Source organism: Lynx rufus, unplaced genomic scaffold (assembly GCF_022079265.1).
Source record: "Lynx rufus isolate CCGP_SWC_20201006 ecotype Redwood Valley unplaced genomic scaffold, mLynRuf1.p SCAF_11, whole genome shotgun sequence".
In the NCBI taxonomy this organism is placed as follows: Eukaryota; Metazoa; Chordata; class Mammalia; order Carnivora; family Felidae; genus Lynx; species Lynx rufus.
Genome location: NW_025814825.1, coordinates 51861124 through 52102756, shown reverse-complemented (window position 1 = coordinate 52102756; position 241633 = coordinate 51861124). Strand labels below are relative to the sequence as shown.

The window sequence follows — 241633 nt, the reverse complement described above, 5'->3', positions numbered from 1 at the left end:
ACACGGTTAACTTGAGGCAAACGAAAAGCCGTACAAGAAAGGAAAGGAAACCTTAGTGCGCCGCGTGGTTCTGCGATGAACAATGTTTACATATTCGTGATGATATAAATAGCGATCAATTATTTAATCAAAATCAGTGATAGGATGCTATTAAGGAATGGAGAAAGAGGAAGGTGTGAGGGAGAATGGTTAAACCAGTTCCCTGCCGAAAACTCTCCCATTGCTTCCGATAGAATAAAAGCGAAGTTCCTTGCTGTGGTTCTGAAATCCCCACACTGTCCAGTCCCCGTCTGCCTCCCTGATCTCATGTCCTCCAACTCTCCCTCCTGCAACCACCATTATATCCCACCGGCCTTTTTTCTCTTCTGAGTCAGGGTCTTTCCTCTTCAGGGCCTTCGCCCTTGGTCTTTTCTCTGTGGAAAGTGTTCTTTTGGCAGAGAATAAGTTGGTTCCTGATACCCGATCTCCTCTTCTCCCACAGAAATAGAACTTCTGCTCGGTTCATGGCTGCCCAGAATAGAAACCACATTTCAAGTTTCTCTTGCAGCTAGGTATGTCTATGTGACTATGTTCTAGCCAAAAGGATGTAGGCAGAAGAGATGGGAAATTGCTGAGTTGTGCCCTTATAGAGAGAGGACGTGCCCTTCTCTCCTTCTCAATCTTGCTGTTTGGAACACAGATGCGGTGAAGCCATCTCAGACCATGCAAATGGGGAGCAAGAAAATAGAAGGAGCCTGGTCCCCTGGAAGGCCTACCCTCAGGGTGTTGTATGAGGCAAAAAATAGACTTCACATGCTTAAACCCCTGTTACAGGGTCTGTTACATACACCTAATTACTAGGGCTGGCCCTAGATCGTTACAGTACAACTCAGCTTGTCACCTCAGAGGAATGTTTCTCGTCCACCCTACCTCAAGTCAGTCTTTTTAATCCCTATTACATGTTTTCATTTCTTTTTTTTGGTGGGGGGGGTGGATTCATTTATTTTGCGCATGCGCACAAGAAACAGCGAGAAAAAGCACAAGCAGGGGAGGGGCAGGGAGAGAGGGAGAGAGAGAGAGAATCCCAAGCGGGCTCTGCCCCGACAGTGCAGAGCCTGATGTGGGGCTTGAACTCACAAACCGTGAAATCATGATCTGGAGCCGAAATCAAGAGTTGGGGGCAGCTTAACCAACTGAGCCACCCAGGCGCCCCTACATGTTTTATTTTCTTTATAACACAAAGCAGTATATTAAATTGCTTTATTTGGTTATTTGCTTTATAATTGCCTTTCTCCTAGAATGTAAGTTTCATGAATGCAACGATCTCGTCTGTTTTGCTCATTGCCCGAAACAGTGCCTCTCTCTGTGAATAATATGCATTTGTTGAACGATTGACTACCTCACACTGCAAGTTGATAAAATAGATGAATCCATTAAAAAAGTGTGATACCCACATTACTTGGGAATATCGAGGCAAATTTGGAGAAGCAACCACTAAAATATTCTTAAATGGCTGCTTCTAGAAACCAGTGCTGAAATGGGGACAGGTGGCACACGATGCTGTTGCTTTTCATTATGAATGCTTTCGTACTATTTGATTGTTTTTATTTTTCTTACAAGAAAGTTTTAATGTTTATTTATTTTGAGAGAGAGAGAGAAAATGCATGAGCGGGAGAGGGACAGAGCGGGGGGGGGGGGGGGGGACACAAAATCCAGAGCAGGCTCCACACTCTGAGCTGTCCGCACAGAGCCCAACGCGGGGGCTTGAACTCGCGGGCCACAAGATCATGACCTGAGCCAAAGGAGGACGCTCAGCCGACTGAGCCACCCAGGCGCCCCGCTATTTGATCGTTTTTAACTTGTGCATACATCGCTTTGGAAAAGGTCAAATTAAAAAAATAAAGAAACAACTCGATAAAACACTGTGCAGTCATCAAGTGATGTGGTAGAAGGGTGTTTGATGACACGGAAAGACATCCACAATATGAAAACAAAAAGAGTAGGTTACATAACATGTCAATATGCACAGCGGGATCCATTTTTGCATATGTATGGAGCGCATATGCATAAAAAAACGCTGTGTTATAGTCAATGCATATGGCAAACTCCTAACTTTAGATGTAAGTGGATATTCAGTTTTATTAATAGAATCCGTTGTTCCTGATTAACAGCGTTGAATGGATATTTAAAGACTTTAGGTTTGAAGGGATACTGTGTTGTCTTCCTTCCCAGGGTTCCTACTGGCGTTGGCCAAGCCCTTCCCTTTAGCCATTTCATGGGTTTTACCTCTATTCTAGGAGCAGTGAGGCGCCACACTGAAGTGTGTTAAGCAGACACGGTGTGATAAAGCTGGTTTTAGGCAGATTTCTCTCAGTGGAAGTGGTTAGGAAAGGCAAACCTTGAATCACAGAAATGCGTCAGGAAGCAATTGGGGTAATCAAGGCCGGAAATGGTGGATACCTAACACAGGACAGTAGCAGTCCCATAGAGAGAAAGGGGCTGTCTCAAGAACAACAGGATGGCGTTAGCCGGAAGGGTGGTAGGACTGAGAAGTGTGGATGCCGTAAGCTCCTGGAAAGCAAGGACTATTTTGACCTCGTTTACTACTCCATCCCAGGGCCCACCGAGCACAGTTTCTGGTACATATTGACATCAGTAAGTATTCGTGATCTAAAGAAGACGGAAAATTCAAAGAGGAGGCTCAGAAGTCTGATGAGGTCGTTTGGGTGAGAGACGGGCTGGTCACCGAGCAGTAACGGGAGGGCCAGCGTGGGTAGAGGGAGACCAGAGAGGAGCTTGGACTTGTAGCGTTATCGATTCCTGGTGCCCGTTCGTGCGAAGGCAGCCAGAGAACAGCTGCGTGTCCAGGGCCGTGGGATCTTGGCTCGAGATGGGTTTGAGAATCACCAGCATAAAGATGGTGCCTCGAGTCAGAAAAGGGGATAATACTTCATGAGGAGAGTATATTGGGTAAGACGAGCAGACAGGACGGGCCCTCCCAGCGGCCCCCCAATTAAAGGACAGGGGGCCCACGAAGGAGGATCAGAAGGAGTCCGCTGAGAAAGGGGAGGGGAAATGTGGCGTCTGTGGCAGCGGGGAATGCTGCCCCGGAAGCATCAAGGTCAGTCCTGAAAAACAACCTTTTGCGTTTAGGACAGAGAGGTTGTTAGCGACATCCAGTGGGGGGTTTAGGATACACAGGGGAATTGGAGATGGGAACCGTTTCACCTGGCCAAGGAGACTAACGGAGTGATTACCATCTTTTCCTCCTTTTCAGTTTTTCCCCCCTTTGGTTTCAATAGGTCTCTGAACTTGTACCGACCGCTGCCTTGTCACCTTCTTACCAACGTTCCAGCCACTCGTCTGGCAGCAGGGAGCTTTTTCCACTCGGTCACCCTGGTAATCAGTGCACTCTCGGGACGCTGACAGGGACTTGTTTGTGGTGGTTCAGAATGTGGCTGCCACAACCAGTCCTCCCAGCACTTGGCTTTCCCTGCTGCATGGTTACATCCGTAGTTCCTGTGTGTCGTTTCCATCTTCCCTACAGTAAAGACACACACGTACACAAATCCAGAAAAGAATAATAAACTTCGTAACATTAAAAATTAAGCTGCCAGCGCCTGGGTGGCTCAGTCGGTTAAGTATCTGACTTCGGCTCAGGTCATGATCTCACAGTTCATGAGTTCGAGCCCCGCGTCGGGCTCTGTGCTGACAGCTCAGAGCCTGGAGCCTGCTTCAGATTCTGTGTCTCCCTCTCTCTCTGCCTCTCACCTGCTCGCATTCTGTCTCTCTCTCTCTCTCAAAACTAAATGAACATTAAACAATTTTTAAAAACATACAAAAATAAAAATTACGCTGCTATTCATGTTCTTTTTTCAATTTTGTTTTAATGTTTATTTTTGAGAGAGAAAGAGAGAGAGAGAGAATGCGAGCAGGGGAGGGGCAGAGAGAGAGGGAGACACAGAATCTAAAGCAGACTCTGTACTGACAGCTGTGAGCCCTATGTGGGGCTCGAACTCACAAACCGTGAGATCACGACCTGAGCGGAAGTCAGACCTTAACCAACTGAGCCACCCAGGCGCCCCAGCTGCCATTCATATTCTTGATTATTGATTGACATTTGCATTGTGTATTTTCCCGAATTTTCTTGGCTAAGGATATTCTCAGCTCTTTCCCCCTTCTTTCCTCTCTCAAGCCATCCTTTCTCTAACACAGCTCCATAATATTATTACTTTTCCTTTATAAATACCCTGTCCTGTTTCTTGCTTCTCCTTGAACACATGAAGTCTGTCATCTGTCCCATCTTGCCTTTCATGATTTGCTCTTTGTAATAACTCTTAGAAGCAATAAGTGATTTGGAAAATGACATAGGAATATTAAGGGCAAGATAGTTTTGTGGTAGAATGTACTGTGTTCCAACAAAATGCTTCTAATTGTATGCCACCTGTTTTATCATCAAAACGTTCATTCAAACAACACTTCACCGAGCACCTTCTGGGTGGTGGGTACCACATATGTGCTATAAATACCAATAGCAAATACAGGCCCCAGCAACTTGTGCAATACATCTGTGAATAAATGAGAAACCTCAGGCAGTCACTGACAGGAGGTCTGAGGAACAGGATGAGCTGAGATTAGTCTTCACACTTGAAAATTCTGGAAATAAAGCCACAGCGGCATTCCACAGGGGCGTGGTGGTCTCTGTTAGAGCAGCCCAGATAAGAGCAGCTAAAGTAATAAATGGCAGGTCTTCAGCACCTCTTAGCAATGAACATGAGTGGATGAAGAACCCACACTCCACCGTGGTTCCTCAATGATGAAAATCTTTTGATTGGAATGGCCACGAACCCCAGGAAGAGGGGAGTTTTTCCAGTTCCAGTTAAGCACCTAACAAAATTACCCGTGTGAGCTGGGAACACTAACACTCTTCATGCTGATCTGAGGAGCCAGGGGTTAGCTCCACAGAAATCACCATCATACAACCTACAATTAATGTAGGGCTCTTTGAGAAGAAATATTGCTCACATAGCGGGTGTAGTGATGAAAAGTTTTGGCTTAGTGTCCAGAAACTATAATTCAGACCTGGTTCTGCCACTGATTTTGTGACTTGAAGCACATTAATTCATTTCTTTGAATTAATGAAACCTGGTCTCAGTTTCCTCCACGACAGTGAGAGAGCTGGTTGATCTCTAGATCATGCCTCTATAATTCTGTGAGTCTTTTAGCTCAGTTGCTTTTTTTTTTTTCTATTTGTTTTTCTCCAGAGTGTTTCATGCTTTTCTAGAGCTTGGACGCGATGATATTTGTCAAGCCAATTATTACAATGGATCTGTTCTGTAATGGTAACATATATCAGGTGAGAAAATGTTTTGGGCCAATTTATTTGGTACATTTATTACGTAATATTTATCTATTTTTTTTCTTATATGTGAACAGCAGAACTTCCCCAGCCTGGGTATGGGACCGTGGAGGTGAAGCGATGGGAAATCAGTCCCTTATAATGGTATTAACTCCAAAACAGAGGCAGGTGCCCATAGCAACAAAACAGCCTGTCAGTAAAGGATGGAAAGAGAGAGCAGAGTACGTTAATTCTTTAATAGTGAACACACAGGAGCAGAACAGACGACGATTATTCATTGCAATAAACAAGGTGTCGATACAGATCATGGATAAGACCTATATATTACATCCATTGCCAAATAATGACTCATGGTTCAGAACTGCAGTTTCCAGATTTAACTGAGCGATGCATTGCCTTAATAGGCTTTGGCAGAACTATGGAACAGCTTTGGTGATTCCATGGGCGGATAGTGTGTTGCAGTACCTGCTCCTCCCCTGCACATAGAAGAAAGTGATGGTCCAAGAGGCATCAAAGGGCAAGATGTGTTGGAGGTTTTGAGGTAGCAGTGGGGAGAATTGGAGATTGAAACATACACAAGTTGAATGCCTCGAGTAAGAACTACTTGTTTCTACCCAAAGGAGAGAACTTTCAGACCCCATTCCTTTCCATGCATCCAGGACTCCCTCTACAGGCTTAAGATAGCCAGGTTTCCAGGTGGAAGATGGGTCTATTCCTTATCAGGAGAGGCAAGACTGGGCAATGGCCCTCAGTGGAGGAGACAGAGATATTCTGCTCTTGAAAAGAAGAGTAGCTTTTTTCTCTCTCTCTCTCTCTCTCCCCCTCTCTCTTTGTCCCTCTCCCGATTATTCTCTGGAAGCAGCTTTCAACCACAAAAAGCATGGCTACAAACATTGCCAAGGAGTCGAGCCCCATTGTTAATGTTCACTCATTCTTGCCACTCCTTTCTTCCCAAACAGCTAAATGTTCAAAAGATAATAAGCATTTCCCTCTGTTTATCCCTACAGGGGTCCATGGAAACACTTTTTCATCATTTCCTGGCTCGGTGAGAGAGGATGTTGTTAACCAACTGCCATTTTTACTGGTGAGATTACAATGTCAAGTCCAAAGGGCAGCTGGTTTGCTTCACCGATAAAAGAATGAAAGCCCTTGCTTGTAAATAGCTTTGTCTGTGTTAGCAACCTCTTAAATTGTCTTGCCACCCTCACATTCCCCAACTACTTCAAAAGCTCTGCTCCATTCCTAGGCTGTGTTACCCTGGTGACTAATCTTGATAATCAGGTCCTGGAAGTTTCCATGGAGGCAGTGTCTTAGCACCTGTGTGTGACAGTTTTGAATGTGGTGGGACAGGTGACTGTGGACTGTGGTAGGTGTGCTTGTGCCTGGTAATGGTGGTGGTGGTGGTGGGGGGGTGTTCATGTGGAGTTGCAGGTGGGGGGTGTGCCCTTTACTGCATTTCTCCACCACTTTGCATCACACCTATCATAACTATCTTAAACATAAGAAAGGGGGCTTATTCCCAGCCAATGCCGAGATGCTGGCCTCTGGGCTTTTTGGAAGTTCTGAATCTCCCCTCCACGGTCCGCCAGGAGTTGAGACTGACCTATTGTGTCTTCTCAAAATAGTCACCTGACAGAGTGTGTAACAGCTTCCGGAAAAAGAGGTTGGGTGAGAGGAGAAAGGAATATAGTCCCTAAATTAACCAAAAAAAGAGGAGGAGGAGAAGGAGGAGGAGGGGGAGAGATGAGGAAAGGGAAGAGGAAGAGGAGAAAGGAGGGGGCAGGAGGAGGAAAGGGGGGAAGAGAAGGAGGAAGTGGGGAGAACAGGAAGGGGAAAAAGGAGAGAAAGGAGAAGGTAACCAGATGATGAAATGAGACCAGTTTTTGAAACAAAACATTTGCCTTTATGTCTTCCAGAGGCATCCAGAAACTTCCACTGTGTAATGCTTAGTTCACTCACAAAAGGGCTTTTTAACTCCTCATGGATTTCTTTCTGCACTTAGACAGAAATTACTCCAGATGGCAGCTTAGTAAGTGGGTGGGAAGAGCCCAACCAGCTCTCCCTCATTCCAGGGTTTCTCAGAGCATGGTCCATGGGCCTTTCTCAGAATCACCCGGGGCCCTAGTTTAAAACAAACAAACAATCAACAGCAACAACAGCAACAACAAACAGGACGAATTCCTGAACCTAAATCAGTATCTTCAGGGGCGGATTCTGGGAATTTGCAGTCGGCCTAGGTTTTGGCTTTTCTATTCAAGGAGGAAGGGCCCCAGACGCTTCTTAATGCCGATAAAAATTTGTGAACCACTGCTCTAATCCATAGGACTCAGAGCTCTGTTTTTCTCTCTGTAAAAGATAAAATTTAACGTTTTTTTAGCATTTGAACCATCAGCCAAGATATGTGGGTGTTGCTTAGCTCTACGGCATCCGGAAACGTTAAAGAAATATACATGTACAAATACGGAACGAGAAAACAGTGGCCGCATCGCTATGACACAGTATCAGCCTAAAAGACACCAGCATGGTAGGTCACTTAAAATTGGAAGAACTTGGAAACTCATGTGCTGAGAGCTTATGCCTGGAAGTATGTATCCGGAGAAAGAGGATGCTCCTGCAAGCAAAGGTCCAGTAAAGAAGTGGCTTTGTTAAGGGTCCCTTCACAGCCTGCATTGCAGTGAATTTCTAGCAAAAGCTGCCTTCTCTCCACATGGATGCACCGTTCACTGCCTCTGGGAGGGCACACGGCTCAGGACCCACCGTTTTTCAGGCTGTATGGCCAGTTGATGCTTAACACTAATCTAAGGCAGAAAAACATCAGGATCTCGTGCCTAACCAGGTGACTGGCTTATCCCCATCATACAAACCCACGCCACCAGGTTTTCTCTGGTGGGCTCAACATACAGAAGCTTCCAGGAGACAGTCGTGAGTGACCCACAAAGGGGAGGGAAGTAAGGATCAGACAGAGAGGTCCAGATTGCTGACGGGGTGGTGAAAAACAAAACAAGGAATACATCTGAAGACCGGGTATCTGAGAATACTCAAGGCAACGAACACATAAACAACAACAACGAAAAGCCCCATACGCTTTCCATGTTATGTCCCATAATGACCTATTTGTTAAACTCCATTTTTCATGGAGAGGAGTTGAATGAGGATTCTCGGATGCATTTAAACTGAAACCAAACTAAGTCTATCAAAAAGAGGATCATTAAATAAACAATGATATTGAAGAATCGAACATTCTGAGAAGATAGCAGTCAATGATAGTTTACTTTTGGTATCCAGGATGAAGTTTTTTGGCAGTCAGTAATTCACCTTGAGTGCATTAAGGGAACGCTTTGTGAAGTGATGAGTAGAAAACAGTTCTGTTTTTTATTTATAATGGTTTATGTTGATAAGTTAGTTCTCCGGTTTTACTCAATCCTGACAGATTTTGACAATACTGCTTATCTATTGACCCTACTTTTTTTTTTTTTGCTTTTCTCTAAAGAGGTTAACAATGAGAAAAACACAGCCGGCAAAGGCAGAGGAAGAAAAGGCTGGCTAGGAAGAGGGAACAGCATGTGCAAACATCTCACGGAAGAAAGAACTTAGAAGCTTTTGGGTGCTAACTGTAAATCAGCGATTGGAGTGTGGAGAGCTCAAGACAGTGACCAGCACAAGGGGCCTGGGTGACAGTCACAAAGAAACAGGAGTTCATGCTGTGGACGATGGAATGCTATCAGAGGGCTCTGGGATGCTATCAGAGGGCTCCACATGTTCAAAGATGTGAATTTGCTTCCCAAAATTTGCAATAAATAAAGGCAGAATAAGAGGAAAAACATAATAGTCCATATTTTGTTGTTATCCTGATTTTTTTTTTTTTGGTTGGGCAGCGAATTGATTAGACTTTGTATTATTTTGAAACGAAATAAATGCAGGTATTCCCCACTTGTTGAAAATTCTCATTCCACCACTTTGCTTTTTCGAAAGACCCACATGAGTACCTGCTTTCACTAACCAAAAGAAATCCGGAAAGGATTTTTGCTTTTAGGGAAAAAGATGAAAAGAGAAAATAGCAGTCAAGCTATTACAGAGGCAAGCCCTTACAGAGGCAGCACACGCCTGAGCAGCGAATGAGGCCCCGCCAACCACCTTCCCCGGGAACCACTCTCAGCATCTCAGTGTGAAACCTCCAGAGCTCCAAACTGTGTCTGTGAGCACCTGTGCTCCACCTCCATTTATTCGGTGCATCCGTTAGCAAGATGTGTCCTAAGGTATCAGAAAAGCGGAAGAGAGGCTATCTGGGAATGCTTAAAAGTTTTCCATATAAATGAATGGTAGTTGACTCTTTGCTTTACAATATTGGCTTACGAAGGGTTTCAAAGGAGCACTCTACTTTCGGGTAGCGGGGGCAACATGTATTTAAAACAATGACCACACTTCGGGGACAACTAAACACGTAGCCGGCAAGCAGCATGGGACCCCGAGGCATGATAGATGCTTGACGATTCCTTACTGCTGTTCACTCTACTTCTCCCTGCGAAGGAAATACACAGATAAGGAAGATAAATCAGCGATGTCCAGAAAACATTACCAAAAGGGATAAATAATAAGGACGTAGTTGTTAGCTATGTGCTTATGATTTGTAACATTCCTCACTACGTAAGATTTTTATCCATTTACTTTAATTTTTTTTCTGTGTCATCAGGCTCTTACGAAGATAGCTGATCATTCATACCTTATGTATTTTGAAAGAAAAATCCGCTAGGTTTCCAAATATCACTTTCCTCCCGCCTCTTGTCATTTCTGAATTTCTCGTTGCTTTGGAAATCAGTCCATTCATCAATTTCTCAGAAGCCCAACTCCAAAATTTCTCCCCCCATACTCTCCTGATACAATTGTTGACGCTCAGAAACCTAAAGAAACTTAAGTAAAAAATGTCCAGGTAGGTGTGACCCTAATTCATTCAGTGTAAAAATGACCTTTAAAAAAATTTATTTTTAATGTTTATTTATTATTGAGAGACAGAGAGAGACAGAGCATGAGCATGGGAGGGGCACAGAGAGGAGGAGACGTGGGATCCGAAGCAGGCTCCAGGCTCCCAGCTGTCAGCACAGAGCCCGACGCGGGGCTCGAACTCACAAACCACGAGATCACGACCTGAGCCAAAGTCGGACGCTTAACGGACTGAGCCACCCAGGCGCCCAAAAATGACCTTTGGGAGAAAAAATGAGAGGAAAACTCCCCTGTGACAGGGGATGTGATTTCAATGCTGTAGCTCTCCGAAGGGTTAGAGATGTCCCTCAGACATTCCCAATGTCCTTTTTTTTTCCAGCCGGCTCTTTGTAGTGGGTCATTACCACACTTTCATCTGTAGGAATCCGGATATGGGCAGCCACCTGCCCCCCACCCCCAGGCCCTTCTCATGAGCTCTGAACCCTCTGCAGCGCGCCTTGGAACGTGGCATTGAGACTGCTTGACAGTGTCTGAGCGCCTTGCAGCTTGTGAAGAGCTGGCTTGCACACCCCTTCCTGAGGACATGACGTCTTATGGGCATTTGTTTTCAGAGGCAGCACGTTCAGCCCGCGTTACAACTTTCCTGTGGTCTCAGTGGTAGCTGGGTCCCCCAAGTCTTCAAGTATGGCTGCCGACGTTGAAACTGTCTATTTCCCTTCCGGTGGCTCTCAGAACTCGGCAAGCTCTTCTATGACTTGTCCTTATTAACTTGGCATTCAGCTTCTGGAAAAACTTAGCATGATGCACAGACTCAGAGTTTCCAATTCTGGATCATGTATAAAAACCTAGGACTAATTCTAGCACACATTCCTGAGAAGTCATTAATAGTTGTAGTCTTCTATTCGGAGAAGAATCATCCATCTATTCCTAATGTTTGATTGAGTTCCCAATTCTCCTGGTCTGGGTTTATTTTATCTGAGGACTAAGTCCGTGGGCCTATGCTAATTTACATGTTCGCTTTAGATCTCTACCTGAGATGTGACTTTTCACACAATTAGCTCTTATTTATTTAAAAAAAAAGTTTTTTTTAATGTTTGTTTATTTTTGAGAGAGACAGAGACAGAATGCGAGTGGGTTGGGGCAGAGAGAGAGGGAGACACAGGATCCGAAACAGGCTCCAGGCTCCGAGCTGTCAGCACAGAGCCGGACGCGGGGCTCGAACTCACGGACCGCGAGATCATGACCTGAGCCGAAGTCGGAAGCTCAACCGACTGAGCCACCCAGGCGCCCCAACACACAATTAGCTTTTAGCCTGAGACCCATTATCGAACATTTATGGAGTCCTCAGACCGGAGACACCGAGTCTTCTCTGACCCCAAGTGCAGAGCCGTATTAGCTATTCTGCTAACTCTCCTCTGCTGGGCGTTGTGCCAACACACGCGCCCGGTCTTCACTAGGGGACACACATTGCAATTCTAATTGTCTTTCTGTTTTTGTACCCCAGCGATTTCTTGTCATGGATTAAGTAACATAGCTGAAATTGATATTTAACTTTGTAAACTTCAAGCGCTGGAATGCCTGAAATCACTCTATGACACGAGGATTATTCGCAAAGGCATCCCTCTGTTCTTGTGTTTTGTCAGCCTTTGAAATCCTAGCCACGGGTGGATTTCAATCCAATAAAAGATGTGTGCTTCCTACTTACATTAGAGTAAGGAAACGCTGAGGAAACTTCACTGCTAGCCGTTGGGCCTTTCCCGCCATGACGGGGATGACGGGGACAAGGGTGGCCACTCTGCATTTTAAAAGCCAAGAGTGAATCCTGTAGCATCCTTGATACTGTTTTGTTCTGACTTCAAATTCCAACAATATAAATGAAAGCCAAGCCTCTCTTGCGTTGAAATGCATGATGGACAGCAATCGCCCTCTTGCATGTTGGGTGCACTGTTATTTACAAATCTGTTTCCCACTCTCCTGCTTCCCAGATCCAGATTGATATGGGCAGATGTCCTGAGAGCCCTGACTCGGAGCTTTGGTAAACCAGTTAGTTCTCTTTCAAGAACCAGGTCTGGACAAGCTCGGAAAGTTCCTGGAGGCAGGCTGGGATAGAACAATCCACCTACTTTTTTTCTGTATCCTTATATGCCCCTGAATGCCACCAATTCTGCCTTCGTGTGCTACTCACACTTGCCACCTAGTGTCCCTCCATCATAGGGGACCAGCAGGACACTGGGGGAATAGGGTGATTCCATACCTCTGATTCCTTCTCAGTGGCAGCCTTTCAAACTATTGAGTCTTCTCTGAGCTTTTTGATGTTTCTTATGAATCCATCCGATGAATCTGGGAGTTCGGAGTCCTAGGTGCAAATTCTCATCTTGCTACTGAGTTACCTTGGGCAGGTCGTTGGACTTCCTGGGGTTTTTCGATCTCAGTCCGGAGATGAGAATGTTAGATCCGATGGTGTTCCACACTCCCTTTAGCTCTGGTACTCCATGCCTTATGAAGAATCTTCGAGTGTCTGCTCTGAATGAGACATATAACAGAAGTCCTGGAGCCTGCCCCTCAGTAACTATGGTGCGGTTGGGGAGATCAGGCATGCAAACACGAGTCAAGTTTATCAGTCTCGGGCTTTGTGTTATGAAATGCCCAAGCAGCTGACTTCTGAGGCTCACAATTTTGATTGCAAATCTTGAAAATAATACTGATTATAGTTTGTAAACAAATCTGTGAGCTCTTGGGAGGCCAAATATCATCAACAGTCTTTCGCAATTTGTTGGCACAGGGACAGACATCTGCAAATTGTAGATATTTACATAGATGAAATACAATACTCTAAGGGGATTAGACTACATTTCAGTAAAAATGAAATGTCCAGTCACCATATTATAAATTTAATTCCAACCAGAATCTTTATTAAGCCTTTTGGGGCAGGAGGACATGGGGATATAAACATTTTAAAACTCGGCTGCTCTCCAGAAGCCAGCAGTCTAAAATGCAGCAATGTTCTTTCCAGTTGCTGAGAAGAGAATGTCCTATTTTAGTCACATTTAAGCAACTTTAATTGAACTATTAACTCCTTTTTAGCTAGTTCTTGAAACACTGAGAAAAAGTCAAGGTAGGTACAGGCATTTAGAACAATGGCTACATGTTGTGTATTCTCAGCCATACTTGACAATGAGTCAGGATCTGCATTAGACCACAGCCCTTAGTATAAAGCTGTGTACATCGGAGGCCCTCAAAAAATGATTGTTGATAGAATGACCTTGAAATTCCAATACACCCGAAAGCCAATTTTAATTGAAGAAAATAACACTTGTACAGGTGAGAATTTTGTAAGTGGTTGGGATTTCCATTATTTTTTCCATCCCCCAAACCCCATTTGACAAATGAGGAAACTGAGGCTTACAGAGATGAACTTGCCCAAGATCACATTGCCAGGGCCTCAAGATTCCTCCACCTTCAATTGTAAATGCCATAGTTCTTTCCAAAGTCCCGATGGGTTAGAACATAGGTAAGTAAAGACATAAATAGGGCTAGAGATACGTCTCCCAATAACTTGACATATTTTGGAGGCAAGGAAGTCCTTGAGAAGGAAAAGTTTTTTGTTTGATGATTTTTTGTTTTTCCTCCACATCCCCTCCCCCATCTCCCAAACTTTCATATCCCTTGCCTTGGTTGCATGTGCTGGATTTTCGAAATATCATACCCAAGTATAAGTTTCAGAAAAAGCCAAGTAACACAACCTTGAGGATAATTTTTAAGAAGTCCTTCAGTCTTTAAAGTTTCCTTTTGGTGCCCAACGTGCGTTGGCAAATGCTTTCTTAACCAGAGTTGGCATCCAGCCTGGTTTTTTATTTTCCTCTGCTGCTACCTGCTGGTGGAAGGTCTGCAGTGGCACCTTCCAGAACATAGACCCTGTGATGATTCATGTTTCTAGAGTCAGATTCTCCTGAAGGCCTAAATCAGTGATTCTCAACTCTGGTCGCATATTAGAAACATATGGAGTGTTTCCAAAAATACTGATGCCCAAGCCCCACCACTAGGGATTCTGTTTCAATTTGGTCTGGGAGGCGGTTCATGCATTGGTATTTTTTGAAAAGCTCACCAGAGAATTCTCATATGTAGCCAGGATTGGGAACCACTGACCTTATCGGTCAAATCTCACTAGTACAGAAATAATTAGGAAGGTTAATGTAACCGTGAAAAATATGCCATTTTGTCATATCTAGACCAGTTTTCCAATTTATTTCATACCTTTAATACAATTCATTTCTACTTTATGTGACTTTTATGAGTTAAGAAGAAATGAAATCAATTATTTTTTTCTGCAAACTTTTAGGATTTTCCTCATGACTAAACAGGAATCCGGCCCAAAATGAGTCAGCTCTATTATTTCTCACACATATTTATCACCTATGATATAAACAAATACTAAAAAATAAAGTGAATTATGAAAAATGCATAATTCAGAGAGGTAGCCTGGCATTTCAAATTAGTGTTCCTATAAAGTTAACCTTCCTTTACCACATGAGTCCATGTTAGATTAAGAAATGACAGGCTTTTGGGATGCCTGGGTGGGTCAGTAGGTTAAGCCACCAACTCTTGATTTCGGCTCAGGTCATGATCTCACAGTGTGTGGGTTTGAGCCCCGCGTCGGGCTCTGCACTGGTAGCGTGGAACCTGCTTGGGATTCTCTGTCTCTACCCCTTTCTCTCTGCCCCTCCCCTGCCTGCACACATGTGCTCTCGCTCTCTCTCAAAATAAATAAATAAACAAGAAAGAAAGATAGAAATCAGAGGCTTTCTTACTATTGTAAGCAGGAAGATTAAAAAGACAATTTACCTGAGACTGACTTTTTGTTCACTCATGAAGAAAACTGAAATTTGCAGAAGGAGAAAATAATGATTTAAACATGCAAATACTTACCAGTCACATATCACTGTCACCTCACGTATAGATCCTGCGTATGTTCATAAATTGCAAGGGAATGGGAATAAAGGTTTGATGTTCTTGGAAGTGAAGTGAACAAATGATTCACAGAACATCTGTTAGAATAAGTAAATATTTATCCTCTGTTCCCAGGAGATATTCCATATGCCTGCAGGTTAGGAAGTGTCCCCATAGCCAACCCAACCTCAAACCCAAAGGAAAACATGGCCGACTTATTCTATACATCCTCATTAGTGTTGGGATACCTTGTATCTTGTCAGGACAGAATGCCAGAATCTTGTATCATCACCTGTACCTACAAGGCCTTTAGCCTTTGACCTGCTGGAGTCCCTCCTATCAAGGATACTGTAGCTGGGGTATCTTCTCCTGTACTGTGTGAACTTTCTAGAAAAAAACCAAAAACAAAACCTAAACCCAAACCAAAAATCAAAAAACCCAGCTGGTATCTTTCAGCCCTTAGGCCTTTTCTTAGCTTTAAAGATTTTAAGAACACACAAAAAATTCACACTCTTGTTAAGGAATATTTTCCCAGTCTGATGGGGGAGAAATGTCACTGTTAGCCTCAATGGCAATATTTACTGCGGGACAAAAAAATTATATACTATAACCTATTCCTCAATAAAATGAATCTGAAATTTCCCCTGAACTTAAAATGTGTCTAAAAAATAGAACTCTTACAAAAAAATAAGGAAATGTGAGAGGGAGGCAGAGCAAATTCAGTTGGTTTTAGTCTTATTGCCTGATTTCAACCTTACTGAAGTTCTGAAAATATTGTGCAATGATTTGTTCTCATGGCTGAAGAAATAAGTTGCAAAACTAGGGAGATGTGATCTTGAAATAATCTAAAAACAATCCACCAGCCCAGTCTCATCCTTGTCTTATTTACAGGATTAGATTATAGCCCTGTGAATTTCCGAATATTATACTTTTGGATTAGGCAAGATTCCAATTTTGATCACCCAGAACAGACCTTGGGGAGGTAGGTCATGTGACTTTGTAAACATCTGCTAAAATCATTTTGTACACGGGAGGAAATCATTTCAGTGCCCTTTGGTCCTGAAAAGTAGACAGCCAGCTCTAAATTCCTGAGATCAGTGTTGATTTATCAACCAAAATGCTATCTGCTAAGATGAATTGTTCCACCTGGTTCTATTTTAAACCAAACGGGATTACTCACAGAGATCCAATCTACTTGACTCAAATACCAATTTGTTCAGGAGGGAAGGCTTATTATTTGGAGGCCAGACATAGGCTTGAAATGGAGGGGGTGGGGAACCAGAGACCCTGCCACCCATGTCAGGTTGCACAGTGAGTCAGGGGCAGAGTTCCAACTCAATCCAGATGTTTTATGGTTCACCAATACTCCGCTGCCTTGGGAACCCTACTGTTGAATTCACTGGCAACATTACCCGCTTTTTAGTTCTTTTGATAGATGCAAACCCTTTTTTCCCTTCAAACGGTGCACTGTATCCTTTGAATGTGAAATTCAGAGCTCTTTATATCCGAAAGATGTTGCTAGGAAATGTCTGATCCATTCCAGCTACCTTGCAGAAATGCGGCAAAATTATGAAGTGAAAAATATCTTAGGTCTTTACAAGGCTACACATGTGGGATTACTACTTCTCAGGACAAAAACATGTTATTCAAGAGATTACATTTGTCAGGAAGGGAAAGCCAAGATTACACTGGCTGCAGAAACCACATCCAGCAAGACCCAAGACTTTAGGAGTAATGGAAAATTTATGAAAGTGTTTTGATATTGCTAGCGTGTTAAGTAGATTTAATATTTTAAACAATTAAAAATAGATCTATTTCATCAATAGGATGGTTATACTTAACTAAAAATACATACATTATTAATTTTTAAAATACGGGTATTATTAATAACCAGTACCCAGATTCTTTAGTTTATTTTCAATTCAGATGTCAGTCCTAAAAAAAAAAAATTGGTAGAAAATATATAGTCTCTGTCAACTTTGTATGGAAAACACATCTATTATTATAATTTCTATGCTGGAGTGGATGATTTTACCAAAATGTATGCTCCATGAGAACAGCGATTTTTGCTTCTTTTGTTTATTGTTGTAGCTCTGGTGCCTTGAATAGTACTTGGAACATAATTGGTGCTGGAAATATTTGTTGAACCAATGGCTTTTCTTCAACAGGTACAAATTGGCCAACAAGTACCCAGGATCGGAAACTCAGAGGATTTACCAAGGTTAGAGAGCATTTAAAACTTGGATCTTAGGGCACGTGGGTGGCTCAGTCGTTTAAGCATCTAACTTCGGCTCAGGTCACGGGTTGCGGTTCATGGGTTCGAGCCCCACATCCGGCTCTGTGCTGACAGCTTGGAACCTGGAGCCTGCTTCAGATTCTGTGTCTCCCTCTCTCTCTCTGCCCCTCCCCCACTCGTGCTCTGTCTCTTGAAAATAAATAAAACATTAAAAAAATTAAAAAAAAAACAAAAACCAAAACCTTGGATCTTAACCCCCACTTTCAGGTTGAAGTTGATCATCAATTTGGGACTAAGGAAGGGATTTCAGCTTTGACGTCGGTTTCTGTTTCCCCCATCTTCAGTCCATGTGTTTCTAGGTGGGTGCTCACCTTGACAATTTGCAACGCCAGAGATGGCAATAGAAAGAAGGGTTATATTTCATCCACTTTTATAGCTTCAGGGTGTCTTGCACACATTAGGTATTCAATCACATTGGTAGAGTTGCACTGGACTGTGACTTCCATCTTAAGTGTAGGTTTCTACGTTTCTTGGCAAATGTTAATCTGGAAGCGAATCGACATAAGGACTGAACACATAGACATGTTGCCATTCAGTCCTGCCATAATGATTAAGTTTGGTTTCATTTCCAGACCTGAAACGCAAAGCGGTTAACGTAGGGAGAAATGCTGCACGATTCCTTTGCACTTTTCGGTCATTTTCAAAATAAGTGCTACCTGCGTAATTTTCCATGCGGTTTTGTAATAGATTTATATTCTATTAAGATGCTCCGGTTAAGTATTTTAATATGGGGCCCCCTCAAGTGCCAGGTGAGTTGACAGCAATTGGCTAAGCTTGCTCTAGGCAGCCCCCACCCAACCGGGACTCAAGTAGCGAAGCTGGAGACTGTGTGGCTGAATTTCCACACGAGGCCAGCAGGGGGCGTTGGGCACCCAAGGAGAGGATACAGGGAGGGTGCTTCTCACTGCCTTGCCTCACCTTCCTCTGTCCATACGTATTCCTCAGAGTGAGGGCAGTGATTATTGTTAAATGCTGACTTTCTTTCTTTCTTTTTTGAGAGAGAGAGAGAGAAAGAGAGTGCACACGCAAGCCGGGAAGGGGCAGAGGGAGAGAGAGTCTTGATCCCACGCCCCTGGGATTGTAACCCGAGCGGAAACCAAGAGCCAACAAACTGAGCCACCCCGACGCCCCTAAATGCTGACCTTCAACACATTTTACTTCCTGTCCAGGCAGTAATCTTCACACCGAGGGCCACGGGATCCACAATTTTCCCATCTGAAAAGACTTCTGGTTGCGCAGGGTATTCAGTTTGGCTTCTCATTACTGGTGTCTCGAGAAAGTCAACGTAGCGTGTGATAGTAGCAACCTCACCTGATGACTACTGAGTCTTCGAGTGATTTCCTCCTGCCAGGCGCTCTGGGCACAAACTCCTGCCAATGGTTGGGATGCCCAACCTCGAAGGCACAACATACATGCCGTGAAGTTGGGCGACAGGTCAAATGAATCTTTGCCACTATGGATGAATAAAAGTAGCAAAGGATGCTTCAAACTAATGGTCATCTAAAGAGTGGGTTTTTCTTTTTTAATAAGTATTTATTTTGAGAGCCAGGCATATATATATATAGAGAGAGAGACAGCAGGTCTCTGTGCTGTCACACTGTCAGCACAGAGCCCGACACAGGGCTCAGTCCCACGAACCATGAGATCATGACCTGAGTCAAAATTAAGAGTCAGAGGCTTAACTGACTAAGCCACCCAGGCGCCCCCCTAAAGAGTGGGTTTTTCTGAACCAAAAAGGGCCCATGATTGAAGGTAGATTAATTTGAAGCCAGATCACTTCTTGACCCCCCCAAACCACATAGTCACAGCTTTTGATGATTCTGTTTTGCGTAGGGATATGAGAAAGTGACTTCTATCATGTCATTTCTGTATTAGAGGTCTAGCTTTAAATTCTTGAATTGCTTGGAGCACAGGACCAAATATATGCTAGAGCCAAAGCCTCCCGCCTAGAAATTTTCTGATGCAGTAACACATAGAGAGCTGGTTGTTAGTTAAAGAGCTCAAGGAGCAGAGAAGAAAGTTAAAAGCGTGGGAGAAAGAGAAAGAGGGAAAAAAATGCCAATAGGCACGTAAGAAATGCATCTATAAATATTACAGTAATAATAAAACTTAGGACTCTTTGTTAAACACAATGAAATTCAAAGAAATTTAGACTATAAAACAAAGATCTCTATCTTTGAGCTATCTTCCTCTAAAGAATCCTTAGGACATGGAAAATATTCTCTATAAAATGATTCATGTGACTGCTGTTTACCAGGTTGGATTAAGGAAATAAATCCGCTTATTCATTGACCAGCCAACCTCTCCTTGTTGTCTTTCAACGTGGAATAATAGACAAATTAATCAGTAAAAACATTTTTTTAGATATTAACTTGAAAAAGGGGAAGAAACGATAATTTCTCAAAAGGGAAAGTGGCTATTGGAAACCACCTTGATTTCATGGTCACATCAGGATATAAAAACAAAACATGAAATCTATTGACATTGGCGAAAATGATACAGTCAATACCCAGAAAAGGTCAAATCAATTGAGAAGGATTTGCTGTTCCATCAAAAGGTAGGACGAGTTTTAGGAATTTGGAGGAGGTATCTCTAAGGTATTGCATTTCTTAACATTCTGTGGGGAAAATCAGCTCACGTAGGCCTATCATCCTGGCTTTCCGTACACTTCTCGTAACCTCTCTCCAAGGTGTGCCCTCTTTCCGGGCTCGTCAGACTCGTTTCTGCAACTTAACTATGTGACCTTGAGCAAATCACCTCACTCCTCTGCTCCTCCGTTTTCTCGTGAGTATAACAGAGGTAACCAAAGAGGTAATCTGCAAGATTAGTGGGAAGATTAAATGAAATTATGCCAACGAAGTGCTTGGCACAATTCCTGCTGTAACAGCAAACACACGATAAACGATATTTTTGATTATTATTACGTGCAGTGACATTCTCACTATCATGCTCATTTCAAACTCGCCTTTCTCCCTTAGCTCAACCTACTTTCTCCCTCGTCTTTCTAAATGTTATTCATCCCTTTCATTCCAGTTTAAGCCTGGTCTGTTCCAACTGGCCTTGGATGTTAGCTTGGATGCACCTCTTTTTCCTCTGAAATCCTGAATTGCCTGCTGTTTGTGTGGTAGATTTCAACACTTAAATACATTCTTATGTTACGCACTTGTCTCATGGTGATTAGTCGCATCCCCTTGAGCGGATCTAGAATGATAGGCCTAAGGGTTACCAGCGTTCCTTAAAAGATTAGTTATCATTTGTCCAAAAAGGTAGCATTATTTCCATTTTACAGATGCTGTAGTCGAGGCCCAATTGACCTTGCGACAATTACTTAACCTCTGTGGGCCTCATCGTTCTCACCTGTAAGACGAGGTTTTTCATGCGTAAAGTCACAGCACTTAGCCCGAAGGTTGTTTGGAAGGTTAAATGGAATAATATACATAAAGCCCCGTGCAGCGCCTCGCTTTGTTGAACAGGTGCTCCAACACAAAAACAAAAAATGAAAACCAGCCCCTTTCTGTTCCTTTCTATGACTGTAAGAATAAAGAAGGAACCTTGTACAGCTTCTAAGCTCCCAGCCTATATCAAGCAGCACAGAATAAACACTTGTTTGCTGACTTAGGGCCCAGCAGAGGGCATTTGCTAACCGCGGACGTCTGAACTCTCTTATCCCAAGAGTATGTGACCTACGTAGCCTAAGAACTCATCTTTGTAACCAAAACCAAGTGGAGACGTTGTGTCCCGTGGGCCCTGTAGCTGCACTTTGGGGGAGTTCACACCGTGAGACGGTAACCTTGTATTTCACCGCAATTCAAAACGCATTTATTGGGGCGCCTGGGTGGCTCAGTCGGTTAAGCGGCCGACTTCGGCTCAGGTCATGATCTCATGGTCCGTGAGTTCGAGCCCCGCGTCGGGCTCTGTGCTGACGGCTCGGAGCCTGGAGCCTGCTTCTGTTTCTGTGTCTCCCTCTCTCTCTGCCCGTCCCCCATTCGCGCTCTGTCTCTCTCTGCCTTTCAAAAATGAATAAATGTTAAAAAAATATCAAAATGCATTTATTATTATTCTGAGCACTCTTAAGGACCCTAACAACATACAAGTGATCAAGATACAGCTTGCTTGCAAAGAATCAAGACTTACGGGGAATAACATGTAGATTGACAACTACCCTTAATAGATGGACCGGCCACAGAGGAATTAGGTACCACGTGAGGCAGAGACATGGATGGGCAATCAGCACCTGAGAGACGGAGAGAGCTGACATTTGGTTGGAGGCTGGACCTTGTGGGCCGAGCGTTTGCCGAGTGAGTAAATGCTCCATGAAAAGTGCTCCCAGTGCTGGGGTTTGCTTTACTCTTACTTTTCCTTTAATTCCTGGATCGTAGAGAGTTAATCAGGCAGCTCTGCTACAGTCTCAACGATCGGGGCTGTTGTCTCCGTTCTCAAAGTCAGCAAAATGGGAGAAGGATGGCGGGAGGTGGGGGTGGCTACGAAAATGCTCCGAAGCACCGAATAACGTACACATGCCTCACAGCCACCGCAAGACCGTATGAAGGGAGGCATCTTTCCTAAACTGATGGTGACGCTAGTATCGAATCTATTTATACAGCTCAGTAAATAAATGCCGCATTAAAAATGTTCACAGCACTGCCTAATCAATCCGCAGCCCAGCTCAAGTTTGGCTTATGTAAGCCGAGAGGATTCCTGGCAGACTTCTCCACGATTTCACCCACTTTGTTTGGAAGTGTGAGATATTAATTAAAGAAAAGCGGGATTACAGCATGCAGGCTGATTTGAGCCGGCAGCAGCTTGCTAGCCGTCTGCAACTGGTTAAGACCAAGTCCTTCCTAAATCTCCCCCATGACTTCAAGCCCTACTCCTCCTCTGCTTAGCTCGTTGCTTGAGCTTCTCACCTGCTAGTTGGCCCTCACGACTGGGTCATTGTTCAGGCTCTGTGAAGACCTTTCTCCTATAGTGTTACATTTCGTGTATTTTTTTTTTTTTGGGTGGTGGTAAAAATAAGGGGATTGCAAGACAGTTTATGAGAAAACCGGATCAGATTAGTATATAAGGCAAATCACATTTGATCAAGGAGTTACCTCTCTTTCGAGCCTGAGAAATCCTTTCAGTCCTACATACGACTCTGAGTGAAAAGGCAGTTATGTTTTCAAAACAATTCCTGGAAGTCTTTAGAGGAGGGCATATAACTTTTAGCTCCTTTAGACGGTATTGAGAACTACTCGGCTATTGATAAATTGAGAAATAGTTTGTCTTGGATGATTTATTGGTATCTTTCCTCTTTTTCTGTGGTCTGGCACTGCATATCTGACCCTTCTAGGTAACTGGGTGCTCTCCTGTCCTCTCCCGCCATTTTTCTGCTCTAAGACTCATATAGCTATTTACACCTTAGTCCGAATGAGTCTTTAAGCAGGTTCTCTGGTCTTTGCAGTACAAGCAGGTTCTCTGGTCCTTGAGGTACTTTCATTTTAAGATTGGATGATAATTATATTGATATTATAATTATATTGATATATTGATTATATTGATATTATAATTATAATTATATTGATATAATTATAGGTGATAATTATCACCTATAAGGAAGTTAAAGAGTATTATTACTCTGGTAATCCACTGTTTCTTACACTGGGGTGCCCTTACCATCTTCACATGAAGTAATGTGTTAGAAAAGGCTGCTAAATCAGTCCATGGGGAAGACTGCTCCTGCCTTTATTCTTCATTAACTATAAATGAAGTCTATCTTCGAGGTTGGTGGGGGGGGATGCCTTGGCATTCGATTTCCCCACCCCACTTAGAATCTATGAGTGAAATTTATTTTTATATATTTTTATAGAGATGTAATTTACATATCACAAAATTTACCTTTTTTAAAGTGTACAATCCAGTGGTTTTTAGTATATCCACAGAGCTGTACAACAAAAAAATGTTCACCGCCCCGAAAAGAAACGCCATCGGTATCCGTAAGCACCATCCCCCATCTTCCCTTCTCCCTTCGTCGACTTTCTGTCTGTGTCACCGTGTCTATTCCGGGAATTTCCTATATACAGAATCATATAATATAGGCCCTTTTGTGACTGGTTTCTTTCGCTTAGAATAATGTTTGAAGGTTCATTCGTGTTGTAGCGCACATCCGTACTTCATTCCTTTTTATGGCTAAATCATACTCCATTATACGTATATATCATATCTTATTCCTACATCAGTTGATGGACATTTCCACTTTTGGACTACTATGAATAATGGTGCTATGAATATTCATGGACAAGTTTTTGTGTGAATATATATCTCAATCCTATTTGGGAAGTTTTTACCCCTAAGCAGTTTTTACACCCATATCCTTAATTAGGTTATCACCTCCCCGAGGTAACATATTTTATTCTTGTTAATATCACCAGTGTTTGGCTCTGTCCCCTGAATCCAAGAAGTACTCAGAAAGTGCTGATGGTGATAATTCAAAGGGGATAATTCAAAATGCCTAACGATTCAGGGTTTCTACGGGACCTTGAGAACTCTTTTGGTCCTGCCAATTATATTGTGATGGCTGTCCACTGGGGGTTTGGCCAGATGTAAAGTTTCAGCCCCTACACCTGCAAAAAAAGAAAAGCCACCCTTCATATGAAGCTTTTCCCAAAGCTATTCTATAGGATTAGTCTTTAAATTTGTTTATTCATTTGACACTGACTTTGTACTTTAACCAAGGATTTAGGCTCATTGGACTTGCCTTGTAGTTCTCTCTCTCTGTGTGTGTATTACCCCCACTTGATGACAAGGCTTGCAAAGTCAAGGATTCTTTATTACTCATCTTCCATCCCAGGGACCAGCCTAACAGCCTGTGTCATTGGAGCTGTGCATTAATTGCTTGTTAACTAGAATGTTATACGGAGCCAGATGGCCATCTAAAAGGAGAGGTGTAAAAAATGCTAACCAGTCATGACAGGAGCCTCCAGAGAATTCTCCTGGTTCCTGGAACATACGGTGTGGACTTTTAAGGTTCTCCTGGGCGAGAGGCCCAGAAGATGAATGGATATTATTGAAATCAGTGCCGGATGAGAAAACTTGAGTCATTCCACACATTCCCTGTTTTCACTGGGAAAGCGCGCTCCAGGCTCGCCCCTGTCTACATCACTGCGCCCCAGGGATTATCCTCTTTCTGATCTCAAGCCACCTCCTCCTCCAGGAGGCTTTTGGCGTGGTGTAGAGTTAGGCTTGCGGCCTCCAGAGGCAATCTGTCTGGTTTAAATTCTGGCTCTGTCACGTGCTAGCCACGAATAAATTATTTAATTTCTCTGTGCTGTACTTTCCAGATCCAAAACACAGGGATAGCGGTGGCCCTGGTCTTACAAAGCTGTGGTAAGACTCTGGAGCGTGCCCACACTGGGCAGTTTGGTAGTTAATTGTTCTCTAATTTTTCTGATGGAGTCATTGCACTTGGCCTCCAGTCACTTTCCTGGCCGTGTCACCTATCCCAGAACACATTTGGAAGCCAACAGGCAAGCAGGTGACAATATCACACACATCACCATCAAGATAACTGGGCATCCCACATCAATGTCATGGAACCCCGGGCCAGAAACTAATGGGCTTCGGTCACAAAATCTCTCACACCTGTAGCCTATTAACTCTTAGTTTATGCAGGTTAAAAAACAATTTTTTTTAATGTTTATATATTTTTGAGGGAGAAGGAGACAGTGTGAGTTGGGGGGGGGGCACAGAGAGAGGGAGACACAGAATCCGAAGCAGGCTCCAGGCTCCGAGCTGTCAGCACAGAGCCCGATGTGGGGCTCGAACCCACGAACCGTGAGATCATGACCTGAGCCGAAGTCGGACGCTTAACCGACTGAGCCCCCAGGCGCCCCTAGTTTATGTATGTTTAGAACAAGCTGTGTCATCTGCTTTCCCGGCCCACAGCATAAACGCAAGCAGTCCGGGAGCATTTTGTGTAGGAGGAAGGGGTTTTCTGGGTTTCAGTACTCTTTAGGAAATACACAGAGTGGCGAAAGAATGCCCAGAGCCATGACCCGAGTAAGAAGAGTTTAAGAAGGCGAGAACGTGTTAGCAAGCTTTAGGAAGATGATGATTAACATCATTTTAAAATTAAACCTACAGAACAGTACCTTCTCAAATGACATCAGGTAAACAAGAGCAGTATGTCAGTTTTCCTTCCTTTAGCCACGTCGTAAGCTCTTGTGAAAGGGTTTTAGATCCTGTATTTGTGCGTGTGTGTATGTGTGTGTGTCCACAACAGCTCCTAAGTGGACATCGATTACTCAGAGAAACCCGTTAACTGTCGAGAAGACAAGATTACGTTGAAAAGGCCCACAGCTTGGCTTTAAAATGGCTCAGCACAGGGCCACCCCATAGGGACAGCTGGGTCACTCTGTGGCCTCCAGCCCCACCTTTGCTCACATTCATCCACCTGGAAATGGATTGGAATGAACATCCAGGGCAGCTCTGGAAGGAAAGAGGTCACAAGTGGCATTAGGCACTGAGGATGGGTGTGGGTGTGGCTGGGGGTGGGCAGTGAGGAGGGTCTGTCCCATGCGCTTTGCTCTGGGGAGATCATGTAAGGCACAAGCCTTTTTTATTTTATTGTAAATTTTATTTATTTATTTATTTATTTATTTATTCTTAAATTTACATCCAAGTTAGTTGGCATTTAGTGCAATAATGATTTCAGGAGAAGATTCCGGTGATTCAACCCCTGTGTATAACACCCAGTGCTTATCCCAACAAGGGTCTTCCTTAATGCCTCTTGTCCATTAAGCCCATCTCCCCATCCACACCCCCTCCAACAATCCTCAGCTTGTTCTCTGTATTTGAGTCTCTTATGGTTTGTCCCCATCCTTGTTTTTATATCAGTTTTGCTTCCCTTCCCTTCTGTTCATCTGTTTTGTATCTTAAATTCCACATATGAGTGAAGTCATATGATATTTGTCTTTCTCTGACTAGTTTCACTTAGCATAATACCCTCTAGTTCTGTCCATGTAGTTGCAAATGGCAAGATTTCATTCTTTTTGATTGCCGAGTAATATTCCATTTTATATATAAACCACATCTTCTTTATCCATTCATCCATCGATGGACATTTGGGCTCTTTCCATACTTTGGCTATCGTTGATAGTGCTGTTATAAACATGGGGGTGCATGTGTCCCTTCGAAACAGCACTCCTGTATCCCTTGGATCAATGCCTAGTAGTGCAATTGCTGGGTCATAGAGTAGCCTTTTTTATTTTTTAAAGTTTATTTATGTATTTTGAGAGAGAGAGACAGAGACAGAGAGCGCTCGGGCAGGGAAAGGTCAGAGACAGAGGGAGAGAAAATCCCAAGCAGGCTCTGCACTACCAGCACGGAGCCTGACATGGGGCTTGAACCCATAAACTCTGAGATCATGACCTGAGCTGAAGTCAAGAGCCGGACTCTCAACCGACTAAGTTACCCAGGTTGCGTGTTCTGCAGCCTCTCAGGAGACACACGTGCCTCCCCCTGTAACCCCGGGGGTGATGCTCCTTAAGTATCCCTTGCCCGTGTAGTGGAATCATCTGGGAGTGGCCATTAGAATGCAGATTCCAGGGCCACACCCTGGACCTACTGAATCAAAATCAGTTGAGTCGTGGGTGGGGAAACTTTGGAATCGCCCCGAGGCTTCCTTTTGGGAAGAAAGCCCTTATGCGGGAGGGGCCCCAAGGCAGAATCTTCCTAACAAGCCCCACCATCCCAACTGATTCAGTTGCAGGCAGAACATTGGGGAGGGAGAGAGGGCCGGCTGCTGGCTCACCCCTGAGAAAGAAGTGGAAGCAAGGAGTTCTATGAGGTGGGTAAGGATTTAGCTCATCCCATCAGGGGCTTAGGGCCTGGTGGCCCAGGTCTGTCCATCTATCTAATGTTAGTTTTTATTAGCATTCCAGTGTAGACTTTTTTTTTTTTTTTTTTTTTTGGGAGAGGGAGATTGGGGGAAGGGCAGAGAGAGAGGAAGAGAGAGAATCCCAAGCAGGCTCCACTCGGAGCCCAAGTTGGGGCTCGATCTCACGACCTTGACATCACGATCTGAGCCAAAATCAAGGTTGGATGCTTAACCAACTGAGCCACCCAGGTGTCTCTTGGTGTAGACTTTCCAACCAAAAATGGGCTTCAAAGCCATGTGTCCACCCACATGGTTGGTTGCCTGACAGTTTGACATTGATGGTTTTGTATTTCTTTTACTGAGGTGTCTTGGTTTCTTACCTATAAAGATTTAAAATTTATATATATATGTATGTAATTTATACATAATTTATAATAATTATAAAATATATTTTATATAGCTTATATATAATAATTTATAATTATAATCTATAATAATTATAATCTATAATAATTTATAATAATTTACTTACAATAATTATAAAATATATTTTATATAGCTTATATATATAATTTATTTAGACATGTATTTAAAATGCACCATTATATATTTATTATATATTATTAAAGATATTATATACTTATATATTTATTTAAAATATATTATTTAAATTTATATTTATTATAAAAATATAAATATAGTAAATATATAAAATATATTTATATAGCAAATATATGCTTATATAAGTATATCTTTATCTAATAAACATAAATTTATATAAATATATAAAATTTATTTATATTTATATATATTTATTTATATTATTTATTTCCCACACTTGTATTGTTTTTAATAAAAGTGACATGATCATTGCAAAAAAATATGCTTATATAAGTATATATTTATCTAATAAACATAAATTTATGTAAATATATAAAATTTATTTATTTTCCACACTTCTATTGTTTTTAATAAAAGTGACAGGCTCATTGCAAAAAAATATGCTCATATAAGTATATATTTATCTAATAAACATAAATTTATGTAATATATAAAATTTATTTATTTTCCACACTTCTATTTTGTTTTTAATAAAAGTGACATGCTCACTGCAAAAAAAAAAAAAAAAAAAATTCAAACGTTACAGAAATGCCTCCCCCACATGGCCAATCTTGGTCCTACTTCTCAGAGATGGTTCTTATTAAGAACTAGATCTAAGTTCATCGAGACTGAACAAAAAGGTATTATCAAAGCAGCAGCAGACCTAACATTGACTGAGTGCTCACGACCTATCAGGCAGTGAGCTAGGTGCTGTACGAATGTCACCCATTTAAACCTCATAACAAGCCTTCAAGGTAGGTATTTTTTATTAGAGCTGGGAAAGTTGTGTACACGCACATACATATACACGAATACCAATACTTTAGTTTTGCGAAAATGGGACAATGTTATGCCTACTGTTCTGCAACTTGCTTCTTTCATTCTTACTATATTGTGAACATCTTTCCATGACTGCACATGCTGAACAGTTAACACCTGCAGAGTTTTGAATTACATGAAGTCATCCCAATGAAGCAATCCCTGAAGAATTTTTGTATTATTACAGACAATGCTACAGTGAGCATTAAAAAAATCATTTTTGTATATTTGTGTGAGTAGTTCTGTAGCACAAATTTCTGGGAAGTAGAAACAGGAGGTTGCATGAGGTTGTACATTATGTTGCACACCTTAAAGTGATACAGCGCTATATGTCAACTACATTTTAATAAGGCTAGAAAAAAGGCAAAGTCTTAACTTCAATCCAGCTTTAAAAAAGAAACAGTAAGGGGCACCTGGGTGGCTCAGTTGGTTAAGCGTCCGGCTTCCACTCAGGTCGCGATCTCACAGCTTGTGAGTTCGAGCCCCACGTTGGGCTCTGTGCTGACAGCTCAGAGCCTGGAGCCTGCTTTCAATGCTGGGTCTCCCTCTCTCTCTGCCCCTCCCCTGCTTGCTCTCTGTCTCTGTCTCCCTCTCAAAAATAATAAGAATTAAAACATTTTTTAAAAAAAAGGAACAGTAAACTAAAAATTTGTATATGTTCTGTACAATCTGGAAAACAGAAAATGAACTGTATCTGAATGTTTCTTCTACCTGCACAAGGTCTTTTCAAACCTAAATCCAAATACAAAGTGAGGAGCAGGACATCTGTTTCTCAGAGCTGGTTTTAGATTCTTGGTCTGTCACTAAACAGCTATGAAACTGGGAACTACAAAGGAAGTATATTGTTACTATTATTATTTTTTAAAACATAGCATGTTATATGAGTTTCAGGTGTCCAACCTAGTGATTCAACAGTTCTATACATTATGCCATGCGTACCACATAAATGGAGTCACCATCTGACATCATGCAATGTTATTGCAATGTTATTGACCAAATTCCCCATGCTGGATTTTTCATTCCCTATTTTATAACTGGAGGGTTGTACCTCTTAATCTCCTTCACCTACTTTGCCTGTCCCCCCCATCACCTCCACTCTGCAGCCACCATTTTGTTCGCTGTATGTATGAGTCTGCTTCTGTTTTGTTTGTTTGTATTAAACGTTTGGGGCCTTGACGTCTTCCTGCACAAAAATGACAGCATAGTAAGATATATTTTCTGAAGCCTCCTTTTGCTCGAACGTTCCCGGATTCGATCAGTCCTTTCGCTGCCTTTGTCTTCCTACTTATGAAAAAAGATTTGACGTTTTTGGCCTTGTAGGATCAATTAGTTAATGCGCCAATCAGTTACGACCTTTCAAACGTAGAAGTGCTACGTTGTTGCCTTATTACTTGTAGAGAAAACAGACCTTTGCTGTATGCGACCTAAAACCGCTTCAACTTCTAGAATAGTTTCTGGGTCTTGAAGAAAACCAGATGATTATTGAAGCCAAGGGGCCACCCTGCCTCAGCATTTTGGACCATGGGTGGGTGTGATGAATAGGGGGAGGTGTTTGGGAAGGCTGATATGGTATCACGTCTCTCGGGAATCTTGCCTTCCTGGAATGAGCGTTTCCAACTGTATGTTCCCTAACAAAGAAGGGATTGTGCGGACCATGACCTCAGAGAACACACAGTGCATTTCAGATGAGGGACTTAACAATCTCTGTGGTGTGTGGGACAACGTCTGAGCTAACAAGGCCTTACATTTTCTCTGCGTTCCACAGTCATTATCCCCCTGGACCCTCTCAGCATCCCTGATGAATAGCCGGAGAGGTGATAGTTTTCCCCACCGTTAAGGGGTAGGTACGGAAAATCAGAGAGGTGTGCTGATGTGCGTTATCTCACACGGCGGTGAGAGGGAGAGGCAGGGCCCCAGCAGAGTCTAGGGCCCACCCTTGCTCCTCAGCAGTGGGTCCTGGCATGTGACTCTCCAGTTCGTTGGTGTTGACCCTTTTTAATGGCTGGACTCCTCTTCAGGGTCTTCTCCAGTCTAGACTCACCCAGTCGACAAGGTACAACACCTTTGTATTTTAAGGGGCACGTACAGGCGACAGCATGGAATTTCTCTGAATTTGGGATCCGGCCGATGGTGAGTTTTATTTTCTAAAACACAAGTAAGAAGGAAATGAAGTGAGGAAAGATTTTCCTTCGTTGTTTGCTCTTGGTCTGTCCTCATTAGCACCCTTGGAAACTGGTTTGGAAGAAAATCCTACGATGAACCATAACATCTGGGCCGGAGGAAGCCAGGGTGACCTGTATACTTAGGTGGAAGATGGATTTTTATTCCCTGGCAGCCACTGGCCTGAGCCTTTAGGGAAGATTCCAGAGAACACCGATGATCCCAGATGGGCCCAGTTGTACCAGGAAGTAAAAGCCTCTTGAAACTAGAGGATCCAGATGAAACCAGACAAAACCAGCCCCTGACAAGATCAGGGGGAAATTGAAGTTTGATGGGTTTGCCCTGTAATCTAGCATCTCCTTCTTCTTCTTCTTTTTTTACACACACCTCTTCTCCCCTCCTTTCAAACTCTCACATTGTCCCTACCCCGTCCCCAAGCCGACCTCCTTGTCTCTCAACTGTAGCCCAACAGGAGGGAAAGTAAATCTGATTGGTCCGAATGCTCTAGAACAAATGGCCTGCCCCTCCTGTGGTTCCACATCTCCCCTCTTCCAACATTCTCTTCCCTTCCGGGGACCAGCTATTTGAATTTTTTTGAAGAATTGGACATTCATTTTAATATAAACAATAGTCAGGAATGGTGGGGTGGGAAAGTAGAAGTTTTTGTCTTCCAGATAACCATTTGGGTGAGCACCTCGTGTTTCTCCATAGCATCTAATTGTTCTCCAATAGGAAGGGGCAGGCCGACTCAGCCCAGGAGAAATGCTATTGTCCCCTCCCACATACACGATTCCACTGTCCAGAAAGGCAGTCTTGATATACTGCAGCCAACGTTGCCCAGGTGAAATTCCTGGGTCCAGGTAAAAATCCTTTTTTGGCTTTGGAGCTGATGCCTGGATCTTGGAGGTCAGAGTATCTTTTGGTAACTTTTGGAAGGATTCGGAAGATTGTATAGGGCACGTGGCCTCAGGGTGGGTTTTTGGCAACGGAAATATATTAGAATTACCTGATTGTTGGACTGAGCCCCTGAAATGTACTTCTCCTCCAGCACACAAACTCCTACCTGGTCTTCAAAACCCGAGCGAGACACTACCTTCTCTGAGACACCTTCCTAGACTTCCTCAGATAGATTTACTCCTTTCTTTCTGCTTCACTGGCCCTCTGTCCACATCCTAGGGCATACACCTCATTGTAACCAGCACATAACATGCCTGTTTGATCCATACTATGTGAGCTCCTCAAGCCTAGGCTGAGGCCATTTTTGTAGTTCTAGGACTTAGCTCAGTACTAAAGGAGATGTTCACAAATGGCGAGTGAGTGAATGAATGAGAATGAGTCCTTGTTCCACGACTACTTCTGTATCTTTGGCAATTCACTCATCCTTGGCTGCTTTTCCCATAGAGGTAATGGGAATGCATGGGGTAATTGTGTCAGGCAGGAGAGATAAGACCTATGTAATCAGAAACCCTCAGAGCTGGAAGAAATTTGAGAGATCACCTAGCACAGCAGTTTTCAGGAGTTTTTAAAAATTTAATTTTACTTATCATTATGATTGTTTTAGAGCAGAGAGAGAGAGAAAGCGAGCGCGATTGGGAAGAGGGGCAGAGGAAGAGAGAGACAGAATCTCAAACAGGCTCCGTGCCCAGTGCAGAGCCCAACATGGGGCTCGATCCCACGACCCTGGGATCATGACCTGAGCCAAAATCAAGAGGCGGGTGCCCAACCAACTGAGCCACCCAGGTACCTCAGTTTTTAGGATTTCAAGACAAGGAAATGTTTCTTCAAGCAGAGCTAACAGAGCCAACATCAAAAAAACATAAATGATAAACGTAGATTGCTCTCATCGAAGTCTTACATATTGTCCCCTTCTTTACCTCTTCCTCAAGTTCCTGTCGCTTAGGGACCCAAGAAGCACAGTTTGAAAACCAACTATCTTCCTGTAGAGAGAAAAAGCTGAAGCCAAGAGAAGAACGTGATTTTCCCAAGGTCACGTAAGAAATAAACACAGGCCAGGGAGGGAATTTACCACAGGGAGACTATACGCACAGGCAGAACCACGGCTAGCCCTTTAAAAACATACATAGTTTGTACACGCTCGCATGTTTTGTTTACTTCTTACAATAACTCAGTGAGGAAGGTACCGCTAGGTCAATTTCGGAGATGAGGGGACTGAAGTGTGTAAAGCTGAACCTGGCCAATGTTCCCCAGCCAATCGGAGAAGTAAAAGCACACATAACTCTATGAGTACCTACTAGGTGCCAGTCACGTGTGTAAGCATGTTACACATATTATCACATTTAATTCTCCAACAACTTGTATCATCCTTACCCCCAATTTTGCAGAAGAGAAAGATGAGGCACAAACTGACTTAAGGTGATGCAATGCAAATCCTGAGCCAATGCGATTCCATTGTAAACTCTTTCCACCACATCATGCTGTGTATCCGAGGTCCTGGACCCCGATGCTCAGTCTCTTAATCCGGAGCCCTCTCCAAATATCACTTTATATGAAAGGATTTTGAAAGGGTTCTACAGTCACAGTCTGTTATTTGCATGTATTTACATGAACCGTTCAGGCTCCACCCAAGACCTTGATCTTATTCTTGGCCAGAGCTGGTCAGCAGGACTCACCTCCTTCTGGACAGACCGACTGAGAAACAAGGAAGCCTCCTCCAGGCCCTGGGGCATCAGGTCATTCACAGCCAAGATGTGATCTCCGTGAAAAAATAAACAGCCCAGGTGCGGGGGGCCTTGCCACTGAGCCACACTGCAATGGAACACAGCGTTCAACACGAGTGTGAGATTGTGCTCACAGGACACAGACTGGGGTACCCTCATTACCATCACCAGCTTCTTCAGCTATGTTACACCCCGTCTGAAGTAGACAAACTGCATTTTCTGCTTGAATATTCTTTCGTCTGTCACCGCTGTTGGACCTGCCCTCCAAAGCCAACTCTAATCATACCACCTCTAATGGTCCTCCTACATTCCTCTTCCTTTAATGATTCCCCCCATCCCTGACTTCTATTGCACTAGGCGAGCACCCATTTATTGTATATTTAAGTACAGTGCATTTTATGTTTGCTTGTTTATGTGGCTGTTTTTTTTTTTCACCAGGCTATGAGACCCCAGAAGTAGAGTGCTACCTTCAAAAAAAAATTTTTTTTAGACCCATATAACTCCAAGTAAACAGAAAGAGTTTAATAAGTGCTTATTGAAAGTGAGCACATGATGATTACACAATGACTATCTAGTGACTCTCTAGTGAGCCTCTTAGATGGTGGGAAATTTGGAAAAGTGGAAGAGTTGTTTACTGCCCTCTTATAGAACGAATAAGCCTTTTACGTTAAAGGACTTTCTCCCCTTGTGAAAATGTAATCTTCCTTCAGAATAAACTATGAAGTTTTTAAAAGAATTTAGAATCAAATTAAACGGTGCTGATTTTAAGAAGATTCTCTCTTTTGTGTCTATCCCAGACCAACAGGCGTCTCGAAGCCTCAGACCTTGGTGTGAGCATTTGTTTTAGACCTTAGATTCTTGTTGACTTCACTAACTTCATTACTTCATCCGTTTATCAAACAGTCATCGCTCATTGATTGGGAATGATTTCCTTGGACCATACCTATTCCTTCCAGCTCTTCTTTACCTTCCAAAAATCAGAAATGGGTACTGGACTTTCGGGCACTCCACTACCAACCCACTTCCCAGCTGATCCTCTTACACAGCAATACCTTCATTTTTGCCTCAACCAAAGATCTTTTGTGAGAACAACTCAACAGTCCAAGCTGTCTGATCGGTTTTGCCACATACAGTTTCAGGATATAATCGTTGTCTGCCTATCTCCCAACCCCATTTATCATCAAGAACCCTCAAATCTCCAACCTACCATATCCGTCCTGCAGCTTCCATGAGACTAAGATAATTTATGACGTCAGAAGGAGAAAGGAACACATTCAGTTTCTCCACTTGGCTTTCATCAGGGATGTTACTACGAGATAAGATGTTTATAAAAGTCACCTCAGGCAGCTCTGAGCTGGACATTCCGAGTAGACTTTACTTCCTACCTCTAGGATGGTATTTCCCAGTTAAAAATTGTCCAAGACATTGGGAGAATATGAATTTAAGTTACTCATTAATGCCCTCCCGCACCCCTCTGGGGATGTGCTAATGGATGGCAGACAATGGGAAAAGAACAAAAAATGGACTAAACTGATTATCTATCACACCGGTCTGCTTATTTCTCCACTGGAAATGATTCCATAGAAGAATATACTGGAAAGACTTAAAACTGAGAACAATTTCATCAAATGCCCTTGACATCACTTAAAACCTAAATCTTCCCCTCTTACTCTATAACCAAACCTCATGCAACTTGCCCATAATTTTAACCATAGACGTTGGGTGACATGCTACCCAGGTCAGCGTGATCCAGAGTTCCAGGGCCCGAAAGACTAGCCAAGGGATAATTTTTAGAAATATTTGGAAATGCTACCCACAGCCCAGGGGACTCCTTTGCTTCCAGCTCTGTTACTCACTGTCCTTGGCCACCACATCGGTAAGAAGGGGAAGCTAGTCGGATTGTTGGCCAACTTGAAGATTTTTAGGAACCATTTAAACTTGAATTCTGAGTTAAAAAGGAAGGCTGCATTGCTCTAAGGGCGCATAGTTTTAGAAAATAGAACTTTACTTGATTAGTATAGATAATTGCACAACAGTAAGTGAGGCCAACCCCTTTTTGTCATTCATGGTCTGTGCTTCCATATTGGCAGGTGGAAGACAAGAGTCACTTTGTGAGCCTTGTTCTTGCAAGTGAAGCCCCCCGTTCTGGATCTCTGGAAGGGCCTGGGATCCCTCTTTGCTATCAGCAGACTTGTGGGATGTCTCTCTGAAAAGACTAGAAAATCAGAAGTTAATACAATACCCTTTGTCACCATGTTTATTTACAACTTTCTTTGGTGGGTGAATCGGATTTCAGTAGCTAGGAGCCATGTGAAAACTAACGAGGTCTTCAAGTATGCCCAGCCCTCAGAATCACAGCCACAGCTAGAATCAAATCCAACAAACTTCCCTTCTGAAAATGGATATGGAGTCAAAATAACCCTTTCCATTGGAAGGGCTTGAAGGACAGAAGTGAGGATGAGACATCAATTCAGAATAGAAAATAAGTTCCCCAGGAGACAGAAAATGACCCGAGGGGGTCACTACATGGGTAGTGAAAGCATTTCGGTGGGTTGAGAAAGCATTCTCACTTCTTGTTTTGAGATTGCGGAATAATGTGTTGAATTTGGTCTATGGTGATGTTTTTGAATGACTATATCAACAGTGGTTGTTCTATAAGAGTACATTGGCCGGAATCAGTTTTAAGGACATGACAGTTTTACGTACCAGGATTTCATTGGCATGTAATGATGTTCATTTGTCTCCGAGAACTGTTCTGGACTATCAGGTTGACCAGGATCATTGGAAGCAGTAAGACTATCCAACTACAGACAAGAGGGATAAGTGTAAGGATGCAAGTCTACCAATAACCGGGTACCTTTTTATCCCTTACGTGATGGCTCTGGGCCCTCAAAGGGTCAGTACATCCACCGCCGGATGAGCAATGGTGCTCATGCTAGGAGGCTGAACTGGGAAAGCTTCTGACTGACTCAAAGTCTGTTTTCTCCTCCTGGATTCCCCGTGTTTCCGATGCGGTGTTTTATTGGACTAAATTGCTATTTATTTTTCTGTTTCGTCACTAGGCAACTCAATGATATGCACTCTTTCTCCCGACCGGTGCTGCTGTAGAGACGTGTCACCCGGCTGGGTCAAAGCTGGCCTCAGGCCACCGTGCTCACAGGCTAGCCAACCTGCGTCAAGGGGCTGCGGAGGTCCTAGAAAAGACATTGCCCTTGGGAGGCTCTCGGCTAGCCCCTCACCACTAAGGCATTTGGGGGACTGGTTGCTCAAAAACCCTCAGGGCTTTTAATCGCCTGCCTGGCAGTTGAATCATTAACCCATATTTGGAAAAATTCCTTCCAGCCAAGCCAGTCTTCCCGCTGCTCACCTACAAATGGCGCTCTTCCAGAGCCAGCTTTCAGGAGCTGAAAGGAGCTTTCCCGAGCTTTCCACCTGGAGCCCCCCTTTCCTCTCTGGCCTGATGAAGCTGTGTTCGGGCCTTATGAGGTCCCGCAGCCCCCTCCGACCACCTCGGCCAACACCAATCTCCTCCTTCTCTGAACTGTCACTGCATAGTTTTGTACTTACTTTTGGCGGGGGGGGGAGTATTTTTTAATGGCCTTTTCTTTCTGTCTGGAAATCACCTCCCCGCTTCCCTTCCCTCATGCACTCCAGGCATTTATCAGCATCTCTCTTCAGCACAGAGCCCTTTCTGTCTTGTATCACGGCCTCCTTCTTGTCAAGGCTCAGCACCGTGAGCACATCACCTATGCCTGATTCGCCACCGAGCCCAGCCTCCTGCCTCAGGAACAGCACACAGCAGGGACCCGGCAAATATCCGTACAAGGAAGGAAGGATTAGTGGATGGAAGGGGTTACCTGTAAAAGAATACTCTGAGGACTAATATAATGACTCTCTTCTTCTGTCTCTTCAGTAGTCTCTGACAAGAAATCATGTGGCAGGTGAGCTTGTCTGAGTCCTGGAGAATTGTTTTCCATTAAATGCTGAATAAAGAGAGGAAGACAATTAATTCTATTCTCTCTCTCTCTTTTTTTTTTTTTTTTTTTTTTTTGCAAGAGACAGAATTAAACCACAGGCTTTCTGGGAAGCCATATTAGATTAAGTTGAGAAGATCGGAACATTTCCCAAGGTTACATGCAGAAGTCCACATAACTTGAACTCGCCTCTTGAGTCTGGGTCACCTTGATGAGGTAAAAATACAAGCCCATATTTCAGGCTGTTCTCTACCATTGGGACCTGTAACTTAGAACAAGCAGTTATCTCAGGGGCGGGCGGTGGGGGAGGGTATATTCTAAGGCACTAAGGTCTGCCACTGAGTCCCCCCACTCCCATATACTAGTTTTCCCCCCGGGGCCACCTGAGAAGATAATCAGCCCGCGGTCAGGGCACCACACCTTTCCTCTTCCTGCTCAATATTCCTCTTTTGTGTTCTGCTCACACACTTCTATTGTTTCCATAGCAATGCAATTTGCTAGTGTTGGTCATGTGATCATATGAATTACAGTCTACAAGGTAATGTAGGTTTAAGCAACTACCACCTTCCCTCCCCAGTGGATACAAGATCCTCCCTCTACTAAAGCAGCTGCTTTGCATGGCAGGAAAATTGTTACAAGTACAACTTAATTCTTCCAAGAACAATGCCTGTGAGCAAGGGTTTTGAAAAGAACTTGAATGTTTTCTAGGAAGTCCTTGAAGGGAAGTGATTTTAAAAACAAAATGTTTTCAATGTGTCCATTTTTCTAGTGCCAAGATCATGAAGCCAGACCGTGCCGAGCTGGGGGTGAAGAACGGTTCCCACAACAACGACAATGACAACCATCATCACCACAACAAAACCCAACAAGGTAGATGGTACTCTTTACTGGAGCTGACTGAAAAATCTCCGAATTCGAATGCAAAGTGTGAAAAGGCAAGACGACCAGTAACGTTATCTTTCGAAAAGCAGGGGGTAAGAAAGCTTTTAACATAGTTGGAGAGCTCCCAACTAGATAAAACAGCAGGTTATGCCATATTAAGATGTGCTTGGCACCCAGGGAGAAGGGAGGGTCAATGGTTACATCTCTAATGGACGAAATGGTATCCACGGCAGGAGATAAAAAAAACAACCCAACCACTTGGTCCGTTAATCCAAAGTTGGGAAGACTGAATCCAAGAGAGCTGAGAGCATAATCACAAATCACTTTCAAGAGCCAGATGTGTTTTTTTCCTCAAATGGGTTTCATTAGAAATGGAGTCACACACACACACACACACACACACACACACACACGCGTGCGTGCACACACACACTTAAGAGGAAGCAAGATTGATCTGGGTAAATGAAAAAGATGAATAAGAACCTTGGTTTTACCCCAGAAATAGAGACGGTATGGCAGGAGACCGAGTGGTGTGTTGGGAATCTTTTTTACAGAGGTAATCCGCACCCTTTGTGTGAAAGGAAGGAAAAGGTTGCCAGCCAGGCTTCTGTTTAGCTGGAGGGTTCTCTGCCCAACATACCCAGATGCATGGTGAGGCGCACCCAAAATGAATGAATACATTTCAAGGTAGGCAGGGCAAGCAGGAAGGCTCATTTGTGGTATAAGAAACAGACTAAATATAGGATAAATACTAAGGCTAAGATCATGATGGTGGGTTAGGCTTAGAGGAAGGTGTCAAATACATGGGTAATACTTTGGAAGCATCAGCAGACTCCCAGGCAAGGCGTCGAGAGAGAGAGAGAGACAGACAGACAGACAGACAGATGGAAGTCTGATTACCACGTCTGGAAGACTATTTCTTGGTGGGGTGGGGCTGACAGCCTCTGATGCGCTGGAAGGACCAAGGAGAGGACTGGGGTCTGAAGAAGGCCTTTTACCACCCAGGGAGAATTTCTCCTGCTTATGGAAGAGGAATATTGCAATCAGGGCACAATCCATGTCTTACCTGGACCGAAGCAACAGCCTCGTCGCTGGGCTTCCCGCCTTCAGTCTTTTCCGCTAACATTTATCCCCCCAGCCAGCCTTCTCACACCAAGATACAAGGTGATCATAGCTCTCTCCTGTTTCCAAGCCCTTGAGGACTCTCAGCCTGGGCTTCCGATGTCCTGAATTTCCCTCAACCTGTCTTTTTGACCCTGTGCCACTATTTTCTGGTCATTTGGGTCTACCATAGACACACCTCGCTTTCCTTCCTCCACGGCCTCTGCCCTTGCTGTGGGCACAGAACAACTTGGAGAAAACATGTCAAGATGATACCTATAGACTGAGTTTCATTTATAAAGGTCTACCCTCATAAAGGACTTGTGTAAATCAGCGAAGGTTCTCGGGAAGTAAATTAAAAACCTAAAGCTACTACCCCTTACATTAAAGAGAGATTCCACTGAAAACGCAAGAGATATGAAGAGCCTTTGTACAGACACCAGCCTAGACTTACTCACTGAGAAAGGCAGCTGTTATGCACCTTGAATAACAATGATGGGAACTGCTGTAGTCTTAGCTACGCTTAAAAAAGTGCATTTCACTCCTCCGACCCCATAATGAAAATTTGAAGGGTCTGCCTTTCAGGTCTCTTGCCAAACACGGAAGTGTTTTTTCCTATTGTTCATCACAAAAATAACAAGGATGCACATTTTCTCACTTCTTTTTTCCTTGTATTAGTGCCAGTTGCTCAGGAGGAAAAGCAAAAGCTACCATTGTTTCCTTGTGACAGAGGCTGTGTTCAGGTGCCCTGTTATTTTATCGGCAATGTAGAGTCACCTCTGTGTTCTGGCGTGCTGCTTTGGCGCCCCAGCAAAATGATGACATGAAGGAGACCCAGTCTTTAATCTTCTCCCTGTTGATAGGAATAAACTTTTCAGTTGGCGTGTGGCAACAATAGCACCTGTGCTCCTTTTGAACCAGAAAAAGATTCTTTTATTAAGGTTGGAACAGGCAGTGGGAGCAGGTACCAGGGAAATAAAGATTTTTCCCGAAGTAGCTTCAGTGACCCACTGGCTCCTCACCACCTCCACACTTGCACACTAGAATTAATCTTCCTGCCGCCTCTGCGAGGAGAGCTCAGAGAAATGGGAAGAACAGTCGAAAATAACAGTAGTGCTCATAGGGTTGGGACCTTTTGGCTTTGACACTGATTTCTTTTGTGTTCATAAGCGAGCCCCTTAACCCGTCAGCACCATTTTTTTGTATAGCTACCCAGGTGTGCCTCCCTTTGGGGGATGCGTGTGTTTATGAAGCCTGTGTTTGAATGAATTTATATAAATCACAACTGTTCTATTGACTTTCATGACAATGTGAAAAAGAAGGCTGTTCGCCTTGGGCTTAATCTGCAGCAGATCAAGGCCCTTCATACTTCGGCGTGAGCGTTCTGTGCCTCCTCTGCCCAGCTTCCTCCCCTGGCCTTGGCCTCTCTGTCAAGCAGACAATCATCTACAAAGGATCCGTTAGGCACCTTTGCTTGCACCGGGAGCCCCCCTTAAAAACCGAAGACTTCTTCAGGGATGAACATGGCCCCTCCCTAACATGCAGCTTGTACAGATGTTTGTGTATTGGGTTCTCTTATGTGAAAAGCAACTGGGGTGATGGGGATGGGGGTGTGGGTTGACTGGCGTCCCCTCAAAATTCATCTGTTGAAGTGTCAATCCCCAGTACCTCAGAATGTGACCTTATCTGGAAATTGGGTTGGGTTATTGTAGATGTCATTGGTGAAGATGAGGTTATACTGGCCTCCTAATTCATTGTGACAAGCGTCCTTATAAAAAGTTTGGATGCAGAGACACGCTCACAGGGAGAATGCTGTGTGAACGTTGTAGTTCTGCTGATGCAAGCCAAGGAACTACCAGAAGCCAGGAGAAAGACCTAGAACAGACCTTCCCTAGAGCCTTCAGAAGGAACGTGGCCCTGTGACACCCTGATGTCAGATGCCTGGCCTCTAGAACGGTGAGACAATACGTATCTGTTGTTCTAAGACATTCAGTTTGTGGTACTTTGTTATAGAAGCCCTAGGGAATGAATACGGTTACTTTCTGAGATGTTTCAACAAATAATGAACACTACCCAATAATGAACACTAATGATGGTGTTGCAGGGGGTGGCCATGGATTTCTGTTCAAAGTCTGTTTATTGGTTACTGGTTTGAGATATTTTGTCTGCTTGTCCACTTTTTACTGCGCACACAGGAAACACTGTGTTATCTTACTACTTACCTGTCATGACCAATGAGGAAATATTCCCTGTTAGTGGTTCTGATGGACATCACCTCATCAGGGTGGCATTTGAACATCTTACATACAGATTGCATTTTTTCATGGCTACTTATGCCAACTTCTACACTGGAGTTTCTGTTAGATATAGACACAAAGTATTACACAGATTCAAGCACAATGACTACTGTTTTATATTAAGATGCAAACTGAATAAAATTTAGGTCTGCTTGATCAATGTCTTGGAAATTGTCCAATAATGTTACAAAATAAGTTTAGATCTGGCTCATTACTGATTGCAAATACTTAGTTCAGCCTCACATTGAATTCAAAAATTCTTATTTCTGTTGAATTCTTTGTTCTACAAACGATCATGCTTCCTAATTTTCATTTTGTACCGAATTTCTTAAAGAGAAGGCCAAAAAAAAAAAAAAAAGCAAATCTCAATACTTTTTTAAAAATCCATCTTGGGTTTATGAAATGATGATTTGATCTGCTCTCCCTCATCCGTAAATTAAGCAAATCAAAGTCTTTTGTAACTAAATGCTTATTAATGAATAATTTATGAACTGGTATATACAACGTGAAATAAGTATGTGGCTGTGTTTTACTCAGGATGTTCTTCATTTCAGCTTCTTTTCAGCAACCAATATTGTAAGCATGAAGGCTTTGGTTCTTTCAGTCAATGATTTAAATTTCAATTTGCATGCCCTGTGTTAGTATCCGTTGTTATACACGTTTTCCGGACTGGATGCGCACCGGTCAATTTCAATGGAACCTCGGCGATGTTCGTCTTTGTAATAGGAGACGTGAAGTCTCCTTCCCCCACTCTTTGACAGAATGAAAAACCGCTTTTTCCAAGAAGACTGAAAAATGAAAACATTTTGCATCTTAGTTGGATCTCCAAGGAAGAGAAGGGATTTGAAAAATGCTCAGGAAGCTAGTGGGAGGCCCGTTAGATCATGGTGCATACTTACAGCAGAGAAGAAAAGCTGAGGAGGTGGTGATTTAATAAAGTAATCTTGTTTGCAGACTTCATTTTCATAATAAAATGTAAATTGTTTGCCTAATAAAAGAAAGTGAACAGACTCAGTTTGTTCCCTGTGGATTTTGGGAAAGAACTGCTTCAACTGGAAAACGCTATTTCCCTCTGGAAAGGTCTTCCAATTATTCAGTTATGGAAAAGAACTTCGATCCTAGAGCAGGAAAACAAAGAGCCCAAAGGACCGAGGGCATTATTCTTATTCGACCAGAGCCAGGACTTCCCTTCAGATGACCTTTAGAAGCTCCTTAACGTCGGGTTCTCATTTCTGGGGCACACCACTGGTTCTCCAGATGTGAGCAAAGGTTTTTCTCTATTCTTGTCAGAGCACCAGCCACAGGAGCAGAATAATTCTGCCTTGCTCCTTGGCTTAGTAAACAGAAGCAAAAACACCTGCTCTTTTTTTTTTTTCATTTCTTTTAACGTTTATTTATTTTTGAGACAGAGAGAGACAGAGCATGAACGGGGGAGGGGCAGAGAGAGAGGGAGACACAGAATCCGAAGCAGGCTCCAGGCTCTGAGCCATCAGCCCAGAGCCCGACGCGGGGCTCGAACTCATGGACCGTGAGATCGTGACCTGAGCTGAAGTCGGACGCTTAACCGACTGAGCCACCCAGGCGCCCCAAAAACACCTGCTCTTGAAAATGAGGTGGCAGGGTGGTTACATCAAAAGGTTTCCAAAATGTTAACTGCTTCTCCGTAAGGATTGAAATGTAGATGGGTTTTTTTCCCCTGTATTTTCAAAAATGTCTTCAAGAAATATGTACTACTTTCATTATTTAGAAAAATGTCATGTTATTAAAGTTTTTTTTGCTTTCACCTCCAGGCTGTAGTTCTAGTTTGCCCATGGTTTTATAAAAGACCGTCTTTACTAAAGAGTTAGAGCTTTTTAATTAAGTGAAAACAGAATCAGGATTAGGTAGCACAACTGATGGGGACATTATGCTAGAATTTAGTATTTCTTTTTTTTTTTTTTTTTTAACATTTTCTTTTAAAAGTTTATTTATTTAATGGGGCGCCCGGGTGGCTCAGTTGGTTAAGTGTCTGACTCTTGGTTTCAGTTCAGGTCATGAGCTCACAGCTTCGTGGGTTTGAGCCCATGATCTCACAGCTTCGTGGGTTCAAGCCTTGCGTCAGGCTCTACACTGACAGTGTGGAGCCTGCTTGGGACTCTCTCTCTCTGCCCCTCCGTGATTTGCACTGTCTCTGTCTCTCTCAAAATAAATAAACTTAAAAGAAAAGGCTTATTTATTTAAGTAATCTCTACACCCAATGTAGGACTCAAACTCATGACCCCAGGATTAAGAGTCAGATGCTGTTCCAACTGTGCCAAAATTACTACATGAATGTAGTAATTCCTAGGCAGCTGTCCTCACTTTGCTTCCTTCCCCTCCTCTGTAGCAACTCTGCCTGCTCCCCACCCCACCCTCCATCCCTTTACATGCACACATACACACACGGAAAAGGAAAAGAAAAACGGAATGCAGCAATATTGCAAAAACAAGTTTTGGCTGGCTCCTTTTTAAAATTGTATGGCCATGGGCAAAAATCACATATTTATTTACTAAACAAATATTGATAGAGCACCTAGAATCCCTAACTTTCCCTGCTTCCTTATCTGTAAAATGGAGACAATAGTACTGACCTCACAGATATGTGGGGAGGACTGAAGGAGTTAATGCATGGAAACCTCTCAGTACTGGGCCTGGCACACAGTAGGGCTGTTATCAACAACAGAGGAAACTTTAGCCTTTATGGTTTGCAGAATAAACCAGTCTCTCATCTGCCTCTAATACAGGTGCTCTTTGGTTGTATTAAATTTAAAAGGTTCAACAGATACAGTATTTTATAAAAATTTGGGCCTAGGAGTCCCTAATAACATCGTATACAATTAGCAGAACCTTAAAGTAAAGTAAGTATCTATCAGTACGTAACCCAGTTTGTCACTCCCAGGGTGTCTGTCCCCAGTATTCACATCGACTACCAGGACACAAAAACTCTGACGGTGTTCGTTGACCATGGCAATGGTGCTGTTTTCTCCAGAACTGAAGCTGAGGAAAATAACCCAGTAAACAATGTGGCTATCTTAATCTGAGTTTACAAAGCCATCAGTATTCAGCCAATTTACTGGTTAAGGTATGTGAAGTCCAGAAATATTATGCGTCTGCCTCACTGCCCCATTCAAGCAAACTCAGAGGGTATGGTGACAGAAAAACTCTGGCCATGATGACATTAATTGTTAATAAGGGTACTGGGGTTTTGGTCTATAGTAGGATTCTGGGCTTAAAAGTGAGCTACTAGAGACACTTAATGATGAGGTCTTTTCATGCCACCTGGCTTCTGCTTGTATTCCCTGCCTTCATGGAGCTTCCTATCACGTGTGGAAGGTGGGTGATAAACAAGAAACGAAAACAAGCAAGGTAAGTGCCGGTTGGGATACGTGCATTGGAGAGCATGACCAGGGTGATGAGACGGAATAGCCAGGCAGGGAGGCCCCTTGAGGAAGAGGAGTCAGGGGAAACCTTTATGAGGATGAGAAGGAACCAAGCGTGCAAAGAGCTGGGTAGGCAGAGGAAGTATCATAGTCAAAGGCCCAGGGGCAGGAAAGGGGAGAGGTGTTCCAGGAAGAGAACAGGAGCACTGAGTGGCCGGAATATAATGATCCGGTGAGGACTCTAAGAGTGGTCTAAGATGAGGCTAGAGACAAGTTCAGTTGGGCCTGGAAGGCCGTAGGCCAATATAGTGGGTTTGATTTTAAAACCAATGGACAGGACCACCCACTAATTAGCTTTGCCAAACAACAACAACAACAACAACAAAAACCAGTGGGACAATCTCACCCATCCAATAGGTCCAGTTTGTAGGAAATACAGAAAACAGAAATATGGTAAACACCACGCCAGAGATGTCTTCAGCAAAATCTAGTCTGTGGGAAACTGATGGGACAAATTTTCAGCATTTTTACCCCTGTGTATGCAATTTTTGCCCCTAAACATCTTCCCCTGGATTTCCCATAAACTTCTTTCTCACATCACTCTATCCCCAGGTGCCTTTTATGAAATGGTGTTACCAACACCTGTCCAGCCTCCCCACCTAGAACCCTCTGAATGCCCTTAACCGTCACCCTTCCATCAGTCTTATGGCCACTCAATGATTAAATCATGCTCACTTTCACTTCCCAAACACCTCTGGGATCTATCCCGATCGTTCTGTTCCCACCACTGCTGCCTTCAAGACCTTCATATGTTTCAATGTATTCAAATGCATATGCATTCAAGACCTTCATAGGTTTTTTCACTGTGCATTGTAGTGTCCAGTTTGACGCCCTAATTCCAGTCTTGACGTTTTCAGACCCATCCTTGACACATCCCTGAGAGTAAACACCAAATCTGACTGATTCAGTACTTGGGGCAAGGATGGAATAACAGGGACTGGGGTTACCAGACAAAATATACACAATAGTGGTTTTCAAGACCCTTGGCATGGGCAATAAAATCACTCATCCCTATGAGATAGGAAACAAACAAGGTGGGGCCCTACGACTCCCTTGAGAGAGTTTCCAGGCTATAGCACAGGAAAGGGGAACTGAGGTGGAATTGGGTGAATTCCTGAGTTGAGGAGACAGAGCTAAGGCTTCGGGGGAAATTAAGGCACTAGAGTTCACAGGGACAGAGTGGCAAAGAGGAAAGAGCTGCACACGGAAAGAATCACAGAAACATGCATAAGGTTCTTAAGAATTCAAGAGTATGGAATAATCATCTTTGGGCTGAGGACTGTTCCAGATCCACCTGACAAATCGTAAAAGCTAGCCTTTAAAAAAAAAAAAAAGTTTATTTATTTATTTTTGAGAGAGACAGGGAGGGAGAGAGAGTGTGCATGCACGAGAAGGGGAGGGGCAGAGAGAGAGAGAGGGAGACAGAGAATCCCAAGCAGGCTTCAAGCTGCCAGCGCAGAGCTGGACATGGGGCTCGGACTCATGAACCGTGAGATTATGACCTGAGCCGCAATTAAGAGTCAGATGCTTAACCGACTGAGCCACCCAGGTGCCCTAAAAGCAGGTCTTAAAAGGATCAAATTGTTTCCAAAAAAACTTAACTGCATCCCAGAATAAAGCTCAAGATTTGTAGAAATACAAAAATAGGCAGCACCCAGCAAGGTAAAAATTTCGATGTCTGGCAACCAGTTGAAGACTACCAAATACGCAAAGAGGCAGGAAACCATGACCCATAATTAGGAACATTATCGAAATGGGCCTAGAACTGACACAGATGTTCGAATTAGCAGAGAAAGGTGTAAAAACAGTCATTATTACTGTATTTAATATATTCCAGGAGTTAGGTAGAGACACAGATGATATAAAAAAGATCTAAAATGAACTTCAAAAGATGAAAACCATAATGTCTCAGAAACAAACAAACACACACACTGAATAGGAGTAACAGCAGATTAGTGCACATGAAGACAAAGTAAGAGAAACTATCAACACAGATGCAGAGAGAAAAAAGAATTAAAAAAAATGTTAAAAGAGCACCAATGCACAGTGGGACAATTTCTTTATCTTTTTAACTTTATTTCTTTTGAGAGAGAGATTGCACTCTTATGAGTGAGCGGGGGAGGGGCAGAGGGAGAGAGGAAGAGAGAGAGGGGGAGAGAGAGAGACAGAGAGAGAGAGAGAGAAAATCCCAAGCAGGTTCCATGCTGTCAATGCACAACCTGATGCGGGGCTCGATCCCACCATCTGTGAGATCACGACCTGAACCGAAATCAAGAGTCAAATGCTTAACCCACTGAGCCACGCAGGTGCCTCACTGTGGGACAATTTCAAGTGAACTACTATACAAGTAATGAAATCCCTAAGTGGGTAGGGATACAGAAAACATATTTAAAGAAATAATGCTGAAAAGTGTGTAAATTTAAAGAAAACTATAAACCCAGAGATCCAAGCAGGTCAGGAACCCTAAATACAAGGTACATGAAAAAAACTCTACTAAGGCATGTTGTGATCAAATTGTTCAAAACTGGTGATAAAGAAAATAACCTTAAAATCAGCCAGAAGGAAGGAAAATATGTATGCAGAAGGAAAAAAAAACATGCGAAAGACATTAGATTTCTCATCAGAAATAACGTGAGCAAAAAAACAGTGGAGCAAATATTTAAAGTACTGAAAGAAAAACACTATAATTCTAGAATTCTATATGCAGCAAAAATATCTTTGAAAAATAAAGGCAATTTCAGGGCACCTGGGTGGCTCAGTCAATTGAGTGTCCTACTTCAGCTCAGGTCATGATCTCACGTCTGTGGGTTTGAGCCCCGCATTGGGCTCTGTGCTGACAGCTCAGAGCCTGGAGCCTGCTTCAGATTCTGTGTCTCCCTTTCTCTCTGCTCCTCCCCTGCTCACGCTGTCTCTCTTTGTCTCTCAAAAAATAAAATAAAATGTTTAAAAAATTAAAAAAAAAATAAAGGCAATTTCAAGACATTTTTCAGATAATACAAAAGCTAAAGAGATCCATAAACAGGAGGCCTATACTATAAGAAAGCTTAAAGGAAGCCCTCTGGGTGGAAAGAAATGATACCAGATGCAAATCTGAATTTATATGAATGAATGAACAATGCTGAATGATAACTGCAAAGGTAAATATACGAATTTTGTTTTTGTATTAATTAAAACATTTAAAAATTCAACCGACTGTTCAAACAAAATACTAACAACATACTGTGAAGATTATAACATAATGTGTAAGTAAAATGAAATTTCATTAAGTAAAAGGCATTAATCCCAGGAGGGGAAAATGGAAGTATACTTTTATAAAATTCTTATATTATATGTGATTTGGTATAATATCATTTGTAGTAAGATAGACTGTGATACATTAAAGATATATACTATATGCCCTAGTGGGACCACTAAAATAACAAAACAGTTACAATTAATAAGCCAAGAAAGGAGATAAATAGTATCATAAAAATACTCAATTAATTCAAAAAACAATGAAAAAGAGGGAAAAGGTGAACAAAGAAAAAATGAGACAAATAGAAAACAATGCTATGATAGACTCAAACCCAATCACATCAATATTCACATTAAGTGTAAATGGTCTAAAAAATTCAATTAAAAGGGTGAGACTGTCAGATTGGGTAAGAAAGCAAGACCCAACTGCATGGTACTCACAAGAAACACAGTTTAAATATAAAGACACATGGGGTGCCTGGGTGGCTCAGTTGGTTAAATGTCTGAATCTTGATTTTGGCTCAGGTCAAGATCTCATGCTTCATGGGAGTGGACTCAAGCCCCACATCTGAGCTGTGTGTTGACAGTACAGACACTGCTTGGGATTCTCTCTATCTCTCTCTCTGTGCCCCTCCCTGCTTGTGCACTTTCTCTCTCTCTCTCTCAAAATAAATAAATAAACATTAAAAAAATGAACACAAAGACACAAATAGGTTATAAGTAAAAGGTCGGGAAAAGGATATACCATGCCAACAGCAGTCAAAACAAAGCTGGACTGGCTATAGTAAGATCAGATTGCATAGCAAAATAGTATTACCAGGGATAAATGTCTTTTTATAATGATAAAGGGATCAATTAACCAAAAGGACATAATAATCCTACACAATTATGTACCTAATAACAGACTTTCAACATACTTGAGGCAAAAACTGCTAGAACTGACAGAGAAATAGAGAAATCCACAATTATAGTCAGAGATTTCAGTACCCCTCTCTCCAGAACTGATAGAAAAAATAAGCAGAAAATCATAAAGATTTAGTGGACTTGAACAACACTATCAATAACAAACTTGACCTGATTGATATTCATAGAACACTCAACAACAGCACAATGCACACCTTTCTCAAGGGCACATGCAACATTTTCCAAGACAGATCATGTTCTGGGCCATAAAACCAGTCTCAATAAATCTGAAAGGATCCAAGGTTTACAAAGTATATTTTCAGAACATAATGGAATCAAACTGAAAATCAATAACAGAAAACTTTTGGGAGTGATGCATATTATCTTGATTGTTGTAATGGTTTCCCAGGCATATACACATATCAAAACTTAACAAATTGTACATTTAAAAATTTTTTTTTCAACGTTTATTTATTTTTGGGACAGAGAGAGACAGAGCATGAACGGGGGAGGGGCAGAGAGAGAGGGAGACACAGAATCGGAAACAGGCTCCAGGCTCTGAGCCATCAGCCCAGAGCCCGACGCGGGGCTCGAACTCACGGACCGCGAGATCGTGACCTGGCTGAAGTCGGACAAATTGTACATTTTAAATATGTGCAATTTATTGTATGTCATTTTTACTGTAAACAGCTATTTCAGGGGTGTCTGAATGGCTCTGTCAATTAAGCTTCCGACTCCTGATTTTGGCTTAAGTCATGATCTCATGGTTCGTGAGGTCGAGCCCCAAGTTGGGCTCTGTACTGACAGTGTGAAGCCTGCTTGGGATCATCTCTCTCCCTCTCCCTCTACCCCTCCCCACCCTCCTCTCTCTCTCTCTCAAAATAAATAAACAAACAAACAAATAAATAATAAACATTAAAAGAAAAAGGCTATTTCAAAAAATAGGACCAGTCTAAAATGCAAATCTAATGATGCCATTCTCTTGTTCAAGGATTGGTGGTCTAATGAGGTCAAGGTCTGGTACAATATAGTGCCATATTTCCACAGCCTCATCCTTTACTCTCCACTGTCCTACTTTATATCCACATTGCCCTCTGATACATCCTGCCTCTAATCCACTCATTGCTTTGTTCATGCCATCCCTCTCTGCCGAGATGTGCTCTTTACCAATCTCTCTTAAAACCCTATACAACTTTTAGGGTCCAAATGCCTTCTCATAAAACCTCTCCAGATTCCCAAAACTACTTGTATGCCCTTTCTTTTTCAGATTCCCATAATGTTTCACACTCACTTTCATGATTCCTATCATATCCCGATTGTTTGTGCTTATCTTAGCTTCTCAGCACAGTTACTCACATGTGTTTATCTTAACTTCCCAACAACATTTATAAACTCATTGAGAGCAATGACTCTATTACTTACTCTGTATATCCTCTATAATATGAAGCACAGTGACTTAATAATGATAGGTGCTTTGATCATTTGATTTCTAAATTATTTCCTCCTAAATCAGCTTTTCTAACTACCCACCTGCAATGAACTGTGTAAACATGAACAAGGACCTTTGAATAATACACCTTGAGCTACCCCTATAATAACAATTTAGGCAGTTTCTCCAAGGGAGAATTTCCTATTAAATTATGAAATATTCTTCGGTCTCTTCTGGGCTATAGTTTGTTTCGGCACCATCTCCAAGCAACAGATGGAACATCTGGTTAATGAAAAGTCAGAAAATGTCAAATTTCTAGATAGGTGAGCGCTTACACAATAATTAGCTGAACACAGCAGCTTCTGCTACACTATCCATACCAAGAATCATTGTCCCAGAATGCCACCCATTATCCTCACTAAAACTATCTCCTGTATCCTGGGTAGCTTGATGAGAATTGTTTGTCATTTTCTTTTTTTTTTTTTTTTAATTTTTTTTAACATTTATTTATTTTTGAGACAGAGAGAGAGCATGAACAGGGGAGGGTCAGAGGAAGAGGGAGACATAGAATCTGAAACAGGCTCCAGGCTCTGAGCTGTCAGCACAGAGCCTGACGCGGGGCTCGAACTCACAGACCGTGAGATCATGACCTGAGCCGAAGCCGGACGCTTAACCGACTGAGCCACCCAGGCACCCCCGTTTGTCATTTTCAATAAAGTTTTTCCTTAAGAGAGTATATTCCTTGGGTACCTGGACTCTTCTGAGGTTTGGGTTCCATTATGGCTGTCTGTTCTCCTCTGTCAAAAGGAAGAGTTAAATAAATGTCGGTTAGTCCTCAAACAACAGCGTGCTTCACTGATTAACCACTCAAACATCCAGTGTCAGGATGGTGCCCAGGAATGCTGCTGAGATGGGTTATCAGCCCCCCACTTTCCATTCTGTTCCCAAGGCTGATACTAGCCACAGTTACAAGGATATATTCAAGCTGCTTGTGCTCACCAAGTGGACAGGTCTGTGGAGGGGTTGCTAGCATGACTGAAGGGACCACGTTCCCTGGGCCTTCTCTGCTCCTGCTCCATAAGTGACTCTGACCACAAAGTCCATGGGGGAAGGAGCACGGAGGAGAAGAGACAAGAACAGGGCAGAGGGCAGGATGCTATGGACCAAATGCAGCTGAGAAAGCATTTCTAGCCAAGAGGAAGCATAAGATAAGTGCTTCTTCATGCCAGGAACTTGCTTTCTCCAGGGGAAAACCGAAGAGCAGGGACCCTGTTCTTCAACTGCCACAGGTGTCTGCCTGACTCTGGGGACTGAGGTCCACGTGGTGAAACTGACTCTGAGAGGTGGAGCCCTGTCCTGGGCAGCTATGCTGGCGATCCCTTGACCAATGTGGGGCCGTGAGAGAAGGGGGATCCTACAGGGTAAAGGGCCTCAGGGCAGGTGAGATCTTCGAAACCAGGGATGTGTCGGTGATCAATTCTTACCTTGAATTAGTAAGACTTTCAAAACAGAAGAAAGCATTGAGCACTGCAGTGCCCGGGCAGTGCTGGTAAAATGGGAGGGAGGCAAAGGGCCCTTGATACATACTTTGCATATTATATATAATAACATATAACACTCAAATATGTGTTAACTGACTTTTTATGTTATCAGTAAGGCTTTTGGTTAATAGTAGGCTATTTGTGGTTAAGTTTTGGGGGAGCCAAAAGTCATATGTGGATTTTTAACTGCATGGGGGATCATCACCTCTAACCCCCATGTTGTTCAAGATTCAAGTGTGTATGTATACAAATACTGGATTTCATACATAATACATTTCATATTATATATATTAAAACCAGTATATGTATACATATGTGAAATCCATTATATATGTGAAACCTATTATATAAATTTTGCTCACATAAGCAAAATAAGCCTAAGCTTATGTTATATAAACAAAATTATACACTAAATATGAAATCTCATTCAATTTCATACATGTTTTATATATAAAACATATAGATTTCACATATATTTTTATATATAATACTATAAAGCTTATACTAGTTTTATAATGGTACAATACCCATTTTACAGATAGAGAAACTGTTACTAGAGAGACTAAGCAATTTGCCTTTGATCTCATAATTAAAAAGAAACAGACCCAGAATTCTAACTTGAGAGTTGCTGTCTGAACCACTTTGCTTCTCTTTCTATTTAAAAAAGGAGAATTGGGGCACCTGGGTGGCTCAGTTGGCTGAGCGTCCAACTCTTGATTTCAGCTCAGGCCATGATCCCAGGGTGGTGAGATCAAGCTCTGTGTCGGGCACGGAGCTTGCATGAGATTCTCTCTCTCTCCCTCTGCCCCTTCCCCCTGCTTGTGCACCCTCTCTCTCTCTCTCTCTCTCTAAGTAAAATAAAATAAAATTAAATTAAATTAAATTAAACCTTTTTGTAGTTCTGCTTGCATTTCTTGTCATTACCCCAGAACAAAAAAGCCTTTCAGATTTATCTCTTTGATCCCATTCAAGAGAATCTACACCATCATTGTCTATAACCTGTTCATTTTAATGTCACTTGAGATTTGATGAGTGTGATATCAAGAGGTCCTATTTCCTTCTGACTATACAATCCAAGAAAGTTATGAACCAAGAGCCCATAACAGCAGTTTTGCTCAGTTAATATTTCAGATTACCAGAAGCCTTGAGAACCTAAAACATTCAAACCAAGCAGTACTTACAGGCAGCCAGCCGGTCGCTGGTCAGTTCTCAGCAAAGTACCCTGTCCCTGGGTCTCCTGTTCACTCTGAGCTCTGAGTGGCAAGGTGAAAATTAAATACAAGCTGCTTGAAATGTGAACCAACAGGAAGTTCCTAAACTATCTTAGGACAGATTTTACTCTTGCCCGAAGCTAAAATGGAAGCTATTGTCCGAGGGGAAGTCCTGGGCTTTCAGTCTTTTTGTGGCTTGGCACAGAACTGCCCTTGGCATTCCAGCTGTCTAGCATCAAAAAATAAAAGCAAACAAAGAAAAAAAATTCCCACTAGCCATTGTCTTTAGTCACAATGATTCTTATTGAGAACAGCCTCAGCCTTGCCTTGACCTCCTGCAGTCATTACTACTGAAATAATCCTTTTGCTTCCCACCAATCCGTTTCCTCCCAACGCCCTCCTGGGGAAAGTAGGAAGGATTCCTTTGTGCCAGATGAGGAAACGAAAGCCTGCCTTCTCCAGCACAGTTGCACACACCAACAATCTCCAGGATGATCTGCTTCTTCGTCTACAAGAGAGTTGTCATCAACAGGGTGGAACTAGACAGGCTGTCTTGTACAGCCACCAAATAAGTCTTAAAAATCAGAGTTTTACTCACAAGAGGGAACGGCAGTCAAGCCTTGTTGAAATCCTCTCTTCCTTTTGCTTCCAAATTACTCTTCCCATTTGGTTCCCTTCTGCCCTCATCTATTAGCTTTGTCTCTTTGTTTCTCTACCTGCACGCAGTCCATTCATTTCAGAATTCCCAGAGCACCTTCCGTGGATATTTCCCCACTCTACAAGTATTTCTTGATGCTGGGAGAGTTGAGAGCCTCTTGAGATGGGTGATCTTGAATTTGCCAAGAGACCTGTCTGACGACGTATGGTTTTCTCTAGTGGCATTTGGCTATTCAGGAGAAGAATGGGGGAGTTGGGGAGTAAGCTTTGTTTCAAGTTAATGCTTTTTTTTTTTTTTTATGCCAGGGAGATATCACAGATAGATGAAGGAGCAAAGGAAGTTAAGATATTTGTGAAAGACTGCCCCAAATGATGAACCATGGTATCAGAGGGACATACAGAGGAAAGAGATTAGAAGGGGACTCCTAGGGAGGAAGCACTGATGAACTTGAAGAAAGATGGAACCAGTTGGCTGGAAAGGTAGGAGGTGCTGCTTGGAGACAGAATGATTGACTGATTATCTTAAAAATAGAGCAGTTGCAGGGAGTGGGTGGCTTTGTGATAGTGTAGACAAAAGGTCATTGGTAATGAGGAAAGCAAGGAACTGAGAGGCAAGGGTGTTTGGTCATCCCCATGGACATTCAGTTTATCCTTTTGGAAACTCTCTAAAGATTTTTGAAATATGAGAAATAGAATAAACGTAATCATCTCCACTCATCTCTCCCAACATATATACACAACAGTGTCGATTTTTATACTTGGATTCGTTTGTAAAAGCAATAGCAGACACAGATGTCAAAGGAGGACCCTGGAATCCATAGAAGATTGTAGTCAGAATTCTCTTTATTTCAAAAGAATACTTAGGTCCAGTTTCTGGGGACTAGGGGATCTACAATAGGTGATGGAGAATGGCCCAAAAATTGTAGGTGAAGGAGACAGCTAATAAGACCACCACTAGGGCCAGAGGAGGGAAGATGGGGGTTTCTTTTTCCTTCCTTTCCTTTCCCCTTATTGCCCTGAATCCTTATACTACCCACCTGGTTGGCACTGGAGCAATGGGATCAGGGTTGGTAGGGAAAGAGTGGCAATGTAGTTCATAATAGGAAGAGAGAGAGAGACAAGCAAAGTAGGAAGGAGACCCCCAAAGGTGGGCACCCCCCATAGAGCTTCTTTCCCAAAGCCCATCTCAGCATAGGGTGTGATGCAAATCCCAGCACCCAGTGTTTCCTAGATCCCCCCGCTGGTCAGCAATGGGGTTTCCCTGCTTCTCAGTTTATTGGTACTTTAATTTAATTTCTTAAAAAAGTTTCTTTCTATGTGTACTCATTTTCGAGAGAGAGAGGCAGAGTGAGAGCAGGAGAGGGGCAGAGAGAGAGGGAGACACAGAATCTGAAGCAGGTTCCAGGCTCTGAGTGGGGCTCAAACTCATGAACCATAACACCATGACCTGAGCCAAAGCTGGACACTTAACCAACTGAGCCACCCAGGTGCCCCTGTACTTCAATTTCTATTGTAATAGAAGTAACTCTCTTTAATTTCTGGGCCTGGAGAGGAAAAAGCATGATCCATATGGATTTTGAATACATCATGAATTTGAAAAATCAGGCAAAAACTCATAACATCAGAATTTAGCATTATTTCATCCTTCTGCCTTTTGTCCTGGGAGGTGTGTGTGTGTGTGTGTGTGTGTGTGTGTGTGTGTTTAAATGCTTTTATTGCTTTCACTTCCTGTTTAAGCTGAAAGCAGTTAATAAGAAAGAATGCTTTGTTTCAGCATTTATTGGTACCAATTGGATAGCAAGCACTCCTGGGGATAAAAGAAGAATTAAACACAGACTTTGTTCTTAGTGACCTTATAAGCTAATATGGGAGAGTGACATAAGGAAACAAGCAGAGTGCTAGTCAGTCCTGTCAGGGAAGAGCACACTCCAAGGATTTATGGAAGAGAGTTATTGAAGGGACGGTCTACAGAGGTGTTGGCTGCATTAAGAGACCCAGCAAGGCATGATGAAGCATTCATTGTCTAGCAATAGTGGGAAACCTTTACCACCTCCAGGTCTGCGGGGATAAGAAGAGAGGGGGCAGTGTTTCCAGATTCTGATAAGAGTAGTAGCTGTGGGTGAGGTGCCATGACATGGGAGCAGTGGTTGTAGGAAGGGGAACATGGCCACTGTCAAACCACGGCCCTCGTGGAGAGAGCAGAGGTGGGTGGGGGTGGGGTAGGATGGGGGAGATGCCAGCAAAAGAGAGTAGAAAAGAACAGAGAAGTACATGACAACACAAAACCATGTGGTATCTGGGAGTGGAAGCAAACGCTTTGAGCGGAGAGAGGGGTCCCCTACATCACTTGCTGCCAAGAGGGTGAGCAAGGGGAGAACTGAGAACTGGTCACTGGATTTGGCAAGATGGAGGGCACAATCTTGGCAAGAGCTATTTTCGTGCCGCGGTGTAGAATAGAAAATCTGATGGGAGTGGGTTACAAAAGAGAAATGGCCCATCTGCTGGGGTGAACAGAGCAGAAAAGAGTGGAAAATGGTGGACAGTCAAGTGGAGATGATCCAGGAGGAATCCAAAATGATGAATATGAAGTAGTGAATGGTGTCAGAGCAACGCAGATCAAGAGTCACGGGAATTCAGAGAAAGGAGCTATTCTTCCAAAGATGGAAGATGATGAGACCAAAAGGGAGATCTTGTGGAGAAGGTGGCACCTCATCTGGGCCTTGAAGCCTTCCTACCCTCCCACTTCCTCCTAATTATCCCTGGGGTGCACAAGATTCTTAGATAGCAGACACTCTCTGGATCCCAGCCTTGGCCTCAGCCACTGGTTCAGAGGCAGAAGTAACCTGCCTCATGAGTGGGATGCTGGGTCAAAGGCTCCCTTTCTTTCTCTGGATAGTGCAATGTGTGGATGGAAGAGCATTTTGCTTCCTTGAGGGATGTGAACCAAAAAAATAAATAAATAAAAAGACAGGATAAGGAAAGGGCAGAGCTGAAAGAATTACAGAGATGCAGAGCTTCTGTCTTGATGACTGGCAAACTTAGGGTCAAACCATGCTTGAATTCCATCCTTCCTCTGGACTCACTGATTAGGAGGAACTGATATTCCCTTGACTATTTAAGTCAATTTATATTAAATTGTCTTGTGCAAATGGAAATCATTTTGATTGAGAGATGTTATGATTTGAACACTAGGAACTGGCCCAGGGATAGATGTGGGAGAGAATTTGGAAGGAGAAAATGATAAAAAAGAAGGCAACTCAGCATAGTACAGTATTTTTGACATAGTTTTTTTGTGTTCTTTTTAAGATGTTTATGTATTTATTTTGAGGGGGGGAATAGAGAGTGAGCAGGGGAGGGGCAGAAGAGAGGGGGAGGGAATCCCAAGCAGGCTCTGCACTGTCAGCATGGAGCCTGACATGGGGCCTGAAATAGTGACCTGAGACAAAACCAAGAGTCGGATGCTTAATCAACTGAGCCCCTCAAGTGCCCCAGCACCGCATAGCATTTTTGAGCATGGAGTCAGACTTCCCGGGTTCATTGCTATGCTCTGTGATCTTGGAGAAGTCATTTAACCTCTCTATGCCTCAGTCTCCTCATCTCTAAAGTGAGAATGATAATAGTACTTACTTGATAGAGTGGTTATAGGAATTAAATGAGCAGATGGTTGTAAAGAATTTACAATAGTGCTCAGAAGGTAGTAAGTTCTTTACAAATCTTTGTCAAATAAATCAATGGCATTGTGTCTGCAATTTGCAACTGAGATTATGCATAATCCCCACCTCTAATGAGAGGGGCTGGGCTCCCTGATTTTGAAGACTCTCCCAAAGTACTCTACATAGTGACAGTGTCACTGCAGGCCATTCTTTCTATGTTTCATATGAATAAGTAGAGGCCCCAGGAGGCTTAGAAATCATCTAAGAGAGAACTTAGTAATAAACATCATGATAGAGCCAAACCCCACCAGATCCAAAATTAGGACACCACATTTATCCTTCTGGTCTGCTTCCATTCATTAGCCCTTGGAGTTGTCCTCTTTCTCTTTCTGGGGTAACAAAGATTACCTTCAGGTACTCAACAGCCCTAATAGTCTGTGGGTCTCGTAATACCCCCTTAAATGATTCTGTAGCTTACCATTTACGAAGCATTTGCAGTGTCTCCTTCTGGACACACAAAAACCTTTTGAGGGACGCAAGGCAGATATATTATTTTTCCTGTTTCACAACCAAGAAGGGAAGCTGGTTGATAAAAGGCTTGATATCAGATAAGTTACCACTAAGGGTCACTGGAGCTGAAGCCCACTGAGAAACTCAGGGAGCCAGCATACCCCCTGCCTGTTATCTCATCCTGGGGGAGGGAATTGGGGTATTTACACACCGACTCCTGTCAATTAATTTTGGGCACTTCTGGCCTGTCGTACATGTAGCAAAGTGGGCTCAGGAGACCAGAGGGACTCCTCAGGCAAAGGCCTGTGGCTGTTGGCACTTGAGAGCAGGCCACTGCCCTGAAGTGATGAAAATGAGGGATAGGGGTGACCACCATCAGCATGCACTGGTTTCCTTTCCAAGATGCTCTGGGCACCTTTCTGTGCAAGTAGGCCTGGGAAAGGTGGTGTTTCAGTTAGGCGCCTTGCTCTTTTGACCTCCATCAGGGTTTTTTGAGGATAAGGAAGTAGTGATAAGGCTAAATAATGATCCCCCCAAGATGTCTGCATCCTACTCCCGGGAGTCTATGAATACGTTACCTTACGTTACCTTGCATGCAGGTGTAAGTTAAAGATCTTGAAATGGAAAGATTATCCTGGTTTAGCCAGAGGGGCCTGATGTGATCACAAGGGTCCTTAGAGGAGGGAGGCATTTGGTTACAGGAGAGAGAAAATGCTACATTCCTGGGTTGAACATAGTGAAAGGGACCAAGGGAGAAGGAATGTGGGCAGCCTCTAGATGCTGGAAAAAGCAAGGAAATAGATTCTCCCCTGAAATCCTCAGAAGGATCACAGTTCTACCAACACCTGGATTTTAGATTTCTGACCTCTGTAACTCTAAGAGAACCAATTGGTGCTGTTTTAAGTGACTGAATGTGCGCTCATTTGTTCCTGCAGCCATTGAGAACTAATACAGGGAGAATGGGGATTGGGGGGGTTCGCGGAAGGGTCCACCTCAGCTGTCTGATAGGTAGCTCATGCAGCTTGTGCAAAACACCAATGTTGATTTCACTGCTTGCACCCTTCCTACCAAATGTGTTACCAATCTTGGGAATTGGCACCATTTATGTACCTACTTGTGCCATAAACCTGGGGGGCATCCTCAGTTTCTAGCTTTCTCTCACAATCTCACTTCAAGTCTGTCGGCAACTCCTGGTGGCTCTACCTCCAAAATAAAGTCCACATCTGACCACTTTCATAACCTCCATGGCCGCTCCAACCCGCCATCATCCCACCTAACCTAGGCAATGACAGCAACAGCTTCCCACCTGGGCTCCCTTCTTCCACTCTTTCCCTCTGTTGTGTCTTTCACAACAGTTCATCAGATCCTACCACTTCCCTGCTCAAATTCCTCCAATGGCTTCCGTCCCACTGCATTAGCACAAAATCCAAGGTGGTCACCTTGATCGAAAGCCCCTACATGATCTGGCCCTGTCTGCCTTTCATCCTTATTTCCCAGCACCCTGCTCTGCAGCACCGGCTTTCTTGATGTTTCTTAAACAGGGCCAGGTGGTAGCTGCCTCAGGGCCTTTGCACTTGCTGCTTGTTCTGCTTACAACCCTTTTTCACATATCCACATGGTGCACCCTTCACTCTATTCAAGCTTCTGGTCAGATGTAGGCATTAGAAAGGGCTTTCTCAGCCTTCCACCTAACTTAACTTGCCCTCTGCCCACTCCACCATTCCTGAGCTCCTTATCCTCCTATATCTTTCCGTATACCCTCTTCTCACTTTCTGAAATGATATGAACTGTCTTTTCTACTGAAATATAAATTCCACGAGGACCAAGACGGTTTTATTACCTGTTCTATACCAATGCCAAGAACAGTGCTCAGCACATAGTTCAATAAGTATTTGTTGATTGAAAATACACACTTCCCGTTAGGTGACTGTCATGGCTAATCAAAGACAAGTGGTGGCTTCTCATGTAGGTGTCACTTACTCAGCACATGAATTCCTACATTTTTACATAACCACCCACACCTTCTAAATCTTTGTGCCTGAAAGAGAAATTGGTCCTCAGCTACCACAAGTCCTGTCATAAGTTAGAAGAAAAATTGTGAGCCATCTGTGACTTCACGGAAAGTACAACCCTCCAACACAGTTCTTTTCAATCACAAATGGATCCTTTGGCCCTCCCAAATGAGAGGGACCACTGTCCCCACTGGGTATGTGGCTGTTAGGTGCTGCTTGATTAAATATAGAAAATTCCCGCCTGCTTTTCTTATTTAACCCACTCCCTTTCACTCACATTCAAACCTCCTGGCTTAAAAAATTTGCCCTGGGTATTTATATTATTTTAAAACATTAAAAAAAGAATTTTAAAAAGCAGATGGAATAAAATCTTATCGTTACAAATTCCCTCCTCCCTTGTTCTTCTTCTTTTTCTTTTTTTCCCCTCCCCTTCTTACATCCAACCTCACTAAGGGGTGTTAACTATCCCTCCCGGGGACCCCAGGGCCCAAGGTGTCTCACCTGTTCAACGTCCCTTTTACAGGTGTATTCTACCACTGGTCTGCAAGCTCAGCTACAAAATGGAATCACATGGAGAGGTTTAACGACACTGGTCCTGGCCCCACTCTCAGAGGGCCTGACTCACTTGGTCTAGGTGCTCCCTGGGGACCGGAAAAGCACTCCAGGTAAGTCTCAGTGCAGCCACAGTTGGCCAGCGTCACGTCTAGTCCCTCTCGTTGGGGTCCTTTGAGGCTCCCCTTCTGAATACACTCCCCAAACTCCTCGGAATTTTCCATACATCTCCTTAAATTCACAAAGACCCAGCTCTTGCTTGATGACTCAGTGTTTTCATAACAACGCCCACTGAAAGAAATGTCTCCTTACTTGATGTTATAGTTCTTTGGAGTTTGCAAAGCCATTTCCCACACATTATTTCTCTGACTCCTCTCAACGTGAGGTGGGAATTCAGGGCCAAGATGAGGTGAGGATAGCCAGAGCAGCTGTCTGCGAAGCTAGGGCCAGGGCGGCCACATGGAGCAAAACAAACAAACAAAACAACAACAAAAAGCCAAAACAGTAACAACAAAATGAAACAGAACAAACAAAAACAATCAAAAAAAACCCAAAAAACCTCTCAGAAACAGGATTCCCAGTTACATTGGAATTTCAATTAAGCAATAATTTTTTTAAGTTTTTTTTTTTTTTTTAACTTTTTAATGTTTCAATTTAAGTTTTGAGAGACAGACACAGAGCGCGAGCAGGGGAGGGGCAGAGAGAGAGGGAGACAGAATCCGATGCAGGCTCCAGGCTCTGAGCTGTCAGCACAGAGCCTGATGCAGGCCTTGAACCCACGAATGTGAGATCGTGACCTGAGCCGAAGTCGGACGCTCAACCAACTCAGAGACCCAGGTGCCCCAGCAATAATTTTTTGTTAACATAAGTATGTTCCATGCAGTATTTGGGATATACTTATCCCCAAAAAATGTTTGTCTGAAATTCTAACTGGGCACCCTGTATTTTCCCGGGCATCTGTATACCCTGAAGCTTTGGCTTGAGGCTGTAAGACTCTCTTGCCTTCCTGTGATCTTTTAGCAACTCGCCAGTTTGAGCTCCTGCCCGTGTCCCTCCTCTCTTCTGCATGGGTAGCCATTATTCTCAAAAGAGGCTCTTTTGGATATTAGAATCCACTTGTACTTCCTTTTTTCCCCACCTTTCCCTCTTTTCTTTGTGTGGCCTAAATTATTTGTAAGTTCAGACTGGTTTAAAAAACACCATCAAACATTTATTCAGGAGTTTCTGTGTGCCAGGCATTGTGCTAAGTGTTTTGTATTCATTATTTCATTTACTCCTTACAGGCTCTACCTACATAGGACTATTTCCATTTTAAGATGGAGAAACAAGGTTTATGGAGGTTGAGAGATTCTTCAAGGTCATTCGACTTGGAAGTGACAAAGCAAGGATTTGAACAGGGCTGTCGGGAGTCCAGAGCCTTTGTTCTTAACTAGCATGCTAGGAAAACAAGGTGGTACTAAGAGTTTGTGGCTTTGCTAGTCAAGTCGTCTAGCTTGCTCTGTTTAGCTTCCTGAAGCTCCTTGGGGTTCGGAAACCATTGGATAGACCTCTTCCGTGCCATCTGGGTGGCCTGAGAGATGAATGGTTGACAATACAGCAACCCATAAGATGAATATACATTTTTAGAAACCTTATTTTTAACCCTGAGGGAAAGAAGTGTCAAGGCTTTTGAAGAAAGACTTTAGCAGCCAAGTAAACACTAAATCAACCCAGGGACAATGTTCTTTAAACACATTGGCTGAGGCTAAGGGGCAAATAGTTTACACTGATTCTGGGTAGCTGGCCACAAATGTGATGTGTCAGAAAGGCTTTTTTTTTTTCTCAAGTGTTCTGTATCTTTTTTGGTATAAGCTGCCCCTGTGCTTTAGCAGTCTGTAAATATTTGTGCGATTAACGTATGCTGGCAAATATCTCAAGAGGAAAGCAGGCTTCATAGTGCTCAGCAGAATTGCAATTAGCCATGCAAAAGAAAAAGAATTTGTCTCTTTCATCTCAGTGCTTAAAAACCTGTCAGCATCCAATACAGCTGGAAGCTTCAGAAAAGATAATTTGCAAAAGCTGATTTTCCTAAGCTTTTAAGAGTTAGCCCTTTACCCTGGTATGAAAAAAACATTCACTTGAAAATTGGTTTTTTTCCCTTCCCTACTTAACACTAATTTATTAGAACGCTGTATTATAATAATGTAATCATAATGAAAGGTGTTGTAGAGGGACGTTCCTTTAAACATGTTAGTAATGTTGTCAAAGGGAGTGTTTTGCATTGTGGTACCCATGAAGTACCAGAGGAGGGAAAACATGGGTGGCCTACCTTCTTTAGAAATGATTGCCTAAGTGATTGGAGAGGAAGAAGAAAGAAGTGTGCCTGCTGAAAGCAGCTGGAGAAGCAGTGCACCTGGACCCATCCACTGCAAGCCGTCTGCCATTTGCTCCTTCCTGACATGTCACGGGCTTCCTCTAAAAGTTGCCATGGCCTTGAGGCTCCTGTACAGCCTCTGAAGTTCCTGGGCAAGCGGTCTGTACTCCCGAGCACATGCGTGCCTTGGATCCTTTGCTCTTCAATCTTGGGGTAAGATGGCTAGCCAGGTGGTATGGACTGAATGTTTGCGTCTCCCTAAAATTCATATGTTGAAGTCCTGGCCCCCAATATGGTGACATGGGAAGGTGGGTCCTTTGGGAGGGGATTAGATTGTGAGGGTAGGCTCCTCATGAATGGATTAGTGACCTCATAAGAGACCCCTGAAAAGTCTTTATCCCTCCTGTCATGTGAGGATACAGCAGAAAGGTGAAATCTATGACCCAGGAAGTGGACTCTCACCAGACACGGAATCTGCCAGCACCTTGATCTTAGACTTCCCAGCCAGCCTCCAGAACTGTGAGAAACATATGTTTGTTGGTTAAGCCGCCCACTCCACGGTGATGTTACAGCAGCCTGAGCTAAGACACCGGCTCTTGTGAACAGCCAATACGTTGCTGGCCCTTTGGTGATCTCTTTCCAGCTGTTTCATTTAGGCCTTGCTGATCTGCAAGGGAGACTTTTGAGATCAGTATAAAACCCCTACATAAGAATATCCAGGTGGGTTTGTTAAATGAGCAGGTTCCTGGTCTCCATTCCAGGAATACAGAATTACAATGGGGGGGTCGCTGGGGGTGCAGGAATCTGCTTCATACACGGATCCCCCTAGGATTCTCAGGCATCCAGAGCTTGAGAACCTCTAAAGTGAAAAAGTCACATTAAAAAAAAAAAAAAATTCCCCTTCTGTACTGCCTCCTCTCACCCTTTCTGGGGTGGCTAAAATGAAAGAGGATTTGATATTTCCTCCAGGAACCCCTCTCGGGATCCTCGAGCAGTGGGACACCCCCTTATCTGCATTCCAGAGTAATGTGAGCACAACTCCTTTACAGCCACTGTTTTACTGGCGCGATTTGTTACCCTCCTCTGGGGAAAGCATCATTTCCTGGTCATCTTTTTTAGCCCCACCCCTAACCCAACACCCAGCATTTAGTTAGGGCTTTGGTGTTTCGATCTGCGTATCTTTGGAGAACTCTTAAGGGTCACATGCCTTCAGAAAGTAGTGATATCTAGGCTGCTGTTCATTTGTCTCCCTGCCTCATGACACAGATGAATTGCTGCTTTAACCCAGTGACCACCTCCTTCTCACTTGGCCAGATGTTTGCTGGAAAAGGGCCTACAAGCAGGAGTGTGCTCCTACGGAGTCCAAAGGCAATCTCCAATCTCCGGTGACCAGAGTAGCTGGTGACAAGATTTCAGGTGATAGGCTGCGAGACTGGACAAAATAATTTGTCGCCTAGGCTCTGTGCCCTTCCGGAAGACATCATCTTCTTTCTCACAGAAAAGCCTTTCTTTCCTCGAGGCTTTAAACCATGCGAATACACTGAACTCCAGCACTCTGAGACCTATTTTGGGCAATTCATAAACACAATAGGCTTAGATGGTTTATGGAAATTTGCTCAGAGAAAACGCTCAGGGCAGAGCCTAAAGCGGACTGCGAGTGTTATTAATAGCTAACACTCAAAACAGGCTGATGGCACCTTGAGAAAAACTAAAGAGAAAGCCTGATTTGAGCCCATTGTCCCAGCAAGGACAGCACACACGTGCACTGTCTTCCTCATGAGCCAAGAGGGTGCTTTTTGCCTGTTCCTCCTGCAAGGGGCAGCTTGCATTCTAAATAACGATGACAACTAGGAATGTGTAATCACCAGGTTTGAGTGCTTATCAGAACTTTGGTTTGTAAAAGGATCAGAAAAGTTTAAGAATGGAGGTGTGACTGAGCACATAACCAACTTGGAACAGGATTTCGGATCTTGATAAGCATAGTGTCTGCCCAATGAAGTATTCAAGGATGAAGGCTCTTTCTTAACAGCCATTTACACCGCGCGCATCTAAAGGACATGAAGGAATGTTCATTATTTGTGACCTTAATACCTATGATCGCTCAGAGAATTTTGTAAAAAGCCCCAAACTCTGACATTTGGGATCTTTAAGCGAGCTTACAAGGTTAAGTAACTAGAGTGCTATAATTTTTACTTCCAATCACAATGCACTTAGGCACATTTATTTCCATGAGAGGCTCCTTAAATAGGACGGTCTATTTTCCAAAGAACACACAGCTGGTGAATTCTGAGAAAGATAGGATGAATGCTTGTTGATTCTTGATTCATGATCTACACTTAAATTTCGTACATTTGGTATACTTTAGATGGCAGGAAACCAGAGACAAATCTAATAAACTGGCCCTAAAGTTAATGTTCTTATTGATATAGAAAATACTTCTACTCCATCTGATTTTGTTGCCAAATTAATAAATGGTAGCCCACTGCAACCAGGTTTCTAAGCTAATTAACCTTTTACATGAAGATTCTGAGCTTCCTAAGTGATGATTTACTTACTGTTCTATTGGTGTTCCAGCGTCAAAAGAAACATGAATTATATTATGTGTTGAGGTCAAGTCAGTGAGGTCAATTCGTATCCTGTTTTCCCATTTTTCCACTGCCATAAAAAACTTTAGAAGGAAAGCAAACTGAGCAGGTTAGGAATTAAGCAACCACATTTTAATCAATAAATATGAACATCTGTGTGTTAACCAGTTATTAGGCAGAATAAAATAGTAACTTATCAAGAATTCAAAAAGTAACCTTGTAAACAAAGTGCGAGAATCTTTGCCATAAACGTTGCCCACATAATAGAATTAGAGGTAACAAGAAATTTACTCAGAATGAGGCTTGGAATAATCTAACAAGTTCCAGGTATATGCTAAAGCTAAAAAAAGATTATTTTGCACAGAGTGGGCAATACGTAGATTATCTGACAACGCAATGAATAAATGATTGAATGGAGGAATTGCTGAACATCAGGTAATATAATGACTTCTATTCACATTATGGGCCATTCTGATATCCATTTCTTGTTCCTCCCTGCCTCACTAGGCTTTGCTGTGCTCTGTACTGCATGAAATCACATTTCCAAGGGCCCTTGCCAGCTGGCTTCCAGGTAATGCTGGTAGGGTAGGGTGCCAGGGGGAGACTCAGGGCAGGAGAGATGAAGCTGGGGTATTTTTCCACATCTGACTCGGCTGGTATTGCCCCATCTCAGGCAGGGACTTTGTCTGTGCCATGGCTCCAACCCCCACTATCCCTGGGTGATCCCAGCTCTCACCAGGCAGCTCCCACCATGCCCATGTGGCCAGTTCCTGTGGGCTACCCCAGCTTCTGGATTAAGGGAACCACACCTTTTCATAGCCCTCGGTGGTACCAGATTCCTTTTATTTGGCTTCTTTTTGATTATCTTTGTAAGTCAATCTCCTCTATTAAAACCGCTCTATTGAAACACCTAGTATGGCTTCTGTTTTCTGATACGTATTAGATTCATTGATTTTTTTTCCCTCTCCTTTAACTTCTCTGGGAATTTTTGCGTGAGAATCTGCCCTAAGCCAATGAAAAATCACTCAAATCACACTCAATACCCACTTTCTGCAATACAGGTGAACACACACTGCTTTTTCTCAAGCACTGGAACGCTCTTTGCCAGGTGCAAATAGGACTCTGTCTGCCGTGTCACCACTGATCATGGTGGGCACAGCCGAGAGTCATCTGCAGAGGTCCTTTTTGTTGTATGTACTAAATGAGACAACAAGGAGAAAAGTACAAACAGAAAATTAGTCTTAAGAAGAAATTACGAAGTCATCAAATGGATAACATTGTAAAAAAAAAACACAAAAAAAACCTCTCCCAAAACATAGGTACATAAGACAGCACCAGAAAAGTTTCTTTCCTGTTGAATCAACAAGTGTTCCTGAAATTAAAATCCTTTGGAATTTCTTGGTATTTCAAGAGCATTAAAAAAAAAAAAAAAAAAAAAAAGACTCATGAACAAATGATCCGTAGCTTTTCGGCTAGAATGCATCCCTGGGATGGTTATTTTCAGAAGTAGAGTTCCTTGGTGAGCATAGAGACCACACATGGGATCTGCTTCTTCTCGTGGAAGTAGGGGTCATCAGACTGGGACTCAAAGTGCCTGGCCACCCTGTTGTTCACCCTGGTGAGGATATGCAGGATCTCCAGGCTCTTGCCATGCTCGTTCAGGATGGAGCACAGGGCCTGCACAAACCAGGACCCGCTGCCCGGGTTCCTCCATGAGTAATAGCCTTCAACAAGACAGAAAGGAGATGATCAGATCGGCTGGCCTGGCCGCACCACCAAGAATGAGCTCTTGGTGTACGGGGCCTCCACACCTGCTTTTCTGAAATTATCTTACTCTTCTCTGCGTGCAAGTCCCCGGTGAGAATTATGCTCGTGTGCCCAGAGAGCACACATCGTAGGTTTAGAAGGCTGTGTAAAGATGCTCAACGCAAGGCCTGGTGTTCCTGCGTGGATGCGTATCAAATACCCAAGTGCTCAAAGGAAATGCCGGAGAAGCACTTTGTTAACTCTGGAACTCCTCGCTGTCCTCTGGGGGCAGAGCTACTTTCCAATCCAAGCCTCACAAGAGAGGAATTTGCAGGAGATTTCAGAGAATTTTGAGATGTGTTCCTGCTGTTGGAGGGACCCAGAACCGGAGCCAAGCTCCTCATGGAGAAATCTGAAAGTAAGAGGTGGCTGAATGACCAACTGCCTTATGGGTAGAGCCCAGAGAGCCTGCAGCTCTGGGAAGGCCACCATCACAAGGGCAAGGGGTGTGCTTCTCATGGACCAAATATGGTCTGTGGCTGAGAGAGTCTGGCTCTCAGTCTTCCCTGGGTCCTGTCCAACACGATTTTTTGGAGGGACAAGGAGACCTCAGCAGGAAGAGGCTGGACAAGTGCCCTGGAGGATGCCCAGAAGAGGAGGAAGGAATCACGACGCACAGCGAGGAACGGAGACACAAACCCAAAGCCAAGGAGGTGTAGGGTCCAGGAAACCCAGCAGTTCAGGAAAGTGCCCAAGGAGAAAGCACCCAGCCTTTAGCATTTCACTGGTTCAGAGCGCAAGAAGCCGGTGACTATGGGACCCGGAGTTTACCTTAACTCACCTCCCTCCCATCTTTGGCTCTGGGAGAACCTAAAAAGGATCTGGCAAATGGGGGAGGAGGTGAGTAAGGGGAAGGATCAAGGCCCCCTTAGCACCTTAGACCTATAGCGGGGCTGATCTGGGATCAGAAGAAATGGAAAGCCAAATTAGGTTCGGAGTTTTAATTGTTATTTCGGTCTGGACGTTCTGGTTACAGTGCTGTGACTGCCTGTGACTTGAAAAGTGACAATACCGTCTAATATCTTAACATGAGCTGTAAAGCCGTGGACCTGCTGATGCCTCCATACAGGGGCAAGGGAATCTTCCCCTCACTTACCCTCATTCCCTCCGGTTTAAAAGGACAGCATGCAACAAAATAAAGTCACCCTTGGCTTCCATGATGAGCTGTGATTTGTGCCCCTAGTCCTAAGCGGTCTCACCAGTTGAATGAGACCATTATAATTTATGGCAATCGCTTATTGAATAAATGTACAATAAGCAGAAATAACCTTTTTCTGTGACATGATCGAGGCACTTAGAATTCTTCCCGCGGCGCACTGGTAACCACCAGTGCAAGGATTTAAGCCCAATGGTGTTAGTAGTACCAGAACACAATTCACTTTCAGAGGGGCTCACGGAACGCATCTCGTTCAATACAATGAACTAGTGAGGCTGGTCATGGACAGTCACCTCCATTTCAGTACTGCCCCTGCACTCATGTCCTTTAACCCCTGACCTACATGGTCTTCCAGGGAGCCAGTCTCACCCTGTGACTCTCCTACCTGAAATAGTTCCATTGCACTTCGTTATCAGGGTGAAGTTCAGGCCGCTTAGGATAGCACACAGGACTCCCCACGGTGGGGCCCCCCTGTTTACCTATCCAGGTTTAATCCGTGCTGTGCCTTGTCACATCCTGTGCTATAGACGGTGTCCCCCAAAACTCAAATGTTGAACCCAGCCCCTAATGGGACTAGATGTGGAGACAGGGCCTTTCTGAAGGTAATTAATGTTAAGTGAGGCCATGAGGGTGGAGCCCCAATCCCAAAGAACTAGTGTCCTGATCAGAAGAGACCCTCTCCCTCCACCATCTCTCTGCCATGTGGGTGGGGACAGAGCTAGAAGTAGACGGTTACCAGCCAAGAAGCAGGCCCTCACTAGAAACCAAAATGGCGGGCACCCGGGTCTTGGATTTCCTAGCCTCAAGAACGGCGAGAGATATACTTCTGCCTTGAGTCTGTGGCATTTTGTTGCAGCAGCCCACAGGCTAACACACCCTGTGGTCCAGCCTTTTGAGTTTTGCCTCTGACCCCTTGGCACTCAGTTTGGCAAGCCACCTTTCCCTTCCCCTGCTGTCTGATTTTTCATGACTCGGTTACGGTGGCGTTTTATGAACGCTTCTCTCACCTGCCTCCCTGGAGTTCACCCTTCTTCCCCTACTTCTGCCAGACCTTGCTCAGAACACCAACAGCTCTACCTTGGGTTTGTTCACCCAGACCGATGACCCCGTGCCACTGCCTCCCTCTCAAGAGCAGGAAGACCAAACTGTTTTTTTTTTCATGTGATCCTTAAAACGTGTGAAGCTGTCATTCTCACGAAACCTCATCTGTAGATCCTGCCAGAGCTGTTTTTCCAAACACACCTATTTACTGTAACCAACCAATACCTCTGTAGCAAGCCAGCACTTGACCGAACTACTACCCCACAGGGCATTTCTAAGTGATAGGTTTTACTAAAGCACAGGAAGGAATTCGACTGAACTAAGGCAGACAAGGAGCTTGGGAAATGGGTAGGCTTGCTCACTCCTGGCATTTTCTGGTGCCTGTTTCCGGGTCACAATGTCAAGAATCCCGGTCTGAGCTACTGCTATAGCTTTATACCAAAATCTCTCTGGGATCTTGAGCATATCATTTCAGCTCACCCCAGCTCAATTTTTTTTTAGTCTGTAAAATGAAGACAGGAACACCTTTCCTAACCACCTACCCAATTATTAGGAGGATGATAAGAGGTAAGAGACACTCTGTAAGACATTCTGTAAGGTGTAAGTGCTACAGAAGTGTTTGCTCTTACTATTACCAATAATAGTAGTGATACTTAAATGGAAGGGCTGAGCTTCCTTGGAGAGAACGCAAACACATCCCCGTGGCAGGCAGAACAATGGCCCCCGGAGACGTCCACGCCCTAGCCCTGGAACCCATGGACGGGGTACGTGACTTGGCAGAAGGGACTCTGCAGATGTGATCACAGTTACAGAAGTAAGGGGGGAGCGCATCCTGGGTTACTCCTAATCCCAGGAGTCCTGAGAAGAGGAGAACCTGCCCCAGCTGTGGTCAGAGAGAGGGACAGGTTCACAGAAGAGTCACAGAGATGTGAGATCGCTGGCTTTGAAGCTGGAGGAAGAGGAGCACAAGGCAGGGAACCCAAACATGCTGGAAAAAGCAAGGACACGGATTTCCCCCCTGGAGCCTCCAGAAGGAATGTGGCCCTGCCATCCCATTTCGGAATTCTGACCTCCAGAAGCGGAAGACAATCCACTTGTATATCGGAAGCTACTGCGTTTTAGGGAATTTAGCACTGCAGCAAGAGGAAAGGGATACAGCCCCAGGCCTGCGTGTTGATGGAGTGGCATGGTCTGGATACCTGGGACTGTAGAATAGGCGAAGAGAAAGTCGGCTTCAACGGGGATCTTGTATCGGGGATTGGCATCTGTGTCATTGATAGGCCCCGAGTCAGCCTGGACCCCGTCATCGAGCTCTGTCCCCCGGCAAGCCTAAGTAACAAAGCAGAGATCACTCCATGGAGTCGGGAACAGGCACGCGTGTGCTTTTCACTGCTGCGTCCCGGTGCCGAGGGCTACGCGTGGCGGGTTCGGCAAGAATTTGATCAATAAATAAGTGAACAAAGCCTGTGTCGAATTAGTAAGCCAGAGCCAATGAAAATCTTGCAGTGTCTTAAAGAAACCCTCACAATCCGTGGTCTGATGCAAATACAGATGCGAAGCATTTAGAGGTAGAAGACCAAAACCCCAGTCTGCAAACCCCGACCGAAACAGCACGTACGTTTGTAAAAGTGATCCGACCCAAGTCACTCTGTAATCCTTTCCCGTTTTCGACAGTATGGGGGTTACCTGAATGAAGAAGAGTTTGGGTTTCTCTAGAAGAGTTTTGCATCTGTCCCCCCGAAAATGGGCTGTCAAGTCCTTTATCGCTGTCACGCCGTCTGTTCCATAAATTAAATTTTCTTCTCCGTGGCTTAGTAAGATGCAGGCGAAACAAGCCGAATTTCTGTGGTCCTCTTCAGAGGCTGCAAGCAAGCCATTGGAAGATTGAAAGGTTAAGACGTAAGTCTGGCGGGACCTCAAAAGGGTCCTCCTTCCCAGCCTGGCAGCGACCGCTGTCAGGACAGGTATTCAGGGGCAGGAGCACCCCTCCAGAGAGAAGGAAGACCAGTGGAGAGAAGCGAGAGGCACGGAGAACTCTAGAATCCTCACTCAGTCTGAAACCAAGATGGCGCTGCCTCCTGAGGATGTGCGCCCCAAGTGTGGGAGGGGGTTCAGGCAGCTGCCGGGAGGCAGCACACTGGGGTGCTGAAGGGCATGGCCCTACTGCTTGTTAGGTCTGTGACACCAGGCAAGTTACTTAACCATTTTGTGCCTTGGTTTCCTTATCTGTAAAATCTGTTTTAAAAAGAAGGTACTTCCTGGGGTGCTTGGGTGGCTCAGTTGGTTGAGCGTCTGACTTTTGATTTCGGCTTAGGTCATGGTCTCACAGTTTGAGATCCAGCCTTGGGCTTTGGGTTGACAGGGTGAGCCTGCTTGGGATTCTCTCTCTCTCCCTCTCTCTCTCTCTCTCTCTCTCTCTCTCTCTCTGCCCCTCTCCTGCTCATGTGCACATTTGCTTGCTCACTCTCTCTCTCTCTCTCAAAAGAAATACAGAAGCTTCAAAAAAAAAAAAAAACACTTCTGAAATATATGGGGATTAGAGAAGAGTTTACGTTTCAACTCCATTCTGGACAGAATGATACAGACTTGTTCCTTCCCTACGAATTAACTCTTTGAAATTGGAACTGTTCTGTAGATCCCAAACCTATCATTTGCTGTCCTATGAGCAGATTTCATCTTTTTAGGGAGAGATCTAAGTTTCCTGAAAGACCCCCGCCTAGCCTGCAGACAGGAATGGAGTAGTCCAGACGAAGGAAAGGCTGCCCAGGCTGAAATCCCTCTGTCCTGCAAAGGCGGCCCCCCATCTCCGAGCCCACTGGCGTGCTGCCCCCCCTGGGAACAGGAAGGAGACGGAGGGAGGGAGTAGGCACGCACCTTGTTTCAGCAGATCTTGCATTTTGGCACAAGAGCAGTCATTGTAGACGACCACGTCAAAACCCAGGTTTCTGAAGCACTTGAAAAGAGCCTCGGCATCTTTGTCTGTTCCGTTTCGGACGCCCATGCCTGTGGGAATCAAGCCCACGATGAGCAATCCCGGGCCGAGAACTGCCTGCGAGCATCGCCCTGTCAGGACTAAGTGCAGCTTTGCTGGCTCTTGTGTAAATGCTCAGGAGCAACTCGGGGCGCGTGGGTGGCTCAGTCTGTTGGGCGTCCGACTGCGGCTCAGGTCGCGAACTCGCAGTTCACAAGTTTGAGCCCCTGCGTCGGGCTCTGTGCTGACAGCTCGGAGCCTGGAGACTGTTTCAGATTCTATGTCTCCCTCTCTCTCTCTGTCCCTCCCCCGACTTGCACTCTTTCTGTCTTTCAGAAATAAACATTAATTTTTTTTTTAACGTGGAATTGATATATGAAGCAAACTTAAAGGAGAGGGTTACTCAGCTCACCCACCGAAGGTGAGCCTCATCATGGCAACTCCAGTTGGTGCCAAAAGGCTCCCCTTGACTCTTAGCCCTTTGGTCCCAGTCTTGCATCAGATAATGCACATGGTGGGACCTTCGATTCCAAAGCTTCCGGCGTCCTCACATCCCTTCCCCCCGGACACGTAAATAGCACTGCATGGGGGGCTGTGTGCCATAGCAGATGGGCACTGCCTTTCTCCAATCAAAGTCTGATACAAGTTGAAGACAATGGAACGGAACAGGAGAGGTTAGCCTACGCCCACAACACTTACCTGTCTTTTTGTCGAAGTTCTTGTTGTTTATTATGATGCATTTGCCCACCTTCTCAAAGTTCATGTTATACTGATATGCAGGCACTCGGTCCTGGGTGGTCGTGACTGATCTTCCCGAGCCATTTTTCTTCTTCTTACTGGGGAAATATAAAGGCAGTCAGAGGCTATGGAAGACATTTGGATGGGAATGGCCTCTGGATTCTATTATTAGCAGGGAAGGGGTGCCCAAGAAAGCTGCGGTATCTGTGAAGAAAAGGCCCGAGGGGGGCAGATGGTTTTGTTTAATTGTCATATTTAAAACGAACGGGATCTCCTGCCTTGTTTCGCTACATGCCAGAGAGATGCAAATTAAAACCACAGTGTGATACCGGGACACTCTCACCAGGATGGCTTACCACGTGCTGGTGACCGTGTTTCGCACCTGGCGTTGTCATACATTGCTGTGGGAACCTACTTTGGACTTGCGTGGTGGAAAACTCGTAGAATCTACCAAAACTGAACTTAAAACACATCCTATGACAGAGCAATTCCACTCCTGGGGCTATCGCCCAAAGTAGAGTAAATATGTTTGCAAAAAAGGAAAGATCTACACATGTGCACAGGGCTACTGTCTAGCAATAGCCCCAAGCAGGAAATTATCCGTATGTCCAATTACAGTGCAGTGAATAAACTGAATATGCATATAATGAAATCCTACAGAACAATGAGAATGAACCAACCGTGACAACAAGAAGCCACATAAACAAATCTCGCAAATATAATACTGGATGAAAGAACCCACATACAGAAAACGCTAATACCTAATAGTAGAAGCAGTTACGTGAAAAGGTGGACAAAAGGAGCAGCAACTTAAAAAAGCAAGTTGGGGCCCCTGGGTGGCTCAGTCGGTTAAATGCTGACCCTTGATTTTGGCTCAGGCTCACAGTTTGTGAGTTCAAGCCCCACGCTGGGCTCTGCACTGACAGTACAGAGCCTGATTGGGATTCTCTCTCTCTCTCTCTCTCTCTCTTTCTCTCTCTCTTCCCCTCTCCTGCTCATGCTCTCTCTCTCTCTCAAAAATAAATAAACTTTAAAGAAGAAAAAAGAAAAAAAGAAAGTAGTCCCCTTCCAATCTCCAAACACTGACCATCCAGCTTTCCAGAAGTCTGGCACATGGGCACTGAGGCTGAACATGAAGCATCATTGAGAGAACACAGAAAAAAAGGTCAAATGTGGGTGGAAAGCAGCTGTGCCAGTCATCCACAGGAATATAGGCTCCGCAATAGAAGAGATCTTTTTTTTTTAATCTGTTCTGAAAAATTGCTGCGTCCCCAGTCCCGGGAACAATGCCTGGCATATAAGTTATTCGTTAATAAATATTTTTTGGAGGGGCACCTGGGTGGCTCAGTCGGTTAAGCGTCCGACTTCGGCTCAGTTCATGATCTCACGGCTTGTGGGTTTGAGCCCCACGTCGGTCTCTGTGCTGACAGCTCAGAGCCTGGAGCCTGCTTCTGATTTTGTGTCTCCTTCTTTCTCTGCCCCTCCCCTGCTCATGCTCTGTCTCTCTCACTCTCAAAAATAGTAAATGTTAAAAAAAAATAAAAAATAAATATATATTTTTAAAAACTACACACCAATATCCCTTATAATTATAGATGCAAAAACTCTCAAAAACTATTAGCAAGTCAAATCTGTAGGATTATTGACCATCCCCGAGTGTGATCGATCCCAGGAATTCAAGGTTAGTTTAATATCCAAAAATCGATGAATGTAATCCATCATATCAATAAAGGACAAAACCATATAATCAACTCCATTGATGCAGAAAAAGGAATTGACAAAATACGGCACCCTATTATGACAAAAATGCTACATAAACTAGGATTACAATAGCACTAATCCAACTGGAAAAGGACATCTATGAAAAACTCCCAGCTAATACCATACTTAATGATGAGAGACTGAACGCTTTCCCCCTAAAGTCAAAAACAGGTCAGATATGTCCATTCTGGCCACTTCTGTTAAATACTGCAGGAGAGGTTCTGGTCAGGGCAATTAGGTTGAAAAGAAGTCTTCTGTGAATGAATGTATCAAGTCCTATCCCCTCATTTTACAGATAAGGAAACAGGTCCACAGAGAGGCAGGGGTTGTTCAAGGTCAGCCAGGCAGTGATGAGCACAGTGAGACCAACACGTCGGCCTCAGGTGACGGTCAGCATCCCACGTTGGTGTTTCAGAGTCCCACGCCCTGGCCTATCTGTTAGAAGACTCATCCACCACTGTCGCAAAACTGTCATCAAAAGTTGTTAGGAGTAAAGTGAAAATAAAAACTCAGCTTGGTACCTGACAAATGCAGGCCCAAGGGTATTTCCCCCCCGCCCCCAGGCTTCACTGAATCTCACTGTTGTAGTTTCTCAGAGTCTCTGGAAGGACATGGCCTTTGCCGTCGCCCCTCTTACCTGGGTCCAGATTACAGAGTAGCTCTCTATGTCGAATCTCCAGACAGCTGATTGCTGTTTTTCAACCGCTACACCACTTTATCCTCCACTTTTAATAAGGCCAACTTTCTTCCGTGATTTCGTCTGATTTTTCAGAGAAAAACGTCCTCGATCTGTTCTACCATCTCTAGATTCTTCCTCCCTACTTTTTCTGTCTAGTCTAGAGGGGTGATGTCAGTTCTTCTCCACATTTCTTTCCCCAGGGAGGCAGCCCAAACCAGCACTGGACTGAGACTCAGAATCTGCCCAAGGGAACCCTTCACAGAGCACCGAGCCCCCTTCCTGGCAAACAGCCTTCGGTGACCGTCACAGAATGAGATGGCCGACTTGATGGGCAGCAAATACTCTTGTGGAGTCTTCTTCCCCTCCCGGGCCTCCATAAAAGCTCAGAGGAGACGAATACCAGCAAAGTGAGCTTCTGTGGTGTTCAAGGGCATGCCATGTATGGGAGCGTAGGACTTACTTCTGAATTCCCTGTCAATGACCCACCTGACAGTGTCCTCTGTGCATGAGGCAGATTATCTGCACACAGTCCTTCATATGCACACAAAGTCTTTGGTCTTCAATTGATGCCTCTGAAGTTGGGGGAGGTGGCTTCATTATGGCCATTCCATAGGTACTGATAACAACTAACATTTGTCAGGGCTTACTATGGGCCAGGACCTTGTTAAAATTCTCCCTGCATTTTCTCATTTCCTCCTGACAGGTCTTTAGCTAATTTAAGGCCACTCAAAGACCCGAAATAAGACCAGCATAAAGTCTAGCAGGCTGGAGGAGCTCTAAGAGATAAGACTCTACTTCAATATCTGCTATATGAGTCATCCTAAAACAAACTGTACAAGAACATCCAAGTAATAAATGTGCTGTGTTTTTTTTTTTTTTAAAGCTGTCATTAGCCCATCCCCAATGATGAGCAAAACAAAAGATGCCAGTGAGCATCTTTTATAAGAAAAACAGGCTTGGTTGTAAGTTACATGAAAAAAAAAAAAAAAAAAGGACTCCGCTTTTATCAGAATAGGATTTGGAAAATAAATTTTTAAAAAAAAATTTTTTTTTTTCAACGTTTATTTATTTTTGGGACAGAGAGAGACAGAGCATGAACGGGGGAGGGGCAGAGAGAGAGGGAGACACAGAATCGGAAACAGGCTCCAGGCTCTGAGCCATCAGCCCAGAGCCTGACGCGGGGCTCGAACTCACGGACCGCGAGATCATGACCTGGCTGAAGTCGGACGTTTAACCGACTGCACCACCCAGGCGCCCCTGGAAAATAAATTTTTAAAAAAAGGAACACAAAAGGGGAATAATGATAGATACACTTTAAAGAAATTTCCATGGTTATGAAAAGTACCTTAAAATTGAATATGAGATGTGAGTCTTATCCCTGGTAAATATTTCAAAAGGGAGGGGATTCCCTTACCTCACCGGCCCCTAACTTGAACTCTCAGAGTATCTGCTTCCTCTTTGTGGATTTGAGTCCGTTGTTTATTTTTCCTTCTAACCCCAAATAGCTTTTTGTTAAACCCAGGTCTTTCCAGATCCCAAACGTGTATTAGAGAGCAATCAATTCTACTCCATTGACTTCATCTTCTTAAGAGGCACCGGCCTTGGGAAAATTCCATCTGCAGCTTAACTTGTGGGGAAGCAACCCCTGTGCCCCTGTGACCGGGTTAAAGCATGTAACTGGACAGACAAAAGGACGAAAGGGCTGTCAAGATGGACAGAGCACCAGGACAAAAAAAAAAAAAAAAATGTGGCCCGAAGCCCACAGCAGAATAGATACATTCTGCTAGAATCAGAGTCCAAGAGCTCAGAGTCCCTCACTGACTAGCCTCGAGGCTTCCCAGCACCCTCTCCTGGGGATTAGCGCCCTTTCTGTCCCATTCTCGCTTCAAAGACTCCAGGGAGAGCAAGGCCTTCACTTCCATGTTTCCCATTCTGCCTGCAAGGCTGCTGCAGAGATATTAAGGACAGCCTCACATTTGGGAAGAGAAATGACTTCTGAGAGGCGACTCTTTTAGGATAGCCCCTAGCTGCTGCATGTTTACCCACACAGGACAGTTATTTCACTGCAGCACTTCTCTTGTGCGTGACCCCTAAGGCTATCTGGAGACACTCGTGGCCTGGCGGGTTTTCTTCCCTTTCCCCCACCCCCGCCGCGGCTCTTATTTCCAACTGTGGACCTTCACAGCGTGCCTCGGTGAAAAGACCTGGCTGGAAGACACAAATGTGTCCGGTCGGCCCCTCCCATAATGACCTGCAGACAGGTACAAAGATCCAGTTCAGTCTCTACTTCCTGGACGAACCGCGAAGGGCAGGGTGTTTAATCAAAATAACACGGTACCGCAGGGAAGAATGAGGAAGTTCTCTGTGTCCCTACGTGGGATCATTTCCAAGGCGGAGGTTAAGTATGAAAGAAAACAGAGGGACAAAACGACGGCAATGGTACACCACCCTTTGGGGGAAGACGAGGGGAAAATCTACGTTTACATGCGATTGTACCTGCATAAAGACTCTTGAAGGGTGACATAATGGGTAAACTCATTAATTCCAGGGCTGGGCTGCCTGGCTCTGAAACCTGGCTCTACTACAGAGCCGAGAGATCAGCAAGTTGCTTAACCCCTCTGTGATTCCTCGTTTGTAAAAAGAACAAAATTACCACATCTGCCTCCCAGCTTATAAACAAGCTGATATTCAAAAAGCGCTCAGAACAGCTTATGGCCTGCAGAAAATAGTACCTAAATGTTATTATTACTAATGGTAGTTGTATATCACGAAGAGTGGTTACCTGTGGAATAGGGGCCCTGGGGCAAGGGCAGCATGAAGGAGGAAGGATTTGACTGTATATCTTTTTTAGTACATGTGACTGAATTAATTATTCAAAAGGTTACAATAAAAATGATTTAGTAGCGGGGCGCCTGGGTGGCTCAGTCGGTTAAGCGTCCGACTTCGGCTCAGGTCCTGATCTCAACAGTTTGTGAGTTTGAACCCCGCGTCGGGCTCTGGGCTGATGGCTCAGAGCCTGGAGCCTGCTTCGGATTCTGTGTCTCCTTCTCTCTCTGCCCCTCCCCCAACTTGTGCTCTGTCTCTCTCTGTCTCTCGAAAATAAATAAATGTAAAAAAAAAAAAAATTAAAAAAAAAATGATTCAGTAGTTAAAAATCACCTGCTGCAAACAGATTCCGTTACTTGGCTTATGTTGAAGATTACTGGATTCAGACTTTTTTTGTGCTACTTGTTAAAGAGACACCGTGTTTCTGTTTTTCACTGTGATCTTACACGTGATTTTCTTCCTTAGCCTTTTGAGCTTTTTCCTCCTCTCCGTGTCAATAACCGTGCTGGTAATAAACACAGTTCTAAGAAGGACCATTCTGGAACGCTCACTGCCTTGTATACGTTACCTCATGTGCTCTTGACGACCACTCTGTCAGGTGCTGGCCCCATGACATTAGCTTGCCTGAGAACACAAAGCCACACAGGGGTAGAGAGCCCAGATTCACTCACAGGTCCAACACGAAGTTTCCTATTCTCACATTTCTTGTCTCTATTAACATCCAGATTCCCGGGGCCTCAAGCTTAGACCTAGAGGATCAGAGCTGGACCTGGGTGTCTTCATGGAGCCGCTCGCCTCTGACATGTGAGGGCCTCAGCACTAGCCTGTCTGCCTGCTGCCTGGGCTCCCCGGACCCTCAGCTCTCACTGCGGTCCCCAGGGCCAGCTCACCCTCCGCTCTCAGACACCACTCTCCACGTGGGCACGGCCTTTGGGACCCTCGGTTCTTGGCCAGAAACTCAGACCAGATACACCTCGGGAAGCACGGCCTGGGGAAGGTGCCAATCGGCAGCAGCGAGACCGTATTTAGGGTCCAGCTTTCCGTGAAAACTGCGAGGTCTCCTAGGGGTGACAGTCAAGTGAAATGTTACACTGCTGTTACTTGGACAACGCAACTGAGACGCTTCCAGGAAATGCCACTGTGTGTGCAACGCCACCTTTGCTCTTCCTCGTTGGCACGGTGTTCGGCGGGTCCCCTGCGTGGCCTTGGTGGCGCAGTAACTCAGAGTCAGGGGAGGGAAGCTTTGCCATCCCGGTGCCAATAGCTCTTAAAGAGTTACTGTCTGTTTGGAAATCAATTGCTAGAGCCAGGCAGACCGTCAGATAAACAACTGCTATCAGACAGAAGCAGGCGATTCAAGGGCTCCAAAGAGACTGTGCTAATTAATTAGCCACCGCAGAGAGATGGTAACGGTCCACAGCTCAGCGGGGCCAGGTTCTCCCAGGGGTGGGGAACGAGAAGGCTGCTAAGAAGCTTTCAAAGACCCAGATTAGAAACTTCTTTTTTCTTTTTCTTTTTTTCTTTCTTTCTTTCTTTCTTTCTTTCTTTCTTTCTTTCTTTCTCTCCCTTTCTTTCTTTCTTTCTTTCTTTCTTTCTTTCTTTCTTTCTTTCTTTCTTTCACATTTATCAGATTGGAAACTTCTTCAGCTGGTGATCCTCCCCCAGAGATAAGATCTTCTGAAAGTGGATATTCTTGTTTTCCTGGGTTGATAGGACTTTTCTGCAGAAGAGCCTAGAGCACGGAATTGCTGTGGCACAGAGACCCCAGGACCAGATCATTGGAAAACCAGTCTTTGTCCTGAATCTGACAAACCGCGCCAACGGGGGAGGAGGAACCACTCCAGACATTCCCTAAGTCACCAGGAACAAGCATCACTAATATCACTGAATAGTGTTTTATGCTTTACAAAGCCTGTTCAACATCATTATCCCATTTATTCTGCAAAGTATAGATGAGAGGCAGGGAAAGACACAGTAAATAAAAACTGGCCACAGTATTTAAGTCAGATTCTACCACTTTCCAAACTACCTGCGCCCCCGCCCTCCCCACCGCACCCCTTCTCCTCTGCCTTCGCTAATTCTCTGCTGATAAACCTAGCTTTTATCCTGACCTTTTTCACTTTCTGAAGACTTTGGCCAAGATTACTATGCTGAGAAGAAACACAGGATTCTTGCTCACAAGTGCAAGGCTCATGACAAACCAGAACAGTGAATTAAAAGTTCTAAATCCTCTTAAAAGCTCCTGGGTTTCACAATTGGCCACAGATTAAAAAAATAAATAAATCTGGCCATGAAATCACTGCTCTTAGGGCCAAACAAGATTGCAATAACTACCATAACCTGGCAGAACTTAGCAACTGTTCAAAAGTGTGCACTAAAATGCAATGGGCAGTCAATCGAATACCAATGCTTCCTAACCGTCTTTTATTTTTTCTTGGTATTGCATTTCCTCACCAGTATGAGCAAGTACCATTATCTTCTCTTCCCAGACACATTCCGAGAGGCTCAAATCTCTGCTAAGAACACAGACAATGCCAGCATTGATTATCAGGAAGAAACTAGATTATCCTAACTTCTTCGGTTAGGGACCTGTTTTTTGGAACCTCAAATTCTGCAGTGCGAGGGCAACTCAGTCATTTCAACAAAGTCAAGAGGCACAAAATCACAAACAAGCCCTGATGGTTATTTATACAAAAAAGACATCCTTGAAGAGCCTATAGCAACCTGTACCAGAAACCACTGTAGGACAAAAATACTCTGCCTACTTTGCGAAGAAGTAAAAAAACCTCAGTAAGGGCACAATGAACTTTTACAATCCACTCTGGGCGTGAGTATAATTTTCCCCATCACCGGAGTGGATAAATACAGGTTTTATCCTCGTCCAGATCCCCTAGGCTGCTCGAGATGTGAATTATACCTTTCTATATTTGGAAGGGAATAGAAGCACGCAAACCTGCTACTGTTTATTTTCTAAAGCGTCTCCATGAATAGGATCCCCAGAAGCTCTATCTGTTTGCAGACATTCATCAGCAGGAAAGTAAACACACCACCAGGCACACATTTCCCCAGGGCTGTTCCATTCGGAACTAGGGCTCTGGTTTTCGTAGCTGCTTTGTCTAAATATTTTTGGGATGATTCATTCATGGTTTCAACATTTTAACAGCGGGTATCCCCGACAGTCCTGACATACCAAGGCACAGAGCAAGGCAGAGAGGAAAGGAAAGACTGAAGGCGGTACCTCGTGTCTCCATCCGAAAGGACCCCCCTGTGCATCAGAACTAGGCTTCGCCCGGCAACTCTGGGCAGCGGGTTTCCTTCTTCTCTGTAATAATAAAAACTCAACATGCTCGGGGCTCAGCAGGGGACAGGAGACTGGCACAGCCCGCCTGGCCCTGAAGGCCCGTGACTGAATCAGCAGTGAACCGCACACTGGAGTTTTCCATAGGACCATTCACGCTGGGGCTGGGAAAGTCACACTGGCCTCCCCCTTCTCTGCTGACCGGCAGAAATGCCCAGGCTCCACACGGCTGCATTCTCCCCACCCCGGGACAGCTCCCTAGAGAAAAAGTGACTTTCTAGGAGCATGGGATCTGAAGTGGGGGGGAAACAATACCCCAAACTTCCACAAAGATGCAGCCAGCGGCACCATTTTTAAGAGTGAAAACATGGAAACGGGAATGGCTAAGCAAGAGACTGAGATTCAGTCGAATAAAATACCACACGGCTATTTAAAGTGATGAGCGTGCAGATGTGGGCAACCCAACAAAGTGCCAAGCTACAGGAGGTGGCAAAATTATATGTAAGTAAATGAACCAAAATCGGAGGGGAGTTTGTGGTGAATCAGAGTCCAAGTGCTTGAGGTTATTTTTCGCCTTATAAAAGCACGCAAGGCATTCGTACAAATAATAAAAGACTACAGAGGCAAGCCAAAGACCTTAATTGTCAAATGAGGCATATAAATCATTTTTCAATCGTCTTGAACAAAGTGAATGATCCAGGAGTTACTACCCTTCCCCATCTCACCCCTCCAAATGCAAGGAGGAAAGTGTGAACACGTAAAAACGACACCCTTATTAAGCAAACTGCTCACAATGATGCTTTTCTCAATTTCCTGGTTCAAGGTCGCGGTCAGTGAAAGGTGTGTCACTGACAGAGCAGAGGTGTAACACCTGATATCCTGGGCAAACCGAACCCTCGGTCACGCTCAGGTCTGTGAGCAGAGAGAAATCCGGCTCCACACATTCTGTTCTGGAACCCAGATTTGCAAACATACGCTTACTTTGGGGAACAAAGTCCATTTAAAATAGGCTATGGAGGGAAAGATTCCTTCCCCTTCTCACATCACTTGCCTCCTCCCCTGGAAAACAAAGCAGAGAGACCTCTGACAATAAAAATTGATAAAAGAATTTAAAAAAAAATGCAGGAGGGAGATAAAGGACAGAATTCTCTTGAAACAGCCTCAAACTGCTGTCTGTATGATGGCGGGGGACTCTAGAATTTAGAACAGCTAACAGGACTCAGTCCTCTCTCTCTTTTTTCTTAATGCTTATTTATGTTGAGAAAGAAAGAGAGAGGCAGAGAGAGAGGGAGAGAGAGAATCCCATGCAGGTTCCGTGCTGTCAGTGCAGAACCCGAGGTGGGGCTCGATCTCACAAACCGTGAGATCGTGACCTAAGCAGAAATCAAGAGTCGGATGCTTAACCCGCTGAGCCACCCAGGTGCCCCGGCCCTCATTCTTCCTCATCTGTGGAGCAACAGACAAACCCACTGTTACACATGCGTGCCAGACAGAACACCCTGAGCCCCAGCAAGCTCGGGGTTTGAACAGGCAAGGCCACACTGCACAACTCTTACTTGTGACCGCGTGTTCCCCCGAGAAACAACAGGTCTTAAGTTTCATAGTACTTTTCTGCACCTAGGCTTAATTCTGCACAGTGTTTTAACATTTTTATTACTATGAAAACCTGATCATTTACTTCCCTTCTTCACTTTTTTCTTTTAACCATACAGCTAGCTCATGATTTCCCTTCTAGAAGAGCAATAACCTAGAATAACTGGAGCTATTCTGCATGTGGGGGAAGCTTCAAAGTCTCTGGATCCCGTCACCATGCTTTAGAGGTGTGGTTCTCTGCTCCTGAAACGGGCACTTGACCCTCTATCAGAACGCCCATCGCTAGCCCTGCTGGAACTCTGGCCAAGCCCTCAGCTGAAGCAGGGCAGAAAGGGAGCAATTTCCACGAAGAATTAAATTTGCTGACCCACTTGGGTAGAAGAAAAAACCCGCTCTGCTGGTGGATTAACGTGGCTGACCAGCTCAACGCCAATGCAGTTGTGACTGGCACTTGATGTATGGGGTGAATCGCTGGACCCCAAGTTAGACCCAGGTCTTGGTGCTGGTCTTGCTGGGTGACTATGGGTAAAGTACTTTACCTCTCTGATCTTCACCGTCCTTGACTGTTATGGGAGGGAGCTGGATAAATCACATTTTTAAGGCGTCTTCCAGTTTGAACGTTACGGTTCTATGATTTCTTCCCTGTCAGGAATCATGTACAGTTTCTTCCTCATCAGGCAGTTCAGTAAGCTGACAGTTACTGTATTCAATTCTCATAAGCAATCCAGTGGACAGGTATTCATATACCTATTATGCAGAGGCAGAAACTGAGGTTCAAAGAGGTCAAAGGACTTGCTGGTACCTCAACTAGTGATTGGGAGGCAAGGCCAGAACCAGAACCTGGGATGTCCACCTCCACACCTCCATTGTTGCCATTCTAAAGTCATCACTGCTTCAAGATTTATTACAGCATTAAATCGTTAGTACGGTCTACGTACAAATTTCGGAGACAGGCATCCAGTATTCTGTAGTATGAATTCGAAGACTTCCTGTATTGAAAAGTAAACTCCCTGGGTATATTTTACCATTCTCTTTCTTTTAGGGGGCCCAGACCTGGCCTCTCTTAATCAGTGGGTGTGATCGAATGGCTTTTGCTTAACATATTCTTTGGAATGAGTTAAGGTCTGTTATCTTTGTTCTGTTCTTTAATTCCAAAGCATTGCTTCTTCTGAAACACCCTCCCCTCCAAATGAAAAGACAGGCCACCAGGATCTTTCTTATAATTATGCAAATAACACACATTTTTTACAGGGATCTATTTACATATAACACTTAACTGGTGGAGAAACCCAAGTTGCAATGCAGGAAAAAGAATTATAACCCTGTGGCATCCATTAAATACACTCGAAGAGCACACAGGGCAGAGCACGAAGATGATATGGAAGACAAAGTCCATGGGATCTGAACCAGCGTCTCAAAAACAGGGGATTTATCAAGTTTCAAAAATGAGGCTTTTCTCCTGCCCCCTTCACCTGGTAAATGGAAAGATAAGCAAACCTCTTTGCAGGGACACAAAGGCTCCACCAGGGCCCGGGGGAAATCTGAGTGCATGAAATCTGTTTGCTGCTTTGTCTTTTATTTCCCTTAATGCTGACCTTGAGCAGAACTAAGCCTCTGATTTCAGAGCTGAGGTATGCCTGCGAGAGGACATGTGTGAGGCTGCTGGGTGGGGCCTGGTCTCGTACCCTCGATGGCTCCCGGTGTGGTGCCACCAGGCTGTGGGCCTCCACTCACTTTCTAAGAATCTGTGTGCTTTGTAGCTTGGCCTGACCATCACTGTCGCTGGGGCTCTTCCTGGGCCCTGATAACTCAACTTCCAACTCCTCTGGCTCTCCCTCCTCCTCCCATAGTTCCTAATATACTACAATTCAGCAATTAGCTATTCTCAGCCATTAGCCATTTTCTGTAGCCATGCCTAGACATTCTAGAAGAACCTGAGTTTACATTCAGGGCAGGGACCACACTGCTAACACGGATGGCCGGTAACCTGTGCCAGGTGCTTGGGTTACCTTTACTTCAAGAAGAATCCCTCTATAAGTTCGCAGATGACTTTAGGCCTTGTTCCTTAAACAATGGCTCAAAATGAATGCAGGCTGTGCATATACCAATTTCTCCTTTTTTCTTTTTACTTCTACTAATTTTAACTAATTAAAACACTTTTACTAATTTTAAGTTAATATCTTACATGTCTTTCCTTCGCGGTTTCCTATGTTTTCCAACTGTTCTTCAATAATCGGGAAATAAGAAAACATTTTAATGCATTCTTGTTTTTCAAAAAAAAAAAAATTAAGTTAAAGAGCAGTTGGGTTTACTCAGGGTCCAATGGAATGGAAATAAAACGAGGCTGTGGCGCCATCTAGTGACAGTGAGGCGAAAAAGCCAAGACAAGTCTGAGAGCTTGGAACTACCTGGGGCCACTGGGTCCTCCCAAGCTTTGGGGGGAAAAAGGAGACTTGTTTCCCAGAATCCTTGAGGTCTCCGGGGGAGGGCACATGTCCTCAATTAGAGAGGGGCAAGAGGTGCCACCTGATAGCAATTCTGACGCCCCAAGAAAGGAGCTGGGGACAGGACAGTCTGCATAGGGTGCCCACCATCAGCTGGGGGGAGCACTCCAGCGCAGTGGTTGATGCACCCACACGTCGGACCTGTGGCATACTTAGCGTCCCTCACTCCGTGGAGGTGGACCGTTTGCTCTGCCATTTTCAGGTCACCCCAATGAATTAAATTCAGCAGAATAAACAACTCCCGTTTAGAATCTTAAGTAACAGAAGTGAAAGTAGACGGTGTTGACCAGTCAGGTGTGACAGTGGACACCTGCTCTTTGCGGCAAATCCGACTGTCTGGAGTTGCACTTAGGGTCTGGTCCCATCACATGCCAAGTCCCTGGCACCACCCAAATCCGTCCTGCGCTCTCGGGCAGCAGGGCCAAGGCAGCAGAAATGTTCAGGGAAGCAATGGAAGGTGGCAAACACCGGTTTTTCTGTTAGAAATAATGGATTTCGTCATCCCTTTCCTAGCCAGACAGTTCAGGGGTCACTATATGACTTCAGCCATTCCCTGGGGTCCAGGTGCCACTTTCCTCCTCGCCTCTCCCCTCTTCAGCCCTTCAACCCTCTTGGTCACAAAGTCTGGCACATCTGGGGCCAAAGGCGAAGACTCCACCTGTCGTATTCGGCTGGCGTTTCGCTCCCATTCTCGCCCAGAGAATTTGCAACAGCACCCCCTTCAGGCCCTGCCCCGCACTGCAGCTCTGCTGCTCCGGCACTTTTTTTTTTTTTTTTTTTTTTTTGGTAGGTATGGTTGATCAAGTCACTCTACTTAAACTTTTCCATGACTTCCTTGTTCTTTAGGATTCCAAATCCTTAATATGACTGACAGACAAACCCTTCTAAAGTCCGGCCCCTGCCCATTTACTTTAATTCAAATATTTGATTGGAAAATGGAATTGAATTCAAATATTTTGCAAGGATAATTGTTTATTTTGATAAATGAAGCTTGATGTCAACATCAGCCATGCTATAAAAAGGTAGCGAACTAGAATACAGAAAATTACCTGAGCTTACTGACCTTTCCAAAGGACTTAAGGGGGTAAAAACCCCAATACCACAGACCATGTCTCTTCCGTAAAATGATGCATCTTAAGGCAGAGGTGTTCAAACAGGGCACTCAAAGACCTTCCAAGGGGTGCAGACATAGGATATTTTAAGGGAATTCATGATCAGATCCTCAACTTGCATGTGTATTTTTCCGAAAACTGGTTTGCCTGAGATCCTGCCTCCCCTGTTTCCCATCTCCCACCAAGTAAAAGAAGAGCAGAATTCTCATCCACCCTAATTCTTAGATGGTGTCAAAACCTCCACATCATCTAATAGACAACTCAAATATAAGTATCTGTGGGTCTCCTTGAATCAGGCACTGTAATGGGCTATTTACACAAGAGTCTAATAAGGGTGAAGGATGGCATTAGAAATAGGGCTGTTTGGGGCCACCCTGGGCTGTTCAAAATTCAATGATGTGTTTACAAAATATACTGAATAAAAATAACTATAGAATGGAAAGGGAACGTTGTGGCTCTTAAATAATGACTTTGCCTTTTTCACTTCCTGATTATTTCCAAAGACACTATCACTTTTGAGCTAGAGTTCTGTGACAGCAAAGCAAATAAACACTGAGAGAAGTGAACACAGCATCCGGCTTTCTTTGAGCCCTTTCCTTCCTCTTTCCTTCCCTCCCTCCCCACCCTACATCTATCCATCCAACCTTCCTTTCTTCCATTCATCTATCCATCCATCCATCCATCCATCCATCCATCCATCCGTGAATCCATCCTCTAAGAATTAGAAACAAGACGGTTGTCACAGGGATGCCTTATAACACATTTGCTGAACTGGAAATGGTATCAGACCTTTATTGGTTGAAAGCAAATCTGGTGTGGCAGATTAGTTTGACAAGAAGGACTGGCTTTGTCAACTAAAATATACAGCAGACATTTTACGTAAGTGAATGAGCTACATTCGCAGCTCTAAGGTCTTAACCATGAAATATTTCAGAAAGCAGACAGTTTAAAAGCTTTTTATCCAAAAAAAAAAAAAAGGATACTGACAAATGTTTATCATCGCTACTTTAATTATCTTATCTCTGTTGGGAATATTTTGGGTTAAACAATTTGCCTCCAACTAAAGAGGAACAGGTTTAATTAACAGTTTTTTGAGAAGTTTTGGGAAAGCCTTTTGAGCATACTTCCCATTAACGGAAAAAAAATCAATGTTTCTAAGGGCAGAATAACCCTTTTGTAAGTCAAGTAATTTGTAATTATTTTCGATACAATTGAAGGACCTAATTGATTTGTCATTCTTTGGCACAGAACTTAGAAGGAATTCAAAGAATTAAGTGACATTATTATCACAAAACTGTTGCCATCCCACGTACTTATTCATGGTTTCCTAGCGCTTCTACCTCTAAAAACGACAAACAGGCAAAAGAGGGGATAACTGAACGCTTCCTTATTCTGGCAATGGCTCTCATTTATCCACGTATGCATAAGCTAGCTTTTGAAAAGCCCGCTTTCCCATTATAAGTTGCAATTTAAATGCAATTTCTATTGAATAATTATCTTGATGAAAAATGATTTAATAGTGCTAATGACTTACCAACATTTGTTTGGATCAACTGTGAATTAATAAGAGTCAAGACAGTAACTTAGTCTCGGAGAAATTTTCAGTAACTTAACACAGCAGAAATTTCTTGTAATACTCATGATACCTGGAAAAATGTCTTAAAATTTATGCATACATAGGGGGGCATGGGTGGCTCGGTCGGTTAAGTGTCCAACTTTGACTTGGGTCATGATCTCACGGTGTGTGAGTTCGAGCCCCGGGTCGGGCTCTGTGCTGACAGCTCAGAGCCTGCTGCAGATTCTGGGTCTCCCTCTCACTCTGCCCCTCCCCCACTTGCACTCTGTCTCTCTCTTTCTCTCAAAAAAAAAAAAACTTTTTAAAAATTTTGAAAACCTTTATGCATATGCATTGATGCACACCTTTAGGTTACAGAGATGCACCATGGGGAGATCATTCAAGCAACTAAATCTATGACAGCAGAATAAAATACTGTGGGGGGAAATAAAGCGAAAAAACAAGAGTTCCGGGAAAAAAGAAACAACAAAAATTCCAGCTGTTAAAGACAGCTTGCTCGTGTACATTTTTAAGGGAGAAACGTGGTTACAAAAGTACTGTGGATTCAGAGTCCACTGAATACATTTAAAGAAGTGATTTTCAAATGTCAGTATTTACAACATACTGCTGGGTTTCATAATTTCTGGGAAGTATACCACAAGGCTCTACTAAGACTTCCGAAATGATAATTACACAGTTCCTGTTTCTCTGTCACCGAGAGGCAACCTGCTTAACCCAAAGACTCAGAGACCTGGGAAAACTGAAATATTCTCACGTCCTTTGCACCTATTTGCCAAGAAATTTATAGGTCACCTTAAAATATGTGTGTGCAGATAGGGGCGCCTGGGTGGCTCAGTCGGCTGAGCGTCCGACTTCAGCTCAGGTCATGATCTCACAGTTCGCGGGTTCGAGCCCCACGTCAGGCTCTGTGCTGCCAGCTCGGAGCCTGGAGCCTGCTTCGGATTCTGTGTCTCCTTCTCTCTCTGCCCCCCCGCCCCCCGCTCACTCTTTGTCTCACTCTGTTTCTCAAAAATAAATAAATGTAAAAAACAAACAACAACACCAAAAAAAAGTATGTGTGTGCATGTGTCATTTTAGAACGTTATTTTGCAGCTCCGTTGACGAAACATTTGCTGGCCACTGTTCTAAAGGGCTCGTACTGGATCAATTGACCTTATGGCTTTCGAAAGTTCTCAGGAGTTGCAGCTGCATGTTCTGCTCATTTCATGGGGTATCCTTGACCCTAAATGCCCACCAAGGCCAAAGGAACGCAGGTCCAGGATGTGGAGGTCTTCTCACTTTTCCGAGTCCTGTCCGGGATGGTGTGACCCAAGGGTTTCTCTGGGATTGTTTGGAGGGAGCCAGGCTGCCCCTCATCACCAGCTCTTCCCCTCCTGAGCACTGCTTGGGAGCACTCCCTAACCTCAACTTTGATCTCTGTCACCGTCCCTCCCAGGTGGGGCTCGGCTTAGGAGACGCCGAAAAGTCTGATGCTTCTGACCCACAGTGCCCTCCGGCTTCTTGCGAGGAAGCCCTGTTGCCTGCCGCCCCATGGCCAAGGGTGAGGGGAGGTGAGGGGCCCCTCCGGGTCCCTGCATTCCTACTTTTAAATGGAGAGCACAGGAGAGCTGTTGGGTGGTGGTGGTACCATGTACGTTCTCATCTCAGGTCCACCATTCACTTTTTTTTAATTTAAAAAAATGTTTATTTATTTATTTATTTTTTTTTTTTCAACGTTTATTTATTTTTGGGACAGAGAGAGACAGAGCATGAACAGGGGAGGGGCAGAGAGAGAGGGAGACACAGAATCAGAAACAGGCTCCAGGCTCTGAGCCATCAGCCCAGAGCCTGACGCGGGGCTTGAACTCACGGACCGCGAGATCGTGACCTGGCTGAAGTCGGACGCTTAACCGACTGCGCCACCCAGGCGCCCCTATTTATTTATTTTTGAGAGAGAGCGAGAGAGAAAGAGAGAGAGAGAGAATCCCATGTGGGCTCTGCACTGTCAGCACAGAGCCCCAACGCGGGGCTTGAGCTCACAAACCATGAGATTACAACCTGAGCCGGAATCCAGAGTCAGATGCTTAACCAACAGAGCCACCCAGGCGCCCCTCTGACATTTATTAACTGTCATCAAAGAGGCAAGCTGGTAAACGTCTGTGTGCCTCAGTTTCCCTGCCTATGAAATGGTGATAGCGATAGAACTATCTCCGGGGATTAGGAGGACGGCGTGCCATACTGAGCTAGCACACGAAAACGCAATAAATTAAGTTGTTGTTATTATTATTATTAAATGCCAAGATCTGGAATTTTAGAAGCGGACTCAGGAAACGACAAGGTGAGAATCAGCAGACGGCATGCTTCCTTCAATGGAGGGCTACCCTAAAACCTCCTGTCCCATGCCCCTGGATTCTGCCTGGCAGCCAAACCTGGTCCCAAAGGGCAGAAGCAACCCAGGCTCTGCCCCGAAGGAGGCTGCCTGCAAATCACCTCTGATGCGGACAGCCCCTCCCTCCTGGGCAGGTGCCGCCCAGATGCACAGCCGCGGAGCCGGAGGACCCCCCCCCCCCGCCAGTTTGGTTTCCCCCACCTCTGGGCTTGCCCCCAGAGACAGGAAGTGCACACCGGAACCCTAATGTTGTCACACACAGCTGTCAGGGTTCTGTGCAAATCTTCCACGCGCAGCACGGACCTCCTGCCCTGAATGTCCCTCTCCCCACGCGTGTGTGGAGATGGCTGAGGCATGGCAGGCTGGAGGGGCCCGGGGCCCCTCTTCAGCCCAGGAAACGTACCTGAAGAGTGATGGCACAAAGGAAGACCGGTCTGGCTTAGCATCAACTGCATCTCTGCTTGCTGAGTCCCCAGTTGCCTGCTCCACACCACAGCCCTGATCGTCTGCCATCTGGAAGGAAGACAAAAAACCAGAACCTTGGTATCTAGCGCATCACTGGCCTCATGATCCTTTTAAGCAGCACTCATTAGATGACACAGGTTTTTTTTTGCTAACATTTTTCTTTAATTTTATTTATTTAGTTCGAGAGATACAGAGAGAGCGTGAGCCAGGGAGGGGCAGAGAGAGAGAGAGAGGAAATCCCAAGCAGGCTCTCCACTGTCGGCACAGACGGAGCCCAAGGCAGGGCTCGAACTCACAAAACGGTGGGATCGTGACCTGAGCCAAGATCAAGAGTCAGAGGCTTAACCAAATGAGCCACCCAGGCGCCCCTAGGTGTTGCGGTTTTTGATTAAGCCTGGAGATGAGCAGTTTTGCATGTTTAGGCTCCAGGGCTCCTGCACCAACCATTCATTTAAATGCTCCAGTGCCAACTCTATTTGAGGCACTGTTCCAGAGAGGGGGGAGGCAGCAGCAAAGAGAACAAAAGCTGTGCCCTCAGGGAGCTTCTAATCTGGCGTCCCTGATTTTGTTAAAGGATCCCCCAGTAAGAGAAGCTGTGGAAGGTCTGTAACAGGAAACTCCCCCTTCATTCCTGACAGGTGACAAGGTGCTCAAGCTTTGCCTGGCATCGCTTGAACCCCGTTCGAAAACATTAGCAACCTGCAAAAAGCAAACGCTCTCTGTGTCAGACGGTTTTCGGCGGGTTCTACCAAAATAGATAGATTTCCATCGTATCATTTTCCTCTTCCAGAATCTTCAAGACATCCCTATGATCCAACAGTTCAAATCTAAACCCACCTCCTTGGGTTTTAAGACCCTTTATGATCTAGTATTGGAGTTGGCAAACTCCGGCCTACCACTTGTTTTTGTAAATAAAGTTTTATTGTTAATACAGGCATACCCATGCCTGTTGAGCAATTGTGACAGAGACCATATGGCCTGAAAAGCCTAAAATATTTACTACCTGGCTCTTTATTTAAAAAAAGTGGGATCTCTTACTAACCTGCTACTCCCTCTACTTTTAAGACGTGAAACCAACAATGAGAATAGAAACTGACTTATTATTTGCTTGTGCTAATTGCTTTGTAAGCATTATCTTATTTAATATTTTCAACAATGCTGTCGGACCATTCCTATGATCACTGCTTTTTGACAGATGAGGAAGGTGAGGTTAGAAAAAGGTAGATAGCTTGTCCCAGGTTGTATTACGAGTAAAGAGCAGGACTTGGATCTGAAGCCAGCAGCATGCACCCCACCCAGAGCACACCCCCCCCCCCGTTACCATTATACCATGCAGCCTCCCAGCATCCTTAAACATGCTCATTTCAGGTTCTGTCAGGGCTCATAGTTCTCTCTTTCTGGAAGTCACCACTCATACATCTGCTGGACATGACACCTTTGTCCAGCGGGCTAATAATCAATCTTCAGAATTCAGCTTAAATGGCACCTCCATAGGGAGGTCCTCCTTGATTACACCTATCTCATCAGCTCCCCCCACCCCTGTTCTCTTTGTCTTTTTTTTTTCATTTTCACTCTGCTTCTTTGTAGCTCAAACACAACAATTCTAAGTTCATCACGGGAGAAGCGCCCAACACCCAAAAGGTGCCTACGAAAGAAATATTAACTGAACGGAAAGCTGGAAGAAACAAATGTCGCAAGGGAAGAGAATCTGCTAAAAGTGATATGGCCGGTTAGAAGAGAGTTTTAGCAGAGCCTGTACTAAAGCCGTTTTTCCTACATCCAGTCCTGTTTCCTTCCCCGTGAAGGGCTCGGCTTTCAGTAACAAAGGAAACCCTCTCCAGAGTCTAATTTCTGCTGGTCTCAATCTCTGAGCAATTGCACAGAGTGGGCGCGCAGATGCAGGTCTGCATTTCTGTTAGGCTCGCCCAGGGATGTTTTCACTCAGTCAGAAAACAAGAAGGCATCCACTGGACACAACACACTGTGCCCCAGAGCACAAGTAACGACTTCTCTGGGGAGAAGGAACCCAGCTTGAGGGAAGGGAGGCATCCAAGATGGCAGAGTGTTGACCCAGTGGCTGTGAGGAGTTCTGAGTAGTATTATCACGTCCCCCTGCAGCTTACCTGAGGGGTGAGCTGGGCAGTAAGGAGAGAACGGAGAGGGAGGGAGGGTCCCACACGAGCTTTCTACCATGACTGTGGGAAGTCAGGTGGCCACCTTGTTTCTCAACATCTCATCAACCCTCTACCATCGCCAGCAACGTGTATTGTGTGTTCAGCGGGGGGCGGGGGGGGGGCGGTTAGAGCGTTCAGATTAGGGTGCAAAATGTTTCTTGAAAACAGAGATGACCCCATTCCCAAAGGAGATAAGCAGGAATCCAGGCACGCAGAAACGCTCGATAATTTTATCTCATCTCTTTTACATAGACTTAGTTACTTTTCAGTGTGGATTGTTGTTAGCAAAGCACAGAAATACTTTTTAAAGTTAGCAAGTTAAAGTTATACAAGAGCCATCAGAAGACACTACCTTCAACATGTGGTAATTAAGCCTTGAGCCTTTTGCTAATGCCAGTCTTTAAGGCTGAATCTAGGATGTATCATGATAAAACAACGTGATCAATTTTTTTTTTAAAAAAGGACAAACCTAAGCAAAACAGCTCCTAAGAAAGCCAGACTTTTGCTCTGATGGTGTTGGGGGTGCTGGGAAGAGTTGGGGCAGCTCCTCCTCCTCAAATACTTACTGGGAGCCTAACGCACCAGGCCGTGTGCTAGGAGCTGGGGACACTGCTGTGAGCAAACTGACCTGGTGCTGCCTTGATGGGGGACAAACTGTGATAAAAGGAGGGCAAAATGTCAGGCTGCGATTGTAGTGAGTGCCATGCGGACCAACAATCTGTGGCCATCCCGGGGGACCCGACTGGGCCTCAGAGGAATTCGGGAAGGTTCTCAGGGGAGGAGATATCTGACCTGAGGTCTGAGAAGGGGAAGCCCAGAGGGTACAAGGCCGGGGGGTGCTGCAGGCAGAGGGGAACGGCACACTCAGTAAACCCTTGACCTATTCCGTCAAAGCAGGGGTGAAGCTTAAACTGCTTGTCCTTCCCAGCCACGTGGAGGGGACTTTGGACTTGACTACAGAGACATAAAATTCAGGTTTATGTCTATGGATCAGCCGTGGGAGGCCTCCCAGAGTTTTCCCTCCAAACATTAGGCCAGAAGGGTCTTCAGCCTGAAACCTACAGCATCTTGCTGGGTTGATGCTGAACGCTGCGCAGAGGGACAGGAAACATTCAACGACTGTCTTACTCCTATGAGGCTAGGCTTGATTTCTGGGTGAACTCAAGTTCACCCAGAATAAGGGTGCTGACCAAGTGAGGTGCCTAATCCTGGCCACATCATTTCAGTCAGGCCAAGGCTTGGCTTTCCACAGCCTACCCAAGAAAATCCAGGCCTATCTCACCTCTGCTGTGCCTGGAGAGGGCAGGCCTACTGTTATTTTCTTGTGTTCATCCCCTTTGTAAGGGCTCAGGCCGTAGCCCCCGAAGGAGGAAATAACCTGTAAGTAAACAAAGGACAGGGCCACGCAGCCTGCCAGAGCCAAGAGTTCAGGCGAAATGGCCTAGAAATGACCCACACAGAATAACGACAAGCGATTTTACTGCCCCATAAACGCTAAACTTGAGTGCAACGGTGAACGGTAGCAAGGTGACCTGCAGCCTGCCTTTTTTTCACTTCCTCAAGAGACCTTCAAGAGCTCAGTACCAGGGGCCCCAACGCAGCTCCAACGCACTGAGCTCCGACGGAGGGGCTGTGCACCTGTCACCTCCTTACAGCCTGGCAGCAACCGTCAGCCCGCGGTCACCACCGATCCCATTTAACAGACAGGCACAGGGAGGACCGAGGCCCACAGCTGACAAACAGGGACGCGGGGACTGGCGCCCAGGGCCGTCAGACACCCGAGCGCTCACTGCCTGCCTTGCGAGAGCTCGATCCCCTCCTTCGCGTCTCAATCCACGCCCCCTTTTTCCAAATCCCGAACAGCCCGAACTGCCCTGCAGTCCCAGGTTGTTAGCGGGGAAGGGAGGGCGCGCTGAGCCGAGCCAGCGATGCCGGAGGGGGGCGGGGGGCGCGAGGGCCCTTTCTTTTCCCAAAGTTTCGTTGCGGGCCGGCTGGGGGGATGAGAGGGGGAGCAGGGCCAGGTGGGAGGGCGGTTGTGGAGGGAGGGAAAGAGCGCACGCGGGCGGGAGGGGCGCAAGCGGGGGCGGGGGCGGAAGTTACCAGGCCCCGGCGCGGCGGGCGGCGGGGCGGCCAGCGCTGGCGTCCGTCGCGGTCCCTCGGCGCTGAGGGTCTGAGGCCGCCCAAACGAAAGCGAAAGTAAAAGCCCCGGCGTGGCAGGGGGCGGAGTCGCGCGGGGCAGCCCCGGGCAGGCCGGACAGCGGGCGACGCCTGCTGCTAGCGCGGCCGGCGCGCACCGCCCCTGGAGGGCGCCCTCTGCAAAACTGGTGGCCGGGTCCGCACGCTGTCCGCGTTCACCGCCCGGGGGAAAGGCGCCCGTGCAAAGTTGGCCGCGCACCCCTCGAACTTGCCGGATAAAGTTCGCAGGCAGCTCTGCGATCCCGACGCCGCGCTCACAGTCCCCGGGAGCGCACCTTCTGCACCCCCGGCGCTCTCCAAGGGACCCGGGAGCGCGCTCGGCAAACGGGGCGCGCACGGAACCGCAGCCGCACACCCTGAAGAGCGCGCCCCGCGGACTTCGCGGCGCTCGAGGGTCGGGCGCTCGCCAGGGGTTCTCCCCTCCTGCCAATGCTGTCCCCCGTCTGCACCTCCCTTCGGGTCTCCGCACCGGTTCGGGGACCCGGTTCCCACAGCCAGAGGGCTCTTCCCCAGCCGGACCCCCGACCCCAGTCCGTGCTGGTGGCGTGCCCACCCCGGGGATTGGGTGCCGGGCGCCCGCAGCAGCTGGAGCTACCTTCTCCGAGGCGGGGCTCCTGGGAGCCGATGGGCTTCCACTCGCTGGGGCGTCTCGGTTCGCGCGGGGGGCGGTAGGACCCGAACTCCGCTCTGTCATCGTGGACGAGCTCCGTCTCCTAACTCGGAGAACTGGTCTGAAGTTAGTGCCAGAATCTGTCCTGCTCGATTTACTGAGCGCCCCCAAGTGTCAGCCACTGGGGATGTGGCCGTGACTTAGTGGAACGTGGGAGGGACCGTGCGCTCTCCCGGATCCCACCTCACTCCTGCCCCTGCGCCCCGCACACGTGCGCGGATGCACACGCGCAACACACACGCTGGCTCTTCACCCTTGGGCCTCCAGCCCGCGCCTCCTATGCCTCTGTCTCCAACCCCGCTCAGGGAAGCGACTAATTAACGGGTCACACTGAGGTGTGAACGTATGAGAAGTTACACTTCTACCTGTGCCAGAAATAATTGCTTTTGAAGAACTTTCAACCACCTTGAGTGAAAGGAAACCGTCGTGGCGTGAGATCAGGCAAGAACCACATCTTGTCGTTTTGTTTGCTGGCTTTACCCTGGGCCCGAGACTAAAGTAACCGTCTCTAGAATCTCACCAGGTAAGGACGCTTTCTTGGTCTAGGAAGGACTGGCTCCAGGTAAGTGTCAGGGCATGGCTGTAATTTACTAACTGCTGCAAAAATCCCGAATTCCCGAATGTTTTAAGCAGTCACACTGTTTCCAATATGGCTGTGTTATATAGGCTGGAAATTTGTGCCCACGGCCCCCATGGTGGAACTCGATGCTCTCCGCGTGATGGTATTAGGAGTTAGGTATGATTTTGGGAAGTGCTTAAGTCTTGAGGGTGGAGCCCTGGTGAGTGGGATTAGTGCCCTTATAAAAAAAAAAGGCCTGACAGAGCTTTCTAGCCCCTTCCACCCGGTGAGGACACAGACGGAAGTTGCAGACTGCATCCCCAAAGGGGGTCTCGGGAGAACCCCATCATGCCGGCACCATGATCTTGGACTTCTAGCCTCCAGGACCGGGTGAAATAAGTTCCTGCTGTTTATAAGCTATTCAGTCTGTAGTATGTTGTTACAGCAGCCCAAACAGGCTAAGGCAGTTTATATAACATCCATGTTTCTAAAATGTTGGGGATAAACTAAGTCCCTGTAGACACTAAGATAATTTGCTTTTTTAAAGGAATTCGGTTGTGAATCCTTTGAGAAATGAAAACTACCAGTAAGGAAAATTGGTTGCTTTCTAATTTAATTTATAAATTTACGTTTTTTGCAGGTTATTCTGGAGATAGAGTGAAACACAATGTTAGATTTGGAAGGGACCTTAACTACTACTCCCTCTGCTCATTTTATAGATAAAGAATCTGAGGCTCAGAGGAGTTTTCCACACCCTTCCTAGCGGCAGAACCAGGATCAGGTTGCCTAGAAAAATAATGAATTTTCCATCCTCAAGAAGTCTTTACGGTAAGTTATATCATGCAAATGTATATTTGTATTGCACGTAGGAATTCGTTGCTGGCTAAGAAAGATGGTTTGAAGGAAAACTTTCTTTTTTCAGTTCTTTAGTGTGGGCTGGCATGGGGAACCCCAAAGATATTGCTCTGAGGCTGGATTTTCCCAGTATTAACAAGTAAAATCATGGAGATATGGAAGAGAAGAAATAATTTTGAACTTTTCCCTCTATAATAGTTTTACTGAGACTTTAGATCCAAGTGACATTCTAACTGTATTTCTTGTGTCTCTCCAGCCTTGGCCCATGCCATTGTCTTCTGCTTCCTTTCCATACTCACATGATTAGCATGTAAGTCTTCCCCCTCTCTCTAGAAAAGTCCCCAAACTCCATTACTCAAATGGTTTCCCCAGGGCTAGACTCCTGGGTGCTCCTGGACTGGTCCCTTCGGCCCTTCCCTCTGGCCCTCTCCTCTTGCCCTGGCGAGCTCCTTAATCCCCCCCTCATCCTGCTGAGCACAGGACCCCCAAAGGATGCCACCAGTGATGTTTCTCCAATCCTTCACAGCACAGCTCAGGCCAGGCTATGACTTTATACAGGACTCCATTGAAGGATATCCCTTGTTTAACAGAAATGCCCAGAAACGTCTTAAGAGTCACAAGCCCAAACCCAAACTCTGGTTGAGGCACCGGCAGCCTCCTTCAACGGGGGGTGGTGGAGGGGAAGAGTGGGAAACTCTGGGCTTAGGCAGAATTCCCTGAAAGGGGGAATTCGTGTTGAACCTTTTATCAGTTAATTGTCTCTCAGCTCCGCATTCACCCTTTTTGTCTGTTCCGTAAAAATTAACCTGGGCCCTTTATGTAGTTTTCCTTGCTTCCCTCCCCCTGCCATGTTATGCTTTGCCTATAGGGGGTGCTGGACAGAGATTACAGGAGGAAAACCAGTATCTCTGGTGTGCTCCTGGAAAATCAGGCTCTTACAGAGGCTTCTCGGGTTTCTGTGGCGCACCGAGCTTCCCTGGTGCCCAGCTACTGCTCTGCCTACCAGCCGGCAGCATCCAACAACCCTGGCACTCCCTCACATGGTTTTGAGATACCTCCCTATGAACCTAGAGAGTCGATTTCCAGGAAGTTCTAGGGGCCAGATTTCTAGCAAGTTCTACCAGCACGGCATGACAGTGACTTCTCTGTCATCTAGTGAGTCACAGCCACACTCTCTTCAGCAAGATTTGGATCTCAGCCCCAGGGTGAGGAGAAGGTGGGGGACTGTCTGTCTCGGCTCAAAGCAGGGGTAGCGGCTTGTTACGTTGTTATGTTACGTCACGTTACTTTACTTGTTATAGGCCGTGTGCTGTGGTAATTAGCTCAGAATCACGTATTTGACTTTATTGGCCCTTCTTTCTGTGGCTCACTCACACCCTCACTCCTGCCTTGTGGAACCACTCCCCAAATGAACTACCAAGTCCTCCCCTCAAGATCTGCTTTTGGGAGAACGTAAACTAAGGTAGACATGCACCCCCCCCCAGCGAGGGAGGGACAATTCCAGTCTAAGCAAAGTGACAGGGACAGAACGAAGGGTCGGGAGCTTTCTCCTCCCTCTGAATTTGTCATCTCCCTGTAATTTCAAAACTGTTTCACATCCATGGCCCTGGGGGGCACTGGAAATGACTCAGAGCTAGGAAGAATGACCTCATCTTCTGGATGACAGAACCAAGGTACAAAAAGATCTTGACCTGCTGAAGCAACGGGGCTTCCATCAACAGGACGAAATTGAAGAGATAAACAAGTGCTCCGTTTAAGTTCATAAAGAAAGTCAGTTATCCACAGACTGAACATGGTAGCGATTCGTTTGAAACGAAATGTGGGGTTTTTCACTGATCACAATGTCCCTATGAGTCAGGACTTCAGAAAAAAAAAAACCAAAAAAACAAAGAAACGTGGGGCAGTGTTGGCAAAAGCATCCAAATCGAGGACCCAGAAGATTCTCCATGGCCTGGCCCTGGCTCACCACAACCAAGCCCAAGTCTCGGACTCTCTGGTGATTGGACGGCATATCGGACACCTCTCAGGAGCCACTTTATTTATTTATTATTTATTTATTTATTTATTTACTTGTTTATTTAGTGTTTATTTTTGAGAGGAGGGGAAAGGCAGAGAGAGAGAGAGAGAGAGAGAGGGAGACAGAGGATCCAAAGCTGGTTGGTACCAACAGCAGAGAGCCGGATTCAGGGCTCGAACTCATGAACGGTGAAATCATGGCCTGAGCCGAAGTCAGACATTCAACCAGCTGAGCCGCCCAGGCGCCCCAGGAGCCACTTTAGATCCACGCAGCCTCAGCACTGGCAAGTAGCTCTGTGTGGGCTCTGGCCATCTTCATGGGGGCACGACCAACAGTGTCTTTGGCCTTCTGTTGTCTTTGCTGTTTTCCCCTGTCGCTGTTGAAGCATAAGATGCTGGGGGACGCCACGGGCATATACACAGCATGGACGCGTAGGGAAGTTAACACCCAGTGGGACTCCCACCAATGGGAGACAAGGGCCAAGAGGTATATTCTTCCCCCTTCCTTCCTGTAGCAGATGTTCCTGATTAGAAGTTGTTTATGTAGCCTCTGGGAAGATGGCGATCGAGCTGTCCAGTGCACCTCCTATCAGGCAGTGGCTCCTTTGAGGGTGAACCTTCATATTGACCCCCTCCCCAACTGCACCACCATTTCCCGCCTCTTTTCTTCTCCCTGGCACTACACTTCTAAATAAAGTCCTTGGACATAAGCCTTTGCCTCCTGTTCTGTTTTGCGGGGAACCCAGGCTAAGACACGTCTGAACGTATCCCGAAGGCCACACGAGTGTCGTGTGCTCCTTGGCTTCGGCTTGGATGGGTGGCTTAGGTAGTCACTGTGGCAAGGTGGGGGAGGGCTCTACCGGAAGTGAGCGGGGTGGGATGGACAAAGGAGCGACCGCCCACAGTGCCTGTCAAGCAGAGGGGAGCCCTGTGGATCTCGCTCCAGCAGTGAGCGGTCACCCGAGTTCCTTAAGGTGTCCGATTCTAGTTCACTGGGCTTGTTCTCCTCGTGACTTCTGATCCCTAATAAATGCCTTTTAGAAGCAGAGGTAAAGGTACAAATCCAATTCAACGTCTTCATTCTGGTAATTGTTTTCACAAGGGCGACCTCGAACCGCAGCGGCTAGGTCACCCCTTAGAGAAGTGTTAAGTGGCTTTTAACTTACGTGGAATCTGACTGTAATTCCTCATCCCTCTGAGTCCTTTCTCAGTGATTACTGGGGCTCGCACCCAGCCACCCAGGAAAAGCTTGAGAAGCCTGTTAAAGAGCAGAACGTTCTGGGAACACTTCAAGTCCTGCACCAACTTTCAGCGTGGGAGCCTTCCGGAGCCTGGGGTCCCTGCTCGGGGTCCCCTTCCTGCTGAGAGAGCAGCCTTGGGCCCCGCTATCTATCTGTGGGAACCCCAGACTGCAGCCCCTCCTTCGTGTCGTGTGAATGCTGCTTTCTGCTTTTTCCCCACTTGCTTTGCAACCTACTCCCCCTTCCCAGCTCAGTATTTAACTGAACGTCTTTTCTGTGTCAGGCCTTGTTCCAGGCACTAGGGAAAGAAATGACAAGAACCAGGGATCCTGTTTTGAAGGAACTTGTATTTTGATGGAGGAGACCGATACTTTTATTTTATTCTGTTTTATTATTTATTTATTTTCAAAATGTTTTCTTTATTTTTGAAAGAGAGAGCGTGAGCGGGGGAGGGGCCGGGGGAGGGGGGCCGGCAGAGGATCCGAAGCGGGTTCTGTGCTGACAGCTGCGAGCCCGATGTGGGTCTAGAACTCAGGAACCGTGAGATCGTGACCTGAGCCGAAGTCGGATGCTCAACCCACTGAGCCAGGAGACAGGAAATTTTAAAATGCAGAGATTCTGATACTCAAGATGTCCAGTGGTGGTTAACTTCGATGAAGAACATAAAGCAGGGTAAGGGCCATAGAAAGTGGTCAGGTGAGGGGTGGAAACAGGTGAGGTGCCATCTTTTGGAAGCTGTTTCTAGAAGGTCTGTTTTCAGGTGACATGGAGGTGAATGAACACTGAAGGTGACGGAGGGGCTTCATGAAGCCAGGAAGAGAGGGCTCGTCTTTAAGCTGCCCCACTTCAGGCCTGGGAAGGAAGAGAATAAACAGACCTTCTTGGAACGATCTAGGATAACGTACAGAGACCAAAACACTGAGAGGTCTAGTGTGTTCTTATCCTAATCAGTTTTCAGCCTCACTGTTGTGAACATCTTTTTTATTTTTATTTTTTTAGATTTTTTTAAAAAGTTTAGTTTTGAGAGAGAGAGAGAGAGATTGAGAGAGCGCGCACAAGTGAGGGAGGGGCAGAGAGAAGGAGACACAGAATCCGAAGCAGGCTTCAGGCTCTGAGCTGTCAGCAGAGGGCCCAACGCGGGGCTGGAACCCAAGAATCGTGAAATCATGACCTGAGCCAAAGTCGGACCTCACTGACTGAGCCAGCCAGGCGCCCTATTATAAACATTTTTAATAGATAAAGCTAAAATTCAGATACGGTGTTTACCCCTCCCATGGAGTGAATCAATCCTGTTTTGTTTCTTATATTTTTGGGAGCTGGCCTCTCTGCTTTAGTCACAGGCCTCATAGAGCAAGCTTTTCTAATTTGATCATTGGATGAGTGTGTGGCCTATCTCTTTGTATTCTTTTCTTGGGTTATGATCACAGTTAGTGTTAAACTACTACATGCTGCCTAATCACACACGAGGATTTGGTCACCCACATAAACATGATGCTGTTGTGAGTTCATTTTTCTATTTAGAGAAGCACGTCAGCTAGAAATACCTCCAGCTCATTTCCCAGACGCATGCGTGCTAAGCCAGTCGCCAAAATAGCCCCTTGAGTAAGTGGCAGCTTTAAAAACCATCCAGCTGCTGACTTCAAACTAGAAGGTCAGCAAAGGAAAGTGGAAGTTGGATTTTGAATGAGCAAGGTGTCCACAAGGTTTTGACGGTGGTCAGGATTTGGGGAGACTTGAACAGCTAGCCTGGGACTGTTCCTTGGATTTCTTGCCTGTTGCCTCTTTTTGTCTGCTCTCTTCGGACATCACGATGAATGTGCAAGCTTGTTCTAGGTGTGGGTATGGAGTTTATCCTGCTGAGAAGATCAGTTGTCTAGATCAGGTCAGTAGACATGTTTTGGCCTGCGGAAATAAATTTACCAATACGGGAAATTTATCTTCTCACGTATGGATGTGTGGTTGTTTTTGAACCATCCAAAAAATGTATTTCTCACCTTTCTTCAGTTCTACCCATTTCTATCTGTCTTCTGTGTTGCCTTGAAAAGGTTATTCATTTATTTAACGTTGTATTTGTGTGTATGTGTACATGTGTGCTTATCGCCATATTATCTCTAAAGATGAGTTTTTACCTGGAAATGTACAAGAATCCTGAGTCTGGGAAAAAAAAGGTATTTCTGCTAAATCTTTTCTGTACGATTTCCAGATATGGCATAAAGCGTGTTTTCACTGTGAAGTTTGCAAGATGATGCTATCGGTTAATAACTTCGTGAGTCACCAGAAAAAGCCGTACTGTCACGCGTAAGTGTTCGATGCCCTGCCCCACCACCTCTTGGGTTTTGTTTATTTTTTAATGAGGAGCCAACCAGAGCTTCAAATCACACAGTCCAGAGTTAAATCCAAAAATCATCTTCCCCAAGGTTTTCATTTACATAGAATCATTGACGAGCCCTAAGGCAGGATTTTATGCAAAGGACAGAAAGTTGAAAATTTCAAATTTCTTACAGTAAAATGGTAAATCTATCCACTGTAACCACATATCGAATTATTAAATACTGTGCAGAACAGTGTAATTACCACAGATATACCTATAAAGCTTTAATTTTTTTCTTTTAAATAATTCCAGAATCCATTTCTGGTTTTTTTTCAGAAAATTTTTAAGTGGTCACTTTCTAGTTGAAATTTTTGTACGTTCTATATATTGAATTTATTTGATTTAATTTTTCTTTCTTTAAGGCCTTGCTTGGAAAATCGTGAACTTAATTATTAAGTTGTATATTTATGAATGTAAAAAACGACTACCTTTAAGAATAGTCACTCAATCATCTTGGGTAAAATACATTTCTAATTCTGGTTTATATATTTTTTTCTAGCCATAACCCCAAGAACAACACTTTCACAAGTGTCTATCATACTCCATTAAATCTAAATATGAGGAAGACTCCAGAAGCCATCCATGGGGTAAGTTACTTAATTTTGAATTTCAAAATAGCCTTTAAAGAAACTTTTTTAATTAACTCAGGTTTTTAAGTGTCTGTGTCGACATTGAACCTGCTCATTTTCTTCACTTACATGTGCAAAGCGCATTTAAGTAACAAGTGTTGCTATTTGCCTTACACACTATAGGGGCCAATACCCAAGATAATCTAGCTTGAATATCCAAGGTATTTGTAATCTTTCTCTGTCTGCCAGTCTGTTCGCACTGATGATGGTTTACCCGATAGGCCCTGTACGCACTAGGTGCCTAATATGTAAAATGAAGTTTATAGAGTTGGAAAATATTATAAGAGCCTTTCCTTATTTTTTCCCCTGATTATTTTGGTATAGAAAATTAGGGGCGCCTGGGTGACTCAGTCAGTTGAGCATCAGACTCTTGATTTTGGCTCAGGTCATGATCTCACCATTCGTCATATCGAGCCCAGCGTTGGGATCTGCACTGACATTGCAGAGCCTTCTTGGGATCCTCTCTCTCTCTCTCTCTCTCTCTCTCTCTCTCTCTGCCCTTCCCCCACTCATGCTCTCTCGCTCTCTCTTTCTCAAAATAAATGGATACATAAATTAATAAAAAGAAAAAAAATTTAAAGGAAAATAAAACAGTAAACTTCTAACTCCACACTCTTAAATCTTTCTAGATTCAGTAGTTCTTAACAATTACTAGCAGCCTCTCTTTCCCCTTGGGATAGCGGCAGGTCAAAGAGGCTTGGATTTGGAAGCCATGTTTGCATAGACATGCATAGACAAGCCGTGTTGATCGTGTTGATAAGCCAACCTCTTTTGAGAAACCAACAATGGGGTTTTGTCAGAGAGCCGGCTATTGACCGGACGCTCGCATTTATTAAAACGATGACTCATTTAACTTCTTTCCCCCTGCCCCACAGAAGTTGCTCTGCGGGATGGAGCTGGCAACTTTCTAAAATTAGAAACTTGCACAGGAGGGGGAAGACTGTCTGTGATCTGCCCTCCGCATGTCCCCTCACCTCAAACTGCCTCTCCTGCCTGGGCAGGCTCCCCTTCTCCGCAGGAAGACCTGTGTTACATGGAACCTCCCCGCTGCCCGCTGCCACGTGGCTTATTTCACTAAATGCTTTGCACTGATTGTGAGCTTATTTCTTAGCAGGCTTAGATAACATTGACTCCACAGTCGTTTAATTCATTTAGTACACGCCACAATCTGACAAAGTAAGTACGATTATCATCCCCTTCTGCTGAGGAACCTGAGGTGCAGAGTGGCTCACATATGCCTGATCTCGAAGAATTCGCAAGCAATCCTAGATGGCCGAGAGGGTTAATTCTCGGAAGATCTTGTTTTCATCTCCTCATGGCTAAGGGCAGCTCCACAAAACTACAGTAAATACAGAGCGTTGCTCCTGCTGAAACAGTGCCACGCATTCTTCTAGGCTCTTTATCCGTCTTACCTTGTTTTTTTGTTTTGTTTTGTTTTTTTCACAAGAATCCCCTGTAATATTATCATCTTGCAGCCGGGGAGGCTGAGGCTCAGAGAGGTTGAGTAACTTGGGCGGTTTTACCCAGCTAGTTGAGTGGGTACAAATCCGGGTCTGTCTGACTTTAGAACCCGTATCTTAAACAGCTCCATTGGCCTAGCGTTGCGTACCTAGAGGGGAGCAAACTGTCCAGAAGGAAGAAGGGACTTGTTTATGTTTACAAACGTCCAGGCGTTTCTGAAGTTGCATAGCCAGAGTGCGGCAGACTAAATGCAAGGAGAAGTGGTTACACATCAGATGGCTCTTTGTACGTATTGCACTGTCTACAGAAAGAACCGTGATATCTTTATTTTTCCACACGGCGCTGGCTCTTGACTGGCACGTCCCTGCCTTACAATCCCACCACAGGTCACACAGTATTACCTTTCTTTGAGGCGGAGGTGGATTCATTTTGTTTTAACTGTGTGTGACAGGACGGATCTGAAGGGAGATTATCGCTGGTTCGGTTTCCAGGCACAGGCAGGACGTCTGTGAACTTCCCAGGATGCCCGTGTGTGCGCGTTCGTTTACATCTGTGCGAATATGTGTGTCTGTGTATAAAGGTGTATGTGTGCGTGTGGGGAGTGTATGTACGTGTGTCTGTATGTGTGAATCGTGCACGGGCATACACACGCGTGTATGTGATGCGTGTGTACACATATGTGCGTGTACGTGTATGTGTGTGCCTATGTGTATGTGTGAGCGGTGTGTGTGTGTGCATGTGTACGTCTCTGTATATCTGCGTGTGCGTGGCGTGTGTGTGTGTGCGTGCATATGTGCACGTGCGCGTGTGCATGTGTGTGTGTATGTGTGTTATGCCCAGTAATTGCCTGCTGAGGTCGCTTTCTCCTGCTTCCCCACCAGCGAAAATTTCAGAGGGACGGCAGCAGTGTCCCTTCTGGGCCCCGGATCTTATAGCCACCTTGGGAAGTGGGATGGATTACTTTCTTACCCTCTTGCATCTCTGAGAGACTTTGCCCACTGAATAAAAACCAAATTAGTTGTACATGTGCTAAAAGAAAAAAAAGAACAAAAGGGGTGCTGGGGTGATGGTGATGAAGGAGGAAAGTAAAGATTTTGAGTAGGCATTTGGAGCAGGTTGACATTTTTGTGTTTCCTAAATATCTCCCTTTTAAAAATAAATAAATAAACGTTTGAGACACCATTTCCTGTTTGGCAGGCGTGAATGGGATTTTTAGGAGAATAAAACATCTAGATTCTCTTTTATTCAGGGAGTAGACTTTAGCTCTTAATGCTTCCTTACCTCACTAGTGACACCTATGGCCTTTTTCCTCTTCCTACTTCCTTAGAATGATTTGGAATCTCATGAAAAGTCTCCAGAGAAGCAGGCACTCCCCGGTGATGGATTTGTCCTGTGGGTGGAGGACGGCAGATAAGGCTTTCTGTCTATTTTGGTCACACGATTCTGATTCCTTATGTCAGTGGCCCTCAAGGAGGGCAGTTTTACCCCTCAGGGGACATTTGTGATGTCTGTGGACCGTTTAGAGTGTCACAACTGTCAGAGGAAGGTACTATTGGCATCCGATGGGTAAGGACCAGGTATGCCACTAACCATCCTGCAATGCACAAGGCAGTCCCCACAAAAAAGAGATACCTGGCCCCAGATACCAGTAGCGCTGCTATGCGGAACCCCTGCCTTACATTCACGGGATGTTTGTGGTAGTTTCTCAAAATCCAGGGAAGAAACAGGGAAAATGCTCTCAATTTATATATTTACAGATACACGTATTGGAGCTGCACTAGGCAGTAGCAAGCCTAGAAAGTCCATGAAAGAAAGTGCTCTTAATATGGAAATAGAATTCCCACCTTCTAAACCTGGCTCTGATTACCCATTGAATGATTTTAGTAAGGTCATTTCTTTCCTTTCCGTTTCTTTCTTCATCTGCAAAATTAATGATTTACTCTTCAGCTTGTTAAAATTGCAGATTTCTGCGCCCCCTTTAGACATCATAAATTACGATATCTGGGTTTGGACCTAAGATCTTTCGAGTTTTCCTTTTATGGTTAGTCCTGCTTAGGTTCTCCGTAAGAAATCTTTGCCCCTCCCGAGGCTGTGAAGATACTGTTGAGACGTCGGTTCTGCCCAAGGTGATCTACACGTTCAGTGCAATCCCAGTCGAAATCCTGGTGGTTTTTGTAAAAAAAAAAAAAAGGAATTTTTTTTTTTGACGAAAGGGTTCTAAAATTGACTTGAATGCACAAAGGTTCTAGAATAGCCAAGAAATCCTGAAGAACAAAATCGAAGAACTTCAGCCACGAGATTTCAAGACTTACTACAAAAGTAGTTGTAATCAACTTGGTGTAGTATTGGCATAAGAAGAGACAGACTAGTGGAATACAATCCAAGGTCCAGAAATAGGGCTGCACATATGTGGTCACTTGAATTTATAGCGAACATACCACTGGAAGTCGGTGTAGCAAGGACAACCTTTTTTTCTTTTTTAAAGTTTATTTCGAGAGACGGAGGGCACACACGTGAGGGCCGGGGAGGGGCAGAGAGAGGATCCCAAGCAGGCTCCGCACTGTCAGCTGCAGAGCCCAATTTGGGGCTTGATCTCACGAACTGTGAGATCATGACCGGAGCTGAGATCAAGAGCCTGACGCCTAACCGACTGAGCCACGCGGGTGCCCCGAGGACGATCTTTTAATAAAAGGCCGTGGGATTATTTGGATATTTGTGTGGAAAAAAAATGAACCTGGGTACCTACTTCACACCCATACGCAAAAATTAACTTCAGGTGTATTATAGGTCAAGATCAAGATAACAAAGGTAAAACGATAAAGCGTAGGAGAACGTGTACACGAATGTGGGGAGCCAACGTTTTAACAAGCTCCCCGGGTGACTGTTGCACAGACCGAAGTTAAGAGCCACTAGTCTCGTGTCTAGTGTTTCTGACGTTACCCTGCATACTTGGTGTTGTGTGAGACGTTCATAGGGACTTTCAGTCTTTTTAATTGCACTGCTAAATAGGGCTTTGCACACGACAGGTGCTCTGCACAAGCCACCTGGCTGGTGGCACAGGTGAAGCCACAGTGATACAGTGCGTGTTGCCATCCACTTACGATGCTTTGTGGGCGAGATTTAGAGAAATCCCTCCGACTTAACTACAGATTTCTTATTTTCCTTCTCTTCTCTGATGAAAACATTACCGCGTTACTGACAACGTCTTCGTTGTGCAGGTGGACGACCAGGATGATAGTGAACGGTTTAAATCGGTTTTTCACTGGGACATGAAATCCAGGGATGGGGCAGATGCAGCTAACAGGCAACCCCTGGTGAACGAGGTGAGAGAAGAGGTATGAAGGAGTCTGGAAGAAGGGAAAAGAACGGCACGCTCTGCGAATGAGATGCATTATTATTACTTTTGAATGTTTATTTAATTTTGAGAGAGAGCACGTACGTGTGTGCACGCGCTGGGGAGGGGCAGAGAGAGAGGGAGAGAGAGAATCCCAGGCAGGCTCTGCACGGTCAGCATGGAGCCCAACGTGGGGCCTGATCCCACGAACTGGGAGATCATGATCTGAGTGGAAATCAAGAGTCAGACACTTAACTCACTGGGCCACCCAGGCGCCCTGAGATGCACCTTTATTTTTACTTCTAGAGGAATTGATTAGGCTTTCATTCACCCAGTTTGTGATTGCAGCTGTCTACAGAGGACATCCATCAACAGGCCATGGGGTCATCTCTACCATATCTGCTCCCAGTCCAAACTCACTAGTCAGTTTGTTGCTTCCAACCACGGTGTTTCTGTCCCTGGGAACAACCACCCAGGCTGGAAACCACGGCTGTCCTTTCTCCCTCTGATACGCCACTCAGCTCCACCCTTTCCCTGCATTTCACTCTCCCTGCTCTGATCCACATCATCTCCTGTCGAGTGACATTGGTCACACATCACTTTTTGGGTAGCCCTAACTTACCCTTCCTACCACCTGAGAATTTATGCTCACTCTCTTTGGAGAGTCTTCTTTCAAAATTCCTCAGCAATTTACTTTTTAAAACAATTTTTAATGTTTATTTTTGAGAGAGAGAGAGAGAGAGCATGAGCATGAGCATGAGCATGGGATGGGGCAGAGAGAGAGAGAGGGAGACACAGAATCCGAAGCAGGCTCCAGGCTCTGAACTATCAGCGCAGAACCCGACTCAGGGCTCGAACTCACGAACTGCAAGATCATGACCTGAGCTGAAGTTGAACGCTTAAACGACTCAGCCACCCAGATGCCCCTCAGCCATTTACTTTTAATTATACATGTGATACTTGCATTTTCCTTGTTGCAAAAAAAAATCCAACGTACAAAGTTAACCCCTTCCCTTGTTCACCATCGCCAGTCAGTCCCTCCGTAGACGTACCTGTTGTTCGCAGTCTTGTGGGTATTCTTTCAGACTTTACTCATTTACAAACATGTAATTCATTTCTTAGTACTTCCATTTGGATATGACTACTGCCACTTTTTGGGGGATCTCTAATGAATTATTTAACCATTCTTTGGCTTTCTTCTTTATAAATTGAACTTCTGTCTTTCCAGATATCCGGTCTGCCCCACGTCCAGCCCACTTGGTTCCCCATTTCTTCCCCACAATTCCAATCAGATTCACCTCCTCATGGTCTTTCATACGAAGCCTGTCATTGCCTTCATGCTTTTGTTCCTGGTAGTCTCCACCCTAGGAATTTATTCAACAAATACTTACTGGGTCAGTTATGTGCCAGGCACTGTTCTAGGCTGTTAGAACAGTTCCAGGCTGTTCATCAGTGAACAAAACTGATGAAAATCCCAACCTTCTAGAATGGTTGTCCATCTTCCTCTCTTTGCCCCTGTTAACTGGCCTCAGCCTTGAAGGTTCAGCTCAGATTCTATCTTCCTGCCAAGAGTGGGCCCATCTCATGTAGGTCGCTTCTTAAAACCTTGTGTTTATCACCAATACGGTACATTTAAGCACACAAACATTTTCTAATCGCTACCTATTTTGTATGTTGGTTTTATCTCCCTAGATAGGCCACAGATGTCTTACATAAAGAACTGTCTTCCCTTTTTTCTTTTTTTTTTTTTGCTTTTCTGTTCCCAATGTTAATTGCTTATCCCGAGATCAGGCACATGACAGGCAGTAGGTTTTTGCAGCATCTCTGAATAATGCTGGTTAATCTCACATTGCCCCTCCATAGCGACTCCCCACTGCTCAATCTGGGTACAAAGATGAGCAAAGAAATGTTAAGTTATATTTAGACCCCTTCTATGATATAAGTGAATCTGAGAAAGTTCAACTTTTTAGGATATTAGGTTATTTTCTAGGTGAAAAAAAGTGAACATTTTTGTTAGCTGAGACCCACCATATGCCAATAGGAATTTATAGCCTTTAGAGAATTTCTCTTATGTTAACAGTGTATGTGAGCACGCTGGGAGGATGGGGTAGGTCTCACCAACCAATGTGTAGGGTGTGTGCTTAGGCATTTGTGTGTTTCCGTTATAGAGAGGCTACTGGACCGGATATGGGGAAGGGAGTGGTTGGTGCCCAGGAGCTCTGCCAGATCCTGAAATCGTAAGGATGGTTGAGGCCCGAAAGTCTCTTGGTGAGGTAAGGGCCCTAGACATTACTCTAGCAATTAGTTTGATCGTTTCTTTATCTTAAGATTGTGGTAGACAGACTACTGACCCCTCCCCCAGAGGTTACCATGTGCCAATCCCTGGAACTGTGTATCTGTTACCTTATATGGCCAAGGGGACTTTGCAGATGTGACTAAGCTAAAGATCTTGAGATAGGAAGATTACCCTAGATTATTAGGGTGGACCCAGTATCACCACAAGGGTCCCTATAAGGAGGGAGGCGAAAGGGTCAGAATCAGAGACAAGGCGAGGTGATAACAGAAGCAGAGGTCAAAGCCATGTGGAGCCACACATGAAGGGTGCAAGTGGCCTCTAGAAGCTGGAAAAGGTAAAGAAATGGAGTCTCCTCTAAAGCCTTCAGGACGGACTAGACCTGATCACCCGTTTTGGACTTCTGCCCCCCCCCCCCCAACACTGTAAGAGAGATTTCAGTAGATTTTCATTAGAAAAGCCAACGTTGGCCCAGATGATGCAAGTCCTTAATGATCTGCACACTTCTAGTCCCTCCACACCCCCAGGGCACTTTGAAGAAAGTGCCTTTGTAGAAACCACTTTGGAAACTATCATTAGTCTTTGGTGACTCAGCCTTCAGCAGATAGAAAGAAAACAGAAACACAAATGCTGTGGTGCCCGGTGTCATTAGGAAGGCTAATCATCGGAAGTACTCAAAAAGTTAGAAGGGAAAACTAACGTTTTGTTCTCGATGCCACGGAACTAATTCTCGTGGACAAGTTACGGAAGAGTCTCCCGCACATTAACCGCTGCATTAGCATACCAGCCATTGGGTCAAAGGGGTTGTGTTCTCTTTGGGTCCCCTTGGGTTGTATCAGGTTCCATAGAATTCGATGTAAGCATTGAGGGGGAAGCCCCTTGACCTGGGAAACGTGATTTCTTCAGTGTTGACAGTGTTACTCAAATCGCCAACGGAATGACACCTTCAGGTTTACTGCAGGTGATCGAAGTGTTTTTCAACCACCTTATAAATCCAGCAGCATTGGTTCTGATGGTGCTTTCAATGGCAGTTTTACTTGTTCTCACCTCATATCATTCTGAATCTCGTGCTGACACTGGTTCTGACCAGCAGGAATATACAGAAGACTATGAGCAACAGAGGGGCAAGGGGAGTTTCCCAGCCATGATCACGCCTGCCTATCAAAGAGCCAAGAAGGCCAACCAGCTGGCCAGCCAAGTGAGTGCCCTAGTGCTGGTTCACCATAGGTTATGCTAATTTTTGTCACCAGTGAGCCTCTGGGATTCAGGTAAAAACCACTAAGAGAGTGCTTATGGACAGTAGGTGTCATTAGTGCGGTATTATGGAGACAGCTGTGTCCTCATCTTTTCCTTGCCCGTTGTCTTCTGTGCCTTGATTGGGCCACATTGGCCAAATGGAGAACAGACCAGGTTGCCTACCCAAAGACTGGACCGAACAATTTCTCGAGGTCGCTTTAGCGTTTCAGATACTGATTTTTATGAAGTGGATGGCAGATCCGCCTGAAGAATAGCAAAGCTTGTTGGCTAAGAGGTCAGATTTTTGGAGCCAGAATGCTGGGATTTGAATCCTGGCTGTCTCACTTACTAGCTGTGTGACCATGAGAAAATTACTAAGCCTCTCTGTTCCTCGGCTGCTCATTTGTAAAATGGGGAAAATAGTACTCCTGCCTCATGTGATTGTTATGGAGAGGAAGTGAGTTAGTGTTTGTTAATGTTTAGTTCCTGACACTCTCTTGGACTTGACACATGAACATTGGTGCTTTTTAAAGAGGCTTATAAAGCAAGCCCTAAAAACTTGCTATGGGCTTGTGTTGAGTGTAGCCCGATGGAATAGCTTCAGGACAGCTGCAAGGAAAGGTCCTCACAAAGGCTGGTGGGTATGACCTTGACTCTCTGCTGTCTCTTCATCAGGTGGAATACAAGAGAGGGCATGATGAACGTATCTCCACATTCTCCACGGTGGCGGATACCCCTGAGTTGCTACGGGCCAAGGCAGGGGGACAGCTTCAAAGCGATGTAAGAAATGATGGAGGCCAAGACCCTGTGATTCTCCTTTAAGAGTCTCTATTCCTTCCTTCCTTGGAGGTGGAGGGAGGAAGTATGTAGGAGGCCTCTCAGTCCCATGTGGGAGCCAGGAAGAACTTTCTGAGGTCAAGGATGGTCAAGTCAGATAGGTCAGCTAGCAAAGACCTTGTGAAAACTCTTTCTCAGAGAGACAACTTAGATAGTATCAGTAACAAATCAGGTGTATGAGATTAATCTGAAAAAATTCTGACCTTGTCCCTGCAAATTACAGAACGTAAACTTCTAAAGAATTTCTACCGTTTGCCTTTTCACAGCCCAGTTGCTCCTTAGCATAACAAGACCAAGAACTTAGTCTTCTTCTGAGTGGGAAGTTTAAGCACAAATCCATGTTCGGCTTAATGAGTGGCTCCCACTTGCCTTTGGTGGAGAAGCCTCTTTTGTCTCCCAAACTCGACTGGTGGCTCCTTGAGGGCAGAAGCCTTACTGCTCCGCCCAGCCCCACCACCTGGCCCACAGTAGGTGCTTCATAAGTAGGTGTTGAATTCTGTATTGAATGTCTCCGCGCACCAGGCATTGTGCTGGGTTTGGGGAAAAAAGAAGGTAAATAAGACGCGTGTGGTCCATCAAGCTGTAAGCCAATGATGATGCCATAGGGAGACATGGAGGGAGTTATGGAACCCCTCATCAGATTGCATGCTAGATACTGGGACTATGGCATGAGATTCATTTTCTTTTTTTTTCATTTTCCAGGTGAGATACACAGAAGACTATGAACAGCAGAGAGGGAAAGGCAGTTTTCCTGCTATGATCACCCCTGCTTATCAGATAGCCAAGAGAGCCAATGAGCTGGCGAGTGATGTGAGTGTCCGCAGCAGTGTTTTCATGTTAGGGGAGGAAGCGGGAAGTTACCTGGACCTGGCGAGTACAACTTCCTGTCTGCTTTTGCATGCACCGTGGTCCAGGAAGTAGCTCTCCTTCAGAACTCTGAAGCCGTTTTACCAAGATGATGATCTGGCACTTTTATGTCTAAGACACACTCCCTGGACCCAAGCAGGAAAAAAAAAAAAGAAACATTCCACAAAACACTTGGTTTTACTCCCCTGGCTTCTGTGCATAGAAGGTTCAATTCACCAGGTTTGTCCTTTGCCTTCGTTTAGGTGAGGTACCATCAACAATATCAAAGAGAAATGAAGGGGGTAGCTAGTCCAGCTGCTGGAGCTGCAGGTGCATCGTCAAGGGAATGTATGGACCAGTATGGCCAGGTATGTGATACATCACTTGCTTTCTGACGGTCAGTTCTCAGGTCAGCAGCCCACTAGCCTGTGACACACCGATGACCCTTTAATCCGGGGCTGGGCTGTGGTTAATGTTGCCCTATTTATGAGAGGTAGATTTTCCCAGCCAGACAGCAACCACAAATAATGACACAGGGCTCAACCTGATCCACGAAGGAAAAACAGTTTCTCAATGCTTTTCCTTTTCTTTTTTAAAATAAAGAACCTATACCAATATGGTTGATTTGGCAAGAGTAAAGCATTCTCACCTATTAATTGAAGAACGGTCCCAAGGCCTAAGACTGGCTAATTTTAACCCATCACTGTAGAAGTGTGAAAGGGATCCAAATGCACGTCTCAAAAACTGTTGGGCACTTCACTGAATAGCAGGACTCATGTCTTAGAAAGTACATGTCTTATGGAGGTTACTGGATAAAGCAATATGCCAGAGAATGTGTATCTTTTCCCCAGTTTCACTTCTCACATGAACTACTTATTGATGGGGTATAGGGGTAGGTTGAGATGATAACTAGAAGCTAATTTTTATTTGTATGTCCCTCTGTATTTTCTGGTGCTACACAGGTGTAGGAGAGAAAGGGAACATTATTTTTTCACCATTGTAAGTAAAGGGTATTGGACGGCCATGTGCGTTCTGGAAGATGCCATTCAGTGGGCTTAGTTGATTTTTTAAAAATTAATTGGAATGTTGTTCGAATTTTTGGTCAGTGGCTAGACTCTACAACATACATGATTTATTCGACATACATCATTTATGAAAGGAAACAACTTATTTCTCTTTAGAAAAATAAAACATCTCTTCATATTGGGGAGACACTCATGTAAGACTTGGGATGTGTGTGAAAATAGATTGTGACCCCTTTGCAAATGTTTAGTTTTGAATTAAAAAGTCCCTTTTATTAAATACCATAAGTTAATTAAATGGTCTCTGTGCTTTAAACCCAATGAAATTATGTCTTTCTTGGTTTCATGTTTTAAGTATATTTTATAGAAGGCTCAAGACAACTTTAAAAAAACACTTTTAAGAAATATTTGGTTCCTATATTTGGCAAAAAATATTTTGCTCTCAATGTGGACAGAGCTATCTGCCATCACATGAGCGTGTCTAGACATATCTATGCACATCGATGAGATGTAACCTCATAGTGTCATAGTTATTTTCTTGGCCGAAGTTTCTGGTCACGGTAATAACAAATCTAAGAATCAAAGTGGGTGTTGTTTAATAGCACCGCCAGCAACTGTTGAGAGGATCAGTCTTGGGTGGCATTTCCTTGTGTGATATAGCGGGACCCGCCAGGCATGAGTAGGAGGGAGTGAGAGAGAAGCAGACAGACAGTCAGATAAACTATAAATATCTGTAGTGCCTAAAATGCCATACAATTCATTCTTCTTTTCAACGAGTAACTGTTTTTTTAGGTTAATGGACTGTATCATATCATCAACGTATTGTTTGTAACCAGTCAATTCCCCAGTAGGATTGAATGCCTCACTAAAAGATTTACACACCCGACATAGATACACATAAGCAGAGAAGTTAAACTAAAGCTGCAAACCAAACCTACGCCATAGAGCAGAATGGGAAACGGGATTATCAAAGAATTCGAGAGCCTTTCTTCTTCTTTTTTTTTTAAGCTTAACTTTTTTTTACTTATTGCATTTGGCCCCAAACATTCTGGCATCCAAACATAAAAGAGCACTCGGACTGAACAGTTGTCACTATTGGATAAAAAGGAAGCCTGGATTTTCTAATTTGACCCAGCTGTTTTATTTAAGAAAATGTGTGTGCCATGGGGCGCCTGGGTGGTTCCGTCGGTTGAGCGTCCGACTTGGGCTCAGATCATGATCTCACAGTTCGTGGGTTCGAGCCCCACGTCGGGCTCTGTGCTGACAGCTCGGAGCCTGGAGCCTGCTTTGGATTCTGTGTCCCCCTCTCTCTCTGCCCCTCCCCCACTCGTGCTCTGTCTCTGCCTCTCTCTCTCAAAAATAAACATTAAAAAATTTTAAGAAAACGTGCGTGCCAGACTCTGACCCTGGTACAGAAGCAGGGCAGGCCTTTGTCTTGGAAGAGGCAGGAGGTGGAGGGAGTCATGAGCCCCAGGGGGCACATGAGGTAGTTTCACATTTGTGGGAACGCAGATGAGGAAGCAGCTGATTCTGCCTGGGGCAGGACTGGGAATGAGGGAGGAGCTCCCGAGAGAGAGGGTGGCGTCTGACAGGGTCTTGAAGTATATCCCACTGCCAGGAAAGGTTTATGCCAGCGAACATCATGATGGTTCCATGGGGGAGGTTTGCTTTCGTGGGAGTCGGCGCATGGTGTGGGGAAGAGGAAGGAAGAAACAGGCCCAGATTATAATAGTCTGGGATACACATTTAGTCCCATTTAGAGCCTTTCACCCCAAATACAAAAATTCAAATAGTTATATAATGCTCTTCTTGGCAAATTAACATACATTGCCGGGGAAATGGCATCTTGCATGTTAATGGGTTTCTCTGCAGAGATCTGTTAACGGGCCCAAGAAAGGCAGCATCTGAGATTACTGGAAGACAGAGGGACCTCCCAGGTGTCAGATATGACATGAGTACTCCATGTACTCACGGAGATTTGTAGAATGTCCGCATTTATCTGGTGGAAATGATGAAGGTGATCACGATAATAGCTACCGTTTATTTCGTGCTGTGTGCCAGGGACCAGTAAGTAGACCTGACCACCAAGTCCACCATCTTAGCCACCACATGGTATTGCTGGGCCCTGGAGGGACCAGTGCGGGTGGACCTCTACGGCAACAGGCTCTAGGAGGTATCACTGCTGGCCCCCCCACCGCCATCCAGGGAGGGGAGCATCACTGATGGAAGTTTTCGATTGGCCCAACAGGGTTACTTGGAGGAATATGAGGAGCACAGAGGAAAAGGCAGCTTCCCCGCCATGATCACCCCAGCTTATCAGAACGCCAAGAAAGCCAACGAACTCGCCAGTGATGTAAGTACCTCATCGGGAAGACCCACAGGTCAATTTCTTAGAGCTGAGCCAGAGTAAAATGTTAGCCCTCAGTTTCTCTCCAGATTTCTGACATCTGCTTCTTTTGTTCAGACTCTTCGGTCACAGTTATCTGCTTCAAAGGAGACTGGCACAAACAGTGGAACTCCCTTTAGGTCAGCCGAAGCAGGCGCAGATGCTGGGCTAGCCAGATGAGCGGGGCTAGAAGAGTCTTCGCTGAACGGCCCATCTAGAAACCTAGCACTTTAGGGGAAGAGCTGATTAAAATAAGCCATATGATTATCAAACTGGGTATAGCCCAGTTGATAAAATGATTTTTATTTGCAGAACGTTGGCCAGCTGGCGGTCCTTGAAAGATAGGCTATAATTAAACTCGGTAGAGGGACGTGCACACATAGATCTAACACAACAACTTGAGCTTGGTCTATATATAGTTAGAAGCCAGCCATGATTTTCACACCCCGCTTGCCCTACTCTTTTACTCTGTCCTATTCCGTTATTATACCCATTTGCCAAGGAAGGTGCACTCTTGCCTCAAGAGGATAAGTAAAACGCATTACTCATTTTGCCCCTCATTAGCAGGTTAAGTGAGAAAATATGTTGAAACCATGGGCAGGCTGGGTTTGGAACGATACCTTTTGGTACAATTGTTTCAAGATGTCTCTTCATGCAGAATTAAGCATAAAGGGCACCAAGTGTGAAAAGGGCCAGTAAAAATTTTAATACAAAAGGAACCGAGTAGTTTATGGATTTCATGGAGGAAAAAGTCCCTGTGATTTTTTAATTTTCCCTTCAGAATGTTCTATTAAGTAAATGTTGACGTTAAATGTGAGGTCATTTTGGAGTCACTTGTGTCCTGAAGCATGAAAACAACAATTCCCTCCTTGCGTGTTTCTTTCAGATAAAATACAGGCAGGACTTCAACAAGATGAAAGGGCCTGCACATTATCACTCCCTCCCAGCTCAAGACAACTTGGTTCTCAAGCGGGCACAGAGCGTGAACAAGCTTGTGAGCGAGGTGCGTGTGGGGGACAGTGGACACTGGGGCGACCCCAGAGTGAAAAATGCCACGGACTGTGGCTTATGTGCTATACGTCGTTACCAGTTCCCATGGAACGAATGCGCCGTAAAAAGCAACTCACAAGAGAGCCCAGAATCAAACAACCTGAACTTAAAATTAAGTGTCTCCAAGGGTTCAAAAGTTTCTTCTCGAATTCCCATAGGGCTGTAGACTGTCAGACATTTCAGGCAGTAGATTTTTAGGTGCAGGATACTGCCCTAGCCAACCTTTATCACGATATGTCATTGTCAAAGAGTGGACATCGATCATGAGAAAGTGTTTGCAGCATTGCACGTCTCTTATCCTCTTATAATTCTAGCCAGCTTTCCCAGAAGCTGTGTGTGTCGTATGAATTCCCGTTACCTTGGAGGCTGGACTGACTGCCAGGCGCTGTGTGTTGTTTGGGCTGCCTGGTATTTTGGAGTTTTTGAATTGCTGGGACTCTGGCAAGGAAATAACCCCTGGAGCTCCCAAATCCTCATCACGCCCTCCAGTCCTTTCTTTCACAGCAGCCTCTCACTGGCATTTCCTCTCTGGATCCTAAAGGCATTTGAGTTAGCAGTCTCTTGCGACAGGGAAGAATGAGAGCTGTTAAAAGTAATCCCTTAATCAGTTATCCGCAACTGAGAAATAGATATTCAAATATCCTAAAATATTTTTCTTCTCTAACCTCAAAAGGTCCGTCCTTAACCCCGAACTGTTACTTACTCTGCGGTCCTCTAACCTTGGGCTGCTCAGAATCCCCGAGAGTGACATTTTCCTCATCTTAGCAGGACACTCACGTATTTTGGAGTCATAGATGGGTGCCTAGGTCTTGGAATCTGCTCTTTAAACAAATGTTTGCGATGGTTTTGATGCTCCAGGCCAGAGGTCAGCGAACTACAACCCGAGTGCCAAATCTGACCCATAGCCCGGTTTTGTAGATAAAGTTTTATTGGAACACCACCACCTCATGTTTGGTTACACGTTGTCGATGACTGCTTTCACACCACAAGAACAGAATTCGGTAGTTGCCGGAACTTGCTCTCGATTCACGGAACAGTGGATCTAGATGGAACCTTTGGAATTGTTAGGTCCTCACTTTGTCGTAGGTCTGGAAAAGTAGAGTGTCTCATTCTGGTTTAGAGAGACTTTCAGGAACAGAATTGCAACCAGATCTCTGAAAGTACCATTTTACCACCCAGGAAAAACAGTTAACATTTTGGCCTTTGTCTGGGTGAAGATACTATAACCTAGTTTATGAATATGAAGACATTTATAGATTAGAATTCAACTATATTTACAGTCTGGTGTACTTTTTTCACTTTATATCAGATTGTGAGCATTATAATGCATCTTGCATACTTTATTTATTTAAAAAAATTTTTTTAAAAATTTTTTTCTAACGTTTTTTTATTTTTGAGACAGAGAGAGACAGAGCATGAATGGGGGAGGGTCAGAGAGAAAGGGAGACACAGAATCCGGCTCCAGGCTCTGAGCGGTCAGCACAGAGCCCAACGCGGGGCTCGAACTCACGGACCGCGAGATCATGACCTGAGCTGAAGTCGGACGCTTAACCGACTGAGCCACCCAGGCGCCCCGCATCTTGCATACTTTAACAAGCATGTTTCCACCATATGTTTTATAAGATAGGATAACAAGTTATATATATTTTCTTGGTGAGGTGTCACAAGAGAACCTTCGGTTTCTTTTCGCTGTTATGTTTATCCCGTAAGACAAACCAGTCGTGCTCTATTCGTGGTAATCAGTCTGCAGCTGCCTCCTCCAATTACCTAGGATGACTTGGAGTCTATTTCATGACTGTAGCCTCACATCTTGCATCCAGCTACCCAGGGGAGCTCAACTAGCCAACCCACTTAAAATTAGAAGGCACTCGATGCATCTGTTAGTGGTCTCAGTTATTATACTGCTTTGTAAAGCAACTTTTGGGCCTACGTTTTATTGAAGTGTACATACGGAGAAGTGTATAGGTCATCTGTACATAAGGGAAAGGATTTCCACAAGTGGACACATCTGTGCACCTAGATCCCGATCAAGAAACAGGACATGACTCAGACACCTCCCTCCCAATCCCACAGACACTTTCCCCCGAGAGTGACCACTGTCCTGATTTCTCAAACCTGTTTCGCCACTTCTTGGGCTCTATGAAATCTTACTGTCATTTCTCTTGAAGGGGACTATATATATATATCTTTAATTTTCAGAACCAAATTGTTGATTTACTTATTTATTATTTGAAAGGAAAACATGTACTGCTAACTTACAGTATCCTATGCCTGGTCTTTTTAAATGCTGGGTTGAAAGTTTTCTAAAAATATCCTAGTAAAGCCCTGGTGACATTTTTCAAGAGTGGCTTCGGGCTTGGTTTTACTGTGCATCTGGTGTTTTGGTTTCCAAGGTGGAATATAAGAAGGACCTGGAAAGTAGTAAAGGTCACAGTATCAACTACTGTGAGACGCCTCAATTCAGGAACGTGAGCAAGATCTCAAAATTCACCAGTGATGTGAGTTTTTAACACCTCAGCGTTGGTTTGGGGCTTTGTTGATGAGCTGGTTTCTAGGTCTCTTAAGAGACAGTCTGTGTGAACATATCTGTTTGTCCCGGAAGCATGGCCTCTCAGGCACGAATACCTAAGAGTCTTGATTAAGGTTGCCTGCAGGCAGTAGTCCATGTAGTGTTAAATTCTGTCACGCCCCCCGCCGCACACATGACCTTGAGTCCTCATGTTAGCACCCATCCTCTTGTGTTCTTCCTGTGTAGCGGTAGCTGGCTCCTGGTGGTGAATGCTGGGGAGGGAGGCTGGCTGAGCATGTAACATCGCCTCTCAGTGTGACCTCGTGCTTCTTAGTACCCGATCTCCTTTAACCTGGGGACCCAGATGTTCTTTCCTCATTTTACAGATGAGCAGAGACATGCTAGAGTGGCATTCGCAAATCTGGAAATTCCCAAAGTTCTGGGGACGTTTCGTTGAGCGCATCAAGGACCCATACTAGATGTGATTTTATTTCTGCTTAGCTGTACATAATAGTAGAATTTAAAATCCTGAGGGAATTTGTAAGGTTCAGGGAGGAATTTATTGCCTAAATGTAGGGGTTAAGAGCACCAGCTTCAGAGCTGACAGTCCTGGCTCCATGATTAGCCAAGTGTTCGACTTTGGGCAACTCGTTTAAGCTCTCTGAGCCACTTTGTCCACCTATAAAATGGAGATGATACTGAGTCCCTCCTCGTCATGGAGTGTTTGTGAAGATGAGCCGAGTAGGATCGTGTCTCAGACACAGTAATAGATTTGTCTAAAGAATTTCACTGCCTATAGGACGCCTGGGTGGCTCAGTCAGTTAAGAGTCCAACTTCGGATCGGGTCATGATCTCACAGTTTGTGGGTTCGAGCCCCGCGTCGGGCTGTGTGCTGACAGCTCAGAGCCCGGAGCCTGCTTCGGATTCTGTGTCTCCCTCTCTCTCCGCTCCTCCCCCACTCACGCTCTGCCTCTCTCTGTCTCTCAAAAATAAGTAAACATTAAAAAAAAAAAAAAAAAAAGGATCACTGCCTAGAAACCCTATGGCCTCCCAGGGTAGATTATTTTAACGTAGCTTCGTTAGAAGCCACCCAAAGTGGTCCTGTTTATGACTTCTTGGTATCCCGTTTTGGTTTTCTCTTCATTTGGTAAGCTGCATTTGGGACGGACATGACGTCATTACTTCCCATGGTTTTAGTCGTAACCCACTTATGGTGTAAAAATCACAGAATTTGGCAAAGCTCAGGTTATATTCTTCATGTAATTAGAAACGGAGGTAATAGCCTGCAGTGATTTACATGAGCCCCGAGCGCCTGCATAATCAGCGCCTGTCCGTTGGGGAGCGCCACACACTCAGGGTAGGTTTTCACAGGGGGAAAAAGCTGGTATATTTACAATTAGAAATGTTCCAAGAAAACTGGGTCTGTTGTGTACTGCCTGTGCTCACCCAGATCCTTTGTTTGGTTGTGTGCCCGTGTTCTGGCCGCACTCCAACCTCTTGTGCTTGCTTGAAGTGTAAGTTGTTTTGTTAAAAAAAGGTTTGTCTTTTTCACTCAGCAAGGCACTGACTACTTCGGTAGGTTCTATGTAATCATTTATATTAACAATTTAGTGCATTAAGATGAGTAGTAGTTTATCTTCAACAGGTTGGGAGGAGAATGCTTTTCTTGAAAGTTTTGTGTTTCCGTGTAGAATAAATATAAAGAAAACTACCAGAACCACATGAGGGGCCACTATGAAGGAGTTGGTATGGACAGACGGACCCTCCATGCTATGAAGGTTGGAAGCCTGGCAAGCAATGTGAGTCCTAGTTTGAAGGGCCTGTAGGTCTGGGGACCTGTTGGGGTGGAGGGAGGTGAAACGTGAAGATTTCAGCCAATTCTTTTTCGACTTCCCTTTGTAAAAGCCAGTGTTCTATTGTGTAAACATTAACCGATACAACCAAAGCTAGGTTGACAATTTGCAAAAGCTTCAATTTATTGGTCTCAGCTTTCTCTGGCTTAAAGAGTTCTTAAATGTGTTATCATGGATCTAGTGTGAGAAAAACATTCCGTTTCTGAGAGAGAGAGAAAAATGGCTGAGCATAATTCTTATTTGAAATCCCCCAAATTTCCATAATGTTTGTGGCTTGTTTGGAGTTGGTTAGTGGGTTGGTTGGTTCATTCATTTATTCAATGGTAGTGTTCATTGAAGACCTCCTGCGGGCAACTGCCGGTCAAGGTGGTGGGATAACGAAATAGATCGGATCCCATTGTGTGTAATCTGTTAATCTCTCCTTGGCTTTGTCAGTTCAGTTGACAGGGTTGCAAATGTCAGGTTGTAAATCTTGGAGGTACAGGGCACTTAAAAGAAACTGATTTCATTATTAAAACATACAAAGGTCAAATTTCCTCTGCTTGAGAATGTCAAATTTGACCTATAGAAAAAAAAATTTTTAAATCTTGACTTTTCGTTTATTTTCTGGGGGTTTAGCCAAGAAGCTCTTTCATCATATACCCATGTGCCACTGCTTCCCTTTGTAAGGGGTTCCATAATTAATAAGAAAGATAAAATAAAAATGTGCTACAGATGGAAGTTCACTAATTTTGGATTAATTAAGAATTCGAATGAATTAAAGGCAAAGTGCGAACATAATTTAATTTTCCTTGGAGGTGGTGAAACTGAATTAATTTTGTTTCTTGTTACTTTTTAGAAGTTTCCTATGTCATTCAAACAAGGTCAAAAGAAAGTGGGGACTAATTTCTTTCTTTCTTTCTTTCTTTTTCTTTGTGTTTCAGGTTGCCTACAAGGCTGATTATAAGCACGATGTTGTGGACTACAACTACCCAGCCACTCTTACTCCTTCCTATCAAACCACAGTGAGACTGGTTCCCTTGAAAGATGTAAGTTCTGTTCCGGTAGCACCTTCTGCTTTATTGCTTGTCCCTTCCTCCTGTGGAGTGATTCTGAAGTAGCAAGATGGAAAGAGATAAGATATAACAGTTCGTAACAGATGGAAGGGATTAAGAAGGGGAACTTTCCCACTAGGAAGCCCACGTATGCATGTTTGGAAACTCTTAGATTTTCCACGTAAGGTGGGGACAACTCTGGTTCCATCTTGAAAATAACCTGCTCTTCAGTATCTCCTTACAGAATTTGGTGGAATATGTCTGCTGTTGGGCACATTGAAAGTAATCATTCTTTAGCAATGAGGAGCTTCTTTTTTTCTTAATTTAAAGTTTTGGAGTATGGTATGTTGAAGGACTGCAGGAAGTAAAATAAAATAGCTAAAAGTTGAGAGGAAGTGGTAATGTTGACTCAATTTTCTCTCGGGAACACTTGGGAAAGTATATGTATTTCTTAATTACTATAGTGGTGATTTTATTTAGGTACAGTTTGACTTGTCCCAATGAAATAAGTATAATTAATTAAATTTATTGTTTTCTAAGTGTAAGAATTTTACTGTATATGCTTATTACAGGCAATTTAGGAAATACAGAAAAGTACAAAGAAAACGATTAAAGTCATCTGCTATCTTAAAAAGTAGTTAAGGTGGTTTAGAACTGAGTTCATATCCTAGTTATTGGCCAGTGATGGTTATCTCCAACCAGTCAATAATTTAATAAATAATTCAACATATATTTACTCAATGCCCAGTGCTACTTTCCTTTACATTCCCTTGGGATCAGCATGACCTCAGTAGTTGACTTGGGTGTTGCTCTCGGTAAATAGGTCTTCGGGTCGCTCTCCCTCTTGCTCGGAGTGGGAGCCTTGTCGGGTTCAGCTGGGCATCTCCAGTGTTTAACGCACGGCTTACGGGACAGCAAAGGACGGTCACCGGCAAAGGATAGTTTGGTGAATGAAATAAGCTTTTCAAATGTGTAGTAAAGCAAAGAATGGGAAGTCAAGGAATATAAAGGGCCTAAGCTTTGCATCTTCTTTTCCCAGGAAGTTTGGTTGGGTTGACTTTCTCACATCACCTTCATGAAACCCAAGGTTACACTTGACTACCTAAGCTACTTCCTTTCTATTTTGGCTGCATGCATTACCTGGGAAACTTGAGGACCAAGAGCACCTCATTAAAGTGGGAGTGTCTGCTCAGCCCGTAGAACTCCATCAGTCATGCCTAAGAGCACAGTCAAGTGGAGAGAGATTCCTACAACTTTGTACTCCCATTATAACAGGACTTGCTATTACATTTGTCTGTGGAAGGCTGTGGAATCAAACCACGCACCTGAAATACAGCCTGGTCAGCTGCACGAGTCTGATAGGAGAATCAAACCAGACTGGATTCGGAATACTATTTAGAAGCAGAGGGAGATTCTGAACTAGAAGCCCAAGAGCAAGATCCAGGTTACAGAGACGTTTAGTTTGACCACACAGAGTTGAAAAAGTAATTGGACCAACATATAGAGATTTGGGGAGTTCATGTAAAAATTCATATTTTCATCTCTTCTGGAAAAATCTAAAAATGCTGGGAATGGCCACCCTAGCTCCTGCATGATAGCAACTGGCTGGGACTGAGGGGCAGCTGCTCTGGGTTATCTTATTCTCCTTTACCTTCCATTCCTGGCTCCCATGTGAATTTGAATTTACCACCCCAGAACGCAGAGATTTACATACAGGAAGTATTGGGAGAAGGAAGTTGGGGGAAGGAAGTTGGGGGGAATCCATTACAAGAGCATTTATGGTCCCTCTGTCTGGTGGCTCTAAAGGTGGTCAAATAGCTATGAAATGAAATAAACAAGCGTGCGTCTTTAACTAGAGAGCATTCACTTCAGATGGATTTTATCAACACTAATAGCATTAAAATGAGATTCCATCCTCAGCGAAGAGCTCCTTCAGAAAGTAGATTGAAGCAATGGCCAAGCATCTGTGATGTTGCAGAGATGTGATTAATCTTGGAGACTGTTAATTATGTCCCGCAGAGGAGAGTAATTGTGCTCTGCAACATACTAATGCAGAATTATTGGGAAGGAATATGCCTTTTAAAAAAAAATACAGTTTTCGTGACATTTTATCATGCATAATTCTGAACTCTAATAGACTCTTTATTATGAGATGATAATTTCCCCTCTGAGTTAATGCATCAGGAAGCAACTGCACTCTAATCTCATTAATGGTTGACATTGAAATGACTTTATATTTCCTACTTTTCCTATATACCCCATATCCGCAACTCACAGTGTGCAAAAACTTCTCTCCCTGGACCACTAACCAAAAAGCACAAAGCGATGCCGTGCTTTATCTCCAAATCCAACAAAATACCCCGTGGCTCAGTGTCGGGAAAGCTCAATTTTTCCCAGATCCTGTTCTAGGAGTTAATTTGTAAGTCATTTGTTCATACCCAGAACATATTTGCCTGTCTAAACAATGGTAGCTCTGGCTATGGGGGATCCCTGATTCATCTGTAAAGAAAAAAAAAAAGTAATCGTTCCAAGCACCCTCGCTTTGGCAAGCCAGCTTTACAGTGGGAGCCACTTTGGCTGACATTAGCTGGGTGACCTTGGGCAAATTAGTTCTCTGGGACTCCGTTTTTGCCTTGTAAGGTGGGGATGATAAGAGCTTCTGCCCGCAGGGTGGTTGGATTAAATGCATTCATGTGTGTGAAGCACCGGAAGTGGTGCTAGGCACAGGAAGTACCATTCTTAAGCCACGATTGTCGTTAGCCCCTGGTGGGACAGGCAAGAATGGAGTGAGTACAAGGAGGAGACGTGGGAGACAATGGCCCTTAGGTCTATTTCACTTGAGTCGCTGGGCTTTAAAAACGTTGACCTATTCGTCAGCATTTAAAAATGGCAAGACTTGACACAATAAAATAGATTTCGGGTTTCTTTCGAGTAACTGGAAGATCTGATCATTCTGGGCCCTGACTGTTGCACCGTAACTGGTTCCCAGAGCTGAGCAGCAGCTGCGGGCCTTTGCCACAGTCCCCCCCACTCCTGAATGCTTCCCCAACAATGAGGCCAAACCCTTAGCCCCTACTAGCCCTTCACCTATACCCAGCTAGTGGTCTGTCTGGCTGTCACAGATTTTGTGACCTCTGGGCTGCAAAGTCTCCCTGAGGTGAGCTGTCACCTATGAAGGCAGCAACAGGAAGTAGCAGCCGGCAGATAGAATGAGAGGCGTCAGACTCTAGACAGACCGCTGGTGGGAGGACAGGGCAGTGGTGCCCCTTGCGGAGGGCAGGGCCAGCGGCCAGAGGAGTATGGCCAGAGGCGGTAGGTGGAGGTCCGGGCAGAGGTGCCAGTAGACAGTGGGGACACAGCAAAGGGGTGTGACGTTCTTAGGCGTGACCTAGGCCGAAGGATGCGGCCGCACTGTGTGGGAGACCGGGCGGGGTCCCGAGCTTCAGGCGATACGACAGAAACATGAAGACTGGGCGTGGGGTGTTCAGTGATCTGGTTGCTATGAGCAAAACCGGGGTGTCGCTGACGGGAGGGCCTAGCCAGGAGCCTATAGGCAGAGGGGCTCGGGTGTCACAAGCCACCGGGTCAGTTTGGGGTCCCGGGAGCAAGGGCCCAGCTGAGATATCTGCACGGACTGTGCAAGTCTGCTCACTCCGTGCAGAGTAGCCTTCTGTGGCTGTTTGCTGAAGGAATGCATGAATGAGCAAATGAATGAGTGTCAGGGGACCACGCAGGCCGCAGGGAAGAAGGTCAGGAATAGGTTAGGGGTGCGTTAAGTTTTCCCTCCTTTCCCTGGATTGAGGGCCGGCCTTGGTTAGACCGTGGAACAGGCCATCCCCCACCTTCAGCCTCTTTGTCTTCGCTAGCCTGCATCCCGGCTCCCCTTCCGCCTGTGCGGGGCTCTGGGCCCTCGCGCAGCTCACCGCCACCCCCTCCCTCATCACCTGCCGTCAGGCCTCAGACATGTTCCTATACCTCTCTGCTCAATTTGCATTCTGTCTACAGTGGATCTTAGGAGGAAGATCGTCCATCTCTTAGTGGATGTTTGGAGGAAAAGAAGACAATTGAATGAATGTCTTCTCATGGGCAAATGGCTAATAATCCTTGAGTCTCTGAAGGGCAAATTGTACTTTCCAAAGAGAAAACCCACGAGCCCCCCGTGTCTTGATGGGAAATGATGGGAAACCTGGAAGTCAGTGCACTAGGCCGTGCTGGAGGTTTATCTTACCTCCTTCTCTTCTGAACCGGCCCACCCTTCTTCTTTCGCGAACGTGCGAAGCTTTCGGCCATTTTCTCAGGGACACCGACGGGGCGGAAGCGAGGGCCAGGCAGGGGCTGGCGTACAGGGTGAAGCCACTCGAAGACCGTCCTCGCCCAGAGCTACTGATGCGCCCTCGCCTCCCACCTCGACGTGCCTGTGGCATCAGTTGGACTTTTTGTCCCTCTTGCATTTTTCGTTCCCTTTTTAAAAAGACCTCTTTTCTTTTGAAGCATAAAGCATATATAGAAAAGTACATTAAGCATAGATAGGCGGCTTGAATTATTACAAAGTGACCTTGTGCGTGTGTTTCCATTGGGAATGCATGTAAGAATAGAACTGTTGAGACCTAAGGTATGGGTGTGTATGCCAAAGCGCCATATTGGTCCCAAAGTAGCTTTGCCAACCCGCACTTCCACCAGCTGTGTTGTGAGCGTTTCTGTAGCTCCACATCCTTGCCAGCCCTTGGTAGAGTCAGTGGCTTAAATGTTCACTCTTCAGGCAAAAGCGGAGGGGTGTCTAATAGCAGTTTTCATATGCATTTCTCTGATTCATAACAATAATAACGTAGATGAGCACCTTTTCCTGTGCTTACTGGCTCATCGTGCTCCTGTTAAAGTCACTCAGTTCTACCATGTGTTGGAGTTTTCTTGTCTGTGGGGTTGGAGAGTCTGTTGGTTTCCAATTGGAATCTTTGATCCTTTTTGTAATAATCAGAGGATCACAGCTGTGCTGAGCTTAGGGGCAGGGAACTAATAAGCAAATCTTAGAGAAAAGTGTTTTTTGTTTGTTTGTTTTAACCAGGTCAACTATAGGCAAAGCATCGACAAATTGAAATACAGCTCTGTGACCAACACCCCTCAAATTGTCCAAGCCAAAATCAATGCCCAGCAACTGAGTCATGTAAGTAACCTGTCCTTGCCTAGTGGGGGACTCACAATTGCTTTGTGACCCCTGGATATCTGGCTCCCAAAGGATTTGGCTTTCACTCATGGTGACCTATGTCTTGTGACAACCATGAAATGACCTCCCCTCAATGTAAACTGTTTATTATGGAAAATTCCAAATATATTTAAGTGTAGAAAGGATAATGTGACGACTCCCCGTGTATCCATCACTCAGCTTCAACCACTACCAACTCATGGCCAGTCATGCTTCATCTATATGCCCATCCACTTCCCCATTTTGTGTTATTTTAAAGAAAAAGACCAGAGATTAGATAATTTAACCTATCAATACTTTAGGGTAAATCTCTAAATGATTAAAAATTCTTAGACATATTTATACGATTTTAGTATATCACCCCAAAAAACTAATAGTAATTCTTAATGCCACCAGTGTCCTATTAGCATTCAATGTTCCAATGATCTCATAAAGTTATCATTTTGTCTTACGGTTCGTTTGGAACGGGATCCAAATGAGGTCCATGCTTGTGAATGGCCGATAGCTCTTTAAGATTCTTTTCATCTTTAAGTTTTCCTGTTTTTCTCTTTTCTTTCTTGCAAGTTGTTTATTGAAGAAGCTGGACTGTTTATCCTGTGACGTTTCCCACAGTCTGCACTTTGCTTACTGGATCCCTATGTGGACTTCATGTGTTCCTCTGGCCTCCAAATGTCCCATAAAATAGTAGCTAGATTTATAGGTTGGATCAGGCTCAGGTTCAATTTGGGGCCAAGGATGCTTTTCAGACGATGCTCTATTTTTCCACTGGCAATCACCTAATGTCTGGTCAGCCCTTTTTTGTGTGTGACTTAAGATGGCTTTTTTTTTTTCAATATGAGCAACCATTGATAGTTACTCCCTGAGTATCTACTCTGCCTATAGTGAGATGTTCAGCGGTGTAGCACATTAAAAAAAAAAAAAAAAAAAAAAGTTCTGTATCCATAGTGCTTCAAAGGAGAGTTGGTGAAATAACCACAGGGAAATATTTTATACACTCACAACTCAGAGTGTGCCTTTGAGTTGTTTTACTTGTCACTTGACCTCTTTAATCAGCTAATTTCAAACACTCATAAACTTGCAGGCTTCCTTGTCAAATTTTCCAAAAACTCCTTGTCGGCTATTGAGTCTAAGGGGAAAGTGAAAAAGAGAGGCTTGCCTCCAAAATTCACCTCCTGTCTGTATAAAAACCTTGCATTTACTCTGTGGGTTGATTTTAAATCCGACAGGTGAATTATCGCGCTGACTATGAGAAAAACAAGTTGAATTACACACTGCCACAGGACATACCTCAGCTGGTGAAGGCCAGAACCAATGCTGAACTATTTAGTGAGGTGAGCAAGCAGTGGAGGTGAGAACGTGGTAGGGGGTGCGTAACCTATGTGAAGGTGAGGCTTCAAGCAGGGGCTGTTGTGCCTGGGGAGAGACGTTCATCAGAGACGCCCATCACATTATTGTTTTGAATTTTGCTGTCTCATGGACTGTGGCAGTTCACGGGGGATAAACTGATCGTAGAAATGTAATTCTCATGATCTGAGCATGTGCACAGCATGTTCTCAGACACACACACACACGCCATCACCATCACGGTCATCCTCGTCCTGGTGACTTCCGACCGGTGCTTTGCTGTGTGGCGAAAATTCGAGTTTTGAGATCAATCTCAGTCGCTACATTTTTCCTGGAGTCACAAGGGGGCTGTGATCAGGCTTCTCGTTCTAGATGGGGGCAGGAGAAGAAAAAAAGGAACTAACATTTATTGAATGCCTGCTCTGTGCAACACACTGAGGCAGGCAACCAAAAATGGAATTATTCAATTATCATCACCCCCCAAGGACGCATTTATTGCAGGGACACAGTGGCATGGGCTTTGGTATGAGAATCCCCCAGGTCAGATGATGGCACTGTGATTTTTAAGCTGTGTGACCTGTGTGAGGTCATAGATGTCTCTGAGCCTCATAGGCCTAATGCAACGTATGTACAGTTGATGAGTAGAAGGCACTTAGGAAGGACCAATAAACTGAAGGTGTTGTTACCATGGTAATATCAATACCTTCCATCTTTACCAGCTTGGGATCTGTTTTCATGTTCTATATCCAGTTTATCCCCACAACAACCCTGAGACAGATAATAGGAGATTTTTTTTTTTTCAAATGGCAGAGTAAGGCTGAAAGAGCTAATGTACCTTTCCCAAGGTCTCACGATCAGGAAACAACAGAGCAAGGATGGACACATGGCTCTTCTGTCTGTCCCGTCCCATCCCCGCTGCTCTGCACGGCCCCACGGCTCAGGAATCAACAAACCGTGTTAATAATTGCTGTTACCGTTTTGACCATCATAGGCAAGATTCTGGTCTGCAGACAGATGGAGAAACCAGCTTTGTGGTCGTCGTCGTTGTTTTAAACGTCTTTGTAACCTTTGGCAGGAAGATGGATCGGGACTCCTATTCACCTGTGTTTCTGTTCGTCAGGTTAAGTACAGAGAAGGCTGGGACAAGGCCAAGGGGAAAGGATTTGAGCTGAAACTGGATGCTATGTCTCTGCTGGCCGCCAAAGCCTCCGGAGAGCTTGCGAGCAATGTAGGTTTTTCTCTCATTAACTCAGAAACGCATAAGAAATGGTTCCGATAAAATGTCAGTGGTCCTGCGGAAAAAAAATAATGACCGCTAACGTTGTAAACATCACGCCTCTGTAATCTTCTTCTGGGTTCGCGAAAGATGGGGAGGTTGTTTTCAGAACTCTTCCCCTTGCCCTGTGAAAACCAGAGCCCCTTCGATGGCAGAGTTTCCTCTCCCCTCACAGTAAACCTTTTTCTTTCTCTCCAGATTAAATATAAGGAAGAGTACGAAAAATCAAAAGGCAAAGTCATGGGCACTACGGACACCAGGCTTCTGCACTCTCTGCAGGTTGCCAAGATGAGCAGTGAGGTAAACTCTTTTCCGTCCTCCACACTTTCTCGGGCTTGTGCTACTTTAAGAGTCCTTCCAGGACCTACTTCACTGCTACCTTTTTATTGACTTCCATCTACAATTTCTTTCCCTGTTGGTGTGAGAAGTTTGTTTGCTTTCTTTCTTTAGCCAAAGCATACTGTTCTTTTAAAATAGGGGCACCTGGGTGGCACAGTCAGTTAAGCGTCCGACTTCGGCTCAGGTCATGATCTCATGGCTCATGGGTTCCAACCCCACGTTGGGCTCTGTGCTGAGAGCTCAGAGCCTGGAGCCTGGTTCAGATTCTGTGTCTCCCTCTCTCTCTGCCCCTTCCCCTTCCCCTGCTCATGCTCTGTGTGTCTCTCTCTCTCTCTCCATTAAAAAAATTAAAATAAAATAGATGAGAGGTGGGGCCCCCAACAGTGATCTCTTTCTACTGCTCAAGGTACAAAGGTGTCCGGCCACAGTTATTCATCCCACAGATGTTTACCAAGCAGCTACTATGGGCAAGATCCCATGTAAGACACCTGGGCTATCAGAATGGACAACACATAACAGGTTCCTCCCCAGTGGAGCTTAATTCTTACGGGGAGAGTTAGACACCAAGCGCCCTGTCTGTTGTGACAATGTCCTGGATGAATCCTGTGGCTACGACACACTTGATACTCAGAATGTTTAGCAGATAACTGAGTCGCCTAACCTCCAACCAATCGAAATGACCCTGCTGGTAAATGACTGTGGTGGCTGGAGATGAACCTTGGTAAACGTCACCTGCCGAAATCCTTTGGGGAGGGAGGGTTCTGCTATGAGGGACCTGCTCGGTTTCAGATCAGGCCTTCCCTGCCAAAGCTGAGGAGGCCAAAAGGACACACGAGCACAGAGTTTCTGCTTCACAGCGGCTGCTCCAAGTTGGTGCAGGCTGCATGGCACAGCCAGATATAATTCCCTGGTGAGTCATTAAGGAGCCATGGTTTAAACAGAATGAGAGAGTTGGCATCTGGGTCGCCATCTTGGATGTGCCTACAGAACACGTCCTGTGAAGTGCGTTATCGTGAAATATACAGAGACACTGAGAATTTGGCTGCAGGTTAGACAGAGAACAGAATTATACTTCTTATTTTCAGCGGGAGGAGTTGGGGCCAAAAGGATGGTGTCTTGCCCAAACTTGTGTAGTAGTCAGTGGTAAAGGTAGAGATTGGATCCTAGAAGTCTAACTTCTGGAACCATACTGACTCCGCTGTGGCATGCCACCTTTCCTCACCACCACACCACCATCACCCCTGTCACCGCTGTCATCACCGACATCACCACTGTCATTGCCATCCTCATTGGGAACGTTTGCCAAGTGGCTGCTCTGTGCCAGTCCCTGCACTTAGCAGGTTTCAGCTGCTATCTTGCTTGCTTATCGCAATAGTCCCCTGAAGAACATGAGCCCCAGAGGTCATCCACTTGGCAAAGGGTGGACCAGGTCTGACCTAAGACTTGTCTGGCTCTGCAGCCCAAGCTCTGTTATTCTGCCTCGTAAAGGTCCCGCAGAAGCCGTAGATCGAGCATTCTCCTCCTGGAGAAGCCAGGGAGAAAGGTTTCATATCGGTGAGAGGCATTCCTGCCGGAGCCAGAGCAGCGTGGGGCACCGCCTTCCCGAGCCAGAAATTGGGTCCCACCTTTCTGACAGATGAGTGACATTGTCGGTCCCTCATGAAAGCCCGGGCTGCTTTTCTGTGTTTTGAACCGCTTCTGCAAAGGCCGACCTCAAGTAATGGGCCTTGTCGGTACATTCAAGGTCGAATACAAGAAAGGCTTCGAAGAGAGTAAGACCCGCTTCCACCTACCCATGGACATGGTGCACATCAAGCATGCTAAGAAGGCCCAAGCTCTGGCCAGTGACCTGGACTACAGGAAAAAACTGCATGAATACACTGTGCTGCCTGAGGACATGAAGACTCAGTGGGCCAAGAAAGCCTACGGGCTCCAGAGCGAGGTGAGCCCTCACTTAATGCCGGTTCTCTTCCCGCACCTCTCGCGGTTGGGCACAGGCACGTCTTGAGAGCGATTTGGAACCTGTGCACGAGTCTGTTCCGTGACCCCGAGGACCAGGAAGAGCTTCTGAGATGCGTCGGCCGCAGGGAAGGTGGGTGGGGAGGTTGAGCCCTAGATACAGTCGAGACAGCAGAGGCAAGAGGGCGGAGGACTGGGGCTCAGAGCTGGTGCAGAAGGCCAGATGTGTTGATCACGGCGCTGAGCGAGGAGGAGGCGAGCGTTGAAAATGGCAAGTAAATCTTGGAAATTTAGCAGGTTGGGAGATACGATGTTCGGTCAAAACTGTGTGAAAAGCCCTCTTTTTGGTGCGGTTCTGGTGTTTGAGCACTAAGGCGGGAGATGATCTGCTGGTTACAAAGCGAACCGGTGGCCTCACCCGCAAGGAGAGTCCAGCCCGACTATGAAAGAGCCGAGGGTAGTTCTACAAATGCAAGAACGAGGGTTTTCCGAACTCTCCCATCTTCTTTGCACCCACACGTCTGATTACAGCTTGGGTTTTCTCTTGCAGCTGCAGTACAAGGCCGACCTGGCGTGGATGAAAGGAGTCGGGTGGCTGACGGAGGGGAGCCTCAATTTGGAGCAGGCCAAGAAAGCGGGACAGCTGATCAGCGAGGTAACCTGAGCTCGGCAACCCCCCCCCCCCCCCCGGCTCCTAGTGGTTCTCAGCCCGCGACTCGCCGAACGCCGTCTTTTCCCCTGATGCCCCCTCCCCAGACCCCCGGCTTGTTTTGCGGGGGACTCAGACGGAGGACCTCTTCGTTTCGCACCTGCAGGGCACCCTGACGAATGTTCCGCATGCCCTCCCCCATCCGGGGAGGCGTTCGTGAGAAGCCTTAGCAGTTTACATAGAGGAGCAGGGGCAGCCAAAGAATAAGCCAGAAGGGTTGTAATACGCAGTCGATTAGCACGTGGGAAAATGTGTTTGTCACGTGAGGCGTGCGTGCTGCCTCCTGAATCAGAGGGTCTGCTGTTTGGAGGTCAGCACTCTTCCCGGTGCTGTGCCTTCGACTCACTGCAGACTCCGGTCAAGTCACTCGAGCCTTCCGACCCTTTCTGTCGTGTAGAACAGGGAGTGTTTGAGAGTCCCTGCGGCTCTCTCTCCACCAGGCCAAGTGGGCTTTGGCAGCCGGCAGAGGAAGACTTTTGAAGGGCATCTCATTTGGAAGTGTGACTATTTCAGGAGCTCTGTTTGGGATCCTCAAAGGGAATTCTTGTGTCAGGACCAGGAAGGCTGAGTCGGCATATCTTTTGCAAATGGTAATAATAGTGATAACAGCTGCACAGTCCCGCAGCCGTTGCTGTCGTTGATTGACCACTTTGAGGACGTTGCATGCATACTGCTCATTCGTTGCCCGCGGCGGCCCTGTGTGAGGAGACACTGTTACTCCCCGGTGAAGATCGTTTTAGTGAGGGAAGAGGGACTGAGAGTTTCGAGGGAGGAGCAGAGCTGGGCTCTGTCCCAGTGTGTTCGGCCCGATGCCCCAGCTTCTGACCATTAGGTGGTATTGCATCCCCGAAGCACGTTTTGTAAATGACTCTTATTTTTCCACTGCTCATCCTTCTCTCAGACACAGACACGCTTAAGGTTAGGATATAGAACTAAAGAAATAAGGTTAGGATATAGAAATAGGTCAGGGTTCCTATGACTCAGTTCAGGCGTGCTGAACTCCCAAGTGGAGAAAACCCAAGCCCCATTTGCCTTGGATAAAGGTGTAATGAGGAGACCCAACCAGCTGACCTCCAGCCCTAGGAATTTCCATCTCTGTCTCACTTCCTCGGCCTACGAATTATTAAGCTCCTCGAGGGCCGGGGAAACACTATTCTCTTCGCCTGTTTAACGTTTCTGTTGTGCCCTGTCCAGGGCGGATTCTTGGCTCCTCAGTAATTTCTTATGATCTGACCCATGCAGAGCCTGGAATAATCAGGAATTTCCAACTGTGGGAGGGAGATGCGACTTCCTTCAATTATGTGGTGAAGGAGTTTTCCCATTCAACACACTGGAACTAGAGAGGAAAATTACAAGTGTCTTTGGAGAATTTTTTTCCCTAAAGGCAGGAGATGTGGAGTCTCCAATATTCCAGACCCGACTCTGGGTTCAGGTGGTGCCCGTGACCCTCTTGCTGACAGAACTGGTGTGGTGCTCACCTCTGCTCTCCCCGCCACACGAGGCTTTTGCTTCAGTGAAGCCACCCCCAGCGGCCGCCCTTCCCGTCCACTTTGGCACCTCCGGTGGAAAAGCCAGAGGAACTAACCTCCGGCAGGGACAAGAAGTCCCCGTGGGGAGACAGAATTAGCACATTTGAAATCTTGCCAGTTACTTTGTGGGTGTGAGGCGGGGACACAGTGAGGACGAGACCTCGGCGATCTGGGACATGAAGGAACTGGGAGGCTGGATCCCACCCGACCGCCAGCCTCCGGCCTGTGGCTCCCGGCGTCCCCGTTCCCTATGGCATAGGGGATCCTTGGATAGCCGTGATGGCACCATGCCTGACGGTGACGGCTGATGTGAACCGTGGCTGTGTCCACGGACTCCGCTCGTGGAAAGCATGGCATTGAAGCCTCTGCCCCACCCCAGAGTGAGACAGCTTCTATTTTTTGTGCTGCTGTAGCAAGAGCAGCTCGGGTGATCAAGAGAGGTGCCCAAGGTCATGAAGCTGGAGAGGGGCAGAGGCGAGACTTGGCCTCCGTCTTCCTGGTTGCAAAGCCAAGTTCCCTCCATGTCACTTTTCCTGTGTCAGATCTCGATTTATAAAATGGGTGCATCCCAGGGCATAAGGTGAAACATGGGGTTTCCTGAGGGAGAGGCTCAAGTTCTCACTCAAGGGTGGGAACTAAAAGAGGCTCACCAGAGCGGGCTGCCTCAGGCCTGTGTGGTCCCGATTAAGCTGCCGGACCAGCCGTGACGGTCCCCCTCCCCCCAAGAAGATGCACGGGTCACTGAAAGTGTGCGTGTGGACATAAGCACGAGTGTCGTGGGGGGGACAGCCAACCCCTAATGCTACGCTGTCCCTTTTCTTTGGAAACAGAAAAACTACAGGCAGAGGGCGGACGGGCTCAAGTTCACCAGTGTGACCGACAGCTCCCAGATGGCACACGCCAGGAAGAGCCAGGAGCTGCAGAGCGGAGTGAGTCCCGAGCTGCCCTTTCTCCGCCGTGCTGCCGTGTCACGGGCCGGGCGTCTCTGAGACCACAGCAGGTGCTGCCCGGACACAATCCGGGCACCAGCGAGCCTCTCCTTTAGACAGGTGGGGCCTGGCTCTCCCAGAGCCTGCAGGCTGTCTCCGGGCACCAGACCCCAGCTCTCTCTGCCTTACCCCACTTCCCTTCTCTGCTGGTTGTGAGGACAGATGCCAACTGATGCTACTCATTTCAGCTTTCGGTATTGCCCCGTCTCGCTTTCTTCTTCTTTCTTCCCCCTCCTCCTACCTCTCATCACAGGCCCTGTCTTTCTGCAGCCGGGAGAGAATTCTCTTTGGGTGGGGGGGGGGGAACATGTGCCCCAAGACGGGCGGCATCGGAGTGAAACACCATGTATGTTGTTTGCACATCAGTGTTGAGCACTTCCTGTGCACGTACACCAAGCACGTGTTGGAGCTGCCGCAGGGTGGCCAGGACTGTCCTAGTCGTCCTTCATAAAGGTCCAGGGACACGTGCTGGAAAGGACGCTACCAACAGAGCTCAGGGGCATCAGAAAGCCGCCTTTTGGAAGCTCAAGTTGGGGGGTGGGAGGGAAGGGGAGAGAGAAAGAACAGAGGGGTACGTTTTTCATGGAGCAGGTGTTCACTTGTGCTGTCTTTTTGGTCACTGCTCGCTTTCCAGGTGTCACTGCCTGCGAATGCATTGGGACTGGCGATGGGGGGCGGGACGTGCAGGGGGGCAGAGAATGCTTCTTATTTTTCTCATTCGGGGAGCCTGGGCCCACCTGAGCCCTGCAGCGGGTTATTTTCTGTGGCCGTGGACAGCATAGATGGGAACAGCTTGGGAAGGTCAGGGCCTTCTCAAGGGCAACGTGTGAAGACAGGGACCTTGGCAGTGTGGTCGGGTTGGTCCCCTGACCACATTCTTCTCGAAGCTCCTCACTGCCTCGCCTTCTGCCTTCACCCCTCCTGCCTTAAGCCCCATTTGCTGTCGTCTGCTGGCCAGCGTCTGGCGGGTTTTGTAACGGACCCCCCGTGCAGGTCGCAGAAACGCCAAGCAGATCTGAAGGCGCACCCGCGATGCCGTGCCACCCACCCCACCCTGCCACCTGCTCCTGACCCAGTGCTCTCTCCTGACAGGTGGCCTACAAGGCAGGAAACGAGCAGTCCGTCCATCAGTACAGCATCAGCAAAGACGAGCCTCTCTTCTTACAGGCCCGAGCCAACGCTGCCAATCTCAGTGAGGTATGGCCAGAGGGGGCGGGGGCGGCTGTAAACTCTGCTTTCCTGCGTAGGCACCTGGCCACTGTGCTCTGTCACCTGGGGTTCCACACATCCGGTCGTTGTAAACAGCTCATCCAGCAGACCTCGTTCCTGGCCAGTTGTAGGGGGAGGGAAGGACCACTTTCCCTAGGAACGAGCTGGCGGGAGATTTGACCCACTGACTATATAACAGGGTAGGAGGCAGTGGTTCTTCCAGGGTCGCGGCTCGAACAGCAGTAGAGCATTGCTAGAAGGAAGGAAGCAGCACTTGAAGGCGTTAGCTCCAAACTGCTTGGGTTTGTTCGATCCTTGGGTCTATCACTTACTAGGTGTGAGACCCTGGGCTAATTCTTTGCACTCAGTTGTGCCATTGGCAAAGGAAGGGTAATACTAGTTCCCGTCTCATCGGGTTGTCACGAGGCTTCAGTGAGCTAATATACGGAAAGCCCTGGGAGGAGGAGGAGTGTGCAGAAGGTAGCCATTACCCAGATGGCTCTCAGACACAAAGCATGCGTGGCCCCAACCTTCTCCTCCCTGTCTTTCAGCAGGGGCCTTCCTCAGCTCTCCCCCTCAGCTCCCAGGTCTTTGGAGTCCTGATCTGAGTCCTAGGTAGAGGGGAAAATTAGAAGGAACAACAGGGGCTAAATTGATTCATACACACAGAGAGGGAGCCTTCAGAAGAGAGACCTTGAAACCCGCAGGTGGGGGCAGGAAGGGACATGGGAGGAGCAAGGACAAGCCCCAGGTGGGCTAGAGGCTGGAGGCAGGGAGACAAAGATACGCAGCTGTGGCACCTGCTGGGCTGAGCAGGCTGTGTGCGCAGGGGTGGGGAACCTTCCAGAAATGTTGCCGGGCGTTTTGCAATGTTATTCCACCTCGGGCATGTCTTTGAGACCCCCCGTGAAGACTCCTGGTAGTTTTCAAGGCCTCTGGAGTTCAAATTCAGCTTCTTTTGACCGAAGCCCTGTGTGTTAGGAGGCCTTGAGGCAGGAACAAGGAGGTCTGGTGGTGTTCAGGTTACCAGGTTTCTGTGGAAGGACGCAGTCGTGTTTGCCTCCTGGAGAGAGCGTTACAGAGTCTAGGGAAGGCTTCCCCCAGGAGGATGATCTCTTTTCTCCCCCACCTCCTCAGAAACTGTATAAGAGCAGCTGGGAAAACCAGAAGGCGAAAGGGTTTGAGCTACGTCTTGACTCCTTGGCCTTCCTGGCAGCCAAAGCCAACAGGGACCTGGCCAGCGAGGTGAGTAGGTGCTCAGCTTGTACACGGCGCCACGAATCCTGCCGTTTTCCATCTAGGAGAGTCAGAAAGGGTCTGAGCCTCAGGGTCCCATCGGCGAAGTGGGGATAAATACGACTGCTTCACAATGAGATAATCCTGTACGAGCCGAGAGCACACTGCTTGCCACACGTTGGCTTTCAGTAGGTGGAGGCATTGTTAGCGGCAGCAGCACGAGTAGTAAGCTAAATGGCTTACGTGACAGATAAACTGAGGCTCAGAGACGTTCCAGGACTATCTAAGGATGTCGTGCGCTGCCAGTGACCGAGAGCGTAGGCCCTGGTGTCAGATGGACCTTGGATACGATCCTAGCTCCATCCCCTAGTAAGCATTGTGATTCTGGGAAGGTGGTTTGACCTTCCAAAATCTCAGTTAACTCGTTGGTAAATCGGCAGTTGCAAAATGTTTACGAGGAACAAACATGAAACAAACTGATGTGTGTTGAGCGTTCATAGTCCACTGCTGTCTGTCGGGAGTCTGATGTGAGATCAGAAGCCGAGGCCAGAGTGGAAGACAAAGTCTGCTAATGTCATCAAGACAGTCTTGCTTCCAGAAGAAATGCATGCACATAAATATACTCCCCTGTATAAATATACGTAGATATCAGCTGAGCTAAACAGTGACTTGGTGATGTCATTCTGGCATAAGGTCCTTATCTTGTTCCTGGTGAGAGTTCATGAACCAGCACTGGTCTACAGATGCACTTTGAGGGGCTTGGGTTTGTACCAGGCCTGGCTCACAGTGAGTGTTCAATAAATGGTGGCAGGTATTAATACTGTTGTTGTTGGCTCAGGTGAGAGGAGAGCCCAGGTCTCCTGATAATATTATCCTGTTACAGTTTTTAAGGCGGTTCTGTATCTGTTTTTTCCTTCTGATCCTCATTACTGTCGGTCTTTTTCCAAGTGAATATGAGCCCCTTTCTCAAACAGCAGCAGTGTTTGGGCTATTCTGTGTCATTTTCATTCCACGACTACTTTTTGTTTATAACGTCTTCACTATTCCCAGAAAGGAAACAACGGGCCACTTAAAAATAAATCCAGAAAAAGTGAGGTTGAGGAATACAGACAAGAGATGGAATGTCACCAGGAACTTGGGAATAGACTGTTGCATAGCTGAGCATTCAGTTTAGCTCTGAGCTTCCTGGCAGCTGAGGTGAAGAGGGAAATAATGAGTAATCTTTTATTTCACTGTTCAATGGTAGGAAGATTCTAATTCTAGTAAGATTCTGTTGTTTGGCTTTGTTTGCCTTTAGGCAAATGCCTTTAGGAGATGCTAACATGCCCCTCTCTCTCCTTCCTGTTTAGGTGAAGTACAAGGAAGATTATGAGAGGTCCAGAGGGAAGCTGATTGGGGCGAAGGATGCCCAGGGGGATTCACAAATGAGTCACTCGCTACAAATGTCCAAGCTGCAGAGTGACCTGGAGTACAAGAAGGGGTTCGAGGACACCAGGTCCCAGTGCCACGTCTCCCTGGACATGGTCCACCTCGTGCACGCCCGCAAGGCTCAGCATCTAGCCACAGACATAGGCTACAAGACAGCGTCTCATCACTTTACCGCCTTGCCCACAGACATGAGGGTGGAATGGGCCAAGAAGGCGTACGGGTTACAGAGCGACGTAAGCTCCGTGTGCACGCGTGCGTGTGCTAGCGTTGCCGCGATGGTTTTCCCCAGCACCCCCCCCGCCACCGCCCCCGAGATGGTAGTGTATCCCCTGACATACCTGCTTCTAGATCCCAGGGCGGACACAGCTCAGCTTTCCTAGTGGTTTAACCTTTATTTGAGCTCTGCCCGCTTCAGATACTATACCACCACCCAGCGACTTTTTTCCTCCGGGGCATTTGCTCTACGTCTGTTTTCCCTCTTTTGTTTTACTGCGGGGGGGGGGGGTCGGGGGGGAGACCGCGGCCTGTTCGGGGAGAGGTCTCCCACCCTCCTTCCAACCCTGGCAGTGCCCTTTGCGGGAAGATGGCACACGCTAACCTGAGCGCTCCCTCCCCTTTCTCCTGGGTGCCCCACCTGGCTCCCCTCCTCCTTCAGGTGACTCTGGTGCGCTGAGAAGGCAGGTCAGCTGCCCGCACCACGCGGGCCGGGGCGGTGGGGAGGGCGGTACAGACCACCCTTCCTGGCAGAGCGGTTTCCGGGGATACAGGTGATGCGCGAGTTTTAGAGACGCGTCCATTTAAATGGCTTTCCGTTAAAACGACTCCTTCCACGCACGGCGAGCAAAGAAATGAGATGTGCCCCCTGCCCCGCACCGAGGCGCATAGGAAGGAATCGGCACCGTGGGAGGCCTGGGCTGTCTTGTGAAATTCCCTCAAATAGCTCCCCACCCGGGTTCTGTTGTGAGTTCTCATTTTCTTCTCCCCTGCTTGTCATTTCCAACAAGGAAACGGGGAAAGCAGACAATGAGGACACTCCTCTTCCCGAGGTAGACACGCGTCCCTAATGAGGGACAAGGTTGATCCGACCCCTCCCGCTGCACCCCCGGGCGCCCGTGGGTGGGGCCTAACGCCACCGGCAGCGGGAGGCTCCAATTAGAGGGGAAATTAATTGACATTCTGGGGCCCTGCTTGTGACTGTGCAGAAATGGATAAGACAAAAGTGGCATCTAATTTGACTCAGCCAGCACCAAGGCGACATCTGGGAGCCGTTAACAGCCCTTTAAATGTCTGCGCGCCAACAATGGCCTGCCTTTTTCTTCTTTCTCCTTTATCAGAACCAATACAGGGCAGATGTGAAGTGGATGAAAGGCACGGGCTGGGTCGCCACCGGGTCATTAAATGTGGAGCAGGCGAAGAAGGCAGGAGAACTCATTAGCGAGGTGAGATTTCCTGACAGCGTGCAACAGGGCCGGCTGCACTAGGCGTGTGGCATTGCTGTATAAAATTAAAATAATTTCCACTCAAAAGGCGAAGAAAAAGGCAAAGCTACATGAAAGGCCCGGAAGCCCAGACTAGGGCTGGTAATTAGAGGGAAACTACATACCAAACACACACCAGTAGGGGCCCGTAGAGCCCCGGCAAAAACAAAGTGGGTGACAAATGATATTATGAATAATAATGACAATCAAAAAGAGCTCAATTGCTACCCACCAGCTTACCTTTTTAATGAAGCAACAAGGGAGAGATGATGAAAAGATAACATTTATTGCACCCAGAAAGCTCTTTCGGGACTTGATGCCCGTTTTCTCTCTCTCTCTCTCTCTCTCTCTCTCTCTCTCTCTCTCTCTCTCTTCCCGCCACAGTGTAAACAGTTTTTGAATATTCACGTGGTGTGGAGCACGTGACCCGGGTCTCTCCTGTTGAGGGGTCTCACTTCTACTTAAATCTCACGCCGGTCCACCTGCAGCCACCCCAGCTGGACCCTAAGGCGTTACAGCGTGCTAAAAAGATCCGTCTGCTCACATTTTGGGGAGAGTTTCATTAAACAGGTCTTTTAAAGATTTGATCAGGGTTTCTCCATCTCAGAACTGTTGGCATTCCGAAAGCTCTCTGTTGTGGGGGTTGTCCTGGGTCACGTGGGGTGTCTGGCTGCACCCCTGGCCTCCACCCACTAGATGCCAGTAGCACCCTCTGGCCAGGTGTGACGACCCACAGTGTCTCCAGATGCTGCCGGAAGGTGGAGAGCCACTGGATTAGACACACCAGGGAGTTGTCATTGCCTCGTGCTCACACGGAGGCTGCCCATCCTCGAACAACCCAAATCCCACCTCTGTTCATGTCTGTTTGGGGAGGAACTTGCTCAGAAGGCAAGTGAGAATTTTTCTAGTTGCCTCCAGAGTAACCTGGTCTTTCTGGATTTTCCTGGGTGGGGAGGGGATCACCACGGCTGCAGCCACAGAGGATAGTAGCCTTTGTAATGAGCCTCCTGGGACTTTGTTTTGAGAACACTTTCTTACTGAATGTGTAGGTAGAACAGAAAGACACCTAAGTTGGTTTTCCAAACGCACCTGCCCAGCGTTGATATCTTTCCCATGGGAGAATATTCTGGTTAGCCTGACATGTCACAGAGCTGGTTCCAGAAGTGGGTTCACTCTGATTGGCCTAATTTTTAGGAAATCTTAGTCAACGTTCAAGGCTCAGTGGACACTTCACGGCCCTAAGTAGTTCATTCTGACTAAGGAAAGACCTTCCTCAAAGGATGATTTTGAGAAACTTGCCGCAGCAAACATCTAGGTTGGAGGACTCATGCTCCTAAGCTCTCATTGGGCCCACTCATAAAAGGATGTGAAAAATAAATCATACACACAATTTAGACTTCAAGATGATTCTTTCATGCATCGAAGTCTGGCATCCAAGGGAGCTTTCTGGAACTGTTTATCCCACAGTGGGCTTAATTTTCCACCTCATTTTGCAGACTTACTCAACAAATTGGCTTATCTTCTATGCTGCATGCCAGTCCTCAAACTTCAGTAAGGCAAGAAAATCTTTCGGCCGTTCTCCCTAATCACCTCACTTCTGTTTCCCACACTTCCAGTTCGGTGTCAAATTGGCTGACCTCCTAATTTTCAGCCCGAATGCCACACACTGCTGAGAAAACCACAGATGCATACACGCCTGTCTCTTAAAGCAGGAGTCGGCACACCTTTTCTTGTAAGGGACCAGATAGGGAGTGTCTTCAGCTTTGTGGGCCACACAGTTCCCGTGGCGGCTCCTCAGCCCTGCCAACTCTGTGTGAACACAACCATAGACAACCGTGTACGTGAACGAGCATGGCTGTGTTCTGATAAAACTTTATTTACAAAAGCAGGTGACCCAACAGAGATGGCGGGATACCGAACCCTGTCTTCCTTAATCAACCCAGGCTGCAAAAACTGACCCTGATAAATGAGGAAGTGTTCATAAAATAGGTCTTTGATTTGAGGAACGATACACTTCATAAGTCCATTAAGAGTGCGACTGTCCTGGTCTCCTGGAAATGTATTTGGATTACAAAAACAAACAAACAAACAAACCAGGAATTAATTTAAGCATGACTTTTAGAATCAGAATTGGGTATTTAGCTCTTTGCCAGCATTGGAATTCTTTGTGATTCTGTGTTTGTTTGTTTGTTTCCAGTGTCTTTCAAAATGTAAGCTTCTTCCTTTCAACCATAGCACCCTTCTTCTTGTTATTGTAACATTCTAAAGAATCCTTGCTCATGTTAACTGAACCAAGTTCTAAAGTGATTGAATAGTTGTGATCCCTGACTGTTAAATGCGAGGGTTTTGACTGTGATAATCTCTGCCAAGTCCTTTCATGGAAGGAAAGCGGGAAGCTTCAATTGATGAATGTAACCACCTTCTTGCTTGGGAGACCCAAACTAAGAGATGTAAACAACGCAGCATTTGAAACCCACAAAAAGAACCCTTTCCTAGGCGTACATCCCCCGGTATTTTAGCGGTATAACCCAATTTCGCGATGTTTTCTTTGCACCAGCTAGAAATACTTTAATGTTAATTGACATGAGGTTATTCTTAAATTGAAACAAATATTAACCTGAAGGCACCTAGGATATAAAGATGGAGGAAAGCCGAATAATAATTATGTTCACAAATTCACTCTAATCTCAAGCAACCTATGATTTTCCCTTTCAAATGGCATGAAAGAGCGGCACAAAATTCACAGCTTTGATCTTTTTCTGCTCAACAGAAGAAGTACCGTCAGCCTCCAGATGCTTTGAAGTTTACCAGTATTAAAGACACTCCGGAGATGGTCCAGGCCAGAATTAGTTATACCCAAGCCGTGGATGTAAGTGATAATATATATACATTATGAACTCTAAGAGTGGGCTCTTCTTTCAACACTGCGATTGAAGCTGAGGGTTCCTTGCCTTGCTCTTTCTGTTGTTCTAAGGATGAAGGAACTCCTCGTCCTTTGCCAAGGAGCACCTTAGCGGGGGTGCTTCCTCATTAGGATGCAAATGGGGTGTTACCGCTCTTCTGATGCCAAGTGGGGCTCTGCCACCCCACTGCCCTCATGCTCTCCTGTCTTCCCATTTGCATATCTTCAAGATTTGTGTTGGGGGTGGGGGAGCTTTTCTCCTCTCCTTTTTGTTTTAAGGTGTTGTTTCCAGAACTGGAACTCTGGGAGTGAAAATTCTTGGCAACTGGAAGACTCAGCCCCCGCTAGGGCTCCCTGGGACCCGAGGGCAGGAATTCTTGCTCTCTGAATTCCCCCAAAGACTTTGGAAATGATTTGGGTCTTGCGGGCACGAGACTAACGGTGAACTCACTTCCCGTCTTCCCTTTTTAACGTGAAACTGAGACCTGGCCTTTTGTCCTCACGGCATGGCGTTCGTTGGAGACCAAATTGAATGATGAGGTCCATTAAAACTCACTTTAGGACATGGGTTAACCCCGTTTGGCTGATTCTGCTGAGAGAGGCTCGCAGATCTTTGTAAAGTGGGGCAGACACGCCTTATAAATATCTTCAAACCATTCGACTCGCCGTGAGGAAAATGTACAACCCTTGGTGAAGAGGAGTTTCAAAATTATCTCTCATGCTTCCCAATTGAATATTTTATTCTGATTGTGCCTTATTTAACAGGCATTTGGAAATGTCCTGAGTGCCTATCAGAATAAGTTTTGGGATGATTTACAAACTTACGGGTTTAGGAATTTATAATTTCTTGACAAGCAGCCCATCAGAAACAAATTAAATTCTGAGAAACACAGATGGTCAAACAAGAACTTTTGTATGAAGAAAAACAACCCGGGCTTCTTCCTTACCCTAACCAACTCTAGGGGGCAGTGCTGTGATACGTAGAAACTTTGGACACAGCTACTAAGATTTGGGATGGAAAAGCCCGGCTTAGAAACTTTCTCTGGTGGCCGATGCCAACTTCGTGTGTCATCACTATGAGGATGTCATAAGCCCAAATCAGAGTTCCGCATGAAAGACACCCCAGACCCACCCAGTAGACATTTATTAGCACAAGAATCCTCGAGACGGAGGAAGGGAGTGGGGATTGAAGTAGGTCCAGACGTCCCCTGTGGAAGAGCCCTCTCTCATGCTTCTGAATTTTAATGCCCTCCCACGCTTTATGGTTAATAACAAAATTATTACGTGTTAACTAGACCTCATTTTCCCATCTGACACCGTGTCAGGTTTATGCTACAAGTAGAGTGTTAATGCAGAGGCAGGTTTCAGCCTGTCGTGTTCTGAGCTGGGACGTAGGACTCGGGAGGGCACGAAGCCCGTGTCACCGTGCTGGCTGCGGGATCCAGGTGGCGGCAGGGCACCCAAGATCCTGTCTCTATGGGGAGGTGGCAGCTGTCCCTTGTCTCCCGGAGTGTAACTTGGCTGATGGCTGTGTGGAAGAACCTCCTGGGTTTAATGCAAAACCTCTCTTCCTCCACAGAGGTTATATAAGGAACAAGGAGAAAACATAAAGCACCATTACACTCAGACAGCCGACCTCCCTGAAGTCCTCCTGGCCAAGCTGAATGCCATGAATATCAGTGAGGTGAGGCTGGCGGATGGGGCACTGGCTTTCATTCCGGGGGATCCGGGGACCTGGGCAGTGCCCGGCAGCCTGTGCTCAGAAGCATCCCGTACTCAGAAGGGCCTGGAGCTTACTTGAATGCTCTGCCGTCACCATTTTGAAATTTGTAATATTTGTGACCAAGGGGCCCCATGCTTTCATTTGCGCTGCTGAGCTCTGCGGGCTAGGTAGGCCATCCTACAGAGGAGTCAAGCTCATTTGCAAGAATGAGACTAGGAAAACCGCCTTACTACAAAAGGCGTTGGTACTGAGGGGGTGAAATGCTGGAGCGTCAGAATATAGGTGAGGGCAGCCAACGGCTATGGCGAGGAGAGACCCTTCCCTCCCGTGACCTTGATCAGCAACCCCCGCCCCCTTTCCTGTTCTTCGACAGACAGTTGTGTTCTCCTTATCTTACGTCAAGATCTGTGCATGCTCAGCCTTATGCCTCCTTCTTCCACTCGGCTTGCTGCTCAGAGAAATCTGGGTCTGTCTGACTCTAAAGAGTCGCCCCCAAAAGACTCTCCCTCCCGTGGGTGGGCGTGAGGCAGGCTCCAACTCTTTCTCGGTTTTTGCTAAGACGCAGTGATCTCTAACTCCAACCGGGCGCTGGGGGAGAAAACCCATAACAAAGCCGATGCCCATCTTGGTAATGAGCATCTCAGAACCACCAGATCACACGAAGGTCTTTATTTGTCCGCATGTTCCCAACAGACACGTTACAAGGAATCCTGGAGCAAACTTCGAGACGGCGGATATAAATTGAGACTGGATGCCATTCCATTTCAGGCAGCAAAGGCTTCCGGCGAAATCATAAGTGACGTGAGCATCCACCTCCATTACCGTGTCAATGTTTAATCCTAACCGATTTTTACTCCTTTTGCCCCCAACCCCTGCCTTCTTTTGCCTGTGGATACTGTCCTCTGCTTTCCCAACTGACTGTGTTAGGGCAATCTGGTAACGACCAGTGAGAGAGAACATACCATACAACAAAAAAAAATCCCCTAGCCGGGGTACAAAGCCAAATGCCGGACTGTAACTCTGGACCCCGGGCAGATGAAATGCACCCTCCACCAGGCGCTTTCCTAAAGCAAGTCCGCGTGCAGAGACTGTTAACAATGCACCCACCTTCTTCCAGCGCGGGCCGCCCAAGTGCTAACATGTCCTGCCAGTTCATATCCAGCCCTTTAGTCATTGGGAGTCTTGCATATGAAAGAATAGGCCTTTTGACGACTCCCACGCGTTTTCTTTTAACTCACCCAGTCACTGTCAAAAGAACAAAACATTTTCGCCCAATACCCACCTCTCCCATTCCGTGTCCCTTGTCCCCGAGCTGTTACTCTCTCCCGCTCTCTTTCCCTTTAGTACAAATACAAAGAGGCATTTGAGAAAATGAAAGGGCAGATGCTTGGCTCCCGGAGCTTGGAAGACGATATCAGCCTTGCACATTCAGTGTATGCGAACTCGCTGCAGAGCGAAGTAAGTAGGCGAAAAAATGCAGCGGGACTGAGGGGGCCCCCACCTAATGGTGCACGGCCAGCATGTGTCGTTTGTCCTTCCGGTTGTGGCCGTTGGCTCTGTCCTACCTAGCTGTGCGCCTTTGTTGGGTCCCTTGGCTCCTCTGGGCTTGAGCTTCTTCCTGCGTCAAGTGACAGTTTGAGCCAGACGACCCCTGAGCTCCCTTGGGCCATTCTGTGATGTGATCAGTGGCCACGAAGGGGGGGGCCTGTGGGCTAGGTTTGGACGACAGAGCTGTTTTGTTTGGTCTGCAGAGTGAATTAGTTGCAAACCTTTAAAAGGGGAACATTTTGCGTAAAGGTCGTAGACTTCCAGCCAGAAGCTGGCCCTGGATTCCTCAAGGCCACAGTTGACGTTGACTACCGAGAGCTCCATTTAGAAGGGACCTATGCTCTCCTGGTCAGGCGGCCGCCTCCTTTTCCCTCACTGCCCGCCTTGCTCACTGGTGCTATCGTCTGGGTGCCTGGAAACGTCTGAGTTTGCAGCCCGTGGTTTCGACCCTCTGGATGCTGGCGCGAGTGTGTACGCAGTGTCCCCTTGCACATATGCACGCGGGCAAACGGTGGGGCTAGACGCTGACGTATATCCACTGTGCTACGAAGGACGAAGCACCTTTACACCCTGGGTCTCCCTTAACCATTGGACGAACTCTCTTGAGGAACATTATCATCTTATCCATCCCGGTTTACTGATAAGACCTAGACTCTGAGCGCCTCAGTCCCTTGTCTAAGATCAGCTAGAAAGTGAATATGGTGCCAGCCCTCCATCTCAGGCTCTGTCCACAGCTTCACGTGTTCTCCGCCTCAGTTTCCCCATATCTAACATTCTTCCCCCCCCCAACCCCCACCCCTTTCTGGGCTGGAGTGCTGACCAAAGAATGTGGGGTTGCACATGAATTGTCCTGTCCTTTATGCTAGGGGTCAGGGGAGGGTGCTAGATGGGAGCAGGAGGTAAGGGAGGGGTGTCCAGGGCTCCGGGAAGGATGGCGGAGGTGGCAGTTACGCATCTGACTCCTGAGAAAGCCCAGAGTGAGCTTCGCAGACCTTCCGGCAGCTTCTCTGAGGACTGCCGTGGAGCTTGTGGTCTGTCCTCTCCTCCCTCAGCGTGCCTCTTGGGAATACCCATCCCTCAGAACTGGCTTTCCAAGCGTCTACCCACTGCTGTTGGCCCCCAGATTTCTTTTTTTTTAATTACATTTTTCAAGTTTATTTATTTATTTTAAGAGAGCGAGAAGAGGAGGAGCAGAGAGAAAGGGAGAGAGAGAGAGAGAGAGAGTGAGTTCCAAGCAGGCTCTGCACAGTCAGCGGAGAGCCCAGCACGGGGCTTGAACTCACGATCAGTGAGGTCATGACCCGAGCCGAAATCAAGAGTAAGATGCTCAACCTGCTTAGCACCTGGCGCCCCTGCCCCCAGACTTCTTAGGATGTCGTCTGATGCTTTGAAGAAGCTCTTCATCGGCTAAGTCCGAGAAGGGAGTCCCTGGTGTCTAAAGTCTGAACCTGACAGGGGGAGGGGGAGAAACTCTGGCGGGCCCCGTGCCCTCACAGGTTAGCCACATACCTTCTTGCCTCTGGCAAATGGGAAGATCTAAAGACTCAGCAAGGGAATCACTGACGTGATGTGATGTAGGTCTCCTGCACTTCTGTGTTGCCCCAACTGGGGGAGCCGTGGGCCTTCATCATCTAAGTCAGTGACCTCCAGGAGCTGAGGGTGGTGAGTGTCATGAATCCTGCTAATTAAGCCAGTCCCTACTAGAAAGGAGCAGCGGTCCCGCCAGAACGTCTCCAGGGCTCACCTGGGAGACTCTCACTGCACTCGCTGTCCCTGATGGTCCCTGTGCAAATGGTGGCTTTGAAATAGCGGCTGTTGATCTGTCTGCCCCTCTAGGTGAATTACAAGAAAGGCTTTGAACTCTCCAAGGCACACTTCCATCTGCCATTGGACATGGTGACCCTGGTGCATGCCAGGAAGGCTCAGAGCCTGGCCAGCGACCAGGACTACAGACACCCGCTCCCCCAGTACACTTCCTTGGCCGAAGACCTGAGGCTCAGCTGTGCCAAGAGAGCTCACAAGTTGCAGAGCGAGGTAAGGGGACCTGGCCTCTCTCTCAGGGCTCTGTCCTCTCAGATTTGACCAGGAGGCAGTGACTCCAAGCTCCCGTTGGTGCCGCGGGGGATTCCGGAGGTGAGAAATCCCAAACCGGGGTCTTCTTGGGAAACACCGCCCCGTGCTCCTGCCCAGCACAGTTACACAGATCTAACGGCAACGGGAAACATCCACTGGTTCCAAACATGACGTTTTCACACATGATCTAATTTCAACCTCAAAATAACCCTGTATCAGTAGTCTTTACCCCATTTTAGAAATGACAGGGAGGCTCGAAGAAGTTAAAGAGAGAGCTTGCCGGAGACCCCACAACTGTCAGTGAGAAAGGGGGGCTGACACGTGAACTTAGATGGCGTCTGACCAGGATGCCCTCTGCTCACATGTTTTGCATGTTGAAGATTTGCTACCGGCACTGCCTTTGGCCTCAGGTCTGACCGGGGTGGGGGGGGGGGGCTCTTCTTCATGCTTCATAAATTCCCAGGCTGCCCGTTTTCTGAGGGAGGCCATGCTCTGTTAGGAGAGGCTGGGGTCAGAGCGGACCCACTTCAGGCAGAGCGGACCCACTTCAGGTGTGGGGGAGGGCAGGGCATCCGGGCCCCAGCAGTCCTTCCTGGGTCCCCGCGACGAGTGGTGGAGACCTTCACGGGCCTCCCATGTGCGTGTCAAGCTCAAGCCACCTGTTTCCGGAAGCAGGTGGCCTGGGAGTATTGGGGAGCACCGAGGATTTCCTCACCCCCAAAGAGATCCCGGATGTCTCCCCTCCACAGGCGGCAGCGTCCTGTTTGGCATTCCCCCTGTTGCCTACCTTTCTAGGTTTCTGTGCTATGGGCTTTGCAAGTAACGGGCTGGGGTTGGAAAGCAAAACACCGCACAAAACCTGCATCCTGGTTCGACAGTGCCTGGAAGCAAAGGGACACTCAGATCTGGGTATCTGTCGTCTGTTCGGGTTTTCCGCCCGTGTACGGTGCTTACCGGCTGCCAGAAACTGTCAGGAACCCCAGAGCAGCTGGAGGACCGTGGAGCTGCCACGCTCAGCTCAGGGCCTGTGTGTCACTTGAGCGGAGCCCTCGCCTGCCCTGCCTCTCGCTGTGACAGCACTTGGAAGGCAGCAACGGCCGGGGGCGGGGGAGGGGGGGCACCTGGGTGGCTGCAGGGGAGCGAATTTGGGGACCCTTTAAACTGTCAGCCCGGATCACTCAGGTACACACACTCGCCCCTACCCACACAGACAGGCCTGTGCCAGATGATTCTGGATTCATTTATTAGTTCTTTCTTAACCCATGATTAATTAATGCCACCCTCTGCTGCTGGGTTTTGTTTTAGAAGGCCTATTAAACCGTCATTTCCACATTTGCCCCAAGACAACTGACTTTCCAAGCACAATCCACTCCAGCGTTTATGTCTTGATAGCCCCCATGAAGATAAAAACCTGCCTCACCTCCCTCCAAAGCTACGGAGACAGGTGACAGCAGAATCGTTTTTCTTTTGACCTACATTTTTGTTTCCCCCACAAACACTTACTGGGAGGCACCGTGTGTTTGCTGAGGATGCTCTGTCTGGAGACACTGGCTTGGCCGTGAGTTCTAATTACGATGTCATCCTCTCGTGGGTCCTCCGGCTTCTCCTTGCTTCCTTGTTCTGTGAGTTTGGCTTTTCTGACTCCTTGTGTTGTCTCTTCTAGAATTTGTACCGGTCAGACCTGAACTTCATGCGAGGCGTTCCCTGTGTCATTCCAGGCACGTTAGAGATCGAAGGGAGAAAGAAGGCATCTGAACTCATCAGTGAGGTGACCGGGGACCCTGGAGGGCTGAGGGGTATCCGTCTTATTTCCACGGGAGAAATAAGCATTCAGCTTACTTCTTCCTGCCGAAGCCAGTTAGATGTTAACTGTTAACCGTGGCCGTTTACCGCATAACCTCTTCTGGGGCCTCTGTTCTGTTACGAGATCCTCCATTTAGACTGGATGTCATTTAAGACAGCTTTGCACATATCAAGCCAGTCCCTTATGAACACATAAGAATTATTCACTGACTCGTAAGATCTGCTTCCCTAGGGTCCCTTTGAAGAGTGGCCCTGTGGTACAATGACAAAAAGGCCGGCTTTGGAGACCAACAGATGGAGACTGAAATCCTAGGCCAGTGCTCATTTGCTGTGTGACCTCCAGCCTGTCACCTGCCCTCTCTGAGTCTCACCTTTGTAATCGGTTAAATGGGGGTACTCCTACCCCTCTCGTTTAGTTTTTATGAGGATTAGCGCTAGTAGTCCAAGCAACTATGCTTCTCCGGTGGCTGGGAAATGGTTGTTAGAAGCTTGGTGATAATTTCATGGTAAAAATACAGAAGTCTAGAATTCTAAGCCCTTTGAGCTTCTGAGGAATCTTACTTACACCTGCAAGGGCTCTGGGACGTCCACTCACTGTAGATGCAAGGACAGGAGGGCATAACGGAGGGCACTGGAAGTATCAGGTGGGCTCACACATTGATTAGGAGCTCTGAGAAAACGGAGCTGGCCTCACCGTGGGAGTTCAGATTGAACTTTGCGCTTTACTTTTCCAGTGAAATCTCAAAAGAGAGTGGTTTCTGAACCTGGTGGGGCATCAGAATTGTCTTTGGAGCTTGAAAAAAAAAATACAGATGCCTGGGCCCACTGACAGTTTAATGAATCCTGGTCTCCCAGGGCAGGGTGCAGGCAATCGGTATTTTTTTTTTTTTTTTAAGCTGCACAGTTCTTTCTGGGACATTCCCAGAACCGAGGGGCTCTGGGTCTCCAGTGAACAAAGGTCGGGAGCAAACTGCAAATTTCAATAGTCACGTTCCCATTCATGGCAAAGGGCTAGATGTCCTCTCCTCTTCCTGTGGGTAAGCATCTGATTCAGTCCGTCCTGTCCTCCTCTGCGTCTTCCTCCCTCTGAGCTCTGAGGTCACGAGAGCAGGTGTGTCGGACTGGATTCCGGGGAACAGACTAGCAGCCTTTGCAAAGTGAGATTTTATAACCAGTGCTTAGAGAGCTTCGTCTCCTTCTGGTTTGATGCCTAACAAGTCGTCTTCTTCCCTCAGAGTAAATACCGTCAGCATCCCCAGTCATTCAAGTACACAGCTGTGACAGACACCCCCAGCCTCCTTCATGCAAAACTCAGCAACCAGATTACCAATGAGGTAAAATCGGATGGCTTTGGAATGGCCTTTTTAAAAACTGCTAGCTTGTTAAAAATAACGTGTATTTGTGGGGTCGGGGCCGGGAAAAAGCACGCGTGTTTGCATGGGGGTTTGGAAAGAAAAGAACGTCACATATGGAATGTAAACATTTTCCAGAGGGAAGGAAGGCCTAGTTGGAAATCTGGTTCAGACTCTAGTCTTGCCCCTCAAGGGCAGTCACGGACCAGCAGGATATCCTGGGGGGCTTGTTAGAAGTGCCGAGCCTCGGGGCGCCTGGGTGGCGCAGTCGGTTAAGCGTCCGACTTCAGCCAGGTCACGATCTCGCGGTCTGTGAGTTCGAGCCCCGCGTCGGGCTCTGGGCTGATGGCTCAGAGCCTGGAGCCTGTTTCCGATTCTGTGTCTCCCTCTCTCTCTGCCCCTCCCCCATTCATGCTCTGTCTCTCTCTGTCCCAAAAATAAATAAACGTTGAAAAAAAAAAAAAAAGAAGTGCCGAACCTCGGGCCCCACCCCTGACCCACTGAATGCACATGGTCCTTTAACGGGGTCCTCACATGTTTCCTTGGCACATTAAAGTTTGAGAGTACTGGTCCGTCGTTCATCTGTTCTGTCTAGGAACATAATGGCTAACCGCACGTCCGTGGTCATTCTGATGATTATTCTCGGAAGGATGTGTGGTTATTCAGGGGTGCTGATGCAAGGCCGGTTACGTAGAATGCTGTTGGTCGGACCTCTGGAATTTCTGCCTCCTCCCTTACCTGCTGTTTGCTCACTTTATTTAAATATCTCTACCAGAGCGGCACACAGGGGAAGGGATCTTATTACATAAAATCAGTGGTCCAGCCCCTTTGGTTCTACTTCTCGGTGGCTCTCTTGCAAGTTTGAAACAGAAATCGAGCTCGGCAGAGAATTAAATTTGGCATCGTCCTGAGTTTTTCAGATTTTCTTCCTGACTCTTTTAGAAGCCGGTCGAGATTTGGCTATTTATACAGTTAGGGTCCACTCTCCCCCAAGTCAAACAGTAAGGGGCAGCAGCGTAGGATAAGAATGTCCCCAAGAGCTTGGGTAGCAGCCGTTCTCAATTTTAAATTCCTGTCCAGGCTTTCCTGCCTGCTGCGTGAGCTGGATGCTATGGGGTAACGCTGCCTCCTGTGATGACCTCTGGCCTCAGAGAACTCACCAGTCACAGAGCCATTTCTGATCACAAGAATAGGTGTTTTCATAACTGGCGGAGGCCATGCAGGGCGGCCTTGGTGGGAGTTTGCTCACGGAAGGAGCTGGGGCTTTAGGAAAGGATGCAGAACAGAGTTTGGGAACCCCCCTTCCGCCAACCGGGGCTTCTCCCAAATCCCCCCGGGTCTTGGTATTTATCGTCTGTACACTATATCCTCAAGGGAAAAGTTTACAATGAGAAGAGCTTTGATAGTGTTCCTAAATGTGGTTTTCTTTCCTCGGCCTATTATTGGGCAAAGCGTAAGGAAGAAAAATTACCTTTTCTTTTACCCAACATAGGGTCTCAGAGTGCGGCTTCTGTAACAAAAGGCAGATTAACAAAAGAAAAGCATGCTAGTTTATTTAACTCAAGTTTTACATGGTACGGGGGGGGGGGGGGGGGGGCCTTCATAAGGAAATGAAGACAGAAGAAATGGGTTAGACCTGAGCGTTTCAGTACGAGGTTCGATGAAGACTAGAGAGTCACGGCAAAACGTGATGAGCTAAGAACAGGGGCACACTTAGCTCGTTCTGTTCGCTCAGATTCCTCTCTGCAGCCCTCCGTCTTCGGAGATACGGACGCCCATCGCCTCTGGGTGTGGGGAGGGCATCTCTCACAGGAGGGTCTTCTGACCTGCTTCAGGAGAGGGGAGAAAAAAGAGTCCTTCTGGCACCTGCTGTTTCCCAGTTTCCTTCAGCTTAAAGCATTCAGTACGCCAAGGTGCCGTATTTTGGGGCGACCTGTCCCGAACCCCGTCAGAAGCAACTCGCAATGTCTTACATAGTCCTTTTATGTCACTCAATTTGACTCATGAAAGAACTGACTTTATTGAAAGAAAGATCTTCCCCAGGGCTGAAGGTGTATCTGTGACACAGCGAGTGGCCTTCCGCAAACCTATTTCTGCAAACCTATTTCCCGCTTGCCAGCGAGGGACCTGCAGCGTTGCAGAAGCACTGAGCGTTATCTCCTTGCTTGTTCTTCGTTCTTTTTCTACCCAGCGCCTCTATAAAGCAGCCGGGGACGAGGAGAGGCACCGGTACACAATGACCCTGGGTCTGCCTGAGTTCGCCCGAGCCAAAGCAAACGCGGCCAATCTGAGTGACGTAAGCCTTTCTTGACGTAAGCTGAGGTGCAGACGTGCTCCAAAGCCACGTCTGTCTGTGGCCGTGATGGGCTCTAACGGTGGCCCTTCTGGTGTTCCCAGAAACTTAAAAAATGTCTTTTAGATGCTCATGGTAAATGCATTTTTCCTCAAGTGTGGCGCATACATATGCGTCAGAGAGCATGCCAGTGTGTGTGCTAATGAGATTGTCTTTGCAAAAGAGAGCGCTTTTGCTGGTCAGAAATCGATTCTCGAACGCCCTACTACAAATGAAAGGGGTAGCCTTTGTTCGTTGGTTCGTGTAATTTTCTTTTTTTTTTTTTTTTAAAGAAGATCTACATGTGTTCCTACTGTAGGCCAAATACAAGGAGTCTTGGCGTAATCTCCGTGCTCAAGGCTACAAGCTGACAATAGACGCTCTTCCCTTCCAGGCTGCTCGCGTCTCTGGAGATATAGCCAGTGATGTGAGTTGAATGATATGACCTTCCATTTTGCCTAATTTCTGTTAACTTCTTGTAAAACAATGTCTACGGCTGATTTTCCTGAATTAAAGCAAATCTATCACCATGTGAGACAGGATGTCACCTGCAGAATATATTAGTTAGGAATGAGACTCTTTGACGGAGGGAGGGAAAGAAAGGCTCCGTTAATCCGAAGCTAAACTCAGGCAAAGGTCTCCAGCAGGAAAGCGATTAGGATTTGTTTCTAATGGCGGGGTCTCGCCAGCGGTCCCCCCTGTAACGCGTGAGCCGCCTGCTTTCTGACTGCGCCTAGAATTCGACAGAGAACTCGTAAGAGAAATTGTAATACGACCGTAACGCATCTCCCTCTTGGCTCTCTGTAGTTTCACACGTTGGCGTCAGGATTGGCCAGCTGTGTTTCAGCCACTCTGTTGATAGCGTCCATAGCTTTGGGACATGAAGGTGACTTTCTCTTTCCCACAAACAAATCACAGAAAACGTGGACTTCAAATAAATGGATCCTGTCTTTTGGGTTTAATGTTTTGCCAAGTACAAACAGTTAAAGCACGAGTTTCTCTTTTACCTTTTTTGATAAATTCCTTTTGGCCATAGGACACACATAAGGGGAGTGGGGCCCTTCCTTTGGTCCTGAGGATATGGTTTTAATTAGGTAGGAAGAATGGAGCGATGTTTTAATTGTTCATCCCCCGGGGAGGAAGCATGCTCTCATGCCACCCTCACTGTGGTTTTTCTTATAATCATCACCTCCTAGTGGAAGAGTGGGTGAGTTTTCTAGGGTCGGCAGTGAAAACATGCAGGTGGGATTTAAGCAGGCCGAAGGCCGGCCCCTGACTGCAGTCTTCCCTTCCAGTTTCTCTACCGACATGACTTTGTGAAGGAGCGAGGTAGGCTGATCGGGACCCGGAGCGTGAGCGAGGACCCCCGGCTCCGGCACTGCTGGCGGGTGGGCCAGCTGCAGAGCGAGCTTCAGTACAGGCGGGGGGCGGCGGGCAGCCGAGCCCAGTGTCACCTGCCCATGGACATGGTGCACCTGGTTCACGCCAGGAAGGCCCAGGCCCTAGCCAGCGATCACGACTACAGGACATGGTGCCACGAGTTCACGGCGCTGCCTGAGGACCTGAAGATGTCCTGGGCCAAGAGAGCTCACGCCCTGCAGAGTGAGGTAGGGGGCCTTCGGGCTGCACGCCAGCCCCTGACCTTCCTCCCCCCCGCCTAGGCTGGATGTAAATCTCTGCTTCTTCCTTTGCCTTTCGGTCCCCCCCCCCCCCCCCCCCCCCGCCAAAGCTAAAACTTGCTGGGTCTGCGTTGGGCCATCTAGGTTGGAATCATTCGGTTGTTTGATAACTGTTTCTTGAGTACCTACTGCACCGTTCCAGGCCCTGGGGATTACCACGGTCAACAGAAAAGTCAAAAACTGCTGCTTTCCCGGGGCTTCCATGATCTGGGAGGGAGAAGGACTGTGATAAGTAGGACACGTGGTACGTCGGGTGGACACACGTGGTGGAGACACACAGAGCAGGGAAGGGGGTAGGTGGGTGGACCTGCGTGTGTGCAAATTAAAACGGAGGGCGGGGTCAGGGCACTGAAAAGGCAACATTTGAGCAAAGACCAAAGTTGAGGGAAGGAGATACCACTCCAGCCGACAGAATAGCAAGTCCAAAGGCCAAGGCCCTGAGCGGGAGGAGCCCCAGCCTATTTGAGGCCAGCACAAAGGAAGTGGGCGAGCGAGGAGGATGTGGTCTGGAGCGGGGATCCGAGAGAGAGTAGGGGCTGGACGGTATGCAGTGGGGGGGAAGCTCATGCCTGGCAAACAGTGGTCCAGCCACAGCTGACGCTGTCTGCCTGCCTGCCTGAGTGTCCCTCTTGCCACATGCTGCGAGGTGGGGACAGTCATGACTCCTCTTACACAGATGAGGTCACTGGGAGATGCCCAGGCAGGACTGACCCCAGAACCCATCATCTTACCCATCTTGCTCTCGAGGAGGGAGCTCCTTGCAGGGGAGTCAGGCTTCCTACAACCCAAGTGTGGACACCGAGACCCAGAAAAGAGAGGTCCTCACCCAGGCCAGGGCACCAGCCCCTCCCATACGTGCTGACATCAGTTCCATCCTCCTTCTAGGCCTCATTGTCTCCCGTTGGGACAAGGTAACGATGATAATGTGGGCGTGGTCAGTGGCAGGCACTGAACCACGTGAACTTGTACGTGTTGTCTCTCTCAGCCCTAGGAGGAAGGAGCTCTCGTACCAGGTTTTCTCAACTCCAGCACCTCAGATGTTCTGGGCTGGGTGATCCTCCGTGGTGGGGCCCGTCTGGTGCATGGTGGCCTCTACCCACTAGATGCCATGGCACTGCCCTCCCCCCCGTGTGACAGTCAGAATGTCTTGAAATATCGCCAAATGTACGTGGGGGGCAAAACTGCCCCCAGTTGAGAACCCAGTTCTCAGTTTAGGACTGGCCTGTATGAAACCTCACATGGTGCCCGGTGCATAGAAATGTGCCAGGAATTTTAGGGCAACGAGCTCTCTTGAGTTTAGTTACACGGCACAGACAGAATATTATAAACACATAATTGGTGATTAATTCGGACTCCGTGATGTCATGATTCACTGGTCACCTAATTATTCATCGCAGTTCACTGGAATGGCAGTTATCCCAGTCAGGTCGAGTGTGGGGCAGGGGGAGGTCATCGGGCCCCACACAGGGGATGTAGTTACTAAGGGGCCAGCCCGAGTTCCATTAGGAAGGCCTTCCACCTGCTAGATGGCTGTCCTGCCATCTCCAAGAATGGTGCATGGCATGACCATCTTGTCAATGGTCTATTCCTGGGGGGAAGAGGAACCTCCAGGGCAGATACAGAGACCATCCGGGAGAGGTGAGGGGAGCCGAGCCGGGAGCCCCAAGACACTCGTGGGAAGCCCCACTTTGTCACCCACTGACTCCGTGTCCTGGAACCTTCACTTTGCTTTCTAGGCCTCTGTCCCTCCAACAGAGAAGCAAAGAGGTTTGACCAGTGACCTCAGATCTCAGGGTTCACGGGTAGATGTTTTTAAGATGGTGGCATCAGTATAATGTCAGATTTTTATTTCAAGTTTATTTACTTATTTTAAGAGGGGGAGGGGCAGAGAAAGAGAGAGAGTGAGTGCATTTCAAGCAGTCTCCGTGCTGTCAGCACAGAGCCCGACCTGGGACTCTGTCTCACAAACCCTGAGATCATGACCTGAGCTGAAATCAAGAGTTGGATGCTTAACCGACTAAGCCACCCAGATTGCCCTCAGATTTTTACTTTACTAAGTGAGGAAAAAAAACCTAAACATTATTTCAAGCTACCATTTATATCACAGTTTTTTTTTTCTGAAAAGAAAGGATATTTTAATGCTAAAAAATGTAGGAAAAACAATCTAAAAAGCAAAGGACTTTCCAAGAGATGGTAGCTGGCATTCTTACACACTTTATGAAATAGGATATGTATTAAAATTTGGAATGCTGAGAAGCTATGGCTTAATTTTTTTAAATCACCGTATGATGTTTCATGCATCGCTTAAAACTTCATCGCTTTAAACTTCTTTCATCGCTTTAAACTTCAAGTTTGTTCATTTGGTGGGGGGCGGGTAGATGGCAAGAGGACAGAGGACGCCTGGTAATGTTGAGCTGGTTCTGAGGCTTCAGTTTTCTTGTGGTCGTTATTGAACATCTAGTTTCATGTAGTTACGTTGTATACAAAAAGAAACAAAGGCTCCTTGTGTGTTGACTCAGTTCGGCTCAGTCTGGGGGAGGAACAGTAGCCCCCAGCCTCCGGCTGCTTCTCCTGCCCTCTCCTACCCAGGCCAGAAAGAAAGCTGTGGGTCGGGCCAGAGGGAGCCAAGAGGTGCTCTCCCCCAGGACGAAGGTCTCAGGCCACAGTTGCTCAAGCCATGCTTGCCTCGGGACATGTATGAGATACATGCTGTGCCCAGGCAGTGCTCTACAGTGAATGGCCATGATCTTGTGCGGGGGCTGCAGGGAGTCCTGAAGAGCACCTTCAGGGACTGTCAAGGGGACAGCCCTGACCCCACCCTTTACGGCTGCATGACCTCAGGTAGACTCTGTAAGCTCCGTGAGCCTCAGTTTCTCCGTCAGAAACAACAATAACATTAGCTACAACGTTTGGAACGTTTATTCTGGACCAGGCATTTGTTTAAATGGTTTGCACCAACTATCTCATTTAGTATCTAGGTGCATACTGGTATTCCTCTCGTTTTTACAGATGTGGCAGCTAAGGCACCTGTAATCTTAAATAACTTGCCCAGGGTCGCAGGCTGGCAGGGGAATGGCTTGCTCCAGACCCTACAGCAAGGAGCAGAGCAGGGCTCTTGTGTCCAGACTCCTAGTTCAGTGCTCTTTGGCTCCCCCACGTGGCTGGATTAGGACCCCAGGTGCTCCGACTCCTAAGGGTTCCTTCAATGACCGCCTGCGTGGTACACCAAGTGGACGGCCGCCGGTGGCTCTTCTGAGAATCTGAGCAGTCAGTCGAACACCAAAATCGTTCTGCGCATGGGCATAAGAACCCCTCCTTTGAAGGATGCCATGAACAATGCATGAAATAATGAGTCTAAAGCAAACCACACCCTGTGCAAGAGAGTGGTTATAAAGGGTCCCATTAATACGACAAATACACCTTCCCACTGGCCGCCTCCTGGGTGCAGTTGTTTACATCGTTGGAAATTGGAGACCCAGTTGCAGCCGGTGCTGCAAAATGGGGGTGCCGGGAAACCCCACGTACGAATCCGAAGGTGGCTTCCAGGCAAGGGAAAACAGCAAGACTGCCATTTGGGGAAGCCAGATGCAGTTGGGCAGCGTGCGAGGCTCTCTTATTATCTTAGAATCCTTCTTTAAAACCATCTTTGGGTAGCTGATTCTTCTCAACTCCCCTCTCTCTCCCCCTCTTTCATCGTGAAGTCTGGGGCAGGCGTGTTGTTTTTAGGGTCTGCGTGAATAGTCCAACCTGGGCTGGGAGCTGAAATATCAATAGACGATCCATTTATAAGAGAGTCTGAGGCGCAGTCAGATCTTTGGGGAACCTGCATCTTGCTTTCTGACTTACCTGCGATTGTACTGTTCAGCTCAACAAAAGGCAAGTTGAAAGAGTGTTCCCCACTTCATCTTGCGTATGAAAGGAGCGAGACCCGGCTGTGAAGAGGTCCTGTCGGATTATTCTCTCTAACTTAGAAATTTATCCAATTTTCTCTGTTCTTTATCAGAGTGGAAGGCAAAAGCTTTGCCGGTGTAGACCGAAAGATCGTGGTATAAAAAGCAATCTTACTGACATGGGGTTTTGAAGCCTGCTCCTGAACCTGAGTGATGCCTCCCTTCACCAGTTAGAAAGCAGAGTGGAATTTGCACGGGGGCATTAACCAGCAGACAGTAGATCAGAAACGGACCCTCTTTGAGACCAGCTGTGAGGGACGCTGTGAATCCTGAAATGAAAAGGAACTAAAAAGGCCGAGAGGCTGGTTTCTGGAGTGATGTTTTGCGTTACAGCAGAGCTTGTATCTAAATTAGAGAAACGCTATCAACTTCGTTTAGATCCAAATTTTAGATTTCCTTAGAGGGTCTTTTTCCACCTTTAAAAAATGCCTAATTTCCATAAAGAGAAGAAGAAAAGCGTTCATGTGACTGTCTCATCCTAGATAATGGTGGGCAGGTGGAGGGATGGTACTAAGACCTAATGTTTTAGGAGACTCCTGATCAGACTCATTGTCCTACAGCACCACTTAAACTATTTTGTCCCAGGGATGCTGCTGTAGTTCCAATCTTCTGAGTCCTTAAAATGAAAAAAAGGGTGATAAAGCCCAGCCCGTTTTGACATTATCAGCAAATCCTGGGGAACGGTGGCAGGGGGAGGGAAACGTAGGCACAAAAAGATTAAATTGGCTCCCATACTGTAGGCCGGTTGTATCTAAGCTTGTGCCCTTCTTAGGGTCCTGCTGTAACTGTCCCCGTGCCCTCCTGCCCCCCCCCGGCCCCCCAAACCACCACGAGACAAAAACAGATCCAACACATAGAGCAGCTTTTGCTCCTGAGGACCCTCAGGCGTTCTCATGAGCACAGAAGGGTCGTTACCACCTTCAGCTGTCACAGAGAGAAACTGAGTCACATTGGTAAAGTGATTTGCTCCGAGTCACGGCAGGTTTGACCCAGAGCTCAAAGCCCTTTCATCGCCTGGAGGTGGGCAAAACTGTTCTATGTAGGCAGGCAGGCAAGCAGTCATCTCACTACCAGAAGGAAACAAAATAATCCAGGCAGATGCCTGGGCTTGGGTGTAGATCTCCACTCTTCCTTCAAGCGATCATTTGCATCCATTACCTTGGCTTCTAACCCTGCCAGTTCACAGGTGGGGTCTTCTTGTATCTTAGGCACGATCCATTATTTAATTCCTGGCAGAGTGCACGAACTCACGTGGTTGGACTTAATGATGTGCAGACACACTCCGAATGAAGATGTTGACACGTCATGACGAAGCATTATTACAAATCAAGGATCTAGGAATGCCCCGACAGTCTCAGACACTCTCTTGGTAAAAGCCAATGATTTTCTTCCCACAGTTTCGCTACAAGTCAGACCTGATGGGCATGAAGGGGACGGGATGGTTGACGCTGAGTTCCCCACAGCTAGAGTGTGCAAAGAAGGCTGGAGAACTCATCAGCGAGGTACCACTAACCCGACCCTATCATACATGCAACCTATAGCATTCACTTTCTGCTGCAGAGGGAACCTGCTTACAGGGTGGAGATCCCAAGAGGGCCCCGTGGCCACTGGACGCCCAATGTTTTTCTTGGCCTTTTGCAACCCAGTGGCAGGACTGAACAAGATCTCCCTCCACATGAATTCACTTGCTGGGGAGTTAAAGGCATGTTCCCAACTGGGCAGTGAGAGACAGATGATGTGCTAGAAGATTCTCAGTAGGCACATTAGGTAGTCACGAGCTAAGCTGGCCCGTTGTTTTCATGGGGGCACAGAACTTGCCATCCACCTCCTGAGTTTACTCAGAGAGCCCAGTGTCTGGGGCTTATCTGATTTCAGAAGGTGTTACGCATTGCACGGGGAGTGGTTACCTTAACCCAACTCCCCACCGTACTGGTGGCCTGGAGATTCTTGCCCTGGGGCCCCCTTGAGGGTGGCACTGCCTTCTTCCATTTCTTAGTAATAGACCTTACTGGGACCCTGCTGATGCTGAATTCTCCCCTCTACTGAATTCCTTTATTGTGATGAGCCAGGCTATTGTGCAGCTTTCTCTCTCTCTCTCTCTCTCTCTCTCTCTCTCTCTCTCTCTCTCGGGAGAGTAAATACTGGTAAAATGTTCCTTATCACAGGGGCCGCTTGGACCTCTTGTATACCCCTGTGAGCTACCCGCCAAGAAGAGAGACTTGTTTTCCAGTAGTGTCATTGGCCCATTTGGTACTGAGCAGGTGGTGCGGTGAAGCTGCATGCTGAAAAATGCATGGTGCTCACCGGTTTTATGGGAACCTGTGCCTTTTCTTACAGACTAAATACCGTAAGAAACCAGACAGTATCAAGTTCACCACGGTGGTTGACTCCCCAGACCTGGTTCACGCCAAGAACAGCTACCTGCATTGCAACGAGGTGGGCATCTTCCATCACTCGTCCTAGGTGCCCCCTAGTGTGTAGTGTGCCGCCCAGTACTCAGTGCTTCAGAGGATGGGCTTGGGACAGCTGTGAGCACAGACCTTCTGTCTACTGCCTGGGTGGTCGAGGGCCAGTTACTTCTCTCTTCTAACCTCCGCTCCCTTATTGGAAAGGACGGCACTGAGAGCACCGTTTCATAAGATGAAGTGAACTGAGGGTTAAATAAATAAATGTATGTGACACTTTTAGCAAGTGTCTGGAACATAGTGAGTCCTCAATAAGTGTCCCCTATTATGGCATGTTCGCAATCATAACAATACTAAGTATTATTGGTGATCTTTTCGTCAACATTAGAGAGATTCGTCTCAATTATCGATAGATGGTAATGGAATTAAAGGCTGAACGTAACCCAGTTAGAAAAAAAGAACAACCACGTTAAAAGCTTCTTTCTGCTTTTACTCCGTATGATTTAACCTCATTTCTTCTCTCCTGTATTTATTTCGGAGTATAGGAAGTTAAATATTTTTTCTCTGAAATTGTCAAGGGATTTGATTTTGCACAGAGAAAGCTGACCCCTCATCACACAGAGTCTAAATGTTGTGCCGAAACATTCGTGTTGGCGAAGTCCAAGATGAATTTGGAAAAGGATCAGAATACTGTATTTTCCTCTCTAAAAGTAGATGAGGCTCAATCCCTTCCTAAAATTGTTTGCAACTCTTAGATCAGTGCTCTAAAAATAGGAACTAAGAGAGAGCTCGAGTTTTAAAATTGTGTCTTCCTGGGACCCAGGTAGACTATGAAAACTTTAATTTTCTGGAAACATCTTAAGGCATTTCATGGTAAAAAAAAAAAAAAAAAAAGACTTGTTAGCCTTTGTGTCTTTTTATTATTATTCACGTCAAACAGGAAGGGCATTAAGGCATCTCGTTACAAGTAGAAACCTTGAACAATGCTCAGTTGCAAAGATTCTCAAAATACCCACACACCTTATACTGTTGTAAAACACGCGGGCGTAGCCAACCAGGATACTGGTTTGGGGCCCATTTGGAGCAGATCTTGATGGATATTTTAAACAGGGTCTATTTAAAACCAGCCGGTCCCACCTGACTCTGGGCACACGGGCCCCTATGGTCAGCCGGTGGGTTCTGGGTTCTGGCGGGAGGCCCTCCACGTGCTGGGCTGGGTTCTGCCCCCGCAATAGTGGGCACTCGGTGGGAGGGGCAGGAAGGGGGTCCACCTGTTCTCCGCCTGTCACTTCGGCCGGTGCAGTTCTGCACTTACCGTGAGCCTGTCTTACCCACAGCGCCTGTACAGGGCGGGCGACGCAGAGTCCCTGCACAGATACACCCCGATCCCCGACCACCCCGATTTCACCAGAGCCCGCCTCAACGCGCAGTGCCTGAGTGACGTAAGTGAAGCAGCCGTTCATGTGGTGTGTAAGTGTATTTGTAAACGTATCCATACCCGAGCTGGATGTTACTAGTTGGGGAAGAAAAAGTCCCAGGAGGGAGGACCTGGGACGGGAAGAACACGGGACCGAGAGTGAGACAGACCACGTGTGCGACTCGGAGCCACCTTCCTCGCCGGGCCTCAGTTTCCTCAACTGGAAAATGGGTTGGAGCCGGGCGAACCGATGCCTGCGGTTCCTCCCAGCTCGGAAATTCTGGTTCCGGGCACGACTGCAAAGACCTCAGTCATGCGCTCTCCTGGCCCTGGCAGGGGCAGACGCTTGCTCTGTCTCTTTCCCGGACACGTGTCCTCGGCCCTTCGGAGCAGGGTGACTTTGGAGACGCCGTGGCACTTTCTCACCACACAGTTTGGAAAGACGCTGCGGTTGCCGCCCATCGGGCACAAACACAGTCTCCTTTGTGCGTGAGGCGGTGGCCTTCAACACTTCCGTGTCCCTTAGATGTGTGCCCTTTGCGTGCATAACCAAGATGCTGTTTCCTAAACCCAGGCTTGTTGTTAGCAGGGGTCGGAGGCCCCCGGTTGTAATAGAATAGGCAGCCGCTCGGCCAGCAGAGCTGTGATCCTGGGATAACAGGTAGCCAGGCAGCAGAATCAAAAGACACCGTCAGATCAGAATAACACAGGCTGAGTGTGTCGGCCTGGGGCAGCGCGGGGCCTCCCAGAGTCCGGCCATTCTTCCCTCCCTGGCCCGGCCATTGTGTCCTGGGGCTCCGCGCAGATCAACAGCTGCTACCGTGCACCCCAGAGGTGGCCGCCTCGCAGGGGTTGGCGAGAGGCGCCTTCTAGTTAGCGTGTGTATTAGTTTGTTGCGTTTGTAAAGCCCTGTGGGATCCCACGCGGTGAATGCGACGGGGCTTTGTAAATATGAGTTATTATGACCATTTGATGCTTTTGAGGGATGTGCGAGCGATAATTTTAGAACGGCAGCTCTGGTGGGCTGACCTCCATCTGGGGAAGCGGGACCTCCCCCTCAGCAGAGCTCGGACAAAACAGCCATCGCATTAATGCTTCAAGGATGCGAGAAGGCCAGGCCTCCGTTTGACGAACTATTGGAGGCCCATTGCCCCGAAAAACTGGGATAAGACTGCCGGTCCGTTTGGGGGCCAGCTTAAGGAGGACGGCCGCCCCGGGCCGGTGACGGCGCATCTTCCGGCTCACAAGGGACGCCAGTCTGTAGAGTCCCAGAGCTGAAATTAGCCGCCGGGGCATGCGGATATGGAGAACTCATGAACCTCTTTTGAAAGAGCACTTCTTCGGGGGCGTGTAGAATGCACACAATTGGATCAAGTGCTCTGTGAGGAAGATGTGGAGGGAAAGTGACCTTCCTGGGCAAAGAAAGCCATTGAGATGTGTAAGGCAGCCGAAATAACTAAAAATCAAATGACTCTAATGTGTGAGGATGAGGACAAAACTGTGCCCACTGTGATAAAGAAGAGAAACGCCCAGGGTTCCAAATCAAAGCGCCTACGGAATGTAAAGGCTCCCAGTGGCAAGGCAGAAACCTCAACAGAATAAAAAAACTCAGGGAGGAAGTGATGACAATCAAGCAAATAGTATACAGGGAGAAGGGGGGCAGGAGAAAGGGAGCAGGCGTCTTGGGGAGAACCCCAATTTGGGCCACACTGGCTCGTTGGCCCTCGGCTGCAGAGACCCGGAAGCGGGGGCGCATCCGACACCACCGTGGGGTGACGTGGGAGTTGGAGGCGGAGTGAAGCTTGGTGTCCCTACCCAGCCCAGATCTGGTGCGGAGGCCCTCTTTTAGGAAGGCGCCAACCGTCACCTTCCCAGGGGACGCTAAGAGTTGGGACTCTGTGTGCTGGGCCGCCATATTAGGGAGCATAATGCTAAAGGCGACGGTGGGTCTGTCGTTATCTGAACGCTCCTCCCCTTGTATGTATCCCTCGGTCACGCCTCCTAAACTCAGTGGCGACCCAGGAAATGGAATCCTCTGGGCCCTGTCTGTGACCCATCGATTAGGTGATTGCCCCAATGGTTATGGGCTCTGTATTTCTAGGCCCTTGAACGCAGTAGGTATTTGGCTCGTGGTTGGCAGCGGTGGGTGTTGGAGGTGGAGGCCGTGATGAAGGTGAAGGTGATGGATGGTGGTTCCTAAAAGCGCGGAGCTCGGCCGTGCCTGGCTCAGCCTCCATGGGCCCCTCTGGTTCCGGGCCCAGGTGTGCAGCTGTGTGAGGCACTTTGCTTTTTATCTGCCATCCCCGCTTTGCTTAATCTCCTCAATCCCCTGTAGAACAGAGCCTCAGGCTTGACCTCTATTTCCAAGTGACAAAAGTAAGGTTCTTAAAGGGCCTTCTGACCCGCTGGGGCTCTTGGAAAGAGTGAGCCACAGACACGGTCTGGGGCTGTCACTTTGTCGTCTGCTGCTGATGTGCCTCGCCTGCTGTCTCCCTTCTCTGTGGCTGAATAAAGGACAGCCCTCCACTGGGATCTCCAGATGGTTCCTTTCATTGAGCCATTCCCTTATCTTGAAAAAAAAAATTATTAGCTACATGAAGGCATGGGAGATTTTGATGCTCTATCGGTTATGTGGGTCTACCTGAGGACTAAGAGGGTGTGATTACAGACTCCTGGAGGGTGTGTGAGAACAGCTTCAAAAGGGGAAAAATGAAAGAGGAAGATGTGAAATAACATGGGTCAGGAACTCGGTCAGGTTCTTGGCAATCAATTTAATGCAGGTGAAGGCTCTTCCCTCGGTGCATCCTCATGGGGTGCATATGGGACACAGCCCGCTTCATCGCGATGGGGTGACGTGGCTTTGGGAGCTGCCGAGGGGCCCCCGGGAAGTCTTTGGAGCTAACAAACCCATGGGTGCCGGGACCTAAGGAATAGTACTTTCCGCGTATCTGAAGAAACAGAGTTCTCGAACTTTGAGTTCCGTTGTTTGGAAGCTGCAAACCTGAGGCACTGAAAGCGAATGCAAACACAGGAAGGAGTGCGGCAGGGGCCCCTCGTACCAACAGGATGTAGCGAATGAGCCGGACTCGCTGAGCCCAGACCCGCCAGGGCAGGGCCTGATGAGCAAGCCAGGGGCTTAGAGCTGCGGCCCTTCGTGGCCAGTCCCACCAGGCTCAGAGCTGGGGAGGTCCTTGGGGTGGATGCGGGGCTGTGGCTCTGTCCTTGGGCCCCTGCAAGGGCGAGGGTGTGTGTTTAGGAACTGACAACATGCCAGATACGGAGTTCTCACTCCCTGCTCGTTCACTTCTTTGTTTTCGCCATCTAGAAAGCCTACAGAAACTCTTGGGAACAGACGCGGGCTGTCGGCTATGACTTCAGGCTGGAAGCCATTCCATTCCAGACTGCCCGGGCGTCCAGAGAGATCGCCAGTGACGTAAGACCTCAGGCTCTGTCTCCCTCTGTCACTGAGAGTTTTGACTGGTTTTCCCAGTTCTGTTAAAACGAAAACCACCAGGAACCAAAACTGAACAAATATTTCCAATGAAATTAAAAATAGGTCTTATCTCCCAGAATCTTAGCTAGAAGTTTTAAGTTGGGGAGGGTCGTTTTCCCACTTTCTCTCTCTTAAGAGTGACACTCTTATTATTTTTTAACTTTTTAAGTTTATTTATTTATTTTGAGAGAGAGAGAGGCACATGGGAGGGGCAGAGAGAAAGGGAGAGAGAGAATCCCAGGCAGGCTGTGCACTGTCACAGTGCGGATGTCAAGAGTCAGTCGCTTAACTGACTGAGCACCCAGGCGCCCCAAGAGAGACACTATTTTTTTAATGTTTATTTTTGAGAGAGAGAGAGAGAGAGACAGCGTGCAAAAGAGGGAGGCGCAGAGAGAGGGGGAGACATAGAATCTGAAGCAGGCTCCAGCTGTCAGCACAGAGCCCGACGCAGGGCTCGAACCCACAAACCACGAGATCATGACCTGAGCTAAAGTCAGACGCTTAGCAGACTGAGCCACCCAGACACTCTCAGGAGAGACACTCTTAAAACTTGTGTGTGTACCGAGAGGTCAATCAACATGTGATTGATGTGTTGATCCACATAAAAGCACTTTTAGCTGAAGTGCAGTGTGACAGGGTAGAAAGAGATTGAGCTTTCCACCTCGACTCATCTGAGTTAAAGTCCGGGCTCAGTCATTTAGGACTCAGCTGCGTGGTGTTGGGCAAGTTGCTCACATTCTGTGGAGGCAGATTTCTACATCTATGAGCAAGGGGTATAATTTTTATCTCCTAGGACTGTTGTAGGAGTGAAAACAAAATAGTTCAGAGTGTCATGCAAATAACAGGTGTTCAAAACATGGCAGCCATTGGTATGGAAGAGGAAGTCATCATTGACTGGATCATTGATCACGAACAGCTTGTCTCTGCCCACAATAAGTACAGAAACCAAGGGCAAGCATTTAGAAACATTTGCAGCAACTAGCTATGGTGACAGCCAAGCATGTGCCCGGTGGACTTATCTTGAGCAGGGCAGGGGCCGCATTGGGTGTCGTCACACGCACAAGGCACCCCACTGCAGGTGCGGTAGAACCACATCTGGGACCTTGACGGATTGGCAATTTAAAAAGCAAGACGAGGGGCGCCTGGGTGGCTCAGTCGGTTAAGCGGCCGACTTCGGCTCAGGTCACGATCTCACGGTCCGTGAGTTCGAGCCCCGCGTCGGGCTCTGTGCTGACGGCTCAGAGCCTGGAGCCTGTTTCGGATTCTGTGTCTCCCTCTCTCTCTGACCCTCCCCTGTTCATGCTCTGTCTCTCTCTATCTCAAAAATGAATAAACGTTAAAAAAAAATTTAAAAAAATAAATAAAAAGCAAGACGAAATGAATCTGGCCCTTCACTATAGATGGTTTGAGGGGCCCGGGTCCCTGCAAACTGGAAAGAATCAAGGGAAGAGTGGCTGCTGACAGAGTGGGCGCGTTTCTCTTCCTGTTGGGTTCATTACGGCGGCAGTAACACCCAGAGCCGCCACTCGGTGGGCGTGAACCTGTGCCAGACGCGAAACTTAGCCCCCAGCTCGTTGAATCCCGTCAGTGTCCCGTGGGGCGGAGGTTCAGTCTCCCATTTTATCAGGTGGGGAAACTGAGGCTCAGAGGGACTCAGTCACTGGCCCGAGGCCACAGAGCTAGAAGGTAGCAGCGGGGGAGAGAGATCCCAGGTGTACCTGAATCCGAAGCTGCGCCCTTCCCCCATCCTTGAACTTCCTGCTGAGACCCCGGTGGGCTGGCGGGGGAGGGGAGGCAGGCACCCACGACCCCCCTCTGCTCCTCTGACCTGCAGTTCCGGTATAAAGAGGCCTTCCTGAGAGACCGGGGCCAGCAGATTGGGTACCGCAGCGTCCAGGACGACCCAAGGATGAGGCATTTCCTCAACGTCGGCAAACTCCAGAGTGACAACGAGTACAAGAAGGACTTCGCCAAGAGTCGGTCTCAGTTCCACAGCCGCCCAGACCAGCCCGGCCTCCTCCAGGCCAGGAGGAGCCAGCAGCTGGCCAGCGACGTGTGCTACAGGCAGCCCCTGCCCCAGCCCACCTGCGACCCCGAGCAGCTGGGCCTGAAGCACGCGCAGAAGGCCCACCAGCTGCAAAGCGATGTGAGCTGCACCCCGCCCGGCCGAGACCCTTCCTCCTGTGCCTCGGCCTCTCATTCCACATGTGGAATTCTCCACTCTGTGGCCAGATCACCCCCAAACCCTGCTGACCTATTCCTCTTGCTTCCCTCCTTCCCCCGAAAGGTCAAGTACAAATCAGACTTGAACCTGACCAGAGGTATCGGCTGGACCCCTCCCGGCTCCTACAAAGTGGAGATGGCCCGGCGCGCGGCAGAACTGGCCAAGGCGAGGGGCCTGGGTCTCCGGGGGGCTGACGTGAGTAGCAAGCTCCAGACCCACCCCGGCTGGCACGGCCGTGGGGAAAGGCAAACTCGTTGTTTCTTTTCAAACTTTATTTTTGGCCAAAGGTCAGCCGGCTCTAAAGAAGTGTGAAATGCAGCTCGAGCAAGGCGCCTAATTTCATGGGTCTGAGATGACCAGGCGGATGACACCCGGGTTAAACTTCCTGCAGGGTTTTCTCTGAAGTCACAGCCATTAGTTCTGCGGAGACAAACCTACCGGGGCTACATCAATCCCGGGCCACGGAAGCCCAGGCTGTGCTGACTGCTTGCTCGTTACATTTGCAGAAAGGGTCAGGGACTCGCTGGCTGCAACAGTCCGGGTTTTGAACCCTGCTTTGTTCAGAAGAAAGACACCACGTCTAAATGAGAGATTGGCTTTGCTTCGCTCTCCTTCTTGCCTCGAGGATCGTTTTTCTTGGGGAGGGTGGAGGAGGGGAAGGGCAGGGGAGGGAGAACGTTTTAAATGCTCCGGGGGCATCTTAGGCAGCTCGCGTGTGGGAGCGGGGCGGAAGCTTCGTTCGGACTCAGGGAGGTATGTTTGATTCCTGCAGGGGGGACCAGAGGCTGTGGAGCCCGCAGATAATCAGAGGGGGGACGTGAACCCAGACGCCATGGAGATTCTGCACGTCAAAAGGAGGAGGGGTCTGCCCTTGTGAGCACGCGGCATCCACCCAGGATTCTTGGGAGAGCGGCTGGGGAGGAATTGTGCCCACCAGAGACACGCTTCTGTTCCAGCAAGCCAAAAACAAAAAACAAAAAACAAAAAAACATGACACACCAGCCCATTCCCTGAGCCGCTTTACTTAACGACTCTTAGAAAGCTACGGAGAATGTCGTATTCTCGGTCCTCCGGGTCACCCTGGAAGGGGGTGACCCGTTCTGCTGTGTACTTTGGGTGTCTGACATGAGGAATAAAGACGTAAAGGTGACTTCCAGTGGCTCTGGTCATTCTTTAATCCCACATTTGCAAATGTCCGAGGTAAAGGCAGTCTGTGGTTTTCTAGAAGGTACCATCGTTTGAAGGGAAGCAAACAAAATACAGGTTGCGTTGCTTCTGGCATATCTTGGCCCAGGATGCGCCAGGCTGGGCGGCCGTTGTCTCTGTGTAGGGCGCAGACTCTTGGCTGTATGGCCTCCCAGGGACGCCCAGGGTGTCCGTGCTGCCCATGAGGGTGTGCCTTGTCTGGGTGCTAAGGAGAATGGGCTCTCAGGTTAAGAAGACACCTTAGAAGCTAGTCTCCCTTTGGATGGTGGCTTTGATCCAATTTAGGAATTTGGTCACTAGGGTGTAGACTCCTGGCTTCTTCCCACATTCCAGGCCCCAGCTCACTATCCCATAGACATAGTAGGTGCCATTCTTCTCACAGGTCAGAGGGCCTCCCGAGTCACCCTAAGGGAAAAGACACGCGAGTTCAGCTTTGTGAATCAGAGCGCTTTCAGAGACACCCCCACCTTCCATGAGGAGATGCCAGGGGGTGCGGTCACCCCGGTGGGTTTCCCTGGAGAGTGCTGGCAGGGACCCTCCTATGCCTTATATGACCCAGAGTTCTGAAGGGAGAGATGTGAACGCCAACACATGTCCCTGAGTTCATGAGGGGTTGGCAGATGAGCCACGGGGCTGGGCCACATGCCTTGGTCACACCCCCACGTCCATGCTCTTACTCATGACCCATAGTCACACAGTGAATTCTCAGGGGCCCTCAACTTCTCATTCCTGCAGGGGCCTCGGTAGGGAGCAGTGCCCTGTTTGGCCAGAGCCCTTGAAGGGACCCGAAGGGGCCACGCACAGGGTGGGGAGGACAGGGCTTAGAAATAGCATGGCCCACATGTTCGACATGGTCTGTGGGGTTAGATCTTCCGGGTTCCAGACCAGGCTTTGGACAGCCAACTGGGCCTCAGTTTCTCACATTGCAAACTTGGGGAGAGCAACCGACCATCCCCCACCCGCCCTGGCTCTTGCACGGGTTAATGTTTGTAAAGCACCTGGAACGGTGCCTGGCTCATACTGAGCCCCCAGTTAAATTAGCAGGAGGAGCATGGAGAGAAAACATAGCTCTCAACGCGTATCTCCACTTAACACACGGCAACCGATAGGATCTTCAGTGGCTAAAGCTCTTCGGATCTTAGCCACATCTTCGGATTTGACGTAGACGTGATTTCCATATTATAGACGAGGCACCCGAGACCGGGGAATTATTTCGGTGTAATGAACTTGAATGTTTGTGTCCCCCCCCCCCCGCCCCCGCCCAAATTCATATGTTGAAGCCTAATTCCCCAATGTGATGGTCTTAGGGGGCGGGGCCTTTGGGAGGAGATAGGCAGAAGATTCTAAATTTGGTTGTGCCTCGGAGTCTAGGAAGGACGTCTCCTGTGAGATGTGACCCCTGGGGAGTGTCACAACCTAGGTTGGCTGTTGCTACAGAGGAGCCACTCAGCCACTTAGTTTGCTAGGCCTAAATCCCCCTCCCCTTCTCTATGTCTCTCTCTCTCTCTCTCTTTTTCTCTCTCTCTCTCACACACACACAAAGCCTAATAATTAGTTAATATTATCATGAGTTCTCTGGGCCTGTCATCTTTCTCCTTGTAGCCACTGGTCTTTTGGATAGTTCTGTACTGGGATTTTCAGACATGCTGCCCCGTTCTGAGGCCAGAAGCACCATTTTCACATTGAAACACAGCGAAGCAAATTCCTGCTCTGCCCGCACACCACCCAGGTGCTGTAGGCCCAGATCGTTTCTCTGCGCATCTGTAAGATGAAGACGATGACAGCTCCTTCACCAGTGTCACGCCTGCCGGTTACCATGCTCAATCATCCCGGATGGATATGGATTCCGGCTTGCCAGAGGACAGGTATGCCTGCCTGTGCCTTAGCTTTATGGCAGGTGGACCTCTGAAACTGCCTCCCAGCCCTGGGCTCTTGGTCTGGCCTCTGTGCCCGGTGCATGTTCCCGGCCCACGTCTCCCTCCCCAAGTGCCATTTGGAGTCTCTGACCTGGCAGGAGTCTTTTCCAGGCTTCTGAAGGTTTCCTGCACAAATCATGCTGTTGTCGATCATGTGGTCATAGAGTCGGTGGGAGTTGCACAAAGTGCTGGCAATCAGCTTGACCTTGGCATCCAGGAGCTGGCGGGACCCTTCCCCTGTGGGACAGAGGAAAGAGATTGCCACTGTGGGGACCCGGGTGACACCTGCCCCACCAGAAGCTAGCACTGATAAAAAGAGGGCCACAGCTCTGAACTCAGAAAGGAAGGTTTCTCCGGGAGATGGGCAGAAGAGCTTCATGTTTTAAGGATGGGGACCTTTGCCCCCGGCCTTCACCGTGGTTTTATAGACCCTCATTGCTTTGCTTATCACAATGCAGCAGAATCACTTATTCCCTCTTCTGTCTGCCCGGCTAGACCATCGGATCAGAAGGGCAGGGATAGTGGCTTAAGCCATTTTTTAAAACTTCCTAGCAGAGGGCTGGTACACAGTAGATTCGTGATGATGGACCAAGTGCCCGGTTGCTCCTCTAGATGACCCACTTCCCAGAGTAGACATTTCTTTTCCCGAGGATCCCCTGTTCTGCTCGGTCTGCTCTGGTCAGCACAGTGGTATCGAAAGGTTTAGGTGCAGGACAATGAAGATCCCTACGAAGATCAGTCTCTGGCTACCCCCAGATCTGGTTAACCAGAAGCCTTCGTTCCCAAAAGCCTTCTGACAAATTTGTGTATTACACTACCTTTTCTTCACGAATACAGGTCTATTTAAAGTGTTTCTTGCTTTCCGTCATTAAGGACAAGATTTGGAGGGAAGAGAAATCTATTTTGAGTATTTGAGAAAGACTTGAAATACACTTCGGAATTTCATATGTTAGGGAATATAATCTTGTCGGTACATGAGGAAATTAATCCTGTGGTTACTTTTTTTAAAAAGACCACATTGGGGCGCCTGGGTGGCTCGGTCGATTGGGCGTCCGACTTCGGCTCAGGTCATGATCTCGCGGTCCGTGAGTTCGAGCCCCGCATCAGGCTCTGTGCTGACAGCTCAGAGCCTGGAGCCTGTTTCAGATTCTGTGTCTCCCTCTCTCTCTGCTCCTCCCCAGTTCATGCTCTGTCTCTCTCTGTCTCAAAAATAAATAAAAGTTAAAAAATAAATAAATAAATAAATAATTAAAAAGACCACATCCTAGAGGCCAATCAATAGCTTGAGTTAAAAAAATTTATAGAATGCCTACGATGTGATAAGCCCTGAGCAAGGCACTATGGGAGAGACCAATGAACAAGAGTGGACCCTGCCCTCCAGGGCCTGACTTAGTGAATATCTCCATAGAATTCTATCAGCTCCTATTATCATGATTCCAAACCTAGGAGGTAAGCGTGGTCATGGAGAAACTAAAACCCAGCTGTCCAAGTGACAAAGCCAAGAACCTGACACAAGTCTGTCTGATGCCAAACCCATCTTCTTTACGATCTATCCTCTTTCCAATCTGCCTAGGGAAGGAAGAAGAAAGATCTCCATGGATACAGTATCAATGCTTGATGGACGTCAAGGATCCCATCAGAAGCTAGCATTGATAAAAAGACTGATGAGATTTAACTAGAGCTTTAGTGATGAGGCAATCTCTTATTTTTGGTAATACTTTTTTTTTTTTTTTTTGGTAATACATTTTCAATGGAACATGATGTCAAGTTCAGAAGGGCAGTTGAGTTTGACCCTTGCTTCTCTGGTTGATGCAACTTACCTGAGTCTCAGGAGAATACGTGGCCAGACTCACCTGTTTCTGTCACACCCCAGCCAGAGATGTGGCACTCAGTCCCAGAGGGGAAGGCACCATCGGGCAAACATACAGTCTTCACATATTTGGATTCCAGAGCACAGTGACCATCCACCGGCTTTAGCTTGAGCAAAGCTAGGTAAGGAGAAAAAGAGGAAATGAGCGATGGGGTCCTCTCTGCCAAAGGAGCACTAGCTTCAACTCGATCGGAAGGGAGACGTGGCAAAGCCCCACTCCCAATGCCCGAGAAACTAATGACTTCCTCCTCAGTCATTGAGTTCTTTTAACTTCCACCAGGGGAGGAGTAGGACTTCAGGATGAGAGTAATATCAAAAAATAACAGTTGAGTTTGAAATCATTTCTAATCCATGTTTTAAAAGAATAGGCTTCAAGAGGGGGAAAGAAAAAGATAGTGAGGAAGGAGAGAGAGTGTCAGGTCCCAGGAATGGAGAACGTACCCACTGAACAGCCAGTAGCTTAACATTATCGCCTCCACACCTGAGTACCTCCCAGGTGCCTGATGTACGCGGGGACACATACACGTCATGTCATTTAACACATAGGAAGCTGAGCGTTGTACACAAGTGTACCCATTTTACAGAAGGGGAGCTGAGGCTTGGGGAGGTGAAGTCAGCTAGTAAATGAGAGAGTTGGGATTCAAGGCTGAGCTCTTTCCACAACACAGTGTTGCTAGTTTCTCTTCCCCTCATTTATCATAACACTAACACAGACCTTTGGGACTAAAAGGCTCTGGAATAAATTCCTTATGGAGTCTGTGAGGGACCAAAAAGATAAGAACATCTTCTAGAACCAAACCTCAGCTTTCCATCAGTAGTGAAATCCGCCCAGGACAAGACCCATGGGAGATCCACCACAGAAGACACTTGCCAATATCATTGTGGGGAATCTCGTCTCTTTCATTATAGTGGCTGTACTTGAAAATCTTCTCCACCCCGAATCTCTGCTCATGGAATTCTGTCTTCTTCAGGTCCTGGTCCCCTAACACCACTTTCAGATGTTTGGTTTTTATGCTGCAAAGGAAGGTGAGATGGTAAGAGACTGAAGCCAAGACTCTGCTCCTAGTGAGCTGTGTGACCCTGGACGGATGGCCTGAACTTCTGCAGCCTTGGCATCATCTGTGACTGTCATCTTGCTCACGGAACTCTGCTGTGGGCCCAAATAAGAAAATGTGAGGAGGCTGCTTTATTAATGGACCGGTCTACAAATGTAAGCGGAAACATATATCTCATATTTCCTGGGAGACCTTCCATTGCCCCTAGGATTTGCTAAAGAGCAGCCAATTGACTTCTTGAACAACTATTCCTTGTACAGGCTAATGTTTGCATGTTTGAGGAACATCTCCTGGAATCCCAGAAGAAACTGTTTAATGCCAGGGTGGATTGGAAGACCTTCAAGGTCACCACCAAAACCTGGGCTATGTGGGACCAGGCCTGACCATGAACTTGGGGAACTCAGGGGAAGCGGTGATAATTCAGGCTCCTCAGTAGGTACTGGTTTCTCTAAGCCACCCAGGAGTCGTGGCTGAAGACACCAGGAGGTTCATGGGAATGGCATCAGATGGGAGCATGCTATATTTTTCTATTCAAGGCCAGGCTGGAAAGGTTAAGGAAACGGGTAAATCCGGGTTCATATCCCACTTACCTATTCACTTCCCACATGACTTCAGGCAAGGTGCCAAACTTTCCCAAGACCCAGGGTTTTGTTTATGAAATGGGAATAATAGTCAACTTTTTCACTGCACAGATATTTACTAAGCACTTGCTCTGTATGAAGACCTGTACTCGGCATTGGGTATACCACAATTAATCAGAGTAAAAACCCCTCTCTTCCCTCAGTAGATAGTTTTGAGGATTAACTGTCATAACACGTGCAATGCCTGTGGTAGTTCTTTTCCATCCGGTTTTATGGAGCCACTCTTTTGCCCTTAGAGCTAGATTAGACTCTCTGATCCTGCCAGAGTCACCAAGATGCTGCTCAGGTGGGAAGAAGAGAACACCCCCAGAGATTCGAGTCACCCTGGCCTCTGCTTTCGGCAGGCACCTACTCAGTGCAGTGGGCAGCAGTAAGCACCCAGCAGGGGTGGATCAGTGAGCCCCCACAGAAGTGGCCCTGGGGCATGGAGGCAGTCAATGGCAATGAGGTCTGCAGGGATGCCTGCCATGGGTGCTTGCCCGCTGTGCTCTTGAAGCCTCCGTAGATCCTCTTGACCTTCCCCATCTCAGTCTTCCCGCATGAGTCAAACCCTGGGAGCTTGGTCAGAGGCTCTGTGGGGCTTCCCTCTGGGTCAGCAATGTCTGAAAGACAATGCAATGCAAGAAATACAAATCACGCTACTCCCTTTCTCTCCAAGGCCTCAGAAGGAACTTGTCAGAGGTATGACTCCAAGTCCAGCAGCTTAGCAAGTTCCAGAGCTAAAAGACCATTCTGACGCATACAAAGTGGGCACACAGTAGGTGCGCAATTAATATGTGTTGAATACATTGATGGATATAAAGCAAGTCGATAGAATTAACAACGAAGATGTTGCTTCTTATTTTGATATGGAGACAAAAACGTGTGTGTAAATATATAAATCCATCACTGGGTATGTACTTAGCTATTCAGAATGTACGCATGTATTTTGGAGGCTTTCTTGATGTGTAAGGGGAGATGTCCAGATGAAATAGAGTGAGGGACATAAGACAATTGCACAAATAACTGTCATACAAAGGAGAGTGCAGTAAGTGTTGTATGGGTGGTGCCCTTTCCATTCCATGGGGTTTGAGAGGAGGCAGAGACAGCACTTCACTTGGTAGGGTCATGGAGGATTTCCCAGAGGCAGGGTTAGTTGAGTTGATTTCTAAAGAATGTTGGATATGGACAAGCTCAGAGGGAGGATGGGGTATTCTAGACAGAGCTGACCATGAAAGAAAAGGCACAGAATTGAAACTATCCAGAGAGGTAATCCCATTGATCAGGGTGGGAGAGTGAAACATTCCAGATGTGTGTAGAGCGGTAGTCCAGAGAAGCCTGGCAGGAGGATTGTGAGGCTGGAAGTCTGTCCATGTTGCGTCCTGAACGGTTATTTATGGAGTCTCAGCCAATGTTTGCTCACCACTGTAAACTGAAGGCCTGACATAGTGCCTGACACATAGCAAGCGATCCACAAATTTGCTGAGTGCACTGACTGGGAGTTAGGACAGGAGTTTATGGTTGGATCACTGGTCTCAGTTTACAGAGGTATCTGGGCTTGCTAGGCATCCTGGAAGGGGAGCAAAGGATTGGGCATCTGGGTTTCCACTGGGATGGCAATGGGAAAAGCAGGTGTGGTGGAAGGATGGGGATGGAAGAGATGGGGTGCCAGGAAAATCCGTCTAGGGATCGGCAATCTCACCATGACTGGGGCTTCTGGACAGCCACGGTCTTACCTAGGGCTGAGCAAGCTGGGATGTCACAGTACTCCCATTTCACCTTTGCATTGTTTATTTTAATGAAACACCAGGGCTTTTCATCTCCATCTGGGTTTCTAAAATGAGAACAGAAAATAGCCCACCGTCAAGGCTTGGCAAACCCACTGACCCTCATTAAAAGTCCTTTGGGTAAGCCAGTACCAGGTTCCTTGCTCCCTCTGGGACCACATTTCATTCCATTCATCCAACAGGTTAACAGATGCTGGCATATAAGTGCTTTGGGGCAAAACCTTAACTTCCAGGGGAGAATCCCAATGACCAAGAAGTCGTTAACAAGCCCTGTGCCAGATCCATGGGACATATCAAATTGTTTGTACGAAAAGAAATGAGATCCCTGTTGAAGATTTTCCTTTGTCAGGAAAGTGAGAGAGCCACAGAAACATGGTGAGTGTAGGGCTCCACTGCCCAAACCTCCAAATTGCATATGTGGGAATTGTCTGAAGGCTGCCATGGACATCTGTCTGAAGACGCCTCCACGAGGGGAACAGCTCAGAGCGAGTGGTGGCGGGAGGTAACTTGTGTTTTGTACAAGGGAAATCCTCTGGCTTAATGGAACCAATTTAAAGCCATACAAAAAAAAAATTCCTGCTCCTTATAGGCAGATTATATGTGTCCTTGGCCTTGGTTAGAGCAGTGGAGGAAGCCAACAGGGCAGTCTGGAGGCAGCAGAAGGGGAAGAAGGTAACCAATCATCACCAGGGATAGAAATGGCATTATCCTTACTTGGAAAACCCTGAATATCCTTGTGGCAGAGACTGTAATCCCCATCGGACATTCCCTTTTATTCTCTACATTTCCCCCATGAAGTTATGTAGGATTACGTGACTATTTCTGGCCAATGAATTGAGTGTCGCGGACATGATGTGTCACTTCTAGGTTGAAGTAGTAAAAACCTCATGCTCCATTTTTGAGCCTCTGCTTGCCTTTCCTAGACATCTGAGTAACTTTGTGGAGCTAATAATCTCACCCTTATTCCCCAGCCCACATGACAAAGGCAGCAGCAGTGAAGAATAAACTCTGAGGTATTCAAGCCACTGGGATTTGGGAGGTGTTTGTTACGACAGCACAACCTAGCCTATCCTGAGTAGGAAATCTTCCTAGAAGGAAACCTGATGAGTTTCAGTGTCCCATCCCCAAATTTCTAAGGGGAAAGGGACAAACAAACCATTATCCTGACGAGCGCCCAAGACTGACTGATCATGGGGAAGAAGGTGAATTTTACCGGCAGAAGTTGTGCTCCCCGATCCCATGGGTATCAGCATCTTCCATAAACATGTTGTAATTCTCGTGCAAGAGGAGGTGGGAGTTCCAGTAAAGGCAGGAGTGCTGGTTGACTGTCTTACTCACTTTCCCTCGGTAAGAGTAGCCGTCACCAACATAGCAGTCGTCAGGACCTTGGAGAGAGCAGGCAGGGGTATGAGAACGGACAGCAACAGACATGGTGCTCCAGGACTTGGCAGGTGTATCAAGTGGGGAAAAGATTGGGCCCGAATACTGATCACCTTGAGAGTCCACCATGAATTCCAGAAAGAAAGTGGCTTGCATATTCCACATTCAGCCCAGCTTAAAACATGAAATATAGTGGTTGTGGGGAGTTGGAACGTAGTTCTCACACAAGTACTGGTGGCAACCTGTAGGTTGAGGCTCAAGGATGCCCAGGTGCGCTTAATTCACCCGCACTCTGTCCCCGTTTATGACTTTGTTTAAAAGCCAGGCACACTCTATGCCCCGAGGTTGGAAGGCTGGGGCAGTAGTAGAGTTTGGACATCTTGACATGACTCCCATTCTGGAACAAAACCCAAACGGAAGAGAATTCCAGGGCCCTCACTGTGGCTCTGAGTTTCTGACGAAGTGGTGGTAGAGACCCATACCTATTTCACAGAATTTCCCCTTGAACTGCTCGGGGCAGGTACAGACGAACTTGGTTCTCCGCTTATGCCGGGAGCAGATGCCACCATTTTGGCAGGGATTCGGCCGGCACGCAGGAACCGCTGTGAAGACAGGAAGTGGGGCCAGGAAGGCTCTTCAGAAGGAGTTGCAGCTACATCTGAGATGACGAGGAGATACGGGTGGCACTCTTCTGGTGCCCATCCTTTCACAAAATATGGGTTACCAGAGGAGAAAGACAGACCCACTGACACTCTAGTAAAGGCAGACACGAACCTTAAGGACACAAAACAAACATGGATGAGGCAATACGATGGAGGCCATGCCAAAAAGAGTATGTAAGTAGACGGGTCACTCAGTTAGGAACAGGAGGCATGGACTGAGCAGGAATCTGGGCCCCGTCTGAGCTAGGTTGAAACTTGGCTCTGCCCTTAATAGCTGTGTGACTATGAGAGAGTTAGTTAACTTCTCTGGACTTCAGCCCCTTCATCTATAAAGCTCTGACTTGTGGTATTTTGGGAAGAATCTAAGAAAAAATGTAAATCTCTTGGGACAATGCCTGACTCATAGCAGTGACTAAATACAGATTTAATCCCTATGTGGCCCATTCCAGGAATAGACCACCTTCCTGGAGGAAGTGAGTTTCAAGATGATTCTTTTTGGATGGGTTAGTTAATTCCCACCAGACTCTTTAGGGAGGGTGCATTTTAAATGTCATTTTTCAATGCTTATTTATTTTAAGAGAGAGAGACAGAGCACGAGCGGGGCAGGGGCCGAGAGAGAGGAAGAGAGAGAATCCCAGGCAGGCTCCATTCCAGGCTCTGAGCTGTCAGCACAGAGCCCAACTCAGGGCTCAAACTCACAGCCCATGAGATCATGACCTGAGCCAAAGTTGGATGCTTAACCCACTGAGCCATGCAAGTGGTCCAGGGATGGTGCATTTTAAAGTTTGTTTGTTTGTTTGTTTGTTTAGAAGGGCAGCGCAGGGGAGGGGCAGAGGGAGAGGGAGAGAGAGAATCCCAAGCAGGCTCTGCACTGTCAGCACAGGAGCCCGATGCTGGGCTTGATCTCATGAACCGAACCGTGAGATCATGACCTGAGCCAAAATCCAGAGTCGGGTGCTTAACTGACTGAGCCACCCAGGTGTCCGGGGTGGTGCATTTTAAAAAATGTCCTAGTTAAAAGCATCATCTTGGATGCTACTGAAACATCCGAGGTATTGGGACTTCCATGCAATGGGTTGCAGACATCGCAGGCACAAGCCAGATAGAGAAAACCTCGCCTAGAAGGGGGCCTCCAGCACTTACCTGTGGAGCAGTCTGAGCCACTGTAAGGGTGTTTGCAGGCGCAGCGGTAGTAGGGAGGACTCTGGGTAATGAGACATTCGCCCCGGCCACACGGTTTGTTTTTGCACGTGTTTTGCACTGTAGGAGATCCATAGAGAAGCAGGGGACATGATTTGGGGGCACATCTTACTTACTGGGGTACCTGTACAGTTCAACATTTGGGGGTGCTGGTGAGGGGTGACTGATAGCATGCCCTTGTCTGTGGTCCTGAAACATCCTGGACAAAACGTTTGTTTGTTTGTTTTTAAATAAATCCTTAGATCATGGATGATTGCACCCCAGTTCCTTCCAAGGCTCATGTTCTTTATTATTCTATCTTTATTTTAAAAAAACACCTTGATAATTTTTACACCTTCAACAAACAAATAGAGCTGCAATTTTAATGTCTCCACTCTCGAGTTGATTTTGTGTTCCATTTACAATTTTGTCATTCTTTTGGGCAGTTGAGGGACGAAGCCAGGTACTATGTTTACGCCTGATACCCCAACCATCCTGAAACATTTATCAAAAAACCTGTAGTATTGAAAACGGAAGGAAGGAATGAAGAGGGCACAGAGGAAAGAGGACAACCATGTCTCTAGATAAAGATCCTCACGGCCCCCCTCACCCCAGTTCGATGGTTGCCAGATGGAACAGAATTCAGGTTCTCTCTAGGGGTGCAGTTAGCCCTTAAGAGTTCTATTCTCAATATCTTACCACATAGCTTCAGGCTATGCCCATAAGAGGTCGCTAAAGGCAGAAAGAGTTTTCACCAGAGTCTCCGTAAGTGAGGATGGTAGGAAGAAAGAACATGGGGATGGGAGCCAGGCACCAGGGCTCCGATTTCTTCTTTTCTCCTAACTAGCTGTGTGACCATGAGCAAATCCCTTGTATCTCTGGGCTCCCTTCCTCTAGATGGGTTGAGCCTTCCATGCCTTCAGATTCTTCCTGCTGTCTCATTTGAGAGCAGAATTGCTCTGTTGTAGTTAATACAAACAGTCTAAGCAACAACGAGTCCTGAGTTTAGAATACATCTCAGTCAGGGTCCAGCTCTTATCTCGTCTTAGCCTCAGTGTTCCCATCTGTACGGTGGTTACCCTAGTCCTAGCCAAAATGCACGGGTGAGGATTCAGTGCGATGCTGCTTATTACCATGCTGAGGAGTCCATTATGGATGATCCGATATGTACAGCTATGATCCTTTCCATGAAATCATTCAGCCCTTCTCTACCCCCTAGACGTGGAGGAGGAGCAGCCTCTTGTTCAACTCAGAAGGAAGAGTGAATCCAGTAAACCTGCACTTACCGTTCTGACACCTGTGTCCAGAGAAAGGGGCTGGACAGCTGCACGTGAAGGTGTCCCCACTGACAAGGCAGTCCCCATTGCGTTTGCAGGGGTTGTCCAGGCACGGATCTAGGATACGTGAGCAGAAGTCAACGTGCAGCGAACGGCAGGTGAGAAGCCCCCGACTTTCTCATCAGATTGCAGCCTCCTGCCCCGCCTGAGAGAGCACATTCACAGCCAGGGACCGGGGACAGGGGGAAACATGGGCTGCCCTTAAAGAGCAAGGAAGACTGCAGTCACACGACCAGAGAGAGGGATTCGGGTTAGTAAGAGGACCGGCGAGAAGGAATCTCATTGAGTTTCTCATTGAGAAACTCCCCTTTTCCACCATCAGTGTTTTTCTCCTCCCAGTCTCGCTGGGAGTGCCACGGGGTCTGCCTCTGATGCTGAAGGCATTTCACAAGCCTGAAGACCTCCCCTACTCCCAGTGCCCAGGGGTGGAGGTCAGGAGTGGGGAAAGAAAACCCACCCCTAATGAAACACAAGCTTTCTGAACATCAGGAAAGAAGACCAAAGGCAAGAGGGTGACAGAAGAATTGGCGGCGAGGAGGAAATGACCCAGTGGCCTTCATCTTTCTTCAACTACTTGTTCAGTTAGATTTTGTCATATTTCATCTGTGCCTTTGGCTTTTCATGGTTGTCTGAATGGATCTTCCCTTGGGGAATTCTTTATCCTTCTGTTCACACACATTGTTCTTTGGTTCAGGAACTAGGATCCCTGGGCCCAGCTCTTGTTTTGATGGTCCCTTCTGATGTTCCCCTGATGCCCTGTATCTTGGCCCTGCCTTCCAGGCCACTTCGCACAGTTACACAGTTTTTATTCCAGCGGCTGAGTGCTTTCCATTTCTTCTCCTGGCTTAGTCACATGGTTTTTTCCTTGGGCCCCACTTCTCGTTTTCCCTTCTGTCCCATTGCTTGGGTTAAGAAGCCATAAACACAAAAACAAACGTAGAGGCACGTGTGTGAGTCCACACACACACAGGCACGCACACACCAACAACCATACAAAGCTTCTGAAGGGTATAAAGAGAGAGAAAAACACGGCACAAGTGGAACAGAAATCTCAACGTTAAATCTGTGAATGCTGCAATCTGGTGCCTAATGCTGATGCCAGCCTCTACGGCATAATTAGGACCTACCTGTAATCAAAGCCGGGAAGCGATTTTGAGCATGACTTTGACTCACAGTCTTGGGAGACCTGGTGAAGGTGAGCTAACTCGCTGTATGACCTTGGCTAAGGTAACTCCACTCCTGGCCTCGCTTGCTTCATCTGTCATTTGAGAGTGGGACAGATAGTCTCTAGGAACCTCCCCAGTCCTCCTAGTGCATGACTCTAGCTGGAAAAAAACGCCAGCCTGAGTCATTTATCTGGTACCCATTTTATGATGCCGGTCGGAGAGGAGGAGAGAGATGCTTGCATATACAGCCACACACAGACCCTCTTTTAAGTGCGCTGCCCTTCTCCCAGGAGGGTCCCCCGAACAGCTTTGGCACCTACCTTCCTCCGTGTAGTACCAGTCGGGATTCTCCTGGTAGGCAAGAGTATCGCTGCTGTTCTCTTCATGGTTGTAATACTCGTAGCTACTCTCATAGTAGTCAGGGGTCCAGTCTACAGAAGTGGGAAGAGGACAGAAGAAAAAACCAAAAACCCTAATCATTAGACCTACAGATTTCTGAGTCCTGAAGGAGGATTCATGGGCCTTTCCAGCTCCTCTACTGATGGGGTGGACAGAGGGATTAGGCATTGTGAGTTTTCATCTGGGGTGTGTTAGGACCCCGCAAGGCAGTGTTGGCATCTGGCAGGGTCCAGAGGCCCTGATTGGAAATGGGGAGAAGTCAAGTTCTTGCTTTCCACTGTGACCTGGGACAAGCTACTTATATTCTTGGTGCCTCCGTTTGCTTATCTGTAAACAGCAGGAAGACGGTTAGGATCCTGAAGGTCTCCAAGGTCCTGTAAAGGACATGCCCAGGGTCAGAGCCAGTGGCCCCTGAGTGCCTTGCTGTGCACTTCTGTGAATAAGCTTTCTTCTTGGGCCTTTATTACTCGGTCACCTTCGCCTATGAAGTCAAAGAAACTCGTCACTTTGCTCTCAGTCACGGCATCAAACTACTCCCAACTTGTACCTATAGAATCATCCTAACAGCTAGTATTTGTTGAGCCTCTACTAGGATTAGGCCCTGTAATAAGCATTTTATGCGAACCATTTCACTTCATCCTCATAATAACCTGGGAGGCATATTACTATCCCTCTACTTTCAGTTGAGAAACCTGAGGCTGGAAGAGGTGGTTACTGGCCCCGAGTCACATAGTTAGATAAATGGCAGGATGTGAAACAAGGCGGTTTATCCCCATAGAACCTCTAAACTGCACTGGCTTAGCTGCTTCGATTGACCTCTTACACGGCCTCAGCTAATCCCCCCTTCCCCTTGGGAAAGGGATCCAACCATCCCCATTGCATACCCAGCCTGCTAATTAGGATTCGCCCAAGGACAACCTTGAGAAGATTCATGGATTTTGCCCAGTGAAAGACAGGGTTGTATATGACATTGTCCATGGGTGTAAACCTCACACCGGGCCAGTCCGTTGGGAAGCGCAAGTGTGTATAAGGCTGGACTCGGGCTCCTTGCTGTCTGGGGCCTTGGAAGATACTGGTAGCTCGTGTGGCTCGTGGAGAGAAGCTTGGGATTTGAAGAAAGTTGGGTTGACTCTGCTCTCTCCAGCTGGCAGGAATATGGCAAGGCGGCAGGTTGAAGCTCTAAGGAAGCTGTCCAGAGATGTGTATGATAATGAGGCGGGAGCAAATGCAGATGGGCGACTTGAAAAGGCACTCCCGCAGAGCCAGCTGATGGCTGGAGCATGGCACTTTACCTAAGGCTGATTATCAACCACATTATCTCAGTCTCTCTCCGTCGTTCCCTTATAGTCTTTATCTCTTTGGCTTTTGAAAAATCGACTTTCGCACAATGGCTGTTTTATATTTCCCATTAAAATGGAACTATCTTTTTATTTCCTTTTTGAATACGCCAACTCTGGTTCCTTGCCAAAGTTTCACCTCATTTATCACAGTGTCAAGTCAAGCCTCCCCTTGCTTGCTCATTATTTCTCCCGAGCTGCTTTTCCCCGCTCTGAAAATGCTCCCAGAGGAGGCCACCTTTCCAGGGATGAGGATCTAGGTTGAAGATAAGGCCATTGTCTTCCCAGAGCAAATAAAGTTTCTTTCCATCTAGCATGATAAAGCAGAGAAAGAGAGTGAGAAAGTGAGGGGGAGAAAACCGTTTTTCTGGGTTTGACATGAAAGATTTCAAACTGACATTTGGGAGAGACAATGGGTGGGTAATGAGATGATTACATCATTTATTTATTTCTTTTTTCCTTAGAGAATTTGTTTTTGTTTTTCCAAACAGGCGTTTATAGATAAGTGCCTTCGGAGCGCTTCTGCGATTTCTCCCAGCCCTCCGACAGGTTGAAGGTCGGACGGGCTAATCTCAGCTACGCCATTAAGAGTCATTCCCTTTGCAGATATTTGGAAAGGGGGAAGCTTTTTACGTAAATGGAACCGTGTGACTCTTCTAGGTGGTGGGGGATGGCTGTAATGTCTGCTCGAGAATTTCTACTGGAATCTGGCTTTGTTAACAAGCTGTGCTCATCCCTCGGTGAAGTTAAAGAGGGGATAAAACACGTAGGCTTGGAGTCATACTTCTGCTAAACGAGGCAAAAAGTCCCTGCTACTCCCCAGGGCCTGGGGCCCTTGGTTGAGGTGGATAGAAGCAGTAGAGGTCCAGTGGTTCCAGGTCACCAGAAGCCATCCAATAGAAGTACTGTGCAAGGAAAGGCACCGAGATCCTTTACATTTGGGGCGGCTGCAACACGCTTTCAAGAATGCGTTATAGAAGCATCACCCGGCAGGGTTTCTCCACCTCCAAACTTAAAGTTGACATTGTCTTTTCTATTCTGTTGGCACTTAATCCCACTGTCTACATAAGAAAAGTGTGTTGGGGCGCCTGGGTGGCTCAGTCAGTTGGGCGTCTGACTTCGGCTCAGGTCACGATCTCACAGTTCGTGGGTTCGAGCCCCGCGTCGGGCTCTGTGCTGACAGCTCAGAGTCTGGAGCCTGCTTCCGATTCTGTGTATCCCTCTCTCTCTGCCCCTCCCCAACTAGCGCTCTGTCTCTGTCTCTCAGAAAAAACAAAACAAAACCAAAAAAACGTTAAAGAAAAGTGTGTTGTGCCCCTACGATGGGCCTACTATTATGCCGGGTTCGAGGAGGCTTTGGGAATAATGAAGAGTGGCCTCCACTCACAGGAACTTCCAGAATAGGGTGGGTGGGGGAAGAAATCCAGCCAAGAAAGGAAATGAAAGGGTAGTGGAAAGTCAGGGGAGCTGGATGTGGCCAGGCCTAGGTCAAGTCTTCAAGGTCCACATTGGCCTTTCAGCATTGTATCAGCCAATTGGATGGGGAAAAATGGCCCCAAGTCTCCACCCTTCCCGGTAGCCACATCTTTTGCAGTGTGACTTTGCAGCTCCTCCTACCAAAAGATGGACTGATTTCCCTGCCCCTTGGGTCTGGACTGGCCTTGGGACTTGCTCTGACCAATAGCATGTGGTAGAAGGACAGTGTGCTAGCTCCAAGCTGGGTCTCAAGAAGTCTTTTGCACTTCCTCTCCCTCTCTCTCTCTCTCTCTCTCTGTCTCTCACACCCTTGTGACTGCCATGTGAACGGGTAGGGCCTATTCTATGGAGGATAAGAGAACCTGTGGGGCAACAGGAGGCCCAGCAGTTCCGGTCAAGGCCTCAAAGGCCTCAGACATATGAGAGCCCAGCCAATCTACCAGCCGACTGCAGACAGGTAAGGAGGCCCAGCCAACATCAGCCGAGCCTGGTCCAGACCGGAAGAACGGTCCAGCTGAACCCAGTCTAAATTGCCAAGCCAAAGAATTAAGACATTATTCTATTAAGAATAAGAATTAATACGTGATTAATGGTTGAAGCCACTCAGTTTAGGATAGCATAGTATGCAGTAATAACAAATAAATACATGGGCCTTGATTGATAAACTGGGTTGCTAGTGGGATAAGAAATTTAGGTACTACTTTAGCATTCCCCAGTGGCCTAGAAGGCTGTAGGGTCTTAGGTTTCCTGGCTGCATCTCAGATGGCACCTCTCTCTTATGGTCCTTGTTTGTCTATCTGATTGTGTCCCCTAACTAGAGTGTTGGTGTCTTAAAAGCAAGGACCGTGTCTGTTCCTCTTTCTACCCCTCAGTGCCCAGCACAGAGCCCTCTATGCAGTTAATGTATGTATTTGACAAGTGAGTTCTTCCCTCTGTGTTTGGGCCTCCCTTCATTCTGACTGGCCTGCACACGGCAGGCACACAGCTCGGCTAGCAAAGTTGGTATCTGTGTGGAACCGAGTAAACGGGAAGCGTGGGAGAGAAACTACGTGAGATTTGGGTCCGACGTATTTGGTGAAGAAAATGCCTGATGAGCTCTGTAGGAGTCTAGAAACTTGTCCAAGTGCTTTCCTGCATACAGAGGGATTACAGCCTGACATGAAATTGGGTTCCATTGCTGGATTATTGGAAAACACTCCAGGTTCAGATACAGATTATTGGAGGCTTTCTCTAGGCTGTAGAAAAGGAGAAGGCTTTGGACGAAGGTGGGAGCAGCTGTGAGAAGCGTTTTGTATTAGGTGTAAAAAGAAATCCTCGTGCATTTCTCTATTTATCAGAGTCTGCTTCTAGAATTTATCAGGAAGGATGATGAAAGTATCCTGAGCTAACTCAAATCATCCCAGTGATTGGTTACTGCCTATTTTCTATGTTCTGGACACTCTACTAAATAAGTGTGGTTGCGCATAATCTTATTTAAACCGAGAGAAACCCCATGGCGTACTTATTACTATTCCTATGACACAGAAGAGGAAAAAAAAAAAGGAAGTGGTATTATCAGGGCCCAGGTCAACCCAACTCCAAGTCTGGTTTGCTTTTCCACCTGCCCAGGGGCCCCTTGTGGGTTTGTGTTTCGTGAAACTCCACGGGTTTTCGCTTCCAGGAAGGAACACACATTGAGAAATCTCTTTTAGCCCATGCTCCAAGTCCCCGGTCCGGGATTACTGTGGTCTGTAGCCGGGGTCTCTCGGAAAGAGCTCCGAGTTTGTGAGATGGGCTCTGCAGCTGCTCTAGTTAAGGAGCTTGCCAGATGTGCGGAACGGAATAAAAATCTCTGGAATGCCGTCCCTGTTGGCGTCATCCATCACTGTGGCACAGACAGCTCCTCCGAGGGCCTCCCCCCAAACCCCAGCCCTGTTGGCCTGCATTCGGCGCTTCCAATCCAGCTGACAGGGCAAGCCCAGCAGAGACCCTCCCTGGCAGGCGGCAGGACAGCTGATGGATGGGCTCAGCTCGTGTTGCTGGGCAGAAACAAGCCAGCTTTGAAGAGGCATTTCCGCAGGCCCGCTGGCTGTCACGGCACCTGCTTTGGGGAGATGAGCGGAGTCTGTGCTGTTTGATGACCACCTCCTCGGCCACCCATTGGGGACTGTGGCCTGGGCACCTTCTGCTCCAGCAAAACCCTCACCGCGCACCGTCTCCAGCAAAACCAACTACAGAAGCGGCTTGCCCTGTGGACGTGCGCGTGGTGTTTCCTTGGCCACGCTGCTTTCCAAAGCCAGCTGGGAGCTGACAAGTTCCATCAAAGCACAACCCCCATGTGAAACTAAATCAGATGCTAACAGGGGCTTGCTTAAAACCTAACCTGCTCTTTGCAGAAAGGCCCAGCTACTGCGTCTCACCCAGCTGCACGGCCAGAGGTTGACCCGACACCTCGAGACGGACTTAGGAGCCCAGGGATGGCAGGCTCCGGGGTCCTGTCATCGGCTCACCAGACTGGCAGAAGCTACTGGCACAGTTCTTATAGGGCGAGGAATTTCAGAAGGTTAAATCCAACACTCTCCACTCGCTACTGAAGTGGCTTTTCAGCTCGTGTTGAAATGCCACCAGTGATGGAGAACTGGCCACCTCCCAAGAGCCCAACAGCACATGCAGGTTTTGGGGCAACTCGGATGGACAGGAAGTTCTTCCTGTTTGCAGACCAAATCTGATCCTCCAGCTTCTGATCTATCTCCTGAAAGCTAGAAGCCTTAAGAACACGGAGCACGGACCTCTTCCCTTTTCGGTCATCTGTGTTTAGCGCGGCCACTGGCTACAGCTGTTCAGGTTGTTCATGGCGCCACAAACTCATGGTGATTGTAGGTGTCGTTTTGCAGTTTTCTGGAAGATGGCAGCCCAGCGTCTTGAGGTAAACACGTCTCAATTCTCAGAAAGTTGACCTCACGGACTAGCGGGGGGTCTGCTTTTCATTTACTTGAAGAGAGCGAGGTCTCTTGCGTTTTCCAAGCTCTTCGTCCACTGCGTGACCCCACCGTTCTGGAGCTCCAACATCTAGACCAAAGGAGCCCTCCAATGGGGCCTGAGAGTTGTGTGCTGAAGGCGGGGGGAGGGGACAGCTCTTCCCACCTCTTAGCTTTGGACCGCCCCGCCTTGGACTCCACATGCAGATACTGGTGTGGCCAGCTGGGGGAGCCCTCTGACGCATGATTCCTCCAAGGAACGGAATTCTACACTGTTGAATAGAACACTCTCCTTTGCTTTGAGGAAAGACACGGACCCTCTCAAAACCCACACACCGTGCTCAATTTCGCAAACCTTCCCTGAGCATGTGGGGTAGACAAAGGTCAGACATCCCTTGCCCTGAGCCAGCACAAGTCTGTCTGCCCACCCAGTGCTTTGCCGCTGGAGAGTATTGACCATCATGTGGAATTTGCCCCAGTTGTCTCCATCTTGCCTCCAAATACGCCCCTGACCCAAAGTTTAGATGTGACTAAACTTTGCCATCTCCACGTGCTGTCTGCCTGGCTCTCGTTCCCCTGTGGGTGACCAACACAAGCCACTGCCAGTGCCGGCCTCTGCCCTGATGGAGTTGTGCCTTGGTTCTTGGAAGGGAGACTTGGGCCCAGAGTCAAGAGACCGAGGTTGGATGATGGCAGGAAAGAACAGCTCTGCTCAGCTGGGGCACAGCTGAGGGTACCAGGCAGAGGGGACAGGACAGAGACAAGGTGACAGAGAGAGTCTGTGAGAGACAGAGCCGTCGTGAAAGGGTCTGGGGAAACAAACCAGGCAGAGGGGCAGTGGGGGGGGGGGTGCTCGTGGGAGGCTGCCACAGGGGCGGCTCAGCCTGAGGGGTGACTGCATGGCCCAGTACAGGGGGCCTGGCTCCCCACCCACGGGGTGAAGTGAGTGAGGGTCCAGGTTGGCCTGCCTGGAGCCAGTAATTGCCCCATGCCACCCTCACTTTGCGTTGGCCTTTTCATCTCATCTCAGCCACTAATGGGCTGTGTAACCTCTGGCGTCCCTCCCTGCGCCTCAGTTTCCTCTTCTGTAAAATGAAGGGACTTAACTGTATCAGCGGTTTTTTCCCTTGGGGTCCTGAGACAGGGCATCGGGGGCATCCGCGGGCAGCTCGAAATTTAGCAAAGCGTTGCGCGTGTACGTGGAGGGACAAACACCCAAGAGAGCATCTTTCCGGGAAGATTCTTGAAGGGGTCCGTGGCACTTCGGAACCCTTTGAACGCCGAGGTTGTGCCAACACTTACACGCGTGGGTCCCCTCTCCTCCATCCCAGAGCAGCCCGTAGCTTGTGGGGAGCCCCTGGACGATCCACACACTCACCTGGGTCCGGGTCTACGAGTAAAGACATCAAGGAGAACTGCAAAAAAAGCAAAAACGAAAACAGAAAACCAACACAGGGCTGAGCAAGGTTGAGTCTGCTGGCTGGCTGGGTGCCTCCCCGAGCTCCCGCCAGCTGAGAGGAGCTTCTCCCAGGGTCACATATCAGGATCAGGAGCACTGGGTGCTTTCGGGTGGCTGTAGCTGGGACAGGTTAGAGGGAGGGGGCGGGGCCTCTTTGAAGACGCCCCCTCCTCCCCTTCTTCCCGAGCCCGTTGAGGATTCTCCTTGGTAGGGACTCGGTGCTTGTGCCTACCCGGGCTCAGGCTGTGGCATGGCTGCCCAGGTATGGACAACCATGTCCCTGACCGTGATGAACACGTACGGAGCCTCTCCTCTCCTCCTGATCGTGCGTTGCTGCATTTCGTTCCTAGAACGGCCCTATGAGGAGGCCTCTATTAGCCCATGTACAGACGAGAATATTGAGGCTTACAGGTCACACAGCTGTGATCAGATTCGGATTCACACTCCAGTCTGGGGGAGCCTTGGGTGACAGCTCCTTGGGCGGGGGATGGACAGATGCTTAAAGCTCTCCAGTGCCTTCTCATAGTTCTTGGAAGAAAACACAAGCACCTGCCACAACCTATAATCCTCTGGCCATACCCTTCCCGTCCACCGCCCAGTACTAATCCCCAGCCACACCCGGGTTCAAACTGGCGCTGGCCAAGGTCCTCCCACCTCAGGGCCTTTGCACCTGCTCTTACTTCTATGTGGAAGGCTCTCTCCCGTGACCATTGCTAGGTCTTAGCTTAAATGTCATTTTCTCCAGGAGGCCTTCCCCAGCTCGCCGTGGGTGTGACACGTCCCAACACACTGTTTTGTCATTATACCCATTCATTTCCTCCATAGTTCTTGTGCCATGCTGCTCTTGTCTATTTGCATGTTATCTATTTCTTACATTGACTCTGCCCTCCAGAAAGGCAAAGATCTCGTCTGTTTCATCACTGATGTATTACCCCATACTGAGAGTAGGCACATGACAGCCCCGAAAAAGTTTTTGTTGAATAAATAAACAGTCTTACGAACAATTCCTTTTAGAGCACAGTACTTGTCGGAAGAAGAAAGTTTTATTCATTTAAGAGCTGGAAATATATTCTTCAACGTTTTTTTTTTTTTATTTATTTTTTTTATTTTTGGGACAGAGCGAGACAGAGCATGAACGGGGGAGGGGCAGAGAGAGAGGGAGACACAGAATCAGAAACAGGCTCCAGGCCCTGGGCCATCAGCCCAGAGCCCGACGCGGGGCTCGAACCCACGGACCGTGAGATCGTGACCTGGCTGAAGTCGGACGCTTAACCGACTGCGCCACCCAGGCGCCCCAGAGCTGGAAATATATTCTTTTACTTAAGTCGAGGGTAAGCAAACTAAGGCCCTTGGGGCCAAACCCAGAGGTGTCTTTTTATAAATACAATTTTTTTTTTATTAAATTTTTTTTTTTTAACGTTTATTTATTTTTGGGACAGAGAGAGACAGAGCATGAACGGGGGAGGGGCAGAGAGAGAAGGAGACACAGAATCGGAAACAGGCTCCAGGCTCTGAGCCATCAGCCCAGAGCCTGACGCGGGGCTCGAACTCACAGACCGCGAGATCGTGACCTGGCTGAAGTCGGACGCTTAACCGACTGCGCCACCCAGGCGCCCCAATACAATTTTTTTTTAAGTTTGTTTGTTTGAGAGAGATGGAGACAGTGTGAGTGGGGGAGGGGCGGAGAGAGAGGGAGAGAGAGAGCATCCCAAGCAGGCTCCGGGCACGGGGCTCGGTCTCATGAAACCGAGAGATAATGACCTGAGCCGAAACCAAGAGTGGGACGCTCAAAGGCAAATAGAGTCTCGTTGGAACACGGCCATGCCTGTTTTTAAGTGTTGTCTTCGACTGCTTTTGTGCCACAACGGCAAAGTCGTCGTGATAGAGACCATACAGCTCCAGATATTTCTTATCTGGCCCTTTCCAGGCGAAGCTTGCCGACCTCTGATTTAGAAAAGGAGGGCTCTGTCACCCGCACAGTTCTCCCTTTTGGGTCTTGGCCACCAGAAGGCACTGGTCAATGCGATCATTTTCCCGGCACTCGCATCAACCTGGGGAGTGTGGTATATTTTCCTCCTCTCCCCTCAGCAGAGGTTTTAATTTTCTGTTTGACTGTAGGCCTCCTTAACCGTTTTGGGAACTAGGCAGATGATACATTGGAAAGGACGGGTAAGGCGCACCTGGGTGGCTCAGCCGGCGAAGCGTCCGACTCTTGATTTTGGCTGAGATCACGGTCTCACGGTTTGTGAGATAGAGCCCCACATCGGGCTTTGCGCTGAGCGTGGAGCCTGATGAAGATTCTCTCTCTCTCTCTCTCTCTCTCTCTGCCCCTCCCCCACTCACGCACGTGTGCGCGTGCGCTCTCTCTCAAAATAAATAAAGAAACTTTAAAAAAAAAAAAAGAAGAGGCAGGTTAAAAAAAAAGAATGCATCCTGACTTGAGGTACCGAGGCCGCAGTATCCACAGTGGAATTCTTGACAAAAATGCTTCTCCCGAGTCTACTCACGAGAAGCACGACAGACGCAGGTTGTGGCCGTTCAACGAAACAACTAGCCGAGGCCCTGCAAAAATGGCAGTGCCGTGAAAGACAAAGAAGGTGGGAAGGCTGTTCTTTACTAAGCGAGAGGAAAGAGGCGTGACAACCCAAGGCCATGAGAGGTCCTGGATTTAAAAAAAAGAAAAAAGAAGCCGTAAAGGACATTGTTGGGGCAATCGGGAAACTGGAGTGTAGACTGATGTTAGAGAATCTTATTGTGCGCCTTATTCTTCCCACTCTTCTGTAGGTTTGGCAAATTGTGACATACACCGCTGGGGAGGGGAAGGCATGCAGAGAGGAAGAGTGGCCATTTGCTGTCTGGACGGGGCCCACGCCTGCTTAATTGCCTCAGGGTCATCCGGCCTGGTTTCTGCAAAGAATGACATGGGGGGGGGGCGGCGGGGTATCTTGTTTGGGAAGGGGGTTGATAGTGGGGAGTCAGACGGAGAAAGGGCGGGTTCAGGTCTTAAGGGTGTTCCTGGGCCTCGGGACTTGAACGGGGTAGAATCCGAAGGTGACTCCTCCAGGCTTGAGCACCAGGGCGGTAACCAAGGGAGGGCCGTGAGACGGCCCCGAGTGCAAATGTGACCCCTCCTGCCAACTCTGCGTCGATCCGGTCCTTCGCCCTGCATCACCTTCCCTCCACGGAGCTTGTCCGGAGGGCAGGGCCTGCCCCTCTCCCCATGCTCCCCAGCCCAGAGGAGATAGCCCCCCCGAATTCTCCCATTTGCACTGAACAGTGTGGACCGTGCCTGGCCACGCTCAGCCTTCGAGAAGTGGGCAGGACGGGAGAGAGGACTTCAAGGAACATGGTTCCTCAGGGCCCAGCGTGGGCAAGGCCCTCTGACGCCCGGACCTGGGCCAGAACCCCGAATCTGAGCTCTGAGCCGGAGCGGGAGGGCCAGCCAAGTGCTGCGCTGCCCACAGCCAGCAGGTGGCAGACGTGCGCTTCCCAGGAGCTGAGCCCTCGCTCTCGGGAGAAACCAAACAAAAACAACGCTGGACCTTTCTGGGGCCTGGGGGCCCTGCAGATCCCGCTGGCTCTCGGCGAGTCTGAAGCAGCTGCCGCCCAGCGACGCAGCCTGGGCTGCGAGTCAGGGATCCAGAGCAGGCCCACTCGTTTTGTGAGCCACTGGGTCCGCCTGCAGAGATAGGCTGCAGCGACATGTGGAGACCCACAGCCCAAACACAGGCTGGGTAGCTGGGGGACCATATGGGAGAGGCCAGGCCAGTAGCCAGTTATTTATGCCATAGGTCTGGATCCTGAAACTAACCTGGGTGATGGGGGTGGGGGAATGGGGAGGCACAATGTTTCATCCCATGCTGGCGTTCAGTCTTTCCACCGGGACACTTAAAACGATACAACTCCTACTCCTGGGACTCGCAAACGCAAGGAGGAAGACCACGGAAGCAAAAGAATAAGAAGGGGGCGGGGGAGGAGGAGACAACCGTGATCTCAGTTGGCATACATCAAGAGCTGACAGTGTGCCAAGGACTGTGCTCGATATTTTACACGCATTCTGTCTCGTTTGCGGCGCACGATGCTTGATCATGGAGGTACTGTAACTGTGTCTATTTCAGAGGTGAGCAAACCGGTTCCCAGAGGTGAAGTTGCCCACAGTAACTCAGCTAGCAAATTGCTGGAGCCAGGATAGAATGGAGCCAGTCTTCCACCGGAGCCCTTGCCCTTAACCTCCGTCGCTATGAGGGCTGAGGAGAGCGTGGCAATCATACGCTTTAACGGAAGAATGGAGGAGAAAGAAACAGCGCTACCGAATTCTACAAGAGGCAGGTTGTGAAATCAGACCTCTGTCCTTGGAAAGCTTTATGGAAGGCCTGTCCGGGCTGGCCCAGGCCTGGTAGGACAGAGGGAGGACTGCTGGGCACCAGCGACAGCTGTGGAAGGTACAAAAGTCAGCTCGAGCCTCGGCCAGGCCACGGTGGCCAACGCATCTCAACAAACATCTCCACTCAGATCAGGGGGGTGTGCAAGCCGCTGCCTGCTTCTTTTACCGCTTCTGTTCCTTGTCTCAACAGGGATAAAATAGCAGCTTCTAGTATCTTCTAGTGTCTTCTAGGCTAAGGTTTGTTAGGGGGAAAGACAGGGAGGGCAGAGAGAAGGATATTGTCTCTGAGTCTTTTTTTTTTTTTAATTTTTTTTTTTTCAACATTTATTTATTTTTGGGACAGAGAGAGACAGAGCCTGAACGGGGAAGGGGCAGAGAGAGAGGGAGACACAGAATCGGAAACAGGCTCCAGGCTCTGAGCCATCAGCCCAGAGCCTGACGCGGGGCTCGAACTCCCAGACCGCGAGATCGTGACCTGGCTGAAGTCGGACGCTCAACCGACTGCGCCACCCAGGCGCCCCTGAGTCTTACTGATTTACAGCGTAATCTCCTCGGGGGTGAAGAGCATGGGAGCCTAATCCATTTTGTCCTCTCTTTAATCGAGTTTAAGCTTTTTCGAGATTTCATCTTTAATCTAGATTATTGCAGCTCAGGTTCTTCCTCTGCCTTTCAGAATTCTAAATCTTCTGGAAAACAAGAAGGCAGAGGCTAACAGTCTGAGTTGGCGAATCCCAGGAATTAGCTGGTGGAAAATGTTCTCAGAGGATTGGGACGCAGAAGAGGGGAGATGTGGTGCAAGACCTGTCCTCTGGGGCCAGAAGCTTGGCTTAGCATGAACCAACCAACAATAGAAAATTGGGACTCTAGGGCCACCTGGGTGGCTCAGCCGGTGAAGTGTCCAACTCTTGATGTCGGCTCAGGTCATGATCTCAAGATTTGTGGGATGGAGCCCCACCCTGTGTTGAGCTCTGCGCTGATAATGTAGAAGCTGCTGCAGATTTTCTCTCTCTCTCTCCCTCTTTCTCTGCCCCCCCCCCACTCACATGTGCACTCCGTCTCTCTCAAAATAAATAAGCTTAAAGAAAGAATGGGACTCTAATCCCTCCATCCCTTCCTCCTTGGATGTTCTACCATGAGCTGGTTGTGGATCAACACGGAGAAGCCGCGTTATTCCCAAGGGCAGTTGGGTGGGAGATAACTCTGCCCCGTGACCAAGTGAAGCTGAAGTCACCGGCCTAAAAGGGTGGGCCAAAGACAAGAGTGCAGCGTTCAGCAGGCCAGTCCTCACTGTTGGACAAAGAGCTCAAGGTCAGGGTGAGATGTGGTGGCGACAGAGGACAGAGGTTGTCCGTGTTCCCGTCACCAACCCAAGTATTGCCCCATACCATCCCCCCACTGCGGCTCTGGCTGCAGACAAACTATGATGAAATTCACAGTTGTGCAAAGCCACGTAGTCCTTTCCCCCCCAAAACTGTGATAAAATCCACGCAACACAATATTTTTAATTTTAACCATTTGCAAGTGTACCATTCACTGGCATTAGTTACACTAACATTGTTGTGTAACCATCCCACACTATCTTTACCCGAAACGTTTTCATCATCCCCAACAGAAAGTGTGTAGCCATTAGATAATAACTTTCTCCTCACTCCCCGCCCTCCCCTGATCAGTACCCGAGTAACCTGTATTCTATTTTCTGGCTCTGAATTTGCCTATTCTAGGTACTTCATATGTGTGGAATCACAATATTTATCCTTCTGTGACTGGATTTATTTCACTAGGCATAACGTTCTCAAGGTTCATCCATGTTGTAGCATATACCAAACTTTCATTCCTTTTCAGTCTGAGTAGATTTCCATTGTCTATCCATTTTGTTTATCCATTCATCTGTTGAGGGACGCTTGGGTTGTTTACATCTTTTGGCTATCGCGAATAAGTTGCCACGCACATGGCAACATGTATAAATATCTGTTCCAGTCCCTGCTTTCCATTTTTCTGGGTTATACCTAGGAGTGGAATTTTCTGGGTCTTAGGGTAGTTCTATGTTTAACTTTCTGAGGAAGCACCATCCTGTGCTCCGTAGTGGCCGCACCATTTTATATTCCCACCGACAGTGCATGAGCGTTCCAATTCCTTCACGTCCTCACCAACACTGGTTACTTTCCATTTAAGAAAATTCTGGCCATCCTGATAGGTATAGAGTGGTGCCATCCAGTCCTTTTCTAGTCGCAAGGAATCTTGCCTTTCTTGCTTTTGCACATACACCACACAGGGCTGTCTCAGGATGGGCAGGGTTCGCTGTGGCTTTGCTTTAATCTGAACCTCAGGGCAAGGAGGGAAGGCTTTAGCGGGGGAAATATGGCAGCCAAAGAAGAAAGCATTGGCCCGCGGTCTGTGTGGGTGGCTTCCTTCTCGGGAGCGTGGGTGAAGCAGGACCATAGTGACGAGCAAGCGTGCATTGTGGAGAGGAGTGGGTCTGGACTCTTCATGTACAGAGGGGTGAGGCCCAGGGGGATGGAGTGTTCCTGTAAGGACATGAACTGACTGGGGCAGGGGAGGGACTCGAGGCCAGATCTCCTTGCTCTGTCAATCACCTGCGTAGCCTTTCTACTTGAACGCTCAGAGCTTTAGAGCCCATTCAGGCCTCTGCCCGGGTGACTGAGGGCTGGAATGTAGCTTCACGTGACAAGCAGAGATGGGATGGGGCAGAGTAGGAGGCTTCCATGGCATTTGCCATTCATTTCTGGAGAACGTGGTACAAATTCAGTTTCCTGAGGCGCCTGGGTGGCTCAGTTAAGTGTCCGAGTCTTGGTCACTCGCTCAGGTCACAATCTCACGGTTCATGGATTGAGCCCCACGTAGGGCTCTATGCTGGCAGTGCGGAACCTGCTTGGAATTGCTGTCTCCCTCTCTCTCCGACCCTCCCTGGAACGCTCTCTCTCTAATAATAAATAAATAAATAAATAAATAATAAATTAAAAAATTCAGGTTCCTGGGCCCTATACACAGATATCGTGCGTCCATGGGCCTGGAGTGGGCCCAGAACATGAATTTTGAACCAGTACCCAGGTGACTTTGCCCTCAGGCTCGCTTTGATTATACCTGCCTTAGGCATGAAGCTCCTGGCCAAGGGAGACTGTGGGCTGATCTCTCCTCTTTGCACAAGTTGTTGAGTCGCTCTGTGCCTCAGCTTCCCCGATTGTAAAAGTAAAAATGTCCTTACCCTCATGTTTTATTCCAGGGCATATGGCTGCTCGTGGGGAGTGCAGCTTTTACAAAGAATTGGGGAGGATTGAGGACGAGGGATAAACACACGTCTTTCTGGGTGTGATAGTGCAGGTGGAAGGCCTTTGGAAAGGCAAATGAACAAACAAGACGAAAGAGCGAGATGGGTCTGAGGCCTCTGCCACGTGGGCATGATCCCGAAGCTGCCTTCACTTCCGTGCTTCCTTTGGTGCGGAACTGGTGGTCCCCAAGCTGATTCAGCTGGTGCTCCCCAGGGCATGACCTGACATCAGGCACAGCGTAAGACGGTCACTCCTTTCCCAATTTCACCATAAACCCTTCCAAACCCATCACAAAGGAGAACTGGGTGCTGCTGGTAAGTCTCTATCCTCTCTACCTCTTGCTAGCCTCCCCTTCCAACAAGGAGAAAGCAGGCTTCAGGCTCTGAGCATTTGGGTGGCAAGTGTAGCCAGTTAGAATTCAGTGACGTCATTTTCTTTGTTTTTTTTTTTTTTTTTTTTTCCATTATAGTAGTGACAATTTCCTTTAAAAACAAATCTGTTGAGCTAGAGAAAAGGTAACTCTGTTTAACAAACACATTAAGAAACCGGTTTGGGCTTTAGGGCAGACCTGGGTTTGAATCCCCATTCTGTAGCCTCCGGGGGTGGCCATCTTGGACAGATTCCTTAGCTTTTCTGTAGCTTAGTTTCTTATCTGTCAAATAAGGATGACATGGGTGCCCAAGCCATTGGGCACTTGGGAATGAAGTAATAAATATTAGGCACACAGTATCTGACATATGATAGAGACTTAATAAATGGTTGTGCTATGATTATGATTATTAGCTACTTTGTCAGAGAGTTTGAGTTTTTCTTTTCTTTTCTTTTCTTTTTTCTTTTCTTTTTTTTTTTCCCCCTTGCAAATCATGGGCACGAGTAAGGAGAGCTCACTAAGCATAAACTCTTCATGGAACTTGTTTGTCGGGTCACAGGCACGTCACACCAGTCCACCCCCTTATTTTTCCTGGGATCTTTGCCAAGTCCTAAGCCAGAAAACCTTGTTATATTAATTATGAAGAAAAAGCATGTTTTATTTAAAATCCCGGCTGCCGAATATTCTGCCATGCTGTTTCTCTGTGACAGCAGAATTCCTTTTGCATTTAGGGAACCTTAATGAATTTAAAATATAAATATATCTGTGCCTATATACACATACGATTTCCCGTGGCCTGATTTCCCTAAATACCAGCATATACCGCCAAAGCTAATGAGTTGGAATTGTGCTTTGGATCAGTTTTGTATAAAAAAAATCTGTAAGAAGTCACAGTGAACTTCAGTCCCTCTCTTTTCCTTAAGACTCTGTGGTTCCAGCAAGAGGGAGTGACGTCCTTCCTGGGCCTGAAGGAGACTTGGATATTCTGGAACCTTGAGGCTTAGAAAGGGGTGGCTCTTACTTTCCCATCAAAGGCCTAGTTCGGTCCTGGGGGCTGTGCAGATGTGAACGCTGAAATTAATCAGATGCTGAACCCAGTTACTTGACCATCCAAAACAGGCTCCAATCCTTCAACATCCATAGTGTTTCTGCATAATAACAGACAAGCTGGGCTGTCTCTGTCTCTCTCTCCAACTTAGAACCTGGCTGATAATGTAAATCCATCCAGCAAAAGAGTATCAATGGTAGAGAGTGGTAGGGCCTATGGACTCGGTGGGGGGCGGGGGGGGCGCTCAAGTTTCTTCTGAAACTGGGAATGGTAGCCCCTCATCTGGTTGGTGCCAAGCAGGTACGTGAGCCCCATGTTACTAAGATGTCTGGTTTGGGAGTGCCTGGGTGGCTCAGTTGGTTGAGCATCTGACTTCGGCTCAGGTCATGATCTCACAGTTTGTGGGTCCGAGGCCCGCGTCGGGCTCTGTGCTGACAGCTCGGAGCCTGAAGCCTGCTTCAGATTCTGTGTCTCCCTCTCTCTCTGCCCCTCCGGCTCACACTCTGTCTCTCTCTCTGTCTCAAAAAAATTAATAAAAACGTAAAAAATAATAATAATAAATAAAAAAAATAAAATGTCTGGTTTTCAAGAAAAGCGGGGGTTTGTGCTTCTATGTGAAATGTTCTGATTTGCAAATGTTGCCAAACAATTGAAAGAAAATTAAAATACTCTTCGGCTGACCTTCTACCCCCTAAAGAAAACTCAGTCTGTGAGCAGAATGGATCCCCAAGTTGCCAGTTTGCAGATTCGGGTCCCTTCAAAACTTTCTGTGGTGCTCTACCTGGGTCCCTTCAAAACTTTCTGTGGTGCTCTACCTGGGAGGATACTAGAGTTCTAGAGTTGTTGAGTTTAAACTCGAGGGTTTAAGGAGTCTAGACATGGGAGCAAACATGTGTTTTAATTATAAGGTGCATTGCTGGGGAGAGAAAAGCCATTGTCTTCTGTCCTCTCTAGGGATGGCCTGCCAAGCCTCGCCCTCTGGCTTCTGACCCTGGAGAAGGTCAAATTCCATTATAGCTGAGCCCAGTGGCCAAGAACCACAGCAAGAACAGATTTTTGAGCCCTGGGCACGGTGCACATCCTCGATACAGTTGAGTGGGTCTCCTGTAACGGGCAAGGAGTGGGACAGATCTGAGCCTCGGTCCTGGCTGGGAAGTTAGTTGAACATCTCTGGGTGCGTTTCTCATCCATAGCATAGGGGCAACAGTACAAGGCTGTGCTGCGGACAGGTGTTCATTCAGGAAAACCAACTCTAGCTCAGGCCAGGAAGGCACTTCGAATGAATTTCTGGTGTCCATGACAATAACATTTGACCAATACCTCTTTGGATCACGGATATCTGAATAAAAATCTAAGTTAGAGATGAGCCCATAGAGAACTCATTATAGGGTTTGCTGCACGACCTAAATTCGTGAGAGAGTGTCCACACATCCTTCCAATGGCTAGTGATTGTAGATCCTGTGACCACTTTTCTTTAAAGTTCCAGGGGCACGTGGAGATCGCTGCACCCCGACCAGCAAACAAACCCCTGGACTAAGAGCTTCCTGCCCCTACACGGAGGACCATGACCCTGAAGCTCTGTGGATGGAAGAAATCTCATCTTCAGCCGGAGTCCAGGCGAAAGACCTCATCCAGACAGTGGACAGCAGCCTGTAGGGTAGAGCTCAGCTTGACTAGAGGCCAAGCTGTCCATCTTCCCACCTGTAAAATGGGAACAATAACACTACCTACTTCTTAGGGTCCTCCCAGAGATGAACCGATCCGCTGTAAAGAAAGAACCTGGCCCACAGGATTTCTCATTAAATGATAACAGTTGGTGATTATTTTTAGCTACGTGGGGTGGAAGAGACTGCCCAGCCCATCTGGCTGTGTGGCTCCCTCCCCTCGATGATGCCCCTGCACTCTCCAAAGCATCTGAGCGAGTTGGCCACTTTCCCCTGGATGTCTGTGGACTGGCCCGTGGAACGCAAGCCGCCTTCCCGACCACCTGTCTGGCACACATCTGGGGTAAGAAAACATTCCAAAGCCCTGAATCCTCTCTTTGGAACTGACTAAGCTCATTGCCCGAAGGCTATCTCTCATATTTTCTCTTTTATCCATTATTGACTTATAATTTCATTGCTAACCCTAAAAATTCACTGGGGCTTGCACCAAAGGGAGTTTTTGGGACCATTACCGTTGTGTGAACTTCAAACAGACTGCATCAACTCTCTCCTTGCCTGCAAACTTTAGGATCTAATTCTTTCCGACTGGTACTTTCTCTGGGCCCCTTGTGGGCCTCTGATAATTTCCACCTCTTCCTCTAGACCTATGGTATTTCTGCTGGGTCTTGTCCCCAGACATCCACCAAGCAATCAAATGATGTAGGGGCTTGAAAATTTGTAACTGCAGCCACAGCACACATATACCAGTCATCACGGGTGAAAGAAAATTCTCTCAGAGGTGAGTCACTTGACAGCTTAATATGGGCCAAAGGAAGGTGTCTGAGGAAAGTTTACCGAAAGGGGAGGAGAAGCTCTTGGTTTTGAAGCATCTAATGAGAAAATCTGAAATTTAATCTGCTGCCTACAGGGAAAGCTCTATGGAATAGAATGGGAAATAAAATGCAAAGGTATTTAATAAGATAAAGGGGTTATGACTGCTCTTTCTGTTGTCATCCCTTGATTCTTCTCTACCTGCCCCCCCAAAGGGGTACATTCTCTGATTTAATTTTTTTTAATGTTTATTTATTTTGGAGAGAGAGAGAGAGAGAGAACACAAGCAAATGGGGGTGGGGCAGAAAGAGAGAGACACAGAATCTGAAGCAGGCTCCAGGCTCTGAGTTGTCAGCACAGGGCCCAATGCGGGGCTCAAACTCACAGGCTGTGAGATCACGACCTGAGCTGAAGTCAGACACTTAACCGACTGAGCCACCCAGCCTCCCCTTATAGAGATGTCGTATTTATTCTGGAAATTTAAAGGGGAAAGCGCTAATATTTATTGAAAGCCAATGCATTGCTTCACCCAATCAGCCATGGCCCTCCCCAAATCTGTGACAGATTATCTGTCACTTGGTTTGCAGTAGGGGAAACTGAGGCTCAGCGTGATTATGTTTTGCCCAATATTCCACAGCTAGAATGTGGCAAAGCTGTGATTCAAAGCGCTGGCTCCAAAACCCATGCTCATGCCTCAAACCACATCTGGTAGGGAACCCCAGGAGGCTCTGCTTCTGTTGATGGCCCCTCTCCTGTGCCCACAGAGATCCAGCTGACACTCTGGAACCACAAAGGCACACAGCAGGGGCCGACATCTCCACCGCCCATCTGCTTCCAAATGCCTACAGTCCCCACGTAAGACCCGCGGATGGCATTTCCTCTCCCTGCTCGCCACCGCCTCCCTTGGGCCCCTGCTGACCCTCCTTGTCCCATCTGCTAGGGACAAGGGAGAGAAATGCTACCCACGAAGCTTCTCTCCAAAACTCATCCACCTAAGTAAAACCAGACTCATACGCAACGAACAGGATTCTCCCCTCGAGCCGAATCACAGGGGTTCCTCCCCTACTGTTGCCTCAGATGGCCAGAAAACTGTACCTCTGTCAACACGTGCAAAGAGAGTCTGTAGCTTTTAATGGCTTCTCGAAGGGTTCTCGGAGATCCATGCCAAAGGGTTCTCCAAGCCCCTCGTCTTGGCAGATTTGCTCGCCCCGGTCCCCTTAGTGGCAAGGTGCTCACGGAGACTCTGCTCCGAGGGCTCGAGTCAGTTGCGTGGGTTCATGGACTTGGCTTCTCGACAGCAACTAACATTACAGGCCTGCATTGACTCTTACAATCAGGATGTATTCAGATTGACAACACGTGCCTTTTACAACCCAAGTTTCTAGTCACTCCCGGCCCGGGTGCTTGAACCTGGGTCGAACCCGGGTCCGCCTCATAACCTCAGCCTCTCAACTACGGACATTTGAAAAGGACACTTACCCCGATGGCTGCCTTTCCCACCAGAGCTGTTACCAGCACGATATGGAGATGACACATTCTGGCGAGCGTATGTGCGGTTGAAGGCCTCTTGTTTTGCTCAACACACAATTTCTTTTGCTGTCTATGCCTTTACGGGGGGGGGGGGGAACATGTCCCCAGGGACTCAAGAACAAAGGATGCCAATTATTAACTAGGCATCGAATACTGTTTAATGTTTTGCAAACCAACTATCTTGATTAAACAAATGGCCACTTTGGAGCTGGGCTGAGTCACGGGGTGGTTTCTTTTCTGGGGAGAAAGTATCCAAAGGAAGTGGCAGGGTTAAAGAGCCCCAGCCCCTGGGTGCACCCCGGGGGCTGCCGAGTGTTCGATGCGGAAGGGCCGATAGTTAACTACCGTCCCACGCACGGGATGAAAGCCCCGGTCGGGTAAGGCTTCCGCTACAGGCCTTTGCCGTCGCTGATTCAGACAGAATGTTAACGGAGTTCTGATTCATCAAATCTCTAAACAGAATTAAGGCATGGACGGGCTCCTAACAACATCACACTCTCTATTCATGAAAGATAAAGGACGCAAAACTGCTATTGACAAACATTGATCCTGGGCCCTTTGAAGCATTGCCCATGGTTGCTTGTTGGCTTCAAAAGTTTTCTTTTAAATCTCATTACATCAGGTTTTCTGCTTTTTAATTATTTTTTTTTCTCCTTTCCTTGGAGTCTTTCTTTGATCAAGAGGGTGAAGAAACCGTGATGCTCATATCCGGGGCCGGTCCTCCCTGTGTTCTGTATTTAGCTACCCTGGTTCCAGGTAAGGTTCCATAAAGCAACGTTACCTCTCAAGCGTGGGTTCTCAGGAACACGCTTATTGATTTCTTTAATAAGCATCATCTTGAGCTCTTGTAATCACCTGACTGCCCACAGTAATCTATGTGAGGGCTCCGGGAATCCTCCGGCCCGGGGCCGGCATCCGGGTTCTGAAACCTTGCCGCCAGCTGAGGCGGGCGCTCGCCCGGGGCTCCTGCTCACCCATGTGCCGTAACCTATTTGGCACACGCAGGACCGCTCAGTGGCTGCTTCCACCTTTGGGAGACAGGTTGCCAGCCGCGAAGGGCCCCATGGGTACCAGCCCCGGAAAAGGCCAAAGTCAATGCCTCAGCCACCAGACGTCCTTGAAGGACAAACCGAGTCCTATCGTTTTTACCTCCTAAATAACTCCAAATTTGTCTTCTTTTCTCCACTTATTTTCTCTCCATTTCAGGCAGCCATCAACTCGCTCCTGGTCAATATCCACCTGACCTCTATGACACAGGTACACACCAGTCCCTTTTTCTGGAAAGTTCTCTGAACCCATCCCAGTGTTCCCCTAATCTTCACTCCCACCCTAACTCAGTTCTTAACTCCAACCCTCAACGCTCTTGAGCAAGTTTACTTGGTTAACTCACCCAGTCAATGCATCTTTCTGGTCTCAGCACAGACATGCCTTCTTCAGAAGGCCTCGTGTGTTTTTCCTTCATAGCGCTAACCAAGGTCATGACTGCGGGCCTGTATTACTATTTCACGAATCTTCGTTGCCCACTGTTCCCACCAGACCGAAAGCTCCTAAGGCAGGCGTTCTGTTTTGCTGGCCATTGGATTCCTGGCATAGATGGATACCTGGCACTTGCCTGACCCATGGTAGGTGTTCGTATATCTTAGATGAATAACCGCTTTATTAAAGTGACAGTTGGATCCTTATTTATTTATTTATTTACTCACTCATTTATTTATATTTTTTTAATGTTTATTTATTTTTGAAAGACAGAGAAACAGACAGAGCATGAGCAGGGGAGGGGCAGAGAGAGAGAGAGAGAGAGAGAGACAGAACCCGAAGTAGGCTCCAGTCTCCGAGCTGTCAGCACAGCTGGACCCCGACACGGGGCACGAACCCACGAACCCACGAACCGCGAGATCATGACCCGAGCTGAAGTCAGTCGCTTGTCCGACTGAGCCACCCAGGGCCCCCTAAAGTGACAGTTGGATACTTTATAATCAGGACACCTCCAATAGCATAACCAGCTCGGTGTGAGAAACTGAAGTATGTGTGAAATTTCAAACACGCTTCAACTTGTTCACGAAGCTAATATCCATCGAATGTGCACCAGTGATCTGCCGTGAGCCAGGCATTGGCAAAGCAGGGACGGCGCAGGCAGAGAGAACTTCGCTCTCAAGGGGCACACGTTGCGTAAGTTAATTTTTGGTTAGTGATAAGTGTGAAAAAGAATGAAACAGGTGACGGACCAGAAATCCTTGTGGGTGGGGGATGTTTGCTGGGTGGGTCACCCGTGTGGCACTGAGGCCACTGCTGATGGTTCTCTGACCACAGAGCAAGGGCCAAAGAGGCAGAGCACAGGGGGGTCTGCTGTTTTCCACGTTTAAACTGCAGACCTCACGGCACCTGCACAGTTGGTTGTAAGTAGAAATAGACATTTTTAGGCAAGTCAAATCACCGAATCACTGAAGTGATGCAGGCGTCTCTTTTCCCCTCCACAGCCTTGTGTGAACTCGTGACCCTCTGATCTTGTGGAGTCTCAGAAAACCAGAAGCTTCTTTTCCTGGGTCAACAGGAAGTGACCTCAGCACACTTGTAGTTCATCTTTTTAATACGGATTAATTTCCCTGACGTGTAGTCTCCCCTTTATCTCAAGCAAAAATTGAGCAATTTTGCTCTCCGTGTAATCACTGCAGGCCTCCCACATATTGTCTATTTCCCCAAGGCTCTGTTATCACAACAGTGTGGAATTGAATAAATTTCGGCACATGGCCCTAAAGGAGAGAATTCTCTAAAAAAATGTGTAGTCCTTTGAATTGAGGAAGACAAAAGGGTTAGCTTATCGTGTAATATGTCTTTATCTGGGGAGTTGGAACGGACCTCCCTGGGATCTCTGGTTTTTTTGGGTTTTTTTTGTTTTTAAATTCAAACACAGAGCCTTTAGTCCTCATTCCCATGTGGGTGTCTGATGCTATCGGGTCAATCTATTCTGTCCAAGTTCTGGGTGACATTTTCTCAAGAGTTGGGTTCCATCCCACTGGAGAGAGCCCCTATCCTGCCTTGAAGGGGGGTGCCTTGGGACTCTGGTTCTCTGTGGGCTGATTCTGCCACCCTAAGAAAGGACTTCCTCACGGTGACCTTGCCAGAGACCCACTCTTCGACGTACTGGTTAGGGATTGTTTTTATACAGCAACCAGCGGGTCTGAACCAACCTGTTCTGTGTTTATTTGTATTTACGTAACAACAGTCTTCTTCTTCCCGCTGGGCCTTCAGCATGGGGTGGGGGGGTGTAGAATGGGGGGGCGGGGGGCAGCCTAGAGGAGTACCTGTGAACAGCAGCTGGGACTCAAAACAGACCTGGGAGAGCCCCCACTCTGCCCACATATCCCCGCTGTGGGGCTTTGAGCCAGTCATTTACGCTCTCCGGGCCTCAGTTTCCTCATCTGTAAAGTGGGGAAAATATAGTTGCCCCTTCATGGCATTACTGAGAGGTGCACATGAGAGCACAGAGGGAAGGTGCTTACTTAACTCAGTGGCCCCCATAGAGTAGATTTGCAGAGCACGCTGGCTTTGATATCACTAACGTCTTTTTGTGGGATGAAACTTGCTGAGCCCCCCAGACCCTCTGAGATGAAAGGGCCCCGTGTTCAGTGAGTCTAGTCCCCAGCCCAGGGAAGGAATGAACCCCTTCACGGAGGGGACCTTTATCTCATGTGTTCCTTCTCGGACAGGGGTCAGCAACCTTTCCCGAAAGGACCAGATAACGGATATGTTAGTTTTTTTCTGGCCGTGCATTTCTGTCGTGACTGCTGGGTCCTGCCGCCGCGTCACCGAAGCAGCCGCAGAGAATGTTTATGCCAGTGAGCGGGGCTGTGTTCCAATAAAACAGTATTTACAACACCGATCCCGGAGAAAGTGACGGGATACAGCCAGAGCATTGCACAACTTGAAGGGGCCCCTATGGAGACACGTCGGAAGCCAGTGGAGGGGCCTGGGCTGATGTGACACCACTGCCCTCAGAAAGTGTGCCCCCTGCTCCAGAATCATCAGAACTCTGTGGGGCATGGGGATAAGGACGATTGCTCATTTATTCATTCTGCAGGTATTTATTGGGCGCCTACAGCATGCCTGTGCTGTATGGGACAAAGAAGATGGGTCAGGTGCCAGCCTCATGAAGTTACATTCTCATGATGAGCTTCACTCAGATTCACGTGACTGGGCTTCCATTAAATTCAGAAAGGCTTCCCAGGGCGCCTGGGTGGCTCAGTCAGTTGAGCGTATGACTTGGTTTTGGCTCAGGTCACGATCTCCCGGTTTAGTGAGTTCGAGCCCCACGTCTGGCTCTGTGCTGGCCGAGTGGAGCCTGCTTGGGATTCTCTCTCTCTCTCCCTCTCTCTCTCTGCCCTTCCCCCGCTTGCGTTGTCTCTGTCTCTCTCAATAAACTTAAAAATAAATCAATAAACTTAAAAAAAATTTTTTTTTAAATTCGTAAACCCTTCCCTAACCAGAGAAGAGAAGACATCTTGCAGGGAAGTGCTCCTGTTCCTTCCTGTCATTCCCCGAGGCCCCTGCCTGATCCATTAACTTCCGGGGGGGGGGGACCCTCCTCTGGGGGAAAGGGAGCTGGGGAGCTGCCTTGTTAACTTGGCAGGGGGCCGGGGTACCTTTCCCCGTGCTGCACCAAGTCTCCCCGGTATGTTCACGTCCACCGTAAACTCGTGGGTACTGCCCACCCCCTTTTTCCTACCTAGGAGATACTAGGGTGTCCACCACCCCGCTGTGTTTATGAAAGCAAACCTACATTTACGGGGCAGCTTCTGTGTTCCGGGTGCTTTTACATTCCTAAGCTCATATAGTCTTTATTACTGCCCCATGAGTTGATTTGACCCATTTTATCGTCAAAGAAAACCACGCTCAGAGAGGTTCAATACATCGCCCAAGGTCACCCAGCTTGAGACAGAGCCAGGTTTGAAGCCCCTCCCACTCTACTGCGTGGACGCCCGGGTCTTGGGATGTAGTTTTGCCAGGGTAATTTCCACGTTGTCTTCATACTGACTATTATATATTATTGGGGGTAGCAATGTGCCCAGTGGGTAGTAAGGAAACCCTGTCCTCCAGCATCAGCCACTATTGTTTGAGGCTGGGTTTCCTGGGAAACCCATACGGAGATGTTGGGATCTGTGGGCAGGAAGTTTATTGGGGAGTGCTTTTAGGATCACTACTCCTAGGGGAGTGAGGGGAGCGGGACAGGTAGAGGAAGAAGCTGGGTTGCAACGCAGTCACAACAGAGGCCCATCTCACGGAAAGTTCTAGAGCTGGGCTGGCCCTCAGTGTTGTCCTGCCATGAGCCATGGGGTATGCCTTTGTACTGGGATCATCCCGTCACTGGATGTGGGCTATCCCCATGGAAGGAGTGTGAGTGTGGTCAAGGCAACTCTGGTGAAGGGAAATTCTCTGAGAGGAACTCAGCGGAGAGCCTTCAGCAGCCAGTACCAGGCAGCTGAGGGAAAGAGGGCCCCATCTGTGGAGAGGGATCTGGTGGCGCACCACAGCACCCACCCCGACTATTAGCTGGAATTTGCTTAGCTGGAAAATCCGACTCAGGAAACCTGAATGGTTCAGTCAAGTTTTGGATAAGCATCCCCAGTCCATCCTTGGTCTAATTCAAGATGGCCGGAGCCACATTCGTGGCCAGGCTGAATCAGGTCCGTGGGGGCAATTACGGATGTTTAATTGGAGCAATCAATATCAAGCAGCAAACCAGACTCCTATTATGGAAATCATAAATTCTGCACTGTTAATAAACCGAGCTTATTTATAGCTGAGTTCCCCGCTGGCCAAAGATAAAGGAAAACCCTGATCACTTGGCATGATTTTCATGACACTTAAGTCAGTTTTATAGGAAAAATAAAGGGTTTCCCCCACCCTCCGGGAGGTCAATTCCGGTCAATTTCGATTTGAAAAACAAAACCCAAAAAACCTTGCGATCCGATGAGCACAGGCTGCACTGGGTAAACAGGATGGAGAATTCCACTGACACGCTCGCTGGCCGTCTCTTGCCAAAATGAGCCCTGCTCTTTGGCCGTTGGTGGCTGTGGCTCCTGTGATCCGCGAAGTTTGTAAAGAGACGAGAACCATCCGTGCCGCACAGCTGTGTGACTTCCAAGTGCGACGTGCAGCCCGATATGAATTAAACACCTCCGGATCTTCACACAATAATTGATCTGCCCATTTGTAGTTCTTTCCTTTCTTTAATCTTTCCGTGGGGCTTCAATCTTCCCTCTCATATTTTAAATTTCCTCTGTTCGGTGGTTGTCTATGGCAGAGAGTGGGGTGGTTTTTTTTTTTTTTTTTTTTTTTTTTTCCTCCCCGATCTCTCCCATCCCATCAATCAGTTCTGCAGAAACACAAGTCTGTCCCTTGGATCTTCAGCCTCACAAAGAGCTATCACCTGGGCGATGTGATGCTTCTTGTTCTAAGTGCGGCTTTGATTTATTAAACATTTTTGAATGAAATTCTTGCATACGTTTTGCATGTTGGGAAGCCCTCCACCCCCACTCCAGCGTATAGAAAACCTGAAAGAGAGGTGGGGTCTGGAGATTTGGGTGTCCCTTTCTGTCTAGACTCGTCGCCTTTCCGAGTACAGCGTGCTATTTCCAAAAGCCTTTTCCCTCTTGTGGGAGGCAGACCTCTGAGCGCCCACCCCTCTGAAACGTACTTCTTCTAGACAGGGCCTGACATTGACATCTTTCCTAAGCGCATTTGCTTGCTAGCCCTGTGTTGTGCTGGCAAGAGCCTGGGTTGGCATCAGAGCTAGTGGCCAAGCTATTTGCTTGCCGTGTGATCTTGAGCAAATTAAAAAAAAAATTTTTAATGTTTATTTGTTGTTTTTTTTTTTTTTGAGAGAGAGAGAGAGCAGGGGAGGGACAGAGAGAGAGGGAGACGCAGAATCCAAAGCAGGCTCCAGGCTCCGAGCTGTCAGCACAGAGCCCGATGCAGGGCTCGAACTCACGGACCACGAGATCACGACCTGAGCCGAAGTCAAATGATTAACTGACTGAGCCACCCAGATACCCCAATGAAGCAAATTTCTTCATCTCCCCGAGCCTATCTTAAATAATTTGGGGGTAAATTAACTGTGATGATATATGGGAAGGCGTTAGACGTGGAAACAACACACGTGCATACACACACAGAAGCGTGTGATTTATCTCCCCTGATCGTGTATTCTTTCATTCTTTTTGGAAGAACCCATTAAGTGCCGGTACTATGGCATTTGTACATGCCCAGGGACGTCTATCTCTGCCAAAGGAAAGCCAACTAGGCAAATCGGTAGCTATAAAACCAGGTGCTTGCTGAGGCCAACTCTGAGCCGTACCGGATGCATAGACATCGGAGGAAGGCATATTAGAAGAATGACAGGTGCCACGTGGGTCCCATTGGTCATTGCAGGATAACTCAGCTACCGCTCCACCTACCCACACACTCCAACCTCACACCATTCAGAAAAACCAGTTGCCACATTGGTAATTATTATCTGCCACCAACACGAATTTCTTGTGTCTTTCCGAGGGTAGAGATTGGAGGACGGATCACACCCACAGTCTCTACTTTCAAGGCCCTCGCTCCCCACCGGGGGAAGCATCCCTTAATTTCTCTATGACTCAGTTTCCTCATTTGGGACATGAGGGCAGTAGTAACAGGTACCTCATGGGGTTGCTATTACCATTAAGGGGGTTGTGCTGGGTAAAGTTCAAAATGCTTGATATCGTTTCAGGATGTAGTGAATGCTCTACAAGCATTTGTTAAATGACCCGCCCTCCGGGACTGTCTACGGTAGGGGCTTCAAATATTACTATCCAAAGCTGCACCAAGGGCCCTAATAATTAGTATAACGGAGGTTAAAAAAAAATAAATTTTGTGGGTGAAATGAGCGACATTTAAGATAGCAGGTAGACAGAATGACCGAGCAGGCTTCGTGACCTGGCATACACAAAATAAAAGAATCTGGTGAAGCCGGCTGCCCAACCCTACAGAGAAAACTTCCAGGTCTAGATATCCTTTTGGTCTTGCCTCTGATTCCTGGTCCGACCCAAAGGCCTGCTGGCCCACATTTGCAAAGTGACTCTTCCCTGCAAAGTGGTGTCAGAGTGCCTGCAAAAGCGAAGTTGCGACTCATAAGGACCCACACGTGGGTGATTTTATGCCTCTTTGTTACATGTGGCAGAACCGCTTTCATGATAATGCCACCAGGTAGCCGGTTGGGAGGGGAAGCCATGTAGCTCCCATCCCCCCTCTAATTAGCAGAAATTCCTTTTGTTTCCCCCAAAGCCTGACAGCTGTGGGATGGACAGCTTGGCTTAGATCAGTTCACAGCACAGAGAGTGTTTAGAACGGCTCCTGCCGCGTAGCACAGACCTCAGATGTTAAGCCATCACTACTGCCCTGTGACACAGAAACTGGCCAAGTGTTAGATCGCGTGGAACAGACGACAGGAGCGGTAGAATTTGAGAAGAGGAAGCCTGGACCCTGTGGCCAGAAGCTAAATGGGGTCCAGCTCGAGCGCCCTCTGGCGTCAACGTGGTCCCTCCGGGCAAATCAGCAACTTTTCCGGAGCTTCAGTTTTTTTCCACCGTAGAACGTAGTCCATTCTGCCAATTTTGCCAACGTGGTGACGGAGGGCTGGAATGCTTCATAATCACAACGACCTCCCAGATATGAGACCCGGTTCTTCCCTCGCCCCCGCTCATCTCCCCTCTTCCCGGAACTGTAGAGCATTGATCCGGGTGCTGTCACTGTGCCTTGCACCCCACAGCCACTTCTGCAACTGTACCATCCGAGCTTATCAGTTGGCCTGGAGACAGGTGATTTTTGTCCCGAAGAACCTCCTTTCGCCAGAGTCCACTTTCTCTCCTCTGACCTGCCGGGGTCTGGGGCGTGTGCTTCTCCCGCGTCCAAGCTCCCCGCAGCCCCTCCCCCAGCCCCAGGCAGGGGGGAGGTGCAAAGGAGGCAGGTGAGGTGTCCGTCTGAGTGTTTGCCTTCCAGATGTCTTTCTTGTCTGCCCTCTCAGCCGCTGTGGCAGCAGCGCCGCCACAGTGTGGCCCGTGTCCCCAGCATCGCCACCTGGACCTTCGCGGTAACCTCCGGCTTCTAAGCCCTGCCCTGAAACCCCACCTCGCCCGTGCCAGACAAGCCGTCTCCTAAAATGTCAATCTGGTTGTGTCACTGATCTGCTTAAAACTCATCAGAGGTGCCTCGTTGCCTACAGGACAAAGTCCAGATTGATTAGCTTGACATAGAAGTTCTGGCCCCTGGACCCTTTACGTGCCCCTCCCCGGCTTGGTTCCCACCTCTCCTGACCTCCATCCTCAACCCTCACCCAAAGCTCCAGTCACGTGCCTGCCTGATGCCTTCATTTACCTCCACTCCTGGTTCCCCGGGCCAGAAACATCTTCTCCCACCTCTGGCTTTTGGAGAACTGCATCCTTTTCTCTTTCAAGACTCAGCTCGAATTCTTGGTGACATTTTTCTCCCTCTAGAAGTTGGAGTCTTCTCTCTACCCTGAAGACTCCGGTGGCATTGTGTGCATTCACGACCTTAATACCTTGCTGTGTCACACCTGGTGGGGACACTTTGGGGCTGAGACTGTGATTCTCTTATCTCTGGGCGTTCAGCACACGGCGCACAATACGTGCTCACTAATTGCCGAATGAAATGGATGTCTATGTGTCACCTCGGGAGTGTGGGAGATCGCAGGCATCGCAGAAGGGGGGAAGGAAGGAGAAGAGGGATGAGGGCAGGCTTAGACACAAGCAGTGGCGCCCTCTGGAGACGATAGGCCCCCAAATCTAGTCTGAGCCTACTCAGATGTTATCCTTGACCTCTATCCTTGCAGCCAAGGAGATAGAAGCGGCCCTAGCCGCAAATACATAAGGGAGCGTTTGTCAGGGGGCTCACGGGAATTGCTTCTTTCAGAAACAGGCGCCCTTCCCTGTCAAGACTCGTGTTCCTGCCGCTTCTGTCTTCAGCTGACCCCTCCCACGGGCTCCCATGAAGACCTTTGCTGCGAGCCTATCTTGTGCATTGGTGTCCACACGTAGGAATGGTGGAGTTAGGGCGTTCAGGGTTTGGATCAGAGAAATGCACATATTGCAAGGCAAGATTATTAATGTACTTTATAGAACATTCTAATGGTTCTTTTTACATTTTTTTTTATTAAAAAAATTTTTTCCTTCCCCTCCCCCATGGTCTTCTGTTAAGTTTCTCAGGGTCCACATAAGAGTGAAACCATATGGTATCTGTCTTTCTCTGTATGGCTTATTTCACTTAGCATGACATTCTCCAGTTCCATCTACGTTGCTACAGAAGGCCGTATTTCATTCTTTCTCATTGCCACGTAGTATTCCATTGTGTATATAAACCACAGCTTCTTTATCCATTCATCAGTTGATGGACATTTGGGCTCTTTCCATCATTTGGCTATTGTTGAGAGTGCCGCTATAAACATTGGGGTACTTGTACCCCTATACATCAGCACTCCTGTATCCCTTGGGTAAATTCCTAGCAGTGCTACTTCTGGGTCATAGGGTAGATCTATTTTTAATTTTTTGAGGAACCTCCACACTGTTTTCCAGAGCGGCTGCACCAGTTTACGTTCCCACCAACAGTGCAAGAGGGTTCCCGTTTCTCCACATCCTCGCCAGCATCTATAGTCGCCTGATTTGTTCATTTTAGCCACTCTGACTGGCGTGAGGTGGTTTAAAAAAAAAAAAAAAAAGAGGTTAGAGAGGGGGGAGCCAAAACATAAGAGACTCTTAAAAACTGAGAACAAACTGAGGGTTGATGGGGGGGTGGGAGGGAGGGGAGGGTGGGTGATGGGTATTGAGGAGGGCACCTGTTGGGATGAGCACTGGGTGCTGTATGGAAACCAGTCTGACAATAAATTTCATATTAAAAAAAAAAGAACTCTAGTGAGAGATATGAGAACAGTCTTCCAAAAAAAATTTTTTTAATGTTTATTTATTTTTGAGAGAGAGAGAGAGAGAGACAGAGCATGAGTGGAGGGAGGGGCAGAGAGAGAGGGAGATACAGAATCCGAAGCAGGCTCCAGGCTGCGAGCTGTCGGCACAGAGCCTGATGCGGGGCTCGAACTCACGAACCGCGAGATCATGACCTGAGCTGAAGTCAGATGCCCAACCGACTGAGCCATCCAGGTACCCCTATAACATCTTAATGGTTCTTTTATGAGGCTGGCACTCTTCATTTGACTCTTCCCCTTGCGTATGTGTACCCAAGGAAATCACAATAAAACCGTTATACATCTGAATGCATTTCTAGAAAAAAAAAATCTGTATTTTCTTAAAGCCAAGCACATTTTGTGATTGGATTTGGGACTTTGTGATCGCATTGAGGCCAGCAGACCGCAGAGGTCTTCAGATCCCTTTCTAGATAGACTTTCTTCCAGCCTTTGTCATGAAATCGGTTCTTTGAGATGTTCTTCCCAGAGGTATCTTTCCAACATCTACACCGGAGATGGCACCCGCCCCAGAGGGACACACACAGAGAGCCGTCAGAAGTTTCCAAGATTTTAAAGAATCATGGATTCACCAGTGGTATTTGGAGCGACTAGTCAATTCCTTGGTTTACATGGAGGTACAATTCCTTGCTTTCGCTCTCACAGTGCTGGAGCTGGCCCGTACTGTTCGTGATGGCAATATCTCTTCTCCTAGTCTACTTTTGCTAGCATCACATTGGTAGCTTGAAATCCACCACGTGGCAATATTTATATTACAGAAATTGGCAAATGCTCCCCACCCCAGAGATCCAGCTGTTAAGTGCTCACCTACACACAACTGTACCCGATGGAGAAGAGAGACAGAGAGACCAGGTGGCTTTCTCAATGTTGCACAGCTCGGTAGCTTAGAAGTGATTGAACAGGACTTTTAACTAATTTATTTATTTCTCCATGGTTATTTATTTTTGAGGGAGAGAAAGAGAGTGAGGGCACGCGATGGGGGAGGGGCAGAGAGAGAGAGGATCCCGAGCGGGCTTTGCGCTTGACAGCAGAAAGCCTGATGCAGGGCTTGAGCCCACAGATTGCGAGATCATGACCTGAGCCAAAGTCAGAAGTCTAACCGACTGAGCCACCCAGGCGCCCCTCAAACAGGACTTTTTAGAAGATGTAAAACTTGAACTGGGTTTCTAAGGGAATGTGAATAGAATAGAATAGAATAGAATAGAATAGAATAGAATAACGGCCCCCAAAGATACCCAAGCCCAAATTCCCTGGAACCTGGAACCCATTAATATGGCAAAAGGGACTTTACAGATGTGAGTAAGGGCATGGACCTTGAAATTGAAAGATCATCTCGGGTTATCTGGGTGGGCCCCATTTCTTAAAGAAATGAGTCCTTAAAAGCAGAGAACTTCCTCTGGCTGGGTCAAAGGAGGAGACAGAAGAAAAAGAAGGAGAGATTCCAAGTGTGAGAGAGACCAGACTTTGAGCATGAGGGAAGAGGGCCATGTGCCAAGAATGTGGGTGGCCTTTAGCAGCTGAGAAATGACTGGGAGAGGTTAATCAGCCTGCCATCCATCCAACTACTAATCAGAAATGTAACCAGAATGTGGACCAAGGCGGTCAGGCCCTAAAGCCCTTGCTCACCAAGACAAGTGCCTTCCAGCCTCGCTGTAATCAGCTGCCCCGGACCCACCAGGCCCCTCGGGCTGATCCAGCCCACGCTGGGCCCTCGCAAGGGACTCTTCCCCCTACAAGCTCCAAGGAGGGAAGCGTGGCCTCAAAATGCTGTAGCAGTTCAAGGTTTCATGGACACCACTAGCCGGAGAAAGGTTCTTTGGCTTTGATGGGAGGCAAGATCCCATCCACGCAGTTCCGGGAGATGGCTTTGCTCTGAACAGATAACTCAGTATAAAGGACAGGAAAAAGTAGAGGGGTGGAGGGAAGGGAGAGGAAGAGAGAGGGGGCGGGGTGAGAAGAGAGAGTCAGGATTTCACAGAGCCCAGCCCCAACCAGACACTCTCTGATGACCAGGGGAAAGGCTTTGAAAGTGGAAGGGCTGGGCCTCAAACCCAGTCCCTGAAAGTGGGGGTGGATCTCTGCAGAAATCACATGGGGACCCCTGCTGTGGAGCCAGGGAGACCGGGAAAGAGTTCAGGTGATAAAAAAAAAAAAAAAAATGTTAATAGAGACCTGAAATGCATGTGGCTGTAATTCCAGTCTTCAGGTTCCCGGTCTGAAATCCCGAGAAGAATGCCATCACTCTGCTGTTTCTGTCCCCAGCCGGACTCCACTCCCCAGGGTGACGACACTCTCGGCCTCTGCACCTTTTGTCGTTTGTGATGTTAAGCGTGGCCAAGCAGGCACTTTGGTTTCAACGGCTTTTCTGTTAAACACGTCCCTTTCTCCCAGATCCCTGAACCACTTGGTGGCCACAAATGATACCATCCGGAAAGAAGATGGACCCCTTTCCCCAAGAAAGATGGGGTGTCCATGACTCTACCTAGGACAGAGGAACCCCCATGTTTTCAGCCCATTCTCCAGAAAGGACATGTTAAAGCACAAAAATGGAATCATGTCTCTTTCCTGCTAAAATCTTTGAATGCCTTTCTACTGTACTTAGACTAATATCCAAATTCCTTACTTGGTCAACCAGGCCTGAGAAGTCTGGCCCTTGCCTTCTGGCAACCTCACTTTGGACCATTCTCCTCCTTGCCCGCCAAGCTGCAGCTGAAGAGCCTCCTCTCAGTGCCTTAAAGACACCCTGTTCCCCATCACTGCCACAGGGCCTTTGCACATTCACTTTCCTTTTTTTGAGCCTTCCTTCAGGCCTCTCTTTGCATGCCTGGCTCCTTTGTCTTCTGTGGTCTCAGTTTAAATGCCTAGTGGCATTTCTTTTCTGAGAAGGGAAGGTCTATTATTTTCTATCTTCACATCCTTTAGGGAATTTCCACAATATGTAGTTCATTTATTTGTTGGCTGTCCCTTTCAAAGGCCACTCAAGCCCTTTCTCAGAGTTCAGGGAAATTTTCTGTCCTGTACATGCCTGTGTTCTCAGCGTCTAAGCACAGGCTTGTTGTTCAGTGAATATCTGATGAATCCATGAGCGGCTGAAGAAGGACAGGAAGCAGGAACAGAGGTGGGAACCACTGCAAGAGGAGTGGTCATTGTTCCTGGGGGTAAATGTTTCTGAGGGTGACTATTCCTGGGGGTGACTGTTCCTGGGGGTGACTGTTCCTGGGAGTGACTGTTCCTGGGGGTGACTGTTCCTTGGGGTAACTGTTCCTGGAGGTAAATGTTTCTGAGGGTGACTATTCCTGGGGGTGACTGTTCCTGGGGGTGACTGTTCCTGGGAGTGACTGTTCCTGGGGGTGACTATTCCTGGGGGTGACTATTCCTGGGGGTGACTGTTCCTGGGGGTGACTGTTCCTGGGGGTGACTATTCCTGGGGGTGACTGTTCCTGGGGGTGACTGTTCCTGGGAGTGACTGTTCCTTGGGGTAACTGTTCCTGGAGGTAAATGTTTCTGAAGGTGACTATTCCTGGGGGTGACTGTTCCTGGGGGTGACTGTTCCTGGGAGTGACTGTTCCTGGGGGTGACTGTTCCTGGGAGTGGCTGTTCCTTGGGGTAACTGTTCCTGGAGGTAAATGTTTCTGAGGGTGACTATTCCTGGGGGTGACTGTTCCTGGGGGTGACTGTTCCTGGGAGTGACTGTTCCTGGGGGTGACTATTCCTGGGAGTGACTGTTCCTGGGGGTGACTGTTCCTGGGAGTGACTGTTCCTGGAGGTAAATGTTTCTGAGGGTGACTATTCCTGGGGGTGACTGTTCCTGGGAGTGACTGTTCCTGGGGGTGACTATTCCTGGGAGTGACTGTTCCTGGGGGTGACTGTTCCTGGGAGTGACTGTTCCTTGGGGTAACTGTTCCTGGAGGTAAATGTTTCTGAGGGTGACTATTCCTGGGGGTGACTGTTCCTGGGGGTGACTGTTCCTGGGAGTGACTGTTCCTGGGGGTGACTATTCCTGGGAGTGACTGTTCCTGGGGGTGACTGTTCCTGGGAGTGACTGTTCCTGGAGGTAAATGTTTCTGAGGGTGACTATTCCTGGGGGTGACTGTTCCTGGGAGTGACTGTTCCTGGGGGTGACTATTCCTGGGAGTGACTGTTCCTGGGGGTGACTGTTCCTGGGAGTGACTGTTCCTTGGGGTAACTGTTCCTGGAGGTAAATGTTTCTGAGGGTGACTATTCCTGGGGGTGACTGTTCCTGGGGGTGACTGTTCCTGGGAGTGACTGTTCCTGGGGGTGACTATTCCTGGGGGTGACTATTCCTGGGGGTGACTGTTCCTGGGGGTGACTGTTCCTGGGGGTGACTATTCCTGGGGGTGACTGTTCCTGGGGGTGACTGTTCCTGGGAGTGACTGTTCCTTGGGGTAACTGTTCCTGGAGGTAAATGTTTCTGAAGGTGACTATTCCTGGGGGTGACTGTTCCTGGGGGTGACTGTTCCTGGGAGTGACTGTTCCTGGGGGTGACTGTTCCTGGGAGTGGCTGTTCCTTGGGGTAACTGTTCCTGGAGGTAAATGTTTCTGAGGGTGACTATTCCTGGGGGTGACTGTTCCTGGGGGTGACTGTTCCTGGGAGTGACTGTTCCTGGGGGTGACTATTCCTGGGAGTGACTGTTCCTGGGGGTGACTGTTCCTGGGAGTGACTGTTCCTGGAGGTAAATGTTTCTGAGGGTGACTATTCCTGGGGGTGACTGTTCCTGGGAGTGACTGTTCCTGGGGGTGACTATTCCTGGGAGTGACTGTTCCTGGGGGTGACTGTTCCTGGGAGTGACTGTTCCTTGGGGTAACTGTTCCTGGAGGTAAATGTTTCTGAGGGTGACTATTCCTGGGGGTGACTGTTCCTGGGGGTGACTGTTCCTGGGAGTGACTGTTCCTTGGGGTAACTGTTCCTGGAGGTAAATGTTTCTGAGGGTGACTATTCCTAGGGGTGACTGTTCCTGGGGGTGACTGTTCCTGGGAGTGACTGTTCCTGGGGGTGACTGTTCCTGGGAGTGACTGTTCCTGGGGGTAAATCTTTCCGAGTGTGACTATTCCTGGGGGTGACTGCTCCTGGAGTGGGTAAGAAAAAACCAGGAGCTGACCGGTGGAGAGGGAAGATTGTGGGGGGTAAGGGGGTCTGCAGGCAAGAAGCAACAGCCTGTGCTGATTTGCTTCTAGGGTTTTCTGCTTCCAGTCTTTCTCTTGGGCTTTGACTGCCCCCTGGCAGATGTGCACGTGGGCAAAATCACGGTGAACCTTGATCCCTTCACTTTGTCTGGGCCAGGGCTGGGGACGCCAGCTCTTCATCTATTTCATTCTCTCCTTTTTGCTTATCTATGGGACAGCAATGAAACTGTGTGTGCTTAATTCTACCCATCCAAGGTTTTTCAACTATTTTGAGATTGTGTAGATGACTCCACGGTAACAGAAATGACGTAACGCAGGAAAGAAAGACACGACAGTCCACACATCCGTAAACGTGTGTGTATGTAAATAGCATATATCTTAAAGTCACATTATGTAGACAGAGGTGACCAACAGAGGAAGTCAGTCCGTGCTTTAGTTCTATTAGGAAGAAGGGAGAATGAGAGGTGGGTAAGCTTGAGAGACCTAAATCCTCATCTACCCAAGTAGATGGTTGAGAGACAAAGGGCGCCACCGACAAAGCAAGAAGTGTAGTAGAAGCAGAATATTTGGAGACGTGGAGGAAATCACCAGAAGAAATAAAAATAGAGGCAGTTTAAAAATTAAGAAGGTGCCTCTGGGCTTGACAGAGGAGGGTTGTTTTTCGTTAAACACCACTGAATGCTATTATTTTCAAAAATCATGAGTGCATATGACTTTGATATAATTTTAAAAAATTTTAGTGTGCATTTCAGCGGTGTTGATAAATGCTTTAAAATATTTTATATTTCCGGGGCGCCTGGGTGGCTCAGTCGGTTGAGCGTCCAACTTCAGCTCAGGTCATGATCTCTCGGTTTGTGAGTTCAAGCCCCACGTCAGGCTCTGTGCTGACAGCTCAGAGCCTGGAGCCTGCTTCGGATTCTGTGTCTCGCTCTCTCTCTGCCCCTCCCCTGCTCACGCTCTGTCTCTCCCTGTCTCAAAAATAAATAAAACATTTAAAATAATTTTAAAAATAAAATATTTTATATTTCCTAAAATATTCCTTCCTTTTATTCCCCCCCCCAAAGGTGAAGACAGTTAAAATTGCAACAGGGAAAAGGAATGTGAGGGGTGCCACAGAGGACCTGGGAAATAAGGTAAGACTGTGTAACTCTCCATCATTGCACCTCTCTCCAGATTCCCCAGGCAAGCTGCATGGACCGATGCATCTTCTAGCAGGTTCTCCCCATCCTGCCCATATGCTGTGCTCCCGGGAACATCTCAGGTCCTGGAAAGGTGTGCAGACCCAACACCCTTCCTCACCATGGGACTGTGGGTGGAGAAAGATAGTTAGAAGCCCAAGTGACCCTGAACTGAGTCAGTAAGCACTTGAAAACTGACATGCCCCCCTGAGGTTCCCACGTCCTTTTCCAGGGGGGGGGTCCCTCCTTGTGTTCACAGAGCCTGGAGGAATGAGGACAGGGAGCTGGCAGCTTCTTGGGGGTCAGTTTCCCTTGGGGCCTGTGAAGTGGTGCACCCAGTTGTCACTTTTCTGCGGACCCACCAAGACCTGCAGACCTCACCCCCCTTTCCTGATGTCCCTGCTGGGCTCCTGGGTTGGTCTGAAATCTCCTGGCATTCTTCACAGCCTTCGACAGAAGCACACAGGAAAACTGCCATTTTTCTTTCAGCCAGGAGCCATCTCACGCCCTTCTATTACTCTCTTCCTCTTCTTTCTTGATTTTTAACACAACTGGGCCAGCCACTCCCATGGCCCTTGAAGGCCCTCTCCCTGCCAGCTCCACTCTGCAGGGTCTTGCTTTGTGCTGGGTTTGTCACATCCCCGCCCCTGACAGCTGGGGCTTGTGGGGTCCTACCTGTAGATGCTGTAGTTCAGTCTTCATAGGTATGACTACAAGCTCATGTGACTTATTTTAAGTCCCCAACACCTCCAAAGGAGCCCAGTCCTCTTGGAGGCTCTCAGCTCTCTTGGATGACCCACCAACTCCAGGTAGGCCATACTGATTGCGATGGGACGCACCTTCAGGTCCCATGTCCCATTAGCCTCTCTGATGGCAATCTTCAGCCTTCAAGCCTAGACTTGGTCTCCTTTGGAACCAACGCCTACCTCTGCCGAACAAGGCTGCGGTCTTAGACTTGGAAACCAGGTTTGTCACCAGAAAGGGGTTGGCTTTCTCGTGTGCGTACTAAGGTCCTTTGCAAGTGGACTGGGAGCAAAGCTGGCCTGTCCTGCCGCGCAGTCTTTGAAGAGCCCAACACTCGTGCTGTCAGTGGTGTGAAAACAGGCAGTTGGTGATCTCCAGGCTGAGAAGGAAAGATCATCCATGCGGCCGCTGCTCCTGTGCCCCTCTGTCTCCTCTTCCCTGGGCTGACCCAAGGAAACTCTCACCCTCTATTTGTCCTCCGTGGGCTTGTCTTTCTGTCCTTTGGCTGCAGGGAAGGACACAATCCTCGTTTCCACAAACAGCTCAATGCGGGGGCTTTGCGGAGGGGCTTTCTCTTATCTGGGCTCTCCTCTCTCAGAACGATGCTCAGGGCTGCTTTCAATTTGGGGATTAAACCAACCAAAGTACAGAATCCACTTCTCTGCATGGAGAATGCTCTCCAGTCTGTTGTTTATCTGTCTTCCTCCCAACACCCTCCCTGCTTTGCCCTAATCTTTGGAGCTTAAAAAGGCTTACAATGCTTCTTAGGCACGGAATAGTTCTTATAAGGCAACTATTGATGAGCCAGACAGAAATGACTTCAAAACTTACTGTGTGAACTTTCCTCCGTGACCGCATTGCTGGACGTCAAGTGAAAGGGGGAAGAAGAGGGTCCTCTTGTTGTCCTATATTATCAGCTGTTTTCCTCCCGCAGGAAGGCTGGCCATCAGGATGTTCAAATGTGGGAACTTGAACCTGCCCGATGCAGCCCCCTTCTTTCTCCCTTTACCCACTCAGCTACAATGGTAACGACTGGCATGACAGACTCACCCCGGCACAGACCAAACCCTGGGTACTCTGACCATACCCCGAGAGGAGAAGCTGTTCCTTTCACATCACCCAAAGCTTCTCATTCCATCAGTTACAGCAAAATGGCATGAATAGTCTCCCCTTGTCTGGCGGTTCACTTTTCTGCGGTTTGTCACCTGTGGTCAACGCCGGTCCAGCAGGGAAGGATCCTCCTCCTGACGGATCATTAGAAGGTCGAGAGTAGCCTCCCGCTACGTCGCGGTGCCCGGGCCATTCACTTCGCGGCGTCTCATCCTGTAGGCACTTTATCATCTCACATCATCGTGAGAAGAAGGGTGAGTGCAGGCGACACGGTATTTCGAGAGAGAAAGAGAGGAGACCACGCTCACATAACGTCTATTACAGCATACTGTTATAATTCTATTTTATTACCAATGGCGTTCATCACTTACGGTGCCTAGTTTATGATAAATTTCATCATAGGTATGTATGTATGTATTATCTGTGGCTCAGGCATCCACTGGGGGCCTTGGGCCCTATCCCCTGTGAACAAGGGGGCTGCTGTATTAGAATAGAATCATAACATTCAAGTTGCCCCCTTGCTGTTTGCAAACTGCTTTGATATGCATTGTTTCACTTTCTGCTGACCACAACACAAAGAAATAAGTGCCGTGATCCCCCCCTTGCCGGATGAAGAGACAGAGGCTCAGAGCCGGGAAACGACTTACCCGAAGATCTCAGTTCCTGAGGTGTGCAGTTAGGGTGGAGCCCAAGGTTTTGAGTCGCAGCCCTCCCTTGGCCCACTCCCGGTCCAGCTGCTGCCTGAAGTGATCAGCGAAGCCACAAGCTGAGTGACCCTGTGGAAGGCAGGAGCCCTTTTGCAGTGTTAGGAAAAGGGACCCCATGACTCCATCCCAACTCAAATCGATTGGAGACTCCACTCAAGAGGACGGGAAAGAGAAGGACCCCGAAGAAGGTATCTCTGAGTGGAAATGAACCCGCAAAGAACAATTTACCTTCGTGACTTAGGGAATGAGAATCCAGCGACCTTAAAACCTACCACCCAGGGTATGTTAGAGCTGACCCTGAACATGAGAAGCAGGGTGGGAGTTAAGGGCAAAGCCAGATGACTGAGAGAATGCTGAGTATCCTTGAGGGAAGTAGAGGCTAGGAGTCTCTCCCCTCACTCTGTATCTTTAGACAGGCTGGGCCAAAGGAGGAAAGACAACTTATGAAACGCTAACTTGCCTTAGCAGCCCCCATCAGTGCTGATTGCAGAGGGAAACTAGAGGCCCAAGTATTGAGGTTAGAAATCTTGGCTGCTGACATTCAACTTTTGGATCTACTACTCACATTGTGGAGAAAGCAGTAAACGCCCGACGCTTTCTTTAAAATGTTTGTGTTTCCTCCCGGTGCAGAAGAACAAAACACGCATGACGCGAAAAGAAGGAACGTAGTACTAAGAAGGGAGCCTAAGAGGCACGAATGGAAATCTGTGCATATTTGTGCTGAGTTCTGGGAGGAGCGAGGCCCCCGGCTGTCTTGTCTAAATCATCCGAGGAGCACACGATATCTACTCGGGGACTCCTGGAATACCCAGTGGTGTCCTAATGAAATAATAATGGGGAATATCCTCTTCCCCAGCATTTCTACAGGGAGGACTTACCATTACCCCAGACAGGGATTAGGCCTAATAAATTACACTTCAGGATGTAGGATGCACACAAAACGTCAGGGCTGCGTACACATACGGATGGCCCCGAGCACAGAAGATTCATCATCCCGAGGTTAGACACACAGCAGGCGCCAAGGAGCAGGAAGTGTCCTGGAATGTGTCCCAATTAGGTGGTTCTTGGAGCGGAGAAGGAAATACCAACAGTGGTGCTGAGATGTTTGCTATGGGGGCGTCCGGGGCTCCAGGGACTTGGATATGGCGTCTGTGAGCCCCTGTCATCCTCCTAAGAGCACACTGCCCGTGCTGGGGTCTGTACCTACCTTCCTCAGCCTTGGCACCGTTGACATTTTAGGTCAGAGACTTCTTTGCCGGTGGGGAGGGAGGCTGTCCTGTGCACCTGGGGATGGTTAACGTTATCACCGGTCTCTACCCACTAGATGCCAGCAGCACACGCACCATTGGTGATGACCGCACATGTCCCTGGACTTTGCCAGATGTCCCCAGGGTGGGGCAAAATCGTCCTCGGTTGAGAACCACTGGTCTCTACCAGAGAAGACCAAGAATGATTTCGTTTCTCTGTTAGCCTACCACGGGCCCCGGTGGCTTCTGGTCTCATCCGCAGTCTACCAAGCACCCCCAGGCTCCTTCACGGTCCACTGGTTCGGCCTCACCTGACCTTGCTTCCCCTTGCCGGCCCCACGCCAGCCTCTCGAGCAGCTTGCTCTTCTCTATGTGCCACCAGCATGCCCCTTGTTGGGGTCGGGATGCCTGCTGGTCACTCTGCCTGGGGTGCCCTTCAAACCGCTCCCGCCCGGGTCTCCGCGTGGCTCCTTTCCTCATTTTTTCAGGTCTCCACTCAAATGTCACGTGGAGACACCTTCCCCCCAACTATTCAGCTTGAAGAGTACCCAACTTCCGCCATGCTCTCTTATACCTTATACTTATCCTTCTTCTTATCCTATGGGGACTTATTCTCCCCATGGCTCTATTCACTGTTGGCCATTCTGTATCTGTTGCCCATCGTCCTCGCCAGAACACACGCCCCTTGAGGACAGGAACGTTGGCTTCTAGGTCACTTACCATAGTCCCAGCTTCTCCAGAAGGACCTGGCCATCACAGGTGCTCAGAAACCTGCTGCTTACATTGGGACAGAGGCGGTGCCCGTACTGGTTATCGGTGTGAATTACTCAGGGCCCACATAAGGTTAAAGAGGGCTGTGAGTGACGATTAGTGAATTCTCGCCTGGTGTCTTTTCTTATAGGTGTGGGGTGGGGATAAAATAGAAATCAAATGTAACCAAGCAAAATAAGTGTGCCGGGTGCCCACCTGGGCCTGACATTGTATGGCGCTCAGCGCTTGGCTTGGGGTCAGACCGATCTAGGTTCGGACCTGTGCCGTGGGTTCTGGTAAAAAAAAAAAAAAAGTCAGACATTGGCTGTTGGATCCTGGGCAAAGTGTTTAATTCTTCAAGCCTCAGTTTCCTCATCTAGACAATGGGGATAACAGCAGTCCCTTCCTTGCAGGGATCTGGAGAGAAGAACATGATATGAGGTCTGCAAAATGCTTGGCATGTCCTAAATGTGGTGAATGGCTGCTTAGTTGTATATGAACATGGGTCTGGTCCTCAAGAGACTTACAGTCTCACTGGAGATGGGGGAATCAGGTGGAAACCCTTCATTCCCAAGAGGGGCTGGAAGGCCTCAGAGGAGGGGAGGAGGTTCTGGGTGGCACGGAGGGTTCACCGCAGACACGGGACAGAAGCCCGGAGTGCCCTCGGTTCATGGTCGTCTCAACCCACACTGGACTTGACTCACAAAACTCTTTCCCACTGTTGTCTCATTTCATCCCCACAACACAGGAGAGCAGATATTCCTTCCCGCACCACGAGGAGAGAGAGGCGCAAGATGCTGACGGACATGAGGAATGGTGAGGAGGTGACAGCCGTGACTCTAATCCAGATCTTCGGACGCTAACGTCACTCCAAATGTCTGAGAATCGGAGGGTGGTAAAAAACGCGCCTAACGCTATTACACAAATAGCTACCATTCGTTGTGGGCTGCGGTGCGCCAGGTGCTACGCGGAGGGCCCTGCCGGCTTTGTCACGTGCGACGTTCTGCTGTCCCTCCAGGCGGAGGCGCCCAGGTGCCCCCTGTCCGCTCTCGTCCTGTGGCCAGGGCTGTTCGGTTGGGTTGGGGGGGATGGGAACGGGGGAGGGGGAAAGGGATGGCTTTGCACCTTCGACCTGGGCCAGTCCCACCAGGCGCATCTGCAACAGAACCTCCTGAGGATGAGCGGAGGGGCAGGGGCGGGGGGGGGGGGGGGGGCGTGCCTGGAGGGGCTCGGAGCTCAGAACCGGCAGGCAGCTTGCTTCGTGGGGAGGCCGAGGGACCTCCGCTGTCGCTTCCCTCCCCCCAAGGCCCACGTGGGGGTCCCCTCACCACTCTCTGTCTTCCCCGTCGTGCCAACAGGGAAGGACCTCTCAGATGTCTGGACTTCTGGATATTTGGGGCTGCACCCTGAGGTCTGCTCCCCCTCCCCAGACAGCAGGCTTCTGGGCGACTCTGTCGGTTTGGCTCTGCGTCCCTACCTTGCAGCGAGACTCCTGGACAGAGGAAGTGCTCCGTGAGGTGAACCCGTGTCGAACGAATGAGTGGATCGTGAACTGAGCGGGCTGCAGTCGTCCGTGCCACGGCCTTCCTGTGTCTGAGTTGGACTCTGTGTGGACCCAGGGATAGGACGGCATGAGGTCGCTGTGGCCTTACTCTCCGAGGGCCCTGTGATCGGAGGTACATTTGCACACGTCTGTCCTCTACCATTTCCGCCCGAGGTTTGCCCTAAGGCCCTAGCATCCCCCACCACGCCTTCGTGTCCGTGGCCGCGGGAGGATGTCCTAAGAGTACGTTTCGCCGGGCGTCCCCCAGCTGGGAATGAACCCCTTAGCTCCTTCCCCTGAAGCTGGGATCATGGGAGCATCTCCTGCTTTCTGTTGCTCCGCTCCCGCCCTCGCCCTTTTCAGCAGCGTCGTTAGAGCGGACGCAGAGGCGGGGACAGCGGTCGGGCCCCTGGGTGACGCTTCCGACCGGGACAGCCGCTCAGTTAGGTCCCGGGGCCGTGTCTCCAGCACTTCCGGTGCCCGGAGGGGGAGGATGGCGCAGCAGGGAACTTTTTACCTCTCCTATTAAACACTGTTTGGGGATGAGAAGAACCTATGAGTAAATATAGGAATTAAAGAAATTCTCGCAGTGTCCTATTTATCCCCAGGAAAGGAACAAGGAGATAAAAGAACAGGGGCCCTTAGAAGAATCCAGCAGCTTCCTGAGGGTGACTCATCCCCGGGAACATCTGACAAAAAGGCTCTTTATCTGGGCGCCTGGCACCAGGCAGAACATTCCACCGAGGTGGGCTCGGGCCTGGGTAAACAGCCTTTGCCACAAAGTCTTTCCTCAGGCCAGGCTTCATGCTGTGGCCCTTCCCGTCCCTCAGGTGTGGACCCCAGCCCTGGGACACAGCGGTAGCACAGTGGTCACAGTACGGGCTCTGTAAGTCAGACTTCCCGGGTCCAAACCTTTCGTCTGCCACTTAGTGTGGATGTTCGTTTGCTAACATACCCGGGCCTCAGTGATCTATGTGTAAAATTCCCTCACGGGTCATGGTGAAGAGGGAATGAGTTGGTGCACACTTAAAACAGTTCCTGGCCCTCAGTAATTACTCAGCAAATGTTAGGTACTGCTATTATGGTCCGAGTTTAATCCTCAACAAATTGTCTTTCTGGCCCAAACTTCCACCTATGAACCAGAACCTTCCAGAACCTTCTAGATTGTTAATTCGTTGCTGGCCATCGGTGGTAGGAACTCTCCAAAGTCTCCCTCAAGGACAGGCCGGGGGTCAGGTAGGGGACCCGTTTCTGCTCACTGGCCTTGGCTCAAGGTCATCTCCTTTGGGTTGGTAGGGCATCCTCACTGATGAGTCAAGGGGGCTTTAATACACGTCCATGTGATTACCTTTGGAACTCCTGTGTCATGGAAACACTGGTGGAAAGGGGGAAGGACACAGGATTGCAGACAGCGGAGGCCTCTAGCCCCAACCTGGGCCACAAGCCCACAAGCCCACGAAAGGTGGCCAGTAGGCTGTTCATCTCCTGGAGAATTCCGGAAGCCTCTTCCACTTTGTCTCTTACTGGGTGATGTGACGGACCTACACAAAAGAAATGTGCTTGGCCGGTGCATTATCAGTGTAGGGTTTCTCTGTCTCCCTCAGAGGACTTCCCAGGATTCCTATCAGGCATGAAAAGATGCACTGGTTGTTTAAAATCTGTTCCTAAAAAAAAGACGGTAAGATAAAAGGACAGCTCTCAAACATTCAATGCTTATTACTTGTCGAGTCCTGGACTAAACCTTTATATACATCATTTCATTTGATTACTACCACAGCTTTGTGAACTAGGTACTCTATTAGCTCCATTTTATGAAGGAGGGAACCAAGGTTCAGAGAGGTTAAGTATCTTGTCCAAGGTCACACAGCTAGGAAGTGTGGAGCTGAGGTCCAAATCCAGGTCTGTTTGACCTTTGAGATCAAGTGACTTTATCACGCATTAGGAAATGGAGTTTCCTAATAAAGGAATTGTCTCTCTGACCTCTCTTCTGATTGCTTGGGTATTTCAGTTAAATATACACTTTCTTTCTTAGCAGTAGGGACATTAGGGGTCCTGAGCATGAGACTTACTGTTCCCTATTACCAAAAAACATTTTTTCCCTACTAATTTAGGTGATATTGTGAAAAGGACACTTGACCCAGATATGCAGTATCTTTTGGAAAACCGGATTGCAGCGAATGCCTCTTAATTAAGCCATGACCTTCACCCAGTTCATCTTTTTCCTGAATGCACACTCTCTTTTCCTACCCAAACTGCTTTGAGTAAAAGAGAGGCTGGTCCTGTAAAGCATTAACCTTTTCCTCTCTTCCTCTCTAATATCTGCAGCTCCAGCCCTGGTTCCAACCTCCCCTTTCCAGCTGCCCACAGGAAATCGCCGCTGGATGTCCCAAAGGCACCTCCAATGCCTGAAACAAAGCACATCCTCTTCTCTGGGCCCCAGCCCCCCTTCCTGCTGGAGGTGCCATTATTCTCCCAGCCTGTAGAGCTCAGGGCCAGGAAAGCAGCTTTGATGGCACAACTTCCTTCTATTCCTAATGTGCCCGGAGTCACCAAGCTCACCACAGCTTCCCGTCCAGCATGCCTGGCCTTTATCTCCCTCCGCACCTTGTCCTGAGTTCCAGCCCTCCTCACCCCTCCTCGGGGCTCAGGCCCCTTTATGGACCATCTGGCACTAGCAGCCAGACAGATCTTGCCCCCCAAATAACACCTGCCCAGCGACCTTCAGTGATTCCCTTTGCCCGCTGCTACAAGTCAGCCCAGAGCCAAGGGGCCCCATAAAGCAGCCTCTCTCTAACTTACTTCCTTTTCCTGGAAGAGCCGCCTTCTCACTCACATTTCAGCTTACCTCACTCCCTCTGGCTAAGGTGTCCGCCCCCTTCCTCTCTACATCTTTAACTATCCATGTGTCAAGACCCGAAAAGGTTAACTAGATTGTATGCCATTTTCCCACTCTGCTTAATTGTTGTAACTGCCCGGAGCTCTATACTGAGAAATCTGAGATTATAGACTTGCTCTGTGTGACAGAGGGCTATGATGGATTAGTCATGTCTGCCGTGTCATAGGAGGGATGTCTTCCGTTGGTTTATGAGGGAGAAGTCATTGATTAGTGATGTTGCCCGTGGGTGTGGGAGGGAGACGTGATTGATTAGTGATGTCTGCCGCGGGTGGAGGAGGGAGAAATTGAAACAAGTTGACTCTGGCTAGAGCCAACTGATAGCCTACCTCTTGCAAGTGGCCTGAAAACGAGGTAGCCCCGTGGGTCATCTTGCCCACGATGCACTATCATGTTAATAAATATCATATTGCAGTGAGCTCTAAGAAGAAGAAAACTGGGATCTGCCTTTAGGAAGGTCATGATTAGGAACGCGTTTATCCCCTTCTTTATTACGCCCCACCCTGTTCTCTATCCGCACTGGACAATTAAAAACCTGACTTATAACCAAAACGGCTAACACTTAGGGGAATCACTCCACGCCTGGCCCCATGCGGAGGTCTTGACACACGTCATCTCGCTTAGTGACCGTGACTCTGCGAAGGAGGAGCTCTTAGTGGGTCCGTTTTGCAGACGAGGAAACATTCAGAGTGATGAAGTAACGTGTTCAAGGTCACCTAGGCAGTAAGTGGCGGGACCGGGATGTACATGCGAGGCTGCCCGATTCCACAGCTTGGCTCTTAGGCTGGCAGACAATTTTATGATTCTCTATTAGTATACAGCGTCACATGGTGTCATCCTGCACTTCCTGCAAAGGTGTCGCAAATAGACTGTTAGGTGTCTGAGGGCAGGTATCTACCACATACTTTGTCATATCCTTCCCTTCCACACCCACGCACCCAACAGTCTTAAGCCAGAGCTGATGGACCCTTGGAGTCTCTTAGATGCTCATTTGGAGGCCGGTCAGACCCTGCTGGTTATCTCTCTGTCATGACTGTAACACATTTTCAAGGCGCTGGAGGGAGGGTCACAGGTACATCCAGGAAATTTGGGACTGGATCAGAGTGACTCGGGGACCCTAAAAAAACTCCAGGAGGCAAAAATACCTCTCTCTCCCCAGCCTCAAAAAAAAAAAAAAACCCTGGCTTTTCCAGATGCAGCAGTAACTTTTGGCCACAAGAGGGAAGTAAAGACAAGGCTACCAGGGCCGAATCTCCCAGCCTCCACCCAGGTCTCAGAAGCAAGCGGAGGCCTTGGCTGTGGTTGTTTCTTTTTTTAAGGCCATTACCATCAACCTGCAGATGAGATGTGCCACAACAGGCTGGCCTTTCTCCGTAAGTTCTATGTTAAATGGGCTGTTATTCATGAATGTATTGGCTCCGCCTGCATTTATTGAGCACCTACTGTAACCCAAGCACTGTGCTGCTACTGAGGATGATGGATGAGGAAACTGACAACTCCAGTCTGTGTTCTCAGAGGAAGCACTCACCGTGTTCCTGGAAGGGTCCAGGCTGGCCTCTCAGAGGGGGTGCCATTGGAGCTGGGTCTTGGAGAAGGTCTGGGAGTTCACCAGATAGAGGAGGCTGGCTAGAGGACATCCCAGGCAAAGGAAACAGGAGAATGGCAGCTGCAGAAGTCATTGGAGTGGGAGCACAGTTTTCTACTGTTGCCAGGGGCTGGATTTGATGACTACCTGCAGGTAAAGATTCCCGAAATTCTCCTGTCTTTTTGGTCAGGTTTATAGCCCCCCACACGAGTGGAGCTAAGGCTGTGGTTGGAGGGTAATGGTGGGAACCCGTGTTTTCTGGAAAGTTCCTGTGATTATATCCTTCCTGAGCATATTCGTGGGAGTCTCCCAGCAAAGTTCCCAGCAAGATCTTCCCCTGGAGCCAGCCCAAAGGGCCACGCAAGGCTGGATGGGAACTTGGATGGTGCTTCTACCCCACCCCTCCTGCATCAGGCCGGAGGTGGGCTGAGGGCTCAGATCTCATCTCTGGAAAACAGGCTGCAGTCAGTCCCCTAGCAGCTGGATTTCCAGTCCCTTTCCCTTGGGCTCTTTTTTCAAAATGGCCCGTATCCCTTTGCTCCTGTTTTAGGCCTTGTCTGGATTCTGTGGCAAACCACGGCTTCCCTGGCAGTTGATCTGAGCCTCTGGGCATAAGGCAGGGCCAGGAGAACACCAGGTCGTGGAGGGCAGCCCTGAGCTTGAATCCAGGCCATGTCCACATCTTGGATACGTGAGCTCGGGCTTGATACTCAACCTCTCTGGGCTTCTATTTCTTCATCTGTGGAATGGGCATCGGAGGCCCTTCCTCCCAGGCTTATGGGGAGAGGTATCAGAGGCAAGCATGACCGGGTCCAGCATGACTGGGTATTGGGGAGTAGTGACTGGGCATGTCCGGATGTCAGGAGCACCTGGGCAAGGGCCACAGCCAAACCTGCCCAGGGAGCCCACTTGAGTAGTTGGGTGTCCTCCTTTCCCTAGCATGAGAAACCTCAGTGGGAAAACAGCACCCAGGAACTGTTGGGGGAGACTGCCACTGTTGTCTCCTCTGGCACTGTCCCTTAACCAAGGAAGCCGGGAGCCAAGCGGGCCTGAAGTGGATGAAGGAGGAGCTGACCCCAGGGGATGCTGGGGAGGGGAGGTCATTGCCTGTGTAAGCCCAGTTCATCCCAGAGCTGCTCATTTTCAAGGGGAGCCCCAGAGTAGGCAGGACTAGGTGGGACAAAGGGTCGCATCACCTGCAGTGTCGGGGCTGCACCCAAGGCCAGAAGAGGGGACTCTGACCCAAATCCCCATCATCAACATCACCATCACCACCATCATCACCATCACCGGCATCACCATAGCAATACTACTACTAATAAAATAGTAACTAATTTACCGAGTGCCTGCCACACTCCAGGCATTTGCCCTTACGAGAACTCCTCACAGCAGTATTTCCAGTAGGTGTCGCCATTATTCACATTTCACAGATGAAGATAACTGAGGCCGCGGGTCTAAGGAGTCCTTCTCTTTCCACTCCCTCAGCTCTTGGGAGCAATTTTTCCCAGGGCAAGAACGTGGGCCAAGTCCCTTCGGAAATAGAGAAGAAGAAAAGTCACTCTTAAAGTCCCCAGGGAAGATTTCTTTCTTTCTCTCTCTCTCTCTCTTTTCAGAGAGCGTGTCAGACTCCCACCTGTTCTTTGAAAGTAAGAACATTAGCTGGGTCAGCAGGGGAGCCAAGCACACAGCAGAATTCTACACTCAGCCAGAACTTTTCTATCTGCCACAGTGGGACCCACTGTTCTGTTCCATCCCCAACTCTTGATGGCTGGCTCTCTGAATAAAGAACCAGGCCCTTTCACCCTCTTGAAAGACATTCACAATCTGCCTGGAGAGGCAGAAGTCAGTTTGCTGTCTCCAAACCCTCCTAATTGTGATTTATGCAGAACTCGTTAGTTGTCCATCAGCCGGTGGAACAGTGTCACCGGCAGGGACGGGGGCGGCCACTCCCCCAGCCCATCACATACTTCGTCACGGCTTTGGCCTCTCCAGCTTGGACCCCTTGCTTTCCCTTGGCCAGAAGTATGGAGGGGGAAGAGGGCAGAAATCATCAAGGATGCTTCTGCCTTTGAGAAGGGGACTGGCTTGGACCCTGCTCAGAGAGACACCCACCCTCACTCACTCACACAGTTGAGAGGACCCGGCTCATAGTCTGGCCATCGGCTCTTTGCTGGTAGAGTTGGCCTGGGCCTCGCCCACAAACACTTCATTGTTGTGTGTACCTGTGTGCACCTCACCCTCAGGAAAATGCCTGCCCGCTCTGCCAGCACCTTTGATTTCTTTCTCCCCAGAACCAACTCTGGCTCATGGTTATTACATATTGAGCCAACGTCCTTGTGTGTGGATGGACCTTTCCCTGCGGTCCTGGAAACATCGCCTGCTCAAGAGACATGGAATGTTCTAGAGCCACATGGAATGTTCTAGAACTCCCAAGCCATGGTAGGGGAGTCCTTGGATATCTTATTTTTGCGAAAATCATTTAAATAAAGGGGGTGTGGGTGCCAAGTCACCCTGCGGTTGAGGAACCCAATGGGGCACTAGAAACTCAGTCCCCTCAGTCAGCCTTGAGCTCAGGAAGGAGGCCCAGCCAGAACCAGCTGAACTCAAATGCTAAAAAGACTGAGCACTGACCCAAAAGACATGGAGTTAATTGACAAATGTTTAAAATTAGAAGACAGGGGCGCCTGGGTGGCGCAGTCGGTTAAGCGTCCGACCTCAGCCAGGTCACGATCTCGCGGTCCGGGAGTTCGAGCCCCGCGTCAGGCTCTGGGCTGATGGCTCGGAGCCTGGAGCCTGCTTCCGATTCTGTGTCTCCCTCTCTCTCTGCCCCTCCCCCGTTCATGCTCTGTCTCTCTCTGTCCCAAAAATAAATAAACGTTGGGAAAAAAAATTAAAAAAAAAAAATTAGAAGACAATGGGGCATCTCGGTGGCTGGGTCGGTGAAGCGTCTGACTTCGGCTTGGGTCATGATCCCATGGTTCATGGGTTCAAGCGCCACATGAGGCTCTCTGCCGTCAGCACAGAGCCTGCTTTGGCTCCTCTGTCCCCCTCACTCGCTTCCCCTTCCCCACTTGCACTCTCTCTGTCTCTCTCAGAATAAATAAATAAACTTTAAAAAAATAAAAATACAATAAAATTAGAAGAGAATGAAGTACAGAGAACGAACATGTTTGACCTCAGCTTCCTTATCTGTTACGTGGGCATTGTAGGACAGGTCCAAATCTCCTCTCTGTCCTTCTGAAATCCAAAAAGCTCCGAAAACACAAAGCTTTTCCCTTTTCCTCAAATGTTTAGCACTAAAACTCATTTAGTGGCGACGTCTGACCAGAATTCGTGTGAAGCAATTTAAAACTTTGGTTTATCCCACCAAATGTGAAAACACAAATGTGTTTGATCAAGGGGTGCCCACGCAGACCTACAGAGGGGTGTTATGTATTACACGGTCTATGCCCGTATTTTTTTCTTTACTAAAATCTGGGGAGAAAGTCTTAATTGTTAAACACATCAGGCCCCATGCATTTTGGGATAAGAGCCTGAGGACCCACCATACAAAAGATGATTCTGAAAATCCAATGAGATAACACATGGAAAGCACTTAGCACACGATTCGGCACCTGGTAAGTAAACCCCCACCCAGGCCCCGCCCCCAAGTGGCACTGTGGCCAGGTTGGGGCCTCAGACAGAAAAGACAGCTGGGCATTCTTTGGAAGAGGGCTCTTTCCCCTGAGGAAACAAAAGGGACTTCCCGTAACACCAGAGAAGCGCCAGGATCTCCCCATGCACCCCCATATTTCTCCCAGTGAGTCAAAGTGTCCACCCCGATGCCTCCCAGTTTTTCCATTGAGATAAGTCCGTTTCCAGAAAGAACCGTTGTATTATACACAGCTTTCTCCCCCAGCTGCTTTAAGTTGCAATACTCCCTGTTGGTTATGAAGTCGAAAAATACATTCACATCTGTCCTTGATCTGGTAAGTCAAGAACATAAAAACTCAGCAACACAAAGGCATTCTTCCGTGCCCCTTCCAAAGGGGCGGTTTCCATCAACTGCGCAGGAGAGTAAGAGCTGCTTTACATATGTTTTTGATGCTGAAACTATAACATTTGACTTTTTTTCCCCTGCTCCAAAGTGTTAACCAAATAAATAAGAGTTAGATGGTGTTTGTGTAAACTTAGATACATGACCTAAGATTCTTGTTTCCCTTCTGACTTCAGCATAAGACTTAGCTACTTAATCCTTACACTTTAAAGCGTGTGTTCTATTTATTTATTTTTATCAAATCCATTTCTGCAGTGAATAACTTCTTCCTTGGCAAACATACAAGCAAGGAGGTTGTTTTGTATTTCCACGAGGTGGAACAAACCCCCACATTAAAGCCCGTGGCTCTCTTGGGGTTGGGCAACTGTGCTTCCTTATCATCTAGTCGAGGTGGGTTCATCTCTGTGCTCTTGACCTTGATTGCCTGACCTCCGGCCACCGGCCATGAGGAGGACCAGGTGTAGGATGACCAGTCGACTCCACCTGCCTGTGACTAAAGGGTTTCCCAGGCATAGCACTTTCAGTTTGGAAACTGGGAAAGTCCTTGGCAAACTGGGACCAAATGGGGACCCCAGCACGGGTGAGAGAATGGGGTGTCTCAGAATAACGTGTTCCAGCTACTGGATTAGAATGCACGGACAATTGTCTGACAGTTGCCATGAATTCTGAAGAGGTTCACTTACCACATGGTCACACAACAAAGGAAAGGGAGGAGAAGGAGGCGACTGAGTACTAGCTACTGAGTACTCCCCACTTTGGTGGGGGGCCTTTGTGGGCTGTATAGGAATGGGAAGCCCAGCCTCACTTACAGGTACCAGCCACCAGGGACCATGGGATGGGACACATCTCTGGAGAGCTTGGTGAGGACCCAGGGGTGGCAGAGGGGGAGATGCCCATAGGTCTGCATCTCCCACAATGCCAGGATGGGGCAGAAGCCCCCCACCACACACAATTACAACAGTGAACACTTAGTCCCAGGGAGGAGGGCTGAAGAAGAGGAAACTCCAGAACGAATCGAGATCACATTCTGAAAAGACAAGACCAAATATTTATTCCAAAGAGTTCATCTTAGATTATTTTAAACGGCAAGCAACTGAGATATTAGCCATGTCAAGTTTGAGGTTTTTATTTCTCTGTGGTGAGGGTGCAGGATCAGACTGACATATACAAGGGAAACGTATACACTTAAATTATCCTGGCTGAGGAGACACCTGAGTCTTAGAGTCTTAGAGTACAAGTGTAGACACGCCCCCCCCTCCCCCCAACACACAGTGGTTTTATAATGATGACAACTTCCATTGCTTTTAGGATAAGGTCCAATTCAGTCTCTCAAGACCCCAGATGACCTGGCTTCTGCTCTACTCCTTTGGCATCTGGTACCATTGCCTCTTCTCCCCTTTCATGCCCAGCACACTGGCCTGTTTTCCATTCCCCATTCTCAGATTTCCTCCTGTCTCAGGGTCTTTGCACATCTCCTAGTCATTCCTCCTGAATAATTCTCTTACGTCTCCTGGATCATTCCTATTTTCTCCTCTTTATCTCCCATTAGATATCCTTTCTTTGGGGATACAATTCATGACCCCTGAGATTAGGTCACAAGCCTCTATCGTTCCTGGAATCAGTGGTAATTAGTTGTTTGTGGCTGACTTTTTACTCTGACTCAATTACCAGACTGTGAATTCCATGAAGGCAGAAACCAAGTCTATTTTTATTAGTGGTTTATTCTTAACTGGTAGGCAGTGGTGAGCACACCTTATATCTGTGGGAGGGAGGGAAGAAGGAAGGAAGGAAGGAAGGAAGGAAGGGAGGAAGGAAGGGTGGGAGAGAGGAAGGGAAGAAGGGAGGGAAAAGCAGGAGAAAAAAAAGTGAAAAGGAAGGAGCCAAGGGAGGGAAGGATGTGTCCAAATAGTTGACTAGCGCTCTCCATGGTGCATTTTGGTATTATGTAGTACCAGAAAAGAGAGTTTCTGTTCATTCTAAGGATTGTAATTTCCTTAGGACCAAGGACCTTGACTTATTCTGAATTCTGTCTCTACCAAACTCTCTAGTATATAACACAAAATATTTTTGATGAAATAGATGCATTTGGGGCTGACAAAGTATTGCCTGGAAGACAGCACAGCTCAACTGGCCACTGAGAGACAGTTCTTTGGATGCTGTCGTGGCCTATCGCCATTCCAAATTAACCAGAGCCTCTAACAGCATGTTTATTCATCTGATGGCCATCTATTTCCAAACGAGGTCAAGTCAGCCTAGGCCTAATCAATGCTCTCCAAGTCCCAGGTTCTCAGGTTGCCATTAATAGCTAATGTAAAGAGAGAAGCCTCGAAAAGGTCAGTTCTGAGTTGGGTGGGAGAGGACTGCCCTTGTTCTAAACAAGTACCAAAAGGGATAGAGCGGCAGCTTCCACTTCTGAGCGTAGCTTTTAGAAGCCTAAGGGCGGTGGCAAGGAGATGCCTGGGAAACTACTAGCAACAACAACTTGGGACGAACACCATTGTCTCCCTAGAGAATTCTGTCCTCCATGACCTTCCCTGGGAGTAGGAATATTGTCCTTGAGCAGCTGTTATTTTGGACCAACCTTCATTGCTTCACGTACTAGAATCTTACTCCCCTGCTGCACTGTGAACTCCCAGAGGTCCGAAGCCAGTTTTAAGCATTTCGGCATCCCCACTGCCTAGCCCAGTGTCGGCGCTTACAAAGTTCAAGACGGACATCGGTGGAAACAGCAGAGCAGA

The 241633-nt window shown here is 47.4% G+C and overlaps 4 protein-coding genes across 12 annotated transcripts; 1 reads left to right on the top strand and 3 right to left on the bottom strand.

Annotated features, from left to right (window-relative positions):
• Positions 1–29359: 29359 nt before the first annotated feature.
• PLEKHS1 (pleckstrin homology domain containing S1) lies at positions 29360–63896 on the bottom strand. 6 transcript variants are annotated; one of them, XM_047073468.1, is made up of 14 exons: positions 60996–61709; positions 53633–53704; positions 51661–51707; positions 42786–42874; positions 42568–42674; positions 41812–41946; positions 40367–40442; positions 39389–39508; positions 37490–37615; positions 36339–36436; positions 35641–35847; positions 34840–34941; positions 33585–33720; positions 29360–30938 (listed from the first exon to the last, which is right to left on the bottom strand). In XM_047073468.1, the coding sequence occupies exons 3-14, from the start codon at positions 51686–51688 to the stop codon at positions 30738–30740; spliced, it is 1425 nt and encodes a 474-aa protein (XP_046929424.1). In that variant the 5' UTR covers positions 51689–51707; positions 53633–53704; positions 60996–61709; the 3' UTR covers positions 29360–30737. The 6 variants fall into 6 exon arrangements, with proteins under 6 accessions (XP_046929424.1, XP_046929423.1, XP_046929426.1 ...); XM_047073467.1 differs by lacking the exon at positions 60996–61709 and having other exon boundaries at positions 53633–55675; XM_047073470.1 differs by lacking the exon at positions 60996–61709 and having other exon boundaries at positions 35683–35847; positions 53633–55675.
• A 2198-nt stretch (positions 63897–66094) lies between these two features.
• Positions 66095–96948, bottom strand: CASP7 (caspase 7). 4 transcript variants are annotated; one of them, XR_006960937.1, is made up of 8 exons: positions 96844–96948; positions 91817–91926; positions 73658–73794; positions 72862–72990; positions 71674–71849; positions 71187–71316; positions 67819–68142; positions 67692–67708 (listed from the first exon to the last, which is right to left on the bottom strand). XR_006960937.1 is itself a non-coding variant. In XM_047073473.1 (7 exons), the coding sequence occupies exons 1-7, from the start codon at positions 96940–96942 to the stop codon at positions 67485–67487; spliced, it is 1005 nt and encodes a 334-aa protein (XP_046929429.1). In that variant the 5' UTR covers positions 96943–96944; the 3' UTR covers positions 66095–67484. The 4 variants fall into 4 exon arrangements, 3 of the variants coding, with proteins under 3 accessions (XP_046929429.1, XP_046929431.1, XP_046929430.1); XM_047073473.1 differs by lacking the exon at positions 67819–68142 and having other exon boundaries at positions 66095–67708; positions 96844–96944; XM_047073475.1 differs by lacking the exons at positions 67819–68142; positions 96844–96948 and adding an exon at positions 96153–96231 and having other exon boundaries at positions 66095–67708.
• On the top strand, positions 96938–173190 carry NRAP (nebulin related anchoring protein). The gene is made up of 41 exons (XM_047073465.1): positions 96938–98305; positions 103793–103887; positions 104460–104547; positions 109269–109385; positions 111553–111657; positions 112768–112875; positions 113589–113693; positions 114453–114560; positions 114860–114964; positions 117867–117971; positions 118891–119007; positions 123255–123362; positions 124340–124444; positions 129513–129611; positions 130877–130981; positions 132115–132222; positions 132469–132570; positions 134354–134551; positions 135119–135223; positions 137637–137735; positions 138888–138992; positions 140142–140249; positions 141590–141901; positions 143003–143107; positions 145917–146015; positions 147628–147732; positions 148465–148572; positions 149116–149229; positions 151156–151353; positions 153056–153160; positions 154431–154529; positions 156739–156843; positions 157199–157306; positions 158175–158486; positions 163906–164010; positions 164846–164944; positions 166251–166355; positions 169656–169763; positions 171658–171969; positions 172111–172242; positions 172820–173190. Exons 2-41 carry the CDS (start codon positions 103832–103834, stop codon positions 172922–172924), a joined length of 4992 nt encoding a protein of 1663 aa, XP_046929421.1. The 5' UTR covers positions 96938–98305; positions 103793–103831; the 3' UTR covers positions 172925–173190.
• Positions 173191–173493: 303 nt separating this feature from the next.
• Positions 173494–206955, bottom strand: HABP2 (hyaluronan binding protein 2). Its single transcript, XM_047072714.1, has 13 exons — positions 206896–206955; positions 193773–193809; positions 186546–186656; positions 185009–185116; positions 183687–183803; positions 182364–182483; positions 181715–181886; positions 180451–180548; positions 179088–179337; positions 177911–178053; positions 177023–177157; positions 175261–175406; positions 173494–173658 (listed from the first exon to the last, which is right to left on the bottom strand). Exons 1-13 carry the CDS (start codon positions 206950–206952, stop codon positions 173494–173496), a joined length of 1659 nt encoding a protein of 552 aa, XP_046928670.1. The 5' UTR covers positions 206953–206955.
• Between the last annotated feature and the right edge of the window lie 34678 nt (positions 206956–241633).

What these genes read in the sequence shown, in the direction of transcription:
- NRAP (XM_047073465.1), top strand. Translation starts at nt 103,832, where the DNA reads ATGATGCTATCGGTTAATAACTTCGTGAGTCACCAGAAAAAGCCGTAC. An exon ending in CTCCAGAAGCCATCCATGGG is followed by an intron (nt 104,548 to 109,268) that starts GTAAGTTACTTA and finishes TTCGTTGTGCAG; the next exon opens with GTGGACGACCAGGATGATAG. An exon ending in GCTACCTGCATTGCAACGAG is followed by an intron (nt 164,945 to 166,250) that starts GTGGGCATCTTC and finishes TCTTACCCACAG; the next exon opens with CGCCTGTACAGGGCGGGCGA.
- PLEKHS1 (XM_047073468.1), bottom strand. Translation starts at nt 51,688, where the DNA reads ATGGAACCCAAACCTCAGAAGAGTCCAG. An exon ending in CAGCACGCCAGAACACAGAG is followed by an intron (nt 39,509 to 40,366) that starts GTGACTCTACAT and finishes CTCTTCCATAAG; the next exon opens with CAGGAGAAATTCTCCCTGGG. An exon ending in CTCAGAGTATTCTTTTACAG is followed by an intron (nt 36,437 to 37,489) that starts GTAACCCCTTCC and finishes TCTTGTCTGTAG; the next exon opens with TTGGATAGTCTTACTGCTTC.
- HABP2 (XM_047072714.1), bottom strand. Translation starts at nt 206,952, where the DNA reads ATGTGTCATCTCCATATCGTGCTGGTAACAGCTCTGGTGGGAAAGGCA. An exon ending in TGGCTCAGACTGCTCCACAG is followed by an intron (nt 182,484 to 183,686) that starts GTAAGTGCTGGA and finishes CTGTCTTCACAG; the next exon opens with CGGTTCCTGCGTGCCGGCCG. An exon ending in ACTGCTGCCCACTGCACTGA is followed by an intron (nt 178,054 to 179,087) that starts GTAGGTGCCTGC and finishes CTTCCTTTGCAG; the next exon opens with CATAAAAACCAAACATCTGA.
- CASP7 (XM_047073473.1), bottom strand. Translation starts at nt 96,942, where the DNA reads ATGACAGAGCGGAGTTCGGGTCCTACCGCCCCCCGCGCGAACCGAGAC. An exon ending in TTTGTGCCATCACTCTTCAG is followed by an intron (nt 73,795 to 91,816) that starts GTACGTTTCCTG and finishes ATATTTCCCCAG; the next exon opens with TAAGAAGAAGAAAAATGGCT. An exon ending in CGCCTATTCTACAGTCCCAG is followed by an intron (nt 67,709 to 71,186) that starts GTATCCAGACCA and finishes GTCTTGTTGAAG; the next exon opens with GCTATTACTCATGGAGGAAC.